The 282,894-nt window shown below is 53.9% G+C and overlaps 4 protein-coding genes and 3 long non-coding RNA genes across 9 annotated transcripts; 2 read left to right on the forward strand and 5 right to left on the reverse strand.

Moving 5' to 3' along the window:
- Positions 1-12,164: 12,164 nt before the first annotated feature.
- EPHB2 (EPH receptor B2) lies at positions 12,165-197,067 on the reverse strand. 3 transcript variants are annotated; one of them, XM_072827896.1, is made up of 16 exons: positions 196,918-197,067; positions 136,416-136,480; positions 132,585-133,269; positions 57,043-57,198; positions 55,384-55,719; positions 38,080-38,204; positions 29,598-29,667; positions 27,339-27,447; positions 26,390-26,457; positions 19,652-19,774; positions 18,776-19,023; positions 17,606-17,821; positions 16,577-16,726; positions 15,512-15,705; positions 13,867-14,022; positions 12,165-13,364 (listed from the first exon to the last, which is right to left on the reverse strand). In XM_072827896.1, exons 1-16 carry the CDS (start codon positions 196,976-196,978, stop codon positions 13,256-13,258), a joined length of 2,871 nt encoding a protein of 956 aa, XP_072683997.1. In that variant the 5' UTR covers positions 196,979-197,067; the 3' UTR covers positions 12,165-13,255. The 3 variants fall into 3 exon arrangements, with proteins under 3 accessions (XP_072683997.1, XP_072683995.1, XP_072683996.1); XM_072827894.1 differs by having other exon boundaries at positions 29,598-29,760; XM_072827895.1 differs by having other exon boundaries at positions 26,390-26,454; positions 29,598-29,760; positions 196,918-197,066.
- LOC140634231 (uncharacterized) lies at positions 64,683-69,375 on the forward strand. Its single transcript, XR_012031746.1, has 4 exons — positions 64,683-64,782; positions 67,144-67,235; positions 67,529-67,706; positions 68,184-69,375. It is a non-coding gene; the product is annotated as an uncharacterized lncRNA (long non-coding RNA).
- A 25,984-nt stretch (positions 197,068-223,051) lies between the features above and the next one.
- LOC140634232 (uncharacterized) lies at positions 223,052-225,591 on the reverse strand. The gene is made up of 3 exons (XR_012031747.1): positions 225,451-225,591; positions 225,128-225,240; positions 223,052-223,600 (listed from the first exon to the last, which is right to left on the reverse strand). It is a non-coding gene; the product is annotated as an uncharacterized lncRNA (long non-coding RNA).
- A 9,865-nt stretch (positions 225,592-235,456) lies between these two features.
- C1QB (complement C1q B chain) lies at positions 235,457-240,585 on the reverse strand. Its single transcript, XM_072827897.1, has 3 exons — positions 240,395-240,585; positions 237,327-237,527; positions 235,457-236,177 (listed from the first exon to the last, which is right to left on the reverse strand). The coding sequence occupies exons 2-3, from the start codon at positions 237,502-237,504 to the stop codon at positions 235,603-235,605; spliced, it is 753 nt and encodes a 250-aa protein (XP_072683998.1). The 5' UTR covers positions 237,505-237,527; positions 240,395-240,585; the 3' UTR covers positions 235,457-235,602.
- Positions 240,586-245,046: 4,461 nt separating this feature from the next.
- On the reverse strand, positions 245,047-249,787 carry C1QC (complement C1q C chain). The gene is made up of 3 exons (XM_072827898.1): positions 249,453-249,787; positions 249,010-249,203; positions 245,047-245,882 (listed from the first exon to the last, which is right to left on the reverse strand). Exons 2-3 carry the CDS (start codon positions 249,188-249,190, stop codon positions 245,326-245,328), a joined length of 738 nt encoding a protein of 245 aa, XP_072683999.1. The 5' UTR covers positions 249,191-249,203; positions 249,453-249,787; the 3' UTR covers positions 245,047-245,325.
- Positions 248,122-253,680, forward strand: LOC140634236 (uncharacterized). The gene is made up of 3 exons (XR_012031748.1): positions 248,122-248,869; positions 249,668-249,773; positions 252,875-253,680. It is a non-coding gene; the product is annotated as an uncharacterized lncRNA (long non-coding RNA).
- C1QA (complement C1q A chain) lies at positions 253,096-256,099 on the reverse strand. Its single transcript, XM_072827900.1, has 3 exons — positions 255,941-256,099; positions 254,937-255,106; positions 253,096-253,886 (listed from the first exon to the last, which is right to left on the reverse strand). Exons 2-3 carry the CDS (start codon positions 255,097-255,099, stop codon positions 253,312-253,314), a joined length of 738 nt encoding a protein of 245 aa, XP_072684001.1. The 5' UTR covers positions 255,100-255,106; positions 255,941-256,099; the 3' UTR covers positions 253,096-253,311.
- Positions 256,100-282,894: the final 26,795 nt, after the last annotated feature.

Here is a 282,894-nt window from a genome sequence, read left to right on the forward strand (position 1 = left end):
TCCTGCCTGAGAGTTTCCAGACTACCAGCCCCAACTCCAGAGTTTGGATTTGCTAGCCAAATCATGTAAGCCAATTCTTCGAAATAAATCTCCTAATATATATCCTAGTGGTTCTGTTTCTCTGGAGAACCCTAACTAATATACTCCCAGCCATCATTCTCCAGAGCACTCAGAATGATCCTTTAAAAAGTCATATCATGGCACCTGTATTCTCAAACACTGTCCGGGCTTTCATCTCATTCAAAGAAAAGTTGAAGTCTATACCATGGCCTGTGGAGGACCCCTGTTCTTTCCACTCTCCTCTTGTTCTCTCACCCTCGGCCACCCTGGCTTCCTCGCTGCTCCTTGAACATGCCAGGTGTCCTCGGCCTTTGCTCTCGCTGTCTCCTCTGCCTCTACAGTTCTTTCTCTGAGAACCACTCCTCTCTTCTCTTTGATGTTTACTCATCCATCACCTTCTCAGTGAGGCCTTCCTTGACCACCCCATTTTTGCAAACTGATAATTTTTTTAAAGGATTTTACTTATTTATTTGAGAGAGAGAGAGAGAGCAGGGGGAGAGGCAGAGGAGAGAATTTCAAGCAGACTCTGTGCTGAGCGTGGAGCCTGCCTGATGCAGGTCAAGATCCCATGACCCTGAGATCATGACCTGAACTGAACCCAAGAGTTGGACCCTTAACCGACTGAGCCACCCAGGCACCCCAATTGATGATTTTTGTAAAGCTATGTCTGCTGTATTTCCAGCACCTGGTGAACTGACCATCACTTGAAGGCAGTCAATAAATATTGGTTCAGTAAGTAATGAATCTCCATTTTCTAGGTGGTGACATTGAGGCTCAGAAAGGTGAAGCAACTTCCTCTTATGTCAGATAGCATTAGTGGCAGAGATAGGATTTGAACTGTCATCTGCCTGAATGGGAAGACTGTGCTCTTAACCTGCTGCATCAGTCCCTCCATGACTGAGAATCCATACACTCATATTCATATGTCTTTATAGAAGGAATGTATATGGGGCATGAGAGTATTGATTCATTTAGAAATATTTTCTGAGTGCCTACTGTGTGCCAGGCAGTGTGCTAGCACCAGGGGCATAATAATTAGCACAGACACATCTGTATGTTTGTACCTGTAGTTCTGTGTGCATACATGTGCATGTTTGTGTCTGGAGTGCTTGTCCATATGTGTATTTGTAAGTGCGTATCTTCTGTTGTGTATGTGAGTATAGCTTTGAGCCCAAGTGTGTAGGGATATGAGACAGCCCAGTTTTGGAACAGACCACCTGGGTTGTAATCCTGCTTCCCATTCTTATTAGCTGTGTTAACTGTGGGCAATCTTCAAAATACTGTACCTTAGTTTTCTTATCTGTCAAATGGGGATAATGCCAGTTGTCCCCTTTCTGGCATGCTTTAGGGGCTTGCTACTCAAGACAGGACTGGTGCCTGCCCTACAACTGTTTGTTTCTGGTCTATGACAAGATAGGTACAGAAATTCCAGAAATATTTGTGGCATCGTGATATTGCCATAGCACCCACGTATGAGATCAGGGACTGGTCTCATGTAACAGGGTACAAACAGGTTTGGGTGTTGAGTTCACAGTCAGACCATATACTGGTTCACAAAAGACTGGAAATTAGGAGCAAAACAAAACCCCTCAAAAACAAACCTGGTCTTTCACCACAGATAATTTGAGAAGCATGGGTTTAAAAGATTAAGCAGGATGGTACATGTAGAGCACTCAGAACCACACTTGGCACAGGGGAAGGATTCTGTGAGTTACCTGTGGGGGTGAGTGCTGTGTATGTGTGACTTGATCTGTATGGGGTGAGTTTGAACATGAACCTGTAGCTATGGGTGTGTGTGTGTGCATGAATGTGTGGGTGGGTGCCTATTTGTAGCTGATGGCAAAAATGCATGCGTATAAAACCGCACTAGTTCCTTTTTTTATTTTATTTTTTAATTTTTTTTTATGATAGTCACACACACAGAGAGAGAGAGAGAGAGAGAGAGAGAGGCAGAGACACAGGCAGAGGGAGAAGCAGGCTCCATGCACCGGAAGCCCGACGTGGGATTCGATCCCGGGTCTCCAGGATCATGCCCTGGGCCAAAGGCAGGCGCTAAACCGCTGCGCCACCCAGGGATCCCCGCACTGGTTCCTTTGGGCATGAGGGGGTCTTATTGCAGGTGTTTGAGTATGTAGGGGTGGGGTTGGGGCAGGCTTTAGCACACTTCTTGCTGCCTCAGGACCCTTCATCGCCAGGAGGGAGGAGGGGCCATGGCAGCAGCAGTAGTAGTAATAAAGTCTCAAGTTTTACCATTATGCCATCCAGGGGGCAGCAGGGGAGGAAGTGCCAGCAGTGGAGAGGGTGGGGAGGCTGCTACTGGCCCCAGGACCCCACACGCTGAGTCATCAGGGATTCTCGAGCAAGGCTGGTCTAGGCAGACACTTTGGTCTGATGGGATTGGTGGGGATTGGGGTGGGGGAAGGTGGTGGTGGGGTGGACTCTTATCTAGTGTGGGGGGAAGGGGTCCCATGGCTATGATGCCAAACCTGGTGAGAATCTATGGGGGAAATCTCCTCCTCTGTTTCTCTTTTTTTCCTTGGTGACATCTTTGTCATAGTGACATCTGTGTCCCTGTGAAATGACTGAGACGGTGGATGCCCATATAGAGCCAGGAAGGGCAAAGAGAGGTTGCAGCTACTTCCTGGATGGGCAAGAAGAGGGTTGAGAGGAACAAGGGTTTGGTGAGGATGTTGAGGGGCAAGAGACCGGGGTCAGTGTCCCTGAGCTAGAGCAACCCCCATGAGATTGTGCTGGATCTTGGAATGGGCAGGAGAGTCTAGGGAGGGCCCGGGGTTAGACCGGGGACTGGGACAGGTGGAACTAGTAAGGGGATCCAGACTTCTCAGAGGAGCTGGGCTAGGACAAAGGAAGCTGTCTGTGGCGTTGGGTCTGAGGCCCCAGGATGTTTAAGAAGGCCTTAAGTTTGGGACACCTGGGTGGCTAGTGGTTAAGCATCTGCCTTCAGCTCAGGGCATGATCCTGGGGTCCCAGGATCGAGTCCCACATCGGGCTCCCCGCATGGAGCCTGCTTCTCCCTCTGCCTGTGTCCCTGCCTCTCTCTTTCTCTGTCTCTCATGAATAAATAAAATCTTGAAAAAAAAGAAGAAGAAGGCCTTAAGTTTGCACACTGAGCTCTAATTGTGCTGTGTGCCCACAGGTGGTGTGTGACCCAATGGGCCTCACTGTGGGTTCTCAGAATCTCCTCCACCCAGTAGCCCTCAGCCCCTGATAGGAGCTTAGAGTCTGTATCTTTATATTTGAGTCTGTATGTTTATATTTGCACTACTTACATAGTAATTCACAAAATACATCCATGTTGGCTTCGTATGTTTGTATCTGCTGTTCCCTCCACGCGGAATACTTAGCTTCCAGAACTCCCGGGCCTGCCCTAGAACCCTGGTCAGGACCCCGAGGCGCTCCCACTCAGGATTAACTGCACCCTTTCTGGAAGCTGTAGGCACTTGGACTGTTGCACATTTGCCCTGAGTTGGAATGACCAGAGTACCTATTGGCTTCCTCCATTGACTGGGGAGCTCCTGTAAGTGAGGGCCCGCGTCTAAACCGCTACGGCATTCCTGGTACCAGCCTCATGTCTGGCACTGTGTGGGGGTGCCCAGTTGGTGTGCAGTGAGCCCTGCGATAAGCCTGATAATGCCCTGATAAGCTCTCCAGGGCGGGATGCACACGTGGGTCATTCCTGTGTCCCCCATGGGATACAATACAGCACCTTTTGTATAGTAGAAACACAGTAAGTATTTTTTTAAATTTTATTTATTTATTTGTGAGAGACACACAGAGAGAAAGAGAGAGAGAGAGAGAGAGAGAGAGAGAGAGAAAGGCAGAGACACAGGCAGAGGGAGAAGCAGGCTCCATGCAGGAAGTCCAATGTGGGACTCGATCCTGGAACCTAGGATCATGCCCTAGGCCGAAGGCAAGCGCTAAACTGCTGAGCCACCCAGGGATCCCCAGTAAGTATTTTTTGAATGAATAAGTATTGAATGAATGAATCAAATGACAGATTCATAGATTCCCATTCTCCCTGACTTGCTACCCTGTCTTGTTCCCAGGCCTCACTCCAGCCTCAGCTGTGCTCTACCTCTAACCTCAGAGCATTATTACCCAAGCACTGGCTCACTTCTCCAAGTCTGCTCCCAGAGACGCTGGTCCCATTCTCTCTAGAATGGGAAATTCATGAGGGGGGCACTTGATGGGATGAGCACTGGGTGTTAGGTAGGCTATATTTTGGTAAATTGAACTCCACTAAAAAAAAAAAATTAAAAAAATAGAATGGGAAATTTGGCAAATGAGAACACCTTTTCTTTTTTTTTTTTTTTAAGTTTTATTTATTTGAGAGAGATTGAGAAAGAGAGAGAGCACATGTGAGCAAGCAAAGGGAGGGGCAAAGGGAAAGGGGGAGAGAGAGAAAATCTCCAGCAGACCCCCCCAAGCTGAGCACAAAGCCTGACCCAGAGCTCCATCTCACGACCCTGAGATCATGACTCTGAGATCATGACCTGAGCCAAAACCAAGAGTTAGACACTTAACTACTTATTGAGCCACCCTGGTGGCTTGATAACACCTTTTCAGATGTGCCCTTTTAGCATATTTAAGGCTCTGTAATACCCTGAAGTAAAGAAATTGCCTAACTTGTCAGGCCTAATTGTCAACTTGCCTAAGTCCAGAATTTGCCTAATGTATTTGACCATGAACCTTCTTTGAATCCCCCCAGCACTTTTTTTTTTTTTTTTTTTTTTTAGCAGAAGGTCAACTGACATTTATTTGACAAATGTTTATGGAGAGTCTACTGTGGGTCAGGCATTGTCCTGCAGAGTGTATGACAGACATGGACCCCCCTTTCTGCCCAGCAAAATACTTAAAGCTGACATCTAGAGTGCGAAGGACCTGCCATGCTCCATCTCATTTAATTCTCCTCTGCCCTCTAGGTGTTAGGTATTATTGCCCCATTTAGCAGATGTGAAAATGAGGCTTAGAGCAGAAATATGATCTCTCCAAGGACACATAGCTAACAGATGGCAGAGTTGTGATTCCAAGGCTAGGATCCCTGATAGCAGAGCTCAAAATCCTATACATGAGTGTGCTCCTAGTATTTGCTCCAGCTCCACACCCAACTCCAGCCCAGACCAAGTCCCTGCCCCACCCTCAACCCCAGTCCTAGCCTTGGCTGCATTCTTAGCCCTGGACAACTCCTAGTCATGCTTCAGGACCCTGCTGAGAACCTTTAGGAGCACCCATGTGTTCCCTGGGGAACCTCAATGGAAAAAGAAAATACCACAAACCATGAGTCCAGGCGATAATTTTTACAATTCACGTTTATTTTGGAAAAAAAAAAAAAAGGTTCTGCTAAAAATACTCCTACAAAGGCATTGGAGTAACAGGGTCAGGGTTGCTCATGACACAGCTGGTGAGATTTCCTTGGTCACAGCACTGGGGGTCCGGAGGAGCCAGGTCTGACCCCCAGCCATCGCCACCCCAGCCGCATCACTTCCCAACCCCCCAGCATTGTCAGGAAAACCCATGCTCATGACCAAAGGAAACAGGGTTCTGTGAAACCCTGCCAGACACCCCAGTCCCCGGCTGAGAGCTCTGGGCTGTATGGCCCTGGCTGGAGCGGACACCTGGGGATGGGGATGGAGATGGGGGCACTCTGGGTGCTCACCTCCACCGCCCATGGCTCTGACAGTGGCTCCAGGAGGCCGTGGTCAAAGAAAAGGTGCCCTGAACAGATTGCCTCCTGGGGATCTGGGATTTGATTGGCAAAGGGTCTGCCAGGGAGTGGGGCTGAGTGGGGGCCACTGGTAGCAGCATAGCATCGTGTTTATGAGGGCAGCTACTGGGGTCAGAGACCGCTGGCTGACTGTATGACCTGGGAAGGCCACCGTGCATGTCTCTGAGTTTCCTCGTCTGTGGAGTGGGGATTATAATTGTACCTGTCTCACAGAGCTGTGTGAGTGTTAAGCAAGACAATGTGTATAAAAAAGCTAAGCGTGTTTCCTGGCACGTTGTTGGCACTCAAGAAATAGCAGCTATGATTAGGATTTGGGGCTGGACATGATCAACCAGTAATTTCTCTTCTCTGGAGTCCTAAGAGGCTGGCTGGTGGGGAGCCTATGCTGGGCCAGCCTTAGGGGCTCAACGCTGTGCCCTCTGCTCACCAGAAACCCTGTCCACGGGAGGGAGGGCAGCCACACTGACCACTAGTTCTGACCAATCCAGAGGCACCTCCCTGACCTCCCACATCCCATAGGCAATGGCCTCATTAGAGAAGGGGAAGAGGTCCCTTGAATCGGGCAGGGGCTGTGTGGCCATGGACGCTGCATCCCAAGTGTCAGTGGGAAGGCACCTGGCTCTGGGGTTTGTAGCAAGACCCTATGGTTGCCCAGTGGCAAGCCTCTGGCTTGGAACAGAAAGGTGGTGTGTTTGGGCTCATTTCCTCAGCTAATCCCTTGTCTTGTACCTTCTACCCCAAAGAAGTCCCTTCCCAAATGGGGCCACGAGGGCCCCACTTGGCTTCTGAGCTGGACTGTCTTGCCCAACAGCTAGGAGGCAGCATGGCCTGCGTGAGGGCTTTGCTGGGCTGGAGCACCTGCCCCACTGGCCACCGGGAGGGCCAGGTGTGGGCATTTCTGTCATTTACCCAGGACAGAAATTCAGTATCGCACTCAAAAGGAGGGGTCCTGGGTCCCGGCTACAGTCCACCTCTGACTCAAATAATGGAGCTTTGCTAGTATTTGATTTTAGCTGTTTTTCTCACCGTCTTTAACTCTGTGCTCTGTTGCCTCTAGGGTCCTCCAGTTTAGGGACCAAGATGAACAATGGGACTTGAAGTTTTAAGAACTATCAGTCTAGAATCATATGGTGATGGAATCTTAAACACACGAAATCCTTCTGTTAGAATCTTAGAATTATAGGGCTTGTAGCCTTAAAATCTTGGAATCTATCATCCATGGAATGTTAGATGGACCCTTGCAGCCTCAGTAGGGCCCCCAGAATGCATGTGGTCCCGGCCCTGACCTTCCTCCCTCTCCCGTTCCCCTCCTCCAGCAGGGGATGTTGGGCCCTGAGTAGAGACAGGGTCCTTTACTCGCTTTTCTCCCTCTGGAGAAAGCCATGTCTTAGTCTGGGTAGCAGAGGTTGAGGCAGGTGGTGGGTGTATAGGATGCTCCAGGCCCAGCTCGAAGACCCACCCTGACTTCGGCTGGCCCACCTGGCCAGGTGTTGAGTGAACAGGCCTGGATCGTAGCCTTGGAATCTGTGGGGTCTCCATAGGGCCCCTCGGAAGTATTATTTTCCTGTTTCTTCTCGCTATATCAGCTTTTCCGAGGCAGCCTTCATGCTGTGAAGCTAAACTCAAACTCCGGGTCTAGGGGGTCTTTCTAATTTTCCTGCAAGCTTAGCTCAGTCTGAACACATTCCTGAGGGTCAGCGCAGCCCCACTTCATGGGTCCTAATCCATGTCTGAGTTCGGGCATCTTGTCGGACCATGCCTTGCTGTTTTGCTAATCCCTGTCTACGCCTGACCCTCCCTCCCTGCAGGGCACAGGTTGTCGTGGGAGATGTAAAGAGATGTCTGGAGGAATCTCCTGGAGGAAGTGGTTAAAAGTAGATACCCCTGGGCCTGGCCTCGGGGATTCTGATTTAGGGGGGTCACGACGCAGCCCAGGAATCTGCAAGGTGAGCGGCCCAGGAGATTCTAATCCAGGTGGGCCTTGGCAGACGCGTTGAGAAACCCCATGAGACGGGGAGGAGGGAGCATTAAAGGAGGATGGGTTGGTAGGAACGCTCTGGGAATCACTTCTGGGAATCTGTTTCCTCACTAGTAGAGAGGGGATGAGAACACCAGTAAAAGTCCCAGACGTGGGGCCTGGCGTAGGGACCAGCAATTACTGCAGTGTCTCTGGCATCAGGCTCCTGAGGCGAGCCTCCCACGGCGGCGTCCCTGCGCCTTCCTGTGTCACAGAGCAAAGGCCAAGTCACTGTCTTTGGTTTCCCTGAAGGGGAAACTGGCCAGTTTCAAGGCCACTCCTCATGCCGAGTGTTACGGCAGGAGCCATTTCATGGGAGGCTGGGGCAAGGCCAGGAAGTGGTATAGGCATGCTCAGTGTGGCTCCTGACTTCCCTCCAGGTGTCCCCAACATAACACACAATGGAAAACAGCAGGACCCCAGACCGACCCTCCTGACATGGCCGGGTAATCTCAGCAGGCCCAGGCCTCCCAGAGTAGGGATGGGCTTCTTGAGCAGGGCCCGTGCCACCCACCCAACCCCTCGCCTCTGCTTGCCCCTGCACTCCGCTCTGTTCCCCCAGGGCTCCGCCCTGATCCCCAACCTGCCTTCTCATGCCACCCCCGCCACCCACATCCACTCAACTCTGGTCATGACTGGCGGCTGTTTCGGTGCCTGGCACCTCTCAGTGAGGCCTGGCGGAAGTGGAGGTGAGCGTCAATTGAATGCAGCTGAATTAGGGATCAGGTAGCAGAAATCTAACCCTGCTGTTTTAAGCAGCTGAAATGACTCTTTGGATTATCTGCCTCAGTGAGTGAGGGTGGAAAATGAAGTGGCAGGGCTTGGATTCTCCTGGAAGGAACGAGGGCTTTTCCAGGGGGCTCTTCCTCCAGGAGGAGAAAGGGAGCGGTGAGGCATCTTGCCCCCCATCTGATGGCTGAACTGACTCTTCCACCCAGAACCCCATGCTCCTTCTGCTGCTCTTCTGCTCAAGAACCGGCTGTGGCTGGACTGGGCATCACGTTCATGCTACCTTCCCCTCCTCTTAGATCAGCCCCCACCTCCCACCACTCCTTTGGCTCATCCAGACGCGACTCTTGATGGTTGGACCATTCTGGCCTCTGTATCTTTGGTTACACTGTACCTCCCACCTGGAATGACCTTTTCAGCTCCTGTCATTTTCAAGACGGCCTCCTCCATGAGGCCCTTCCCTGACAACCCCAGCCCATTTGAGCTTTCCCTTCTCTTACCAGCCAGCATCAAACACTGCGTGCTTTATGTCATCTGACTGAGTGTGGTGGGGTGGGCATTGGGAACAGATGAACACAGCCCTGCTTGGCCCCTTCCTGGCTGTGTAATCCTGAGCAAGCTTCTTCCCTTCTCTGAGCCTCAGTTTCCCTGGTACCCATGGGAGGAAATAGTCCCTCCTCGCAGGACTGTGATGTATAAAGTGTTTTGCATGCCTGGCTCACCCAGTCCAAACTTCTCATTTTACAGATGGGAGATTGAGGCGCAGGGAGGCCAAATGGCTTGCCCAGAGCCATGTGTCAACTTTAGTGCCAGGAGCTAGACTGCCACTCTGGGGTCAGGATGCATCTTCCCTAAGCATCAAGGGGCCTCCTATACTTTGAATGCGTTTACGTTATTTCCTGTGGCCAGAATCTACTAGGCTTTAGTCCGGTCTGGGATCCACAGGAGCCCAGGAGAGAGCCAGGAGTGCCTGAGGGCCTAGCCCCAGGGTGGGTGGTGGCCTGGATCCTGGGTCCCTCCTGTGCTTCAGCCAGGCTGTGGGGAGGGCTGGCGGGACATGAGCAGGGGCTCCAGGACATCTGGGACGAGCCCCTGATCTGAGACGGTGCAATGCTAGCGACTGCACACAAGGGGGTGCTGGCAGAGAGCTCCCTGAGAGGTGGCGGCATGAGGACCAACCAGAAAGGACGGGCAAAGGCCAGCTGATGCCACCTGAGCCGGAGGAAGCACGCTGCTTAGTGAACAGCACTGCCCGAGTCCCTAAGTGTCCCCGACTGCCCTCGCCACCCTAGCCCCTACTCCGAGGCCTTTCGGTCAAGCACTGAGACCATCGTCTATTCTGATTGATGGGCCCCCATCTTCCAGTTGACAGAGATTTTGAGGATCATCCCCCAGGAAGAGGCCCGCTGATCAACAATAACCCATTTTGGGGGCTTCGGGGGCAGTAGGGATACCAGCCTGGCCCTCCACAAATCTGCTTGTCACCCCCTCTGAGAGCAGCTGGTCCCCATTTCCATGGTGCCCTGGCCCGTGTTTACAAGGCAGCTTTCTTTCATCGGGACCAACTGTGGGCGCAGCAGCCGGAAACTCCTCTGACACTGCTGGGCAGGTGGGGGCTGGCACTTGGGGAGGTTGAGCCAGGAAAGGATTAGTAACCAGGCAGCGGGAGGCTCAGAGCTGTGTGCCCAGGCGAGTGGGCAGCGGCAGGGGAAGGCGCTTGGCAGCATGGCCTGCCACTCCCCGCCGAGAAGCGAGCGAGAGGTGGTGGTGGGGGGAGCTGCCCCAGCAGCAGGGAGAGGTGGGCATCCGCCCGAACCCCAGACAGTCACAGTGATATCCGATACCCTGAAGTGGGGGACACAGAGGGTCTGGGTTAGCACCCTCACTCTGAGAAGCAGGCACCTGGGGGCCCAGGACCCACTGAGGACTCAGCCCTCAAGGGGGGGTGGGCAAACGCGCTGGCTAGCAGACACCAGCCTAGCAGCTTAGGACAGGAAACCATCTGACAGGAAGCACCGAGTGCCAGCCCCCTGTGGGGCCCCGGAGTAGTGGGGGGTGGGCCGGGGAGATGGAGTTAATCTTTAGAGCATCAGGGCGGCTCCTTCCAGAAGGTGACCTTGTGTGCTAGGACAGCTGCCACCCGTGCGGGGCGGCTTTGGGGCACAAAGGGCGGCTGGCTGGGCCAAGGCTGGCCAGTTCGTAGGCAACCAGCCAGTGCCTTCCCTGTGGCTCACTCTGCTGTTCCCCCCAGGGGCCCGTGCTCCCCTCTTAATCCCTTCCTTCCCTTTGCATCTTGGGTTCTGGAAAACAGGTGAGTGACAGACGACAGGCTGGTTCAGGCTGCCCCCCTGGGGCCACCTGCAGCCGGGCTCCTTCCCACTGGTCAGTCTCCCATGGACAAGGGGGAAGGTCCTGGGATGGGCCATCTCTGCCTCTCCCTCCCCAGCTAGACCCGATAGCCACGGCACATCCGCCTCCCTGCCTCCTTCCGCACAGAGATTTCGGATTATGTGTGAGTAGGAGCGCATTTACGCGGAGATTAGCGTTGACCGGGATAAGGCGATCTTACCTGTGGCTTGGACTGGGGGTCCCGTGGGTACTCCAGAACCCTTACACTACCACTGTCACAGCTCACACAACACCCTGACCCCCTTCCTCTGGCCCAGGAGAGCTGAGTGCACCCCTGTGGCCTCCCTGCTCCTGATGCCTCCCGTAGTGGCTCGCCCTGATTTGCAGGGGCTGGAACACTGAATTCGGAGCCACTTTCAACTCGCTTCTTTGGCTGCCTGTGCTTTCGACAAGCCAGAGCCAGAAAGGCCATATGGACCTTTGGTGTCCTCCATGTGTTTTCTCAGCCCTGGGCCTTCTGAACCCTGAGGAAGGAAGGGTCCCTTAGAAGAGCATCATGGGACACTTGACATGTCCCAGGGTGCCAGGGTCTCTCTTGGAACTTACAGAGGACAGGGGTCATTTTATAACTAAAGTGTTTATTTCCATTCAATTCACTAACCGATTGTTCTGCTCAGCTGCCTGCATTTGCTCACAGGAGGGAGTTTGTGGCCAGACCCCCTGGCTGATGGTCTTCCCCTCTGGCTAAGACCTTCAGACCTGGGCAAAGGTGGCGGGGGAGAGTGGTGTGGGAGAGAACACACTTTCTCCTGAGTGGAGGAAAGAGCGCCTGCACATGTCTCTAAGGGTGACACTCCGGAGGGCTGGGATATCACAGTGAATGATCCGGGGCCCGGCTTAGGCTCCCAGAGGCGAAACTGGGTTCTGGCCATCTGAGGGCACTCAGGAACCTCGAAGGGGCCTATTTGCTTGGGAAGCACTGGACAGATTGGGGCAAGGGGGTGGAGAAGTGGACGAAGGTGTGTGGTCCTGCAGCCTTAGGGCCCGCTTCCTTCTCAATCTGGTGCTTTCAAAAGCAGTCCTGGGTGGGGGCTCCTCCACCCGGCCCCTCATCCTCCCAAACCTCACTCAGTCTCTGAAAGGCCCAGATGGCCCCGTGGCAGTTGGCTTTGGTGAGGCCTGGCAGCAGGGAGGGGGGGAATCTCTCTGCAGGGGGAGGAGGGAGGAGAGTCAATAGAGACCATATAAAAAAATCCAGAAATGTGCATATAAAATCTCGCCCTTGGTGTATTGCCTAAGTCAGTAAGCAGAAAGCACCTTCTTGGAGAAGGATCAAGTCCTCAAAAGGTAGGAAATGTCAAAGTGTCACTTCATTGTCATAAAAAAAAACCCGACAAACAAACCCCCCAAACCAAATCCACCCCTTGACCAAAATACCCCCGAGTCCACGAATTGCTGTAAACAAACCCAAATGCAGGAGCAATCCTCAGTGGCAGTCGTAGCTGATGGCGGACACCGCAGCGACAGGCCTCCGGGCAGGGGCTGCTGGGCACCGCGTGCGAGATAGGGACGCGGAGCTGCAGTCTTGGGGGGCGGTCATCCTCAGGAAGGCTGACCCTTCCAGTGTCCCCATGGTCTCCCTGACTGAGGAGGACAAAAGCCTCCTTTCAGCCCCATGAGCCGACAGGAGAAAGAAGTCTTTTTTTTCATCGGAGTTTCTAAAAGATTCTCCAAAGACAGATAAATTCTTCTGTGTGCCCAGTGGCAGCGGGAATGGATTATTTCCCCCGTGTGGTTCCTGTGGCGGCTGCCCATCCGCCCGCCTGCCCCGTCTGCCTGGCGTGTGGCTGTTGCCCGAGGCCTGGAAGAGCAGCCCAGGGACGGGAGAGAAGGGTGGCCCCCGTCTCTCCCTTCACATTGGTTTTCCTGAAAGTGTTTCTTGGCTCTGGCCAGGTCGCCTTCCCAGAGGGAGTTGGAGAGAAACTGCTTTTGGTCTCCGATTGGGACAAATCGCGTAGATCTCCCAAGCCCTTTTGTTTTGTTTTGTCTTGTTTCCCTAAGAACAATGATCGCTTTCCTTATGAGAATCCTCTTTAAAAAATATTCCTTGTATTTCCCGCCCCCTCCCAGGATCTGTTTTCTTTTGTCCCCGTTCCCTTTTTTCCATCATTTGAGTTGCACATATTCTTGGTGACGTCTCATGGCTGGAGCGCTGCTCGGTTCTTCCTGCTGCCCGTGGCCTCCTGGCAGGTGGCTGACCCTGCGGTGGACGTGGACGGAGAACCAGGGGGCCGGCATGTGGGGCGGTGGGGCGGGGGGGTCTGGAGGAAGAGGTGAGCCGAGGCAGGTGAACGTCAAACCTCCACAGACTGGATCTGGTTCATCTGTGCCCGCATCACCTGGATACTGTTCAGGATTTTTTTCTGGTGGCCAGCCAAGGTGACCCCAACCCGGAGAATGTCCCTTTGGGAGAGAAGCATGTGTGTTAGGGAAATGTGGGAGTGGGGACTCTGGGCCAGGTGGAGAGCTGTCTGGACTTCTCCAGGGGGTTCCTGCTGAAGAGAGCAAGTGGGGGGTGGTGGTGAGGGGGTGGATTCCCGGTGTCAGAGTGACTAGTGGGGGAGTCAGGACACTCGGGTACACAGGTCTCCTTGGTTATAGGAAAGGGGAAGAGAACTTGCATTTATGAAGTACCGGTCACTTTACATCCCTTTGGTCTTCCTTACAACCTCCAGTTTACAGAAGAAAACTGGGTCTCGGGGAGGTTCTGATTTGCTCACAGTCACAGGCAGACCTGGGTGTTGATCTAAATGCGACTCCGAAGTTGGCCATCTGGCCCCTTGGTCCCACACATCCCTGCTGGGACACTATCTATTCCTCACCCTCTAGAGCCCCCTGCTTGGTGGGACGGGGGGTGGTGGGGAGCAGTATTGATAATGGTGGGTGGAGGCAGCCAGGCACTTACTCCATCATCATCTGTGATACGACATCGAAGGAGGTGAAGCCTGCGTTGGCGAAGCTCTCCTTGTACTGCCCCATCTTAATAGCCTCCAGCCACTCATCCACGGTGTTAAAGCTGGTGTAGTCGGGGATCGTGCGGTCCAGCAGCGGCAGGTTGATTCTGGGGGCGGGGGTGGACAACAGAGATAGTTAGGGCAGGTGCTGGGACAGGGGCGAGGGTAACCATGGGTGGGGGCACATCTGCAGGCTTTGTACCTGCCTGTGTGTATCCATCTGCAGGGTCAAAGGTGAGTGTAAATGTATGCATTTCTGTGTGAGAGTGGGGGTGAATTTGCACCTATGTACATGAGCCCACATATGTGTGTGAGTATGTGAGAGCGAGTGTGTGTGCAGAACTCAACGCTGAGGCCACCTGGAAAGTCCAGGGATGCCTCTGAAGGGACTGCTGGGGGGCGGGACCACAGTAGTGAGGAGAGAGATCCTTCTCCAAGCCTCTGACTTTCAGGAGGAGGGAGTTTGGCCGGACTAAGTGTGTTCCTGTTTGCTGTTCCAACCTTCTCCAGCCTGGGTGTGCTGTAGGAAGCTGTGAGTTGCACCTCCAAAGTCTAGACAAGGCTGGCGGTGCTCATGGGAGCTGGCCAGGAGGGAAATGGCCCTCATGGGGCTCAAAGCTCAGAGTCAGGAGCGGCTGACGCAGGGTCATGGTGGGGAACGACAGGAGAGGCAAGTGCAAACTGTCGGCCACAAAAACTTGGCAGGTGAAGGACTTGAGTCCAAAGAGTCTTGGGACAAAGCCAGCCCTGGACCCGGAGGACACCTGGCTGGATGTCCCCCAGAAACTCTGCGTGATAGGGTTCCGGAGATAAAGAGTGTGCACGGCCAGAAGAGACGGGGGTCTGGGACAGCTACTCAAGTGAGGCAGTGGTGGTCTCAGCTCTGATGGGAGCATGCCCGGGGACCACTGGGAAAAGGCAAGCCTCAGGGTCACTGGAGCTAACACTTGTCCAGCGGAGCCAGTCTCTGTGATTTGGGGGATGATGACCAAGCATGGGCCTGTGTGTGTGGTCCGTATTTCTGGACGTGGGTGCTGTGGGTGCCAAGGGAGTGTAGGCTCGAGGGCTGGAGAATGGGTGTGTATCCATGTGTGTGGGAGCATAAGCATGAGCTTTTGTGCCTAATGGTGTATAGGATTGTATTTGTGTAAGCGTGTGTGCATGCAGGTGTGCGGCTGTACTGAGGAGGACGCAAATATAAGTTAGAGAGGGTCCAGGCTGGAGTGTGAAGGTAGCTAAGAAGGAAACCTGGTGACCAGTATATCTGTTTGCCAACCAAGACGTCTGGCAATTTTTCTTAAATGCTCTCCTCTCTGGCCATGCTTTAAAAAGTCCTTTCTTTACCACCACTACCATGTTCTTCTCCTCTTCTCTGTCCTGGGCTCCTCGTACCCCAAGGCAGGGCAAATGCCCAGTGAACTCTAGCGCTGGCCTTCCCTGAGCACAAGCTGCACTGCACAGCATCTGCCTGAAGCAGGGGGAGCTTGGGGCGGGTGGGGGTGTGCAGGGTGGATCTGGAGAGAGGAAGGGCTGGCTGGGGACGGGGTGGTGGGAGACGTACTGGGAGGAGGGGGCAGGGCCAGACCAGAGCCATACCCAGAGGAAAGGGGTGCCATGGCTTTGAGGCTGTTGGGGTTTCGGATCATCTTGTCCAGCGTGTTGACAATCTGGCCGAACTTGGGCCGGTGGTTGCGGTCCTTCTGCCAGCAGTCTAGCATGAGCTGGTGCAGGGCGCTTGGGCAATCCATGGGTGGCGGCAGCCGATAGTCCTGCTCTATGGCGTTAATTACCTGGGAACAACACGCGGCAGAGTGGCGTTGGGTGGGTACAACCTCATATGCGCCCCCACTCCGCCGCCCTCTGTAGCGCAGGACCCTCCAGTGGGCCACGTTTTCCTTCTCCTTTCTGAGGCTCCTCCTTGGCTTTGGTGGCCCTGAGGACTGCTCTCTCTGGCCCTTCACCCCAGGGTGACAATCATTGCCATTTATCGCTCCAGGTGAGAGATGTCTCCCAGGCCAGGCCCCACGGCATGGCTCACACTGCCCCCCCTGGACCCTCTGATCCGTCCTGCCACTCGGCCCACATTCACCTTCCTCAGCTGGACTTTGGTCCCCCCCCCCCTACTTAAGAAGCTCCTTCAAGTCCTCCCTCTTCTGTGGTGTTGCAAATCAAAATGCATAGGGTTGGCTTTCAAACACTTCGTTATTGAACCTTATCGACCTTTCTGATCATCTTTCCTCTCTACTGCTCCCCAGCAGGATCCCTCAGCATCCCGCCTTCGGGCCTTTGCACAGGCTATTCTTCGCATTCAAAGTCCTCATGTCTCCAAGTCCTACTGCTGTGGGTCCCACCTGTTCTATGAAGACTTCCTGACTGATCTTGCCTCAACACCTACAGGACTTGACACCTGTCCTCTCCGATTTAACATCTGATTGTAAAATTCCTGAAATAATCGTGTCATCTCCTCCCCTCCCTGCCCATTACATGGAAAACATCTCAGGGCAGATACGGTCTCATTCGGGGTTGGCCACAAGGTGAACGCATCTTGAAGATTTGCTGAATTGTGGATGTGTAGGCCTTTCCTACTCTTGACCCCTGGAGAGTCCAGGATCCTATGCAGACATTTGAATTGGGCTGGGCCTGGCCACCTTGGATACTTACGTCCTGGTTGGTCATGTCCCAGTAGGGTCGTTCCCCGTAGGACATCACCTCCCACATGACGATACCATAGCTCCACACATCACTGGCTGAGGTGAACTTCCGGTACTGGATGGCTTCTGGGGCCGTCCAGCGGATGGGGATCTTCCCACCCTGGGGAACAGAATGAGGAGGGTTAATGGGAGGGAGGCTGCCCTGTCTGGCCTCTGCTCTCAACACTGCGCTTCACCCTATGCCCTGTGCTGTACTAATCACATGAAGTGCCACATTCTTTCTCAAACGCACCATGTTGCTTCAGGCCTCGGGAATTTGCACAGGCTGTTCCCCTCGCACAAAATGCCTTTTCTCACTCTGCCACCTGGAAACCTCTTCTCATCCTTTGAGTATCTCTGAAAACCTTTCCCTAAGTCCCAAAGAGTTGCTTGCTCTTTTTAATCTTACAACTGCGTCCCGTATCTCCCCATCCAGGAGGTGCCTCCCATACAGAGCAGTCCTCAAATCAGTCGCCTGTGTGCTTGGCTCTTCTTGTATTTATCTCTGAGCTCTTCGGGCAGGAGCTGTGTGTTATTCCTTTCTGTTTAAAACTCTTCAGCAGGAGAGAGTCCTGAGCTTAGGCATCAAGGGCCTCCACGACCAGCCCTGCCTGCCTCTCCCACGTTATTGTCACCACCTTCCCTCTGATAGACTGTGTTCCAGTCACATCTTGCCTCAGGAACATGGCATCTGACAACCTTTCACTGGCCTTTCAGCCGTCGGCTCAGATGTCACCTCTTAGCAAGCCTTCCTCGGCCTCCCAAGACTGATGTCCTGACTTATAGCTCTGTTCCTCCATGTTTCTCTGCACATCTGTGTCCCCCGCCAGCCTGTGAGCTCCAAGGAGGCAGAAACTGTGGTTTCTGTCTCTATGTCCTTAGGGCCCAGCACCATGCTTGGCATGAGCAGTTTTCGGTGAAAACATATTTTAGGGATAGATGGACATCTACATCTTCTTGCCTGGCACCATGACCCCACCGTTCTCTGCCTTTATCTTACCAGGGCGCTGGTGTAGGTGGGGTCCGAGGTATCATCCTCCAGAAAGCGTGAAAGCCCAAAGTCAGACACCTTGCAGACCAGGTTGCTGTTGACGAGGATGTTGCGAGCAGCTAGGTCACGGTGGACATAGTTCATGTCTGCCAGGTACTTCATGCCGGCCGCGATGCCCCGTAGCATGCCCACTAGCTGGATGACTGTGAACTGCCCGTCATTTTGCTTTGGGAGAAGTGGAGAAAGCATAGTCAACAGAAGGGCATGAATCAGAGCTCTGAATCATCCACACAAAGGGAAACCAGAGCAGGACGCTGCCACCCTGGCCTGATGCTCCCTGTGGGAAGGATTCAGATGCTGGGGGTGGGGTGAGGGTGCTCAGAGAGGCCTGCGAGAGGCCAATTTCAGGGTGGAGGAAAGAACATGGGCTTCAGAGTAGACCTAGCTGGTCTGACTCTGGCTCTGCCCTTTGCCCGCTGAGCAACCTTGGACAAGTGACATCTCTGTGTTAAATGGGGATAAGCTATACCCACCTCCCAGGGCTGTCTGGGTTAAATAAGAAGGTGCATGGAAGGTGCCTGGCACTTACTAGATGCTCAATAAATATTTGTTAAATGGCAACTGGTCTAGCAGCATGCTTCTGTGTTCTTTTGTCCAGCTGGTGGACTGTGATCTCCTGGTGGGGGGAGTCTAGAAACTTTCCTCTCTTGACTTTGTGCTCCAGATTCCTTTCCCCAGCCCATATAGCTTTGGAGAAATCCAAAATCTGGTGAAAACCTGGACCAGGGTTCCAGAAACCAGGTTCCAGTCCTGGCTTTCACCTTGACCCTCCAGGCAAACTCTGTCTTTGGGCCTCACTGTTCTCTTGTGCATAATGTGAAGGCTGGCTAAGAGCACAGGTGGTAATAGATTTCAGGTTGCACGCCAACTCTGATGGACTGCTTGTGGTTTCCTAGATTGAAAAGGATTCTGAGATTGCTTCCTGGTTTAGTGGGGCAGACTTCTGGGATTGATTAGCAATGCCTGCCACGGGTAAGGGAAGAGCAAGAGGCAGCATGCAAGCCATTCCTGACTTAGATCTTTCCCCAAGACCCCATCAGGCTTTGGCACCATGAAGTTATGTCCACCACTCCTTTTCCACCCTATCTGTGGGCCCCTGGCCCTCCTGGGTTCCCCTACCCGGAGGAAGGAATCCAGAGAGCCGTTCTCCATGAACTCAGTGATGATCATCACAGGTGTGCTCTTTGTGACAACACCCTCCAGGTGGATGACGTTGGGATGGTCGAATTGGCCCATGATGGAGGCCTCGCTCAGGAAGTCCCGGCGCTGCTTCTCAGTATAGCCTGACTTGAGTGTCTTGATGGCTACAAAGATCTCTCTCTTGCCCGGCAGTTTTAGGTGGCCACTGCAAACCTCGCCAAACTCCCCTGGGACAAACACACACACACACACACACACACACACACACACACACACACACACACCAAGAGAGGCAGGATGTCATTTGCTGGGTGGAAGTGCCACCTCCCACTGCTTGTAACCTCCACTCTTGGGTCCTGAAGGAAACTTTTTCTCCCCAGTGGTCAACACATCCTCTTAGACAAAGAACCCCTTTGTAGAAGGGGGAGCCCAAAAAAGTCCTAGCCACCACTAGGACGAAGAGTAAACTCTTCAGAGCTGTCCCACTGCATGTCCAGCTGGTATTTGGCTGACGGGGTGAGGCTCTAGGGGAGCCTAGGGAGAGGGAGAGAGGGATCTGGATGATTGCAGGGAGGACAGAGCACTAGACTGTGTCCAGAGAATGGGGTTCTAGAACTAGCCCAATCTCTGACATGATATGCAAGCTCCTTCCCAGCCCCGTGCCTCAGTTTCCTCATAGGTCGGTGAGGTGGTTTTACTGGATGACTTTTGAGGACTTTTCTACCTTGGGTGTTCTGAACATTCAGGCCTTGGAGGAGTCTCTGAAGTGCCTGCCCCCCATCCCACCCTCTGCCCCAAGGGTACTCCCCACTCATGGCTGAGGCCATGGAACCTGGGAGAGCATCAGCCACCTACCTGCTCCAATCACCTGCTCAATTTTGACACAGGAGATGTCAATTTCCTTGGCAAACTCCCGCACTGCCTCATTGGGGTCCTCATAGGTAAAAGGGTCGATGTAGATCTTCATGCCTGGGGTCACTGGGGGATAAGACCAGGCTTGGTCACATGCACAGACTCAAGATGTGGACAAATGGAAAGGCTAGAGCTAGTCCCTTGTGGAGGGAAATACACTCCCATGTGAACCCATAGAACTGGACAATCCTTTGCAGGTCACTTGACCTCTCTGGGCCTCGGTGAGCACTGGGCTGAGTAGAAAGGTGAGGAGATCACAGAGCTCAGCAGAGAGAACAAATAGGTCGTAGCTCTTGTTACAACTCTGATTCGTAATGTCTTCCTAAGGGAGCTAAGGGACTATCAGGATTGATAAGCAATGTCTGTTATGGGTATGGGCACAAAAGGATAGATTGTGTAGGGGAATCAGGGGGTGCAAAGTAAAGGGAGGGAGTAAAGGGAGAGGGAGTCAAGAAGGAAGAGAGATTTGGGATAAAAATACAGAAAGAGTAGGCAATAGCTCATGTTCTTGGGTGTCTGCTAAGGAGATCTCCCTGTCTTTGAGGGCCTAATTTAAGCATCCTCTCCCTTTAGGAAACTTCTTGGCTATCTCAGCTCTCTCAGGCAGGCCCCAGGGACTGGGGGGGCTGCCCACTCACCAGGGTCTGAGGACCCATGGCTTCTGGGTCCACTTCCCAGGTCTCCCATTAGCTAAGTCTTTAACCTTTCTAGATCTCAAATTCCCTGGTGATCAACGTGAGGCTGGACATGGAGCATATTAATTGGATTCTTGATTTGATTGTACATTTTTTATTTGATGTAGAAATTAAGGATGTAACTTGGATGCCAAAAACCTAATTCTGACCCTAGCACTGAGCCAGCAAAATACTTGGAAGGAAAGGATGATCTATCCCACATTCTCCCTCCCAGATAACTGGTCTTCTGCTGCCCAGGCCTCCTCCTTGCTTCCCCAGCTCCTTGCCCACATTGTCCCATTGCTCTAGGAGCCGTGACTTTGGAGGCAGTAGCTCTAGGAGTAGGGAGCTGGAGTCCCTGGGCCATAGGAAGGCTTGACTGGGGAGTGGGGCCATCAGCCCTACTTGCCTGTGTGGCCTTGGCCATGTTAGTTGACCACTCTCAGTTTCTGTTTCAGACATTCCGAGAACCTAAAGTCGGAACCTCTAACACATGAGTTGGCAAACTGGCCCACTGACCATTTTGTAAATAAAGTTTTATTAGAGCACAGCTGCCTGTATTCCTTTGCCTGTGGCTGCTTTCATGTTTCAGCAGCTGAGTTGAGTAGTTACAATAGAGATCATATGGCTATTGAAGCCTAAAATATTTACTCTCTGGTCCTTTTCAGAAAAGCAGCCAACTGCTGCTCTCATACATTAGGATTATTTTGGTCTAGCCCTTTATTTGATTAATTTATTATTAAAAAAGATTTTATTTTTAATTAATCTCTACTCCCAACGTGGGGCTCGAACAAAGCTCTGCACACAACATGCACCCCATGTCTGTAGAGCCAAGCAGAATCCAGGTGACAGAGATAAAAGAAGAATGACTGCAGCTACCCCTGACTGTGTCCTTTGTGCACCACACTGGGCAGGCTGCACCCAACAACTCGTGGAGGAAGGGATCATTATTTTCATTTCATGCATGAGGGAGCTGCAGCTCAGAGAGGCTGAGCAATCTGCCCAAGGCCACACAGCTGGCAAATGGCACAGCCAGGACTTGAAGCCAGGCCTGTCGGACTTGAGCCAAGGACCAATACTCTTAATCATGCTCATGGCCTCCTGCATGCAGTGCAACCAGATCTGGTCCATGCCTCCTCCTCCTGGACTGTTCAGCCACGACTCCTTCCCAAGTCAGCACTCCTCAGAGCAGGGACATTAGCTCCTGGGAGATGCTCCTGTGGTTCTTGGTGACTGGCTTATAGCCTCCCTCCAACAGAATTGGAGGAAACCCTTTCAGTCAGGCCAGCTGCAGAGGGGCGACGGGAACAGGTCAGCTCAGGGAGCTAAGGAGAAGCAGAGCAGGAGCTCAATGCTGAGTTGGGCACTGCCAGCCGATCAGATGCCACCTGCAAGCCTTGGCCGGGAGGGCTCTCTGCTGCTTGCAGGACTAAGGCGAGTGCCTTCACCTGGCATTCCACGCCTTCCATGTTGGGCCCCAGTGACAGCTCCCTGCCCCTCTACATGCCAGCAAAAAGAATTATTCACCCAGACACACCTTAAAATTTCTTGCCTTTGTGCTTTTGTTCATGTGGTTCCCTCCACCTAGAATACCCTTCTCTTCCTTTTTGTGTCCAGATCAAATGCCACCTCCTCTCTGAAGCCTGCCTGGATCCTTCCAGTGGAGATCCATGCTTTCCCTTTAGGCTCCTGAAGCCCTGTCTCTGTCTGCACTCACTCCTATGGCCCTGACATCTGTATGTCTCTCCTGTCTTGTATTGAGTCTCCCAGATACGCATGCCCACAGCCTCCTGCCACCCCTTTCTGGAACACTCTGCTGCCTGTAAGGGCTTGCTTCACACTCTCTCTCAGGGGGACAGAGGCTGTGTCTGTCTAGTTCACGCTAAATCCCAGAACCTGGCACATCGAGGATGCTCACAAGATGCTTGTTGAAAGAATAATAGCATTACCTATTGAAATGTCCTCTTTTTCTCTTTCTGCCTGTTTGGGGTCATGAATACTTTTGAGAATCTGACAGAAGCTATGAATCTGCTCCTTAAAAAAATTATTCACGTGTGTGTCACACTTCCAGACTCAGTATATAATTTTGGAATGTTCTCTGGCCCTTGAAGCTCTCAGGGTCTGTGAACCCCAAGTTAGGAGCCCTTGCTCTAGAATGTTTTCTCTGTAAGTATGTGGAGGTGGTATTCAGTAGGTGCTTAATGTCCATGCTTCTGTGACCTCACTATTAATAACACAATCTACTTACAGTTCATTGTCAATCTACCAGGTGCCAGGCCCTGGTCTAGGTACTTTATAGGTATCAGTGCGATTAGCCCTCCTGACAATGTTACCTGGTAAATGCTATCATTAGGCTGAGCCTTATGAAATTGTTAGTATTTGACTGTTTCTGACCTACAAAAATGGCAATATCATTTCGCCCAACCTAATATTACCCTCATTGTTTGGATGAGGACACTGTGGCATAAGAAAGCTTAGATGACCTGCTCCAGGGGACGTGGGCAGAGCTGATAAGTGGCAGACATGGGGTCTGAATCCAGGTCGTGTGGCTGTGAGTCTACACTTTTAACTGCCAAACTTTCAACTGGGTGTGTCCCCATCCTATTTCCTGGGATGGAAGGGGAGCTCCTTGCAGCTGAGACTCGCTCAAGGTCCAGCTCCCAGGATGGATATTTGCTGTCTGGAGGCTGGATAAGGATCTCTATAGTCAGAGTCTTCAGAAAATACTGGGCTGTTGTTTGGATGGCTTACCATTGTCAGGGCTACTACCTATTGTCCTGAACCCAAATGGGAAATTCAGGAATAAGGAGGGAAGAGGAATCAGATATTCAGACACCTGGTCTGAGTTCTGGATCTGCCAGTAATAACAGTCACAAATAAGCTGCTTTATGAGTTTGAATTGAGGATCAACCACGGTATTGATACAGCTGTGTGTCCTTGGGCAAGTTACTTAAGGTCTCTGTGTTTCAGTTTTTTCATATATATATAATATATATATAATCTCCATTGTGTGTGTGTGTGTGTGTGTGTGTGTGTGTATACACATAATGGAGATAATTAACAGCAGCCACCTCATAAGGGGACTGCAAGGATTAAGTAAGAATCTTTTTAAAGGGCTTAATATAATAGTTGGCGAATCAAAAACTGAATAATTGTTACCTGTTATAGAGAAGAGTTGGCTATTATTAAATATTATCAGGAAGCACTTTCATGTCCATTACATTAATTCATTTAATCCTCACAATTCTGTGAAAGAAGCCTCATTCTGGCTACTTCTCATGTAAAGATGCCAAGGTTCAGAGGGGTTCAACAACTCCCCCCAGGTCACATAGCTGGCCAGAAACCAGGTTGGTCCCTCTGGGCCACATCCAAGTACCATAGACCTTGGTCCTCACTCAGCACCTGCTGAGTGATGGGACAGGTGAGCTGGTGAGGGTGACTTCAAGCCAGTCACACACATCTCTGGGCCTCGGTTTCCTCCTCTGTCCTGGCCACACAGGGTACCACAGGGCTGGCAGTGGGACCAGAGGGCTGGTGGGGGGGGACCAGAGGGCTGGCAGTGCTTTGAAAACAAAAAACAAAAAAACACCAAAGCCCTTTTTAGATGCAGGGAGTAGGAGCTTGACCTTGAGAACGTGTAGGTCCACGAACAAATCCTGGGCTCTATTTTAAAAATAAATCCCTGCTGGACGCCTGGGTGGCTCAGCAGTTGAGCATCTGCCTTTGGCTCAGGTTGTGATCCCCGAGTCCCGGGATCGAGTCCCACATCGGGCTCCCTGCATGGAGCCTGCTTCTCCCTCTGCCTGTGTCTCTGCCTCTCTCTCTCTCTCTCTCTCTGTCTCTCATAATTAATAAATAAAATCTTAAAAAATAATAAATCCCTGCTGTCACTTATTTCCCTGTTCTCGATGGACAAGCTAAATAGTGATGCTCTCACATGGCTCCAGGTGGCAGAGTCCGTGAGCCCACCTTATCCCAGCTTAGTGAGGTGTGGACAGCACGGTGTGGCGAGGAGTGTGGACCTCAGCTCCGGCCCTGAGCTGCTGTGTGACCTCTCTGGGCCTCGGTTCCCTCATCCTCAAAGTTGACAAGTATAAGGATTGAATGAACCAATGCGTGTAAAGCATGAAAACAATTCTGGGCATACAGAACACACTCAATCCACCTGGCTCAATCTACAACCACGATTTCGCTACTTGGGGAAGAGGAGGGGGGCGGCACGTAATTTGTGATTTTTACTTTTGACGTACTGGTGATTTTTAATTAACAGGTGATTTTTAATTTCCATGTAAAGTGTTTCACCTCTTTCTCAGGAGCCTTCCATTGCTTTTATGCTTAGAATATCAGTTAAATAGTTGCCTAAATTGTCTTCTGGAAATTTTAATGGTTTCATTATTTTTTTTTTTACATTTATGTCTTCCCTGGATTGTTCTGACAGCCACCTCACAGGTCTCCCTGCTGTCCTGCCTGGCACTCTCCAGCCCCTTCACTCCATTTTCCACATAGTGGCCAGAGAAGTTCTGTAAAAACTGGAACTCAGAGCCTTTCAGTCTTTGGTTCAGATCCTTCTAGAGGTTCTCTGTCTCACTTGGAAAGAAAAACCAAGGCCCCTGGCTGATAGGGATCTGCATGCTGTGACCCCTCATACCTGCCCCTCCTGCCTCCTGAATCTGCTCTCTAGTCACACTAGCCTCTGGCTGTTCCTGAAAAGCCTCAGGGCCTTTGCACTGGCTGTCCCTTCTATGAGGGAGGCTGTTCCCTCAGATCTGTCCATGCAACTCCCTCCCCCAGCTCATTTGTCTTTGCTCAACTGAAACCCTCTCAGTGAGGCCAACCCCAGCTGCCCTACCTGAACAGACAGCCCTGACCCTGTAATTCTCAACCTATCACCCCATTCTACTTTGCCTTTTACTGCAGTGCTTTCATCTTCTAGCTCGCCAGATGCTTTTCTCATTTACTACCTGTATTTCTTTTGTCCCTCCCAATAGAATAGAAGTTCTGCAAGGGTGAGGATATGTAGTTTGTTTACCTGTGTATCCCCAGCTACCTAAAACAGTGCCTGGCGTACACAGCAGGTCACAAAGACCGTGTGACAAGTGAAGGGCTAGGCCGATGGCCTCTCTTACCCAGTGGCATCCAAGAAGTCCTAGGATATCCCACGGAGGACAGCTTGAGAAGCCATATCGGACCCATGTGGAATTTGTTTGCTGAGTGAGTGGATGTGAGGGTGAAGGTTGCCCAGCCACCCCCTACCCGCCCTCCGCCCCGCCTGCCCCTTGTCGGTCTGCGAGGGTAAAATCAAGAGGAATCTATGCTCTGCTTTGGTCTCTGCTGGGCCCCTTGAGAGAGGACATCTGCTCTGGGTGTGTGGCACACGTGTCTCAGCCGTAGTCTGAGATAGGATGGGACAGTGGGGGAAACAGAGGCACTGGGTGGGGGGGAGTGGCTACCAGAGGAGTCACCAGGGAGGAGTGACAGGGCCTGCCACCTCCCGGGCTAGAGCCTGGAGTCCTCACCATCTCATTCAACTCATGGATTTATTGTGTGAGTACGTATCTAGTGTCCACTAAGTGCTGGGCAGCATGCTGGTGTTCGGGGGAAAGGGTGAGAGTCAGACATACTTTCAGGCCTTCAGGTGCTCCCACTATAATGTTGGGGAGACAAGGAAATGGCCACCAGCATGCAGCCTGGTAAGGGGGTGCTGTGCAAGCATAGACGGGGCCCTAAAGCCAGGTTGGGGTGGGGTGCTCAGAGCGGTCTGTATACGCTGTGCCTGACGGAGAGGGAGAGTCACACAGGTAAAGAGAGGGCCAGGGATGCTCCAGGGAGAGGGGACGGCAGGTGCAGAGGCCAAGGGGGGAGAGGGAGCTTGGCCTACTCAGGGAACAGCCTGACATTCACTCTGGCTTCAGCAAGGTGAGAGGTAGTAAGAGGGAGGATGGAGAGGTCGCCGGGGAACTGACAAGAGAGAGGTCCATGGATGCCGGCCCTGCTGGGGGGTACATACTGTGGCCACTGGTGTAGTGCTGCAGCTTGTCCGTGTACTCCGAGTCAGCACGCTCAAACCCCCGTCTTCTGGAACAAGAGCAAAGGGCTGGAGCCACCTGGAAGCCCCCGGGGAGCTGGGAGCCACAGTAGGTGATAGGGAGAGGGAGGGCAGGCCCTCAAAACCACACCCCTGCCAGAGGGCTCCCTGTCTGCCCCTGGCCTAGCAGCCTGACCTTTCCTAGCCACCTGCCCCCCAATCCTTCCCCACCTCTCCCACCTCAAATCCAGGCTCCCCATTGCCCCATTCTCTCTCTGGTCAAGCCCCTTTCAAAGTCATCTCCCATGGCCCCAGAAAGCCCAGGGGCTTCTGTCCATCTGACTTTATGGCCCAGTCTGTTCTAAAGTGGGGATCTAAGGAAGAAGAGAGTCTCTGCATTATGCCCAGCAGAAGTCAGGGAACAGGTCCCACCTCCTGTCTCCTGTGCCAGCCACTTGGGATGCCCCTTCCCCCACTTTCTCCTATCCACATTCTCTGTTTCTCCTGCCACCAAAGCCAGGGAGGCTTATCTGAGCTCATCAACCTCCCCTCGGACCCTCCACTTGTAGCCCTAGTCATGCAGGGGCCTCAACTAGTGCAGAGAGTGGGGCGATCTGGACTTCCTTTCCATCATCCCTTTAGTCCCTGCATCCTGCTGACTGTTCTGAGACATTCCTTCATGCGGAAGTATTAGTGTCTCTAAGGGCCACCTCCATGAAGAGCGGACTTGTCAAGGCAGCCCTAATCCAAAGGGATGGACTGTAGCTGATGGTGACCATTTAGGCAGGTGGGAGAGTATCCAGGCTTGCTTGCCTGGGCCTCTCTCTGGTCTGGGGTATGATGGGAATATCTTTTGGGGCTCACAGACTGTTCAGGAATGGTTGAAGAGACGGAGAGCCAGGCCTGGACAGGGCTGGGGATACCCACCCACCTGTTACACACGATGGCAATGACGACCACAGCAATGAGGAAGACCAGGCCAGCCGCCGAGGAGCCGATGATGAGTGGCAGCTTCTCCTGGATGCTTGTCTGGTACTCAGCTGGGGCAGAAAGCACGTGGAGTGTTGTCAGTCTGGCTCTGGGAGTCCTAATGCACCACCCCCCAACCGCCGGGTCTCGGGATCCCCAGAGACTCTGCTCCTGCTCCTGAGAGAGCACTGGAGAACTAGCTGGTACTCACTCATGGGTAACCTTGGACAAGTCCATGGACTGCTCCAACCCTTAGTTTCTCATCTATAAAATGGGCATAATACCTTAATGTTGACATGAAAATCAACAATAATAAGAAGCTGACATACAGAGAGGCAGTTTTTACCACGGACTCTGAGGCCAGCTCCCCGAGTTTGAGTCCTGACAGTGCCACTTCCTGTCCGTGATCTCTGGCAAAGTGCCTTATGTCTCTGTGGCTTAGTTTCCTTATCCGTAAAGTGGGGACAATAGTCTCCATCTCATAGGGTTGATGTGTAAAGCACTTAGAAGGACATGTGGCAGGAGAGTAATCACTCCGGAAATATGACCTATTATTGTTATTGAGTGTTTTATTTTTTGGTCACTGTGCTAAGTTTGTTATGGATCTTGTTTGATTCTCAGAATAATCCTATGATTCAGTGCCCATGACGCCCCCTCTCCCCATTTACAGATGAGGGCACGGAGGCTTAGCAATGCCATGACTTTCTTGCGGTCACACAGTTAGAAAGTGGCTAACGCCAGCATTTCAACCCAGGTCCGTGTATGGGCTTAAATGAAATAATGCATAAAATGCACTCATCATTGGTCTGGCTTTTGGAAACCACTCAGCACATTTTCAATGCCATCAACAGCATCATTGTTTTTAATTTTATTATTATTACTTCTCATTTGCTTCCATGACCAGACAAGAGCTTGTTGAAGTCAGGGACCGGGTAAGTGCTGGGTCCTTAGCACCATCATGCATTTGCCGAGGTAATAAAGAAGGATCTTGGGACAGTCCCTCAGGCCCCAGGTTAATGAAACCCATTCAACATGCAAGAGGGCCGAGAAGGGTGAAAATGCTGGCCACAAGGAGGTGGGGTTTTACAGAGGAGGTGCTGTTAGCACCCTGGAAGGATGGGGGAGCCATTAGGGAGGAGTATTGTGATAAGACAAGAATTCATGGGTCTAGGAGCCTCTGGGATGTTCTGCAAGGCAAAGACCAAGGTCATGACCAGAGATTAAAGCAGGTCTAGAGGGGACGCCATAGTCTGGTCATAATTAAAGCTGCCCTGGAGCTTGGCAGGTTGGTGAAAGGGCTGCCAGACTCACAGCAATAACTATGACCTTTAACTACACTTGGTGAGCGCTAACTATGTGTGCGACCTAGTGCCAACCCTGGGCCAGGCTATATGCGTTTAGCCCCCATCTTTACACAATTTGGATAAAGATGATGATGATAATGAGATAGTTATCATCCCCATTTATAGATGAGAAAACTGAGACTCAGAGCTGCTCAGGGCCACACAGTTAGGGCTGAATCAGCACTGTAATTTCCATCAGAGCCCATACTCTTAACTCTGTTGGTCTTCAAAGATTATTAGAGCAGGAAGGGCACTTAGAGACCATGTGGTCCCAGACTGGGAGACACACAGCATGTGGGCTGCAGCCTCCCACTCTTGCCCAGGGCAGACGTCACTAATCCACGCCAGCACTTCTTCCTGTTGAACTTCAGCATTCTTCTCAAGCCAACTGCAAGTCAATGCAGTAGTGAACAGACAAAATAGGTGTGCGCCCAAAGATTGAATATGATGCTTTCATTTTGTAGATGAGAAAAATTTGGACCATGGAAGGGAAGTGACTTGCTCAGGGTCTCTCTGCAAGTTAGGGCCGAGCTCCTGACAGTCCTGCGACATGATGGTGACAGAGGAGTCCACGTGCTTTCCAGCCACAGAAACAGTGCCTCTCTGTACAGCCTGTTCCTGCCCACCAGGGAGGGTTGACATCTACAAGAGGGGGAGCCTTTTCTTTTCTTTCTTTCTTTTTTTAAAAATTGGAGTTCAATTTGCCAACATATAGCATAACACCCAGTGCTCATCCCATCAAGTGCCCCCCTCAGTGCCCGTCACCCAGTCACCCCCACCCTCCGGGCGCCTTTTCTAATTTGTACCAAGGCACTTTGGAGGAATGGTGGCCCTTAAGTTTATTCTGTTTGTGGAGTCAGTGCCCTCCTCTTGCTCACCTTCTGTCATGGTCTGGAAGTACATCTTGCCGCTGTAGCGCCCGTAGCCCGCCACGGTGCGTGCCCGCACCTGGAAGACATAGATGGCGCCGGCTTTGAGGCCCTGCACAGTGACCGTGTTGGTGGGGCTTTTTATGGCTGTGGCGTTGTACTCACTGAGCTCCTGCCAAGGAACAGAGAAGACTGTTAGCAAGGCTGTTGCCCACAGAGGGCCCAGAGCCCACTCCTGCCACTTGGGGTGGGTTAGGCCACTGGATAACCATCTGTGGTTCTCAATTCTTCACTCCCTCCCTGTAAGAGAATTACACACCCATACTTTTTGCATGTGACTTCCCAGTACTTCCCACAAAAGAAGACAGAGTATATTTCTCTGCCTGGTGAGATGCCAAATTTGTCCATGTGGCTTGCTTTGGTCCTTGGAACACTCTAGAGGACATGATGCAAGTGGAGGCTTTAATGTGCTTGTGGAGTTGGCTTGGCCTCTTGTGCTCCTGCCTCTGGCCATCATGGGGCTGAACCTGGGGAACAGCTGGTTCCAGAATGAGAAATGTGTAGGGAAGACCTTGACCTAACTCCTAGGCTGAAATAGGGCCACTTCAGTTGACTCTAGCCAATGAGCAAGAAAAATAGGCACTTGGAAGCCACCGTATTCTGGAGACTGTTTATTTTGCAGCAGCATCCTCAGTGATAGCTGACTAACGCACAGATGCTGAGTGGCCATCGTGTGCACACCCTGAGGTCTGGGCTGTGAGTTCTTGGAGACAGCCAAGAAGAAGGCCTACCTTACCCACTCCTGCATCCTCATCCCTGCTCCATGCCTTGATACGTTGTGTGGAAGGGCCCCCCGTTCAGCTATAGCACACTTGAGAGAGGCAAGAATTAAGGCCCAGATGGGGAAAATGCTGCTCAAGTTCATGTATTAGCTGGTGGCTTCCTTGGGACTCAAAACCAGGCACCTACAGGGACCTACCTCTTATGCCCAAGGCTTGAGTACCCAGGAACTAATGTTCCCTGCAGAGAGCTGCAGAATGCCACTTATGACCGGAGTACTGCCCAGGGTGACCCAAGGAGTACGGGACAAGATGGGAACGGAGATGCGGTTGAGCTGGATGCAGGTGCCTGCCAGTCTAGATGAAGCCTGTTCCGGCATCTGTCAGCTACCCCACAAACCTTCTCCAAACACCCTCTGTGCACTAGGCCCTGGGGACTCCAAGGGACGAAGGCACGGGCGCTGGATTCAGAGAGCTCAGTTGAGAAAAACAAACAGTGTGGAGACTTCAACCCCTCAGAGAAGCTGATGAAAGCTAAGAACGTTTGTGCAGAAACAGGCACACCTGATGGTACATGCCAGTCACGTGCACGCGCGGTCCACAGAGCCTTTGAAAACTCTCTTGAGACAATTAAATTCAGTGCGTGCAATGTCATTACGGGCGTCGTAGCATAGAGGTTAACATCACAAACTGGAGCCAGACTTTCTGGGTTCAAGTCCGGACTCTCCTATTTATTACCTCTGTGACCTTGGGCAGGTTTCCTTTCCTTTTCCTTCTTCTTCCTTTTTTTTTTTTTTTTTTAAGATTTTATTTATTTATTCATGGGAGACACACAGAGAGAGGCAGAGACACAGGCAGAGGGAGAAGCAGGCTCCCTGCCGGGAGCCCGATTGGGACTCGATCCCGGAACCCCAGGATCATGAACTGAGCCGAAGGCAGACGCTCAACCACTGAGTCACCCAGGTTCCCCCTTGGGCTGGTTTCTTAACTTCTCTTTGCCTCCTTTTCATCATCTGTAAAATGGGGATCATAGTCCCTACCACCTCAAGGGTTTGTTGGGAGGGGAAAATGAACTAATATGAAAAAAGCGCTGATACCAGTAGGATATGCACAGTGTGCTGGGGGCACGTGACCTCGCCGGTAGGAAGGGGCCATCCAGTGAAGTCAAGCAAAGCTCTCTGCAGAGTGGCGTGATGCAATGGGGTTTTGAAGAACAAACCAAAGTCACCCGGGTCAAAAAGGGCATGCTTGGTAAGGAGCACCAGGTGCAAAGGCAAGGAGGTGAGAAAGAACATGGGATATGGGGGCTGACCCGTGAGGGCCTCCTCCCCCCCGACCCCTCACATCTCCCAGGGGGCAGCAGCACAAAGAAAGTCTCTTTTCCTGAGCGAGCCAGCTCATCTGTCCCCTCCTCCAGGTAGCCAGCTTGACTTCTTAGCCAGAAGTGCCTCCCCTCCTCTGAGCCCCAGAGCACATGCTGTGGATGCCCTAGGAGGGTTTCTTCCATGTTCCCTCATCCTGGGCACAGGATGATCCCACAGCCTTGACTGTTAACTCCTGAAGGAAGCGGCTGGGTTTTGCTCCCCTGTACCAAGCACAGAGGTGTGCACACGGAGACCTGCCCTGATTCCCACAGGGTAAAGGCTGTACTCCTTAGCTTGGCATTCCAGACCCTTCCTGACTTGTCCTTTGCCAGTCTTGCCTGTCACATCCCCAGGTCCTCCAAATGCTTCCCCTTCCTTTCTTGGTAGGGCTGCCAGACTTCGCAAATAAAAATACAGGATGCTCAGTTAAATCTGAATTTCAGATAAACAACGAATACTTTTTTTGTATAAGTTTTCCCCATGCAATATTTAAACCATAATTATACTAAAAATTATTTAAAAAAATTTAAATGTAACTGGTGTCCTATATTTTATTTGGCAACCCTACCTTCCCCGGACACTCTGAGGCTTTACAAGTTGCTGCTTCCCCTATCTGAAATACCCTTTCTCCATCTGCCTGGCAGTTCCTTATTCATCAAGACTCAGAACAAGTACCACTTTTGCTGGGGAGACTTCTCAGATGTCCCAGGAAGAGTTGCAGGTTCATTGTCTTCTCTCCCATCTGTTGTTCTGATATGCATGTGTGTTCTCCGAGGACTGTGGGTTTCCCGAGGGCAGAGACCTTGTCTCATTCACCTCGGGGACCCCCAGGATCAGCACACAGTGGTGGTCACTAACTACTGCCACTAACAAATGAAGGAACGTTGTAGACAAATTAAAAAATAATAATAATACGGGACGCCTGGGTGGCTCAGCAGTTTAGCGCTTGCCTTCCTTCCAGGGCGTGATCCTGGAGTCCCAGGGATCAAGTCCCGCGTCGGGCTCCCCGCATGGAGCCTACTTCTCCCTCTGCCTAGGTCTCTGCCTCTCTCTCTCTGTCTCTCATGAATAAATAAATAAAATCTTAAAAATAATAATAATAAAATAAATCCACGAACGTGGGTTGCAGTGCCAAGATTGTCCACTAGGTGCCCCCAGGCAACATGGAATCTGCTCTGGTTGATTCCACTTACAGAGGGTGGAAGTTTTCAGTTCCTGATTATAGGATGGAGATGGGGGTAACCGCCAGGGGCATAGGTGCCTCAGGAGAATGAGGAATCACTTCTCTAAAACAGGGAACAGGACAGAGCGGGGGATTGGAAGCAGCTGGATGGCTCAGTGGTTGAGTGTCTGCCTTTGGCTCAGGTTGGGGTCCTGGGATCGAGTCCCGCATTGGGCTCCCCGCAGGGAGCCTGCTTCTCCCTCTGCCTGTGTCTCTGCCTCTCAATGTGTGTCTCTCATGAATAAATACAATAAAATCTTTTTTTTTTTTTTTTTTTTTAAAGGAAGTCATGTCAATGCCCATTCTTCCCCTAACCTGCACTGGGACCTTGGGAAACACCCTTCTCTCTCCTGGGCCCCTGTTTTCTACTCCAGAAAAGGAACAGTTAAATGCCAGCCTCTCACAGTTGTCGTGATCAGGTAATGTCTGGCACAAAGGGGCTGCTCTAGAGTCATCAGTTCCCCTCCTTTTTCTCCCGTGGCTGGAGTACTTTTATCTGAATAAGGACTAAGCATCGACAGGTCAGGGAAAGAAATTTAGTGTGAAATCCACTAGTCCTGGGGCGCCTGGGTGACTCGGTCAGTTAAGCGTCGGGCTCTTGATTTTGGCTCAGGTGGTGATCTCAGGGTCGTGAGGTCAAGCCCCACATCAGATTCTGCTGGAGATTCATTCTCTCTCCCTCTGCCCCTCCCACCTCCCCCACTTCATGCGCCCTCTCTAAATAAATAAATAAATGCAAAAGTAAATAAAATCTTTTTTTTTTTTTTAAAAGGAAAAAATCCACTAGTCCTTGGTTGGGATCCTTTTCCCAGAGACCAATGAGCCAGTGAGGCACTGGGTGCATTTCTTAAGCCCTATGCGCCTCGATCTTCTCATCTGTAAAGTGGGATAACACCACCATATGCCACATAGAGTGAGTGTGGAGATTCAATAGGAAAAAAATAGGTATGGCTTTTAGCATAGTCTCCAGGACACATAAGGACTTAATAAATACTGGTTATCGCCGTCATTGTTATCAACACCGTGACAGGGTAAGCCTTGATCGACATTCATGAAGTGGATGAGTGAGTATAAAAGGGAATGAGGGAGAGAACGACGCTCTCCACGTCCGCACTGGACAACCATCCACACTGCTCCACGTGCCCAGGACAACAACAACCTACGCAGCCCGGACTTTTGCAGCTCATCTCCCACGCCCCCAGCCCTCCTTCCCCTCCACTCTGCCAAGTAGAAATTCCTGTTGCATAAACACAAATCGATGAGGCCTACAGGGGCCCATCTGCCATAGGTGGCCCCACAAATAAATCTTCTCCTGGAGCGCTGGGGGAGCCAAAGGGAGCACGAACCTGCGTGCTTTGGGGCAGCTGCCAAAGGAGGCCACCTCCCCCAGGACGCTGGAGCCGATGGAAAGAGCCAGCGTGGGTCTGGCCAACACCATTCGTCAGCGGCATCCAGAAGCCTTCCAGCAAAGTGGTTTTTAGCTCCGGGCTCCGGGCAGGCTGGGAAATCCCCAGTGGAGCTGGGGAAAGGCCAAGCGGAGAGCTCGCTCCAAAAAGAGCCCTTTCTAAAGAAGGAAAGGAGGAGTGGGAAAGACAGTGGGGGCAGGGCCCACTCGGGACTGCAGGGCTGGCTGCCTAACTTCCCCACCTGGGAGGATGTGCAGCGTTCATTAAAGAAATCCATGGCAGGCCCCGGGAGGGTTCCGAGGTGTTGGGGAAGAGCCCGTGTCAGAAATCCAGCTCGCGCTCTGGTCGTCCCTCCCCGATGGGTTGGCCAGGCTGACCTGGAAGCCTGAGAGGTCGGGGACCGAGACTGCCCTGACCCCTGCGCTGGCGTCTCCTCCGACCCTTGCCATCAACTCCTTTTTCTTTCTCCCCTTAGGTCTGCCGTCCTCCTGATTCAGTCCATCCGTGTCCCTTTTATCTCTGCACATCCTCCTTTCTGTTCTTGGCCCTACCTTTCCACCCCTGGCAAGCACCGCACCTGTGTCTCCATATCACCAACCCACACTGGCCCCAGGAAAAGGTATCACCATCCACTGGGAGTTGTCCTTCATGCTTCCCTGGTCCCCTGAGTTTCAAAATGCTGTCTGAGTCTGTCGGCTTCTCACCATCTCTGCTGCCAGCCCCTACTCCATGCCACCGTCGTTTCTCACTTGGGGTCCTGTGAGAGCCCTCTGAAGGGTCTGTGCCCCCAGGTCCCTCTATAGTCTATTCTCCACACAGCAAGCTTCAGGGATCTTTAACATAATCCGAGTCAGATCACATCATTCCAGAACCTTCCAATGATTTCCCGTAGTACTTTAAATTGAATCCAGACTCCAAAGGCATAGAAGGCCCACCACATCCCAGCCCTGCCTCCCTCTCTAACTCTTTCTCTACTAGTCTCGCTCTTGTTCATATTGCTCCTCCACACTTGCCTTCTTCTGCCCCAGGACCTTTGCATGTGCCGTTCCTGCTGTCTGGGATGATTGCTCTCATCATTTGTCTGGTGAACTCCTAGCATCTTTCAAGGCTCAGCTCAAATGTCACTGGAATGAAGACTTCCCTTCACTTATATGCAGATCATGGGTCCCTCCTCGGTGCCCCTAAGGATCTTTGCTGGCCTTTCTGTGACCAGGTCACAACTTGTCTCATGGTAATTTGTGTCTGGATCTGTCTTTTGCCCTGGCCTGTGAAGGCCGTGAGGCCTGGGGATGTCTGGCTAATCTCAGCACTCCCAGTGCCTATCCCAGGGCCCAGCCCGGAGTTGGTGACAGTGGATATTGAATGAAACAGTGTCCATCTTCCACCGGCAGATGCCAAGCTGCCCCTCATGGCACCCCAGGACCTGGGAGGAGGGGCAGAGAGAGTAGGGCCATGTCTCATCACATCACCTCAGGCCTGTCCCTCTCTTGCCATGTGCACCTAAGATCCTTCTTCAGAGCCTCCCTTGGTCCACCTGTTAACAGTCATCCCAGAAGCATCCCTGAGAGAAAGCCAGTAGCCGCAGAGCCAGGTGAAGAGAGAGAGCACAGGCCCAGATCCTTGCTCTGCCACTTAGCAGCTGGGTGCTCTTGGACAAGCCACACAACCTCTCTGTGCCTCACTTCCCCCTCCCATCCAACCGGGTGAAAGGCACCGCCGTGAGTCGGAATGAGATGATGGAGGCAGTGCCCTTGGCACACGGTGTGCGCTCATGGAACATGCACAGGTGGCGGCCGCGGCCGCTGCAGGGGTGCTGGTCCTGCCACCTCGCCGGGGGCCCGGGGATGCCGGGCAGCAGCTGAAAGTAGGGCAGAGCTGCCTTCCCGGTTCACACCTCCATCAGCCTCCCTGGCTCCTCCCAGCTTGGTAGGAAATGGGTCGTAGGCAGGACCCGCGCCGGGATTCCTCATTTCCGCTCTAGTCTTCGAGGACAAACATGTTCAGTTTCATTTAATCATAAAGCTGCTTAATTAGTTTTTTTTTTTTTTTTTTTGTCTTTTTTGAATTCTGAGTCACTAAGCTGTCCCCGCTAGAGGGGGTGGAGATGCTGGCTCCTGCAGGGCCTGGGGCCTCCTGGGGCTGGGAACAGCTGGTCTGGCTCAGGCTACGGGACGCCTAGGCTCCGTTAAGGCCCTCGAGGGCCCAGGAGGGGTGGAGCTGCTTCCCTCATGCCAGCCTCGGCTCAGGCCATCCAACAGCACCTCTTGAGCACCTACTGTGTGCCAGGCTGGGGAAAGAGCAGAGGTAAGGCAAGGTCTCCACCCTGGACAGGCCACAGGAAGGGATCAATTCCTTTATTCATTCAACCAGGGTGCTGGGGAGAAGATGGTGGATGGCCCTGGCCTCTCAGACAGCACTGCCTACAGCAAGGGATGAGCAAGGAAACAAGCAATAATAAGCCCACTGGGTGAGGCTGGATAGGAGTTGACGGCCCCCTGAGACTCACCAGAGTTGGGTTGAGCCGGCAGTTCAGAGAGTGGAAGGGAGGGGCTGGCTCAGAAGGCAGGGCTCCAGCAGGGGTGGCTGGAACTGCTTCCATCTCTCCTCCTCGCAGCCGTGAGGGAGAGCTTTTCCATCCATTTCCAGTTCTCAACCCTCAACCAAAGCACTTCTTACAGTCATTCACACCTTAGTCTAAATGAGATTCCCCATGACACCTTTCCCAGGGGCCATTACAGCCTCTTTGGCTGTTTGGTGCCTCGAGACATAGGTAAGAAAAGTCTTCAGTCAAAAAGAGGGAGTTTCCTGGGCCTCTGATGTCCAGCTCCTCTATCCACCCCCTAGTTCCTACCCCAGGCAGGGCCCATGTTCAGATGTGCTGGCCTCACCTGGCCTCATATCGTGTAGCTCTTGCCCACCATGCAGCAGGCAGGGCGGAAGGGAGGATGGGAAAGCATACTCTGTTAGGACCGGGAGTGATGCTGGGCACCGTCCCTGCCTTTTCTCCTTGACCTGCGCAGCCCCCAGTCAGGAGAGGCAATCTCCTTTGGACCTGACACAGGAGGAAACTGAGGCTCCGAGAGGTAAGATGCCTGTCCAAGGTCACATGGCTGGGTACGGATGGAGCTGGGATCTGAACCTACAGTCTCTCACTCCTAGCCCAGTGCTTCTCTACGACTTCAGTGGCTTCCAAGCCCGGGTACCTAGGTCCTTGAGGGCCCCAAGGGAGTAACAAGGGTCTGATCTAAAAGCTCAAAGAGAAACCACTCTGCAAACAAACGGCGCCCAGGCAAATGAAAACAAGTATTTTAGCTGGAATCAGAGCGACACCGGGAAGGAAGGAGCTCTCCGCTCACCCTGTACAGAAGCCCTCTTGAGTGGCTTTACCTCTCTGCTTCAGAATGGGTGAAACTTTTTGGGAAACCAGTTCTTTCAGAACATCGGGCCCACTGAAGTCAAGAGGAATGGTGTTGGGGAGGAAAGGACCGTGACCGTCACCTTTTCCTGAGATTGCTGGCCTGATGCCCCAGACCCAGAGAGGTCAAGGCACCTGCTTGAGTCTCACAGCCAGGGAGGACCGGAGTCAGAGCTGAGCCTGGCAGCCTGACTCTGAGGCCAGTGCTCTCTCTCTGCTGCACCAGGGGGTTGGGTCTCATGGGATGATGGAACCCCAGGCCCCAGGGAGGTGCAGGGGGGGAGGGCACCCAGGAGCAGGGGTACCTTCTCATAGTACTGCAGCTCATAGTCCAGGATGACGCCGTTGGGCTGGTCAGGCTGGGACCACGACAGGGTGATGCTGTCCACTGTGCGGCTCACCTGGTGCATGATGGACACGGCCGACGGAGCTGGAAGAGAGGTCAGAGGTCAGGGGTCAGGGCAGGAGAGGGTGCAGCCTCTGGCCTCAACTTTAGAGGTACCCAGACGGACAGAGTGTAGGATCAGAGAGGAGAAGGCATCTGGCTGAGGCCACACAGCCTGCCCAAGGGGCTGCCAGAGGCGGGGCAGAGGGTCTTGTGCAGGACCATGGGCGCTGCTTTCATGAAGCACCTTCAGATTTTATTTTATTTTATATTATTATTATTATTTAAATATTTTATTTATTTATTTATGAGAGACACACAGAGAGAGGCAGAGACACAGGCAGAGGGAGAAGCAGGCCTAATGCAGGGAGCCTGATGTGGGACTCGATCCTGGGTCTCCAGGATCATGCCCTGGGCTGAAGGCAGGTGCCAAACCGCTGAGCCACCGGGCTGCCCGCACCTTCAGATTTTAGAAACAGACAACTCTGGCCATCCCTGGGGAGCTCAAGTCACACCAGGGGAGAGACAGATGCACTGGACCCTTCTCCAGACGCCCTGCCCCAAGCAGCTAGATGAAAGTGGTCCATTCTCTCTCGGAGCTCACAGCCTCCCAGACTAAGGAACCTCCAGACCCAAGACATGATGCCAGATGGGGCTCTGGGAGAGGGGCGCGATGGGGCTCTGGGAGAGGGGTGTGGGAGGCGGGGAGATTCACTTGTCACTTCAGCAAATATGCATCCAATGCCTACTGTGCGCCAGGGGTATAGCACTGAATAAACACGACCACCAGAAATAAATTCCTAAAAATAAACCCATAGCTCCCTGTGGGAAAACAGCTTGGCAGTTCCTTAAAGAGTTAAACATAGAGTTACCACATGACACAGAACTCGCACTCCTGATTTCATAACCCAAAGAACTGAAACCAGGTACCCAAGCAAATACTCGTACACAAACGTTTCTAGCAGCACTCTTCACCAGGCCCAAAAGGCGGGAACCACTAAGGTGTCCATCAACGGATGAATGGAAACACACATTATGGTATACACGTTCCATCCCATATTATTCAGCCATAAAAGTAAATCAAGGGCTCACACAGGCTACAACGTAGATGAATTTGAAAAACATGCAAAGTGAAAGACAGGCACAGAGGTCATATATTTTATGAGTCCATTTATATGAAATATTCAGAATAGGTGAATCCACAGACAGCAAGCAGTTGGTGGTTGCCAGGGCTGAGGGCAGGGAGGGAGAATGTTCTGGGTCTAGACAGGGGTGTGGTCGCACCGCACAGTGAATGCACTAAATGCCACTGAATTGTTGTTACACATTAAAATGGTTAATCGTATCTGAATTCCACCTCAATAAAATCCCACCCTCCATCCCTCCCCCTTCTGCCGCTAGTGCCCTCACAGAGGGTAAATGAAGGAGACAGGAAGGCAGGGGCAGCTTGTTCAGTGCTAGGAGGACTCGGAAATAATTTAGTCCCATCCCTTCGTCTTACGGATGTGGAAGCTGAGGTCTGGGGAGGGGCTGGGAGCTGCCCTTTCCTGGATCCCTTATTTCATAATTCACCCGGGCCTGTGTTTCTCGCCTCCTCCTCAAATAGAATAAACCTATGCAAAGCACCTACTATGTGTCACCCACAGCCCTGGGCCCTCCGCATCTGTTTCCTGAGCTGACCGTTGGTGAGGGGGCAGTACTGGCTCCGCCGACGGGTGAAGACGCCGAAGCTCAGAGTGGCCAGGGGCTTCCTGACATCACACAGCCCCCACGTCCCCCGTAGGGGAGCTGGGATTTGAACCTGGGTCTGCCGTGGCAGTGCTCGCCCCGTGAGCGGGATGGGGCGGGGTGGACTCCTGATGTGGTCCCTCCCTACTGTGTGACTGGAGTGAGCCTCCTTGCCTCTCTGGGCCTGAGGTTTTCCTGGTCTCAGGAGGGGCTGAGGACTCCCCAGGGGGAAGGGAGCACCTATTATGGTCTCTCTTGTCTCCTGGGCAAGTCTGTGACAAGCAGATGCCCCATCTCGGCTCACACTGGGGTGTCTGGAGCCTGAGACTGACCCTCCTCCTCCTCATCCAAATCTTGCTTCCCAGGTGCTCTGTATGAATGGGAGCGTGGAGCAGGGACCGGTAGGAGCTCATCGGGGCTTGAAGCTTGGCAATGGCTCACCTGTTCCCTGCTGTTCCTGTCCCTTCAGCCCCAGGGTGGAGGGGACATTGTGTTGCTTCGAAGACCCAGGCTCTGTGCTCTGGCCTGCTGCTCACTGAGCGAGTGACCTTAGGCAAGCTGTCCCCCACCCCTGGACCTGCTTCCTCCTCTGTACCACGGGCAGGCTGGAAGGTCCCTGAGGTCTTCAGCTCGAATGCCCCCTGCTTGTCCTTCCCGGGCAGCCCCTCGCCTGGAGTTGGATTGGCCCAGAGGCCAGCATGAGCCTAAGCAGGTCCATGGGAACTGACCCGAGATACCCGAGACAGGCTGGCGGCGCCTGCAAGAAGGACTTAGACCGTGGTCCTATCATCCCTGACAACCTCTGCTTCTTCTGCACCCAAGGGGGTGCTGCTTGGCTCTTGGCTTGGCTCCCAGCCCTGCCTCTTGGGAAGATCAGGTCCCTGCGCCCTGCAGGTTCCTCCTCAGTCCAACACGGGGACTCTGTCTTCCTTATTGCCTCCCAGAGAGTCAAGAGACCCCAACGTGAGCGAAGGGGCCCCACTAACCATCGTTTATTGGGCACCAACTACATGCTGGGCACTGTGCTAGGCCCTGGTCATGGGTTAACCCATTGAATCCCCACCACAGCCTCGGAAGCAGACCTCCTCCGGCCCATCTTGCAGATGGGGAAGCTGAGTATCAAGCAGTATCTTCCCTGAAGCTATACAGAGAGTAAGTGGCAGCACAAAGCAACACACTCTCACCAGATGCCTGGATGGGAAGTGATGTTTCTCAGGCTTCAGGAAGTCACTTGAAGGACTTTTAGGGCAGTGCATACATTTATAATGCTAGCAATGATAAAGCCATGAACCTAATACCTACTGAGCCCTTAACTTTGTGCGCAGCACTGTTCTAGGCTCTTTACGCCTGTTAACATAGGTGTAACAGAGAATTCTCACAATTGCTCCATGAGCTGGCGGCTATTCACATCCCCAGCTTATCATGGGGAAACTGAGGCTTGCAGCTGTTCTGTAACCTGCTCAAGGGTCACACAGCAAGGCAGTGCTGAGTTGGACTTGAACCCGGCAGCTTGGGCTCTTTACTAGCACAGTGCTGGCGACTGTGCCGTCAGCTCGGCTCCAGGAAGATGCTCACCGGAGATGAACTAGGTTGACTGCTAGAGTCCAGTGGAGGGACAGTCTGAGTGCTCGGTGACTCAGTTTCCTCATCCGTAAAATGAGCCTGAGGGTAACATGCCCCTGAGGGCTGTTGGGAGGAGCAGATGTGTGAAATCATGTCCAGTGCTCAGTGCAGCACCTGGCATATGGTCAGCGCTGGGGGCATTCACTAGTGTCACTGGGTATTTGCCACTGTGCCCTGAGCGGCTGACCCGCGTCACCTTTCGGTCCTCTCAACAACAATGTGGGATGGGGGTTTGCACAATTTGCAGAGGAAGAGATTGAGGCTCAGAGAAGCATGGTGACTTTCCCAAGGTCACACAACTAGTGAGGCGCTTGAGCTGGGGCTGGAGCCGAGTTATCCTGCCCCACTATGCTCCCCTGCTGCCCCTCAGAGCAGTCCCTGCCACAGTCCCCTCATTCTCTGACCCCTTCTCCAGCCCAGACCCATCTCTCCCTCCGGAGCTGCCTTTGTGCAGAGCTGAGCCCTCTGTTCTGCACTGCTGAGGCCCTGGCTCCTCTGTGAGGCCCGGCTGTCCACCCTTCTCTCCCGCCTGCTGTAGGCCGCTTCCCCTGACAGTGCGCGCTATCGTCACGGGTCTGGCGTATCTGTGGAGCATCGGACACACGCTGCACCCACAAGCATGGGGAGCGGTATTGCCATCAAGCCACAACCATGTGAACCCAGTCACCTGGTGCTTTCTGCAGAGAACTGAACCCTCAGGGGAGAAGATTTCAACCAGCCCCAGAAAGGCAGTCCTGCTTAGCGGTCAGCGGCCAGAGGGTGGAATCAGACTTGCATGCAAACCTGCCCCCCACGCCCCAGTGCTGTGGCTTTCAGCAAGTTCTCTCAAACTCTCTGAGCCTCCGTTCCCCACTTGTCAAATGCAGACCCTTCCTGGCCAGGATGTCATGAGCACGAAAGGAGAAATGTGTGCAGATGTTTGACCATGGGGCAGCCCAGGTGGCTCAGCGGTTTACTGCCGCCTTCAGCCCAGGGTGTGATGCTGGAGACCCAGGATCGAGTCCCATGTTGGGCTTCCTGCATGGAGCCTGCTTCTCTCTCTGCCTGTGTCTCTGCCTCTCTCTCTCTCTCTCTCTGTGTGTCTCTCATGAATAAATAAATAAAATCTTAAAAAAAAAAAAAAAAAGAAGTTTGACCATGGTGCCAGCTACCATCAGGAGGGAGATCTTATTAAAAACATTTAAGGGGTGCCTGGCTGGCTCAGTTGGTGGAGCATGCAAGTCTTGATCCTGGAGTTGTGTGTTTGAGTCCCACATTGGGTGTAGAATTTACTTAAAAAAAAAAAAAAGGCAAAACCAAAACAAAGCAACATTTCAAGAGGCAGGGGGCGGACGCCTGGATTGCTCAGTCGTTTGAGCATCTGAATCTTAGTTTCAGCTCAAGTCATGATCTCAGGGTTGTGGCATTGGGCCCGGCATCCAGCTCCACGCTGGAGTCTGCTTGAGACTCTCTCCCTCTCCCTCTGCCCTTCCTCCCACTCTTGCATTCTCTCTAGAATAAATAAATAAATCTTTTTCTTTTTTTTAAAGGACATTTCAAGAGAGTAGAATGGTGTCAGGGGCTGTGGGCTGGGGGAAAGAAAGGAGGAGATGTTGGTCTAAGGATACAAACTTCTAGCTATAAGAGGAATAGGTTCTAGGAGCTAATGTACAGCATGGTGACTATAAGAAACAATGCCATATCGTATAATTGTAAGTTGTTTAAGAGACTAGATCTTAAATGTTATAACCACACGACATAGAGTCGTAATTATATGAGCGGATGGAGGTGTGAACTAACCTTACTGTGGTGATCATTTTGCAATGTATACTTTTATTAAGACACCACCTCATATACCTTAAACTTTCATGTTATAAGTCAATAATACCTCAACAAAGCTGAAAAATATTTCAATTCACAGAGTTGCTATAAGGCCAGCATGATGCTGGGTTCTGGGGCTCAAGAGAGGAACCTCTCAGGTCCCTATCTTCCAGGGGCTTGGGGTTAATGGGAGAAAGCATATTTGCTTCACACAACAAGTGTCTGCTCCAGGCTGGAGCTCCTGAGTCAGGACTCAGCCACGGCGATCCAGGCCTAAGAAGGGCCGACGCCTTTCCCTTTACTTCTCTCCTGGTGATTTCACCTCCCAACAGTGAAGAAAAGTGGTAGAAAGTGCCCCTAAAGATTACTGCCCTTTTCAAACTTGAAGGGGCATAAGGAAATAAATCAGGAGACTTTATTAAAACTCATGGTGCTGGGCACTGCCCCTCCCCCCCAACCTTTCCTAAGATTCTGATTCAACAGATCTGGGGTAGGGCCTGAGGATCTGCTGTTTTTTTTTTTTTTTTTTTTTTTGTGAAGATTTTATATATCTATTCATGAGAGACACACAGAGAGAGGCAGAGACACAGGCAGAGGGAGAAGCAGTCTCCCTGCGGGGAGCCCGACATGGGACTCGATCCCAGGACCCTGGGGTCATGCCCTGAGCCGAAGGCAGATGCTCAACCACTGAGCCACCCAGGCACCCGAGGATTGGCAGTTCTAACAACCTCCCAGGTCATGTTGATGTTGCTGGTTTGTGGACCACACTTTGAGGAGGAGTGGATTCGGGACCAGCGAAGGAAGGTGACTTGTTCCAGGTCACACAGCAGGTAGGGGTGGGCCTAAGAGCCTAGACCAGCTGGATCTTAGTCGAATGTATTTTCCACCCATCACACTGCGTGTCACAGCCTGGCTTCTGCAGACACCGCCCCTCTCATCTTCTGGAGCCTTGAAGCAGGGGTACAAGGGATGGGAGGGGAGGTGCAGGGCTGAGGCCGCCCAGGAGTGGCAACTTGCTCCTCAAATAAAAAGCTTGTCATCTTGACAGCGCCCATATGCCACACGATGCCCAGTGGGAAAACAAAAGGAAGGTGAACACCTAACACTTACTCGTTCACTCTGAGCCAGGCGCTTTTCCAGATGCTTTACGTAGTGAACTCCTTTGACGCTCATCTGAACCCTATGAGGCTGGTATTATTATTATCATACCCATTTTATAGACGAGGAAATGGAGGCACTCAGGTATGAAGTAACTCGCCCAGAGCCACACAGTTAGCAGGCAGTGGAGCTGGGATTTGAACCCTGGGCCCATTCAAGTCCAACGCATCCTTCCCTTGGCTGCGGCCGATGCAGGCTGAGCAGGGAGGTCTGGAAACCCGCGGACATCACAGGGCCTCTGAGGACACCCTGGGCCGGCTCCCATCCTATTGCTGCAAAGCGAACTCCACCCGGCTCCCACTGACTCACCTCACCCACCGCCGCCCGGCCCGCCTCGGCTCGGGGAGCTCAGCTGTTAGTGGGGGCAGGTCCCCCACGGCCGTGGGGGTCTGGGCTTGCTGGGCTTAGCTGGCAGGCTTGGGTTACAGGCAGCTAACCCGGGCCTGATCCCATAAGCCCCGTAACCCTGGGCGTGGCAAGGAGGCGGCATTTGCTGGGAAGCTGATCAAGGCGGCCGTGGGGGCCGAGAGGGCTGGCCTTTCTCCTGGAATCCGGGGGATTAATGGGAGAAAGGGGAACAGCTGGATGCTCTCCCATCCTGCCGTCCACCGCCCACCGCCCACCCTGGGGTATCAGGTTTCCCTGTAAGTTGGTCTTCAGGGAATTCTGGTATTTTCAATTACCAGGCGGGCACGCCGGCAGGGGGCTGGGGTCAGTGGTGCCCCGTGACCCCTGCAAGGAGATGGAGCCCCGGGGAGCAAGCACAAAAGAAGCCTGTGGCCGAGAGGGGAAGGGGGAGGCCGGCCAGGCAGGGCCCGCTTGGCTGGAGCAGGTGGTCAGGGGCCCTGCTGCCCCCGCCCGCCCTGGGGGGAGTGTCCAGTCCCGTTGTTCGCCGAGACTTGGGGAATCAGCCTTGGCCTGTGCCTCTGTTTCCCCCTCAGGGCATGAAGGGGTTGAGTGGGGACGTGTCTCAGGGCCTTCGGGGACAGGCAGGAAGACAGGAGGCCCGGGCACCCTGGCTGCTTCCAGAGGGCGTGTGTTTGGGCCTGGCCAGCTTCATCTCCGCAGCCCTGAGCTCTGAGGCGGGAAGGAGACCCTGAGTGTGCTCGGCCTTTGCCCTTTCATGGGGCAGAAGACCCCAGGAGCTTGGAAGAGTAGGGAGGGACAGGTCGCTGGGCTTCAGCGCTGTGGGACCCCACGCCAAGGCCCAGTCTCAGCTCCCGCTGCCTCTGTGACCTCTTCACTGTTGTCGATGGCCCGCTGTGACTTCCCAATGCCCCCCAAATGACGCCCAGATGCTCCACACGGCTTCTGGGCCCACCTGCCTGGCACCCACCACCTCCGAGCACCTGCCACCTCCACTCCCAAGTGCCGTCCACACCGGCCAGTCACACCAAGGTCATCATTCCTTTCTCAGGGCCTTGGCCTCGCGCGCGTGGTGTTTCTGCCTTGGACACCTCATCCCCCAGATCTCCCTGGCCTCCTCGGGAGCCCTCCCTGACCACCCACCCCATCCTGCCATCCCACAGCGGCTTTCTTTACTGGCACCATCCGAGGACAGGGACCTTGTCTGTCTTGTTCTATCCTTTATCTCCAGTGCCCGGGACAGCGTGTGGCTCAGAGTCAGCACGTATCCACATTATTAGAGGAAGGAAGGAGAGGAAGGGCAGGCCCTCACCTTTTCTAGCACCTTCAGGAACCTGAGTCGCTGACCTTATGCAGTGTGCTTGTATGATGGGCACTAACCATTCACTCTCCCTCACACCCGGGGCTCTCGGAGATGGGACCTGCTGCTGTGGCTGGAGCCTCCCGCTGACCAACAGGCCTAGAGCCCCACAACAGTCCGTGACAACTGCGCCCGCATTCTCCAGGACCTGTAGCAGGAGCACTTTCCCCATGACAAGACTCCTGGAATTTCCGGTTGATAATGGGGGTCCCTGTTTTGACTGTAGCGATACAGTAAACTTCCAGAAAAATGGGCCTTGTTTCTTTCTGATTGGAGCAGACATTGGTGCTGTGGGCAGAAGAAAAGGAGAAGTTGAGAACTGGTGTCAAGGTGGCACTTTGCTATGAAAAAAAAAGGAGTTCTGTGGCCAAGAAACGTAGAGAAACACAGAGTTCTCTAGAACCCTGCTTGGAAGACTCACAGTGCACACTCCTTTGTTCAAGGCTCTGAGAAGTCCTGCAGGGGAGAGACCCAGTTAACCTGGCAGTTAAGGTCTCATTTGGCTTCAGAACCCCCTTTTCGCATAATAGTTAAATGTTGTTTGGAAGTAGCAATTTGTGGGACATATTTTTTGGGGAAAAATCTTCCCAAAACAACAAAAATTGTTTCTAGGAGATACTATACACTTTTTCCTTGAACCCAAGAAAAGATTGTGTCTAGGGTGGCCGTTCATCCGCTCCTTCATGCTTCCTTTGATTCAGCTCAGATTTAACAGCACCTTCTAGGTGCTACACAATCATATGGAGTGGGGTTAATCACGTCTGTTTCACAGATAAGGAAAGGGAGAGTCAGGTCAAGTCTCCTGCCTTAGGTACCTCGGCTCACAGGTGAGATCGGGACCCAGGCCTGCCTGACTCTACGGCCTGGGTTGGTTTATCACTCCCCCCCCCCCCCCGCCCCGTTACGTGGCCTGAGCCCTGTGCATGGTCGGAGCAGGTTAAGGCCAGGCCCTGGGCTTGGTACTATGGAAACACCCAGTGGTCCACCTGCCAGACAAGGATGCTGAACACCTTTGATCTTACCTGTGGCTGCTGAATGGGACCCAGTTCTAACCCAGGATCTGGACCAGGAAGGTGGCAAGATCTGGATCAGGTAGCCCAGGCTGCATATCTCACCCCTCAGTGCCTCAGTTTCTCCTCTCTAGGTTACATGAAAACCTGCATATCAAGTGCTTAGCACAGGACCAGGCAGAGTCAGGATCCGGGGACATCTGCCATAGGTAGCTGTCCAGGCTGCTCAGAATCTTTTGAATCTTTTTAAGATAAATTATTTATTTATTTACTTTATGTAAACTCTCCACCCAATGTGGACTCGAACTCACAACTTCCGGATCAAGAGTCGCATACCCTCCGACTGAGCCAGCTGGGTGTCCCTGGGGTGCTCAGACCCGTAAGCAGCACCGTGAGTAGCTAAGGGCTACTACTTTGCTCAGCAAAGGCCCTTGAACGGTGGTGGTGATAGTGGTGGTGGAAGGGAAAAGATGTAGCACTCAGGGTTCAGATCCCAGCTCTCATGCCCTGGCGACCCTGTGACCTCAGGTGAGTTACTTTGTCTCTGGGCCCTGTTTCCTCACATGTAAAATGGGATGTTGCAGACACGACTTACTGCCTGCCCAAGTATCCATTCTTTCTTTCTCAAATTAACAAAATCTTGGTTCTTAGCTAGGCACATTATGCCCAAATAAAATACTACATTTTCCCAAACTCTCCGGTAGCTACCAGTGGCCATGCGACAGCATGATTGCCAATGAGGTATAAAGCCAATGTAATATCTGGGACTTCTAGGAAGTCTCTCTTAAAGGGAAGGGCCTTTTCACTCTCCTTCTTCCATCCTGCTGCCTGGGACATGGATGTCATGGCTGTAGCTCTCATAGCCACGTTGGCCCATAGGACCAGAAGCTGTGTGCCGGGGAGCCCGGATCCCTGACGATTCCACAGAGTTGCCTAAACTCCTATCTTCTGACATCCTTTACCTATTGGAAAAATAAGCTTTCATTTTGTCTAAGCCACTATGGTAGACTGGTTGTATTATTAATCACCTCCTTGTATCTACATTCTTTGCCCTAGAACTTGTGTAATCCCGCCCCCGCCCCACTTTCGGGTTAGCCATGTGACTTGCTTCGGCCAAAGGGATATTAGCAAACATGGCATCAGCAGAGGCATGAACAAGCCCTTGCACATATCCGTTGCTGTCTTGCTTCCCTGTGATTGCCACAGAACCTGCCCAGGCTGACCTGCTGGGGAAGAGATACGCAGAACAGAGCTGTCGCCCTACTGGTCCCAGCCCGGGACCATCTTGACAATCTGACATCTGTCAACTCCAAACATGCAATAGAGCCCCGAAAATATCCAAAGATCTACTGAGGGCAAACACATGCGTGTGTAACCCGCCCCAACCCCCCCAGGATCTACCCGGCCAATCTGGGGACTCGTGGGCTAGATCAATGCTTCTTACTTTAATGCTGCAGGTATTGTGGTCGATTGTCAAACAGCATTACTGTGGCAGCAGCTATCTGCTATTTTTCTTCCTGTTATATGCAGCCAAACTCAATCCTAACTGACACTCCAGGCCGGCAGTGCCTCCCCTGCAGAAAGCTTGGAGTGATCAAAGAGGCCGATACGTGCAGAGGGCTTGGGCTGGGGAGGGAAGTGCCCTCTCCCTCTCCCTCTGCCTTCCTTTCTCCAGGTCTGGGCCTCACCAGAGGCTCTCTCGGCCCATCTCCTTCTGATCCTCTTGGCCCCCAGGGAGAGAAGTAGGTGAGTACATGCTCATGCCAGTTCTAGAGACTGAGCCACTGTATGCCTGCCCCCCAGGAGGGCGGGAGGATCAGAGGAGAACACAACAGCAGAAGGGGCTTTGGAAAGTTGAAAGTCTTTGCATGAGAAAGCCATATGGAGCGGTGTCATGGACGGAGGCCGTGATACCTAGCCAGGGTGTTGGAGACTGGCTGGGCCACGACCTGCTGTGTCATCTTGGACGGCAGCTCGGGAACCTCTCCGGGCCTCCTTTTTCCTTTCTATAAGAAAAGAGGTTTGCATTCCAGGGCCCCTGAGAATGCTGATGTGCTTTAATTTGGCTTACATCACCTTCTGCAATAGGCAGGATAATGGCCCCCAAAGATGTCCACATCCTAATCCCAGAATCTGTGAATATGTGACCTTACACGGCCAAAGGGGCTTTGCAGACGCGATTAAAGTTATGGTCCTTGAGATGGGGAGATTATCCTGGATTATCCAGGTAGACCCAATGTAATCTAGTGAGTCCTTAAAGGAGGAGAAGCTTTTCCAGCCAAAGAGTCAGAGAACCAGAGGGCTGGAGCGTGAGGAGGGCTTGACGCCCCATTGCAGCTTCTGAGATGCAGGAGCCACATGCAAGGACTGGAAAGAGGGCTCCACAGGCGAAAGGCAGCTGCCAGCTGCTAAGGACAGGGGGGTACCTCACTCCTATCATCCCATGGCACTAGTTCTGCCGACACCTGAACGAGCTAGGAAACGGATCATTCCTCGGAGCCATCAGAAAGGAACGCAGCCCTGCCAACAGCTTGATTTGGGCCTGCTGAGATCCAGACTAGTCCTCTGCCCTACAGAGCTGAGAGACAGGAGCTGTGGCTCGTTTGTGCCATTTTGTTATAGCAGCAATAGGAAACTAAGACACCTTCTGATCTCATTTGAAGCCTCGCTGCCATAGCTTATCCACTCACTATGTGCTGGGTGCTCTGTCTATGTGATAGCTAATCCAGCCACCATCCAGCAAAGCTGGAGTGAGAGATCAATGCCCATCCTCGAGGCGAGGACCCTGAAGCTGGGAGGAGTGAAGCCTCCCATGCAGCCTGGTGCTGGATGAGGGCTGAGCCTTTTTGCCCATACGACCCACTAGGACATGACAACAGGGGAACTTCCTAACATGTCAATCTCCTGTTCAGGACGGGTGATGCCAAAGACTGCCTCTGCCAGCCGGGCCGTGGTGCACATGGGCCCAGGCACACAGCTCGCCCCACCTCTGCGGAAGGCTTGAGTCCGGCCAGTGCTGGGTCCCGAGCACGCAGTGATAGAACTATTCACGCTCTGCCACTGCCTGCCTGCTGATTGCAGACAAGTCGCTTGACCCTCAAAGCCTTACTTTCCTTACCTGTGAGACAGGATAATAACAGGACCCACCTCATTCCGTGTTGTGAAGACTCATCATCAAGGACTCGGGATGGTGTCTGGCACACAGTAAACACTTGATAAATGGGAGCCATTATTATGATTAGGGGCAACGTAGGACGATCCCCGCGTTTTGAATGCCTGGATGTACCGGGCGGCCTGGGAGGCACCTTGAGACATGAGCTCAAAGCCTCCCAGCAGTCCCGCGAGGAGGGGTGGTGACGCTCACGAGGAGATGCATTCAGACCTGGGGTTAGTGACTTGCCTAAGGCTATGTGCCAGTGAGCAGCCAGGCTTGATTCCAAGCCAGGTTTGTTTGCCAGATTCCCAAACCCAGACCCTTCCCACCCCCTTCTGGAACTGGGCAGAGGTGCGGCTGCCTGGAGCTTGCTCCGGGTGAGATCGTGTCCGGCGCGGCCCTGGAGGGTGGCCAAGAGGACTGGACGCAGCGCTGAGGTTGAGCCCCACGTTACTGAAATGCGGCACACGCCCCAGGTCTGCACGGCTGTCTCTGCCTCGAGGTCTCGATCGCAGCTTCAACACCACCTCCCCGGAGAAGCTCTCTCCTGACGCCCGCCCCGAGGCTCGCCCTCCTTCCTCCCGTCCCCTATGCTGTCCTGTTTGTTTGTGTCGAGGACCACAGACTCCGGACAGCAGATCGAATCCTGGGTCTGCCCCTTGCCAGCTGAGTGAGCCTGGGCGTGTGCTTGAGCTCTTCCCACGCCTGTTTCCTCCTTCCTCAAGAGGGGATCTGCGGCCCAGCCTGGCCTCCCTTCTCCAGGGGGCCCTGGGAGGAGCATGAACACGGAGTGGAAAGGCGTTCTGGAATGGCGGAGTGTGGTTCGAAGGTGGCATGACGGCTTTATGAAGTCAGAAGACAGCTCTGGCCCCGATGAATGCCAACGGAGTGTGAGCAAGGCCCAGTCACTTGCACAAAAGGAACATTTTTTCCTTTTAAGGCAACGAGCTAGATATTTATATATTGAATTTTAGGGTCTGATTAAAACCGACCACTGAATGCATTTGTCTGGAAATCAAGTCCCCAGCCTTGCTTTCCAGCCTATCATACTTCTCTACACCCCACCTCACTCCATGCTTCTCTGAGCCCTTCTGCAAATGTTCACCGAGCATTCGCTGTGGTGTGCCCCGCGCCAGGTGCCAGGAAAACCGCGGTAAGGAAAAGCAGACCTATTGTGTCCCACCACATGCTCATGGCGGGGCAGACAGACAGGGATGACATGATCGAAGACGTCAGGCTAAAACCTCAACCAGGGAGGCCTGCGAGGGCCATGGTGCTGAGGGGGTGTGACCAAGTCAGGAAGGTCAATAACGATGAGCAAAGGTCTGCAAGAAGGGTGAGGAGAAAAGCAACCCAGGTCAAGGGAACATGTGTGGAGACACCTCATGCTCAGGAGGAACAGAAAGAACTCTCCCTCCAGCCTGCCTCCTGCACTTCCTTCCCCTGGGACACCTTCCTCCCCGCAGGATTCCATCTGTGCTTCTTACAAGCTTCTCCATTCTCCAAAGCCAAGCTCAAGTGCCTCTTTTTCCAGGAAGCCTTCCATGATTTTCCCTTCTCCCATTCCCCAGGAGGAAATGATCTCTCCTACTGTGATCTCTCTCCCCTCCCCTACACCTCCTTGGGCCCTCATTCATGCCACCTTGTATGCAGATGACTGTCTGTGTCCATGTCGCTTTTTCCCAACCGGGGCATGAATCCTCAAGGGGAGGAACTCCAGTGTAGACTTGGCAATCCCATAGTTCTGGGTTTATTTAAATCCTAGTTGAGGCCACTTAGTCGTGGGGCTTTGCATAACTGGCTCCACCTCTCTGGGCCTGTGTTTCTTTATCTGGCAAAGGGGGATAATGTGGTGAGGGTGTGGGGTGGCTGCATGGTTCCCAGCTGGGCCCTGACCACCTGGGGAAGAGTCGGCTTATCAAGGGGCTTGAAACAAAGAAGGGAGGGAGAAAGAGTATTCATGATCCAGAAAGCCTCAGGGCTTTGAGGGTATACAGGGGCTTAGGCCTGAGTTTCCCAAATTTGCCCGGTGAGAAGAAACACTCGAGCCACTTGTTGAACATGCAGATTCCCAGGGCCTGCTCCTGGAATCCTGATTCCACAGGTCAGGGGTGGGGGCCCGGGAACCTGTGTTTTGGAAAACCTCTCATATAGTTCTGATGCACAATTTGGTGGAAAAATCGAGGCCCTGAGGGAGGCAGTGACTTTCAAGAGTGTGATGGGTTGGATCGGTTTTCTCAGTTTTGCCTCCTGGAACAGGATTATGAACCCACACCCTTTGCCAAGTAGCTCTGCGGGGCTCATTTGCTGTGGGTGACTACGCCACAAGCAGAGGCATGTGTTTGTGTGGCATGGCTTGGCTCGGCCGCTTGTGCTCCCAGCATTCACCATGACATTAACAAGCCTGGGTGGCTGCTGGTCCAAGGGGAATGGGAGACATATGGAACAGACTGAATCCAACCCACATTCTGGAGTCCTGCCCAGCCCAGAGAGCCCTGCTGATGATTAGCTAAACCCTAGCTGCCCCACAGACTAGTGAGTGAGAAAATAAATAGTTACGGTTGCAAACTACTAAGTTCTGGGGTGGTTTTGTTATGCAGCATTATCGTAGCAATAGCTGACTGATACACGAAGGTCACACAGCAAATGAATGGCAACGTTGGGATTCAGACTTGGTCTGAATGCAAGCTTCTCACTGCTTCTGTCTTATGATCCTGAGGGCTCTCCCTGCATCTTCCTCTTTGGAAGCCCCTCACTTCCACTCTGTCCTATTTCTATTCTCTGGGAACTTCCAGCTCCAGACAGGAAGAATCCAGCTCAAGCAGCCTGACTCTACCCCTTGCTGCTAATAAGCTGAGGCTTCTTGAGTAGGCAGTTCCACCCTCAGGGCTCTCGAATGGGTGCAGAGGAGGTTCCTACAGCCGGGGGAAAGAACTCCCATCGCTCCACCCCATGGAGCCTGGGCGGGGCAGAGGGAGGAGTAGGGAGCCCAGGCTCCCCCACCCCAGGGCCTTGTCAAGTTGGAGGCCTCGTAATCTGTTAGGTGTCTCTGCCAACCGCTGTTGGCTTTTGAGAGTTCTCTCAGATTGCTTGCCTTGATTCAACTCCATCCAGACCCCAATCTGAGTGGGGCTGAAATGCACCCATGACCCTGTAAGAACTGCAGACACATGCTCACAAATATGCCCTCTCAACCGCAGCAATACCACAAACATTCACAAACAAAACCACACTCTTTCTCATGCACGAACACACAGATAGGCAGGGCCACATTCAGACATACATACTCGTGCTCTAACACACCCTGTTCCAAGCCCCTCAGATTCAGACACACCCATGCTCATGAATGCATGTATAAATAAGAAGCCACATGGCCACAGAACATGCGATCACAATCATAAACACATGGTCACCCAAGCACATACAGTGAGTGACACACCCACACCACACATCCTCACAAATATACTCGCTCACACGCACCGTCAGACCCTTAGTCAAACTCAAGTTTCCTTGGCCATACCCTGGATTGTGCCCAAGCACAAGAATCTTTTAGACCTAGTAGATTCCTTCCCTTTCCTGCTCTGTGACTCGACTTCTCTGAGCATCATCGGTAAAATGGGGACATGGATGCCTTCTACTCCAGGTGGCCCGGGGCATGCAGTGAGGTCATATATAGACAGTACCCCTCAACTGGGTGGAGCTGGCTGACCCTTCTCCTTCCATGTCCTCGTTCATGCTCTTCCTCATTCTCAAAAGAGATCTCTTTGTATCGCTCCTTTAAACGTCTTATTAGTCCTTTAAGCTGCAGGTCAAATCCTGCGTCCTACAGGAAGCCTTCCCGGACTTCCATCTCTGGATCCCCTGAGAAGTTATTGTGTGGACCCCGCTGGACATCTGAAATATAAGGTGGGTAGCCCATTCACCTTCTCTCCTGGAGCCTGGCCTCCCTTGTCTCTTCCTTGGACAGGGCCCAGACCCCGCTTGCAGCAGAGCTTGGCAAGAGTTGTTGAGTGAATAACTGAGGGGCACACTCAGAATTTTCAATCCACAGGTACCATGAGGTCCTGGAAATCTCACATGGCCCTTGGTTGGGGGGATGAGGCTGGGAAATGTCTCTTGGACCTGGCCATATGGAAGTCACCGGTGACCCAGGGCACAGTGGTCTTGGTGGAGAGATGGGGCCAGAACCTCAGTGGAGTGGATTGAAGAGGAAATGGTGGTAGTAGTGAGACTTCACTGTTTGGCAACATTTTTGCCATGAAGGAAGCAAGGCAGGAGATGGAGGGTGACATGGGGGTCCCAGAAAGGATTATGAAAGGTGAGCTGAGGGAGAAAAGTTTGCTGGAGCTGGACTGGAGTGGGCTGAAGGTGCCTGTGGAAACTGCTAGATATCTACTGGCTGTCTCCTCACCGCCTGCTGTGAGAGGTTTTGGTTAGGCTGGGAGGGATCACATCTGCCAGCCTCCTTTGTGGCTTGGCAAGGCCACATGACCAGGTTTTCTTCCAGGGGAGTGTGCACAGAAGTGATGAGTGCCAGTCCAGCTTCCCTGGGTCCTCTCTCTCCCACCATCCCTGCAGATGGACATCCCTGTGCCTCAGCTCCCACCACGCACGCAGGCGGGGAGCACGGGGCGGGGTGGGGGGGCGTTGACACAAACGTAAGAACCTGGACCTCCGCATCTCTAAGTGGATCCGCTCTACCCACGAATCTGCATTGCTGACCCCTGGACTCTTCCATGAGACAGGCCTGAAATTCTGTGTTCTTTTAACCACCACACTGAGCCTTTTTGTTCCAGCAGCTTCACGCTTACCTTCAACAACACACGTTCACCACGCGACAGCAATTGTTATGAACACCACAGCACCGGAGAGGGAGCGCTTACTCTCCCGGGTGAGTTCAGGCTTGGGAAGGTGGGAGCCAGTCCACGGGGGGTGTGTGTGTGTCTCCGACCAGGGCTGGCAGGATACCCTGCCTGCCCCCCACCCCTCCTGCCCCGACCTGGAGCATGCATTCGAAGTGCTCACCTGCCTGGTTGGTGGTGATGTTCACGGAGGCGAACTGAGGCGAGAAGGGGCTCTGGTCGGTGACGCCATTGACGGCCTGGATCTCGAAGGTGTACTGGGTGTGAGCCAGCAGGTCGCTGATGTAAATGCGCGGCTCAGTCAGGCCCAGCTGGCGGGGCGCGTACTGCACGTTGTCCCCACAGCGGGTGCAGGCGCCCCGGCCCGAGCCGCAGCTCTTGCAGATGATGTTGTAGACCAGGTCCTCGCGGCCCCCTGAATCGCGGGGCGGGGTCCACTCCAGCATGAGGGATGTCTCGTTGACACTGGAGATCACCGCCTGGGGCGCGGAGGGGATGGCTGAGGGTGGGGAGAGGTGTCGGTCAGAGGGGGCTGCGGAGGTTCATTCCCAAGAGACGGCTCTCTGCCCACTGCCCTGGCGCCAGCCCAGGCCCCCAAAGGCTTCCTTCAACTCCTTTCTCCCCTCCATCCACCTGAGAGATGCTTCTAGAATAGAACTCTCATATTGCCGCATATCGGTTTAGCCCTTTCTCCCTGGACTCCAGCCTCCTCGGTGTGTGTTACTAGGGCGAGTCTTTGTGTGTTGGAGACCATAGCCACCCGATTTCTCTTTTCCCTTCCTCTTTCTAAAAGAAACCAATTTTATTCAGGGTGGCAATATGTCCAGCTAGGAGACTAATTTCCCAGCCTCCTGTGCTGAAGGGCTGGCCACTGATATGCTGTAGAAGTTGCTGGCCAACACTTTTTCTTTAAAGGAGACAGCTGGGGGTGCCTGGGTGGCTCAGTGGTTGAGCGTCTGCCTTTGGCTCAGATTGTGATCCCAGAGTCCTGGAATCGAGTCCCACATGAGGCTCCCCACGGGGAGCCTGCTTCCTCCTCTGCCTGTGTCTCTGTCTCTGTGTCTCTCGTGAGTATATAAATAAACTCTTAAAAAAAAAAAGAGGAGACAGCTGTAAAATGTCCTTCTGTCCCTTCCCTTCTCCTCTGCCTAGAATGTGTGTGATGGCTGGAGCTTCAGCAGCAATGCTGGACTGTGAAGTGACCCGAAGGCTAGGAACTGCACGCTGAGAATGGCAGAGCAGAGTGAGCCAGCCAGGTCCCAGAGAACTTCCTGGGTTTGCCTATCTTTGGGGTTCTGCTGTGTGAGAGAGTCCGTCAGTCCTGTGGTGTAAGCCCCTGGGGTCAGCTCTCTGTTGCTGGCAGCTGGATTCCGTTCTTGCCTGATACAGGGGTTGTAAGATGGCCCTCCCAGCCACTGCTTTCTTAGAGAACCTTGGCCTGAGATTCAGGCGGCCGCTGCCAGGTTAGAACACTGGGCATCCTTGCTGTCACAGACACCACCTGTGTTGGTTCTGTTTCTGCCAAGCCTCCCATTCACCGTCCCTTTGTGAATCGAGACCTTCACTTTATCCTCCATGTGACTAGCGGGAGGAGGTAAGGAGCCAGATGCCAGCTCCACGGTAGCTGCCTGCTGGCAGCACAACTACCCCAGGATGGTTCTTTTCCAACCAGTTTTTCATTTCCCCTCCCACCAGGTAATTGGCTGCTCCCCACTCAGGAAGGGCTGGCTGGAGCCAGGCCGCTGCCCAACCTTGCTCTGAGCTTTCTGCAGGGGGCCTGGGGACCCGGTGAGGCATCGCTCTGCAGGGGCCCCAAGCGTACTTGTACAGGGCATGTCCAGGGGGTCCAGGTCTGCTCTGTAGTAGCCGTTGCGGCAGACACAGTTGGTCGCCCCTTCTGAGGTGGTCCGGCTGTTGATGGGGCAGTGCGTGCAGGCCTCGTCCCCTTGGTTGGCCTTGAAGGTTCCAGACGGGCACCCTGGTACAGGAGACAAAGAGAGTCGCTGGGGAAACCGGATGAGGTTACAGAGGTTTCAGAGGCCACAAAGCATGGGAAGACCTTGTAGTCTCCTGGAGAGGCCACACAGCATCACGCAGGGGCCATGGAGAGCCACTGTTGGGAAACCCATCTCCTAAGGCTCTTGGGGATCTCTAGGTTCCAACATGGCAGTCCTCTCTGCCCAGAAGGGTCCAGGCTACCTGGTTTCTCATCTCTGAAGCTATCTATGGGCTCACCTGGGGCCCCTAGCAATCCCGCTTCACCGTTTCCAGGTTGGCTGTGCCACAGCTTCTAGGCTCAATCCTGACTTGTTTTGCAAACTCCGAAGGGGTCTGGGGCCAGACCTATATGGCCCAGTCTCACTCACTAATGGCTGGCCGAGACCTGATTCTTATAACTAGGTTCCTGGCTTCCAGATGATTGAGATGATGACAGTAGACAAGTCCTAGCACAGTGCAGGCCATGCAGAAAGGCAATGTAGTAGAGCAGAAAAGAACACTGTCTTTGGAAGTAGTTAGACCTGGGTTTGAGTCCCAGCTTGGCCTTTTACTGGCTGTATGGCCATAGAAAAATGGCTTAATCATTCCTGAGACTCAGTTTCCCTATTTGTAAAATTATGATTCTGAGACTCATTTCTGAAGGCCACCGGGGGAATTTGGTATAGTGTGTAAGGCACGGGGCAGGAGGCGTGCACAGCACAGGTGCTCGATGAATTGAGCTGTTATTGTAGTAGGTGCTGGATCATTTTATTTCACCAAAGGGAGCCTGCAGTACCAGGGACAGCCTGAGCAGGGAAGTGCTTGCACTTGATGGGCAATCAGCAACCTGGCATCTTCCAAGGGTATTGGCCTTCTTCCCTGTGCTGGGGTGGGGGGACGCTCAGGATTCGGGTTCAGGCCCTGCAGCTCAGGGCTTAGGTTCTACAAGCAATGACCCTCCAGTGTGGACCTGCGTGCAAATCCACCCTACCCTAGGCCTGGGCTGGGCATCGGAAGGCCTGGGGTCCAGGCCCTGACCCTTTCCTGGCCTCCCTTTCTTCTTCTGCTTACTGGGGTTCATAATCCCAGCTCTGCTGTGGAGCCTGGGGAGGGGGAGATCATGCCAGGGGTAAGTGAGAAGGTGGACCGGGAAGAGCTTTGCAACAGGTAGGTTCCCCCCTGGGGTAAAAGGTGGCTAAACAGGACAGGGGAGCTCACCTGGATCACATCCCATGCCTGTGTGTCGTGGGACCGTCGGCAAGCAACCCCACCCCTCAGAGCATCCTTCTCCTCACATGTAAATGGCCAACATACATTTCCCAAAATCATTTTTCTAGCCCCAGTCTTCAAATTTATCCTCCAAGTTAAAATCTTAGGCAACTGCCCTCCCCTAAACCCCTCAACCAGCTCGAGCCTCAGAGATCCCATCCTCCTTGATGCTTACATTACTGGAGTTCAGAAAGATCTGCTCCCTGGTCATAATTATTCATCAAGGGGACCCCTGGCATGCTCTTGGCTCCCTCAGGGTGGGAGCCGTGTCTGATTCACAGCTCCGTCCCCTGTGCCTAGCACAGAACCCAGCACCCAGCACATGCTCCATTCATACTTCTTGAAGTTGCCTTCCAAAGTGGGAAGAGCTTAGGCTTTGGGGATCATGGGAATAGAAGGGCAGTGAAGAATGGTGGTTAGTGTGCAGGCTGCTTGGCAAATCCCCGCTCTACCTCGGGCCGGTCACTAAAGCTATTTCCTTATCTGCAAAATGGGGACAATTGTATCTACCTCCTATAATTATGGTGAGGATGACATTGATTAAATTTAGGTAAAAATGCCTGGAATAATTCCTGGCATTATTGAACTGTATCTGGTTTAAATACCAATCTGCTGGGTGACCTCAGACAAGTAGTTCAACCTCTCTGAGCTCAAGTTTTCTCATTGGTATGAGAGCATCTACCCCAAAAAGTGGCCACGAGGACTCCATGCGATGGACAGTGTCTGGCATAGGGGAGGCGGGGGGTTGTCATTACAGTCTCGGGGCTTGCTGGATAAAACAAGTACTCGGTATATACACCATGGACAATTCCCCCTGGGTTGCTAGAAGGCAGCGCCCTCCCCCTGGGGCCCGAGTTTGCCTGTCTTTTGGAGAGGGCTTTCAGGAGGTGGCAGCCAGCTAACAAACAAGCGGGCTGATGCCACCCTGACCAGGCCCTGCGGGGACCTCAAAGAGCCAGTTCCAGCCTAGTCCTTAAAGAACTGATCAGGCAAGAGCAAAGTCAGGACTTTGATATCACCACCCAGGTCATCGTGACACCACTCGTGTCATCCAAGGAGGATGACAATGAGTGCTCTGGGGAGTTATTAGCACTTCCACTGTACAGATGGGGAAACCAGGACTTCAGAGGGTGAATATGAAACAGCCAACATTTATGGAGTTCTTATGAAATGCTGGCAGCGTGCTAAGGACTTAACCCATAGCAAGTCATCCAGCCCCTACCCAGCCCTCTGATGGAGGGAGTGTTATGACTCCCATTTTCAGATGGGGGCAGGAAGGCACAGAGTCGAAGTAATTTGCCAGGATGTGAGCTTACAGTGGCAGAGCCGAGACTCCATCTCAGGTGGTCTGACTCTAGGGGCTCCCCTAACCACACATGACAGTGCTCCGTGAGTGCTGGACAGGGATTGGCAGCTCCTGTTCTGGGCACCTGCCCAGGGCTCTCGCCACTTTGCTGCACTGGTTTCGGGGTCGCTCTTGCCCTCTCTCTTCTCATTTTCCTCTCAGGCACCAAACTTTTGCTGCAGGCTGGATGAAGAGACAGCCCTGCCATGTTGAGACACTCAGGCTGCAGCTCTGGCTCTAGTTAAGCAGATGACCTCTCTGAGCCTCGGTTTGCTCCCTTGTAGAATGGGGGCACCGGGCTCCTGTGGGGATCTAGGATCATCCTTACAGATGCTGAAAGGCTTTGGTCCCAAGATCAGGACCCTCCCGGCTCCCATTCAGGAAAGAGCCTGCCCTGCTTAGCACACCCCTTCCATCTGCTGGCAATTCCCTGGGTCGGGCTGGTGGGTCCCCCTCCATCTGGGCCACCTTCCTGGCTGCACTCTCTTGTCACTGTGTCCTAGCCCCATCTCAGACTCCCCAGGCTGCCTCCTCCAGAAGCCTTCCCTCATTCGGTGTGCTGCCCGGCCACCCCTCCCTCCTCCCACTGGGCATCTGGGGCTGCTGTATCTATCAGAACCATGCTTCACAAAACCTGCTCTTTTGTCTTCGAAGGTGACATCACCCTCCACCCAGTCACTGGGAACCCTGGATGCCTCCTCCCTACCCTCTTCCCCCGCAGCCAATCACCAGGTCTTCCCCACCCCAGCAGTGCCCCATCCCGGCTCTTCTCTGCTGCCGTCCTTCCCCTGCGAGCATCCAGAAAGCTCTTCCTACCTACACCTTAGCCTTTCATGGCCGCCTGGCCTCCTCCTGCCCATCCTCCACGGCCAGCTTTCTAAAGTCCAAACCTTTCTGTGTCACTTAAAAACCCACAATGGCACACAATGGAATATTATTCAGCCATAAAAAGGAATAATGTGCAGATATATGCTACAGCATGGATGAACCTTGACAACATTATGTTTATAAAAGAAGCCCGACACAAAAGGCTATATAGCATATGCTTCCATTTATAGAAAAGTGTCCAGAATAGGCATCTATAGAGACACAAGTAGATTAGTGGTTGCCAAGGACTGGAGAGCGCAGAGAACGGGGAGTGACTGCTAATGGGTAATAGGATTTCTTTCTGAGGTGATGGACATGTTCTAGAATTGACTGCGGTGATGGTCGCACAATGCTGTGCATACACTAAAAATCACTGAATTGTACAACATAAATAGCTGAATTCTATGGTATGCGAATTATGTCACCATAAAATTGCTGTGAAAAATATCCACAATAGCTCCCCAAACTCCTCAGGGCCCCCAGAACCGCAGGGCTGGCACCTGCCCATCTCTCCGTGCCTGCCACCCCAAGCCTCGTGCCTGCTGCTCCGCATGGTCAACCACATATGGTGCCTGCCCCAGGCCCACCTCCACATCTCTGGCCTCTGTCCACCCCGCCCTCACTCCCTGCCACTGCCTCCCATTGTCATCAAACTCCTCTTAAAGAGACTTGGTGCAGGTACCACCTCTTCCAGGAAGCCTTCCCTAAGCCACCATTCGGAGTCGAGGTGCCCATTTTAATTACTCACTCAGGAATCTGTAAGCGCCTGGCTGGACTGGAAATTCCCAGCAAGATTCCCGGGTACCCAGTGGGTGGTGGAGGGATGAAGTGATTAGCTGGAAGAGTACCCAGATCAACCACCTTATCTGACATTTGAGGAAACGGAGGCCTGGAGAGGAGCTGACACACATGGCTCTTTGGCAGCAGAGGCAGATTCTGATCGCAGGCGTAGTGTGTGACTGTGGGGTGTGAGGGGCCTCAGCTCCGGTCAGCCCCTCTTCGCCCACAGAGAGATCTGGAACAGCTGTCTGCCCCCAGTACCCTGTGCCCTGGGGACCACGCTACTCTTAGTTTCTCAGCTGGGAAAACATCCAGTCCTGCCAACGTCCAGATTTCATGCACAGAACTGGGAAATGAAGAGATTTGGCAGCTGTCCCTCTGATAGGCGCCCTCTCTGAGCCTCAGTCCCCTCCTCTGGAAAAGGGGCTGATGACACCTGTAAGGTGTGGGTACACTCAGAGTCTCTGAGTGGGTCTCCCTGCCCCACTTTGGCCCCCCTCAATCCCCTCTAGTCCTGGAGAGACCATTAGAATGAATGAGACCCACCACACCCCGTTTATTTTAAGCTCACCCGTGGCTCCCCGTGGCCCTGAGAGCCACCCTACACCCAGTCCTGGCCCGGAAGCCCGCCAGGCTGGCTCTGTGGTCTTCCTGACGCTTCTGGAAGACATTGGCAAGAGCGCTGTCCCTGCCTCCTGTGGCTGATCTTCTTCCTCCTTCAGGCCTCTGCTTAAATTCACTTCCTGGAGAGGCTTCCCTGACCACCCCGGCCAGAGGGATCCTCTCACGACACTGTCTCCTCTCCGTGTCCCTCACTGGCCCTTGTCATAAGTGGTAATTATATTAGAAGCCAGCCTATAAACTTGCATGTTGTTTTTTCCCTGCCTTGGAAGTGCCTGCAAAGGGGAAGAGGAACGAGGTTTGTGGCTCTCAATGGGTCTCTAACTCCTGGCAGAGTGGTGGGAGCAGAGCAGATGCTCAGGGCACATATCTGTCCCATGAACGAATATGCCCCTTACAAGGTGTCCTGAGAAAACACGCGGCCAGGGAATGCCACCTTCGTGCCACCATTACCTGCGTGGCTGCTCAGATCCCGCTCCACTTCTCGGCTTCTCTCCCCGTGGGTCATCCCAGGGGCCCGTCCACTACTGTGACAACCCATCCTGCTGTTTTCAGACTGGAAGTCCCAAGTCCCAGGAATGCCCTCAGTCTCTGGTAACCCTATGGCACACTTCTCTGGCCCCACCTGTCACCTCTTTCACCTGCTTGCAGTTCCCTAGATGCCCTGGCTACACACACACACACACACAGGTCCCTTTGCCTGAATGCCCCTCTCCCCTTCAACCTTTCCCCTGGGACGGGGGTCTGACGCCTCTGGGAGGCCCATCTCCACTTTCTACAGCAGACACCTTAGACCTCCACTCAGGACACCAGACACACGCTCTGAGCAGTGACGTGCTAACATGGCTGTCTGGGGCGGGGAGGGGGACAGCCCTGATTTGTTGTATTTGCCGACTTCTGTGGCGTAAAGGCTCCCACGAGGGCAAATTTCAAGGTACCAATCTCACATAACTGAACATTGAGTAGGGAAGAAATGTGCATCGTTGGCTCTTATAAGCCAAGCAGACACCTGCTCCATCCTACTACGGACCTAACCCACTGGTTGGTGAACCCTGGTTGGGGTAGGGGCTGGGTCTTTAGTCTCTACATCCCTAGCACCTAATGCAAGGTGTGGTGCATAGTAGGTGCAGAATGAAGTCAGGTCTATCTCCCCGAGCGGACAGTGAGGGGCTCAAGGGTCGGATCGGCTGATAGGCACCCAGAATACACAGCAAGTACCATATAAATGTCAGCTATTATTACTCATCCAGTATGCAAGGACAATCATAATTCCTTTATGATTTTCCATTTATCATGTGCTTTCCGGGTGCCGAGCTCAGTGCAGGTGATTCCCATGGATTCTGTCCTGAAATCTATGTGACTACCCATGGAGGTGGTACCATTATCACCGCACCCCCCCCCCCCCATTTTACAGATGAGGAAGCTGAGGCCCGGAGGGGGCAAGATGCTGTGTCAAGGTCACACAGCTACTAAATGACAGAGCTGAGGCTTGACTCCAGGTCTTTGTGATTCCAAAGACCTCTTGCCCAGGTATTCCTGGATGTAGAGATTATCAGGTGGCTTGAATGTCAGTACTGGAGACCATTTGTCAGGCCTAAGAGGGGACAGGGCTTGCTGGGCCACTCAGCAAGACAGAGGCAATGCCTGACCCCCAAACACAGGACTGGAGACCAAAGCAGCCAGCCAGGACCCGCCTTCTGCCGATGCCCAGAGCCCTTGGCCAGGCAACTAGAGGCAGGGATGGCAGCAGGCCGGGAGAGGGAGGGAGGATTATGGGGAAACAGATTTTCTCCCCACCTGCCCCCTGGGCTCCGGGGATAGGTGATAATTGACCGAGTGAGCCCTGAGTCAGGCCGAGGCAGGGCTCCATCTGGACCTGGCACGGCGGGGCCGCTAATTGGCACTGGGTGATCCTCGCAGCCTCCCTGGCAGCCCTGCTGCTCTGCTCCTCACTCTCTTCCCAGAGACTCTGGTTTAATCCCCAGACCACTGATGGCACAGCGGGGTCAAATGCTCAGTCAGGCCCAGTGTGCCAAGCCTTGGGGGTGAGGAAGGAGCTTCTCTGCCTTCCTGGGGGTCCTGTGGAGCAGAGGGCTCTGTCTGGACAGAGGCGGGCTCACCGTCTAGCTCCTGGGAACCTGGGCAGGAGGTCTGATGAAAGTAGAGCGTGGAGCTGGCTGCCAGGGCTGAATCCCAGGCCTGCCTCTTGGTAACAGCATGACCAGGGGCAAGGTCCCTGGCTCTCCGTTCCCTTGGCTGTGTAATGGGGACAGTACATTTGTACTGTCTATTTGGTGGGAAGATCACATGAGTTAATCTAGAGAAAACACGTACAGCAGTGCCTGCCTGGTTCACACTGAGCAGGACACAGGTGTCTGCTGTCCTATTTCCATTCATTCTTGGACCACCACCTCGCTATGTGCTAAGCCCTGTGGATACGGAGACAAAGATGTGGACCCTGCCCTCAGGAGCGTGGGTCCAGCTGGAGAGATGTTGAGTTATGAGTTTACTCAATAGGCATGTGGGAAGGCCCTATCCCGTGTCAGGCACTGTGACATTAGACAAAGGCCCAGGCCCCGCCATGACTGAGCAGGGGGCTGGGACCATGACTGAGCAGGGGGCTGGGACATCTTCCTGCAACCGGGCCTGACTGCTGGCCACTGTGAGCAGAGAGGGAGTGGGCTCCAGGCTCAGCAGTGCCAGGTTCAACGGCAGCTGGCTCACTTTCCTGCCCTGGGATCTCCAGGATGTTTTGGCTTTGGGCTGGGGGGAGGAGTTTGGGCGGATGGAGAGTCCGGGGCCCAGGGAGGGAGGCTGGGCTTGGCTGCCCCGGTAGCTCCCTGCCCTCCTTGCTCCGTGAGCCCGGGGCCACTTCCTGCCCACTCCGGCCATGGCTGGGACCATCGCTATGGCCTCTGTCACCTGTGGGACTCTGGCCACGGACAGGCTCGGGCACCCAACCCTGGGTCCCACATTCTCCTTAAATTGTGGATAAACTGATTTGCATATTTTCAGGGCCTTGTGCCTTGAGGATGTCTGAGCTGGGCCTGTGGTACTCCTGTGGTGCAGCGAGAGGAGTCTGGGAGTCTTCCTCACGCAAAGTGGCTTTTGCAATTTTGCATGCCTCCCGCTTTTGCTGCTGAGGTTAAACCAGTGGAGTCAGTGGCCCTGGTCAGAGCTGGGAAGGGTGCCTGGTCCCCTGGGCCATGGGCACAGCCACGCTGGAAGCAGGTGGCAAGCTTCTGGGCTAGAAGGAGCTTCGGAACACTGTGTACCTGCCATGAGCCTGCGGGGTGCTGGGCCAGCAGCTTCCCTCGCTCATAACCTCATTCAGTTCTCACCGTCTCCCTGTGTAGTAGGTGGTGGTGTCTCCATTTTAGGGACGAGGAAACCGGCTCATAGAGCAGAATGCCGTGTCCAAAGTCACTCAGAGCCTGTGCGCCCACAGTCCATGTTCCTTCTAGCTCCTGCCTCCGAGGCCCTCAGTGTTCTAGCTTGACAAAGAGTGTCCCACCCTGCCTTTCTACCTCTTTCCCTCTCCTTCCCTGAGAAGGCCTCCCCTGCCCACCCAGCCTGGCCAGGTCAAGTCCAAGGAGTGCCTCAGGCTCATTCCCCTGCTGTGGTAGCTCCTCCTGGGACCACCCAGGGGATGTCAGTCATCCCGACACCCCCCCTCACCTCCCCCACATGCCCAGGCTACCCCTGCCCGCCCCTGCCGGGTCCCACGCTCTATGGATCCTCGCCAGCAGCTGGCAGGACTACAGAAGTCAGAAGGCAGCAGCAGGAACTGTGTTAACACGTCTCCTCTTTGCCTGAGGGGGGATCCCAGGGCCTCCCAAAGCCGGTCTCCACGCTGGCCATCTGTGGCGTCCCTCCTCTGCTCAAGACAAGACCCTTCAATGGCTCCCTTGTGCCTGTGGCAAGCCCAGCCTGCTCTGGCCTCCCCTCTACGGCCCACCTTGCCAGCACCTCCTAAGCACCTGCCAGCTCTTAGCACCTCCCAGCTGCACCCTGGGCCCCGGTCTCAGTAGACTGCATCCAGCTCCCCCACCAGCTGTGTTCCATCTCCCCACTCCGGGCCTTTGCTCGGCAGTTCCCTCTGCCCTGGTCAGCGCCAGCCTGGCTAACTCCTCTAGATCCTTCCAACCTTGGCTCCACCCAAATCACCTTCTGACCTTCCCCTAGGATGCCACCCCCTACCTGGTTTGGGGCCTCTTGCCTGTGCTCCCGAAGCATCGGCACTTTGCCTCTATTGCTGCATGATTATGTGGCTCTAAGTGTCTACCTCCTGCACTTGGCTGTAAGCCTGGTGCCAGCAGGAACCGTAATGTCTGGAACCTCCCAGACCCAGGGGCTGAGATGTGATGGCCAGGAGGCCTCAGGAAGTGTGTGTGTGTGTGTTGACTGACTGCTTGAGGCTCAGAAATACGGAATCTTATGCTGAAGGTCACTCAGCTAGTGTATGGACTGGAGACTTTGTTCTAGGCCTCTGAGTCCCCCAGACCACGTCGGAGCCCCCAGAGCTCCTCCCTGTGCCCCCAGTAATGGGGTCTCAAGCCATCCCACCTTCATCCTTCTTGGTACCTGGCTTATACCTGTCTCCACCTCCCACCTTTCCACTTGCTCAAGTATGAGCATCATGAGGCAGCTACCATGCCTGCCCTGCTCATTGCCTGCCACAGAGCCTAAATGATGGGCTACCAGGGGGCTGTAGGTGCCTCAGCCCCCAGGCCAGAGTAACCAGAACTTTCATAACCATTGGGTCTTTTGAGGTCTACCCTCTAGTTGTATGTGTGTGTGTGTGTGTGTGTGTGTAGCAGGGGTGGAACTCACAGTATCTTGTGGATCCAGACCCTGAACCCCACAACCTGCGAAGGCAGGTTTCAGGCCCGGTGCGTCCAGCCTCTGGATCCTATGCTAGGCCCTGGTCCCGCTCTGGCCTGCCTCCCTTCGTGCCATCCCCACGCAGGGGCTGAGAGCTCCCGCACGCCCCGCAGGCAGCCCCATTCCTCCAATTTCCTCCCAATTAATCAAGCTCTGAACTTTTTAATTATCTGCCTGCAGGGTGACTCCCCACTCTGGTGAAGCAATTAAGGACATTTTCAAGTGCTGAGTGGCTGCCGGCAGGCAGCTTTGACCAGGCCCTGATGGAGGAGGTGAGTGGAGGAGCGGCTGGTGACAGGAGGGGTGGACAGGAATGCCCTTGGGCCGTGGGGCTGCTGGGAGGCTGTCCCAGGGTCCTGGCCAGGGCCATTCCGGGAATCTGGGCTCACACTGTCCAGGGCCACCCCCCATGTTCGTTCAACGGCCGGGTCTCCGTAGCTAGACTCTGGTTTCACGGATCCCAGACAGTGACTACGTGCCAGGCACTGGGTCAGATGCTTTACAATCTCACTGAATCCTCACCTTGACCCCAGGAGTAGCAAATAGAATTATCTCTGTTTTCCAGGGGAGGAAACAGAGGTTCAATAACATTAGGCCGTTTCAGAGATGCAGCTGGGATTTGAAGGCAGCTCTGAGTTCACAACCACTTCATCTACTGTCTCTGGGAGATTGGCGTGGCCTGTCGGAGTGCCCCGGGTCCCTGAGGAAGGGGACTGGGTCAGGGGAAGACTCTGGAGATGCACGTGAGCTTGAGATATGCTGAAGAACACGGGCTCTCCATGTGCGGGGTGGCTGGTGGCGAAGGGTGCCGCAGGCGGAGGGGACAGCCTGCGCACAGGCGCATGGTGTGTGTGTGTGGGAGCTACAGATAGTTCAGGGTCACTGAGGCATGAAGTTCAAGGCTGGCAGAGGTGGGAGATGAGGCTGGGGAGGCCCGCGGGGTCGGGTCACTGGAAGTCAGGAGAACCTTCACCATCTTCTGGTCCAAGCTCCTCATTTTCTGACCAGAGAATACACAACCCAGAGAGCAACGGTGGCTTGCCTAAAGTCACACAGCCAGTTAGTGGCTGATGGAGACTGGGCTCCAGCCCAGGAATCCCGATACCAGACCGGGGAAGCTCGAGAGGCCGAGGTGTGGTGGCTGTCAAATCACTGCGGTAGCCTCCCGACTGGTTTCCTGGCTCTCACCCTTGCCCTCTTACCTCCCGACTTGCCTCTAGCTGCAATCTGTTCTCAACAAATCAGCCAGAGAGGGATCCTGCGGAACAGGAATCAGCTGTGTGTCGCTCTTCTGCTCAAAGGTCTTCAACAGTTCCCACCTCAAAGTAAAACCCAATAGCCTATAAAGCCCCCTTTACCTCCCTGGTTAAATTTATCCATGATATTTTATCTTTTGTGGTGTAACTGTATCCCCCTCACCTCTCTGAACTCACCTCCTACTGCTTTCCCTCTCGTCTACTGCACTCCAGCTACCCGGACCCCCTGGCTCTCCTGGAGCACATTAGGCCTCCTCTCACCTCAGGGCCTTTGCACGTGCTACTTCTGCTGCTTGGTTCAAGTCCTAGCTCGGCTACTTCTTCATTATGTCCCTCTCTGAGCCTCACATCCCTCTTCTATAATTGGGTTAATGCTGTACACCCCACCTCCCTCTCCAGGCTAACAGGATCCCGATGACAAAGCAGGCAACAGACGAAGCCCTCCCTCCAGCTCTAGGCGATCCCTGCAAGAGGGCTCGTAAAGGTCCTCACTGTGTCCTTGAGAAAACAGGCCCTTTGATGAGCAGTGGGCTCTGGGCCCCCAGACCTTAAGCTGGATCGACACGCTGGAGCCTCCCAGCCTGCAATCCTTGGGACTTACAGATGCTGGAAAAGCAAGTGTTAAATAATAATCACGATGTGCCGGAGGGGAAGCCGGATGTGTTGGAAAGCTTGACACATCTGGCAGGGCCAGGCCCAAGTCCCCCGGCACATCTGGCTGCTGTATTGACAGGTGGTGCAGTGGGTCACTGAGGAAGGGCCTGGCGGGCCCAGTCCTGGTGCCACAAGCTGGGGGAGGGATTTGGGGGATGATGGCCGGATGTAGCCCGGGAGCATCTCCAACGCTGCCCATGGGCCATAGCCCTCCTGCGGGTCACCTCTGGGCCGTCCACTGTCCCTTGGTGTCTGTGCTCTAAGAGGCCACCTTGGGACCCAGAACCTGGTCTGCCAGATTCCCAAACCCCTGCAACATTGTGTCGGCGCCAGCCACCCCTGCGGGGGCTTGGAGAGTCAGGAAAGCCTCCCTCCCTTCTCCAGCTGGGGGGTGGGGTGGGATGGATTTTCGGGGTCACTTCATGTCGCACTTCCCTTTCTATGAGATCCAGAAATGTGGTCATAGCTCCACCTGAGGGAGCCCCCTGGGCTGAGGCTGGCCTCCCCCCTCCTCCCACCTGCCCTAAGAAAGCCATGGTCATTAATAAAGGACACAATTAGCTGTCAGCGGAGAACATGTCTGGAATTTCTTACCTGCTCTGTGTGCTCGGTTAAGGCAACAAAGCCCGGGACCCCCCAGGGAAGCAGCTACCACACACCTTTCAGGGGCCCCTGCGCCTGGGCCCGGGGCAGGAGGAGCCTGTGACTTTTGCAGCGTGGGCTCCGCAGGCCTGGGCCTGTGCGGGGCAGTTTTTTTTTTTTTTTCCTAGGCTAGTGGAGAAAGTGACACAGTGAGAGAGATTTCCTGGCAGAAGTGGTTTTCTTCAACCCAATAGGGCTATACGATTCAATACGGTCCTTTCCCCCTTTCCGTGCCCCCTAGGAGTCTTCAGGGCTAGGAGGACTTTAGAGAAAAGCTAGCTCAGCCTCTCATTTCACACCTCATTTTACAGCTGGGGAAACAGAGGCCCAGGCAGGGGAAGTGACCCTGTTTGCGGTGCAGGGAAATAAATACGCTTCTCTTTCACGCAATTTGGATTTGTAGCCAAAGTCCGAAGGAATGTTTCCAAAGATCCTTCCAGTTGCTCCGCACACGCTGCCCCGTCTGGCTGTGCTGAGGCCGGGGAGGAAGGGCGGTGAATGAGGAAGGCTAGGGCCCTGTTCATGGAGCCGAGGGTCTAGGACAGCGACCGAGGGACACCGACACCATCCACGGTTTGTGATGGGCGTGGAGGTGACCACCAGGGGCTGAGGCAGGTGTACGGGGAGGGGGTCACTTTAGGGAGTGTGGCCTTTCTGAACAGTGGCATTTAAAAAGGCAATCTCGGGGATCCCTAGGTGGCTCAGCGGTTTAGTGCCTGCCTTTGGTCCAGGGTGTGATCCTGGAGTCCCGGGATCAAGTCCCATGTCGGGCTCCCTGCATGGAGCCTGCTTCTCCCTCTGCCTGTGTCTCTGCCTCTCTCTCAGTCTGTGTCTCTCATGAATAAATAAATAAAATATTAAAAAAAATAAAAATAAAAAGGCAATCCCTGGGGAGAAGCCCATTTGGCTGAGCAGGAGCAGTATCTACAAAGGTGGTATAAGCTCAGTGCCTCAGTTTCTCATTCAGTGTAATGGAGTAAGAGCTGGGCATTACTGGGCCCTTGGGGCCCGCTTGGGCCCTCTGTCTATGACCCCTACACAGACACTACTATGCCTGGAAGACACTCCCTGTATGGGCACCTCTGTGCTAACAACGCCATGAGATCAGGATTTGTCACCCCATTCTGCAGACGAGAAATGGAGGCTCAGAGTTATACAGGGCCTTTTCCAGGACATTTGGACATTGGGATCCTGGGCCTCCAATACTTGCCTCTCTCTCCGTGACCTTCTGGGTCTTTCCAGAACCACTGCTTTCCCCAGGAACCCACAGTTGGTCTGCTTGAGCCCTGGTGGCCTGTGACTTTAATGCTAATGAATTTCTCACTCAAGAGGTCCTGGCACTTGGTGCCTCAAGTGTAAGGGCTTAGAAACACAAACCAGGGGAGGGGGAGCTTACCCACATTTGCACAGAGGCTCTTGGGCTGGGGGCCTGCAATGGCTCTTTATCCTAGGGGTATGGACACCATCGCCTCCTCCTGCTGGCTTCTGGGGAGCAGGAGTGGGCCTTAGCTAACCCAAGCCATAAATCAAATGCACAAGATGTGGCTTGGCAGCCATCCCAGTGAAAAAGATCTTGGGGTTTGAGTTGACCACAAGCCAAAAGCTGCTGAAAAAGCCAATGTGGTCTTAGACCGTAAGAGTAGGAGACTGACAGCCCAGCATCCTCCCTGCAGGGTCAGTCTTGAGTTCCACATTTTACAGAGGTCCAATGAGTGAGAGGGGACAGGCTTCCAGCTTGTTTGGCATCTGCAGCCTTCTCTGGGTTGTGCCTAGAGGTGCTTGGAGTAGGGTCCCAGGTATGAACTGTCTCAGGCAGCATTTTCTAGGCATCTCTCACAGAGTTCCAGAGCCCCATTGACCTGGATCCCTGGGAAGGATGAGTTCTCTCCTAGTCTTACTCAGCCCTTGCCTCCGTGTTCTAGCTCTCCTAGACACCAGAGATGTATGTGTGTGGTTTCACTAGGGCCTGCCCTTGATTTAAGGATGGATTTACTCAATAAAGAAATAAAAATAAAAAAAGAAAGCCCAACAAGTTTTTCCTAAGTAATGACTTTGTGTCCAGTTCTGGGTTGGGCACTCGGCCCAGAGTGGAGTAAGACACAGTCCCTAGCCTTGAAGTCCACTCCGGAAAGGGGAAGAATGAATATGATCGGCTACGGGTATCAAAAAAGGTTTCCCAGAGGAGGGGCTATTTGAAGTGGGTATCAAGGGATGGGTAGGAGTCCATCAGGGCTGGAAGAAATGAAGGACATTTGAGGCAAATGAACAGTGTGTGCAAACGTATAGAGGGGTGAAGGACAAGGTAGGGTGGCTGGAGCACAGGATGTGTGTGGCGGGGGAGAGGTGGGATACAGGGCAAGAATGGTGATCTGGGGTTATACCACTGTGGGCTTTGTGTGCTCAGTGATGGAGTTTGGGGTTTCTTTTTTTTTTTTTTTTAAGATTTTATTTATTTATTCATGAGAGACACAGAGAGAGAGGAAGAGACACAGGCAGAGGGAGAAGAAGGTTCCCTGTAGGGAGCCTGATGCAGGGCTCGATTCCAGGACCGGGATCAACCGCTGAGCCACCAGGGCATCCCAGAGTTTGGGGTTTCACTTTCTAAGAGCGAGGAAGCCAGTGGTGGTCTTGTGCTCAGATGGCCAACCTGGTGCAGCGCTTTCCCCCAGCAGCCCCCAGGCCCTCGCCAACTCACGTCCCAGCCCTGCTGCTCTGGCCTCTGCCCGCCTACCCCCAGTCTCAACTCTTTCCCTGTTTCCTCTCCTTGTTTTCCCCTATTCTTCCCTTCTCCAGCTCTCAAGTCCTTCTTCTCGTGTTGTGACCAGTCTCATTTCTTCCATCTAAAAACGGACTACAAAAATGAATGGAGCTATCAACAACTGTCGACAATGGCAGCCACTGTCCATATGGAGAACCTACTGTGTGCCAGGTGGAGGGCTCCATGTACGTTGTTAGGGCTCCATGCATGATAGTGGTCAGGGGCACAGGCTCTAGAATCAGGGCCCATCTGGCCTTGAGCCCTGGTTCTCCCTACTGACCTCAGGCAAGTTACTCAACATCTCTTTGTGACTCAGCTTCCTCATCTGGAGAATGGGTTCTGCCAATAGGACTTACTTGTGAAGATTTGGAGTTAATACCATAGAGCCTGTTAGTGTCCACCAATAATTCTTTTTCTTATAGTTTAATTTTTAAAAGTAATCTCTGTGCTTAATGTGGGGCTTGAATTCATGACCCCCAAATCAAAGAGTCCCATGCTCCACTGACTGAGCCAGCCAAGCATCCCGCCAACAACTCTTAGATTAAGTCTATAAGGTAGGTACTACTGATAGTCCATTTATAGAAATAAGTAAGGTTCAGAAAGGATACGTAGCCCAACCCCAGGCAGGGTCAGGGCTGGGAGAGCAGTGGAGCACTACATTTGAGGCCAAAGTTAAGCCCTACTCTATCCCAGGGCCTCACGTCTTCCAGGCTCGTGCCTGGACCGGGCCTAGGAACCCAAAGCTCAACGGGCTCCTGGCCTGGTGGGGAAGATGCCCAAGTAAACAGGCAGTTTCCCCACAGTGTGATTAGTGCCAAGGGATACACAGGGGGAGGAGATGCTGGGCTTGGGAGCCCAGAGGAGGGGACCTTCCCATTGTTTCCTGGAGGTGATAATGCTAGAACTGTCTTTTGACGAAGGAGGACAAGACAAAAGAATGAAAGGAGGAGCGTGCTGGGCAGAGGAACAGTCTGCGCAAAAGCTTGAAGATGAGAAACTGTACAGGAAGACTAAGGACCTGCCGCTGGCACCCTGAGTCTGTGCGTGCAGGGGTGCAGGGTGTGAGGCTGGACAGACGAGCAGGGGTGGGCCGCAACAAGCCCCCCGCCCAGCACTGGGGGGTGTATCCATGTCTCCATGACCACCTGCAGGCCAGGTAGCTCTGGGCATGGCATGGGGATTTGTCAACCTGCAGAGAATCGGGAAGAAGCTTGCCCAGTCCTTGGACTGGAACACTCTTGGATCATAAAGAATGGGGCAGGGATCTACGGATCCTAGCCCCCTCTGCAGGGCTCCTTCCAACTTCCCTGGGGGTAGATGGCTTCTTAAAAAGTTATTTTAAAAACATTCTGTCCCCAAAGCTTATGGAAATCCTACATCTCAGTTTTAAAGGGTCAAAAGTTGAAAATTATGAGCCAACAGCAAGATTTACAGAAAAAAATGATCTCTGGCAACAGCTAGAAATACTTCATGACAAATTGCCCAGACACGGTTGTTTTAGAGTGATCACCTTTAAATGATGCTTCCACCTTCTCCTAAATGTGTCATTTATTTGAACAGCGTGTTTATAGGACCGGGGGCTGCTCTTCCCAGCTTGCACTTTGGATTTTTAAAGAGGAGGAAACTGGGAGGGAGAGAGACAGAGGAAGAGAGAGAGAGACAGAGAGACAGAGAGAGAGAGAGAGAGAGAGAGAGAACACAAGAGAGACATCAAGGCGGAGGATGATGACAAACCTCTAATCTTATAAACTACTCTTATCTCAGTCTTTATAAAAATGGGGAGGCCTGGTTGTCTCTGAAAGCTCATAAACTTGACAAACACTTAGCTCTAGCACCCATAGGGAAGGACTCCAATCCTTGAAAAAAACCAGAGACATAAAGCGGAGAGGCAACTTCTGGTGAAGGGCAGCCTGCAGAGATAGCCCACGCTGTCACCAAGTGAGGGCTTGAGAGCACAGCTTCCCGGCTTACTTTCTCTGACCTCACAGCAGCCCTGTTGGACCGAGTCTCCCTGGTTACAAGAGAGGCCAGAAGGACTATTTTAACATTTGTAATCTTCTGATAAATAACAGCTCACACGTAGAGCTTACTCTGGGCCAGGCACTGTTTTAAGTGCCTTATATGGATTAATTCATACGATCTTAAATTATAGTATAATTATCCTCATTTACAGGGGATATAGGCACAGGGCGGTAAGTCACTTGCTCAACATCACCGATTCACTGAGTGGTGACGCAGAGATTTAAGCTGAGGTGGGAGCCCTGTGGCCCCCCCTTACCTGCTGCTTGCTCACCACTTGAGAGGCTGGGTTCCAGGCTGGGTGGGGGCTTTACTCAGCTCTGTGTTCTCTTCTCGACTCTCGAGACAACATCCTGATGAACTTCTGGCCCTGATTTACAGCCGAGGAATCCACGGATCCAGGCTGCAGGCTTTGTTTACTTGCCTGGGCTTGGGGTCCTTTTCTCAACCTGAGGGATCTGGAGCCCTGCCCGGCTTTGTCTCCTCAGACAGGCAGGACAGTGCAGTGGTTAGGGCCCGGGTTTGACTCAGCTTCAACACTTCCAGGCTGGGTGACCTTGGTGAGTCCCATAAGCTCTCTGTGCCTTAGCTTTCTCACCTGCAAAATGGGGACAAGAAAGCTATCTCCCTCCTAAGGTTGTCGAGAAGATGTTAGCACATGAGGCATTTAGAGTGTTGCCACACATGCAGTAAGTGCTCAGTAAATGTTAGGTGTTGTTTTCCTGTCCTCTTCTCCCTGAGGGTGTGCTCTGTGCCCTGGACCCTGCTGTCGAACCACATAGCCTCCGCCCTGTCCTAAAGCCCCTTACATTACAGACGGCTACCTGGCTGGGTCCTGCCATCCCTGTCGCTATCAAGAAGGCCGCATGTGTGGGATCCCTGGGTGGTGCAGCGGTTTGGCGCCTGCCTTTGGCCCAGGGCGCAATCCTGGAGACCCGGGATTGAATCCCACGTCGGGCTCCCGGTGCATGGAGCCTGCTTCTCCCTCTGCCTGTGTCTCTGCCTCTCTCTCTCTCTCTCTCTGTGACTATCATAAATAAATAAAAATTAAAAAAAAAGAAAAAAAAGAAGGCCGCATGTGAGTTCAAATCCCAGCCCCACCTCTTCCTGGCCAAGGCCCTTAGGCACCTGGGCACATCTCTCTGAATCTCTGCTATCTGTAAAACAGAGGTAATAACACCTGTTTTAATAACACAGCAGTAAGAGTAGAGAGTTAGACTCAGACAGATCCAGGTCTCTGCTTCTTACTATCTGCATATGACCTTGGGACAGTTGCTTGAACTCCCGGGGCCTCAGTTTCCTCAGCTGCAAAGTGGGGACATGCCCCTGCAGGGTTTTAAGTGTGCGGACAAAATGAAGTTACAGCTGGATGAGGCCATGGGCCTGGCAGGGTTTCTCAAGTGGCCGATGGTGTTAACCATGCAGGTCTCCTGCACGGATCATTCATTCGACAGACCCGAAGCCCTACTATGTGCTACAGCCACTGCTCTGGCTGCTGGGAACAGAGCAGCAAACAAGACAAGCTAGTTCCCTCCTCGTAGAGCTTCTAATCAAGTGAGGAAGAGGGACAATCGACAGCAAATCAATACAGAGTGACACGCTAGAGAGTCTCTCTAGAGTCCCCTAGGGGGGACTCTTCTCGCTGGGGTGGTACGGGAGGGCTTCTCTCAGGAGGGGACACATGAGCGGAGGCGCCAAGACTGAGATCTGGTGGTGGGGAGCGCACAGGGAAGAGGATTCCAGGCAGAGGGAAGAGCACGTGCAAAGGCCCTTCTTCAAGGGGGACTTAAAAAGGCCTTTGTGTGAAGAGCCTCCAGGATGCCTGTGTGGCTGGAAGGGGTGAGCAAGGGGCAGAGTGGGAGGAGGAAGCCGAGCCACGGGAGCTGGAGCTTGACTCTAAGTCCACGGGAAGCCCCTGGAGGGTTCTGGGCAGGGCTGTGAGGTGACCTGGGATTTGAACAGGTCCCCGTCTGCTGTGTGGAGAGGGGGCCACGCGGAGAGCCCTGGTGGGAAGGCTGCGCCACGGTCCGAGCAGAGGGGACGGTGGGTGGACAGGGTGATGACAGTGAGCGTGGAGAAGTGGTCGGGTTTAATGAGGACCTGTGACCACCTCTCCTAACCACGGTCACACCCCATGTGGACAAGAGGGGTGCGGGGTGAGATGCTGCGCTCCGCTTCGCCATGTGAGCAGGGCCTCCTCCCCAAGGACTCAGTCAGCGGGCTGGCTGCCCAGCGAGGGCCAGTAATGAGGCTTCTGGGACAGGCGCCCGGGGGGCTGGCGGCGCCTCTCCTCTCCAGGCCGCGGGGCGCCCATGGCCATGCTGCTCCTTGGCAGACAGTTGAAAGGGAAGAAAGCTGCTCCCGGCAGTTCCTTGGCCCATTTTAAGGGTCCTCCTGTTGCCTCTCACTCAACCCCAGGCATGTGGCTCCCCAGGCTGCCCCGAAGTCACACAGGACCCCTGCTCCAGGTCCTTAGATCTCGCCCACCTCCCAGCGCCTGCCCTCTGCCCCCTGCTGCGCCTTGTTCCCTTCAACTCAGCTCACACTGAGAGGCCAAGGACGCCTCTTTGCCAGGGAATCAAAATGTTACACTGGCTGTACCCCGTGTGCATTCAAACAGGACCCCTCCTGGAGGCAGCAGGCCTCCATCCCAGGAGTTCATCAAACGGTGGACATTTCAGGCATGGTGACAGGTAGGGGAGGGGTGACCTTGCGTCTGAAGGTTCCCAAGGGGACCTATGGTTCCCTGCTGCTCCCACCTTCAAGACTGACCCACCTGCTCCTGAAACCAGCCTGTGAATCACAGCTTTCCAGAACAACCCCACCTCCTCCTTCTGTGTTTCCTGAGCGAGGCCACGGGTGAGCCCCTGGTGCCGAGGAGGAACACAAGACTCAGAGGGAGAAGTGACTGTCCGAGGTCACACGGATGGTGGTGGCAGGAGTGGGCCAAGACCTCCCCCTCCGGCTCTGAATCGAGTCTGGTCTCCGTGGCACGAGGCCCTCTGCCAGTCAGGTTCCCTCCTGCTCTCCAAAGACTGACGTGACAGGAGGAGGCCCTGGTTAGGATCAGAGGAGTAAGTGACAAGGCCACTCACGGGTGATGACAGACAGGAATGGGTAGCAGAGCTTTAAGTGAGCTTTAAAACTGATGATGACATTCACTTCGCTGTGACATGGCCATCCTAGATGATTTGGGCTCTAACCCACTGCCCTTTGTCTACCAATTAACAGCATGACGAGAGCCTGCCGCAGCGCTCTAACGGCGGGTGGTGTGCAGATTCATTCATTCAGCTGTTCATTCATTCACTCCATAGTGATTGAGAACCTGCCATGTGGTGGGCACCTCGATGGATAGAAAGATGCCGGACATAATCCCGGCTCTTGAGTGCTCCTACCTAGTACAACAGCTTGCTCTTTCCTTTCCTTTTTTTTTTTTTTTTTTTTTTTTTAAGATTTTATTTATTTATTCATAAGAGACACAGAGAAAGAGGCAGAGACACAGGCAGAGGGAGTAGCAGGTTCCATGCAGGGAGACCAACGTGGGACTCGAACCCAGGGTCTCTAGGATCACACCCCGGGCCTAAGGCAGATGCTAAACTGCTGAGCCACCCAGGGATCTCTTCCCTTTCCCTTTCCCTTCCCTTCCTTTCCTTTCCCTCTTTCCCCCTCTTCCTTCCTTCTTTTTTCTTTCTTTCTTTTCTTCCTTCCTTCCTTCTTTCTTAGATTTTATTTATTTGAGAGAGTGAGAGAATGAGTGAATGCACAAATGGTGGAGGGGAGGGCAGAGGGAGAGGAAGAAGCAGATTCCCCTTTAAGCAGGGAACCTGATGCAAGGCTCCATCCCAGGACCCCAGGTTCATGACCTGAACCGAAGACAGACACCTAACCAACTGAGCCACCCAGGCTCCCCCACAGCTCTGATTCTTCCACTGGGCTGGGAGCTTCCCAAATGGTTAAGAATGTGGCCTTAGGAGTCAGAACATGCCCTGGCTGTGTGACCTTGGGCAACCTGCTTTATCTTTCTGTGTCTCAGTTCACCCATATGAGAAATGGAGATGGTAACAAGGCCTACCACATAAGGCCGTTGTGGGGGTTAAATGAGTAAAGTGCTTAGAACAATGTGTCTGCACAAAGTGCTTAGCTCTGTCCTTCCATGTTCTCAAGGGCTTGTAGGGTTTCCCGACCAAGGTCTTACTGTCCTGATGGGAATCACTGAATTCTATTTCTAACAATGGTTACAAATAACAATTTCAGGCATCCTCCTTTTTTTTTTTTTTTTTTAAGGATCCTGACAGAAAGCATGCAAAATTCATTTGTCAGGATCTATCTGCTGAGAGTACCTTTGCACCTGAGTTTAAACAGTCATCATTATCCCTTCAATAAATATATTTTTAAAATACCAAGCAATATTCTAAGGGCTTAGCAGCAGCATCTTATTGAGTCCTAACGATATCCCTGTGAGGTTGGCACTATCTCCCCCATTTTGCAAAGGAGAAAACAGGCTTAGAGAGGCTCCATGACCATCCATCCATCCATCCATCCATCCATCCATCCATCCATCCATCCACCTACCCAGACACCCAGCCATCCACCCATCCAACCATCCATTCAAGATTTATTGAGTACCCATAATGAACCAGGTAAGCACTGTGCCAGTGCTAGTCTCAAGTCCCAACTAGTAAGAAATGAGACACATCTCTTTCCTATCAGGACTTCCGGTCTAGCCTGGGAAGACCTACCTTTGTTAAATAATGAGCAGTATGATGAGGGCTGCAAGTACAGGAGCGCATGGGTGAGTTGAATAGGGCCTGATGGTATATGTTGTTGGGTTTCAGCCTAACTAGGAAAGCAACCTAGGAAATTCCCCTTCTCCCCCTAAGTCACTCCTCCTAAGCCCCATCTTTGCCCCATCAACATTGCAACATTTATCAACATTGCAAACTCCTATTCACCGGGGTCGGTGGCTCCTCCTGTAACACCTTCTTGTCACCTCCTCGGCCACAGATGTCATTGATCCCCAAGGAAGACCAATGTATCTGGACTCTCTACTGGACCTCATGTTTGTCATGTGTTTGGGCTGAGTGCTGACTGCAATGTCCCCACTTTTGGAAGTCTTCCTCAATCACCACCCAGTCCCCCAACCCTGGCCCTGAGCCATCAGGTTGCTCTCTTCTCTCCGTTCCCACAGAAACGTGTGTGTAGCTCCAGCTGTCCCCCTATAATTATTTCCCTTCGACTTTCTTCTGCACCAGACTATGAGCCTGTAAGCAGGCCCTGCTCGTCTTTGAGTCTGGCACAAAGCTCAGTATGTGGTGGGGACTCGATACCAGCTGGTTTCAGGAATAAATGGAATGGCAGAGTGGGTGAGAAAATCTAGGTCGGAGTCCCTACATGGATGATTCTAGTCAAAGGCCTCACTAGTGAGAGATGAGGATTCAGGATTTGTATGCAAATGGTTTCGTTTTATGCTCCAACTTCAACCCCTTGCTCGGGAGCTGCCTAATATTGTGTTGAGAAGGATCCTAAAGTAGTGCTGGAATTAGCGGGTCTTCCCGAGTACAATGCCTGATCCTCAACGTCTGGCTTGGAATCAGGGAGAAATGGCAACGGGCGCTTCTCATTTCTGATATCCTGGGAAAGCAGTTTTCCTTTGTAAGGCTTTGTTTTTTCCCATCTGTGAAACATAGAGACTAGACTCAATTACATCTTATACTGTAGGATCTGAGCCCCGCATCTCTTCTAGTGTCATCTTTCTTCAGGGACAGGAGCCACATGCCAGCCTAGCCCAGGGCCTGGTATGCAGCAGGTGCTCAGCGAATGCTGGTGGGATGCATGGTCCTCCTTGGTCATTGTGAGACTGGAGGGAGAACAGCCTTTCCACCCAGACTGATATGAGGAAGGTGGGGCCAACAGAAGCGAAGTGTAGGTTCACGTGCAGAGCCAGCTAGAGCCTTCTCAAGTGCCTGGGTCTTCTGACTTCTAGGCCTGTGGCTCCTGCCCCTGGTTGGTTGCACGTACCCATCTGAACAGGTATTTCCCCTGACGCCAATCAAATAATGGTCCCAGCCATGACCTGTTGCGCTTTGACTCCACAGAGCATTTTCAGCATCATTACTGCACTTAAGCTTCACAAAGACCCTGGCAAGAGAGAGCATTTACCTTCACCCTCAAGTCGACAGATTGGGACACCGATGCTCAGAGAGGGCATGTGATTTGCTAGGTGGGTCTCGAGCTCAGGTCTTCCGCTCTAAACCTCATGCTCTGATACTTGCCCCTTACCAACCAGCTCCTCTGTCCCACTAGTACTTCCTCTCCTCATGGCCACCTCCGCATTTTCAGTAAAAATAAAAGAGCAGAGACACAAAGGAGGTGTAACAGGAGCTAAGCTCTCCTCTCCCATGAGGCCAAGCCCTACTTTGGGCCGCATCTCTGAGGGGGAGGCCTTGGAGGGGAAAGAAGGGGTCACAGACCCGAGCAGTGGGGTGCCAGCTGGACGACAGGCCTCCCAGGTCCTCCCCGTGACCCTGGCCTGAGCTCACACCAGCTGGGTAAACAGGAGCCAGCCCGTCCAGGGGTGGGGGGCATTCCTACCCCTCTCAGACTGCCTGTCTGTTGCTAAGGATTCTGGGAAGGAGGCGGGGAAGGCTTAAGGTGAAGAGCTGACCCAGAGCAGCCACACAGAAGGAATGGTCTGGAACTGTCCTCAGGAAGACAGGGATGACCCGGGAACAGGTGGGAAAAAGGCTGGACCTGGTCTGGCATCCACCCTCTCCCCTCTCTCCTGCTCCATACAAGCCTGGTTTCATCTCACACTAAATACTCTACAACTCTGGGTACTTGGTCTCCTGTGACTCAACTTTCCATCTGTAAATGGGCCTAGGGAGAAATCCTTCAGAGACGCTCTCTTTCCTCCCACCGCCACCCTCTTTTTAGAGACCCAGACCCTCCAGGTGGAGCAGCACCTATGAACTTATGAGTCTGTAAACATCACACCCCCTATAGCAGCCTGCGGACCAGGGAAAGCAGAGGTCTCTGTGTGTCTCCTCCTACCTGTTGCAACGCTTTAGGACTTTATCTGTATCTCTGGGAACATGAAAAGCTTTCTGCCTTTCTTATCACTGCCCTGCCCTGCCCACCTGCTGGGACTGGTGGCTTTTAAAGGTGGGGCTCTGTGCTCTAGTGACTCTAGTGTTCAGCCCAGGGCCTACCCCCATAACAGGTACCCATTATGGGGTTGTTTGCTGGACAGACGAAATGGGAAAGCGGGCAGATCACAGGCCCTCCCTGGCCCTGGGTCTAAGTTCCACGGTGGCCCCGCAGCCCAAATCCCCTCCTTTTCTTGAAACATACAGAAATGGTGAGACAAGATGTGAGCCCAGGCAGAGAGGGCTGGGGTTTTGAACAATCTGGTGGGATCCAAGGTCCCAGAGCACAGGAAGGCTCCAGACGGTCAAGTTCAGTTAACGGGCGGCTCTCAGGCCTTAGCTGGTCCATCCCACGACGCACTTCCTCCTGCCTGCAGGATAGAGACGGGAGGAGGCCAGCCGTACACGGAGGCACCTGTCACCAAACCACGATGGTGGTCTTCCCCGCACCGTGCTCTCAAAGGATGGCAAAACGGGGACGTGCAGGGCGGCCCTGACTCCTTGTCGGGTTCATCTTGTGCCTCGAGTGCCTGGTGCAGAGCAGGACTCGGCCGGGCCCGGCGATGAGCGGCTGACCCCGCACTGCTGAGCGCTCAGCACGCCTCCCCTCGGACAACACAGGCTCTGTGAGTGCAGACGATCAGAAGGCTTGGGGGAATCCAAAGCAGCCACTCAGGAAAGGCCGGGGCCCCCGCCCGAGAGGCCGCTCTGCGGGGCTGCTGGGCCCCCGGGCCGGTGATTCATGTCTCGCTCGCTCGGGGTGGGAGCACAGGCCGAGTATGAGCTGAATTCATAAGACCTTCTCTGTTTTATCTCACAGATGTTTCTGGGATGGATGTGTCAAGGAAAAAAAAAGGCTGAAGTTGAAAAATCCCAACTCAGCACATGTCCTCCAGCCCCTGGAGACGTGACAAGGGATTAAAACGCCTTTCTCCTCATTTGCCCAACATCTCAGGAGAAAGCTAAATTGCATGCCCGTCAGGGCCGTTCTGGGCACCTGCTGGCTGCGGAGGCGACCTCCTCATTAGCGCAGCTTCCCTCTGGAAGCAAGCTCACAAAAACCGTGTTATGGGTGCGCGTGTGAATGTGTGGGAGCGGGCGTGGTGTCATGCACCCCTCGCTGTTTCTCCAGAACCCGTTCCCACACGCGGACACTCGAGCTTCTGGGTTCCTACTATGCCAGGCAGTGCATCAAGCATCCTGTCATTTTATCCTCACTGCCCAGCGAGGTCTATGTTCTTGTTTTCCCATTTTCCAAAAGATTTGCCTCCAGGCAAAGATACATGCTCCTACACATACGTGTCTACCTGTGTGCACACAATGTGCTCATATGTACACCTGTCTTTCTCCATACATCCATGTGCAAACAGATCTACGCACATGCATGTGCCTTTGTGCGTACATGTATAACGTGTGTGTGTGTACACATCCTCGCGGGATGACCTTATTCACAAGAGGGGCTGTCCACTGAGCTCATTCTGTATAAGTCACTTTGCTTCTATTACTATTCCTTACGTCATCCCTAATCCTGGCAAGGCAAATGGTGTTATCTGCATCGGGGGTTGACAAACTATGGCCCACCGGCCAGATTCGGCCTGCCACCTGTTTTTGAAAATAAAATTTATTGGAACCCAGCCATGCCCATTTGGTTATGTATTGTCTGTGGATGCTTTTATGCTACAATGGCAGCGTTCAGTTATATATTAACTCTCTGGATCTTTACAATTTGCTGAGGGCTAATCTGCATTTTTCACATGAGAAAACTAAGACTCAGCTAGGGTATTTAACTGTCCAAGGTCATGGACCAGGTAAGTGTTTAGTTAGCTGAATACCTGCCAGACCCCAGGCCCCCTCCCTCCGCCTTCTGGGTGTCTTTGTTGGTGTGACACTGCAGTTGTGCCTACATACTTGTCACTCTCTGCCCCTGCGTGCTTATGCAGCTTATGCTTAAGGGCCGTGGGTCTGTGTGGCCCTCTCTGTGTGAGTGTGTCAGGAATAATTGCACAGTGTTTTTTTTTTTTTTTTATGTTGGGTTCAAGGTTCTTATATGCAGGTCATTCGAGTCTAATAATTTGTGTCTACTTAGTCACTTTCTGAGAAAGCGATGCTACAATATCTTACTAAGAATGTGAATTTGACAATTTCTTCTTGCAAGTATATCATTTTGAGTGTTTTTTAAAAACTGTTTTGAGAGGCGCGTGGGTGGTTCAGTGTGTTAAGCAGCTGCCTTCGGCTCAGGTCATGATCTCGGGGTCCTGGGATCGAGCTCCCTGCTCAGCGGGGAGTCTGCTTCTCCCTCTCCCTCTGCCCCTCCCCCTACTCGAGTGCACATGTGCTCTCTCTCTCTCAAATAAATAAATAAAATCTTTAAAAAAAAAGCTTTAAAAAATAAAAACTGTTTTGAAACTATGCTTGGGAGTGCATGCAAGTTCAGGATTATTACATTTTCCTGGTGAATTATTCATTTTTTTTTCATTAGTAATGACCCTCTCTGCCCCAATAATGCTTCTTGTCTTATTCCCTGATGTTTATATTGTTACCAGTTTTATTACAGAGAATATGTTCTGATACATCATTTTATATTCCTTTACTTATACCCTTTGCGCATCATTATTTTTTAGGTGTGTCTCTTGTAAACAGAGAAGGAATTTTTTTCCACCGAAACTAACAATCTCTGTTTTTAAACAATTGAGTTTAATCCATTTGTATTTGTTGTGATTTCTAATATACAGCTGACCCTTGAAAAACACAGGTTTGAACTGTGGGGGGGGGCACTTATACATGGATTTTTTTTTTTTAAGATACAGTACAGTACTGTAAATATATTTTCTTTTTCTTACGATTTCCTTAATAATATTTTTTCTCTGGTTTACTTTATTGTAAGAATACAGTATAGAAGACATATAAAATACAAAATATGTGTTAATCGACTCTTTATGTTATTGGTGAGGCTTCTGGTCAACAGGAGGCTATTATTAGTAGTTAAGTTAGGGAGGATCAACAGCTATGTGCAGATTTTTGATTGTGTGTGTTCGGGAACAGGGTTGGTGCTCTTAACCCTGGGGTTGTTCAGACATCAACTGTTTTTTTTTCTAAACAATTGTATTTATTTATTCATGAGACACACAGAGAAAGAGGCAGAAACATAAGCAGAGGGAGAAGCAGGATCCCAGTGGGGAGCCCAATGTAGGACTCGATCCCAGAACCCCGGGGATCATGACCTGAACCAAAGGCAGACGCTCAACCACTGAGCCACCAGATGCCCCTGACATCAACTGTATTTGACCTTATTTATACTCTTATGTGTTTTTACCTGTCATCAATTTAAAACTTTTTTCTCCTTTCTTGCCTTCTGTGGCACTGGTTGCATTTTCTTTATGTCTTTTAATTTTCTCTGCTGGTTCAGAAGTTATATATGTTAGTCTTTGATGGCTACCCTTACATTTTAACATGCGCATTTATTTCAACCAAGTCAAAAGTTACTTGATGTCTCCATCTGCTTCCCAACCAGCCTAGCACGCTTCAATTCCAGTCTTATTCCTTCTATATCTCCTTGTATGGCTGTATTTTTGTTCCACCTACTACTTCACAAAATCTCCTAAATTAAAAAAAAAAAGTAACCCAAGGATTTTCCTTTCTTCCAAGCTTTTGTCAATATCATCTCTCGTGTTGTGTGTTTGTATGCGTGTCGGGAGATGGGCTCATCCGTGTCAGCTCAATCTACCATATTCCAGAAAGTTCATCCTTTATCTGTACACATGTGTACTCGCCAACCCACATGTGCCTAACTGTGTCTATGCAGGACTAAATACCTATATGTGACAATATGTAGACCTGCATGCCCCTCTGTGTGGAAGCAGCTGCAGTTTTAATAAAATATTTATTGTGGCCCCTCTCCTTCCATAAAAAGCATGTGCTGGGCCCTCAGAGTCTTAGGTGGGGGTACCTAACAATGGTGACAATGTCTGATAAATGCTTTAACAGAAGTCTCGGGGCACCTGGGTAGCTCAGCGGCTGGGCATCTGCCTTTGGCTCAGGACGTGATCCCGGGGTCCTGGGACTGAGTCCCACATCAGGCTCCCTGAAGGGAGCCTGTTTCTCTTCTGCCTGTGTCTCTCCCTCTTTTTGTGTGTCTCATGAATAAATAAATAAAATCTTAAAAAAAATAGAAGAAGTCTGGAAGGCTGTAAGAGAGGAGGAGTACTTAACCAGGCTGTGTGGTCAAGGAAGGCTTCCTGGAGGAAGAGGTGCCTGACCTCACACTTGAGAGGAACAGACTGGAAAGGAGAGGGCTGGTGGGGGTGGCCCACTCTGTGACCATCACTAGGCTGCATCCCAGCCCAAGGGTTAGAAACTATGTGACCCTGGGGTGCCTGGGAGGCTCAGTCAGTTCAGCGTCTGACTCTGGATTTCGGCTCAGGTCATGATCTCAGGGTCCTGGGATCGAGCCCTGCATAAGACCTCCTGCTCAGGGAGGAGTCTGCTTGTCTTCCTCTTGCTCTGCCCCTCCCCCAGCACTCCTCATAAATAAATAAAACAATATTAAAAACAAAAAACAAAACTAAGTAATTCTGAGCAAGTCCCTGAACCTCTCTGATAAGAATCCTTGTACAGGCTTGAAGAAATATTATGATGCCAATGAGAAGATGGATGTGAATGTGCCAGAGAAGTTGAGAAGGGCTATCCTGGGGTCGTGATGTTAAAATCACGGCAATGGTAACAGCCACCACTTCTTGAGTACCTAACAGGTGTCTGGCATGGTATTGCTTCTGCCCAGCACGAAGAGGTGACACTGGTTTGCCTTTCCTACCAAGGGAGTACCTAAAGAGCAGAGAGTGATGTGACTTAGCCACGGCCTTCTGGGAGACGGGATAGGCACAGTGACTCAGGGCTCAGCGCTCTCATGGCCTGTACGCTGCCCTGCTGCTGCACCCTAGCCTGGTTTCTCTTATCCCTAATTTCTGGCTCTCCAGTCCTCTCCCCACTCTCTGCTCAAAGAGCCAGGGGCCTCAAAGGTCCTCCTGGACTACAAGAGAAGAAACTGATGCCATTCATTGGCTGCTTCATTCAGGGCCTGGGGAAGCCCAATTCTTCCCCTCCCCAGCTCCCCTCCCTCCCGGGGCTCCCTCTGCAGGTTTATGTGGGGCAGAGAATCAGGTTAATGGAATCCTGGCTGCCTCTGGCTAGGGGGGGGGGACGGTGCAGATAGCCCCCCTCTGGAACCCATCATGGTCAGCCCAGACTAATACAAGTCCTCCTGAGCCCTTGAAGAGCCCAGGGGATGGTGTCAACATTTCACACCTACTGGAGGAAGCCCAGATCAGCCTCTCCCACCAAGAGCTACCATGGGGATTTGATTTCAGTGTTCATTTTGGACATTCCCTTGAAACATCTCAGTCAGCAATTCTTGATATCTATGCCAGCACAGCATGGCGTGGGTTAAGGCTCTGGATTCGGAAAGCCCCAGATTCCTGTCTTGCTCCATGTGACCTCAGGCAAAACCCTCCCTGAACCTCAGTTTCTTCATCTGTAGAGTGGAAATAATAGTGGACTTATTCGTAAGAGTTATTGAGTTTAAATATGATTATTCATGCCAAGGCCAAGCAGGTTGCCAGGCACATAGAAGAAACTCAATAACTATGTGTTGAATAGATAATGTTATTATTCTAAAGAGTGTGCAAAGTGCTTGCAGCTGAATTTTTGTGCAAAATGCTGTCATGGGGGGGAGGTCAGCAGGGGGTAGTCAGTCCCATCTCAGTTTTGTGTTTGTAACTAGTGCTCACTTACCTGAGCATAATCCCTCCCAGGGCCTGCAAGACCCTCTGTGTGAGGTGCTTTACAAAAATTGCCTCAGTTAATGTCCATCACCGGCCCTGCGGCTCACCTTCCCCACCTGTGGCCCATGGAACAGCTGGACAGAGTGGAGAAGCTGCCAATCTGGACCTGCAAAGGCCGGATCAGTGCCTGCTGAGCTCATCTTGGGAGCCCTGGTGTTTATTGCTCATCTTGTCACCCCAGGTTCAGATTTTGGGCTTCACTCTACCTCTTTGCTTACCCAGCTCCCCCACTCTGGGCAACCAAATGATGGGCCACTCTGCCTCTGAGATATCTGCTACCGTTTTCCGGTCTCTGTTTGCCAACCTGTAAAATGGGGTTGAGTCCAACCATTTAGGTTGGACTAAATGCTTGCTGTCGATTCTAGGACTGCTGGCGTAAAGGGAACACACATGAACTGCAAGCCTGCTGGGGGCCAGGCATCCATTCCCTCCTGGCAACCCTGTGGGGGAGGTTGGGTCATCAACCCTGTGTTACAGCCGGGGAAACTGAGGCTTGAGAAGGTAACGTCACTTGCTCAACTAACTCAGCAATGTGCGGCCAGTCTGGAATTTGAGTGCAGAGCTGTCTGGCTCTTTTCCTGGTGTGCATGGCCTCCTGCTCTGAGAAAACAACCACAGAGACTGCCAAGAGCTGGAAGAAATTGCGCGGTCCCCAAGCGGGACCTGTTCCAGGCCTGGGGCCTGCCCCCGCCGCTTAGAGCACGGTGGCTGCTGCTGGCCTCCATGGACAAAAGCTACACAGCCAGCACCCCTTAGCACAGCCCTGGAATTCCCGCGGAAGCCCTTTCTCTGTGTTTTTGGAGCCCGGCCCGGGGTTAGCCCACCAGTCCTGGGAAGGAATTTGTAGTTTCTCATTTCTAAAGAAAGGAAAAGCAAACCCTAAGTTCTCATCCTCCTTCCCGCCGGTCACACTCAAGCACTATCATGAACCTGCGTAGCCTTTTACCATTTACGAATCCCAACCTCCTTCGCCTGGCACTCAAAGCCTCCACCCAGTGCTCAACCTACTTCTCTTGCCCCATTTTCCATCACTTGGCACCTTTCACACAGCCTGAGCGAAAGCTCCCTGATGATTCTTGAACACATCCCACACACAGCTGTCTCTGGGCCTTTGCTCCTTCTGTTTTCCCTGCTTGGAATGCCCTCATCACTGTCTCTATATATCCAGATTATGCCTACTTCTAAGACCCAGCCCGGCCTCCAGGAAAGCCTCCATGATGCCCTGGCCATTTCTCCCACCTCTGACCCCATAGCCCATTCTCTGTGTTCCCAAACAGCCCCCACACATTATGCCGTTTCTGTGGGGGCTACTTCTGTGATTCATGTTCATCTCCCCGGCGCCCAGAACAGGGCTTGGCCCTTAGAGGGTTATCTGAAAACAGTGAATGAATGAACGGCTGAATGAATGAGGGAGGGAAGGGTGTTGGATGAAGATCAACGTGGTCATCAGTACACCAGACAAGAAGGTGAGGGTCAGGGCAGGTGGGGAAGGCCTTTGGGAATCAGGCACCCATGGCCCCGCACACCCTGGCTAGGAATCTGGGTGGGGCCTGCAGAGCCGACCCCACGAGGCCTCAGGCTTCCTGCCCACACACTGGAAGCTGACCCAGCAGGCCCTAAGACTCAAGTTAACAAAAGAAGAAACACCGTCCCATGCTTCCCTGCTCTGGGTATGTGCTGAGGGTTGTGAGGGGCCAAGCACAGGCCCAGGCAAAGGCTCCCACCTTCCCGGCCAAGACTCAGCGCCTGGGCGCCTTGCCCGTGGCTCCTGCCTCCCGGCCCCACCCTGCCCGTCCCGGAGCTGTGGCTTCGTGGTTGCTGGCAGGGGTCATGAGTTAGTGGGTGTCAGGACCCATGTAAGGGGTCCTGGGATCGAGTCCCGCATCGGGCTCCCCGCATGGAGCCTGCTTCTCCCTCTCCCTCTGCCTGTGTCTCTGCCTCTCTCTGTGTCTCTCATGAATAAATAAGTAATATCTTTACAAAAAAATAGACATTCTCCTAGTTCTCACATTCCTCTAATTCTTGAGTGTGACATAACACCTGAGGATTGAAGTATTCTGTGCTTCTCGACTGTGACACTCTACGGCGACAGCATTTTATGATTCCTGAGACGGCAAGGGGATGTACACGTATGTGTGTGTTTACTGGAACAGGCCACAGTTCCATGACTGTAACGTTATAAAATTCCTGCTTGTAAAGCTAAATTTTTAATATTCTATAGTTGTAAAGTCTGTAATTCTATGATTATGACCTTTTTATGCCTGCAACGTTCCAAAACTCTTGCTTCTTAATCTTTTATGTACTTAATTAGTCTTCTTAGCGCCTCTATGATTACATGATTGTAACATTCTATAATGCCGTGATTATAACCTTTCCAGGCCTGTAACATTCTAAAATTCTTGCTTGCCTGTGATTTTAACACTGCACAATGCTGTGGCCGTGATGGGCAGTGACTGTGACATCCTGGGGGCTTGCAATCCTGGGGTGCCTGACCTCTGACATTCCGGACCTCCAGCCCCTGGCCGTTCGCAGTTCTGGCAGGACTCACGGTCCCTCTGAAAGGTCTCCTGCTTTCTTCCAGAGCCTGGGCCTAGGGGCCTGAAGGCCTCTTCCTGCCAGAATGAGGATCAGGTGAACTCAATGTTCGCCAGTGCAGATGTGAAAGCTCCTGGGGTGGGATGGGCAGGGCTTTGGGGCTTCTGGAGGAGGCCTGGATGCCTTGGCTGGCTTCCTGCCTCGCTTGTTGGGTCTTGGAGCAGCACAGGCCCTGCTGGTACGTCCCACCAGGGTCCATGAACAGGTGTGTGTGCCTTCTGAAGCCTTAAGTCAGAAGAAGTCAAACTACCATGCAGTCCCCCAAATGCCCGTGGAGCTGAGGTCAGGGTGGCATCTCTATTCCTGGTGCTGGCATGAGCAGGAAACAGCCCTGACCCCCTGGGGACTGGCTCAGCCTAGCTAGAACTGACCAGGTGTGGCTGAAACCCACCCAGGAAGCCTGGGGAAGCAGCGCAATGGAGTTCTCTGCCCCACGGCTCCTGCTTTGAAAGGTTTGCCTTTGCCTGGCAGCCATCAAAAGTGGCCTCTTTCTCCTTATCCTGAGTGTGTGTATGTGTGTCTGTAGACACACAGGATGGTGGGTACTCATGTCTGTAGCTCTGTCCATCTCTGTGGGTATCTCTGTGCATGTCCCCGGTATATAGGTCTCATGCTTACACCCCCTGGGACAAGGCCAAGGTCAAAGGTCTGGTCACCTTTAGGCTGGTTATCCCTACAGTAGCCTGAGTGAGGGTTACTCATTCATTCCCGGTGAGTGAGAGAGGGAAAAACAGGTCTCACACAGGGCCAGACCCTAAAGAGAGAACAAAGCTTCTTTGAACTCCCCCCTGGGTCTGTGTGGACCACTCTGACACCAGATATGGGGGTGCCAGGGATCTGGCTTGGGGCTCACGGCCATCATTGTCGTCGGCTGCTTCCACTGAGCACTTAGGACGTCCCAGGCACTTTACATGGGTTTCCTCAGTTAAGGCCTCACAGACACCCCAGGAGGCAATAAGTGCAATCATCACCCATTTTCCGGATGAGAAAACAGAGACTTCAAAAGATGTGGCCCAAAGTTGCCAGTGAACTGGCAGGAGAACTGCAGTTGAAACCCAGGTCTGCTGGGCAGCAGAGCCACCGCCGTGACTGCCATGCCATCGGCCAGGCTGGTGGCCACCGGCCCCTCTGCTGAGAACACGGCTCACGGAGCATGTCTGCCTGCCAGGCTGGGTGTGAGGCTCTCTTCGCTTGCTCTGCAGGCTCCCTGCTGTGAGCCAGACACTGGGTGGGTTGGGGTGGGGGTGGGGGCATTGGGAGGGAGTAAGGGACACAGAACAGGAGCGATTCAGTTCCTGGACATGACTACCGACAGCACGAGGCAAGACCAGACCCGGAGTCCAGGGAGCAGCACATGTTCCAGGGTCTCCAAGATCTGACTGACACGCGTGTCTGGGGCAACCAGGGAGGGCTCTCTGGAGGCGGCGTGATCTGAACTGCGCCTGGGGAAATGTGCAGGGGTAAAGAAAGACGAATTTTTTTTCCTCCTTCCTTCCATAGGAGTTTTGTGCACCAGTGTGTATGTGGGGGTGGTGCAGGAGCTCTGAATTCCACACTAATTTACTGAGGATTTCAGGAAAAACTGGTTTGGCTCCACCGGACTGAAAACAAAGATCAACTGGAGGTCAAAGGCGGGGGTGGGGAGGGGGGCCTGTGGGGCATCCAGAGAGAGAATTCACCTCAATTCACAAACCCTCCTTGGGTTCAGACCTGTGTCAGGCCGCGGGGACGCCGAGACGGGCCAGAAATAGACTCGGTGTTGGAAGAGCTCGCTGTCCTGGGGGAAGGCGGGTCTGACAGCATTTCTCAGAGCTGGACAAGACTCAGGCCCTTCGGAAAGGGAAATGTTCTCTTGTGGACCTTGGAGACTCTCTCTCCAGACCTCAGGTGCCTGGCTGGGGAACGAGGATGTGCGAGGCCACTGTGAAATCAGTGCTGCTTTACAAGTGGTCAAAACAAAACAAAACTTTCCGGATCAGCATTAACATCTAAACATCTTAAATTCTCTCGCAGTTCCTAGAACCCCTGAGCATACATCTGGGCTCCCCCTCATCCTGGACTCTGCAGACCCAGTCTGCAAAAGCATGAGATACAACCTTGGAGCTGAGGCCACAGGGAAACTCGGAACATACTTGTGGAGCCCAAGGCTGCAGAGGGGGGCAGGGAGGAGAGGGAGGTGCATCCCACCTTTTCTACAGGGCACACACTTTACATATATTAGCTCCCTGCTTCTGGAAGTCTTGCTGAGCCGGCTTGACCTCTGCAAGACCTCACTGCCTTGAGTGAGACAGCAGCCTCATTGCAGCCCTCTCTGCCTCCCATCTCTTCATTCCACTTCACTCACCCCCTTGCCAGGGGCCAGTCTCCTGATCGTGCCACACTCCCACTCAAAACCCTGCTGTGGCTCCCCAGTACCCTCAGGGTTACAGCTAAACTCCTTAGCTGGCATACCTGCCTCAGAGAGGGCCTCCTCACTCCTCAAGCCTCGGTCCCCACTCCCTGCCCTGCACTCATAGCTCCCAACCAGGACAATGTGGACCAGGGGCCCTGACTCAGCTTCTCACTCCTCTCCACATCTTCTGCCTCCTGCCAGCCTCCCCTCAGATGATCCTCATTTGTCTAACTACCTTGGCAGGTGCTTCTCTGGCTCCCATCACGGGGGAAGGCGCGTTGATTTGTTTCCCACCTGCAGCAGGACCTTGTAACCTAGGCGGCCACACCCTCTCCGGTGGCGCCGACTTTGCAAGGCAAAGTTCCGAGGCCTCACCTGCCCCCCAGGCTGGCCCTAGCACCCAGTTCCCACCTGGACCCACCTGGACCTCCTGCTCCAGATTCGGGTTCTCTGAGCCAGCTGCACAGCAATTCTCCAACCCTGGTCAGAGCATGAGGTGGCTCAGAGCATCTGATTTCCCTCCCCTGCCTCTTCCAACTATGGTCGGGAGCCGGGGAGAAGCCCAGAGAGGCTGAGACATTTGGAGTTGTGGCAGAGCTGGGACTGGGACCCGGGCATCCTGACTCCTGCTCCAGTGCTCCCCTCACCCGATATAGGCTCCTTCTAAGTCCTCTCCATTCCTGCTGAAGGGTGGATCTGCCTGGACCGTGAGGGACCTGGGCGTGTAGCTCTCCCCCAAAAAACTGCATCCTTGGTGGGAACAGGGTGCAACACCTGGAGGATCAGCTCAGTTTCACAGGCACTCAGAGAGGTCAGGTGCTTTTCTTAAGGCCACACAGCTAAAAAGTACCAGAACTAAGACATGAATCCAGGTCTTTCTAAACACAGAGCCCATGTCCAGGAAGTGTGGCCAGTCTGTGGAGCTGGATTGAGACCAAGACACGGTCACAGGCTGTGCTCCTGACCTATGAATGTTCTGGGAGCAACTGGTAGCCTGAGAACACTCCCTCGAGATGGGGAGGAGAGTGTCCAGTCCCCAAGTTCTCTGCCCGCGGGGCCGAGGAGGGGCCAGGCTCTCTGTGACCAGCTTAGCTCAACCCTGGGCTGCCTGGCAATGCTCCCCACGCCCCCCAGAACCTGGCTTTGGTCAGCCCACCCTGCCCTGGCCAGAGGAGCCCTGGGACAGAATGCTCACCGGGCTGCCATCCTGGGCAGGAGCTGAAAATTAAATTAAAACCACGACAGGGACAGTTAATTAAAGCAGATTAGCGCGAGACTAATTAGGGACACTGACACTGGAACTATCGCACTCCAAGATGTTAATTAGCTGTTCATTAATGTCAGCTCCCCGTTCAAGAGAGAAATATGAACAGCCCTTCTCCGGGGCTTCATTCTGGAGCTGAGTAAACGGGCGGCTGCCCATTGGCAGCCCGAGCCCCAACCATGTTCCCTCCCTCCCTCTGGCGCTAGTGTCTGCTCACTCCCTTTGTCTCCCTCCTACATCAGCTTGAGCACTGGCGCTGCCAGAGACCATGGACTCATGGGAAGGAAGAGCTCAGCTGGAGCCCAACACATGGAGGCTTTTGAAGAAAGGTGGCTTATCTGTTTTGCAAGCCAGCCTTGAGCACAGGGAACCCTCTGTCCCTGCCTTATCGCTCTCCGGTCTGGGTCAGGAGGAGGCCACTCCCTGTCCTTCCTCCCACCTTCCCTCCGTTCCTTCTTCTATACATCCATCCATCCACCCTTTAGTCCCTCCACCCAGACGGTCTTTACCTCCCACACACACAAATGCACACACACATTCTGTGTACAATGCCCATCCATCTGTCCAGCAGCTCATCTAATCTTCAGTCTGTCCATCCAACCATCCATCAGTTCATCTATTCAAATATCCCATAATCCCCTATATGCACACATCAAAATTTGGTTCCAATTTCCATCCACCCATCTGCCCATTCGTCTACCATCTATCCACCCTTCCTTCCTTCATGCATCCAGCTATCCTTTTACCCATCCCTGCACGAATCCGTCTGTAAGCCACCGAGTCACGTATTCATCCTTTCCACCCATCCACTGATTCTTTCATTGAAAACCTACCTACTTATCCACCCACCCCCAAATATCTATCCTTTTCTCTCTGCTATCCATTCATCTAGACAGTCACCCATCTGCTCCTCTGCTAACCCATCCACCAGCCAACCTTGCAACCACTGGTCCAACCATCCATCCATGAACTTACCAGTCCATCTGCTGAGTGTTCACAGATAGCAGCCACTCCCCCACTCACTCATCTACACATGGATGCCGCCTACCAAATCACCCACCCATCCACTCCTCTCATACACGTCCACCTACTGTGCGCCAGGCACCATGCCACGTACTAAGGCAAGAAAAGGAATGCAGAAATGAGGAATACAGATACTCTCACTTCCACTTTACAGATGAGGAAACCAAGACAGAAAGAGGCCATCCACCAAATTATTCATGCAACTGGCAATTACTGCCTATTACATTCCACTTGAGGATACAGTGACAGACATGCTTCCTGTTAAAATCACACAGTCTAGAGCAGTGATTCTCCAGAGAACATGGTGAAAGCTGTCACTGTTGCTCCCCCAAATGCACATAAGCACGCGCAGGAAACATTCTGTGGACAAATCTAGTGAGTCTATCAACCTCCTGAAAGCCCAACCACACTGCTCAAGTCAAGATCCATGGTGCTGGTTTGGGAGACACACAAGTAGAGATGATGTCAAATCCCAAGTTCTACACTTTATAGGGCTGACCCTTGAACAACACAGGGGGATTAGGGTTCTGACCCCCTGCACAGTTGAAAGTCCATGTATAATTTTTGACTCCTCCAAAACTATTAATAGCCCACTGTTGACTAGAAGCCTTACTAATAACAAACAGTTGAATAACATGTATCTTATATGTTGTATGTATCACAGACTCTATTCTTAATATGAAGTAAGCTAGAGAAAAGAAAACACTCTTAAGAAGATCATAAGGAAGGGGTGCCGGGGTGGCTCAGTCAGTTAGGCGTCTGACTCTTGATTTCAGCTCAGGTCATGATCTCAGGGTTGTGAGATCGAGCCCTGTGTCAGGCTCCATGCTCTGAGTGGAATCTGGTTGAGATTGTTTTGTTTCCCTCAGCCCCTCCCCGCTGCTCACATGCTCTATCTCAATCAATAAGTAAAATCTAAAAAAAAAAAAAAAAAAAAAAAAAAAGGAGAGGAAAAGAAAATCATAAGGAAGAGAAAATACACATATTGTACTGTATAATAAAAAAAAATCTGCATATATGTGGACCCAAGCAGTTCAAACCCATGTTGTTTAAGGATCAACTGTAATATAGAAGTGAGGGGGGGGTTGCTGAAGGCTTCCTGGAGGAGGTGAGCCCACATTAAGCTGGGCAAGATAGGCAGAGTTAGCTGAGTGAAGGCTAGCCCAGCTCTGTTCACGTGTTGTGTGTGCATGCCAAGCATGGAGAGGTGAGGCAGTGGAGGGTGCTGTCTGGGACCTGTGCGGGTGCTGGCTGCGATGTGACCACACCCTGCTGTGTGCGGGGATGTGGCAAAGTGAAGACTTGAACCCAGGTTCCCTGCCCAGTTCTTCCCAGGAAACAATGAGGACCCTCCTCTGGCCCCACTTTTACTGTTGCTCTGGGACTGGCTGGAGTTCAGGGGCTTTCAGCTTGGGGATGAGCCCTGACTGCTGCCAGACTGTGTCTCAGAGACCTCCAGGGCCTGCTGCCCTCTGCCAGGCAGGGGGACCTCCGCTCCAGGCATGAACCTCATCCCTGAGGCTCTGGGGGGCACAACTGCCCTCATCCCCAGCCTCTGCCTGAGGGCAGGAATTGGGAAGCGGGGGTGGGAGTCTCTGTGGGCACGGCCTGGAACAGTGCTGGGACCAGCTAAGGGCGGGCCTGAGTGGAGCACAGCAGGCACTCCGGGAGTCAGTCCAAGCTCTGGCCTGGAGGCTAGCACATGTTCTACCCAGGGCTGGTCCCTCCAGGGCCAATTCAGCCTTCCCTCCACTCTTGCCTACTCCAGCCTTGCTCTCTGATGGCAGGCACCTGGATCCAGATCGGTAGCCCATCAGGTCAAGGTCACGACACTGGTCGACTTCATTGGAGGCAGCTAGATATTCCCAAAGAAGTAGGAGTTTAGGAGAGAGAAAGACCCAGGTTCAAATCACACCTCTGCCAGTTGGGGCAGACATGACTTCAAGTGAGTCAACTTACCGTTCAGAGCCTCAGCCGTGAAAGAGGGATGATAAGGATATTGCCACTCCTGTATTCTTTTCCTGTCTGGTTTTTAATTTGTTTGTAGCATTTGTTTTTGCTTGGTAGGCCTTTTCCCATCCCTTCACTTTTGATCTTTCACCATTTTGCTTTAGGTGCGTCTTTCAAAAAGAACATGGAGCTGTATTTATTCTATTTTTAGCTCTATGTAAGAGTCACTGTCAATTATTGGGAGATATAACCTATTCACATTTATTGCAGTACTGTGTTGGTGCCTAGCAAGTGCCTGACAAAGATTACTCTTTCCTCCGAGCATCATCCAAGGGCCTCATCCATTAGCCCGCATCCCTTACCCACTGCCCTTTCCATAGGAGCCCTCCCTCCCCTCTAGTACTGCCCCTGGAGCCTCCTATGCTGAGGAATGTGCAGCTCTCCTGGCCCTAGGGATATATTTATTAAACAAAAGCTACCATTAGCTTCTGAGTATCTCATAGGCTGACTGTCATAGCAGGAAAGATCTTCAAGATCCTCAGACCAGAATACCAACGGCCAAGGTCAGCCATCTTTAATATAGATGTTGGGAACAGAATAAAGTTCTTTGTTACTCAATCTTAAAAGAAGCCCCAAAGTGTCAATGACCAAAGGCCCCAGAAAGGGAGAGGGGGAAAACGGGAAAATGAGAGGAACAACCCAAGAACCAGAAGAAAGGTCCCAGAAAGTTGGAGAGACGAGGGTGTTGTGCCAAGAGCTTGGGTTTTGTTACTAAGACAGTCTTCTAAATTTTTTTTAAAGATTTTATTTATTTATTCATGAGGGATACACACACACACACACAGAGGCAGAGACACAGGTAGAGGGAGAAGCAGGCTCCATGCAGGGAGCCCGACGCGGGACTCGATCCCAGGTCTCCAGGATCATGCCCTGGGCTGAAGGCGGCGCTAAACCCCTGAGCCACCCGGACTGCCCTTAAGACAGGCTTGTAAATTTGGCTCTGCCTCAATTTTCTGCTCAGTCCTGGGCAAGTCACATCCCCTCTCTGGGGTTAGACTCCTCTTCTGGGCTACCAGGAAGTGGGGGTTTAGTGACTTTCCAGACTGTACTATAGAATTCTGCTTATACATCTAGAGGGGCAATTAGAGTGATACTAATGGATGTCACTAATAATTGTACCAAATCTGATCTCCTCTCTTTCCTTAATACACTTGATTTATAGCTGGGCACATGGTCTTCTGGAACCAAGTTTACATTTCCTGCCTATGTTACACCTGAGCACGGTCATATGATTTCGTGCTGGCCAATGAGATGTTACAAAAACAGGAGGTGCAATTCCCGGGAAGTGTCCCTGAAAGAAACATGCATGTCTGTCATTACCCTGTCTTCCTTCTTGCTGGCTGGGATATGGATGTGATGGCTGGAGCTCTAGCAGCCAACTCAGACTATGAGACCCAGAGAGAGCAGGGACCTTCCTGATGGTGGAGCTGCCATTCCAACGGTTAACTACTTACCTAGGACTTCACTTAGTTGAGAGAGGAATAAACATCTATCTTGTTTAAGTCACTGTTATTTGGCTTTCTGTCATTCACAATCCAAACTGAAACATTCACCATCCAAACTTGGTTAAAAGCAGATGTGGATTCAAACAGACCTAGTTGGAATTCTAGTTTTAACACCAGCAATCTGAATGATAGGATGTAAGTCACTTAACCTTGGAGCCTGTTTCCCTGTCTGAAATGGTTAAAACAATGCATATTTCTCAGGAGGATGCGAACTACAAATATAAAACTACTGGCATAATCTTTGTTTCATAATTAAGGGCTCGGCAGGTAATGGTTGCTATTGTAGTTGTCAGTATTAATCTCATCAGCCAATCTCTTCCCTAGGAGCTCTTGAAAGCTGTGACTTCTGCAGCTCTCTGGCTTTTAGGGGGATCCTCATCACTGTATATGTGACGTGATGAGAAGGTACAGGTAAGAATGGGAAGATGAAGGCTTTGATTCCAGGAAGAGCTGAGTTCAAATCTCAACTTTACCATTATTAACTGTGGGATCTTAGCCGAGTCTCCTCTTTTCCTGGGGATGGTGATGCAAATCACAGTAGCACCGTGGTGAGCTGCCAAGCTGGCCGCCTCAGGGAGGGCCTATGGCAGGGTCACTGCCGGAGGAAGTGGGATCCCCGGCTGTGCCTTCAGGAAGTGCTGAATGGACAAGACACGGGTAGTGTGGGTATGACCAGCCCTGCTCTCAGCTTTTCTGGAGAGTAAAGTCATGCCATCACTCATCTTTTGGCCTAACTAGCCCTGAGGGGGTGGTTAGGATGCAGGGAGAAAAACCAAAGCTCCATTAAAAAAAACCAATCAATTTGCAGCAATCCAAATAAAAGCCATTAGATGTGGCTTCCCCACTGGAGACACCCAGGGGCCTCTTCCCCACCAGGATCCCAGGAAATTGATTGGCAATTACTGACACTAATGGGGGCCAGAGAGGCCTGGTGACTTCCCCATCACTCTCTGGGGACAGTGATGACACGTGAAGATCTGTCAGGCTGAGCCCTTCCTGGGGTAGTCGGGACCCCAGATCTGGCCAGAGACAGGGCAGCCAGCTGGGCTCGAGCCCCCTGGGGACCCTCACCCCTTTACTTATTTATGGCTTCGTTTGACTCATAGTGAGTTAATGGCTCTACTGGGGCTGTGCAGATGGCAGATCCCGTGACAGGAGGCCGGTAGAGGGACCAGGGAGGCTTCTAGGCCTGCCCTTCGACCTGGATCTGGGGTTGCATAAAGGAGGCTGCAGTCCTTACAGGAAGTCTAGGGCAGAAAGGGAGAGAAAGGGTCACCAGACAGCCCGAAACAGAAGTTGTGAGAGGAAACGGCTGGAGATGGACTGAACAGGCACACAGAGCAGCAGAGGGAGAAGCATCACAGGAGACCCCTCTGTGGAACTGTGGGGCAGGCAGGGCCCTGAGCGGTCATCTAGTTCAGCCTCATGTCTTTGCAGACCCTTGGCAGCGAAGGCACAGAGAGGTGAAGGCACTGGCCCCAGGTCTCACAGCACAGCCCTGGAGATGCTGGGACTAGAGCCTGACCAGCCGTGCAGAGAGCAGGGAAGCGAGACTGGCCCTGGGACATTCACACTCACCTACTAGGGCCTTCTCTGAGCCTGGGGGTGGGGGGGTCCCGTCCAGTGGGCAGGGAGACGTGTAAATAGGCAATGACAATAATGAGGGATGGCAGCTAAGATGGGGGTGTGGGAGCTCAGGATGGCCCAGCCTTGGGGAGTGGTGGTTAAGGAAGGTTCCTGGAGGAGGTGATGTCAAAACTGCCCCCTGAAGGATCAGTGGGCATTAAACAATTGGGGAGGACGAGGGAGAGGAAAGAAGGGAATTCTAGGCCAAGAGCACAGCATGTGTGTGCAAAGGCTCAGGGGTAGGTCCAAGCAAATCCAGCTGCCCAGTGGGGCTGGAGGCAGAGGGGCGCCAAGGGAAGAGGTGGGTGAGAGGGGGCTGGGACCAGATGGTGACAGGCCTTCCCTGTGGCATGGAAAGGAGTGTGAGCTTTCCTCTGTGTGCAATCAGGATGTGTTAGGTAGACATGACCAGCTTTCCATTTTAGGAAGATGGTTCTGGAACTGCCAGAGGGGAGGTGGGGGGGGAGCAGGAAGCAGTTAGAAGGCTGCTGCACAAATCCGGGGGAAAGACAACCAGGTCTGGACCAGAGCAGGGACAAAGAGGGGCCTGGTGGGGAGGCAGCTAAGCTGATATTCAGGAGGGAAAGTGGACAGGACTTGGCACCTGACCGCATAGCAGGCACGTGGGGAGGGAGCGCTGGAGGAGGCTGAGAGGTGGGGGGCTGGCTGGGCGCACTGGGCACACTGAGGGAGACAAGGGATGGGCACAGTGACTCAGAATGAGGAGGAACCACATGGTCTGGGGAAAAGTGAAAGGGAGGTGATAGAGCCTCAGAGAGGTTAAGTGTCTAATCCAAGGCCACACAGCCAGGGCGCGCCCAGGCGGGTTTAACCCCAAAGCCTACAACGTTTCCTGCCACTTAGGGAGAAGACAGGGCCGGGCCCTTCCCTCTCAGCAGCGCCACATCTCATGCCCGGACTATCTGTCCCCACTCCAGCCTAATCCCAAGAAGCTCAGGGCTGTGGTTTCTCCTGCTTCACTTGTGAGGTGTGGGGCTGCAAAACCTCAAGTTGGCCCATCCTTGGCTACGGGGATGTCATCCTGCGGCAGAGGGGCAGTGAGGCTGAGCTCACTGTGGTTGAAAGGTTTAGGCCCCAGAGAATTCATGCCAGCCACAGGGTGTCTCATGTCCAGAGTGACCTTGGGGGCCAGGCCTACCTTTAACCTGCCTGCTGTGATCTCTGGCAGAATGAGGCTGAGGATGAGCACCTGCTGGGTAGGTGCCTCCCTCAACCTGCCAAGGAGAACCTGGCCAAAGCACATTCTAAGCCCAGAAAATGTAGCTCTGGAGCCTATGCCCCAGTGCCCAGAGTACAGACAAGGCTGGACATGGGGCCCCAAGTGGGCATTCTGAGCTAGTAGGGGCCTGCTGGGTGTGTGCGTGGCCACAGAGCGCTCTGTATGACTAAAAATGCAGAGTGTCTTCGCAGCAGCACGGGCTTTGAGCCCAGCAGGTGTGGGTTCTGGTCCTGACTAGGATACCGCCTAAGCTGTGTGACCCTGGATAAGTCACTACACCTTCTGTGTCACGTCGTATCTATAAAATAGGTTTGATAGCAGTACCTGCCTCAGAGGGTGGCTGTGAGGATCCAGTGAGGTAGCACATGCTAAAAACAAACAAACTGGGCACACTGGGTGGCACGGTAATGCTGCCTGGGTACGGTGATGATGATGCCACAGGTGGTCACGTCAAATCCATATCATTCTGGTCTGGCCTGGGCCGACCCCATGGAGGGAGCAGGCCTGGCTCTGTTTATTCCTGGCCCATTCTCACCCTTGGGGGATGGCTGTGGCATCGAACGAGGCTGCCCGCCCTCCGAGGTATCGATCTTCCTGTCTCCCAGGAAGGCACGATGCATTTAGCACATCAGTCAGCACCGGCGGATCGTCCCAGCTGGGAGCCAGCCTGTCTACTTGCAGCTCCGCAAGTGGGTCAGGGAGTTGGAGGAAGTAAAACTTCTCAGAGGGGCCCTGAGGATGGTCCAGGGCCTCAGGGGGTGGAAACCCTCATCCATGTCCTTGTAGGAGCTGTGGACTGTGGACCTGGCTTGGCGCCCAGCTCCCCGGGATGACCTTGGGCGAAGCACTCAGCCACCACTGGCCTGGTCACTTCTGAGTTTATAAACCTTATCCCTGTCCATCACCTCATTTGACCCTCACAACAACCCTGAGAGTTGAACAGAGCACGACTTATCATTTCCCCTCTATATAAGGGGACACAGAGGCTCAGGAGGGCTCAGCCACTAGCCTGCCCAAGGTCACGCTGCAGGTAAGACGCCTAGTTAGGCCTGGGGTCTGTCTGACTCCACTCCCAAGCCTACCCCACATGGTGCAGTGGGGAGTCAGCAGGCAGTAACAATTTAGCTGAGGAGGTGATGGACCCAGATGGTGGACCGCACCACTCTGCTCATGACGTGACAGAGCAGCGGGGGCAGTGGAGGCAGCACAGAAAGAGCTGAGGGGATCCAGGAGAGCCATAGGGTGTGTGTGCATGCGTGCATGTGTGTGTGTGTGTGTGCATGCATACGTGTGCAACATGTGTCAGGGTGGAAACAGGCATTCTGGGTCGAGGGAATGGCATGAGCAAAGGCCTGGAGGGAAGTGAAGGTGAATCTGAGACATTAGGTATAGATGGGTGGTAATGGGGTCCTTAGGCCCCTGGAAGGAGCAACACCAGGGATGGCAGTGCGGTATGGAGAGGCCGAAAAGCAAGACCAGAGAGAGCCTTGCATGGGGATGTGGGCAGGTGTGAGCGTTCTGGTCAACCAAGGCCTTCAGCCCAGCTTGCAGCCCCTCCCCCATGACAGGACACTGAAGGGCTGGACCTCGGGGTCAGGAAGGTCTGGCTTGAGGAGGGCTGGGAGTCCAGTCACTGCAGGTCAGGCTTCCAGCCTGCAAATCACATCCAGAGGCAAGTGCGTACCAGCCCTGGAGGAGGCTGTTCTCTGACTAATCCCACATATGCCTGAGATGAGATGGGAGGGGGAGAGTTGGGCCTGCAGAATAGAATGAGTGGGAGAAAGGGGGAGGGGGCAGAGAGGTTAAGCAATCGGCCCCAGGTCACACAGCCTGTGAGCGGCAAAGCTGGATTCTAAACTCTGTCCCCCTGCTGCCAACACCCACGCTCCTTCTGCTCCTCAGAACGGCAGATGCTCCAGTGGACTCAGTGGCTTCACAGGCTGGGTCTTGGGAGAGAAGGCTGGGGGCTCGTGCTGCCGGGAGCCCCACCTCCAGTGCCAACCAGGGCTCCCAGCATGCTTCCAGCCCCAGACCCCCGCACTGCCTCGGGGACCTCCGCCCAGGACCTCAAACCACTCTAGAAACCATGAACAACAGCCTTTGTAAACACAACAGATTCTGGAAACTTTAAATAGTTTTTGGAGCCTCCAAACAGCTTCCACGACTGACAAATTGCTTCCAAAATGTTCAAATGCCTTTGGAATCTTTGAGCAGCCCCGGAGACTCGGACCAAAATTGAGAGCCAAGAAGGGCCCGGGGCCAAGGCAGGACTCAGGCCGTCTTCCCAGCCAGCAAGCAAGCCCTCCTCCAAATGGGGGCTGGCTGCACCCTGGCCGTGGCCTGCAGCGGGGCCCAGCCTCATCTCAGGCCTGACTGAGCAGCTTCATGGTGGCCCAGAACGAGCGCTGGGCTCCGAGGAGGAGGCGACGACGCTTCCTCCGGCCTCTGCCTTGCTGGGGGACCTCAATCAAATCACTTCTCTCTGGGCCTTGGCTTCCCCCGCGCACAGAACGGGGTGGCTGTGTGAGAGTTTCAGGGTGTACAGATGTGCGGCCCATCTCTGGGATCCACACCCGGTCCCCACCCCCACGGCTTCAGCCTGTCCAGAGTGCAGGGCAGTGGGCCGGGGAGAAGGCACCGCTTCTCCGGGCGGAGCAGGCCCGCGGGCCCAGACGGGGCTCTGCAGCCAGCGGGGTGGGCTCGACCTTTCTGCTTTCCGTGGGAGCTGGATGCACACCCCCACCCCCGGCCCTCAACAAGTGCGTCTCAGGAAAGGCCTGTGCGGGTGCCCCACCCGGCGTGGCGCCGACCCCAGCACCTGGCAGCCTTTCCGCGTGGCCACAGAGGGCGGCCGGTTCCAGCCACCCAGAGCCGTCTCCATGGTGACGGGCGCCGAGCCGAGCTGGGCTTTTGAAGAAGGCTCATAAAGACGCAAACTTACCCCAGATGAGCCGTCGTGCGTTTGTGAGGCAAACATCTCGGGCCAGCCCTGTGCCTTGTAAACCCCGGCTGGCCAGTGGCCTCGGCGGCCTTGGCGACGACACAGCTGCTGGTGTGCCAGGCTTGGCGCTCCGGCCTCAGGCCCACCCACCCCATGTGGGGAGCTTCGGAGGTACATGCCGTCAGCTGGAGTCAGCTGCCTGTCTGTGGGACTCTGAGCGAGCGCCTCCCCCTCGGAGCCTTGGCGTCCTCATCTGGAAAATGGGCAGGAGGCTAGACTGATGCAGATGGGCGGGATAGGGTCGGTGCTGGCTTCCCTCCGCCTCCTCCTCCTTTTCGGCATCACCCGAGCGCAGGTGCGTAGGGCCCCCTCCTCCTGGCAGTGTCGGCGGGCCCTCCTCCTGCTCCGGCACCCTGCACGTCCACCCGCGTCAGCACTCGGCGCACCGAACCGCAATAGTCTGTTCGCTCGTCTCCCAGACAGGCCCGAGTGACTGACAGCGGGGCCCTCCCCTCCCCGAGCCCGGCTCGACGGTGGCACTCGACAGGTCTTCAGTAAATGTCTAAGAGCAAATGAATCAGCATGGTGACCGTTGTTTGTGAGGCTCAGATCTAGGGCTGGGGCCTGGGGGTGGGGGCGGGCAGGGGGCATCCTGCAGGGTGGAAGGTGGAGGTGACGGTGGCCAGAATCAAATACTGGTACCTGACCGGGACACAGCCCGGTGCCCTGGGTGCTTCTGTGTGAAGGGCTCTGGATGCTGAGCTCTCCGACTTCTACTGTAGCTTCCGCTTCGCAGAGAAAGAAGCCAAGCTTCTGAGAGGTGAAGTCACCCGCGGTGGTCATGTGGCCGGTGGACAGTGATGTTGGCACCCACACACTTCATCCAGGAAAATCTGGGATGCCTGCCGGCCTCCTGAGGCCTGCGGTGTCTGCTGCTGGCTCTGCCACCACTCCTCATCCTTCCACCAACGCGCCCTCAAATGCCAGGCTTGAGGTCCACCTCCTGCGACACAGGCCCCCGTGGCCTCCACAGAGACAGACCACACTCTGGAACAGGCATTGAGCTGCCCCCACCCTCAGCCTCTGACCTGTGACCTCTCACCCAACCTCCCCTTTTCCTTGATCCTGCCCTCGGTGGCTCCCTTTCTCTCCTTTATTTCTTCATGGCAGGCTCCAAATTGCCTGGAATGTCCCACCCAGAATGATCTAGACAGTACACCGTGAACACAAAAGTCCCAAAGTTTGAATCCTGACCCTGCCGCTTGTGAGCTGTGTGACCTTTGACAAGTTACTGAACCTCTCTGAGCCTGGATCTCTCTCCTGGAAAACAGGAGGAGAAGAGGACCTGCCTGACAGGTTGTTGTGAGGGTGGAGTTGATGGGCGTGGACGTGTCTTATAACAGGGAGGTGATAGACTTTCATTAAAGAACTACAGTGACTTATTATATCAAACCAAAACATAAATACATAATATGCCTAATTCTAATTATTCACAAATAGTCATCGCAAAGGGTCGTGGCTGTCGGCAGCTGGCTGGGGGGTGGTGGGTGAAAGAAGAGAAACACACAACGCAGATTTAAGCTCCTGTGCCCAGTAAGCAGGGCTGCAGTCATTCATTCATCTCTTCTGTCCATCGGTCCGGCCGCCCCTCAGTCCACCCTGCAACCATCTGGCCGTCCACCAACACTCATCAAACCCCTGCTGGGTGCAGGGTGCTTGCAAGGCTCCAGACGGGGTTAGCAGTAGCACCCCTGCCACCTACCATGAAGACCAATACTGGCTACTCTTCATGGAGCCCCGGTGACACCAGACTTGTTCCCAGTCCCCCTTTAATCCTCATGCCCATTTTATAGACAAGGACACCGAGGCTCAGAGAGGCTGAGGCCAGGATCCAGTGATCGGGAAGCCCCTCCTCACCTCTGCGCCACATCCCTCTCCCCCACTGGCTGGCCCTGAAGTCCCCTCCTGTCTTCATCAGCTTAGGAGCACCTCACTCTCCAAGGCACCCACTCCCAACTCCTCTCATTCTGCCTGAAAGGCCTTCCTACTGTCCCCCCTCCCCACCAACATAGGTGGGTGGGTTTGGCACCTCTGGGTGCCAACCCCGCATCCCTTCTCCCCTGCTCCAGTTTCCAAGGCCTCACAATTTCCGCTTCCTTCTGTCCCTTATTAATTTTCTTTCAAAATGTGTTCTATGATTTCACTGCCATCACTGCTCTGACTGGAAGACCTGCAGAGAGTCCCCAGAAAGGCCTCAGAACGATCCCCTAGGGACACCTCCCTCAGCAGGGCTGCAGTTCCCCTGCTTCCTGCATGGCTGTTTGCCCCCCTCTGCCAGGCAGGGCATCTGGGGCCAGGCGGCACGGGCTGGTGGTGCCTAACTTTGCTGTTATTTCTTGCTCCTCCCAATACCAATACCCAGGCAGGTAGGTGCCACGTCTGCATTTTACAATGAATGGTCAGGGGTGTGCAGATGGGAGCTGATCGGCCCAGAGCCACAGAGCTAAACCGGGCCCGATGCTGCAGGCTCATCCCCTTGGCCTGGGGTACCTGGTTTTTGCCCTCCCTCTCTCCCAGTGCCCTGGTGGGGTTATTTGTAGCTCCTTATCTTGGCCAGGCCACTCCTGAGGACAGACTGGCTGGGTGACCAGCCATATTGAGAGGGGAAACTGAGGGAAAAGATGACATTCTGGCCTGGATATCCTGAGTGTGGTGGGGCGATCGCTGACCTGCTCTGTGGTCCTGGTCATCACGGTGCGAGGGGTCAAATCTGGGTTAGATGGAGAAGCAGAGTTCACAAGTATTGGAGCTGGACTGGGCCCTCGGGGATCTCCTAGGGCAGCAGTGCTCTGATGGCCGGGCCCTTCCTCAGATCAAGAGCATCGGAGATGAGCCTGAGGCCTGGAAGATTCTCGTATTCACTTGGGGCTTAAGGACCACCCATCTATCCTACCCCCGTTATTGTACAGATGAGAAAATGGAGGCTCAGAGAGGACAAGGAACTCACCCAGGGTCACACAGCAGTGAGCTATCAAGCTGAGGCCAGACCCTGTTTCTTCTGACTCCCCAGTAGGCCCTTGTCACCTCACCCCGAAGACAAGGAATAGGGCATTTTAATAACAGGCCACTCAGGGGCTGCCAGTGGGCTGGGTGGGGTGGGGAGGAGGACTTGGGCTGCCGGGCCCTTCTCTGGTGTGTCAGCATATCTGAAAGTCCTGCGTTTGAGCTTCTCCAGGCTTGGGGTGGGATGACAGGGGCTAAGTGACACCTCAGGGGAGATTAGGTGACAAGGAAAGAGATGGGGTCCAGATGGGGTGGGTCAGGAAGGTAGAGAGGTTGGAGGACAAACTTCCTGCCTTGATAGCGAAGGCCTTAAACTCCCTGCCCCCATCCCCACCCACTGGGCAACTCCCCAAAGGCAGAGCTTTGCACTCATTTTTCAGACAGCTCTGGGATGCAGAGGTGTAAGCGCCTTTGGAGACCTCTGGTGTACTCCCTTCTTTGACTTTGGGGGAGACTATGGGCCAGAGTGAGGTGACTTGTGCCAGGTCACAGAGTGAGCTAGTAATGGCTTGATCTGGGGACTGAGGGAGGACAGATGGATTTGTAGCTCCTGGAGGACAGCAAGGAGGAAGTGGCTCAATGGCCAAGCAACCAGCTTGTTCTTCCTCTGGCCACCACGAGGCCCGGGGAACAGAAGAAAGGCCAGTGGGCCCTTCGTGCTGTAGGATGTGCCAGCAGCAGCCAGGCTCCTGCTCCCAGCCCGCGTCTCTCTTCTCTTTGGTTAGTGCCCAGTCCCACCTGCTTAGCCTTCAAGGCCCTTGACTATCTGTCTCCGCCTTCCCCACCCCAGTTATCTCACCAGACCCCAGACCACACTGGGCACCACTTCCCCGGCACACGGAACCCTGGAGTGTTTGTGCTGAACTCTGCGCCCTTAATGTCCTTTGGCACCTCTTCCCCTGGCAGGTTACTTACTACTCAACCTTCACGGTCAACACCATGGTTTGTTTCCTCAGTGAGGCCCTGGCTGCCTTCGGCTCCTATTCAAACTGCCCCGATCTTCCTGGGCTCGTGTATCGTACAACATATACCTCAACGACGGCATCTCCCGGGGCAGGGAAGGGGTCTCCTATTCATATCCTTCCCTGGGCCTGGTCGGAGTAGGTGCCCAGCACACACTGGGTCGTATCTTGCCAGTGGTCATCCTGGGTGCCTAACACAGGGCTACCTACGCTTAAAGACTGGGAAGGAGACCCACTGCATGGTAAGAAGCAGAGCCTTGGAATCAGATGGACCTGGGGCCGAGTTCCAGCTCCCCTCTGCGACCTGGGAGATGTCTCCTAATCATGCTGGGCCTCACTTTTCTTATCCGTAAAATGGGGATGACTATGTCTACCTTGCAGAAAAAAGGAGAGGATTCCACAAAGTAACCTGGGTAAGGAGCCTAGCACATAGAAAATGCTAAATGAATGGATGTGTGTATACACACACACACACAAACACACACACACAATATAGGTTATAGGTATTAATATATCATATACTAGTAAAAATGACTAAACACCCCGGTTCCCTGGAAACTTGTTCTCAGGCACTGATCCCTTGGAAAAACATCTTAGAAGGGTTTTCGTCTGATCTGTAGACATCTCTGCACCCCAGCCTAAGCTCCACTTAATTGTCTTGCTCTGAGGGTGCCGAGTAAATACTCCAGGCCAGCTGGTGCCTGGAAACCGCCAATTGTCGGGGAGCAGCTCGTTAATTTTCCAGTCTCTGCATACAGACCTCGCAGCTTCTGCAACTCATCTCGGGAGATTGAGTGAAGCGGGTCAGCCTGGGGCCAGGGGTCGCAGGAAGTGGGGCTGGGGGTGCCAGGGGACTTGAAAGGGCCTGCAGAGACACCACTGGGAAGCCGTCCAGGCTGGAGGAAGTGGGCCTGGAGCTGCCGAAAGGCAGATGGATCCCAGGCCCGGCCTGGCCCTGCCGGCTCTGACTGAGCTTTCTCGGGTCTCCGCTTGGAGGGGAGGAAGCCGGGGAGCTCGCAGTGACACTGGACGTGCATCGGCGCTCAGGGTGGTCAGCACTGGGGACCGGGAGGTCCCACGCCCATAGAGGAAGGCAGGGTGGTGTAGTGGTCCAGAGCGGGACTCCCTGCAAATTAGGGACCTGCGCTCTTGCATCAGGTATTGACTTTGTGGCTCAGCCTCTCCCTCTGTAAAATGAGGAGGAAGACGAGGAAGACGACTCACGTCAGACGGTGTTGTGGGAATCAAACACACATTAAGAGCTTTAGAACGGTGCCTTGCGTGTGGAAATCACTCCGTAAATGTGAAGCTATTAGTACTATTATTACCATCCCTTCCTCCCCATTGGGAAGCATCCTACTTGGAAATTCTCATCCACAGACTGTGGGCCTGGACTTGACTCTGCGGGCGCACTCGCGCGCGCGCGCACACACACACACGTCCCCACTTGTGCCAGCTCCGAGGGGTCCGCCTGCATCCCCCTGGGTGGGGCGGAGGAATGCGACAATGGATCTGTGATGTCTGTCCTGCGCCTGAAAGGAAGAGTGGAAGCCCACGCGCCTATCCCACGCTGGCACTAGGAACATTTCATTTACTCAGCAGATATTTACTGAGCTCCTGCTCGGTGCCAGGACTGGGTGAGGCCCTGGCACACAAAGGTGAGCAAACACAGACATGGTTTTCCACTGGCAATCAAAAGTCCGGTGGAGAAGGCCCTCATTAGCTGGTCTCAAAAGGATGCATCAATTTAGATCAGTGGAAAGTGCCATAGAGCCTGGTGGCGGGGGACAGGCCCCCCTTCTGGCACTAGTTTTCCGTGTGACCTTAGCCCACTCACTCAGCCCGCCTGGGCCTCTGTCCCCTCATCCACAATGGGCACAGTGACTCCAGTCCTGCCTGGATGGCTCACCTTTCTTGAAATTTGCTTTTCTTTTATGCCCCAGCTCTCTGCCCAGAATGTTTTTGCCCATTGTCCTCTTTTTTTTGAGAATAACTATTCATCCCTGAGCATTAGCCAAGTAGTCCCACCTTTCCCTGCAAACAGTCACTCTTCTCTCTGTGCTGCTAGAGGATCCTGAGGAGCCCTCTGCTACTGCAGGGCACTGCCACCACGCACAGGTCTCACTGGGGCATCTTCCCTTCGGTCGGGAGCTCCTGGAGGGTATAGCTATGTCTGTGCCCACTTCAATACCCAGAAAAACCAGAGATTGCCTGGCACATGGCGCAGACTCTGTCCCTGGGGGCTGAGGCAGGTGGGGAGTGGGACATGATGACCCCTTGACCCTAAGAGGTGGGGCCTCTAGTATGCCTCAATCCAACTGGTACACTCCAGTCAGGAGGCCTGGCCTTGCGTGCAGGTTCTGCTACTCCCTTATCATGCTCGGCTGAATTACCGAGCCATTCTGAGCCTCGGCATCTCTGCCTATAGAAAGGGGATACCTCGGAATTATGCTGTGCGGGCTCAGGGTCCTAGCATACAGCAGGTGCTCAAAAGAAGTCATGTCTCCCTTTCCTTCCTTCTTAAAGTGGCACTCAGGGCCACCACTGAGGCCAGCCCTCAGTGCCCAGATCGGACACAAGGTTCTGGAAGAAAACACATGGGTAGCTCGTATTCTAAGAAGCAGGGCCCAGAGGACCAAGGAAATGGAGGGGAGAAAGGAAAGCAGCAGGTCCCTCAGAGATGCCCAGCTGGAGCTGGCACTCACAGGCCGTCACAGAGTAGGACCTGTGGCCCACGGGTGACAGGCCACTCCGGGGTCCTCAGCAATTCCCACTGCCCAGCCTCTCTAGAAAGTGCTCCCATCCCTCCCTTGCGTGAGGCGCCCGTCTCTTGGTGCTGCAGCCTGAGTGCTGATAATAAAGGCACCTCTGTATGTCTCTGGGGAAGTGGGGCTAGGGGCGGTGGTGGGGGGGGCCCCACAAAGCTCCCGCAGCTGTGTGTTTGCAAACAGGGGAGCTGAGCTGTGCAGAGGGGCTGAAAGCACTGATTGTCTTTAATTAAAGGAGGTTGGAGGCAGCGCAGGCTTTGACAAAAGAGGTTTCCAGCCTGTTAGCGGCTTCAGCCTACGCGGAGGCTGGGCCGCCCAGGCGCGCCCCCGGCTTTGTCCCCAGGGGGCCTGGCCCCCGCAGAGGGCACAGCCGACACCTGCCCGGTGGGGGTGGGGCTTGGAGCCAAGCACACGCAGTAGGGCCGGGACGAGGGAGCTGGGCTCCAGGGCCTGGGAAGATGTCCTCGTGGCGAAGCCCCTGCTCACTCGCTCGCTTGCTCATCCACAAGCACTGCTGAGCACTTGCCATGTGCCGGGCCGCTGCTCAGAACTGGGGGCTCCGAGGTGGGCCAGTCCCCGCACTTCAAGGATGTCACTTTCTAAGAGGCCAAATGGTCCAGTGGCGGCAAGCACAGACTCCGGCACCGGCTGGCCTGGCCTTGAACCCTGGCTCTGCCGCCTATGAGGTGTATGGTCTTGAGCAAGTCCCTTCACCATCCTGTGCCTCAGTTTCCCCATATGTAAAAGGAAGATGATAAAAAACAGCACATGCTCTATGGGTTGCATGAGGATTACCGAGGTATCCTACAATGTCTGTCCCACCAGTGCACATCACAAACCTCCACCGTCATTGTTTTTCCTTCATTTATCCAACTCCATAGTTGGGAGTCCCCAGGAGTGGTCAAGTAACGAGAAGAACCCTGGTCTAGGAGGCCACCTGGACTCCGGTCCCAGCTATGTGGCTTCCCAGCCTCAGTTTCCCCACCTGTACCATTGCGGGCGGGCAGGTCGGTGTGTGAGGGAGGCTCTGCAGACGCAGACGTCTCAATGATCCCTCCAGTGCCCTGGGAATTGAGACTCCTCTGAAGAGCCCGCCTCGCGGGGCTCCTGCTCCTGCTCCTGCTGCATACAAATGGGCTCAGCTTCCCACCCCAGCGGCTTCTTCAGCTCACTCCATTCTTTTGTCTTCTCTCTCTTGCAGGCTTGCCTTCCCGGGTCCTCAGACACATCTGCAGGCCCCCTAGCAGGCACACGTGCACTGGCGATCTCCAGCTCTCTCGCGCGCACACACACATGCACACGCATGCACACGCACCTGCCGGATTCTCGCCCTCACTCCCGCCCCCCTCCCACCTGATAGAATCGCAGTCTCCATCCTCCTCCCACACTCCAAGGCTTGCTGATTCCCTGGGTCCAGGGTGGGTGGGAGTGGGGGAGGTGCCTCGCAGCCTCTGATGGCCTCGCGCCCAGCTGGCTGGGCTGGGTGGTCGCAGGGAAGAGGAGGGAGGGGGCGGAGGGCGCAGTGTCCAGGGGCCAGACTCCTCAGGCAGTAGGAGGGGAGGTCAGTTCCTGAAAGAGAGGGCCCACGTGGGGCCCCAGGGGGAGGGCAGGTCTGGAATCCGCCCACGGGAGGGGGCACTGCTGGAGGCTGGGGGTGTACCCAAAACCCACTCCAGCCCCACAGCCCTTTGTTTAATCAACTCGAAGGTCCTGATGAGGAAACTGAGGCTCAGCGAGGGTGATGTGGCTCAAGGACCACATATGGGGTCATGCCAAAGCCGGACACCACTCTGGCCCTTCAGAACCCATTTCCCGAAGTCCCTTCAGGAACAGGCCAGCCCCCTGCTGGAGACGCCAGGTGGATGATGTGGATTCTAGGGGCAGGTGACTCATCCCATACCTGCAGGGGATACCGTTCCAAAGCTGTGGGAATCCAGCCTTGGTGGGAAGGGTAGCAGACAGACAAACTCCCTGCTGGCCAGGCCCCAGTCTGCGTCCTCAGCAATGACTCCCACTGAGGCCTTCACCTCAGCATCACTCAGGACTGAGGCTGGCCTCTTCCCTATGACCCCTGACCCCCGCCCGGCCCCTCACCCTGCTCTCCTGTGTTGACCTCAGGGGCAAAGGGGGGCAAAGGGCTGCACCAGCCCCCCAGAGCCCAAAGGGGTGAATTCTCCCAGTTATCTGCCTTCCACTGGGCCGTGAGGCCCCTGAGGACACAGCCCAGAATTTCTCTCATCTTCCATGGCCACCCTGGAGCACCTGCTGTGTGTCAGGCAGAAACAAGGAGCACTCTGCCGGCTTTAGCTCATCTGCGCTCCACACGACCCTTTCAGGCTGACTCTCCTGTCCCCATTTTGCAGACAAGAAAGCTGAGACTCGGAGGTGGGGCTCCCGCTCAGGGCATGGAGGAAATCTGAACCAGGGCTATGTGAATCCTCAGTTCCTTGTTGCCTTCCTCCAGGGCCTCACCTGTGCTGGGCAGGGGCCCACATAGCTCAGTAAGTACGTACAACAAATAAACTGGTGAGTAGGGAGCGTGCCCAGCCTGGCCAGATGATTCCACCAGTTGGCAGGTGGGGAGACTGAGGCAGCCAGACCTCCTCCCCCACCAGTATGTGTGTACCACGCCCCTCCTGAAGGGGAAGGTGATGCCCGAGGGTCTGGGTAGAGGACACTCTCCAGCCTACAGCTCACTAGGTTCCTGGGGTCTGGGCAGGGGTACGTGGTCCCCTTAGGGCCTGAGGAGAGAAATGGGGGAGGGAAGGGGCAAGGCAGGGAGACAGGAGACGAGATGGAGAGGGTGAGGGCAGTCAGATGGTACAGCAGGAAGGGCAGACAGAGGACCAGGCCAGAGGGCGGATCAAGGCAGACACCAAGAGAGGAGAAGACAGGAGAACACAGAAGAGTAGGGAAGGAGGGACAAAAGGAGGGCGGGAAGGGGAGGAGTCAAGTTCAGAGGATGAGGAGGGGTGGGTGTGCCGCTATGCTGGGAAGGGCTGGCAGGCAGGGGCTGAGCCCAGAGAGGCCCACTCCGGAGCTGGGGGTGAGGGGCAGGGTGGGATGAGGTCCCCAGCAGGCCATCACTGGAGCTGCTGTCCTAGCCTGGGGCACCAGCTTGTGAGGCAGGGTGTGAGTGGGTCTGGGTGGCTGCATGTGTGTGTTGCAGGGTGTGCTTGTGCTTGTGCTTGTGCATGTGCAACCCAGGCCGCGGCAGGTGTGGGAAGCACACTGGGGTGTCTTTTCTTGCTCTCCTGAGTCCATGTGCCCTTCTCATTTTGCATTCACAAGAACTGAGCTGAAAGATTAATTCATTTAATACAGCCTTCACTGGCAGGATGCGGGTTGGCGTAGTTTATGATTTTTTTTTTTTAAAAAAGGCACCAAGTAGGGGAGAATTGATCAACTGATTGATATGTTTTATCCATCCATCCACCCACCCACCCAGCCACCCACCACTTACTGAGCACCTACCATGTGACAGCCACCTCGCTGGGGCAAGAGTACGGAAACCATATACCCAGTGAACTCAAATCTGCACCGACTGCCATAGCCTGGAGGGGTGGGAGAGGTCCACAGGGTCCTGAGCTTAACTGTTGGTTCCATGAATTAACATGCTCTGTGAGACCAGGCAAGTCCCTTCGCCTGCCTGTCTGAGTCCACTTTCTCACGTGTAAAACTGGGTGGTGATTCCTGCTCCGTGGGGTTGGTGTGAGATGAGGAGATGGGGTGGGGAAGGCGCTTGGCTAGACAAATGTTGGTCCTCTAATACTGTGCTCTCAGGCACCGTGGCCTCCTAACTACTACCACCGGCCAGGGGCCGCCTGGGGACTCCCCTGGCTCTCCAGTCCCACCCTGTGGTGATTCTTACTGAAGATGCCGAGCATCCAGAAACTGCCAAGTGGGTCAGGGTGGGGAGGCGGCTACAGCTGTGCAGCCCCACTGGGGCGTTGGGGTGGGAGGGGGGGTCAGCCCTGCCCAGCCCAGGCAGCTGTGGAATGAGGATGGAGACAGGGGTGGGCAGGTTCCCCACCCTGGGAAGCCCCACACCTGCCCTGCCTCTCAGGCCCATAACAGCCAGGACTTCCTCAAGCCATTTCTGCTTGTCCTCTTAGCCCAGGTGTCCCTTCCTCCCGGAAGCCCTCTGGGGGCTCCCAGGCTGACTGCCGTCTTGTCCCTTGCCCTCTAGGCCCCCTTGTGGGTTCTCACAGTCCTCGGCTAACCCCTTCACATGATCCATCCTCTGGACATCAGGGTCTCATCTCTCCTGGTCTCTCTCCACTAAGAGTTCCTGGAGGCAGAGGCCGTGTCGGATCCCCCTGTGTTTGGACCCAGCACACTAGAGGTTCTGGCCACTTCCAGAGGCTCTGGAGCATTTGCTGGTCACGGGCAGAGGGTGAGACCATCCTCTGTCTGGTGCTCCTGGGGACAGGGATGGGGCTGCTGTTTTCCCAGAGGGCCTCAAATACACCTGCTCAGATACCACATGCCTGCCTGGGGAGGGGTCACAGGGACTCTCCTCACAATCAGGAGGTTGGGGTGGGGGCAGGGTGACATGGGGGTTAGGGATTCCAGCTCTGCCCGGACTGGCCTCATTATCCCTAGGTAAAGCAGGAGGGCAACTTGTGGTGGAAGGTGTAGAAGGGCAGGGTCTTGGTCTTTGCCTGGTGGCCATGCCCAGGGCTGGCTTGTGGTGGCCGTCTCTTTAGGTATCATGTCTCATTGGCTGGCCCCTCCCCTTTACATGGGCTCCCCCCTCACCCCATCATATGTAAAGTATTTAGACGGTGGCCCATCGTTGCGATCACATCGGCCCCAAAAGCCCCTCCGAGGTGGACACTCTGGTGGACACTCTTGTCCCCCACAGTAGGCAGACCCAAGCTGGGTGGCCAGCTCTACTTCAGTCGAGATTTGGGCCTTGTCCCTCCAACATGGACCGTCGCTTCCCCTAGCAGCCCCTCTAGGTCAGGGTGGCCACTCCTCACCCAGCCAGCCGGCCCCCTGCCTCCCTCCACCCTCCACTGGGACGTGACATTCGCCAGCGTCACTTCTGGTCCCATCTGCGGAGCACCCCCCACCCCCACCCCCACCCCGGCAGCTAATCCCCACAAAGCCCGGCGCAGGGCCCGGCATGACAAGCAGGCCTTGCGCGCCTGCAGCTCCAGCAGGCGTGCTCGGAGGGGCCGAGGCGGGATTCGGCGCGGCTGTCACTCTCTCTGTCCGCTCCTCTAATTGGATTCCCGACACGCAGAGGTCAGCAGAAATGCTGGAGAGAAGGGAATCAAAGGGAAGGGGCATTGGGGAGATAAAGAGAGGCATTCTTCTTGGGCCACAAAGACTAGGGCTCGAGGGGTGGGAGGGGACCCCATCTGGAGGGGGAAGGGGCAGGGAGAGCCGCAGACCCGGGGCTTGCCTTCCTCTGGCCTGGCCTGGTGGTGTGACTCCGGCCTGGCAGCGTGACTCCGGCCTGGTGATGTCCTCCGGCCTGGCACTTCCTCACCACATTCAAATAGTGTCCGGGGCTCCTGTACCATCCTGCCACCCCCCTGCCACTCCGTGGGGGTCTGGGCATCCTTCAAGGCCTGGCCTCTTCCTTCTGCCCACTCTAGGAAGTCTTCCTGGGATGTGGCAGGAAGACTCAGGAGGTGGGCAGACCTGGGTCCCAATTCTGACTTGCCACCAGCTGCGCCCCGTGGGGTGCAGGCAAGTCCTCACGATTTTCTGGCCTCAGTTTCCTCCTTTGTGGGATGAGGAGAGCACCAGCTGCCACAGAGGGCAGCGGCCAGTGACATTAGGGACACAGAAGTGACATGAGCAAAGTCCTTGGCGCACGGGGGCCAGTGCACAGTAGGGGTGCACAGTTCACGGGTGCCCTTCCTCCTCTCAGAGAAGAGCCGCGGCTCCTCCACTGGCCTGTCCAGGACCCGCCTGGCTTTGGGGTATTGTGTAGACACTGCTTCTCTCCCAGGAAGAAGGAGAAAGTGCTGCGTAAACATAACACCCGAGACAGATGTGAGAGGAATGACAATCCCCGGCCTGGGCGGGGGCTCCGTCATCAGGCCTTTTCCACCCTCTTCTGCAGAGAGAAGCTCGAGGCTCCAGGAAGTGAAGGGAAGTGCCGAGGCCAGCCGATTGGAAAATCGTGGAGCCCGAGGACCCTGACCCCAGCCCAGCGCTCTCACCGAACACCCCCCGGGTCCCCGTGCTTTCCCGTGAATGCCAAGCACATTCTGCATGTACGTGTTGTCTGCGCGAGCGGCGGGGGAGGCGGGCAGGCCAGCCTCGCTACAAAACGGGTCCTATTTGCTTTATGAACATTGCTGACTTTGGCTCATGAAAGAGACATGAAGAGGACCTCAAAGGGAATTTCTAAGAGACAGAAAATCAATGGCCCTGACATCCTGGCCCCCGAAATGAGTGTGTGTGTGTGTGTGTATATTCCACACACATACACATACACACACGCACACATGTGCACGGTCTGCTAGTTGATCCAGTGCATGTACACACACACGTGCTCACAAATACCCATTTTCCAGAGCATGTACCCCTGGCTTGATACAGCATATATACGTACACATGAACATATGTGTTCTGGCTGGGTCTCCCGTGGGTGGGTGTGCACAAATGCACACAAAGCTATCTGACCCGGAGCACACACAGCCAGGGACACCGACAGGGACCCTCACATGCAAGGAGAGATGCACACACTTGTTTGATGTGGCACCCACATTCCTTTACACGCACTGGTCCAGCTGATCCAGCATACGCATGAGTGTGCTCCCCACTGCACACACATAGGCTGAGGCAGGTCAGAGAGACGGAGGAACACACAAATACCGGGAGTAGTGGGCTGTGGGGTGACCTGCTTGGATGAGAGTATGTACATGTCCCACCCCTGAAACGTATACATGTGCTTATATGTCCAGATATGTTCCAGCCACACAAGTGGATGCTGGGTCAGTGGGTGTACTTGTGCACATCCAGACACACAAACACACTCCCAGCAGGCCCAGCAAATGCTCTCACACACCTAATGGGGCCAGCGCACATGCACACACATGTGTGCATGCATGTATGCATGCAAGCGAGCCGGGGTGCTCTGTGCTGACCCAGCGCATGTGTGCATGCACAACCCTCCCAGGCCTCCAGGGAGCTCCCACAGACAGTTCTGACAGCAGGGTGTGGGGGGAGGGCAGCCCAGGGCTAGGGTTGCCAGGGATACGGTTGTGGGGCTCCTAAAGCTGCACGGCCGCCCAGGCAGCACAAAAAGGCCAGCGACCACTCTTAGGTCTTTAAAATGTTGCTAAACAGATGGCAACACCTTCAAGGGAAGAAACTCGAGGCTGGTTTCCTAGAAGAAGCCAGGGTACCAAGAGCCTCTGGGCGCGGAATTTGCTGAGGACATAGGGACAGAGGTGGGCAGAGCTCTGATAGCCCCCAGACCCCACCCGGCCCACGACCCATGCTCCACTGCAGAATAGGGTTATGGGGCCTTACGTGCTGTGTGGCCTGGAGCAAGTCACCTACGCTCTCTGAGCCTTACTTTCCTCCTCTGTAAAAGGGGATGGTAACAACCCTGAACATTTAGATAGCAAGTTCCAGGCTAGGATGGGCACCGACCACACGCCACCTGCTGGGTGCTGTGCCCCGTGCTCTACTTTCATTATCACTGAATCCTCACGGCTTCATCTATAATATTCCATTTATTATTATACCCACTTTATAGATGAGGTGATCAAGGCTTTGGGAAGTGAGTCACCTGTCCAGGGTCACATGGGGAGTAAATGTTGGAGCTGGTATTTGCACGTAGGCAGCTGGCACTTACCTATGTTACTAAACTTTCCTGGCAGGCAATGTGGGGTCATTGTCCTCAGGTCACAGACAGTCACAGCTGCCCTGCTGGCCTCACCAGGGGTGCCGTGAGGACCAGGCATCACAGAACCAGAGGCTGTTAGTGCAAGAGTCATTCTATAGGTGGTGATGCTGAGCCCCAGATGCAGGAGGGGAGGGGGCTGCTCTGCAAGAGCCCAGGGCAAGGGGGGTAGAGCCCAATTTGGACCCAGGCACTATGACTGTGAGCTGCTCCTGTGCTGCTCAATAAAAGCGCCCTGTCTGATTAATATGCTATTCCACAAGCATGTATTAGGCTCCTGCTGTTTGCCCAGACTTGCTTATAACCGAGAGAGGATTATCAACGAACCCCTGTCCCCCGAAGACATGTACAAACAGCTTGTTCTCCAAGAGCTCCGCCAGGGCACTGACTGGTGCCCGCCTGAGAAACATTCCTTCCTGGAGCAGAAGCACCCCCTGCCCCTCCCTATCGCTGTCCATAACTCCTCTGAGCCTCTCCCAAACCCAGTGAGGCTGGGGCTGCAGACCACATTTCACAATGAGGAAATTGTGGCTCTGACTCAGTGAATCAGGCAGCAGGGTCAGGGTCTAAACCCACGACCAGGAGACTTGGGGTGCTGGGTACATCCCCCCCATCTCCTCCAGCTCTCTGCACAGACCCGGGCACATAGTGGGCTCCCACAAGCTCCTAGAGAGAGAGATGGGCGCCTTGGCAGGCTCTGTGCAGGGAGTGCAAACACTATCAGGCCAGCTCAGGCAAGGGAGGAGGGGCTGGGATTACGTTTGGTAATGTAAGAACATGAGTAAGATGTAAAGATGCTCCCTGAGGCCCCCAGCTCCGAGAAGGATTTGGGATTTTATGAGAAATGCTGAGTATCAAGAATAAGGACCCCAGGGTGCCTGGGTGGCTCAGTCGGCTGAGCATGTGCCTTCAGCTCAGGTCATGATCCCAGGGTCCCAGGATTGAGCCTCGCATTGGGCTCTCTGCTCAGCGGTCTGCTTCTCCCTCTCCCTCTGCCTCTCCTCTGGCTTGGACTCTATTTATAAATAAATAAATAAAATCTTAAAAAAAAAAAAAGAATAAGGACCCTCCATCCACACCTAGAAACATCTGTCCCAACAACAGACAGAGCTGCTAGGCATCTTGGCCACGTTGGTCTCCCCAGAGCCCACCGGAGGTGGTCGGAAGAAGCCCAGCCTCACCAAGGGCCTTTGTTTACGATCATCATGGGCATCAGGTGAACGGGCTCTGCAACAAACCTTTTCTGGGTAGCTCCTATGAGCTAACACTACTCTAGACACTGGAAACAGTGGTGGATAAGTCAGAAATGCCTGTCCTCAGGGAGTGCACACTCCAGCTGGGACAGACAAGTAGTAAAGGAACAAACACGTGAACGCACAGTATGTCAGAAGGTGGTTAGACTCACAGAGAGAAATAAGGGAGGGAAGGGGCAGGATGTACATAGGCCTGTGTGTACACACGTGCGCTCTTCAACACTAGGGCCGTGGGGGGCCTTGGTGAGAAGGTGACATTTGGGCAGAGACCTGAAGATGGTGAGAGGCATATCTGACAAAAGAACATTCCAGGCAGAAGAAACACCAAGGAGACCAGTGTGCCTGGAGTGGAGGGGGCAAGGACAAAGCTTGGTCAGAGGTACAGAACGGAGGGACAGCCTATAGGGCCTTGTGGGCTATTTTTAGGAACTTGGCTTTTGCTCAGTATAAGCTGAGGGGCCTCCGGGGGTTCTGAGCAGAGAAGAGGTATGATCCTCCTAATTTTTAGAGCTCTGGCTGCAGGGTGAAGAGGATATTATAGGGAGCAGGGGGGAAGCAGGGTGGAGATGTCCAGGAGGTAGTTGGGTATGTGAGTCTGGACTTGAGAGAAGGGGTCCAGGCTGGAGATAAGCCCAGGGAGGGCATTTGAAGCCATGGGGCTGGAGAGAAACATCCAGAGAGAGAAGAGAGAAGGGGAGGCCACTCAGCACTGGGCCCTTGAGGTGACGATGAGCTGGAACTGGCTATGGAGCACCCAGAGAAGCCACAGGGACACCAGGAGACAGCGTGGACCCAGAAGATGCAGCAGGCTCTTTGTCAAAGGCTGCTGACAGGTCAGGGAAGATGAGGCCTAGGAACTGACCATGGATTGGTGACATGATTTCACTGGTGGACCTGATTTTGAGCAGTTTAAAAAAAATTATTTATTTTAAAGAGAGAATGCAAGCGGGGGGAGGGGCAGAGGGAAAGGGAGAGGCAGAGAATCCCATGCAGACTCTGTGCTGAATGTGGAACCTGATGAGGAGCTCGATCTCACAACCATGAGATCATGACCTGAGCAGAAACCAAGAGTTTGACGCTTAACCGACTGAGCCACCCAGGCGCTCCAATTTTGAGCAGTTTCCATGGAATGATGGGGCAGAGGTGTGACGTGAGTGGGTTCAGGAGAGGCCCTGGAAGAGACTGAGCTGCAGGATGGGGGCTGGGAGGGCCAGTGCCTGGGCACCAGGGCCGAATGGGCATGGCAACAGTCTATGGTCCCACCTCTGTCCCTTCCCAGCCATGAGCCTTGGGCAGTTCACTCCACTTCACTGAGCCCTAATTTCCTCATCTGAAGAGTGGGGGTAATACCCTCTTATTTCCCAGGTTGTCGAGAATCAAATGAAATAAGAATTGTGAGGGCAGCCCAGGTGGCTCAGCAGTTTAGCGCTGCCTTTAGCCCAGGGCATGATCCTGGAGACCTGGGGTCAAGTCCCACGTCGGGCTCCCTGCTTGGAGCCTGCTTCTCCCTCTGCCTGTGTCTCTGCCTCTCTCTCTCTCTCTCTCATGAATAAATAAATAACATCTTTAAAAAAAAAAGAAATAAGAATTGTGAGAAAATCTTGCTCACAATGAAACACTGTACATATATTCCAGGGGGAAGAGGACCAGTTTTGGATTTCATTTCTGGCTCACCATCTATTCACTAGCTGTGAGATCCTGAGCTGGTTTTTTAACCTCTCTGAGCCTCCACTTCCCTCTCTCTAAAAACAAGAATATCAACCATAGCCAGCTCCTGGGGCCTGTAAGGATTTAGTAAAGGATTACACCCCAAGCTAGGACATGAGGCCTACTGACAACAGGTGCTCGACCCACCTATGTGTGTCCCTTCCTCCTTGGGCTTTTGTCTCTGTTACTGACAACTGGGGTCTGACAGGAGGTACAGGGAACGAGGGTAGGACCTGACTGGATGCTGGGCCCCTGGGCAGGCCATTGCATCTGACATCTTTGGGCCTCAGTTTTCACAACCATGAGGTTGGCGATCAGTTGCCGCGGGCCCTTCGCTTGAGGGAGCAGAGAGGACAGGAGGCAATGCGAGTGTGCTATTTGGGTGCTGGTGCAATGGGAGTGTGCATTTGTGGGCCTGCTGGTTGGCTGGGCAGACAGGTTACCAGGACTGGGAAACAAATCCATGTGATTAAAACAATAGCATCACGCAACCTCTGTGGGGCTCTGTGGGAAAAGACTGTTTCTCCCCAGGGGGAAAAACAAAGGGCCAGACATACCAGCCAGGGTAGGAGTCCCAAGGCCAGCCCACCCTCAGGGGGACCCTGGTTGGTCCTCCCGGCCCTGGATTGGTTTATCTGCAGGGTTGTCGGGAGCAGGTTGTCGTATCTCACCAAACCCACCCCCACATCCCTCTGCACACGAACCTTGCATTCTCCGAGCTGCAAGGGACTCTTCCCTGGGGCGGACCACCCCTTCCCACCTGGGATGGACACTGGGGTCCCCTGCGGTGTTTTGGGGGGGCCTTGGGGTCTCATCCCTGCAGAGACAGAGGTTAAGGATGGAAGCTGTCTCTCTGAACATCTCAGAGACGACAAGGGGCTCCACAGGGAGCCCCGGAGCACTGGGCTCTAGTCCTGGTTCTGCCCCAGAGTGCAATGTGACTCTGGGAAAGTCAGGTCTTCTCTTGACTTCAGTTATCCTTGTCTCTAAAATGGTGATAGTAACCTTCACCTTGCTTCTCTCATGTGGGTATCATGCAGATCAAAGTATCTCATAGGGTGAGACCAAATGCTATACAAAAGCAGCCTCTAATCTTTTCTGGAACAAGGCAGGGTGTAAGTAAATAAATACCGTACATATGTAAGACATTATAATTACAAATGGCATTTCCCCCCCAAGCTATGGAAAAAAACCCCACCAGTTTGGTAGAGTGCGAAGAATTCTCATTAGGGCTTCAGGAGGCCTGGGTTCTGATTGGAGCTCTATACCTGACAAGGTGAGTGAACGTGGGCCGTCACCCCACCCGCTCCCTGCCCAAAGCCTTGGTAGGGATGGATCCCATGTCAATCATCGAGGAGCTCCATTAGTTCTGCAGGTTCATGTCCCCCACCTGCCCAGGGAAAGCAGGCTGGGGTGGGGAAAGGGGCTCAGGCTTTGCCAAGCAGGTCACTTCAAGCCTCTTACCTGCTGTGTGGCCCCGGCCAACTCCTGGAATTCCCCTCTCTGGGCCTGTTCCTCCTCCGAGGCCGAAGTTCACACCTAAAGGTTCCCAGTAGGGGGAACAGGGCAAAGCAGCGGGATGGGGGCTGAGGACAAAGGGCCCCAGGAGGGGGTGCCCCGGCAGGGCGGGGGCGGAGGCCAGAGTGGGGCCTGTGGGGCCTGAGCCAGCTGCCGCAGAGCAATGAAAATCTCTTAACCACACAGAATTGTTAACGGCTCCCAAATCCTGTTGTACCACAGGCTTAGAAAGGCTTAAACTGTTAAATGCATAAACTTCCTCAATAAACGGGCCTCTCTCGCCAGATCCTGAAGCCCCGCCAGATGTAAAGGCAGCGGCTGGAGGGCGGGGAGCTTCCCCAGCTGTTTATGGTCTTGTTGGAGTGCCGTGGAGGCAGCCTGCCACCAACCCGTCACCCTGGTGCCTTCAGGGTCCCACGCCAGTCTGGGGCCCAGACAGGAGAGCACAGGGGCTCCAGGGGCGGTCGGCCTGGGTTCAAGTCCCGTCCCTTCCTAACCGAGTCACCTCAGACGAGCTGCTTACTCTCTCTGGGCCTCAGTGTCCTCTTCTGCAAAACAGAAATGATGATCTCCAGCCCTAAGGGGGCCTGAGAGTCAGGGAGACCCTGGGTGACCGCTGCCTGGGCCACAGGAAGCTCCAAATGAACGTGAGCCCCGGGTGCCTGCCACAGGGCCTTCCAGGCACCTTCAAGAAGCGGGAGAAATCAGAAGTGGGGGGCACGAGAGGGCACACCTGCCTCTGCCACCTCCAAGGAGCGTGACTGTTGGCCCCAGTCTGCTTCCCACTCGGACAGGGGCAACCAATAAGGTGAGTGCGCAGTGAGACACACAAGGTGAGCATTCGGTAAATGCGGTGTGGGGCGCACGGGACGGGCTCTTCCGTGTGGCCAGAGCTTCGCCGGGGTGCATGGGTCTCCCTCCTGGGGCCTTCTCCCCCTGAGCAGGAGAAGAGACCCATAGGGGCTCCTCCACCCCGAGCCTCCACCCTGGGACAGCATTCCACAGTGCTCAGCATCTCCAAACGAAAGCAGCTCGTCCTCCCGAGGCCCCAGCCACGAGCCTCCCTCTTCTCCTGTCACCTGGAAGCCCTTCTGGTTGCCCCACCAGGGCGGCCCCACAGTCCTGAGTGTGAGTCCCTTCACCAGTTGCGTGTCAATCCTTTCACTTCCCCCATTTCAGGGGCCCCCTAGTAACCTGGGAGGTGAGCAGGACAGAGTACATTCAGGCCTCGCCCCGTTCTGGTTAATCAGTTGTCCCAGCAGGTGGAGAAAGCCAGGTTCACATTCCGCTGTTTACTGGCCGTGTGGTCTTGGGCTGACCCTCCCTGGACCTCAGTCTCACCATGTGTAAGATGGAGCTAATCACATCAACAGGAGATCCGAAAGGGTGACAGAGCACAGCATGGAACGCAGCAGCACTGGGCACACAGCGGGGACTGCCCAGCCCCGGCCCGCAGGACTCCTTGCAGCCTCTGCCTCATTCAGCGCTTCGACAGCATGGAACTAAAAAGCCTGGCAGCCCCTCTACCTGTCTTATCTCCCTTAGCCAACGTTTCTCTCACCCCATCCTCCACCCCTCAGTTGGCTGCATCTTGTGTGTCAGCAAGAGGTCAGAGCTAAAAGTATCATTTCTGATCATCTCTATCTTGGACTAATTCCTGCCGTTGGTTTCTTCCATTCTCCAAAGTCCTGGGAAAATGGCTCCTCCTCCAGGCAGCCTTTCCAGCTTTCCCTTGACTCCCTCCTAAGTGCTCCAAGACAATAGTTACAGATAGAGCCATCTCCCTCACCCTAGATTGGAAGCTCTAGGAGGGCAAGAAGTGTCTTCATCATCTCTGCAGTTCTCACTTCTGGCCAAGGGTCTGGTGCATAGAAGGTGCCTAGGGAAGGGGGTTTTAGGGACTAAAGTTGTTCAATATTTCCTGCCCGGAGCCCTGAGGGAATATGAAGACCATGTCATCTCATGCCCTGATATCAAGATCCTTCCATTTGGTTGACTCAGAGAAGAAACTGGGTTGATGTGGCTCTCCTTCCCTTTCTAAGAACACCCAGTCTGCCTGCCTCTGGAGCTTTGCACCTCCTCCTCCTCTTCACCTGGCTAATTCCTGCTCCTCACTTGGCTTCCATTTAAACAGCTCCTCTTCCTGGAAGTCTTCTGACCATCGTGGCGCTGGGTGGGTTGGGTGCCTTTTACTCTTCCACCTCCACTATCTGCAGATACATCTGTCAACATCTCTAGACTGGGTGTTCCTTAAAGGCAAGGGCCATGACTGATCTTTCCCCAAACCCCAATACCTGGCACATGATAGGCACTCACTATGTGTTAGCCTCCTGGACCTCTATGATGAAAGACATCACTGACCCCTCCAAGAACCAAAAAAAAAAAAAAAAAAAAAAAAATAGAAGCTGGTGTTTAGTGAATCTCTGATGGCTAGCTGGCGGGACAGGTGGACCAATGTACGGATAGAGAGATGGACAGTTGTAAATAAAGATGCCTTGAGAGCATATAGGAAGGGGAAGCGGGGGAAGGGGCACTTCAATTTTTAATAACTAAGAACTGAATAATCTGAGTGTGTTGGCCAGGCTCCCTATCCAATTCCCTTCTCAAAAGGCTGGTCTGTGTGGTCTCAGTCCTGGTCTGAGCCTGGAGGCCTGGAGGGGGTGTCTGTTAGCACCCCCCAACTCCCCTAGCTGGGCGTCTCCATCCCACCCTTGAAGACATGCAGCAGAACTTCTGTGTGGGGGCCTGGACCTCTCCTCCCACCCACCCAGCATTCCAACCCTCACACCCTTTCCCTAGCCAGCATAGGCCCTGCCAGCTGGCGGCCTCCCTCCTCCTCACCCCAAGACTGACCGCACCCTACCCCATGGATTTGCCAGACACATCTGGGCCACTGGTCCAGCCTCTATGGGTAGGGCTGGGACTAAGAGCAGGGTAGGAAGGAGGCCACCCCGAGCGTGGCCCAGGCCCCAACCCTGAAGGCCCAGAGACATCCCTGGGGCCTCTCCCTACCTTGGCTGAGGGAGCACAGGATTCTGGGAGAAAAGCGAAAAATAAAGCGACAGATAGAACATCTCCTGCTGGTGAGCATACGGGGAAACAGGTACTCTGGATGTCTACTACCTGGAGGGTACCTGGGCCGTGCCTTTCTGGGGGGTAACTTGGCAGTATGTGTCAAAGCTCTAAAATACACACATGCCCCCCCCCCCACAATTCCACATCTGGAAACATATCTACTCAAATACCAGTAATAGTGCACAAGAATACAGGGGCAGTGATGTGCATCCCGGCATTCGTGAAGACAGTGAAAAATGGCCAGCAATCTACATGTCGATCAACAGAGGACTGGCGAATGAATTATGACACATCGTTCCTCTGGAATTCCAGGAGCCTTCCACAATGACACTGGCGATCTAACATGACACGGAAAAGTGTCCACAAAATGTTAATCAGTCAAAAACCTTTGTGTGTTTCCTTAGTGGGAAGCCCCCTTTTTCTTTACATGTAATCAATACGCGTAAATACCCCCAGAAGGATCTCCAGCAGCCTGTTGACAGTGGCTATCTCTGGATGATTTTAACTTTCTCCTTCTTGTTTCCTAGTACGTTTCTAAAGAGTCTACAAATAACCCACACTGCTTTTGTGATAAGAAATTTTTTTCCCCTCAAAATAAAAAGCTCATCAGAGACAAAAAAAAAAAAAAAAAAAAAAAAAAAAAAAAAAAAAAACCAACCCAAAAAACAAACCAAAAAAACCCCACAAAACCAAACCAAAACAAAACAAAAAAACCATTCACGGTAGAAGACAGTGTTGATAGAAATCCCTGTTCTTGTTTTTATAACAGTTTTCTAGGTATTTTCTCATTTATTCTGCACAGCAGCCTTTGTGTTTATCCTGTTTTGCAGATGGGAAGAGAAAGGCTGGGAGAGGGTCAGTTGCTTGCCCAAGGTCGCACTGTGAGGAAGAGCTGGGATTTGAAACCAGGTCTCCGAGGCCAAGGTCAAGGGGAGAGCAGGGCTGGGGGCTGTCAGGCAGGGCAGGGTGGAGGAGAGGGAGAGGCTATGAGAAGCCCAGCAGCTGGGAACTGGGAGTCTAAGCTAGAGCCAGAGGATCAACATGTGCGTGCAACCCCGCCCCCCATTCCCCTCCCCACTGGCTCGCAGCCCCTCTCCCTGTCCAAGCTAAATATTAAAAATCCCATTACGCCTCAACAGTACGCAGCAAACACGATCACTGTGGACCTGCCTCCAGATCTGTTATAGATGCCGGTGGGCCATTGACAGAGAGGAGGGCAGGGGCCCCAACAGTGGTTTGGATGGGAATCTGATGGGCAGGGGCACAGTTGGGGCTGTGCTAGGGAAGGAGAGACCAAGAGGAATCGGGCTACAGAGACAAACCTGGGGAAACTGAGGCAGGGGCACATTCACAATCCAGTTCACGAACCTCTGGAAAGAGGGAAACAGATTTGGGCACTTGCGGCGAGCAGCTGCTGCAGGGAAGGAATTCCAGAGCCACCCTCCTGCCACCTCCAGCAGATCTGCTGGCGGCAAACCCCACTGGGGACTGTGATGCTGAGACTGGGGATTTGGGAAGGAGAAGGGGACAGAGTTCTTCTGGAGAAAGTCCCTGGAGTCCCTAACCTGGCAGCCGTACGGCCTGTGCGGGTCCTGTCAGGCATCCAACAAAGAGTGAAGAGACGAATAAATAGGGAGAAGTCATAGCCTAACACCCACACCCGATCAGGCCCTGGACACCCACCAAACACACCTCGGGGCCTTTAGTCATGCAGTTGGGTCCTCCCTCCTTTCACTCCTCCAAATCCTACTCACTCTTCAGGGCCTAACTCAAATGCCACCTCCTCCTTGAAGCCTTCCTAGACCTCCAGTCAGAAAAGATGCCTTCTTTCTCGTATTCTCAAAGTGCTTTGACGGGATAGACTTCATTTCTGGAAGGACCATTCCATGCCTTATTCTCTATGTGTCTGAGTCCCCTGCTCAGCCAGGAGCCAGTGAGACAAACTCTGCGTCTCAGGCGCTCTCCCGTCCAGCCTTCCCAGGGCGGCCGCTGTCAGCTCAAATGACACCTCTTCCAAGAAGCCTTCCCTGGCCCACCTGGCTAAAGCGAGTCTTCCTTTGTTCCCTCTTGCTGCATGCCTTTCCCCCTTGCATTCATCACAGCCTGTAACTATTTTATTTATCTGCTCACTGACTTTTTCCCTCCATCTTCTTCTGTCCACTGACCCAGACCAAAAACTCTGGAAGGGCAACGAACGTATCCCTCTCGTTCACCTCTGTGTTCCCCGGCACCGGTATGTGCTTGGCTCATAGACGGTACTCAATACCACAGATCTGCCTCGACGTGAGGTTACGTCCTGATAAATCCACCGTAAGTTGCAAATATTCTAAGTGGAAAACTCACTTAATACCCCTAACCTATCAGACATTAGTGCTTAGGCTCGCTTACCGTAAGCGTGCTCAGTTGAGCAACACTGTCTAATGCAAAGCCTGTTACATCTCACGCACTTGATTGAACCCAATACTGAAAGTGGAGAAAAGACTGGTTGCATGGGTGCAGAATGGTTGCACGTGTATCGGTTGTTTACCCTCATGCTCTCGTGGCTCACGGCCCAGGCTAAGGAGGGAGTATCATCAGACCACCTGTCACCAGCCCAGGAAAAGATCAAAATTAAAAATCTGCTGTATATGTATCACCACTGCACCATCGTTACGTTGAAAAATTATGAGTCTGACCATTGTAAGTTGAACCATCATAAATGGGGGACTGCCTGTATTTGCTGGAGGACTAAATGGCACACAGAGGGTGCTCAATACATGCTTGAGTGGTTGACTGGCTTCTGTACGCCCCTCCTTCTCCCACTATGCCCTGCATACGGTTGGCACTGGAGGGAGCTGGTCAGATTGAGTTTAGGCTACGGTTCTGTGAAACGCTCCGGGCACTGGGAACTCCCAGGCCTTCATTAGCCACCCTGCCCACCCCTGGGATGGCCGCGCCACTCCCATGAGGACTCACCTACTCGCCATCTGTCAAGTAGATTTTATCCAGCCTTATCTTCTCAAAATTGTATTAACAAAGCAATGGATTTTTTTCCCTATCAAATTATACTTCAGTATTCAATAGATCTTTCCAAACCACGCTCCTGGAGATTCTGCTGATGACCCCTCGCATTCCTAGGGGTGGATGCTCCCTGGGGTTGTGTGTGTGGTGGGGGCTGGGCCCGTGGTCATCCGTCCGGCTTTGAGTCCTGTTTGTCTGACCAAAGGTATGTTACCACATCACGAGTCGGAGCTAATGGTCCTGCTACAGAAGCATCAAGGCTGCTTGTTTAAAAATGCTGATTCTTGGCCCCACCTCAGAGCCAAAGAACCAGACCTGGGGGATAGGTTTGCACCAGACCCAGGAATCTGCATTTTAATGAACTTCCCAGCAGATTCTGAGACAGAGTCAAGGCTGAGAATCCCTGAGCTGGAGACCAAGGAAGTACTGTGCCAACCACTCAGATGTGAGCTGTAACCACCATTCCCACATGTCCCAGGCAGGCGGGAACAGAGCCTGTGGGACTTGGGCTGGAACAGCCCCACATCTGGGTGGCTACAGCACAGGACACAGCATCAGCTGGTGTCCTTCTGGATTCCCTGAGCTCATTAATCACACCCGGACTGGCCTCCACTCACACCCCATGACTGACTGGGCCAGGCTGGGCTGCGCCTGTGCCTGGAGTGGGCGGGCTGTAGGTCTGGGGAAATGAGTTGGAGGCGGCCAGGGCCTCCTTGCAAGAAGCCCAGACTTGGAGAACCTGCCTGTGCCAGGCAACCTCTGTGATGGCCCCAGTGACCCCTACGTCCTGGGCACTCACAGCTCATGTAATTCACGCTCCTGGAATGGGGGCTGAGCTGAAGGACCGGCTTTTAACAAAGAGAATTAGCAGAAGCAATGAGATGAGGTCACAAAAAGATGGTTTCTGTTGTGGGTGCTCTCTTGAACTCTGGGGTCAGTTGCTCTGGGGGACGCCGCTGCCCACGTGGGTCCCTGTGGCCAGGGGCCGAAGTCTATAAACAACCATGTGGGTGCACGTGGACTCAGACCCTACCCCGGCACTGCCATCAGATGACACTGCAGCCCCCAGCCAACAGCTGGACCGCAGCCCCAGGAGAGCCCTTACACCCGAGGCACCCACCTGAGCCCCACCTGGATCCCCGACCCTCGGAAACTGTGTGATTACAGATGCTTGTTGTTTTCAGCTGTGACATTTCGGGATGACTTGCTGGGCAACAATGGGTAACTAATGTACCTCTTCATCTAGGCACCTTCCAGGGACAGTTCTTCCTCCCTCCCTCCCTCCCTTAGCCACGGCCATGCCAGGCACCGTACCAGACCCCACAATGGGACTGCTGCACACTGCTGCACGTCCCTGGATCCTTGCAAATCACTCATCCGGAAGGCCTGGGCCACCTATTTAACACATGGGTCTCCCAGGACTCAGCCCCAGTGGCACCTCCCCTGTTTCACCTCCTTTTCTTTCTGGGCCTACCACAGCCCAGGTGGTTCCAGCCAAAGCCAGCCAAAAGCATCCCCTCCCTTGTCCACTTACAGTCTGTCTCCCCTGCTAGACTGTGGCTCCTAGAAGGCAGGGCCGCGGTTGTGTTCTTCTGTCTTTACCTGACGCTAGGCACGAGGTCTGACACAGAGCAGGTGCGGGTGAGGTTTGACAAGTGAACAAATAATGCACGACAAGTGACTGCTCCTGCCCCCCATGGCCCACCACCTCCCAAGGCTGTGCAGTTTACACTCAGGTACAGAAAACTAGCTCTGTTATCTTCCCCTAGAAACCAGCCCTTTCTCCCAACTTTCCTGATTCTTTTCTAGGACCATCACCTCCCCACAAGCTGGAATCCCCCTGTTTCCTCCTTTCCAGCCTGTCTGCACACACCATCCTTCTCATTTATCCTCCTCATGTCCCTTGATCTTGGCACTGCGGCTGCTGCGTCCAGACAGCCACCATCTCTCGAGCGTGGCTGCAGCTTCCCCATGGGCCGCTGCTCCTGTCCCTCGTGCTCCCATTTATCCTCCCAGGAACCCCTCAAATGCTGCCTCAGAGCATGGAGGAGGGAACTGTGGGATGGTGGGCATGGCAGCATTTTATAAAGGGGAGGATCACGCAGCCACCTCAGGCCACGCTTTTATCGGCACTTCAGGAACCCTGGAATCAGGTCCAAACTCTTAGCCTGGCACCTGGAGGACCCCCAGGATCTGATTCCAACGAGGAAGGCAAGAGGAGGTGGTACAAGCAGGCTTTAAATCACCATCAGGCTCACACTGGGGAGTACCTGCCCCAGGCTGGGCTTCCTAGACATCACATATCATTTAGTTAATATTTATTAAGCTCTTACATTTATTAAGCTCTGCCCTCTGTGTACTACAAGCCATCCTAAGAGCTCAACGGTCTTGAATTGTTGAGTCTTCACAAGTACCCTGAGAAAGAGGGTTTCATGAGCAGCCCAGGACAGATAGCCAATAACAGGCAGGGCTTGATTGAACCCAGGTCTGCCTACCTTCACAGCCTTCTGACCACCATGCAGTCCCTCTTACCACCCACCTATGTGGTTGTTTGCCATAATCAAACATCACCTGTACCACCGCTTACTTAGGACTTCTTAAAAATCAACCCAAGTGGCTAAGGGGTGGGCTTGGAATCACACTACCTGGGTAAGACTCCTGGCTGCCCCACGTACTCTCTGAGCCTTGATTTCTTCATGGAAAATGGGCACCTTGCCTCACAGGCTTCTCATGAGGAGTAAGCAAGCTAGACATATAAAGTGCTCAGCACACAGTACAAGTGGCGGTCAGGAGGCCTGGCTCACGGTGGCCTCCCCTACCCCCTTGAATCAGAAGGAAGCATGTGACACCTCTGCCACTGAAGTGGCATGTGGGCCCCACCGCACGTACACTCGAGAGCCAGCACGCAATCCACCCCGCACTGCTTCTCTCCGTCCTCATGATCCCCACAATCCAAATGCAGGCTCCTCCATCCGCTTGGCTCCCCAAGGGAGGAATCCCGAGCCGACCCCCGATGGACAGGTAGCATTGCACGAGAAATAAATTGTGATTGTCTGGTCACTTTGGTCTAGCCTGGCCCTGTAGTCCCCCTGTGGGGACTGATGCAGCAAAGGTCCAACAAACGCTCACTTATAAGTGTTATTTACTAGGACTTATTTCCTTACCAATGAAACGACAACACTTTTGCCAATGACGACACACAGCACCGCTTGCTGTTGTTCATATTCAAGTAACAATTGAAATGAGAGACATTAATCCTCGCACCCACTAAAATCACCTGCACTCCCCGTAGGACATACACATACCGCCGTTCGAGACGTGATCTCCAAACGTCTCGCTCTGAGACACTGAACACCGGCTGCAGATTTGGAAAGCCTGGTCGGCTCCAGGCCACTGCCCTTGCCAGCCTGAGTGCCCGGGCCCACTTCTGCCCCCAGGCCCAGCTCCACAGCCCCCCGGGTGCAGGGGCACCTGCCCCGCTGCAGCCCTTACCTCTGCACACGGTGCCATTCTCCACGGCCTCGAAGCCCGCTTTGCACATGCAACGTCCGATGGGCACCAGCCACTCGCCGTCCCCGTTACAGTACAGCTTGATGGGCACGTCCACCTCCTCGGCATTGGGGATGCAGCTGCCCCGGGCAGCCACCAGCGAGGTGCTCTCGGCCCCCGACAGGGTCTCCTGGAAGACGGCGCCATTCTGGATGATGCGCGGGCACTTGCGGTAGAAGACGCGCACGGCGATCAGGGACATGCAGCCACCATAGTCCTGGAAGGCCAGATAGAAGCCGCTGCGGGACACGGGCCCAAAGCTCCGCACCTCGGTGTTGATCTTCATGACCCGGCCCCCCAGGTCCACCTGAGAGAAGCTCTCGTCCGCCGCGATGGTGTCCACCTTCACCCACGGATTCTCCATCCAGTTGGGGAAGGTCTTGGTGGCCGAGTCGAAGTCGGCCTCATAGTAATAGAGGTTGAAGGTCTCCTTGCAGGAGCCGGGCACACTGGGGATGCTGCTGCAGTCACGCACCGAGAATTTCATTTCCACATGGATGCGGTGGGCGCCGCGGCGCCGGATGAACTTGGTCCGTAGCCAGTTGTTCTGGCTCGACTCAAACACATTGCACACCTGGTACGTGCGGATCGTGTTCATGTTCTCATCGTAGCCACTCACCTCTTCCCACTGTGGGTGAAATGCTAGTCAGGTGGGGGAGATGGGGCTCAGCCCCAGGGGTCATCTCTCTATAGGGGAGACACAGACCCTGTCTCAGAGAAGCTTTCAGTCCAATGGGGGGTAAACAGGGCTCTTACCACTGGGGGCCTCCTAGTCTAAAGGGGGAGGCACAGACTCTACCTTAGGCACCTTCTAGTCTGATGAGTAAGACATGATTCGTATCATCAGAGAACTCCTGAACCGAGGGAGAGACGTGGCCTTGGCCCCTGAGGAATTCCCCCGTCTGTGAGGGAGACATGCCAGTCTGATGGGAAGGGCATGCACCCTGCTCTTGGTTTTCCCCTGATGAATACGGGAGATGTGACCCTCATCCCCAGGGTGATAAAGGACACAGGGCCCCTGCTCCTAGGAAGCTCCCACCTGGAAGGGAAAATGGGGTGAGGCCCACACTGAGGGAATTCCCTTTGCTGAGAACAGACATAGCTTTGTGCCTGGGGAGTACTAGTCTGATGGGGGAGTCAGGACTTCTGCCTACTGGGAGCTCCTAGTCTGACCAGGGAGACACAGTCCTTGCCCTAGGGGATTCCCAGTCTGAGGGAACAAGAGTCCTTACCCCCATGATGAGGAAGTCAGGCAATCCTGTTCTGGGGCCTTAAGTGGTTAAGATACCACTAATATAGTTAAGGTACTTGGACAGAGACTTCCCATCCTTCCTGCCTGGGGTAGGTGCTTCGGCATCCTCCCTGGGCCCCAGCCTGGCTCTCCCACACCCAGCTGAGAGTTCCCGAGCCCCACTGCTGGCTGGGGCTGCGCAGGGCCATGGGAGGCTGGGGATGAAAGGCACAGGCCCCATGGTGTCTCCTCACAGACCCTCATAAGCCAAGCTCACTCACATGCTGAGCCTTTGTTCATAATTTTGTGCCCTCCTTGAGTACCCTCTCGTCTTCTCTATCCATCCTTCTGGAATCTCTTGCAACAGGCTCTCTCCAGCTGCAGTGTTTGCATTCGCTTACTCTCCCATGGGCCTTTGGGGATTACTGGCCTGGACGAGGGCTGGGCATGCTTGGCCCTCTTGGCCTGGTCTCCCCAGTGGGGCTGAGAGCTTGCTGAGAGTAGCTACCCATCCCCTCCCTCCTTCTCCTGAGTCGTCCCCTTTGGTATTGAGCTAGCTTTTCCTAGGCTAGACCTAAAAGAGCCAAAACAGCAGAGCACCCCCTCCCACCCATGCTGGTCTGGGGTGGGTGCTATAGCAGGACCTCATTTCTTTGTTATGATTATCACACATTATCATCACCATTTTACAGATGAGCAAATAGAGACCAGGGAAATGAGGCCATTTGGCCCAGGTCACATTGACCCAGACCCATTCCCATGCTTGTGCACGCTGCCATGAAACACAATGACCCACAGGTACTCCAGGAGTCCTGGGTTTTGTCCCAGCTATGCTTAACTTGATGCATGGCCTTGGGCAAGTCACCTCCCTTCACCGGGCCTCTATTTCCCCAACTGCCCAATGGGACTGTGGGTTTGGGGTGGGGGGGAGGCAAGTGGTATTAGAGGTGTCACCCTCGCATGGGTGTTCTTTGTCCTTTTCCCTCTTCAGATATCTGGGCCGAGTCTATGCAGGGTGGTGTAGTGGCTGCTGGCCTGGGGTGGGTCGATGTTGTGAAAGGCCAGTGCCCGTGAGGAAGGCCAAAGTGGAGCCTGCTGGCCCAGCCTCTACGTCAATGGCGGCTCCGAAGCTCCCTACACTGCATTTTTTTTTTTTTTTTGGTGGCACCATGTGACAAAGTCAGCCCCTTGTTACAACCACTGCTCTTCTTCAGAACTTAATTAGAGCACTTAATTAGAGCACTCTGCCTTTCTCCCCTCTCTCTAATTAACATGCGGAGGCCCTGCAGCCTAAACACCCCAAATAATTGCGTCCGGGGGCCCCACAGCCCAGCCTGGCCTCATTCCTGCTGGGGTGGGGCTGCGGGCCCAGCCGCCTTCGCAGATGGAAAACTGGTGACAAGAAAGAGCCACAGAGAGAGGCCTGACCCTAGGGCCCTGCCTATTGAGAGCACAGGCCTGGGGTGGGGGGTGGGGGGGATGCAGCTCCTTGGGGCAGCGGCCGAGTCCCAGGGGGAGGACCTGGGAGAGGGGGAGGGAAGGGACAGGCTGGGGGAGCCCAGAGCCCTCTCTGGAGCCCAGGGGGATGAGAAAGGAATGATATAAAAATTGATGACCGTGACAATGATGATGGTAGTGCAACTATAGCTACTCATCATGGGGGAGGGGGTTCCCCACTCTCTGCCAACACCATGCTAGGCGCGGTGCAGGAAAACCTCACAACAATCCGGTGCACAGGATGTGACCACCATCATTTTATAGGTGAGGAAACTAAAGCTCAGACAGGTTCAGGAACTGGCCCCAAATCACACAGCTGGTGAGGGGCAGAACTGGGACAGAATTTCAGGCGCATCTGACCCAATAGCCTGTATGTAAGTGCTGGGCCGGTTGGTGCTGGAAGAAAGAGGAACCTTAAATTGTGCCTGCACTTGCTCTTGAGCGACTCATAGCCTATATGGGCTCAAACCACCGGCCCCAGGGAAGTATGGGACTCATCGGAAGTGTGATGATAAGGGCTCAGGGAGGGGGATTCTTGTTATGGGGACCCAGGAGGGGGGCCCAGAGGACTCCATCAGAGCCCTGGATACAAACCTGAGCCCCATCATTAACAAGGTGTAACATCCGTGGCAGGCGGCTACAACCGTCTGAGCCTCAGTTTCCTTATCTGTAAAATGGAGGTGTTTCCTCCCCATATGATTGGAGATGATGTGTATAAAGGTGCTTCCGTGATACAGGTATGCGATAGAATAGGTGCTCAGAAAATGACGGTTCACTTTCCTCATCTGCAAAATGGGGATAGAGCCAGTTCCTACTCCCAGCCTCGCCCTGAGGACACTGGGATAAAGGCTGAAAGCCTCTAGCATGTTGTCATGGTAACCAGCACTCCATCAATAGTAGGGGACCAGGAGGGTGGGGGCCATGAGAGGCCAGCTCTGGGCCCTCGAAGCAGGGAAAGGGGCTGGAATTTAGGGGGCATCCAGGCCCTGCGGCAGAACCCGAGGTACTCTGAGGGTCCTCGCAGGGTTTGGGGACCACCGACTCACCCCTGATGGAGGATGCACGATCCAGCCCAGCTCCGCCGTCGCTGTGGTCGAGTCCATCAGCGTTTCTGTGAGGAAAGCAAAGAGTCACTGCAGCCCACCTACAGAGTGCTGCCCATCACCCCAAGACCCTCATCCCTTTGGGCCCATCAGCCATCGGGCTGCACTCCTGCAGACTGCCCTCCCTCGAGGTTTCCCACTCTATAATCCCACCCACTCCCACCTTCCGGGCCAGTCGTCTGATTCTCCCCAGTCAGGCTCCATCCCTCAAAGCCCAGACCCCAACCCTTCTATGCGTGGTCAGGCCTCTTCTCAGCCCACCATGTCCCACCAAACCTGGCTCCTGCCACTTCCCTCCCTTGCAGGTGGAGAAAAGTCTTAGCCCGGAGTCTCCTGGGTGGGCAACCCTGCAAATTTTACGTCAAACTCAGGGTGTCCGTTTGCTTTTTAGCTTGTGTCAAATTCTCAAAAACTGGAATGTGGCCCTTAGAAAGGCCTCCCTGTAGTCCCAGCTGAATCCTATGAGTTACCCCACCTTGGCTCTCTGGCCCAAACTTCCTATCAGCGACACCCTACCCCCTTCTCCTCCACAGTGTCCCCACACTGGGGCTCCGTCAACTGTCCTAGGATAGGGCCCCAGGAGGGGAGGGGGTGTTGAGGGTGAGCACTGTGCCAAGTGGGTCCAGTCTGTCATCTGCCCTCTGGGGGTTGAGGACATTCAAATGAGCTTCTGAACCAGCCAGCGCCCCACCTGCCCCTCACCCCACCCCACTCCAGTAGCTGGAAGGAAAGAGCCACACAACCTATGACAAAGGAGACCCCTAGGGCCAGAGGGAGCCCCGGTCATCCCCAGGTAAGGCCCAGGACCCCTTCCCACTACCCCTTCCCTGCCACAGGGAATTCAAAACACTTCTTGAGCTGAACTGCATTGAACAGATTGACATGGGTCCCTTTCAAGCATTCATTCAACAAATCTATCCTGATGCTCCTTCTGTGCCAGGCACCGGGTACCCTGAGAGAGAAAAGGGCGAAGAGCAAGGCCCTCCTGTGGAGTTGTTCACAGTCTGTAGTGGTGATAAGGCGTGAATACAAACAGCCATGACAGAGGAGACAGAGAGACCTAGAAGGTCACAGCTGGCGCTTCCACACCACCTAGCTCTGCTTGCTGCTATGCTCCACTGCGGTGCCCGAGCAGACCTCACTAATCGATCCCCACACCCTGTGGCTGCACGGTGGGTGCTCCTCGCCGCTGTGTGCCAGGAAACTAACACCCACCATCTGAGACGTCATCCCTGGCCCTGTCGTTTTGGAGACAGGGCAGCTGAGGCACAGAGAGGGGAAGTGACTTCTAAAGATCACACAGGAGTTGGTGGCAGAGTGGGAAGTGCCAATCTCCTGCCTCCGACCCTATCAACTCCTAGATCCTTACTTGGGTGGCTTGGGCTGGACTTGGGTGAGGATAACGGGAGCAAGGGACATGGCATCCAAGCCACCATGAAGGTTGAAACGGGGGCAGCAAGGTCTTGAACTAGGGCAGGAGCGGCATGGACGGGAGGAAGCACGCAGCCAGAGGTGACCCGGTCAGACCCGCGAGCTGATGACAGAGGATCCAGCAGTGTCCCCATGACCCCCCGTGGCTTCTGTCCATGGTCACTGTGTCCCTTTGCACGGGAGGGGGGCTGGGGAAGGGGGGAGGAGAGGTGCCAGGGACGGTGGAGTCCAGTGCCAAGGGCGTCCTTTTGATGGCAAATTGGAGGGAAGTTCTATTGTGCTGCTTTGGAGCTGAAAAAAAGGGTTCCTTTTCACACTCCGAATGCTACAGATTTTTCTTCCTGGAGAGAACAAGGGCTGAACTTTTAACCTGTTTTCTCTCATCGGCCTCAGCCAGAGACGCGCCAAGCCGGGCTCTCTGCCTGGGCCTGCGGAACAGCTGCTGGGAGCCGTGTGGAACAAGGGAGAGGAGACTCTGCTCAGGACTAGAAACGGGTCGGGTGGGGGAGGCAAGCCTGCCAAGCAGGTGGCCCCACCCCTTGGCTGGATTCTTGGGCTGACCCAGAGGCCAAGCACTAGAGGATTCCACGGCCCAGAGGAGGGGCTGCGAGCTGACATCCTCATTGTATGGGTGGAAGCTCAGGCCCAGAGAGGGCAAATGACTTGCCAAAAGTCACGGACTGAAGGCTGGTGCTCAAACTTGAGGCTCCCGGGAGCTCCGTCCGGGGGTGTGTGTGTGTGTTCCACGGCCCCCGCTCGGCCTCCCACCACACCTGGAACCAGCAAGCGGAGGCTTTCAGGAGGCTGGAAGTCAAGGGGCGAGTTGGTTCACAGTCAGGAAGGGACAAAGGAGTGGTGCAGTTTGCAGATCCCTCGGGAGGGATGCAGGAGGCTCCCTTCTCCCTGTGACAGTCCTGGCTTCGCCCGGAAGCCTGACTCGGGGAGAGCTGTCACCCCTCGGGGCTGCAGCAGGAGGACACCCATGGGGCCTTGGCTTTTGGCTTTTCAGTGTTGACCTCCCTTCACCCTCCACACACATGCGCAGAGCAGATAAGAGCAGGGGTCGGGAGGTCAGAGGGACTTTGATTCCAACACCTGCTCCGCCATCTATTGCCTTGTAACCTTGGACCTGTAACCTTCCTAAGCCTCAGTTTCTCCCCCTGGAAAATGGCCATAGTGCCTTCTGAGTGGAGCCAGGAGACTGAAGCACAGGGAAGCGTGCTAACTTGGAGCCCAGCACAAAGCAGAGCCTCGCTGAGTGGCAGATATTCTTTTTTTAGACGGAGCGTGGTGCTTTTTGGCTGACCCGGTGCCTGCATACACACACCATTTCCTTTGGGCTCATTAGGTGGCCCCTGAAAGTAAAGGCGGGTCCAAGAGGCTCCCACTACCCCCAACTCCAGACAGTGCTTGCCAACATCTGACAAACATCAGCCTCTTGCTCCAGAGCCGTAGCCTCTGGGGAGCCCTTCTTGGTCCGTCTGGTGCTGCTTCCCGGGGATGCTCTGAGTTTCCTCTGTTCCTCTCAAAACAAGTACAAAAGTCACATCCAGTTCCCTGGGGAATCTGGAGTTAGTAGTTCTTGCCTCAGGAACCCGGGTGGGTTCAGGAAGCCAGGCCTCTTTCTACCACCAGCATTTCCTTCCTTCTTCCCAGAACTCCCCAGACATCTCCCCTCCAGCCCCAAAAATCTGCAAAAGGGAGAGAATGCATGTTCCCTGAGATGGAGACCTGTCTACTAGGAGCCAGAGACCCTCACCAACGAAGACACAATTGATACCACCCCATTTCACAGATGGGGAAAACTGAAGCTTATAGAGGCTTAGGAACTTGCCCAGGGTCACACATCTTGCATTCACTGGCCGTGCTCCCGGTGCACAGACTGTGTGGTGTTCTCTCTCACCCCCATGCCCCACCCGGACGATTCTTTCTGACCGTCTCCCCCTCTGCACCTCCTCTGCCTACACCCGAGATCCAGCACGGGGCCTGGCACCTAGTAGGTCTACAGTCAGAGGCTGAAATCACAGCCCACCCCCAGGCTTGCGTTCTGCTCCAGCAGAACAACATTCCTGACTTCAGTCATTGCCACCTACAACTGTGCTATGTTTAGCTACTATTTTTATTCCAGTGGACTCTTTTTCTAAAGTGCATTTTAAAGAGGAAAAAGTGATCATTATTATAAATGGAAAACCAATATCACTTGCCATAAAGAGAAGGAAAATAAACACGCGACTATTACAATTAAAAATGTTCGTCTGCAAAGTACCTAACATCATTTCACTTCCCACACTTTGGGGACCGCGAGACTGCACCGAGCTGCTTCTGAAGCGCTAGAAACGTCCCCATCCCATCCCCACTGTGACAATGACAGTCCCTCACGCAGGGGAAGCTGTTTTTGCTGTACACAGATAATTAATCACCACACGAGGTGACGGAGACTGCAACAGGGATGCGCGTGGGGTGCTGTGGGTATGGGAACTGGGTGGGTGTGGAAGGAGGAGAAAATGCTCAGTGTAGGGATGGCTTCCTGCGGGAAGGGACACGTGGATGGAGGCTCGAAGAATGAGTTCGAAGTCAGGAGAGGCTGAGCGGGAAGGGCCTGTGAGCCACAGGGCACCGCAGCGGCAAAGGCAAGGAGGTGAGCAATAGGACGGCCCGTGGGAAGAAGTCGAGGTTGGCAACGCTCAGCAGCTCTCTGAGGCCCCCTGGCTGGACCACATCTGCCTGCCCACACCCCTGCCAGCTTCTCGGGTGCCCCCCGCCACCCCCCGGCCAACACCACCCGCTTCCTCGCCCCTGCACACTCCCACCCCAGCCAGCCCTGCAGAAACGGAGTGAGCCCCAAATGCGCTCAGTGACTGTCTTTGAAAATCCCAATGGCTAGATGGGGAGACTGAGGCTGGGCGGACAGAGATTCTCAGCACCCTGGACGAAGCTGCAACCAGGGCCTCCAGCCGCTGACTCGGATGGCCCTCCTCGGTGGGGAAACAGGGTTCGTGCCTCGGCAGAGGCTTTGGCCGTCACCCCACTGCGCCCGCGCCCCCTCTCCTTCCTGGAGACTGCACAGAAGAAAGCAATCAGGAGGCCCTGATTGCACGGGCTGGGGAGGCCCGCAGGCCCCTCTGGCTATGTGTGAACGAGCAGTGTGCATTTCAGAAATATTTGAACTCAAAGGGGAGACACACTGAAGTCGTTAGTGTGGAGCCAACAGCAGGGTGGCTGCACGAGGAGCCCCCGGCGGACGCTACCACCACCCCCTGTTTCAGGCCGGCGGACGCGGCCACCCTCTGCTCCCCGGTCCACCCCCGGTCAGCTCTGTCTGACCCCCACTGGGGCCGCAGACACTGTCTGTCCTAATGGCAGTGTGTGTGTGAGAGAGAGATTTCCAAAGAGACGAGCAGGAACTTTCACGAAGCGCCTCCTGTGTACCGGCACCGAGAAGGGCACCCTAAATGCAGCTTCAGGCTCATGACAACCGTTTTACAGATGCAGAAACTGAGGTCCGAGAGGTGAAACAACCTTCAGGGGCACACAGGCGAGGCTGGCATTTGAAACCACATCTGTCTCATTTTACATCTGTATGACTTTTTTTTTAAGAGAGAGAGAGAGAGAGTGCAAGCAGGGTGAGCAGGGGAGCCAAGAGAGAGCATCTTAAGCAGGTTTCGCACTCAGTGCAGAGCCTGATGAGGGACTTGATCTCATCACGACCCTGAGATCATGACCTGAGCCGAAATCAAGAGTCAGATGCTCAACTCACTGAGCCACCCAGGCGCTCCCATCTGCATGAGTTTTAAGATGTTGCAGCTGTGGCCTTAAAAAACAGACCACACACACACACACACACACTCACCGGGGCTCTCTCTGGGGCTCTCTCTACGTGCTAATTTTCTCCCTCTGTTTAGGCCTGAGTGAGGATGGGAGGGGAAAAAGGGGAGTGTAGCAGGGGACTGGGGCTCAGCCTGTCCAGGCTAGAACCCTGGCTCTGGTACTCTCCAGGGTGTGGCTATAGGCAAGCCTGTGCTCCTCTCTGGCCCTCAGTTTCTCCATCTGTAAAACGGGTTGTATGAGCATTAGGTGACATCAAGTAGGTGAGTCCTGCTGACCTGCCCTCCCCCAGGGTCCTCGTTCTGGGGGAGCTCTGTGTCTGCCTCCTTCACCGCTGGATCCCTAGCCCTGAGAACTGGTTCTGACCTGCAGGAGATGTGTTTGACCTCCGCATGGCAGCTGGATGATGTTTCTAAAGTCCGTGTCTGATCATGTCTTAACTGAGCCTAATGCCTGTCAGAGCTCCTGCTGACGGCAAGAGAAAGTTCTAGCTCCTAGCTCCTTGCCCCAAGGCCCCTGCTGACCAGGCCAGTTAGTTCTCTCCTAGCCATGCTCTCCCATGTATCCCAGTCTCCAGCCGTCCTGAAGTTCCTTCTGCTTGCAGAAGGCACCATGTTTCCATGGCCCTAGTCACTTGACCATTCCAGGTTTTTCTGCCTAGAATGCCTGGCCCTTCCAGCTTTGTTAACCTGGCTAACTTCTCTTCCAAAACTTCACTCATGGGCTCTTTCTTCCTGGCAGCTGTTCCTGAATTCTCCTAGGTTAAGTAACAAGATCACAGTCATTCCAAGAGCATCGAATCTACCTACTGTGTGCCAGGCCCTGCACTGGGCATTGGGGACGTCAAAATAGATCAACAAATCCTTCCCTCAAGGAGGTTCTAGATTAGTGCCTGACATGTGAGCTTTCTACAGAAAGTGGCAGGGGGAGAATGCTGGTCCAGGTCAGGGGCCAGGAAATCCAGGGGCAGAAGGCGTTAGCTTCGACCAGGAAATTCGCAAAGGCGGAGGTGGCATTTGAGCTGAGAGAAGATGACAAGAGCACGCCAGGTACAGGGCACAGCAGCGTCAAAGGCACAGAGGCATGACACTGCAGGGGCGCTTTGGACAACAGTAAAGCCTGAGGACTGGTCCGCAGTGGTGAGCTCTCGGCTGAGGGTTTAGCATTCATGATCTCATTTGGTCGCACTGATTCATAAAGTAGGTACTTTATTATCTCCCTTTGCAGATGGGAAAACTAAAGTCAGGAGAGATGGTTTGAGGTTTGCAGGGCCAGGAAGTGGTGCCATCTGTGTGTGCCTCCCATCAGAGCGCATGTCCTTAACCCTGCACCGTGCTGGAGTTTCTGTCCCATGTGGTAGGAGCAAACTGCTTCACGGAAGGATATGGGAGCTTAGGATGGGGCCAGAACTTATAGGGTCTTGAATGTGGGGCTAAGGAGTCTGGATCTTGTGCCCTAGGCAATGGGGAGTTATGGAGGATTCCTGAGAAGGGTAGTGACGTGGTCTGTACTGAGAATATGGATGTAAGAACATCGTCTCTCTTGAAAATGGACACCTAGTAGTTGTTCCCCCGAGGTCTTTGTTCCAGACTGGCCAGCAGCCCACAGCCCAGGTAGCAAACCAGCCTGGTACATGACCCAAGCAGCAGATGCTGCTCTGGATCCTTTCCAGAAGCTCCAGCTGTTCCCTGTCAGGGCTGTGGTGACTTGAACTCAGGCCTGTCTACCCTACCATGGGCCATGCCCACGAGGTCACTGGCTGGGAGTTGGAGCATTCTTTCCACAGTCCACATCCACATTAGAAATTCCAAGAGGAGGCAACAGGCAGGAACCAGGAGAAAAAGTTCAAGGCCATTGACAAGCTGGGTGACTTCAAAAAGTCACTTTGCCTCTCTGAGCCTCAGTCTCCTCATCTGTAAAATGGGGATCACAAAATCTTTGCTCTGTGTACTTCATGGGGTTGCTTTGTAGATCCAAGGAGACATTGGGTACAAACTTTTTAAAAAGATTTATTTATTTATTTGAGAGAGAGAGAGAGAGAGCATGAGTAGGGGTGGGGCAGAGGGAGAAGGAGAGAGAATCTCAAGCAGACTCCCCACTAAGCACAGAGCCTGACATAGGGCTCAATCGAACAATCCTGAGATCGAGACCTGAGCCAAAATCAGGAGTTGGATGCTTAATCGACTAAGCCACTCGGGCACCCTGCAAGGAGTTTTATAACATGCAAAGGTCACGTCATACAAAAGCAGCAGTGAAAATCGCTAATACTCATGGAGGCTGATGTTGGGCAGGTACTTCATCAACACTGTCACCCCAGAGCAAGCCTGCAGGGAAACTGAGGCTCGGAGAGATCAAGAACTCCTCCAGGACCATGTGGCCGGTAAGGGATGAGGCAGGATCTGACCCCTTTGGTCTGACCCTGAAAACCCCAGGCTATGCTGCCTCACAAAAGGGAGGGACAAATCACACTTTCACGTTCCATGCCCCGGGTGCCAGACCCTGAGGCACTCTGCACACCCTGCAAAGCCGGCAGTACTGTCCCCATCATGTGGATCAGGAAATCGAGTTCAGAAAGGCTAAGCAGCTGGCCCAAAGTCCCATGGCCAGAAAGCAGCAGAGCTGGATTTGAACCCAGATCAGCCCGACTGGCTTCCCCAAGGCCCCTCCTCTGAAAACCAATGAAGCTCGGTGGCGAAGCAAGTCGGCCCAAAGCAAGGTGAGTGGGGGGTGATGCCAGAGAAGGGCTGAGCGGGCTCTGGGAAGATCCAGGCTCCAGGAAGACCGTGGACTTTCTAAGGCGAAGCCTGCCAACAGGCAGCACGTTGTTTTTGCAGCTTGGCCCCCTGCTCCGCCCTCGGGCTCCCGGAAAGGGGACGCGGCTAATGTAAAATCCTTCTGCCCCAGGACTCTGGCCCCCACGCCCCTCCTGGTCCTCCTGCCGCTCGGAGGCCCTCCTCTGCCTCGGTTGCCTGCCTGGAGCGGCTCTTGTTTGCTCAGGCTCGGGCGGAGGGGTCCCCGCGACGCCGGCTCCTCCGCTCGGTCCCCCGCCTGCCCGCTGCTGGCCTGGGCATCCGCCAGCGCCCGCCGCCCTGCTGAAACCCAATCCTCCGGGCCAGCCGGGTTGCTCGCTAACAGCGGGCCGCATTGTGCGGCGGGGGCTGCGGGAGAGTTTGGATTCGCTGCTTGGGGACCCACTTAACCTCTGCAAAGGACAGGATGATGGATGGAGGTCTGGGAAGGGGTTGCTGGGGGTGGGGCGGGCGGGAAATGAACACCAGGACCTGACTGGGGAAGGGGAAGCGGGGAAGAAGGGACGGGAACAGGTCTGCACACAGAAGAGCTTCATCAGCCCTCAGGACGACCCTGGGGGATGCCCGTTACCGGCCCCACTTTACCCATAAGGAAACTGAAGCTCTGAGAAGTTAGATGACTTGGCCAAGACCACACAGCAGATCAGTTGAACCCAAGCCCATTGCCCTTGAGCCTTCCTGACACACCAAGCTGCCTCTCGCAGGCAGCATCTGCTCTGTGATTTTTTAATCTTTAAAGCCTCTTTCCTTAAGTGAATCCCCAGACCCTTCCCACCTACTAAGTAGGTAATAAAGATATAGTGATAGCAGTTGGCATCACTGAGCACCAACCGTGTGCCTGGTGCGGTGCAGAGAGCTCTTTGACTTCGTTTCATGAGATCCTAACGGTGACCATTAATGGAGAACAACTGTCATGGCCATTTTAAAAGGAGAGGAGAGAATGTCAACTATACTTCCATAACAAAAATTGAGAAAATAAATAAGAGGAGAGGAAATTTGTCACCCTGTCTTGCGACCTTGACTCATCAGCCCAACTGGATTGTGAGCACCTTGTGGGCCAGGCCGAGTCTGGCTTGCTGCTCAATCCATCTAACCCCCCACCTCATCTCCACCCCCAGCCTACCCAGACATCAAACGTTCTTTCCTGCTTACACCATCAGTCTGGGTGTCTGGATTTTTCCTCCAGGAAATATGGCCTCCGGTATCAAGATGACTCCATCTACTATATCATCCTAAGTGCCTACTGACTACAACCACTGTGCTGTCACTCCTCGGATGCTCACAACACCCCATTCGCTCATCCACCCATCATCCATCTACCCATTCACCCACTCGCCCTCACTTACCCTCTCCATCTGTCTTCTATTCCACTGGCCCAATCACCCACCACCCGTTCGCCCACCCACCCGTACATCTAGCATCCCACTTAGGTAATCCATTCATCACTACATTTCTCCATTAAACCAACTTCCCTTCCTTCATCTTTTCCTCCCTAGCTTCCTACAGATGTGGGAAAATGAGCTTCAGAGAGGTGAAGCAACCTGCCTGAGGTCACATAGCTGGCGAGCAACAGATCCAGGACTTGAACGCAGGCAGGTATGCTTTTATCCACTCTGCTCTGTAGCCTCTCACTTTCTCACTTTATTTTGAACTGTCCTGTTGCATGCAGGTTTTAATATTATGTCACCTCAAATCCTTTTGGATGTGTGTGGAGTGTAAATTACAAATCAATAAGACACAGGCCACTGTAAGTCCAAGCCAGGGTCTGTCAGGTTGGAGTCAATTAGCAAGCCTGCTGCAGGACCTGCTGGGACTGGATCTATTTGCCTAATTGGCACTGGTTTCTCCCAGTGAAGGACAATTAACTCAAATCCCAGAATCCAGACCACCCCTCAGCTTCTGGGCAAGATGTCAGGCATTTAACCACATGAAATTTTACTGTTCATTCATCTACCCACTGACCTACACCCCCACTCATCCATCTTTCCAACCATTCAATCCTTGCAATCATCCATAAACTATTTTGCTATCTACTCACCCATCCACCTACCTATTTACCCACCTGCACACTCTTATCCTTCCATCCATCCATCCATCCATCCATCCATCAATTTAGCCTCTCACTTACCCAACAGTCCACCCGCCATTTATCTATCTACCCATTCTCATACCCATCCATCCACTGAAACATCAAATCCAAAGAAATATTTATGAAATCATTCTGCCTTCTTGCCATTTGCCCATCCATCCATCCATCCATCCATCCTTTCACCCTCTCACTCACCCCATCCATCAGTCTACAATTCCTTTCCCCAATAATCCACCATCCATTTGCTGCCCCATACATCTAGCATCCCTCTCAGGTATCCACCCAGCCGTCTTCCCTTCCTCCTTGCCTTTTTTTTCATTTGTCTATCCACCTGACCGTTCATTTACCTGTCCTTCTATTCATACCACTTATATATCTGAAATCTGCTACCCATCTATCCACTCCTCCTACCCAGCTAGGCTGCATTTATTGAATACCTACTATGTGTTAGGCCCATGCTAAGTACTAGGGGTTCAAAACTAGACATTGTCACTGACCTCAAGAGATGTTCTGATTTGGGACAGTCTCGAGACTGAGAAGGAGAAGGAAGGCCTAGGAGAAAGAACTCAGGACACCACAAAGAGCCTCGAATGTCAGGTCAAATGGCTAAGATCATCCTGAGGGCAGCAGGGAGCCACTGAAGCGGGGGTGGGGTGGGCTGATTCAGCTGTCACTGCATTCTCTTGAGTAATTGATCCATTTTATAGATGAGGAAATTGCAGCCCAGGGGTCAGAGAGGTACAGAGGACTGTCCCAAGCTACACAGCTGGTTAGGGACAGAGTAAAAATTCCACCCCAGTTTTGACATCTCCAAAGCCCTCGCTTATTCTGAGAGCAGCTGCTGCCTCAGAGGAGCTGTTTCCAGAATGCCTGCATCCCTCCTATGTTAACACTCCCGCCTAGCTCCGCTTCCATGGCCCTCGGCAGCATGGGTGCAGACCCCCCAGGGCACCATCTCTGCTCAGTGTGACTCTACCTGTTCCCTCTTGGTCCCTGGGCTCGCTTGTCAACTGTGCCTGGCATCTCGGGCACGTAAGCAAACATGGCCTTGCTGGGGCATCCTCTCATGTGTTTCACAGGGGAGACATCCAGCAAGTTCCTGCCATCGTCTTCGTAATCAGAGCCTCCATGTCTTTGTCATCAGTTACTGTTCATTCCCCACGGCCCCTGACACCCTAAGAGATGATGCCAGACAAAGAGCCAGGCCTGGGAGCTTCTGGCATGAGCTACTTGTGACATGGCTGTGCACAAAAAGGTTGATGACAGAGAAAGACCTGGAAAGGTATGGGACTTGAAACAATGGGGCTCTTGGGGCGGAGAAGACTCTGGGGGAGGGGAGCTCCAAGCCAGATACAGGGAAAAGACAGGCCAAACAGGGAGGGAATACCACCCCCGCCACCAACATCCCCATCATCTCAGAGGGACCATTCACTGAGCACCCACGCTATGCCAGGCACTGTGCCACACAGTGGACATCCAGGATCGCACCTGAGTTCGTCCAAGCTTCCCCCAAACCTCCAAGGGATGGATATATCACTGTCCCCACTTTGCGGATAAGCAAACTGAGGCCCAGTGAGGTCAGGCGAGTGGGCCTAGATCTCCTGCAAGTCAGTGGCGAATTCTGAGCTGTATGAGCCAAACTCCTTTTGTGAGTCCAAGGGAAGTCTGGGGAGTCTGCGGTCTCGGGTGAGGGCTGAAGCAGGTGGTGGGGTCAGAAAGTGGGAGCTCCCAGGCCTGAGGGTGGCAGCATGGACTCAGGGAGTAGGCATGGGCTGATCTGGAGGTGGGAGGCTGCTGCCAGGGAGGGTGAGTGGGCAGGGGACAAGGCCACCTGACCCCGAGTCCTGAGCTCTTCCTACAATAACCTCTGGATGCCTCTGCAGCCTGATGAGTGTGAGGAGCAGGGCGCTGGCTGTTCCAGGAGGTACACAAGGTGTGTTGTGACAGTCACATCACCTGCAATGGGCTTTCCTGGGTCTCTGACAGTGGATGGCGGCAGAGGAGACTTCTTGCCTGCATGAGATCGCTTCGTGTCATGAGCCTTCCCATGGAAGGCTTCCAAGGGGGAGTCGGCCACAATGCTGGGAGGACAGGGCCCCTCTTCCCTACCTATGATTTTACAGGCCTCCGGGCTGGCGCTGCCCTGTGACCCTGACCAGGTACTGACTTGCCATCGGCTGCCCTCGGGATGCTCCAAACCAGTCTGACATCCAAGGCCTTCTATGCGCTGGCCCTGGCCTCTGACCCCAATGGCACCTCCCTCTACCCCACAGGGCCAGGCTGCTCACTGTGGGGAGGCCACACCTGCAGCTCCTCCACTGCTAAGTTTTTGCTCTTGGTCATACCCCTGCTGGGAACACCCTCTCTGAAAAGATGGGAGCGTGGCAGGCAGGCAGGCAGGCAGACAGCCAGACAGCAGGGGTGAGGCCCAGGGCAGGAAAGAGGAGTTCCTTAAATGTGCTAGACACTTCTTTTGTGCCCATTGCCTGCCTAAGCTGCTTTCCCCTTTCCCCCTCCCTTCTTCACCTGGAAAACTCCTCTTTACCCTTTAAGACTTAACTCAGGCATCTCTTCTTCCAGGAAGCCTTCCCTGACCACCCTTGACCCCTTCCCTATCCCTTTCTCTGGACCACAACTCACCAGAGTTTGTCTGACGCCCTTTCCTAGCTGGTATTTGGATGGGGCAGGGGTCCTGCAATGCTGGCTGCTGAGTGGAACATGGTATCCCCGGTGTCCAGTGCAACCAGAAGCCAGCTCCCCACAGGCACTAGGAGAGGCTATGTCAGACGGTGAGCAGATGGCCTCAAGCTCACAAACACGGCCGGCCAGGCCTGCTGCAGAGCTGAGCCAAGGAGTAGACTTCCCAAGCTGCTGGCTGTGCCACTTGGCTTGTCCATCTGGGAGCAGGAGACCACAGGACCGCTGGCCACAGTCAGGCCGTCTCCCTGTCCTGATCAGCTCTCCAGCCCCCAGCCCCACACGGGCCTCCTCCTCACTGGGAATTCCGTGGTGGTGGTAGTGGCATGGGGCAGCCAGGCAGACGTGTTGGATGCTGGGAGCAGGCCTAGGAATTCCTGTGCTAACTGAGAAAGCAGATCTGGAACCTCATGCATCTCAGCCCCCGGGTGTATACCCTGCTAGGATGGGGATGCTTCTCTGACATGGGTAAGGTGTGTAGTGGGCGGTCCTGTGCCCTCATGCTGACCGCAGCTCCTGACCCCTTCCTGCCAGCCCTCTCCTTCCCCACACGTGCCCCAGGTCTGTAGCCTCAGTGACTTCATCTGGGAAATGGGAGCAGTAAACAAGATGTACCTCTAGGTATGGATGCAAAGCTCTGACCATCACACAAGGCCTGGTACAGTCACGCTGGCTCGGGAGAAGTTAGTACCAATTTTTATTACCCTCCTTGCCAGGAGGCTAATAGGACTGAGACCAGGTCCCAGAGAAACCTCTGGGTAGGGTGGGGTAGGTATCTGGATTCGACCAGGAATAATCATCATAATCTGGATGCCCAGCTATCGAGTACCTACTATGTGTCAGGCACCACGCTAGCTCCTCTCTGGAGGTGATGCCCATTGGTCCTCACTTGACAGATGAGATAACTGAGGCTTTGAGAAGGGCAGTGACTTGCCTGCGGCCACTAGGGAGTTGGTGGCAGCCCAGGAAGCTGAGCACGGTCCCCGACTTCCCGCCGCCTCCCATCAACACTCAGGAAGTCCCCCGTGCTGGGCCTGGCAGGGAGCGTTAACTTGGCCTTATTTAAAGTTGCAATTATCTGCCCCATTTCCCGCTGGTGATAGCTGAGCTCTCTGGGGAGATGGGAAGACCCTGATGGAAGATGCCACGAACAGGGAGTTTCTCAGAGAGCCTCCCTTGAGCCTGAGACTAAGTGCGCCTGGAGGACGTGTGTTCCCTTCCCGTTCCTGAATCTCTCCCCCTCTGCTTCTGCCCCACGGCGCTGACCAGGCCGGCACGGGGACTGCGAAGATGGCTGGACAGGTGCTTTGTCCGTCCTGCAGAGGCTGCAGGGGCTCACGCTGTGGGCCGAGGCCCAAGACAGCACCCAATGTAGAGATGGGAAGACTGAGGCTGCAGTGTGTGTGGGATACAGACCCAGGGAAGGGCCCCAGAGAGGCCGCTGAGAGATAGAAAGATAGGGCCTGGGAAGGGCCCTGAGGACTGCAGTCAGAGTAACAGGCTCACAGAATAGATTTGGGCTTCTCAATGGGCTGGTGTCTCCAGAAGACCTTATAGGGGACAGAGAGGCCACAGGAGCCTGGAACCACAGGTAAAAAGCCTCAGAGAGGAAGGACTGGGCCAAGGCTGCATGTTGGCCCCTCGGTGGTATGGCCAGAGTCAAGCTCAGGGAAGACAAGTCAGTGGGCCAAGACCCTGTGCAAGTTGGTGAGGACGGGAGATTTTGGTTTCTGGGCTGTGTGACCCAAACTCCCTTCCTAACCCCAAGCCCAGAGAGTCTGGCTCCCAGTCCCCCTCTTCCCACTCAGACACAATTATTCAGGCACACACCCACTCCCCTTTCCTTCGTGCAGTCTCAATCCCACCCACCTTCCCTCCTGGCCCTCCCTGAGCACCTGCTGTGCAGCCGGGGCCCCTGCCTGGAGGAGCTTGGGCTGGCTAGAGGGAGACCCAAGCAAGCAGTCATGGTGCTTGCCATTAGGGTGGGGAGCATGCTCCAGGCTGCGGGACGAGAGGGGCAGGAGAGAAGGAGCCCGGCGGTGGAATCCAGGTGTTGGATCCAAACACAGGGAAGCAGCATATCCTGCCTAGCCCAGGGAGCTGACGGTGTGGGCTCAGCAGCGAGATCTACATCTGAACCCTTCTTCCTACCCCAGTGACCTCAGGCAAGCCACTTCCTTCCCTCTCTGGGCTGCGCAATGGGAATAACATTAGCACCTTGCAGGTGGCGGTGGCAGTTAGTGAGATCATGCATGGAAGAAGGTGTAGCCCAGTGCCTGGCTGTAGTACATGCTCAGTAAAATATTGGCTGTCATTACTAAAACTCTGATTTCCACACCACTTGGCACAGTCGCTCAGGAAAGGAGTTTTGGTACCGTGACCATCACCAACATTAGCGAGGCCCCTCTAGAGCAGACTCTAGCTTTCCTGTCTGTGGTGGAGAAAACCACAGCCCCCCTAAAAGTGTCCATTAGTGTCCTAATCCTCAGAACCAGTGACTGTTAGCCTTACAGAGCAGAAAGGACTTGGCAAAAATGCAATTGAGGGTTTTGAGATGGAGAGTTCCCTGGACTGTCCAGGTGGGTCCAGTGTAATCACAAGGATCCCTGTGGGAGAGGCAGGAGGGTCACAGTTGGAGAGTTGGGGGTACACGAGCAGAGGGCACAGGGGTTACTCTAAAGATGCAAGGAGAGGCTACAAGCCAGAAATAGAAGCTGGAAGAGCCAACGAAACGGATTCCTCCTCTGATCCCCTGGGGAGATGCAGCCCTGTTGACACCTTGATGTCAGCCCAGTGAGACCCAGTGCAGACTTCTGACCTCCAGTATTGTAAGATAGGAAACTGTGCTGTTTTAAGCCACTAAGAGGGGGTCATTTGTTAAGCAGTGGTAGGAACCTACGATACCATCCTCAACAGATCAAGTGCTCTTTTCCCGCACACTGGCATCTGTTCCATCCTTAAGAACCCATCGAGGAAGGGCCTAGCCCCTCTGCTGAGAGAGGTGGGGCCTGGGGGCCCCACGGCTGTGGTGAGGACAGTCCTCCCCTCCAGTATTCCCAGTCCTGCCTGTCTGCCAGCAGCACGCGTGTCCAAGAGAGGCCCATGGCTGCAGCAGGCCACATGCTGGTCCCATGTAACTGGGCACCGGTGGGCCCAGTGGGTCTCTGTTCTGGACTCAAGAGCGAGCTGGTAGGGATGGGCTATTCTAGGGGCCACTGTCTATCTAGTAGGTATTTACCTTGCACCAAGCCCTGCCCAGGATCCAATCTTCCTAAAGCTTGGGAACCTATTTTACAGAGGAAGAAACTAAGGCCCAGAGCAGGAAGCAACGTGCAAGGTGGTCTGGCTTCCACGTGCACAGGCACAGGCATGGGCAGCCCAGCTCTGTCTGGATTCCCTGTCTGCACCCAGGCCATGCGGACCTGACACAGTCCTCCCAGGCAGCGGCCCTGTTACAGGCCGGGCTGTGGAACCTGGGGCTACTCCCTGCCCAGGCTCCCTTGGGGCCTCGGGGGGCGGGAGGGGGAGTAACTGTGCTTCCTTGTCTGCCCCATAGAGGTCGGCACGGTAGCCGAGGTCACAGCGGCAGGAGGCCCCCCAGAGAGCTGAGCCCCATGGGAGGAAGAGGCGCTGAGAGTCACGGAACCAGCGCTCCTGGAGGGGTGCCAGGCCTTCCTCATGGTGAGCGGCTGGAGCTTTGTGCAAAGCCCTCTCCCATATGACCTCACTCAGGCTGCCTACAGCTCGCCAGCACATTCCCATTTCACAGAAGACAGTAAGAATGAGAATGATGGTAGTAATGGCCATTTAGGAGCCCCTATCCACGCCAGGCGCCGAGCTAAGAGCTGGCCGATGTCCTCTCAGTCCGTCCTGTGACACAGCCCCTAGGAGGACACTCCTAAATCACGCTCGTTTGCATCTAGCCCCCTGGGGTTCAGAAGCCCATCCCTGCACCACTTCGGGGCCTCCGTTAATGTCCTTGCTGTGCAGAGGAGGGAGCAGGCCCAGAGAGGTTCCTGCCTGCTCTGTGCCCAGCACGTGAGCACAGGGGTGTGCAGCGAACCCAGCTCTCCAGGCCCCAGATGGGTCCGCTTTCCTTTGGGCCACAGGGCATCCCTCATGTGACATCCTTCGGGGGCAGGGCCTCCAGCTGAATGCCCTGGGGACCTGAAGGGGGGACGGATGGATCCAGAGTCTGCCCAGTGGGGTGGCATATGCCTCTACATGCATCTTCTGCCTCCAGCAGGACCCCATGACCCTGGACACAAACAGCTAGGAGCTGGGAAGCTGGAACTGAGGGGGGGGTCCCCAATGGCCCCTGGCACTAATGGGGACACTGCCTATACCCTGGCCCCTCCTAGGAGCAGTTCGCCTCAAATGACTTCCTGGTGCTGTCGGTGCCAGGCTGGGAGGAGGGAGGAGGCAGGCTGCGCATCTCTGCCACAGCAGGCCTCAGAGCCCCGCTCGGAATCCCAATTGAGCTATTTTTAATGTGCTTCAATTTTCATTTTCTTTTATTGGAAAACACAGATGGTGACTTGCTGCCCCTCACACACTGAGCAAGGCGCCGGCAGGGAGAGAGATGTGCAGCGAACACATGCACACCCCTCCCGTGGCTGGGGAACCGGAGCCAGCAGCCAGGGTCTGCAGCTGCTCCAGGCCTCAGTTTCCCCGGCTGCAAAGTGGGGATGGCTGAGGCAGCCCCCAAAGCCCCTCCCGGCTGCACAGCCTATGAGGGTCTGGGCTAGAGCAGGGGAGGAGGCTCCAACCGGACACTGGTGACAAAGGGTGTCCAACGCACAGGGCAGCGTAGCCAGGGAAAGAGGCAAAACAGACACTGGCAGGAAGGACAATCGCCGGCCGTGGGGAATGATCCTGTTTAACACTTTCAGCCGCGCTTTGAGGATTTCCTACTCCCATTTTACAGATGGGGAAGCAGAGGCCCTGCCCGAGAGCCCAGTAGCTGGGGAGGAGCAGAGCTGGCCACTCATGGACCCAGGTCTGGTGGGCACAGCTCCGGTTCTCACTCTCGCCCCTCTCCAAACTGCTCCTGTCCGCTGTTATTTATTTCTCCCATTAAAAAAGGCAATATATGCTCGTTACAGACTATTTGGAAAATGTAGTAAAGTCAGAAGGAAATGGGAAGTACAAGATCATAATCTTCCTCGTATTGGCCCTCCCCCGCTACATGACCTCCTGCTCACATTTTGGTACGTTCTTTCCACTCTGTTTTTTAATTCACATAATTTGTGATGCTTTTAACATCATCTGGTGGCGGCACAGGGCAGCAGCTGGCCATGCAACACAATGGACTCAGGTGCCTTTTAAAAACACCAATCCTAGCTGTCCCTTACCCTGTAAGACAGAATGAATTAGGATCTTGGGAGAGGCTGGCAGTTGGTGGCTGGGAATCTGTATTTTCAACCAGCTGCCCAGGTAATGCTGGAAGCAGCTGGCCTGGGTCTAGGCTGCAGACCTGCACTTACCAGGGCCATGGGCTCCGGAGACAGCTGGAGCCCACCTGGCTGGACCGTGGTCGGAGCTGTGTGGCCTTGGATGAGTGAATTCACCTCTCTGAGGTGCAGTTTCCTTGACTGGAAAAATGGGAACCTCCTCTGCAGGGTGGTGGCAAGGAGGAGAGAGAAGGGCCCAACAGGATCTTACACCCACTGGAGACACTGCTACCCTCCCAAGGCTGTCATCGTAACTGTCCCAAAGCCACCATCATAAGGGTCCTAGGGCGATTTTCCTGGGGTACAGCAGGTATGGTGGAGAGGCCCCCAGAGGAGAGAGGAATGGGTACAGCAGAGGAAGCAACCACCACAGTATTTGGGGTATGATCTGGTGTCTCACATCCCCAGGCTCATCAGCCCTCCCGGACTCAGGAGCATGTGGGACCCACAGGTCAGAGCCGTCCCTCCTGCAGCCAGGGAAGACAGGATGTGGATTCTTGGGGCCCAGGCTTTGGGAAGCATGAGAAGCCACTCCCTGAAGCCAGGGGTAAAGCCACCCGGAACCAGGGAAGAGCGGCACAGGTGGGGTAGGGCTAACTTTGAGAAGGAAAACCATAATACACGTTGATCAACACTCTGCCTCTGCCTCCCCAGAGCCTCCTTTTCCACGACACAACTCGGACCCTGTCACCCAAGGATGATCGGTGGGTCTCCATTACCACAGGGGAAGGTCCAAATGAAACTGGTAGTCAGAACCATTCACTTACCGAGAACCTACCATGTGCCATGCTTCCAGAATGAAGCTCCTGCCATTCCCTCCCCTGCTCCTCCCTGCCCCTCCTACTCCACGCACCAACCACTCTCATCCTTAAAAAACCAGGCTCCCACTGCCATGCATGGAATCGACCTTAGCCCAGCCCACCCTACTTCCCAAATTCTGTTCATCCTTCAGGGCCTGGCTCAAAGTTCACCTCCTGGGCTCCCTCAGCCCCCTTTCTGTGTGTCTCTGCTCCTGCACTCATGCTGGGACAGAAGGGTTTCTGGGCGCCCCGCACCCACCAAACTGAGGTTTAGGAGGGTTCGGTTGGATCAGATTCCATTCTATCTGAATAAACCAAGAGTGAGCTTCTCTGAGTCTGTTTTCCTAGCTGTAAAATGGGTGAATCATGTTATTTCTCTCACCTACCTCAGAGGCTTGTCATCTATAGCAAATTAGAGGGTGTGGATGCATTTTGGAAACTGTAAAGTACATAAGCCTTAAGCTGATGGGCAGAGAGAATGTTGCATGGGTGGGATTTAGAACAGGTCCCCGAGGTCGCCCTGCCACACACCCACACCCGGGTCTGCTGTCAGCTGGGCCCAAAGTCTGGTGTTGCGAGCCAGGGGCTGCAGGAGCCATCAGGCAAATGTGGTTGTGTGTGTGGGGGGTGTGGCCCTCTGGAGGGTGTTACTGTCATCAGGGAGGTGAGCTGCTAATTGCTCCATGTGAGAACAACATTCCCCACACCTCCTCTACAGTGTGTCACAGAACACAGTGGGGGTGGTGGTGGAAAATACTTGGAATTCTCTGTCCAAAGGCTCAGAGACACCGAGAAGGGTAGCCCTGGAGGCAGAGCCATGGAGGGGGTGTGGTTGGTGCAGCCAGGGGCCAAGACAAGACTCCTTAGAGATGATGGCACAGTGCTCCACAGTTTACAAGGCACTTGCCCCTTCATCGTCTCGTGTTTGTCCTACAACCATTCTGCAACAGGGACATTCATTCATTCATCAGACCTTCCCTGAGCATCTACTATCTGCCTGCCTCGTGCTGGAGGAACGGGTTCCAGCCTCTGGGTCAGTGCAGATTACGAGGAGGTGGGGACAAGAAGAGCATGGGACAGGCCGACCAGCCTTACATGTAATAAAGGTTAATAGGTACCACAACGAGGAACACACGAGGGCACACAGGAAACAGGTCTCAGTGGCCTCATCTTACAAGTGAGGCCAAGGGTTTTGCACAAGGCCCATGGCGATCAGTGGCTATGCTACACTCTTTTCGAGATTCCTTGTGGAGGTGAGGGAGTGAACCAGGAAAACAACAGGAAAAAATATTCTAAGCGGAAGAAAGAGGAAGTGCAACGACCCTGAGAGGGAGTATGCATTATTTGATTCTAGTGTGTTCTTTGGCTACCTGGTGGTTGGGCACCATGGTGTCCTACTTATGGATGTCACGTACCCCCATTCGGGAGGCAGCGCCCATGCAAATGAATGCCAGCTGCCACTGGAAACCTGGACCTGCGGGGCTTGGATCCAAGAACTGACTGCCTGGTGCTCTGGTGAGGTGTGGCCAAACTCCCTGCCCTTGACCCGCTGCCTAAGGAAGCCCTTCCAGGAGGAACTGCCTCCTCTTCGCATTGCTTCACATAATCCTCCCTGACCCACTGCCCTTTCAGGTTGAGGTGCTGGACATCTGGCAGGGTGCTTTCAAGGTCTGCAAGGTCATCCCCAGGTTTGGGGGCCCCCATACCTAAAAATAATAGTTTACACATAGTGAGCACAGTCTTATTTTTAGTAACATTTAGGATGCCCATTATATAGATGAGAAAACCGAGGCTCAGAGACAGGACAAAATTTACTCAGGGTCCCATATCTGGTAAATAAAAGAGCAAGAATTTGCATTCACACTGACCCCAGACTCTGGTGTACTCCAGTCCTTCTAGAACATCCTCACTCTCTTTCCCATCTAGCCAAATCTTACCATACTTCAAGGGCCACTGCCTTTAGGAGACCCTCCTTGACTGGCCCAACTCATCTCAATGCTCCCTACAGCCTGTCTGCATGTGGATCAGTAGCATCTCCCGGAGTGGGGGTTCTCAGCAGAGACAGAATGACCCAAACCCTGAGCACCGTCGGGGCCTGACAACAGCAGCCCGCCCATCACCCAGAGCACGGAGAAGGTTCTCCCTTCTCTCTCTGACATCACACCCTGCCATTACTCTGAATTTTAAAAACATAGTTTTTAAGTGACAGACGTATATGCTTATTATAAGACATTGAAACATTACTGAAGAGTATAAAATGGAAAGTCAAAGCTCTTTCTCCAGAGGGAGTCACAATTAGGTATCATTTAGACATTTCCTGTGCATAAAATGTATAGAGGGAGAGGCATAAATGCATATTTATCCCTTTGAAAATCATAAGTGAAATCATACTCAACATACTGTTTGTAACCAGCTCTCAACATTTTATAGACATCTTCTGACCCTGGTACAGAAGGTTCCAGCACATTCTTTCTCCTGGCGACTGGTAATCTAGTGTGGGACAGCTTCTTTGTATCTAAAGATTGGAGTATGCAGCTCCTCTCTGCTCACCCCTTAGGGAGTCTGTGAGGAGAAACTGAGGCAACAGGTGCAGGGCCCTCAGGAACGGTGGGTGGAATGGGGCATGGGGTCATACCCTCTGCTGGGCCAGCTGGGGTCCAAGGTGGAAGTGGGGTCAGAGCAGGTCCATGGGCTGGAGAACATCCTCCCACTCTCCCCTCTTCCAACAGCTTGTCTCACGCGCCCACTACCCCCGCCTGCCCCGGCCCACTTCCCCCACACCTCATAAATCTGCAGACAGCCAGGCCTGCTCAACCCAGCCGGGACACCCTCCAGAGACTCCCAGATAAAGCGGCAAACTGGCAAAGGGTTGGGTCTCCAGGGCCCATTTGGCACCTCAGGCCCGGGCCCTGACCCAGCTGGGCCTCGACCCGGGGGCACCAGGGGTCAGTGTGAGTGAAGGTGGCCTGTGCCTGTCTCAGGGGACCTTTCCAGTCCAGCTGCCCCGCTAAGCTTCAGCCTCCCCTCTGGACCTTTCCACTGCCCATCCATCCTGAAACCGCAGCCACGCAGACCTGTCCTGAACACCCCTTTTATCATGTCACTCCCTGCTCGTAGCCTGCTGGTGGCTCCCCAGTGCCTGTGGGAGAAAGTGCAAACTTCTTCCCCCGGAATTCCATCCTGATGTCTCCCTACCCCCACCCCAGGGGCCCTCGCCTGGGCTGGCCTGGGCTGCTTCGGCTCCTCTTGCCGCTTGTTCCCGTCTCCCCACTCTGCCTAAGTCCACGTAGTGAACGTCCACGTGAACAGAGACAGATGTGGGCTGCACCCCCACAATGATGTGACCCTGGGCTCCTCACTCATGCTGTTGGAGCCCCACCTTCTTAGGGGACAAAGAGCTGCCCTTCTAGAGTTGTTGTGTGGATTGCAAAGAAGGAGCTATGCAGGGGCACCTGGGTGGCTCAGTCAGTTAGGTGTCTGCCTTCGGCTCAGGTCATGATCTCGGGGTCCTGGGATCGAGCCCCCCCATGGGGCTCCCTCCTCAGCAGGGAGCCTGCTTCTCCTTTTCCTTCTGCCCCTCCCCCTCAGTGTGCTCTCAGTCTCCCAAATAAATAAATAAAATCTAAAAATAAATAAAGAAAGAAAGAATCAGCTATGCAGATTAGAGGCAAGCACTTGGCCTGTGGAAGGACTAAATAAATGTTAGCCTCATCATCCTGCGCATCCTATCAGGATGGATAGAGCTTGTGCCAGGACAGATGGAAACATGTATCACTTTATGTAATCTTACTACTCCTCTAAGACAGGCACTGTATCATCCCCACTTTACAGATGAGTAAACTGAGGCACGGCACAGTGACGTAATTATCCAAGGCCATGTGACCAATCAGGAGCAGAATAAAAACTTGAACCCAGGGCCCCTAGCTCCCCCAGGAAGCCTCTGGAAGCCTAGCGAGATGGTCCCTGCTTTGTCTTACGTCATTTCTCAAATGGCAAGAATTCAGAGTCACCCTGGGGGCACTAAGCCTGGGTGGGGGCGAAGGGTGGGGAGGAGGGGGGAGGGCTGGGACACATGAGCCTTTCTTTCTGAGGCTCTGTCCTTTGCACACAACACAGCCTGGCTGAAGGCAGCCTCTTGCCTATTCAGTTTTGGGGATCCCCTGTCCTGCATCCATCTAAAAATTATTTTCTGGTCTTTATTTTTCACAACGCTGGCAAAGTGAGTGAAAATGAGTCTGGGGCCGGCAGGTCAGTGTAGTGAAAGGAGGAGTGAGCCTTCCAGCTTCCACGTGACTCGGACAAGGCCCTTTGCTTCCCGGACCCACTTCTCATGGGGGGTGAGTGGGGGGCCCCGTCTGCAAGAGGTGTAGCGGGACCTAACAGCGCTTCCTGGACCCCTGCCCAGTGAGACCGTTCCCTGCAGTGCCCTGACCTCAGAGGGAGAGCCTCCCCTGGGGGCTGCTGAGACTTTAACACCTCGCAGGAACCTTGGTCTTTTTAACAGTGAGCAGCAAGCAGCCTCAGGTGTGGGGCCTGTGAGGCGCAGCCCTGTGCTCTCGCTCTCCACATCACTGCACCTGCTCTTGCCTTACCTGCTGACCTCTCCTTCCCGCCCCAGAGCCTGAGGGGCCTCTACCCTGTCTGGCAAACAGGGAAGTGCTCGGGAAGCAGCTGCCCCGGAGCAGCCTTGGCCAGGGAGGGGGGCAGGCCGAGGCTTGGCCTGACATCCTGGGATGCAGAACCCCAGGTGCCCGCAGCTGCCTCCAGCCTCAGGACAGGCCCTTGCCTGGCCTTTGCTTGCTTCCTCGTGCCCCTCTGGTCCCCTAAACCCCACCGCACCCCCGCCTCGGACTCCCCTCCTTTCTGCCAGGGCCCAGCTAGGAGAGAGAGCGTCAGGCTGGAGCTAGACCACAACCATCCTATCCTATTGCTGTTTTATTTATCGCGGGGCTATGGACTTTCCTTCTAATAAGTTTCCTCCAGTAAACAGAAAAGTGAGTCATTTCAAGAACAGCGGTGAGAACGTGGTTCCAGCAGGTGGAAGTTGAGACGGGCGATGGGGACCCATCGTGGGACAACAAAGGGTTTCTGAGGCCCTCGAAGCCCTACCGCTCCGGCTTGGCCTGGGGACACGCCTGATATTTTTGTGGGGTGAAAGAGCTTCCTGGCTGCCCCGTCTCTCCCCTGGGGTGGCCACAGCGGGCCCGTCATCTCTGGGGTGCCCTGGAGGGGCCCACCGACGCCCCGGCATGCAGAGTGCTCGGGCCCAGGCCGCAGGGTCCCGCAGCAGCCTGGGGTCCCCATCCTGACCCAAGTGTCCTAGGCCCATGTGAAGATGAAGCCGAGGTCAGGGAGCAGACGAAGCCCTTCCAGTGTCCCCCAATCCCAGCACCCTCTGGGCTCGAGGCAGAGGTTCTGGGAAGGCCTCCTCACCACATCTGGAGCTCATTATACCGAGAAGCTGGAGAGTCTGAGGATATAAATGGGTCCAGCAAGGGTTTAGATAAATACGGGGATGATAGATCCGCACCAGGTTATTGAGGGGAAGTGAAAGGATGTTCGAAGAAGATCCTTAACCTTGTCAAGCTCCTCGACAAACTGTCCCCGGGGGGGCCGTCTACTCAGCAGCCTCATCTCCTGCCTCTCCCCCACACGCAGCCCAAGTGCGGCCAAAGGCAGAAACGGCTCCCCCCTCAAGACGCCAAGTGCCGGTCCCTCCGCCTGGCGTTGCTCTTCCCTTCTCTTCCCTTCCACTGGGCTCCGGGACGCCTTCGCTGGCCACCCAGGCTGGGTGTGGCGCCTGGCTTCCTCCCCCAGCGCCGGGACTGATTGACTTGTACGTTTGCCCAACTACTCGACTCGGCCACAAGAGTCTGGTGGAGGGCCCAGAGTGTAGTAACAGGACAACAGGGACCGCCACCACTTGGCGGGTGTCCACCACGGGCCAAGATGTACACCACGCGTTCCACATGCATCGACTCATCGAATCCCCACGACGACCTGGTGAGGCAGGTCCTCTGATCATCCCCATTGTACAGACAAGGAACCCGAAGCTCAGAGAGGTGAAGCAACCTGCCCAGGGTCACACAGCCAGAAACGGGGAGCAGCTGGCATGCAAACCCAGGGCAGCCGGACTTTGGAGCTCAGGCTCTTTATTCCACACTGCAAAGCTTCACCAGGGTTGTCAGTGAACAAAGACCGTGGACTGGAAAGACGAATGGGAAACCAAGTATCTGCTCAGATTCAACTCCACGGGGTCTTTTTCAGAGCCTCTTACCGAAAAGAGGGTTTTAATTTCCTTGTAGGTCCTGTCTACGCGGTAGGAGTGCGGCACAGTGATTTTTCTGTCACACAAGGCATGCAGACGGTCATAAATAACATCTGTAGAGTGCCTTGGATATTATAGAGAACATTCATCACATAAGTCTCAAAATAACCCTGTGTGGTAGGCTTCATATGACAGACGAGGAGACGGAGACCAAGGAGGAGAATCGACCCACCCAAGGCCACAGGTGCTAGTGCTCACCCAGGGTCCAATGCCTGTGAGTGGGGCCCCTGCCCACCGGTGGCATCCAGACCACTGCCTGACTTTGGGAGAAGCTGCCCCCCATCCTTGGGGCCTAGCTCTGCTCGTCTCTATGATGGGGACAGTGACCCTCATTCATTCTTCTCTTCAATGGAGCCTTATGCCCCTTGTGGCTCAGTGACTCTGAAAGAAGCTGAGCAGTGACACCCACTCCTGTGCCCTCCCAGCTAACTGTCCCTGATCTTGTTCATCCTCATTTCATTTATTTTAAAAAATATTTTATTTATTTATTTGATGAGAGAGAGCACACAAGCAGGGGAAGAGGCAGAGGGAGAGGGAAAAGCAGGCTCACTGTGGAGCAGGGAACCCGATGTGGGGCTCGATCCCAGGACCCCAGGATCATGACCTGAGCTGAAGGCACTCAACCAACTGAGCCACCCAGGCACCCCTCATCCTCACTTTATATATGAGGACAGCAAAGCCCAGAGGGACTAAGCATCTGGGTCCATGGCGAGACCACAATGTGAACCCTGGTCAGCCACGTCCTTGTGAGGCAGAGGCTGTGGAACCTTCTGGAAATGTATCAAGGTGTAAACGTGAGCACTGACATGCAGCTGAGGACAGAGCTCCGCACTTGGGCTGTAACGAGTCCTGGGAGAGAAGGTAGAGAATGTGACGAAAGTCAGCTCAGAGGTGGCCAAGACGCCGTTGGGGCGATGGCCTGTCTGTGCCGGGAACAGCAGACACGGGAATTGTGTTACCAAGACACTTCCAGGCAGGGGAGCACAGCTCGGCACTCCCCCCTCCCGGCGCCCCATCAGCCCCCCACGTGCTTGCAGGAAGCAGACAGGTGTGAGCTGCAGGTGAGAGTTCAACCCTCCGTGCCCTGGTGGCTTACAGGCTCACCTGCTGTGTAACCTTGTCCTGTCCCCTCTCTGGGCCATCTGGCATAGGAGGGGCTTGGACTAGAATGGAGTTTCTCAAACCTGTCATTCTGGAATTATTTTTAGGACTTTGGCCACATCCATGTAACCACTTGACCTCGGCTTTACCTTTAAATTAACTCACCTATTTTTACTGAAATACGCTCATCAGCAGAGGAAAAAATCAGGTTGCTACTATAACTAGAAGCCAGCACTGATTCCTATAACCAGAAGTAGTTTGGCGAGGTGGTTGAGAACATGGCCTCAGCCTATTCATCTGTAAGACGCAGATAATAATAATGCTGATCTCATAAAGTTGTTATGAGGATAAAAGGAGTTTATATTTGCAAAGCACTGGCACTTAGTAAGTGCTGTCTATGTGTCTGTTAAATAAAAATAAGTAAACAAGCTATGCACCCTGGAAGCAAGACGACACCCTGGCATTCCAGCTCCCTAGTAGGGTCTGAGCCTGAGGCCTGCTTTTCCCTATTGAAAAGAGAGATTAGCGGCTGTCAGAGAGGTGTTAGAGACACGTTGGCAGGAAACAGAGACTTTCTCCGTGAGTAATCAACAGGCGTGCAAGAGAGAGGAAGGGGAACTTTCTTACTGGGTGATTCAGTGTTATTTAATGCCATTTCCATGTCCCCCCGCCCCCACCCAGAGTCTGCGCTGTTGGACACCCCGGTGAACACAAGGCACATCCATCCGAAGCCTGGCTCTGATGCCCTGGGGCTCCAGAAGGAGAGGAGAGCAAAGCTCTGACGGCACGCAAGGGTCCGGGCTGGGGCACCCTTCCACCCCATGCCCCTCTCTGTCCTGCCCTGCCCACTGAAGACGCTGCCACCACCTGCCCTGGATTTTCTTGGTCGGCCCCATTCAAACTGTTCCACTCCGCTTCCTTTCACCGGGAGGTGGTGCCCGGTAGGAGTTGAGAATATAAAGCTTCTGGACTTTAAATTTCATCTCTGACTTGCCTCGGGCAAGTCACATCCCTGGCTCTGCTGCATTTCTTCACCTGCCAAATAAGGATGAAAGTGCCTACCTGAGAAGGTTGGTGCAGGCGTCAAGGCGATGATGCAGCGAAGGGCTTAGCATAGCTCTGGGCACACACTGGCCGCTGCTGTTTCAAATAAATGCAAAATCTGGGAACGAAGTCCCTTGTCCAACTATGTGTGTTGATTATGGTCATCACTTCATGCTCCATGAGAAGCAGGGACCAGCTGGCTCAGGTCAGTACCCTCAGCCCCCAGCGCAGGGCTGGACCCCAGCAGAAGCCCAGCTGCCTAAGTGTTTGTTGAGCGAATGAATGATGTAATGGCTCAGGTGGACTTAAGACACCCTGAGGATAGGGAGAGGTAGTGTCTACCCTTCTCCATCCTGGGCCCCATGCCTTCAGCTTCTTTTCCCCTCCCCTGAACAGAGAACAGGAAGGACAACTCTCCTCGGTGGGAGCTGATGTCACACCAGGATCTGTGATGTCAGACAACCCAAAACACCTTCTGTTGTCACCCACGAAATTGAACACCTTAATCTGAAGGCCTTGATTCACACCCACCTCTCTGCTGGAGGTCTAGGACGTGCCCAGCCCTGGGCTAGGAAGTGTGCGGGGAAGAGAACTCCAAAGGAAATGCATGTCCCAGGCCCTGCCCTCCGTTCCTCTCTTCTCCCAGGGCACCAATATCTGCTGGTAACCAGCAGTCACGAAGTACAAAAGAATGGGACAGGCCCTGATGATAAGGAGCTCACAGATAAGAGGCTCCATGGCATGGGTAGCCTACCCTGTTGGCTTTCATAAAATACTACATACTCAGTTGTTTCTAGAATTTGAAGGGAATTTATCATTTAAAAAAAATCTATACACGACAGCTAAATTACATTTATGTTAAAAAAAAAAAAAAAAGCATCCAAAACCCCATGGAGGTAAGGGAAAAGAACCGTTTCATGAATCTGGGATGAGATCGTGATTGTAATCAGGAAACCATGTTTTGCCCTGAGCTTCCTGGCAGCCAAAGTGAGAAAGGAAACAGGTTGAGAGCGGAAGAGGAAGGAAAATCAGAACAATAGTCAAAATTTAGGGAGTGTTCACTCTGTGCCAGGCATTAAGAGCTTTACGTGCGGAAACAAATATAACAATATAACAAAGTAACCCAATGAAAGAGATCTGCCTCATTTTACAGATGGAGAAAGTGAGGAAGAAAGGACTGAGTCACTTGCTCAAGCGGCTAGCAGACAGGGGAGCCAGGACATGAACCAGGAAATCTAGCTCTAGCAGCAGGCAGCAGTTCGCCCCCGTGCTGTTCCACCAGGCCCTGTACCCACGCTTGTCCGCTGGCTTCGCTCAAGCCTGCCGGGCAGCGTGATTATCTTCATCTGCCAAGTGATGTAACTGAAGCACAGAGAGGTAAAGTGCCCTGCCCAAAGTTACACAGCGTGCCAATGGCACAGTGGGTCCTGGCCAACCTCCCCGCCTTTCCCCTCTCAGCTCCACAGCACGACAGCTTTTAGGGTTCGTGCCACTGACAGTGGGAAGCAAAGGAGTTAATTCCAGGTGATGAGACAGGTCACCCCGAGTCCCCAAATGGCAGTGGAATCCTGGAAGCTCACAGGCCGCCCCTGCTGGCATGGGTCCGTGATGACTGGGGGTCTGGCAAGGCCAGTTCACAGGCCACAAGCCACCCTGAAGTGTCTGCTTTGCTCCCCTGGGCAGGTGAGGAGTCTCAGAGCCCCTGCCCCTTGCCTGTGGCCATGGGGTAGGGGTGGGCGGGTGTCCACAGAAGGGATCTGGACTCCAAGCCTCGCTTGATTTGCCCTACCAGGATCACAGAGCCCCTGGCATAGCCTGGTTGGTCCAGAATCCACAGTCCTTGACGCAGTGTGACCTTGGGTAAGTCTAACTTCATTACTAGGGGGTAACATCGAGGACCGACTACAATAATTCAGGGAAAGAAGTGAGCACCATGTTTGGCACACAGAAAGCGCTTAGTCCATCTTCGCTATTATTAACCTGGCCCGGGCCTATCTGGTGTCCGCAGCTGCTCCGACCGGGTTGGATAGACACAAGCCTGCCTCACTGGGACCCCAGCACAGCGACGGAGGTCAGAGCAAGAGGCAGTCCTGCCCTGTCTACTGCTCTGCCTGGGTTTCTGGTATAAAGCAGCTGGTATGGAAACCAGAGTTTCAATCCCAGCCAGCCCTGCTCCTAGTGGGCTGTGAGATCTGGGGTCAGCCCATCCTCCTCTCTGGCCTTCAGCTTCCCAACTCCTATAAAGTAGGCTTGGACCGAGGGGCTCACCCACCCTGATCGCTTGTCACTTCATCTGTTACTTCATCTGACTGCCTGACACCTCCCAGGAGGGAAGCAGCGTTGGTCCTGACCCCTCTCCAGAGAGGAGGAAAGCAAGGCCAAGTGAACAGTGAAGGGATTTAAACCCCGAGGCTGTTGCGGAAAGAAGGGCGCAGTGGGGAGCGTGTGGACACAGCCTCGGACGGAGCCGGGTTTGCAGCCCAGCCCCTCCACTCCCTAGCTGGAAGGTCATGAAGGAAATACTTCACACCCTCCTGACCCGACTTCCCCACCTTAAAGGGTGGGAGCGAGAACCCCCCACCCCTTGCAGGAGAGGGTCAGGAATAGGAGTGGGGCCAGAGGGTCCAGCACGGAACACAGCCCACACTCAGTGGTCAATGAGGAGGCTTTGTTATTCTTCTCAAAAGACCAATTTCACCATCTCCTCTCTCTCCTGCAGGCAAGTCTGGAATGGCTTCCTGTTGCTCCAAGTAGGAGGACACACAGGGTGGGGCTTGACCAAGAGCTGGAGGCCTCTCTCCTCTTCTCCCTCTCCAACCCCCAGGTCCTCTCAGCCACCCATAATCCACACTCCTGCTGGGTCTTTGCCCAAGCTCTGGCCCCCGCTTGGTGCACCCCCCCTCCCTCTGAGCCAGGTCAGTTCCCACTCATCTTTCAGGCCACACTTGTATGTCCCTTCCTCCAGGAAGCCTTCCTTGGCTTTCCTATCAGATCCAATCCTCCCTTACAACCTTTTCTGAAGCAGCGAATATCTGTTTGTCCCATGTCTGTGAGGTTCTTTGATGACCATCTGCTCTGCCAGCAGCTCTAAGTTCCTTGAGGGGCGGGCATCTCGCGTGGTCTTCCCATTGCTGTATCCCAGCCCCTGGCTCGGGGCCCGGCCCACAGCACATGCACAGTCATTACTGGATCTTGATCAGTGCAGAGCCAATCACTATATGGCTGGAGGTCCTGTTCACCAAGCCTTAGTGGCCTACTGAGGGGTCACACCGATCCCACTGTGTCCCCACTTTGCAGGCTGATTGCAGGGGTGTGGAAACGCATGGGGCGGGGAGCGGGGGAGAGACGTGCTCTGAAAGATAAGCTGCAGATCATCATAGAAACCAGAGGAGTGCCAGCTAGCCACTCTAGTCACATCTGTGGGCAGACACCAGACCCCTCCTGGGCTCAAGGCTGCCGGGCCGTCTTGGCCCAGCCTGGGCCCCACTGGACCCCATCAATAAAGGCCCCACTGCTGAGCACCCGCCGTTTGTCAGGGCCCTGCATGGGTCATAATTCTCTGCACCGTTTGGATCGTTTATCTTTTAATCGAGGTATAATATGCATACAGTAAAGTGCACAGATTCTACAGATACAGTTGATGAATTTCTCAGATGTCTATACCCACATTAACTACCACTCAGAACGCTCCTCATGTCCCCTTCCCCGGACCGGCCACCGCAGGCACTCGCTATCCTGACTTCTACCACCATTGATTAATTCTTTTTTTTTTTTTTTAATTTTTATTTATTCATGATAGTCACAGAGAGAGAGAGAGAGGCAGAGACATAGGCAGAGGGAGAAGCAGGCTCCATGCACCGGGAGCCCGATGTGGGATTCGATCCCGGGTCTCCAGGATCGCGCCCTGGGCCAAAGGCAGGCGCCAAACCGCTGCGCCACCCAGGGATCCCGATTAATTCTGTTTGTTTGTGAAGTTGCCATAAATGAATCACTCAGATCAGATTCTTCAGTGTCTGGCCCTTTTTGCTCAGCATAGGGATTTTAAGATTTATCCACAACGCCGTGTTACCAGCAATTTGTCCTTTTTTATTGCTGTGTGGTATTCTCTTGTGTGGCTACACCATGATTTATCGACCCAGTCTTTGTGGATGGACATTTGGGTCTTATCCAGTTTGGGGGCTATTATGAGCACAGCTGCTACGAACATTCTAGCCCAATACCTGCCTTGGCGAACACGTGCACTCATTTCCTTTAGGTACAGGCTGGACAGGGGAGTGGGACTGCTGAGCCACGGGAAGGCATACATCTAGATTTATCAGAAACTACAAAGCTATTTTTCCAAAAGGTTTATGTGCCTGTCTTCACATCATTGCCCCAATCTGTTTCTGAGGGGAATCGTGGTGTGGGGTGATTTTGTTATTTTGGATAAAGGTGCTCTATTGTGTTAATAATCACACGTTAATTGGACTCTTTGCAACACTACTGGTGATTTCTGTTAGAAATAAACTCATGAATCAATTATCAGCCCTTTATCAGACTTCTTATGTGCAATTTAGGGGTTCAGATAAATGGGGCTCCCTTGATAGCTGCCCCAAACATCAGGTCAGGCTCTTGGACTCAGAGCTGGGAGAGGGGCCTCCAGTCCAGAAGCAGATGAAGGGGCTTAGGGGTGTAGGAAGAGGCCAGGCACTGTACGCCAGGCTTTTAATCATTTCCTCTAATCCTGCCAAATGTATTTTAAAGAGCAGTCACGACTATCCCGTTTTACAGAGGAGGAAACTGAGGCTCAGAGAGGGAAGTGCCTCAGCCCGGGTCTCACAGGAAATAAGCGTATGGAAAGGGTGGCTTCCTGGGGTTGTAGGTCAGAAGCCTATGAGGACATTAGGGACAGCCCAACCGTCATCGAGCCCTGGGTTAATGCAACCATGAACAGCCACTGCATCCTAAGCCAACGACGCCTAGCAGTGAATCTGTGCTCAGTAAAGGCTTGCTGGTAACCAAATGACCAAACGAGTGTGGCTAATGTCAAGATAGAAACAGAACAAGGACCCTTCGGCAAAGTTGGAGGTTAACTTCTCTGCCTACGGACAATATCAAACCACTTGGAAAAAACAGTTAATAAACTGGATCCTCTTTTGTGCCGGGGGAGGCCCTTCCAGCTCTGAGAGCTATTCCCAGCTCCTGGTGTCGTTCCCACCCCAACCCTTGCCACAGACATGCCATCCATTACTCCTGACCGGTCCCCTAGGCCTGTCCTGACTGCAGAAATGGTCGTCTGTCTCCAACCTGTCTTCTTCTAGGTGGCCTCCTCGAGTGGCCTGGCAGCCTCGACGCCAGCGACTCTGGGACATGACCACACCACATGCCCAGAGCTGTGCAGGCCCAGGAAGGTGATACGCTTGGACCCTGGGAGCTGGGGCCCTGGGTCTGGCCCTGGCTCGACCCCCCACCCCCGACCCATCCACACACCCAGGGGCTTTAGGTTAGTCCTCCTCTCTGAGCCTGCTTTCCCATCTGTAACAGGAGGAGTCTGCAAGGAAACTAAAACAGTGCAGAGGGGATGTGGGGCAGTGATGATGTGCGTGGGCCCTGGAGGCTCTCACGCTGGGTTCAAATCCCCACTCTCCCACTTCCCTTCTGGGGCAGGTGCCTTACCCACACTGAGCTTCAACTTTCTTACCTCTGAAGCCGGGAGAAAACCAGAGCCCGCGTGGCAGATGGGCAAGAAAGGCAATCAGGCCAGCGCACGGCACGTTTTAAGCGCTCGTGCAGGTTAACTATTCCTGTTGCTCTCGTCATGACTGTTCTCCGCTCCGGCTGGAGCTGACATGAGAAACTGATCGAGTTTTTTACTGGGAAGAAAACCAGGCTGTCAGAGTGAATACATCCCGCCTTCCCTGAGGCTTTTAGATTTCATTCCAAATCTCTAAACAGGAGGAACAGATGGGCCACACGGTCCACTCACTCACTCAACAAGTATTTAAGTGCCTACTATGTGCCAGAAGTTATTCTGAGTGTCAGGCAGTGAGCGAGTGTCTGACATGTGACTGTGGTGTTGGGGGGCGGGGGGTGCAGGGAGAGGGAATCCCCTTATCTCTCCAGGAGAGACAAGATGGCTTGGGATTTAGATAAGAGGGAGCCTGGGGGACGTGGGCTGGGGGGGAGAGCGGCCAGGTGTCAGATGGGAGGGAAAACAGACGGCTCTAGGAACTTGGTTTTAAGGAGTTTTTACTTAGAAGGAGGATAACATGGAGGGGACAGACTCTCGAGGTATCAGTTTGGGGAGACAAGTCCCAGCAGCCCCGGGGTGAGTGAGGAGACATCTCCCAAGGCTGCCGCTGGATGGGTGATTGGATAGAAGAAGAAGATAAGAGGGTGGGGGGCTCTGAAGCCAGCGCCAGCCCCACTGACCACCGTTAGCCCACGCCCGCCGGTGCACACAGCACCCTATGCAGTCAGGCCGCTGTTGCTGGGTAGGAGCCCCTGGAGGGTATGACTGCCCCCCTCCACTGCTGCAGGGCTGGAGGGGGGTGCAGGCAGGCAGCAGTGAGCAGGGTGCACAAGCTGGGGTGCCAGTCCCTGCCTTCAGCGAGGGAAGGCATGGCCATGGCAGGGGCAGCTCACCTTTACCCGGTGCTTACTTGACCAGGCACCAAATTAAGAGCTCTGCACAAACCCTGCTCCACACCTGAGGAAGGAAAGTTCTATTCTGCTCCTCATCTTACTGCTGAGAAAAATGAGGCTCAGGGAGCTGAAGAAGAAGTCCAAGGCCACCCATCAGGAACGGTGAAGAAGCCACCATGCTGCCGACTGCTCTAAGCAGGGGCTTCTGGGGCTAAGGGGGTTCGGGACTCTGGAAGAGAATGCAGAGGGTGGGGAAGGGCATTCCAGGGGAGGGAACAGCAGGAGCCTGGGCTGCAAGGCAGCGTGAAAAAGGGTGAGTAAAAGGACTAGCAAGACATGGAGGGTGGCAGGACACAAGGGCAGTAGGTCTCGACTGGGCACCTTCCCCCTGGTTGGCATTTGGAAATGTGTAGAGGCAGTTTGGATTGCTGTGTGGACAACAGAGGTGTACGGTGCCGTTGGCAACCTGCTAGCTCGCAGGGCCCCAGGGTCGTTGTGGGTCCCCCATTTTAGGAACTGTGGAGGCCCAATGGGGGCTGCTATTGGCATTTGCGGGGTGGAGGCTGGGGTGCAAAATATTCTGCAATGGGCAGAAAAGTCCCACAAGAGGAAGAAATGTCCTGACCAAAATACAAACAACAACCTTGTTTAAAAAATCAAAGTACATTAGGCTAATCATGACACCCGCCCCCCAAAGGGAGGACCATACCCCAGTGACCCTCTTTGAAGAGAATTACAGTGAGGCCAAATGATGGGGACATTACCCAGATGGAAAGGACCGGGCTGTGTTGGTACCACTGAAAGAGATCTCAGGGTCACTGGGGACCTCAGGCTGAGTACAAGGAAGCAACAAAAGGCTCAGGCAAATCGTTTGGGCCTGAAGCTTCAAAAACGGGGTTTATTTAGATAATCCCTCCCCAGGCCTCCCTGCCTCAGCGCCTGGTTTCTCTAAGGATTTATTTTGTGAAAATGTCTCTCTCAACAAGTAAGTTATCCTACCCTGAGCCGATGAGGGAATTCTTCTCTACGTTCAAAACCACAAACCCTGGGCAGCCCTTCTGCAGCCCAGCAAACTTTCTGCAGCGTCAGGTTATGAATCACTCATCAAATCCGAGTCTGATTCCAAGCCAGGCAGGGTGTGGGGGCAGGGAGCCTGCACCGCACTCCCCGCTCCGGGGCTGGGCCAGGGCCGGGATGCTGCGTGGGGCGGGTTCACACCAGTCTCTTCTGATTCTGACTCCCCAGGGGCCACCAGAATATCCCCAGACTGGCTTGGGTTTGACCCCTGGTACCAGGCCCCTGGTTTGACCCCTGGTACCATCACACAGATGAGCTCTTTGGGGTCTTGGAATGGCCAGGTGAGCGGGGCAGGTTAGACCATTTAGGAACTGAGGCTCGGGGAAGGGGGGATGTAGTAAACAGGAAAAGGTGACAGCTAAGCCTAGAAGCTCTAGGGTCCAACTCCATAACCGCGAGGGTGCCTCCGTCTGCCAACCCAGACTCCTCCGCACGCTCTCTCACTGCTGATGTGCTAGGGACACCATCCCTAACCTGCCAGGTTGCAGGGATAGCCTGGCCCTAAGGATTTCTCCATCATGGCTTGAAAGCACCTCTTCTCTCTACCAATCTCTAAGGCCCTGCTCTTGCCTCCTTGCCCCCGGAAGCCTCTGCAGCAGAGCCCCGGCACATAGTAGGTCCTCAGTAGACATCTGCTGAACACAGGCGTGAATACATGATCAGAATGAACGACAATGGCACAATGACCTCTTGACAGTGAATGAATGAATAAATGAACAGATCCATAGCTGCAGTGTGGTCCCCGAGCAGAAAAGTAGAAGGAACGCATATGGACATTTGAATCCTGGCTCTGCCACTTACTAGCTGGGTGACTTCAGGGCAGTGACTTTGCTTCTGGGAGCCTTGGTCTTCTCATCTGCAATATGGGGAGAATGGTAGCACCTACCCCAAGCAGCTATTCTGAAGATGCCAAGGGAGAAGGGACCAGAAGAGCTCAGCACAGCACCTGGCACCCAGGCACGTTCAGAGATGGAAACTATTACTCTACTGACCATCATCCTTATTTACCACTGATGCTTGAAGGGTTTGAGACCAAGAACATTTAAGGTTTCCTGGCTTCAGAAAGATCATCAACACAGCCATGGATAGAGCCAGGCATATTTAGGAACAAGAAAATGATAACGGGAAGAGAGGAAGGGAAAGCTAAGACCAGACTCTCAAGTGAATAAAGCCATCTGTGCTTCTGTGAAAATCATCCCCAAAGAGGAGGCTGGGCCGGGGTGGGCCCCCAAGAATCCCTCCAGCCCCAAAGTGGAGATTTCTTATCTCTGAGATGAGTTGGTGTTTTTCACCTGTAAATAGCTTCACTAGGGACCTGCTCAAGGCAGGGCATGAACTCAATGGGCTTCTGAAGCCTGGACTGATAAAAGAGCCACCTTGTTCTGGCCCGAGACCCAGCTCCAGTCTCCTTCTAGGAGATGCCTAGTTTTCGATGCATTGGGAACAGCCTGTGCATTATGATCACTTCCTCCCACTTCCAAGGTCTTGAGAGGGCGTCACGCTGAGTTGTAAACGCTTCTAGGATAGAGGAGGAAGTTATTTTTATGGGCAGACAGTGTCTTCATTCATTCCCTCATTCATAAAGCATCAGTTTAAGAGCCTGCTGGTAACAGACCCTGGGCTGGGCATTGGCAGCCCAATGATGAATCAGATGAAAGTCTCTATATTCTGGTCTAACAGGGGAGGCCAACGTGGTCAAAATTAGCTACACTTTGTTGTTATAAAGAGTTGCGAATAAAGGGCCGAGGGTGGGTGCAGAGCAAGATACACTAAGGTGGGAGGGGGCATTTGAGTTGGGCTTTGAAGGATGACTAGGAGTTTGCTGGACAGTCAAGAAGGGCATTCATTCTTTTCAGCTAGAGCCTGAACAGAGGTCTGGCGGGCACAGGAGTTTATGACATACATGTATGAAACCTAGAGCTTATGGATGAGAATGACAAGGACAGGCAGGGAGGTCAGCAGGGGCTGGGTCACCCAGCAGCTGGGTTATTAACACCAGGAGGAGACGTTTGACTTTGATTTTTTAGAACAAAGAACCCAAGGTCTGAGCGGGGGAGTATTGTGGTCTGAGCTGTAGTTCTGAAGACTCAGTGGGGTCCATCACTGAGATGGTCCAGGAGAAGAAGGGTACGGTGTTGAGCTCGGGTGATGGCTGTAGGGATGGACAGTCAGCAAGCAGCTGGAACGGCCAGGGAGAAAGGGAAGCACAGATGAAGAGGACTGTGCTCGCTCTGACTCGGAGACTCTCCCAAGAGCCGTAAGCTAGTCAAATTAGGAAACTGAGGCATGGGAGGACTGGCCCAAGATTCCCAGTCAGCCCAATGGCTGCAGATACCCGGAGGCCTCTAGGGGGAGTCTCCCTTCAGAAAGAGCCATTGCCAAGGTGGCAGCTGACATTTCTAAGCCAACCAGCCGCCCCCAGCCCCCACCCCCCCCACCGCCCCCCAGCTCTGATGAGGGGCAGTGAGGGGGCAGGCTGGGTCCTGTGTCTCCATCAACGAAGTTCCATTATGCTCCGAGGCTGGGTGACCCCCTGCCGCCACCCCACAGTGCGCTGGGAAGAAAAGCTCCTCTCTGACAAGAAAGCCCCATTCCAGGCTGGGCCCGGGGTCTGGGCAGCGCCTTTATCCACAGTGACCCTGCCACAGTGTCATCGGCACAAACGTGTCGGGCTGCAGAGGCTGCCCCCACCCCCAAAGGGCCTTGCGCTGAAGCTGTGAAGGGGCCTCCTATGGGAACCAGACTGCGGCCTGCAGGCCCCACTGTCACTCCCAGGCCCTGTCCCCACCCCCCCCAACCCCGGGGAATCATGCTCTGGCCGGCCTGGTGACCAAGGCGGGCTGGTGCAGTTGGGGGGGGGGGGAGGCTAAACAGAGCCCCTGCTTATGTACTGGGGGGGCGGCCGAGGGACTCTTTGTCTAGCCTCCAGAATTATTTGGGAGGGAAGCTGAAGGGGAGAGTCTTTTGTGCCTCTGGGCCCAGCCCCTGGGCCTCACTCCCCACACCAACCAGGCAAGAGGGGCCTCCTTGTCCCCAATCCCCCGCCCTCCCCACTGGCCTGCTCACTCCTCGCTCACCCCCTCCAGGTATAGTCTTGCCAGGGAAGAAAGGGAGCCCAGCCTCCTGCAGACACCCATCCGGACACCCATCCGGCCGACGTGATGCCTTATACACCCACACCCCCTCTGCTGTCGGCAACAGTAATGATGACCCCCTCATCGCCTTTATCCAGCACTTCCTCTGTGCCAGGCATGGTGCCATGTGCCTCTCTGGGCTATATTATCATCCTCAATTTACTGATGGGGGACTGGGGCTCAGAGAGGGAAAGAGGCCTATCTGAGATAACAGAGCATGCAAGTGGCTGAGTCCATCGGACTCCGGAGCCCACGCTCTTAACCATGATGCAAGACTCCAGTAGCTGCTCAGCTAACGAGGGGTGAACCGGCAGGGGCTCTGCTCTAAGGAGGGTGACCTTACCACCTCCCCGGCCGGGGGGCAGACTCATTTCTGAAGAGCTCCGAGCACCCTGGACAAATGAAGAGGTTATCCTGGGGTGGGAGAGGCAGTTTTGGGGAAGACAGGCTCCCCAAATTAGAGAAAGAAGCATTTGGATAAGTCCACAGGAGTCCAGAGGAAACTGCAGATTTTCTAGTCGTGTAGAACCGAGAGGAGCTGTCCCCAAATCAGACCCCTTGGAAGTGGATGAAGAGTCACCACGTGCTGGGAGTTCCCAGGGAGTTAGGGAACCAGGTGCTCAATCGGGCTCCCTGCTCTGGGGCCCCGGGGCTTCGGGAAGCCAGTGCTCCTCTTGCAAAGGCCCGAGAAGCTAACTATGGACTTTGAACTTCCTCAGAGCCTCTGCTTCTCCACAAGAGCCTCAGGAGGATGCTGCAGCACTGTGCCCCCCACCCCCCAACCCCAGGCCTGAGAGAAAGGAGTACCACCTGTGGACCGGGGCTGAGCGGCCTTAAATCCCTGCTCTGCAGGCTTACTGAGGGCTATCCTCTCTGAGCCTCAGTTTCCCCACCTGGTAGGGCTGTTATGAGGATTAAATGAAAAAAAAAAATGTGTATACAGGGCATCAAACTCTCTGCCTTCCACGAAGGTGGCGCTCAATTAAAGGATACTGTCATCACGATCATGGGCACCATAGAGCAATACAGCAGGAGCTTTGAGTCCCCTACAATTGTACACAAAAGCATGTGTGCATGTGTCTCCAATTTTCTCGGAGGCGGGAGGTTCATAGCTTCTTGACGTTCTTAGTGACCCCAAGGAAGCTAAGAACTGTAATTAAAGACGTTGATGTTTCTGTAGCACTCTCCTGGGGTATACATATCTCCAGGGCCTCAGTTTCTCTAAGACTGGGGAACCCCGCCCGGCTGGTTGCAAGAGGATGTTTGGAATCTCAATGGAGAGTGGAGGTAAAAGGACCCTGAAAACTGTGGGGACTGCTCCAGAGCCCCTCAAAAAGGGGCCCGGGAGAGATACCAGCTCCCTGCCCACCCTAGGCTGGCCTCTAGCCGGGGGGGGGGGATATCCAGGGCACAGCTCTATCTTTCCTACTCAGGAGCTCCTGATGGGTGGAAGGGGAGCTCCTGAGTATTGTTTTATTTCTGGACGCCAGGAGGCCAAGAGTCCGGAGTCCTGAGTTCAACTCCTGGCTCTCGCCCCAAGGCCCACAGACCTGATATAGTCGTTTTGAGAATAGGCTGTGGACTCAGAAGATCATGGGCTCCAAACCCAGCTCTGCCACTTACTGGCCACATAGCCTCAGGCAAGGCACCACAGCTCTCAGAGATTCAGTTTTCTTTATCTTGAAGGCAAAGATAATAATAGGCTCAGCAGTTGTCTGAGTCTGCCTTTGGCCCAGGGCGTGATCCTGGGGTCCCAGGTTTGAGTCCCACATCAGGCTCCCTGCATGGAGCCTGCTTCTGTCTCTGCCTGTGTCTCTGCCTCTCTCGCTCTGTCTCTCATGAATAAATAAATTTCTTAAAAAAAAAAAAAAAGACTATTATGTGAACCTACTTGATAGAGTCAACACCATTTTAATCCTTTGTGCCATTCCCATCATTACTCATCTCCGTGGGACCTTGCATAAGCCCTTTGTCCTGGGTCCTGTCTCACTGGGTCTTGCTCTCCCCATCTGAAATGAAAGGGCAGCGAGGATGGGACACACAGAGAAGGTGGACAATCCTGGGCTTGAATTGGAGCAAAAATCCACGTGGGCAAGGGCTATCTCCTCTCTGAGCCTCGGTTTCCCCATCTGTACGTGGGCTTCATGCTTCACCTGTATTCAACAGACACTGACTGAGTTTGAGTGTGGAGTGTGCAGAGGCTGGGGGGGGGCTACTGGCAAAAAAGATGACGGTGGCATGGTGCTCCCTCCGGGTGGCGGAGCACGGCGACACTCGCTCCCTGGATGAACAACCCAGACAGGACCTGTGAACACACCTTGAATACTGCAGAGAACTGCAGTGTCAGCCTTGTTAGAGGTCCCTCAAGGGCCTCTGATTGCAAATCAGAAAAAGAGGGGAGGTCCCCTAAATACTCACCTGCTAGGGAAAAAACAACAAAAAACCCAAAACAGAAAAACCCTCTAGCAGAGGCACAGAAGGCAGCATTAACTTCTAGTCTTTGTGTGTGTGTGTGTGTGTGTGCGTGTGCGTGCGCGTTGGGGGGCGTGGAATGAAATGAGGTCATATGGAAATGGACTATTTTTGTTTCAACACAGCATTTTAAAAATACTCTTAATTATATGAAGATGGGGGAAAGGTTTTCTCAAAAATTAAAGAGAACTGTTAGAGCCTCCCTCTGGCCGCCCCCGAGCCCTCCCCCGGTCCTCCTGACTCCCATCTCCAGGCATCTGCCCACCCCCTGCCCTGTGCCCCCCTCACTTTTCCCAGGGCCCTGCAGCTCTCAGCTCCCACCCCTGGGAGGCAACTGGCCCACACATCTGGGCAGAAGGGAGCCAGAGTTCCCTGAACCCCACCCTCTGAGCCCTTTCCAAACTGTCCTCACAGCAGCCCTGGGAGGCAGCTCTTCTTATCCCCACCCACAGATGGGGCCCGCTCATCACCCCTGGCGCCCAGAGAGGCTGGGTCCCCAGCCTGACACGATCTTGCAGATGGTCTCTGGTGCTCTGAAGCCAAGTCCTTTCTCTAGAGGGCGCTGGCTCCCAGGGCCACAGCAGCCGGGCTCTGCAAGGTCTGAGACCCAAGGGTGAACCCTAGGACTGTGGTCACTGAGGAGCACGCAAATTCTCCTTGGATGTAGGCTGGGTCAGGGCACACCGCCTGGACAGACGCAATCCCACCTCTGGCTTCGGTGCCCTGCCCTCTACACAGTGATGATGACCATTTATTGAGCACTTACTATGTGACACAATCGAATAAGGGAGATACCGACTATCATTATCCCCCATCTACAGGTCCAAAAGGCACTGTGCAGTCACCCTGTGGGTCCTGACCAAGGCGGGGCCAGGACGCAGGCCAGGCCTGTCCCCTGCCCACTGCCCTCCGGTCCCCCAGCACAGCTGCCAGGAGGTTGAGTTGTATTACTGTATAATAATAACAATAAATTATTAATGTACGTTAGAAACAAGAAGACAGGGACGCCTGGGTGGCTCAGCAGTTAAGCATCTGCCTTCAGCTCAGGTCATGATCCTGGAGTCCCGGGATCGAGTCCCACGTCAGGCTCCCTGCATGGAGCATGGAGCCTGCTTCTCTCTCTGCCTGTGTCTCTACCTCTTTCTCTCTCTGTGTCTCTCATGAATAAATACATAAAATCTTAAAAAAAAAAAAAAGAAAAGAAAAGAAGAAAAAAGAAAAGAAAAGAAAAGAAAAGAAGAAAAGAAAAAAGAAAAGAAAAGAAAAGAAAAGAAAAGAAAAGAAAAGAAAAGAAAAGAAAAGAAAAGAAAAAAGAAAAGAAAAGGAAGAAACAAGAAGGCAGATACTTCCGATAGAGCCTCCTGGAGCGGGTGGAGGGGTGAAGTCAGGACCAGGACAAATGCATTACGCTTCCTCCCCTCCCCATCCTCACCCCAAACCGAATGAAGCAGCTCAGAGAGCAAAAGGAGGGCAGTCTATCGACAGGTTCCCACCGCCCCCCTACCACAGTCCCCTGCCTGGACCCAGCCTCCAGGTGTCTCCAGGTCTGTACCCTTCACAGCAGTCAGGGCAGCGCCTTGTGAACACAGGTCAGATCCTGCCACTCCCTCAAAACCCTCCATTGCTCCTCTCTCACTCAAGGTGGAAGCCACGTCCTGACGGTGGTCCCTGTCTCCTCTGATGTCATCTCTTCCCACTTGCCGCCTGCCACCCCTGGTCCTCTTGCCCCAGTGCACTGGCCTCATTGCATGTTCCTGCCTCAGGGCCTTTGCACTGGCTGTCTCTCTGCCTAGAACACCCTCCTCCAGGTCTCCACCGTGCTCCTTCCCTCCCTCACTTCCTTCAGGCCTCTGCTCAAACATTGCCTCCTCTGAAAGGCCTCTCCTGACTCTTCTCCTCTGCCTAGTTCTCTTCTTAGCACCCTTACCACCCACCCTGCTCACTGGATACCATTTCCAGTCTTTCCCATTTAGAAGGAAAGCTCCTTGGGACAAGACAGTCCGTAATGCCTACAGTCATGCTGGTAAGAGGCTTGGATGTCAAGGCACCAGGATGCAGACCCCCAGAGGCCACGGACCTGCTGGCAGCACCTTTCTGAGTGCCAGAGAGAAGCAGGGGAAGGCTCTACAAGCTTGATGTCCACCATATCTGAGTGTACATCTGTCCCTACTTACCCACTATGTGGCCCCACCAAGCTACTTCCCCTCTCCGCATATCCAAAGCCTCCTCCATCCATCTAGGAGACTAGTCCCAGTGGGCTCCTCCTCCCAGGGGGCTGTGCACATCCAGCATGTGAGCTCCTGAAGGCAAGGCCCATGACGCCTGATTCACTGTCAATCCCCCCACCCCCACCCTGGGGCCTGGCCCTGTGCCAAGCCCCTGCAGACTTCAATACCAGTCTGTTCAATTAAAGAGAGATGACGGATGTCACAGCACTCTGCCAACTGTCACCCAAAAGAACAAACAGAAGCGTATCCTCCTTTCGTTTATCCCGAGAACTGTTCGTTCATTCATTCATTCATTCATTCATTCATTCATTCATTCTTCCCCCTCAGTACATATTTACTGAGCACTTACTATGGGCCAGGCACTGTGCTAGGCCTGGGGAATCTAGTGATAAAGCAATTCAACAACGGTCCCTACTCTTACGGAATTGACAGGCTGGTGGGAGAGACAGATGAGCAAAGAAGCACGCTAATGATTTTAAAATAATGACTTTGACAAATGCTACAAAAGATTGGCCTCTGGGGCTGTCAGGAAACTCAAGGAACCTTCCCTGGAAAAGTGGAGGATGAGTGAGAATTATCCAGGTGACAAGTGAAGGGAACAGCATTCCAGGGAGAGGGACCAGCCAGTGCAAAGGAAGTGCTGGAAGGGAGTGTAAGGGATGAAAGGTCACCTCTTAGATGAGGTGGGTGATGGAGACCAGCCAGAGAAAGGGCAGCAGCCAGACCGAGCAGGGCCTCTGGGCCATCGCAATGGCGAGTCTCTACCTTAAAGGAATAGGAAGTCATGGGAGTGTTTTAGAGAGACATGATGGGATCCAAAATCCAATTCCAGGTGATGTTCTCTTAACATAGGTCCATATGTGTCTGTGTCCCTGTGTAGCCAGGGTTGGTGGGGGGGGTGGGGAGGTCAGGCTCAAATCCCCTAATTTGGAGGCTTCAAGGCAAAAGATCTTTTCCTCTCAGCATCTCAGGCAAAGGTGAGAACACCTGCCAGGACTGAGCGTTCCAAAGATGTCTAGGTGTCTGCCGCCTGAGGTCTACTCGCTGACTGAGGTCTGCCCAACAGAACAGTTGTCACAGAGAATTAAAATCTGCCCAGAAACTCAGGAAACTCTGCGCGGCTCCCCCTGTGATCCTAACTGGGAGGCATTACCCCGAGTGAGCAGATTATCAGGATGTGTAATTTCTGGAATAAACACAGCTGTGTTTGTTTCTCTGAGCAGTGCTCCAGACAGAGCGGCAGCCCGGCCGCCGCGTGCAGCTGGAGCCTCGCACCTTGGGACAGACGCCATCGGGGAGAAAACACCCCTCCCGAAGGCCACCGGGTGCTGCCATCCAGGTGGATCTGTCTGGAGGCCAACTTGGGGCCCCTCAGGAAGCTAGCAGAGAGACCACGCTGGTGCCAGAGCCCCAGGAGAGGAGCTGAGGGTCGAACAACCTCCAGAGGCCTTTTCTCTTTGGAATGGGAACTGGTCACCATCGGCGGGACAGCTGGCCATCAAGCTGTCAGCTGGGATGGTGGAGGGAAGGGGAAGGTCCCCCTTAGTGGGAGAAGTCCAGGTGGAAGGACCCTGAGAAGGCCACAGTCCAGCCCCGGAGCTTTCCAGATGGGAAAAACTGAGGTCTGGGGAAGGGGAATGGGGGAGAACAGACTACGAGACACCATATCCAGCTCTGCGTGGTGCCAGGCCCGGAGATAGGTCCCAGAAACACCAGGGGCTCACTCAGCTCTGGAGCAGCTGAGGCCCTGCAGCCTGCAGGGTCACACAGAGCAGGGTTGCAAGCCCAGCAACATCGCCCAGGAGCCCTGTGCCCACGGGCAAGTCATACAGACGCTCTGAGCCTCAGCTTCCTCACCTGTGAAGTGGAGATAATCATACCCACTCCGTGGGGCAGTGCTGAGATTAAGCAGAAGTCTGCACGTGAAAGCCTTTGTGCAGCATCTGGCACATTCGAAGGTGCCCTTAGTCATTCGTTCATTTGCTGATGATTGACACGTATTATGTCGCAGGCACCATGCTGGATGCTTACAAACGAGATACAAAAATCCCTGCCCTTACGAAGCTTATAGTCTTACTGGGAGAAAAGCAATGACTAACTGATGTATTGGGTCTCCCCCCGCCCCCCGTTATTATAATTCTCATTTTACAGAAGGGTAAACTGTAGGCCAAAATGGTTAAGTCATTTAAAAAAAAAAAAAAGTCCATTATTTATTTATTTATTATTTATTTATTTTTTCATTATTTATTTTTATTTGACCTCGTTCTCAAAAGGGCTAGAGGCAGATGTTAAATGATTAATCCAAGTCTCTACGGCCCCCGGAAAGGGAGCCACGGATTTGCATGGTCTTATCTCCCTTGGGGAGAGTTTCAGTGGCTACGGACCCAGCCCCTAGGTCCAGGCCTGTGGCTGGCGTTGTGTGACCTCAGGCAGGTTGCTGTCCCTTTCTGGGCTTCAGTTCCCCCACATGTCCAGCTCTGGTATTTTGAATGTTGGGATGGTTCCCTGTACGCCGCTCAGCTTGTCTAGGCTGGGTCTGTGGAGGAGCTGAGCCCCAGCAGAGTGCTCACAACCCTTCCCCGGGCACAGAGGGATGAGGTGGGTGGTGGGAAGGGGCAGGATGGGATCCCAAAGAGCACTCTAGGAGCTAGAGGGCTCCGGTGAGGGAAGAAGGGGCCAGGCAGCTGTCCTCTCCTGACAGGTTCACTGTGTCTGGGTCCCCACCATCCTGGCCCACTTCCCCATTATATTTGCTACATCCTGGCCCCTCCTACAGCCAGAGTAGCTGGGCAGGTAGGACTGCCCTACACCCAAGGTCTGGCTTATTGGAGACCAGACCTGGGAGGCCCCTCCTAGCCTTGCTTCCCTGGATGCCAGCCTCTGCGGCCACCTTCCCGAACCCTTCCCTGCTTTTGCTTTCTTTCAGCGGCTCCCTACTGCCTCCATCACCAAGTCCAAACACTCTAGCTTGTACTCAAGGCCTCTCTTCCCTGGCTCAAACCTGCTCTCCAGCCTCACCTCCCATTTCTCTCACAGGCTTTTGTTCCCCGTGGCTTTGGAGAACCTGCCCTCTTCCAGCCTCCAGGTCTTTGCTCAGGCTGTTCCCATCGCTAAGAATGTCCTTCATTCCATTCCTTGTGTATCAAAAATCCTAGGTAGACAAATATGCCTCCCCCAGCAGCCCAGGCTGGAAGACATTTCCCCTTTGCACTCAATACATTCCATCATCTCCGAACCTGCTTTTTCATCTGTAAAGCAAGTGTTAATACTATTACACACAGTTGTTGAAGGGATTCAGTGAGAACACGTCTGAAAAGCAGCCAGTATGGTGCCTAGCATATAATAGGGACTTGGTGGTGGGAAGCGGTTATGATGATGTTGATGAAGGAAGAGGAGGAAGAGAACGAAAAGGGGAAAGGAATAAGAGATGGAACAGAAAGAAGAGGAAGCAGACCTGTCCAAGCCTCCACTTGGATATAACTCGTTGACATCAGAATGTCAATTGTATTTAATTCCTGTGTCCTTTAGCATCCTACAGGGTTTCATAAATGACTATTGACTCAATAGACAATGGATGGACGGATGGATGGATGGGTGATAGATGGATGGAGGAATGGATAGATGGACAGAAGGAAGGTGGAATATGAAAAGGAAGGAAGGATGTATGGACAGATGAACATAAGCATATAGGTCTGGAGGAGACTGAGTGTGCTATCCCAGAAGCCTAGCAGCATAGCATCCCACTGGCAGATGAGGATTCTGGGACCAGATGCCAAATCTGTTCCCCCTGGCTCCAAGCTCCTGTGCTCCTGGCCAGCATCAGTCTGCTCTCAAGGTTGAACGAGTGGAAGCTCAGGGCAGCTGATGCCCAGGGGAGTTTCAGCTCTTCCTCCACCTGTCACCAGCCTCTGAGAGCACCAGCCCCTGACAGCAGGAACATATCTCCAAAAGTACGAGCCAAGTCAATGGGAAAATAGGATTTACTTTACAGAAATTCACTTTGGGGGCCAACTTCTCCGGAACTCCTCAGTGCAGAAAGTTTGGCAAATCCACCGTCAATGGCTCAGAAGATTTTTCCAAACCTGGGGAGTATGCTGTTTGTCAGCTCTTTCCAGGGCCAGAAGCTGGAGAATAAGGAAATATCACAGTCTAGAGACCAAAGGGCATCTAGAGAGGTGGAGAACTGAACTCTGGTTTTGGTGTTTGTTAACTTTTCCATCCATCTATCTGCTCAACTATCTAAAATGTACAACTATGCTGCCATTATCCAGCCAGCCAGCCAACCATCCAACCATCCATCCAACCATCCATCCATCCATCCATCCATCCATCCATCCATCCATCCAATCACCCAACCAACCTTCAAGTTGTTCATCATTCATCCCACCATCTAATCCATGCAAATATCCATTCATTCATTGTCTATCCATCCAGCCACCCACCATCCAACCGCTAATCACTCAAGCACCCATCCAACTGTCAGCTGCTTTCCACTTATCCAACTGTATATTATCCAATCAGTATGGCTGATACAGTATGGTTCCAGGGAAGGCAAATATGTTGACACAGTACACATATGATCTAAACTACACATTATTAGACAGGTATGTACAAGGTGCCACCAAGGATAGTAGACTCAACACTGCATATAGATGCAGGAAGGACCAGAGAGAGAGGTCAGAGCAAGCTTCAAACAGGAGGAAATACTCAAGCGTGGTCTTGATAAGCAGCAGAAATTAGCCAGAGAGAGGAAACCCAGGCAAGGGAGTAACATGAAATAGCATGATGGATTCTAGAAGTCCAAAGGCCTGACTCTTCATAACCAACTGGTTAACTGTGGACCATGGGCCAGTCCCGTTTTCCCAAGTCCACTGGACTCTGTAATTTCCCCTTGATTCCTAGAAAGAAAGAGCCACCTCCTACTGCAGCTGGAAGCCAAGCTGCCACCTGCTGACCTGAGCTGTGTTCTGATGGTTACAATAGGGGTGCATCTGGGAGAAAAGTGGGTCCCCCAAAGTTGTGTGGAACAGGCTTTGCTGTCAAGCAGACACAGGTATAAATCGCAACCTCATATTTTGCTCCAACTTACTTAATCTCAGAGTCTTTCTTCCTTCCTCTGAAAATGAAAAAGCCACGACTTAGCTCCCCACTTGGTCATGGTGGAAAGTGAACGAGGCAATCCAGGGGAAGTATGTGGTTGCCTGGAGGTAGCCCTATTTACTCTTCCCAGTGGCTGCCAATGTTCAATGTGTGATCTAAAATATTGGTTAAGGGGGGGCCTGGGTGGTTCAGTGGGTTAAGCGTCTGCCTTCAGCTCAGGTCATGATCCTGGGGGCCTTGGGATTGACCCCTGCATCGGGCTCCATGTTCGACAGGGAGCCCGCTTCTCCTCCCTCTGCCTGGTGTCTGCCTACCTGTGTGCTCTCTGTCAAATAAAAATATTTAAAAATTAATTAATTAATTAAGATAAAGCAAAATTAAATTAAATTAACATAAAATAGTGGTCAAGAATGTGGGCTTTTGACATACACGGATCCATTCCCGGTAAACACTACTTCTTTGTCCACATCTGCCACTTCTGGTCAAATACACATATAAATGCACACATATCTGTACACATAGGGATGCAGATGGGGCGAAAACGTTCACAACTACTGAATCTAGGTGAAGGACACATGGGTGTTCATCCTACTACACTTTCAACATTCCTGTGTGTTTGAAATACTAAAGAGAAGAAGACAAGAAACCAGCTCTTTGTTGATCTGTCTTGAAGTCAGGGTCCCTGAGTACGGATTCTAACTCCATGATTTTCTGTAGGCAAAGTATTTAACGTCTGTAAGCCTTAACTCTTTCGTCTCTAGGATGCAGGTAACTGTTAACACCTAAACACCTTGCCTGGCCTCTAGCAAGCCCTCGATAAATGTCAGTTGAGAAGCCGAGGCTGGGAGAGGTTCAGTAAACACTTGCCTTTCATACATTATCTCTTTTAATTCCCCCCAAATGACACCACAGGGCAGGTGAGGTCATCTTATTTTACAGATGAGAAACTGAGGCTGGGAAGGATGAAGCGACTCAGCCACGGTGATACAGCTGGCGTGGGGAGGAGCCAGGATCGGAACGGTCTGCCTACCTCCAAAGTCTGGGATCTTCCTCCGCTGTCTCCTGCCTCTGCTACGTCCCTGGACCCAGGCCAACGAGCCATCAGAACCCTTTCAACTCCAGAAGGGAGTCCCAAGCTCTGCTGGCAGGGCTGGGCTTCCGGGCCGGCTCGGGGACACCCAGCGTCAGGGCCTCCTTGGCAGCTCGGGGGCCCTTTCGGCTGTTCTCCCGAGAGCCCCAGGAGCTGCCATCCGAGGCCGTGGGGAATGACAGCTGACGCTGACGGGGGACGGGCGAGAGGATGGACCGGCCCGGGCCCTGACTCGCGCAGACTCCCTGGGCCACGGCCTTTCGTGGGTTCTAGAAAGGCCCCGCGGGCTCTGGCCGACGCTGTTCCCAGGCTCTGCCTCCCTGTGAGAGGCGGAGAAGCCCCATTCAGGCGGGACGCATCCCACTGTGCGCTAAGCCGCTTTCTCCCCACTTACACGTTTCAGATGCTTTTTGTCCTTCCGGCTTCCCATGGACTCAGGCCAAGTGACAAGTTGGTGCTGTGGACATATGTCGTCGCCATAATGGGAATGTTGACCTCACGCTCTCTCCCCGCTGCGGCCAGGCAGCTCGCACCCCGCCCTGGGCCTTGGCGTGCCCCGTTCTCAGCCACACAGGACTCGGGCTCCCCGCGCCGCACGCTCAGAGGCCGCCCATCCGGACCCTTGCACATGCTGCCCCGCGGCCTGCAACGCCTGCCTTGCCGCTTCTTCCTGGCCCCATTTCACAGGGGAGGAAACGGAGGCTCAAGGAGGGAAGTTAGAAGGGCCAACGTCACGCCATAGGAGCCGGAGCCAAAGGTCCAACCTGGCCTGGAAGGTTCCATCGCAAGAGCGCGTGCTTTCCATTCCAACAACTCTGCCCCGAAGAAGAAACCCAAAGGAAGACATGCCCTCTGCCTCCAAACGCGGCCCACACCTGCAGGAAGGGGCTTATGCTTCTGGGTTGTTCCAGAAGGCAGGAAAAGGAACCGGGGAGGGAAGTTACGGGCAAAGAAATTCCCCCAATTCAAGGTTAAGAGGCATTTCCAGCAACTTCACTACCTACCGTCTGCGTGACCGTGGGTGATTCACTGCGGCTCCTAGAGCCCCAGTTTCTCCATCTGTAAAATGGAGATAACGATGCTCTTGTTATTTCGCTCCCACCCCGACACACCTGAGCTACAGCTTGTTAACTGCCAGCCGGTGAGCCAGATCAAGCCAGCAAACACGGTTTTGTTTGATCAGGACAGTGTTTTAGAAGAAATTGAGCAAACATTTAAAAGCTCAGCTTTCCCATAAACACCAAAACTCTGAAAATCAGAAGATGTGGCAAAATTGAATCCCAATTCCAGCACGGCGACCTGGTCAGGAGAGGGTTGCACCTGGCTTCCTTGGAGGACACGCACGGGCTCCGGGGCACTGCTGTCTGTCTAACACGCGGCTCACACTCAGAGCTCAGGGTCGCCCACCCACCCAACTCACCACTGGCACAACATCTCTATGTGCTCTGGACCAACCTGGGGTCCAGACTTCGATCTGACAGCAACAGGCCAATGCCTCTAGACTTCTTCACTTCCACCACTGCTTCTCTACTCCTACGGTGGCCCTTGACCAAGGTGGGAGTGACAAACTGCAGTCACATCATTACAGGTTCTTTTACAGTTGAACGGAGAACACAGTTGCTCCTTGCCATCACCTTCTGAGGTGGGTGAAATCATGATTCTCCATTCACAGATAAGGAAACTGAGGCTCCGAGGGGTGATGTGTCCTGCCCCCAGGCCACAGGGGCACCTTGGTCCCATTCTGCAAATCTGGTCCCACCAGACCAGGGCCCCCTTGTCTGGCCTCTAGCCTCATGCTAGATCTTGACTTTCTATGATTCTGGCTGCCGTTTTTAATCATTTGTAATTTACTGCATAAATATCTATTTCGTGCCTATCATGAGCTTTGTGCTGAGCATGGGATAAGGTGAAGTGTGGAGAGCCCCTTGCCCCCTTAGGGGAGACAGATAACACTGGAAGCCAGTGCAGGGAGACAGTGCTGGAGGTGGAGTGGGAGGGAACAGAAGGTAGGGAATGAGGCTTCTGGCTTCCTGTTACCCGCACCCCTGCACCAGACTATAAACTCCCCGTGGCAGATTGTCTCCAAATATGGCCACCAACAATGCCTCCCATTGCTAAACACAAAACCACTCTCCCATTAAGGGGGGAGTAGTCTAAGACTAAGTTTGGACCATAGGTTGGCTCGCAGCACATGGAGATGTGTGCCCATGGTGAAGCGGGTGGGTGGGGGATACCGAGCTCTAAGCATCCCCTCCAGAGACGTGTTGAAGACTCTGGGCAATGAAGTGTCAATTTTTATAGGTTAAACCATTGAGCAAGAAATGGGGCTTTCCTGGGAGCACGTGGCTGGCTTAGTTGGCAGAAGGTGTGACTTTTGATCTCAGAGTTGTGAGTTTGAGCCCCACGTGGGGCGTAAAGCTTAAAAAAGAGAGAAAGACAGACAGAAAGAAAGAACAAACTGACTTTCCTTTAACAATTGAGCAGAAAATCAAGCCCACTCTATTTCCCCCCACCTGGAACCTGATGAAGAAGCCTGGGATGACCCTGAGATGGCTTTGTGACCTTTTTTTGGCAGCAGGGGTGATGTTTTGTGATGTTTGAGCCTGGGTCTTCAGAGGTCTGGGCAGTTTCTGCTTCACCGTCCTGGGAGCCAGCCACCATGGAAAGCCAAGTCAGTCTGGCCTGACGGGAAGAGATCCTGAGGAATGCGATGGCGGGCCCAGCCCTGCCAGCCCCATCAGGGTCTCAGAGAGGTACGGGAGGCCACCATGGACTTTCCGGCACAACCTAGCTGAGTATGGGCTCATGAGTGACCCCAGCTGACACCGCACGCAACAGAATGAACACCCAGGGGAACCCAGCCCATCTACTGAATCAGAAGTAATAAATCATCGTTTTAAGCCAGTACATTTTTGGGGTGACTTGTTATGCAGCAAAAGATAGCTGATACACTTTCTGGGAGCAGAGTCCTGCACTTTCTATAGCTCTCCCCTCCCCTGCCTGGAGCCTGGCACTAAGCATTGAATCTCAGAGCTGGAAAGGGCCACCCAGACCCCTGAGTCCCACTGCTTCACTTCATGGAAGAGGCAGGCCCAGAGTGACAGGCCTGAGAGCAGGGAAGCAGTTTACTCCAGATCACACGGAGAGATGGGGGCAGATCTAGGAGGAAAGCTTGAACCCACACAAATGTGGAATGCGAGTTGGTAGCAAGTTACCCCTAGCACTCCTGCCGTCTGCAGAGGCAGCCACTCTTCGGCTCCAGCCAACTGTGGCCGTGTGGGACGTGGGCCCAGCGAAGCCAGATTGTCTGACTTTTCACAGAAGCCAGAAAGAAGATTTCTCTCTAAAAATCTCTTGATTTTTAAATGTTGGCTAAGAATTCAAGTTGGATTGATGATCTCTGGGCCATTGAGACTGGCCCTGGGCTTCAAGCTTGATCTGGCTGCAAGCAGCATTGGCACCACCCCCACCGGCCTCAGTTTCCTCATCTCTAAAATGGGCCCCATGGCTCCTGCCCACTCACTGGGTTGCTGCGAAAACCCGATGAGCTAATGGATTTGGAAGTACAAGCTACAAATGGCCCTGCCACTCAGTTCTCTGTGGAAGCGCCCCTTACGATGTAACGAGTTAACACCCGATTTGTCTAAGTTAGAACAACATTATTCTGGCCATTATGACAAAGATTGTATTTTTATGGCAGGTTTGTGAGTTCCAGAACCCTCTCGCTTGCATTATCTCAGGATGTTGATGGAGTCGGAGGCTGGACGGCTGCCCTGGAGACCCTCACCAGAGCCAAGCCCTTCCACTGAGCTGGGAGGCACATTCCAGAAATGGCTGGAGTGGCAGTGAAGAACAAGGGCTCTGGAGTCACCCGGACCTGGGTTTGAATCCCTGACTCCCACCGCCTCATTTTATGTCCTTGGGCTAAACCCCTGAGCTTCCGTTTTCTCATCTGTAGAATGGGCATCGTAATAATACCACCTGGAGGGGCTCTTGGGGTGACTGCAGCAGATGACACACACACAGCGGTAGAGTGTCTGGCACAAGAATCGATGGCCCTGATCATTATCATGGCACAGAAGTTGGTGCCTGGCAGGCATAGGGCCAAAAAGGAAAGCATGGCTCTAGAGGATCCTACTACTTTCCTGAGATTAGGGAGGCAGACCTGGGGGAGGGATGGGTCCCAGAGACAGAGTCTGGGGGGGCCTCTCAACCATCCAGGAAGAGTCAGAGCCTTGCCCCATAAGGCTCAGGACTTACTACTGCATCTCCAGTCTTTCCCCACAGTTGAGTGAAGAGGGGTTGAGAGAGACATGGAGACGGAGTCCCCCTAGTCAAACAGCACCCACATTCCCCTCCACTCTGAAGCCAATCTCCTGTCGGTGTCCAGCAATAACAACCAGTTAAGATTTGCTGCACGCTCATCACACTTGAGGCCACACTCAGCTTTATCTTTTATGGATTAACACACTCATTCTTCACAACCACTTCCAGAGCTGGAAACTACCGTTCTCCCTGTTGTACAGAGGAGGGGGGAGGTGCTGGGACTCAGACAGGACACCCAGCAAAGGATGGTCTGACTCTGGAGGCCCTTCCTGTAGCCCCCAGGCTATGCTGTTTATGGAACAAGAGAAAAGCGGTCAGGGCTAAGCTAAAGGGCTATGGGATTTCGGAGAAAGGAGCAAGTACTCTGGCAAGGAGTGACATTCGTAGGACGTTTCGTAGGAAAGGACAACCAGTGAACATGGGCCGCGGCCACCGGGCAGGCTGCACTGCTGAGCATCTCATTTAATCCTCGCCAGGATGTGTTTCCATCTCCATTTACAGACGACGACGAAGCCGAGGCTCAGCACATCCCTTGTTCAAGGCCACAGAGCGGGCGAGGTCTCCTCCCTGAGGACACCCCCACCCCCAGGGGGCTGCAGCAGGGCAACAGGTGGTTCCAGGAAGCTCACCTGGCGTGGCCCGGCTAAGGTGGCCTGGGCAAGCTCTCCAGGTGACACAGGGGCGCCAAAGAGACAGGTGTCCCTTCTCCCACCCTCCAGAAGGCAGCTGCCTTAAGAGGCCCTTTAGGGCTTTCAAGCAGCCTTATCAGACTGAGCTGATCCCAATCAGGAAGCTTCCAGGTGCTGTCACATCAACGGCCCACCCCGCCCCTGGGAGCTGTGCAAACATCCTTCCCCGCCCTCCCCCAGCCCAGCCTCTGTCCACCAGCAGGCAGGCAGCCCGGGCAGGTGGTGCTAACTCTGATTGATTTCGCTTTATTTCAGTCTTTTCCAGTTTCCCGCTGCGGCGTCTCTTCCTCTTTCCCAGGAGTCCTGTGTTTTATCCTCTGGGGAACAAATCTGCCTGCCCAATGGACAAGCCTAGGGGAACGTGTTAAAGATACAGACTCCCAGGCCGTATTCTTGATCTACCAAACCTCCAGCAAAGTCAGGCAAGCAGGCCAGGCCCACCTCTGCCAGGAGGCCGCCCTGATCTCCCCCCTCCACCCAGGGAGGGAGCACAGCTCCCCTGCCTTACCCGGTCCAGGCCACCTGTCACCACCAGCTCCATCCGCACCTTCCGCAGGGGTCTCTCTGTGTGTGGGGTCCGACCTGTAGCCTTAACTCATAGGTGAGCTCTGGGTGGTACAGCTGCCCAGCTGCTACCCTGGGCTTCGCGGAGTGCCCAGCACGGCTGCCCGGAGACCCTCCCTCCCCCCCTGCTCTGAAGCTGATGCAAACCTTCATGAAGTTGGGGGGGGGGGGCAGCAAAAGCACCAGGAAGGACAACCTCGTGGGAGGGATGGGGGGTGGGGGCACAGCAGAGCAGAAGGGCTGGCTGGCAGGGGTGGGAGCGAACCTGGGATTCCAGAATTAGGGGAAGCAAGCCCCCCACCGTGCGCCCTGGCATAGGCTGGTGTTTTCACAATGACTGAGAAATTTCTGAAACTAAGGACCTTCTTCCTGGAAAAATCTGTATTAATATCCCATGTTCAATGATCATTTCGGGCTGATCACAGATCCCCAGAACTAAGGAGGTCTGCGGAACCCTGTTGAGAGTCCGTCTGGTATAAGAACCCAAGTACCTGCTCCCAAGAAGGCCCTGGAGGAGGAGGCAGAGACGGAGCTCTGGGCCCACCCACACTTGTGGGGTTGCCATCCCGAGACTGGGGGATGCTGGGAGCCTGAGCGATGAGTTGAGAGAGACACTAGGGTTGATGTGTTGCCTGGACAACCCAAATGCCAAAAGGGGGCCCAAATTAGGACACGGCCATCACTGACTACGCCTACACTCCAAGGAGGGGGACCTCACAAGGGCCAAGAAGAGCATCTAATGTTCACGGCCGTGTGCCGGGGTGCCTGACGCTTCATGTGGGTGTCCACAGAAACCCCTGGGGGAACGGAGGTCCGGGGAATCTGAGTTCCTCGCCCAGGACACAGCACGCTGGCATTTAAACCCAGGTCCGACTGCCCTCGAACGCCGTGTTTCTTCTCTACCCAACCCTGTCTGTGAAGCCGAGCGGGCCCCGTTCCCCACCGGAGCTGGAATGCCTTCCCCCTCCCCGGCACCTGACACGAGCTAGGTGCCCACGGATGGATGGGAGAATAAATGAATGAATAAAGTCAACTTGCCTCTGAATTCTACAGCATTTGGGTTTTAAATCTAAGCCTGGATTTCCTGGCTAAGACGGATACATGAAAGGAGCCTCCTTTAAAAATGAAAAGCAGAAGAAACAAACATAAAAGGAAAACCAATTCCAAATTAATCCCACTGAAGGTCGCTGGGTCTTAGGGAATGCCCAAGAGGTGGACCCAGTAGAGAGCCGGGGTGGGAGTAGGAGAGACAAGAAGTGTGTTGGGGGGCTGGAGGGCGGGCTCCCTCAGCCCTCACAAGAAGGGGACCTGTCTAGCACATAGCCGCTGCTCATCCATTTGACTCCTCAGCCCTGGATGAACCGTGACCTGTGACCATGTCCAAGCCAGCCCCTTGGCTTCTCCCTCCAGGAAGACTTCCTTGGTCTCCTTCATCTCTGTATCGTTCCCCTGATTCTTCACATAACACAATGCGATAGATCCGTTCACGCATTCACTCAACATACATTCAGTCAACGTTCCTTAGCTGACTGTGTCATTCAGTTCCTGGGGCCCCATGGGACTCGGCACAGCTCTAGGCACTGAGGATGATGCCATAGCAGACGTGACTGATAAAAGCCGCTTCCCTCCCCGAGTTTATCGTCTAGTGGGCAAGGTGGACTCCAGACAAGGAAACTAATGAAACTCTGAAACCGCTTCGGATGGCCATGGGTGTCAGGAAGCAAAACAAAGCAGGTGGGTTAGAAAGCGGCCGAACTAAGTCTGTTTTAGATGAGGTACTCGGGGAGGGCCTCTGGGGAGGTGGCATCGGAATTGAGCTCCTCTTCCCACAACTGTGGACATAAAAATAAGCCAGGGGAGCTCTCTCAGGGAGCTTACACTCTAGCAGGGAACAGACAAGCTGACCTTTTCTCAACTGTGCGGGGCCGGGTGTGGCTCATCTGAACATCCCACACACTGGATGTCAGAGATCTTTCCAGAAATCTGGCCAGGTCCCTCAATGGCTCAAGAACCTTCAACGGCTCCCCACGGCCCTCACCATCAAGTCCAAATTCCTCAGCCTACCGTCCTAGCCTTTTAGGACTTGCCCTGCCCTCCATTTCCAGGCTCATCCCCCATTGCTGCCCTCGACACCCGGTCCCCTCAGATGCACCCAAGCAAGTCCCCAGTCCGAGCCTCCATGTCCCTGCACAGGCTGCTTCTCTTTCCAGGTAAAAGTCTCCTCATCCGCTAAGTCTTAAAGGCAATCTCCTTAACTTTTGAGAACACAGTTCTTTAGCGTGACAGGTGGCTGGGGAAGTCTCATTGCAGGGAGAATGAAGTAGTCAGAGGACGAGGCACAGAATAAAGCCATAAAAGAGGAAATAGCCCTCTTCCATCCTAAACCGCCTCTGCCACCCCAGTGGCACACAACTTCCTCCTGGCAGCACTCTGGGACACATGTATCACATTATATGTGCCAATGTTTTCCCTATCAGCTTGTCCCCTATCTCCCTGCTCAGCCCCACACCGGCCAGAGGAAGCTCCTTAAATATTTGGAGACCAAAGGAGCAAATGCACGGAGACCGATTTTCCCTAGACTTCAACCTTTGGATTCCATCTAGTGGCTGGTCTGTCACTGGCCTCTTCTCCTGTTGGATGTGTCCCCAGGGCGCTTCCATCCATCACTAAGCCCCCACTCCAGATGCTGCAGACTTGTGTTTCCCTGGAGCGGGGGGGTGTCTCATGGTTCGGGGGAGACATTAGGTTCACCGTACCAACCCAGGAGTCCCCCATCCCCCAATACACATATACCTTCTCTCCCCTCTCTTGTTCTGGGGGTTTCCTAGGATCTCAGTGCTCGGGACAGCCTTGTTGCTACAGAGTCTGAGGAGCGGGGAGGGAATGGGGTGCTGGCCATGTGACTCAGGGGATTGGGAGCTTCAGGGGAAGCCCTTCCAACACCCCAAGCTTCAGACGTGAAGCCATACACTCTGCTGTTCCCAGTTGAACCCAGTCTTTTCTGGGATGTGCTACAAGCATCCCTGCCCAACCTCATCCTCCACCCCCCACCCCAAGGCCACACACAGTTCTTCAGGGTGGGCTTTTCTCATTCGTTATGTGGTCTGAATCTCACAAACACCCCCGTGAGATAAGGTGGGAAGAGAATGATCATTACGCCTTCATCTGACAAGAAAGAAACAGGCTCAGAGAGAGGAAGTGGGTGCATATATCATGGGATCCCAAGAGATCACCCAGACCATTTTACACACAGGGAAACGGAGGCCCCCGTAAGGGAGGGTGTTGGCCCAGAGTCCCAAGTATATTAGAAGCAGGGCCCTTGACCTCCACCTCACACCATGTCCCCATCCATCTGGCCAGCTCCTTGTTAACCCCTGACAGATTAGATTCCTTGGTGTCTTGGGGCTTGGGGGGCAAAGGAAGAGCCTAAAGCAAGGTCTGGGGTGCCCTCCCCCACCTGCCCCCAAGCAGCCACCTCCTCCTGTGATGTCAGGGGCCCATCGACCGGGTGTCCAGGGCCCACAGTCCAGCCAGGCCACAGCCCACCAGATCCCAACCATCCCCAGCCAGGGCCACGGCCGGACAGGCACGGGCCTTCCATCTACCCCACGGTAATTAAAAACACACCAGGCCTCTTCCAACGCGAGAGGGGCCAATTTTCTTCCCCTCCAGCACCGCTGACTGCAACCTAAATAGCAATATTTATGCCAAGCGCCCCATAATACTGTAAACATCCCAATGTATAGCGGGCCAACACATGAGTCATTTCCCCAAAGCCATAGTTAATAAGTGGTACCTCAGCCATATTCTAGGGAGCTCCAGCCAGCATCCAGGCCTCAGGGCTGCCCTCCACACCCAGGGCCCCGGGGCACCCTCAGTGCCCCAGTGGCCCCACTCTGGGAAACCACAGGCAACCGCCAGATCCTCCAGGAGCCAGAAGACAGCTGCCTGCATTCGAGAAACTGCCATCTAGGGATACCCCTGCACCCCCAAAGTGTGGTCACTAAAGCACTCCTTTACCAAGAGAAGAACTAAAGTTATAGCACAGGGTCCCCCCAGACCGTTTACAGAGGCCACAGCCCCACGCCTGGTCTGATCAGGTTTTTGTTCTGGGGCTTGTTTGTTTGTTTTGAGTTGCAAGAGGGGAAGGGGCTCTCCACCATCCCAAAGTGGCCTGAGAGGAGGGCACATATGCTTCACTCCTCAGCCCGTGGGGGCAGATCCTGGAAGGGGTCGCCCTGCCGTAGGGGCCAGAAAAGCCAGCAGTATGAACAGAGCCCAGGCTTCAGAGACCTCAGACCTGGGTTCTGTTTTTACCACCCAAAGGCCATGGGTGAGCCACTGAGTTCTCTGAGCCTCGGTTTCCCTTCCGCTTAAAAGGGAGTAACAGTCATACCCACCTGGCTTCTGTGCAAGACTTATTTGGGAGAATCCAACAAAATTGTGGGTGGGAAAGCACTTTGCAAAGCTTAGAGTACCCTTGTCAACCGTACAGCACGTTGTAAACCACAGAGAGCTGCATATAGTGCGAAGTACTTCATAAACTGTAAAGCGGTTTGGAAACTGTAAAGTGCAGTCCACATGAGAACCATTATTCACATTCATTCCTTGCCCTACAAGCTTGGCCATTTCTGGTGGACACACCCAGATCCCACTAACTTTCCCTCCAGAGCGAGCTGGCTCGGGGAGACCCGGCTGCCACCGCGACGCCTTGGGGCCCGGGCGGTACCGACGCACGAAGCCACTGGGAGAGGGTGGCAGCGACCCCGGCCAAGCCCGACGCGGGGCAAGAGCATCTGGTCCGGCCCTGGCGGCAGCTGGAGAGTTCCCGGGGCTCCCGCGGCCACGCCGAGCTGTGCCGCCGGCGGGGCGGTGGCCGGCAGGGGTGCCCGGAGACCCGGCGCGGCGGAGGGATGCCCACGGACCCATCCCCCCGCGCCCCCCCGCGGTCTCCCGGGGAGGGGACCCCATTGTACGCCGCGGGCGATGGGCAGGCGGCGGCGCGGGGGCTGGCGCGCGTTCGCTTCCCCTCCGCGGCTCCCCGCTCGTCCTGGGGGCGCCGGGCGCGTCCCGGGGGCGCAGACCGCGGGGCCCCCACCCCGGCCGGCCGCGGGGCCTCCCTGCCTCCGCTCGCTGCCAAACTTTCCAGCCCCGACCGCGCGCCGGGCCCGGGGGCGGGCGCCCCTCCACGCCGTGGCGAGCCAGGCCAGGCCCGCGCGGCGCGGGTGCGGGGCGGGGCGGGCGGGGCGGGTGCCCGGGCCGGGGCGGCGGGCGCGCGTGGGCAGCCCCCGGCCCTGGGCGGCGCTCCCCGGCTGGCTACAAAGCCTCGGCAAGATGGTCCCTTCGCCTCCTCCTGGCACAGTCAATCAGCGCCCGCCGCTCCCCGGGCGCCCGCGGGGCCCGCGCTCCCCGCGCGGCCGGACACACCTCCCCGCGGCCACCTGCGCCCGGCGCGAGCCCCCGGGCAAACTTCGCGGCCGCGGGCGGAGGTGGGCGCCGGCGGCCCCGTGCCCGGCCGCTCCCCGCCCCCATCGCCCGCCCGCCCGCCCGCCCGCGCGCTCACCTTCCACCGCGGCGAGCAGCGGCAGCAGCAGCAGCGCGGCCCCCAGCCTCCGCAGGGCCATGGCTGCGCCTCCCGGGGCCTCGGGCCGCCGCGCCGCGGGACCCGGGCGGCAGCGCGCGCCCCGGGCTCGGGGGGCCGGGGGGGGCGGCGAGGCGCGGCGCACACACAGCCGCCGCCACCGCGCAGCCAGCAGAATGAGCCATCCAGCCCGGGCAGAACGGGGACCCGGGCTCCGCCAGCGCCGGGCACGGCCCACCTGAGCCGCGGGCGCGGGGGGAGCCCGGCCCGGCCGCCGCCCCCCGCGCGCGCCCGGGACCCCGGCCGGCCGCGCGCGCCCCCCGAGCCCCGGCCCCCCGCGCGCCCGCGGAGCCCCCGGGGGCCACGGCGCGGGCGCGGGGGCGCAGAGACCTCGCGCGCCCGGGCGCCGGAGACCCCGAGCTCCCCCCGCGCAGCAGTGGTCTCTCCCGGCGCTGTGGCTCCTCCAGATAAAGCAGCGATTTCAGCCCAAATGTTTCTGAATTTTTATTGAATGCTGCAAAGCCGGAGAGCGTCTGGCGCGGCTGACAGGGGCAGGGAGAGGGGACCCCGGGGGGGGGGGGGGAGGGCGGGGAAGGGGCTGCCCAAAGCGAGGGCTGGCCCTACCTGTCAGGGCCGGGAGTGCCACCCCCTTGCCTCAGCCCTGCCACCCGGGTCCCTGCGGCTCCGAAAGGGACCGAACTGCAATGAATGAAAAAAAAAAAAAAAAGAGAGAGAGAGAGAGAGAAAGAGAGAGAGAGAAGGGGGGGTGGAGATGGGAACAAAACAGGCGGCTTTCCCAGGCGCTGGGGCTGGGCTGGGGCCTCCGCCTGGGAGAGAGGGCCTTGGCGCTAACACGAGGGCCTTGGGTGGGGGGGTCACTCCAGCGGGGGTGGGCCGGGCCTGGCAGACAGACCCCAGGCCTACCTCCCCGCCTTGTTCCGAGCCAGCCCGTGAGCCTCTCCCCGCAGACCCTTCTATCTGTACCTCAGGTTTCTCTCTCCGTTCGTTTTGTTCCTAATGCAGTTTTGGGGTGAAAAAGGCAGATGGGGGGCGGTATCTGGGGAAGCCTCATTCTCCCCCATGGAATGGACCTCTCTCTGTGCAGCCATGGTTTTGTGCATGGCAGTCCCTTCGGGGAGGACACAACCCCTTTTCCATCCCTGTGGGCCCGGCCCTGCTCTGACAGCCTTCATCACCATCATCATTAACAGGCTTTGCGGAGGCTGGATGGTGGGCAGGCTGCAGGGGGCCTGCGGGAATCACCCAGGCAGGGCCCCTGGCCTTTGCGAGCTGCCTCCTGACAAACAAGACTTAACCAGGAGCTTCCTGCTCTGTGGAGTGGGTGTAAGAGCCCAGTAGAGGTACAGATGGTTTAAATTCGCTCTACACCATCCAGACCTCTCCTGTCCCTTTGTCCTGCAAACTATCAAAATGTCCCCGCAATCCGCTCCCTTCGGAGCCCACCCTACAGTCCATACCAACGAAAGGGCCCCCCAGACTCTGAGACTCCATCTAAGGTTGGGAAAATTGGGTCGTCTTTTGAAGCTTTGGGAGCCCAACTCCTGGAAGGTCACCAGGAGGAAGTGGGCCCTGCCAGCTGGGAAAGACAGCTTGGAGAGGAAGAAGAAATTGGGGAGTGGGGGATGTCCCCCTCTCAAGCCTATAGATTCCTCCTTGACCAGGGTCAAGATCCTCTAGGGTAGGGATGGCCTTTATTTTCAGTTCTTGCTTGTCAGACTTTCCAGGGGACCCAGGTTTTGAGAGACGCTGAGCTTGGCCCATCCTGGGGCAAGAGTCCCTCTCCTGGGCAGAACGACCCCGAGCTAGCGCACATGCTGGAGCCAACATCCAGGTGCCCCGTCTCGTCTCTTCCCAATTCAACAGATGTTTCCTGAGCACCTGTTACTATGTGCTAGGTGGATCCAGCTCTTCTGCTCTGTTTCTCTCCACGGGGGCCCTTGTCACCCTCTACCCACTGCAAAGAGGTACCTCCCTCTTTGACCCAAAATGGGAACAGCAGTGGCATTGATTGCGGGTCTGGTACCAGGCACTAGGCTAAGCTTTGTGTATACATTGTGCCCTGAATCTTTTAACCCCGTGAGGCAGGTGCTGACCTTTTCAGATAAGGAAACGGAGGACCAGATAACTCGTCCAAGATCATATGGCAAGTCGGAGCTAGGGTTCAACCCTAGGCTTGCCTGATCCCGGTTCTATCCCCTCTCCGTACTTTCACGGTTGCATCAAACTCCGGGAGTCATTTATCAACTTCCCACATCCCCTCCGCCCAGATAAGGAAACTGAGGCCTATAGACGGGAGTGACTTACTCAACATTATATAATTGAATACAGAGCAGTCCAGGGGCTTTAACTGGCTAAAAAGAAAAATAGTGATAATAATAATAAAATCTCTCCCATCTTTGTCTCCCTAAACAATATCTTAGTCCCTATTTGGGATCCGACAGGGAGGCTGGGTTCTGCAGTCTGGCCGGGCCTCTCCTCACTGGTCTCTGGCAACTGTCTTCAGCCGGCCTTTGTCCCAGCTGCTCCCTCTGCCAGGGCGCCCCCTCCACTCTAAGAGCTTAGGTTTGGCCCCACCCCACCCCCCACCAAGAGCTTTAATTGACCTTGGCCTCACCCCCTCTCTGAGCTTTTGCACTTTTCTATTTCCTGAAAGATGGTCAGCCTCCTACCGCCCTTTGTGGGTGTCTCAGATTGTTTGTTTCTGATTTGCATCTCATCTCTGCAACCCCTGCAGACTGTGAGCCGCCTGCAGGCAGTGCCCGGACTCAGAACAATACACTGGCAGGACGGGAGGCCCCCAGAGAGCACCTGACCCAATCCCCTCAGCTGCGAGGACCAGGCGGCTTAACTTCATTTGTCTAATGACAACAGCTACTCACATTTGCAATCACGCTTTAACAGTTTACAAAGCAGTGTTCACACCCATCAGCTCGACTGATGCTAATTCAACCAGCCTATCCTGCCAGCCAGCCTGGCAGCAGTGGAAGCTCCATTTCTCAGAAGGGGAAAAAAGTTTCCAGGGAGGGGAAAAAAGTACTTACCCAAGGACACACAGCAGATTTGGGGGTAGAGGTACAGCTGGAACCAGCCTGCAGTGACCAGATTTGTCCAGATCTCTTTCAATCAAATTTGATTAATAAACACTAATTTGGGGGGCACCTGAGTGGCTCAGTCGGTTAAGCATCTGCCTTCGGCTCAGGTCATGATCCCTGGATCTTGGGATCAAGACCCGCATCGGGCTCCCTGCTCAGTGGAGAGCCTGCTTCTCCTTCTCCCTCTGTCTCTCCCCCTACTGGTGTCCTCTTCCCCTCCACTCCCACCTTCTCTCTGTCAAAAAAATCCAAAAAACAAAAAAACATTAATTGGGCATTTCCTACATGCTAGACACTGGGGAGGCAAGGCCAGCTGTGAGAAGACGCTGCTCTTCTAGAACCCACCTTCTGTCGTATAAGACCTACGTGGACGCGAGAATTAAGATAGTGATAAATGCCAAGAAGACACTAAAGCAGGGTGATAAGACCTTGGGTAACTGGGGAAAGGGTTTCTCTAGCTGGGGGGGGATCAGAGAAATCCTCTGTGAAGACTGAAACAAACATGACAGCCAACACCTGGATGATGAGGGGCCCACCATGTAAAAGTATAGAAAAAGAGGGCTTTCTGAAAAGGAAATGTGTTATGCTGAGTGACATAGGGGTCACCTCACAGTGTAACTAGGTCTCAGGCTCCCATCCTAATGCCCCTTTTCTGCCCACAGGTAGGAACTGCAAATGCAAAGACCCTGAGGTGAGAATATCCTGAGCACCTTCTAGGAATAGTAGCTGGAGCATGGCAAGCAACTGGAGTGTGGAGAAGATTAGGTCAGGGAGAAAGAATATGGATTGTATTTTAAGCACAATGGGGAACCATCGAGAATTATTATTTTTTAAAGATTTTATTTATTCATGAGAGACACACAGAGGCAGACACACAGGCAGAGGGAGAATCAGGCTCCCTGCCGGGAGCCCGATGCAGAGCTCAATCCCAGGACCCCCAGGATCACACCCTGAACCAAAGGCAGACGCTCAACTACTGAGCGACCCAGGCGCTCCACCATCGAGGATTATAAGGAGAGAATAACTGTGTGACCTCGGGCAGTGCACTCACCCTCTCTGGGCCCCACTTGCCACAAATGCAGAATGAGGGCATTGACCGAGATGGTTTTTCTGAGGCCGCTTTGGAGACAGCAAAACCTGTATCCTCATCCCCCCCACACCAGGGATGCCAGTTTCTGGGCCCCCTCCACTCCCCCTGAGGCCTTCTTCCTGAGGGCCTTCTGAAAAGGAAATGTGTTCTGCTGAGTGACAGACACAGGGGTCACCTCACAGCATAACTAGGTCTCGGACTCCCATCCTAAGGCCCCTTCTCTGCCCACAGGCAGGACCCATGGCCGGGGAACAGCCAGTTGTGGGTGAGACCACAGCTGGAGCTAGTGCGAGGCCTGGGGGAGTTCAAGTCCTAGTTCTGACACTAGTTTGCTGTGAGGCCTTGGACAGGGCCCTTTCCCTCTCTGGGCCTGCCCTGGCAAGGGCAGATCTTTCCTCATGAAACTCACAGACCAGCACTGTCCGGCAGCGTATAATACAAGCCCCGTATGTAACTTTTTAATTTTCTATTAGCCACCTCAAAAAAAGAAAAAGAAACAGGTGAAGTTTGCTTTAATGTATTTATCTACCCCAGTATGTCCAAAATAACAACCATTTCAACATGCAAATAATGAAATATTTTATACTTTTTTTCATACTAGGTCTTTGAAATCTGGTGTGCATTTTATATTTTAGCATCTCTCAATTTACACCAGCCACATTTCACATGCTCTGCTCTTGGCGACATGTGGCTAGTGGCTCGTGGTCACCATATTGAATAGCATAGATTTAGACACTGACGTCAGTAATTACCCTATGGAGCAAAACGTGCTCCTTAATACAGGCTGTCCAAACACTCGAAGGGCACAGAGGAGGAAGTCGCTACCTCCCTCCGGAGAAGGAAGGCTTCCTGGAGGAGGTGACCATTGAAAGACCAAAAAATCTTATTGACGGCTAGTATCTTTCCCCTCTCTTTTAAGAAAACTTTTTCTACCTCGTGATAAAAGTGGAACACATCCGCTGGTAAAAATAAAGAAGATATAAAGGAGTTCGGAAGGAAAACAAAAACCACCCATAATTTCCCCAGCCTGAGAGCCACTGTGCATGTTGTTTTGATCCATTTCCCTTCAGGCATTTTTCTAGACTCAAGTATTTTGCACATAATTAGAATCTTACCAAATGCACGACGCCGTGTCCTATTTTTTCTCCACCTAGCACTGTGGAGTGAGCATTTCCCTCGGTTGTTACAAACTCTCATGCAGCAGTATTGCTATCAGCTGCGTACTATTCCGGGGACAGGATGGCCATAAACCTGGCAACCTTTTGTGCCTTCTTCCTGCTTCACCTGAAGGTACCTGCAAACCCAGCTCCACTCTGGGTGCCCCTCTAGGGCAGAGGCGGGCCAGGAGCAAGCAGGAGGGGAGGATCCCCTGAAAGTCTCGCTGTGCTTCACTGCTCGCCACCGCCAGGCCCTGGGTCTTTGTGACTTGGAGCTGGAGGCTGGGCTGGGCCGAGGCTCCGAGCGGCCAGTCTCCCCACTGCCACCTGGCGGCCTCGGAAGTTAATGCACCCTCCGGAGCACGAGCGGAGGATAGAGACCCAGGCGGGAGGGGCAGGGCCCACTTGACCTCTGGGTCTCCACCAGACTCTGACCAGCCTTCTGCAGTGGAGGTCATCTGAGGGTCTATTCTGAAGAAGAGCTTCCCTCTTGCTCTCATTCTGAAGGGCCATGGGTTTGGGAGAGGAACGGCGAGTTCAAACCCAGCCCCACCTTTTATGAGCCCTGTGATCTTGGGCGAGCCACTTCACTTTTCTGTGCCCCAGTCTCCCCATCTGCAACCGAAGCTAACAACAGTGTCTATCTCCTAGAGTTGTGACATGGGACATTGCACGAGATGCTTACCACGGAGCCTGGACCACAGAAAGTGTGTTCGGTGTTTTTGAATGATTTGACGACAGAGGGAAACTGGATGCCAAATATAGGGGGTGGATCTTAATTAGCCTCATCTTCTTTTTCCAGGACCCTGCTCACGACCCTCCATCTCCTGGAAGGTTTTCCCGAAACTCTAAATCTTCGAGGGAGCCACGTTCCTGCTCAACAGTCCTCCATGGCTCCCCGTGGCTCCCTATTCAAGGTCCTTTAGAAACAGGACCTAGCCCATCTTCCTAGCCTTGCCCCCCATGGTTCACCTCTAGGTCCCCTCTGGTTCAGCCAGGGTGTTGCCCTCCGTACCCCAGGAGCCCCCTCATCCCTTGTTCCCCACATCCAGGCTCTTCTCACACACAGCTTCACCCTGGACCACAATCTCTCCATCCTGTCTTCAGAATAATCTGCGACTTCCAAAGTCCTGCTCACATGCCATCTCCTCCAGGGACCCTTCCAGGGATCAACTCTCCCTCTCTCAAGGTCCCCAGTGTGCTGACGACACACACCCCAATTTCCTTCATCTTAGGTTCTTACAGCCTCACAGAGTAGTAGAAAGAGTCTGGGCTTTGGAGTTAGGGAGGTACGTGTTCGAATACTGTGTGATCTTAACCTCTTTGAGCCTCAGTTTCTTTCTTTGCAAAATGGGTCTAATCCTTACAGGTTTGCTACGAGTGCAGAACGAGAGGGCGTGATGCACAATGCCTGCCCCGAGCAGATGTCTGTAGAATGTTACTTTCCTTTTCCTGCAAATTTATGCTCTCTCTAAACAGGAAGCCCATTTGGGGCGGACTGTGTTCTGTTCACCTCTAAACCCCCGAGGGCCAGGCACAGGGGTACTGAGTAATTGCTTGCTCTAACTGAATTGAAATTTCTCTCCAGGCAGCAGAAGGAACCTGCTTGGTATTGGAAACAGGTGGTAAAATGCTACTCAGTATCCATGAGCCAGAGTCAGTCCCTCCTGGGAGCCCTTCATAGGTCCTGGTAGGGGACAGTGGGTATGGCTTCCCATGAGCAGCCTGGCTCCACAGCCTGTTTCCACCCATCATCTGTTTTGATCCTCCCAACAATCTCATGAGCATGACGGCCTTCCCCACTTTACGGTGAAGGAAACAGCAGCCGGGAGAGGAAGTGACTTAGCTAAGGTCACTCAAGAGACTCGTGAATGCTGGGCCGGGAGCCAGGTGTCCTGACCACATCCCCCTACCCCCAGATGAAGGCCCTTTAGAAAAGGCATCAGATTAAATGTGAGGAGACCTGAGTTCAAATCCTGGTGCCGCCGTTTACTTTCTGCGTGGCTTTGGGTGGTTGTGTCATATCCTGCGTCTCAGTGTCCTTGCGGCGGGGCCCCTTCTGGGAGATGAAAGGCGCCAGGAGATGGGAACCGCCTCTGTAAACCGTGGGATGCTGTATCCAGGTAAAAGGTGGTTAGGGTTACCCATCTAGCCTGATATAGGATGCTTTGATCTTTGCGCCACCCGGGAGTACACAGGGTTTTTATGGCTGCTCACCAGGCCAGCCGTTTCCCGGTTTACCTATCTCTTGGGTTTTGAAAGAGCTGTTTGGGTGAGTGCCTGGCAATAGAGGTGCAGCAGGGAGGGGTTGCTGGCCCGGTGAGCTGGGCGCTGGGTGTGGAGGCATTGAAGACCGGGAGAGCTGCCCTCTTCCAGGCACACTCAGAAAAGACCCAGACTGGGCTGGGCACTGGGGTGGCAGGAGCACAGGGAAGGGTCAGGCAGTCTTTAAGGACTATTGCACATGACCAGAAAAAGTTATAGAACCAGGTGTAGCTCAACTGTCTGGAAAGATTTCGGGGAAAGAGTAGACCTGCAGCAGGGCAAAGATTATGGCTGGTTCACACTGAAACAAGACCAAGCACAAGGAGGTGTTCTAGAAGTATTTACCAACCAGGAGAGTGGATGGATGGATGGATGGATGGATGGATGGATGGAGAGGAGGGAAGATGATGACAAGCAGGTATATTTCCAGGAGGTGATGACATAGGAGTTGTGACAATTCTCTTGATCATAAGAAATGGACTCAGGACACATCTGGCAATCGAAACCCAGGAAGCTCTACTCTGTGATCAGGACTTAATAGAATCCAGCAAAGGGAGGCCTGAATATGACTTGTGATAATTCAGAATCGAAGGCATCTCTAACCACTGAGATCATGAGAGTAATCACAAGAGTTGCCAAGGCCTGTGCTGAGCCTTTCACAAATGTTATCCCATTTACCGCCCAGAAAATTCTCCCAGGGTGCCTGCCTGAGGCTTCTGGGCCCTTCCTTCTCTCTGCAGATAGCTCTCCCCTGTGCTGTCCCTGACTGCCTGGCTTCGCTTCTTGGGAGAGTCTGGGGTTGGCCTCGCCAGCACATCCGTGTGGCATGGACAGAGTGTCACGGGCCCCTGGCCAGTCCAGAGTCTGGCTGTCCTTGGATGTTGTGCTGTCCAGGGTCTCAGGCAGGTCGGAGCAGTGTCAGGACTAGAACTCAGATCTCCTGGGAGCAGGCATCTGGGGTCTAGGACAGGTTCTGAGAAGAGGAAAAAGAGAGGGGGCTTTGAGGCTGTGAGCCCAAACTTCCCAGCCTTCTCCGACTTGCCTTGGATAGACTCCTTCTGAAAAGTGCGCTCAACACAAGCGATGGGGAGTATAGAACCAGAGAATTTCTAAATTCGGAAGAGCCCGGCATCAGCTTCTCCACCCCTCTCATTCTATAAATGAAGGAACTGAATCTCAGAGAAGGAAAGTGATTAGCTCAAGGTCACACAGCAAGTTAGTGGTAGGATGTTCCCCAGGTTATGGGGTGGAATTAGCAATTGGCTTCAGACTATGGGGCTGGGACAAGGAGCTCGAGGGGAGTCCAAGGAGACCAGGCAGGTGGCTCTCATCTTTCTAGGACCATCGCAAAGGCTGAGTAAGGTTCAGTGCCGTAACCGCCTGAGATGGCATTGGAAAGCAGCCAGCTTGTCAATTCTACCTATTAACTAATAGTCTATTATTTTCCTCTGGGATTAATTTTTAAATGCAAACGGTGTGTTTTATCACACATTTGAACACTTAATATCCACCAATTGCTGATCTTTGAGCGGGGGCCAGGCCTTCCTTCCTCCAGTGGTTCCCAGGGGCCTGAGCGGCCCCAAGGGAATCAGGAACGAAGGGACACACGGCTGCAGGTTCAAGCCTCTGGTTCCTGAATCTTGACTCTGCATCATACCCATGACATATTTGGGAGGGGCGAGCAGTAGGGATAGTGCGAGGGGACAATGGTTGGAAATCAGAAGCCAGTCTTCCCTGCCCAGGACATTTTCCTCCACATAATTAATATCACAAAGAGAAGCTGAGTCTGCATTGGATTGTGGGGATTATGCAAATGAGGCCACAGAAAGGGAGATTTCTGAGCTCATGGTTATTCTGGTTGCAGTAAAGGCCTGTCCAGAAAGCAACCAACACGGCCACCGCCAGGACTGGGGCCATGGGGAATGGGGAGGCAGTTGGAAGGACCCTGACCTAACCAGGATCCAGCCAAGGGCCAGAAATTCTAGAGGCGGTTTTTCCTGGCAGAGAGGAGCTTGGGCAGATCATCCTTGCAGGAGCCAGCCAGGCGACCCAGAGCTTGCTTCTTCTCCAAGCAGTCGGAGGCAGGGGAGAAAGGGTGAAGTCCTTGGAGCCACAATTGGGGCCAAGAATCCCTGCTCTGCTACTCGCTGGCTGTGCGGCCCTGGCCGAGCCACCTCACTCCCGGGAGCCTCGTGTCATCTATGCCGTGGGGGCAGGGAGCGTGCCCTCATGGGGTTGATGTGAGCACCAAATGAGATAAAGTCCATTAAATAGACCCAGTTATGCCCCCTCTTCCACCTGCTTCATGTGGAGTGAATACAACCATGATTCACATAATATAATAATAGCAGGATTGTAAATAATATAACATGTCAAACTGTACGTATAGACGTACACACGTATGATATAACAGTGAACACTGGAAGAGTACCTGCAGGAGCTGGAGACGGTTCTGAGCTCCTTACATATGCTAGCTCACGTAAGGTTATAGCAGCCCTACGAGGCAAGTACTAATGCACCCATTTTATGGATAAGGAAACTGAGGCAAGTTAAGAAGCTTGCTGAAAGTCACACAGCTGGGGAGTTGCCGAGCTGGGATGGCTAGTTGGTTCCTGAGGATGAGCCGTGCAATCACGTTTCTCTCACCCTCCTCAGCCAAGGGAGGGGGTGACAGATACCTTGAGGTCAGGAGACCTAGGGTCTCCTCCCTCAGAGTGTGGGGCCTGGGTGTCCTCATCCATCATCCCTGGGAGTGTGTACTAAGGAGGGACACATCTGTTGTGCTGTCACCTCTGAGCAGAGCCTGGCTGGTCGGGGACCCTCATTACTAGCTGTTTAGATGCCACAGATAGGCCTTAACATTCTTTGGGTTTGACCTGCCCATTTTTATAATGGGGAAACTGAGGCCTGGGGAGAGAATAATCCAACCAAGGTAGTCGCTGGAGTTACCAGCAGGTCTCCCGTCTGCCAGCCCAGGGTTTTCTTCCCTTCCTGCCCCCTCTCACACAGGCGGACAGATTTCTGAGCCACAACTGCCTCACGGGCTGAGAATGTTTGCTGAGCTTGAGTCATGAGCCACGAGCGAGACCCTGGGGTGGGGACAGGCACGAAAGCTGAACAGCCTTCACACTTGTCTGACCACAGAGAGAGGCCCAGACAGAGCGGAGCTCTGGGTCAGGTGCCGGGCCAGGGGGGAGGCAGTGTGTGGCGGGGTGGGGGCAGGTGAACAGACCCAGGGGCCTGTCCTCCAGGACTGCTCGGCCTGGTGGGAGTGTCAGACCCGTGACAGTAACCCCCGCCACCACCGCAAGGGGCATCCGCTGAGAGCTTACCCTGTGGTGTACACTGCGCTCCAGGCGTTACACTCATCCCCTTCATTAGTCCTTACCACAGCCGTTGCTGGCATAGTCATAATATACCAGATAATGGCATAATAGTAATAATAATAATAATAATATCACATCTAGGATGTAATGGTACCACCTTTATCATCATATTGCATACAGAATATCATAGACATTTTACAGATAAAGGCTTTGAGGCTCAGAGAGACAGAGTTACTCACCCCAGGCCACACGGCACTGCAGCCCGTGGAGGAGGTGATACTCCCACTCTCTGCAGGTCCCCAGGGCCTGTGTCCTACTACTCCGTCTGACGTGCTATGGAGCAACTGAACTGGGGCTAGTACGAATTGAGATATGCCATAAATGTAAACATACACTGAATCTCAAAGACTTAGTAAGGAAAAAAAAAAGAAAGGTATCTCATTAATAGCTTTTTTTTTTTTTTTTTAAATATTGGTGACATGTTGGGCAGCCTGGGTGGCTCAGCGGTTTAGCGCCACCTTCAGCCTAGGGCCTGATCCTGGAGACCCGGGATCAAGTCCCACGTCGGGTTCCCTGCATGGAGCCTGCTTCTCCCTCTCCCTGTATCTCTGCCTCTCTCTGTGTGTGCCTCTCATGGATAAATAAATAAAATACTAAAAAAAAATTGGTGACATGTTGAAATAGTATTCAAGATATACTGGATTAAATAAAATGTGATTAGAGTTAGCTTTACCTGTTTGACATTTTCTTTTTTTCTTAAAAAGATTTTAAGGGGGATTTGATCCCGGGACTCCGGGCTCACACCCTGAGCCAAAGGCAGATGCTCAACTGCTGAGCCACCCAGACATCCCAATATCTTCTTTTTTTAATGCGGCTACCAGAAAATGTAAAATTACACACGTGGCGTGCGCTTTATCCTTCCGGACCGTGCTGCTCTGAACCTATGCTTATGGGACTTGCTGCGACGGTAAAATGTGCCATTCTGCACCGTCCACTATGGCATTACTAAGTCACATATGGCCACCGAGAGCTTGAAAGAGGACGACTGTGACTGAGAAAGTGAATTTTTAATTTTATTTCATTTAATTAATTTATATTTGAATGTAAGTAGCCGCAAGTGGCTAGTCGCTACCTACAGACAGCACAGCTCCAGACCATTATGCTTTTCTGCCTCGTGAAGACGAATGAGCGCCCAGCGTGTTAGAGGATCCCTGATGGATGTGTTTATGCTGGGGCTGGGGGCTCAGTGGATGTCACTGTCACCACGTAATTGTGGAACCGAGGCTCAGGGAGGTGTAGAGGTTGCCCCGGGACACACAGCTCAGGGGTGATAGAGTCAAGAGAGCTTCCCTCCAAGCTCCAGGCTTGTCCCCTCCTTCGCTGGGGGTGGGGGAACTGTCTCCAAGGACATTGGCCTGGACCACCCCATCCCGGAGCCCACTCAACCTCCGGTGACCTTGCTGGAAACCCTCAGATGTGATCACCTGCATCCGCTTGCTCTCAGGTACTGCTGACACCTGCCATCACCTCCCTGCCCTCATCCCTCAGCACTTCATGCTCCAACGGCAGCTTCTCTGCACCAGCCACGCCCTGTCTGGTCCCATTCCTCCCCACGCTCGCCAGGCCCTTTCCACCCTGTGCCATCCTCTTCTCCCGGAGGAGTCGCTGCCTTGCTCATCACCTGCTGGATTTCCATGACTTCTCACGCATCCCCATGTACTTTAGAATGCAGACCCTGAGCTCCCATCTCGTGGGGAAGCGGTAACAGAAGCAGCTGCTGCCGTCCTGCCAGGCTGACCCTGGGCTGGGTTCCAACCCCAGCTCGAGCCACCAAAGTCTGGGTGACTCTAGGCAAATCACATCACTCTGAGCCTCAGTGGCCTCATCTGTAAAATGGAAATAGTGACACTAAAGGGTTCTTTGAACATGGGATGTAGGAAGGGGTGCAAAGAATCTTGTTGATTGTAAAATGAAACACAAACATGGCAAAGGATTGTGACACTCACGGATCCTCCACTAAGCTTTTCATGCTGCTGTGGTTTGAAATATGTCCCCACATTTTAGGTCCTCCTCCCTTTAGGAGGTAGAGGCTAATTCCCTCCCTGGAGGATGGTCTGGACTTAATGATGTGCTTCTAACTAATAGAACAAAGCAGAAGTGTTGCTGTGTGACCCTAGAGACTAGGTCATTAGAAGGCATTTGACTTTCTCCTCTTGCTTGGATCTCTCATTCTGGGGGAAGTTAGCTGCCATGTCTGAGGACACTCAGGCCCATAGCCCCGGGCCCAAGTTGAGAGGAGCTGGGGGTCCCGCCATTGGCCGCATGAGGAAGGCACCTGGCAAGTGAACCCTCCACCCAAGGCCAGTTCCTCGTGTGACTGAAATCCACCATGACCTGGTGAGGCCCTGAGCCAGAACCACCCAGTGAAGCCAGTCCTGAATTCCTGACCCACAGAAACCACCAGAGCCATACAATAACTGTTTGTTATTTTAGGCCAAGAAGTTTGGGAGGAAATTCGTTACACAGTAATAATGAAAACACACATAGAATCTTTTTTTTTTAAGGTTTTATCTATTTATTCATGAGAGATACACACAGAGAGGCAGAGACACAGGCAGAGGGAGAAGCAGTCTCCCTGTGGGGAACCCAATGTGGGACTCGATCCCAGGACCCTGGGATCATGACCTGAGCCAAAAGCAGGTGCTCAACCGCTGAGCCACCCAGGCACCCCCCACACATAGAATCTTATTTAACTTTTGTAACATTATGACGTAGGTGTTATTATTCCCATTTTACAGATGAGAACACAGAAGCTCATAGAGGAGGAGACACTTGCCACGGCCACTCAGTAAGGATGTGGAATCAAGACCTCAGCCCTGGACCATTTGAATTAAGAGCTGCTGCGACTGGAAGCATGTGCCATACACCTCCTAGAGACACTCCGATGATGGACTACAGGTCTTCCTAGGCTGGGTTCCACTATAGGCCAGTGTCCTCCCAAGAACAGCGGCTGTAAACTCCACCTTGGCCCCATCCCCATACCTAGCAACCAGTAGGTGCTCATTAAACGCGTGTTTGAATGCGATACAAGGCATTTGGATCGCGTGTGGCCCTGGGCAGTTCCCTTGGCTAAACTCACCCAGATGTTTGTGGGGCCCCGGGGGCAAGATACAGATAGAGTTCCTCATACCATATATCTGAACATTTAAAATTTAGAAATTAAACCAGTCAACAGTAAATGAGTTATGACAAATACATATAACAAAATACAAAATATGTGTAAAGCTATGGTTTCTATGTAACTGAAAGTCAGCAAAATATCAAAGATTACTGCATTGAATTATTACCGCACGTCTGGGTTGTCTCTTGAGGGGCTGATGATGTTTGCATGAGTGATAAAATTAAAAAAAAAAAGTGATTCATAAATTGTATATTTACTCTATCGATTTTGGTTTTTCTTGCCTTTATTTCAGCAAAATCAGTAATTGTGTTGTTATAATCAAGATTTTCACATAATTTCTGTTCTGCTGATAGATGAAATTAGACAACCTTTCTCAAGTTATTGTATTCCTTAGATGGGTTTTAATTTCAGTCAAAAAACACTTGCTCCGTTGAGAAGGTGGCAACAAATTGTCAATAATATTCTTAAAGCAATATTTAGATTAGGAAATGAGCCATGACTTTTCACATGACAAGCTTAAACGTTGAAATGGGGTTGCATACGTTATGATTATCGTGGAAAATATCACAAACAGTTGCAGTTCTTCGTGTCAATCCTATCTTGTGTATCTTGATTTTGGCCGTCTGTCGAAGCAATCTCTAGACCCAACAGTCAGAGAAGCCACTGGCTTCATGCTTTAAGCATGTTATGTCTGGACCTACATATATGCACAATTAAGGGTACTATGGATTATTTAATATTGTGATATTGTGAAATGGTCATTGGCTGCGCTGTGCACCTCTGGCAGACATAGGGCCTCATTTGAGTACCTCCGAAACCACAGCCTGGAACACGGAGAGAAGCAGGGAAATGCATGCTTGGTCCTACTGAGAACTGCCTGTGTTTGGGCCCAGAGAAAGGACTTCACGAGTGAATTATTTTCTCTTTTCTTTGACCTCAGAGCAAGGGCTTTCCGCACCCGGCTGAAAGCCTCCCTGCACTCCAAGGCAGCGTCCCCCTGCAGTGTCAGCCACCCACAACCCACAAGCGTCGGTGGCATCTGCACGCAGCCATCCTTTGTGTCGAGGATGCAGAGCAAGGGATGAGCAGAAAGCGTTTCCCTCGCCTCCCAGGGGCCTGAGCAGCGTCAGTCAGTCACGAGAGCGGATGTTGACAGTGAGGGGCTGTGCTGTGGGCTGAGGGGCCCAGGCTCCACGTGTTCCTTAAGCAATCGCTTGCATTTGTGACCTGGGGGTCTCCTGTGTGGCCTGGTAGGCAGGAGCTGGCCAAAACCCAGAGGACTTCGGAACTGTCATAGCAACAAGGTAGCTCACGGTCAGAGTTCTAGTAACTCTTCTTTTTACAATTATTTGATTTTTTAAAAAGATTTTATTTATTTATTCATGAGCGACAGAGAGAGAGAGAGAGAGAGAGGCAGAGACACAGGCAGAGGGAGAAAAGCAGGCTCCCTGCGGGGAGCCTGATGTGGGACTCGATCCCAGGACCCCGGGATCATGACCGGAGCCAAAAGGCAGACACTCAACCGCTGAGCCACCCAGGTGCCCCAAAACTTAATTTTTTTATTGTGGTAGAAAATGCATAACATACAATTGACCATCTTAACCATTTTTAAGTTTAGTAGTTCAGGGTGTTTATGGGCTTGTGAAACAGGTCCCAAGATTGGTTTCATCTTTCCAAATGGAAAGTCTATACCCTTCCAAAGACTCCCCCTGCCCCTGCCCCCTGCCTCTGGTAACCACTGCTCTCTGCTCTCTGTTTCTATGGATTTGGCCACTTTAGGTATCTTTCTAGTAGTTCACTTTTATTGTCTTTTATAAAAGTATCAGCCTATGACAGATTGCAAATTTAAAAAGCAAAATGGTCCTTTGCCATGGAAGTTTGAGAAGCACTGCTCCAAAGGGCAGGGCCCAGAACAGGGTCCCTCTGGCCCGGATGGGTCTGAAGACATTTCAGAGTTACTTTGCTGGATCTCAGTTTCCCCGGTGTAAAATGGGGTGATAGAGCAGCAGTGCTCTGAAGCCAAGTCATCCCAGGATGCTCTGGTCATTGGAATTCCCCCAGTCAGGACTGGCTGATGGGCTGGGCAGCCACCCTCCATCCCCTCCCAGTGGGCCCTGCTCCAAGTCCCATTTCACGCGCTGAGGACTCTTTTGTCTCCACCGACACCTGGTTTCCTGCCTCTGCAGTCACAGGAGGGCCTTCCCATGGATGACACACACGGGCAACTTCCACTGCTCATGTCTTGGCCAAAGGTTCACAGCACTCCCCCCTCCAAATGCACATTCCTCTTCGGTTGACTATCTGTTCACCATGATTCACCCAAGGAATGAACCAAAGTTAATGAGGGTGCAGCCAAGGAGGGGGCCTCCCATGCTGGCATTGCAGAGCTGAAAGGGGCTTGATTCTATTTTTTTTTTCTTATTCCACAAGTAATACACAATCACTACAAAACAAAGCCAAAAGACGATATATGTGTATTTTTCTTTAAGTTTTTATTTATTTATTTATTTATTTGAGAGAGAGAGAAAGAGAGAGAAGAGCGAGAGAGCACAAGCAAGGGGAGCAACAGAGAGAGAGGGAGATTCAGACTCCCCGCTGAGCAGAGAGCCCATTGTGGGGCTTGATCCCAGGACCTGAGATCATGACCTCAGCCAAGAGCAGACACTTAACCAACTGAGCCACCCAGGACCCCTTGTATACATATATTTTTAAAGGCCACCCAGACTCCCAGAATCCAATGATAATTACCTTTAACATTTTTAGTGAATGTTTTGCCTGTTTTTTGAAACATACATTTTAAACCAACAACATTAACAGGAATGTGTTACCCGTGTTGTTTATAATCTTCTTTTTTCATTCAACATTTTTTCTACATCTATACATGTACTGCTACATCATCAGTGTGAGTCGCTGCAGAGTATTCCATTATGTATACGTTCGGTAATTGACAGGACCAATGTCCTTCTTCTTTTTTTTTTTTTAAGATTTTATTTATTTATTCATGAGAGACAGAGAGAGAGAGAGAGAAGCAGAGACACAGGCAGAGGGAGAAGCAGGTTCCCTGTGGGGAGCCTGATGTGGGGCTCAATCCCAAGATCCTGGGATCACAACCTGAGCCAAAGGCAGATGCTCAACCACTGAGGCACCACCCAGGTGCCCCAAGGACCAATGTCCTTTGGTTGGACACCTACTCTCTCTCTCACTTGCTTTCTCACTGTGTTAAGCAATAAGCAACATTCCCGAAGACAATTTTTTTCATTATTTCCTTAGAATGAAATTCTAGAAGTGGAGTCTCTAGGCCAAAGGATATGCATTCTGTATTTGAAAGACTCTGGGGAGGCGCCTGGGTGGTGCAGTCGGTTTCTTGCCTGACTCTTGGTTTCGGCTTAGGTCATGATCTCAGGGTTGTGAGATCGAGCCAAGCATTGGGCTCTGTGCTAAGTGCAGAGTCTGCTTGAGTTTCCCTCTCCTCTACCCACACCCCTATCTGCAGCACTCCCTTCTCTCTCTAAAAGAAAATAAATCTTAAAAGATTTTGGCTATAGGATTTGACAGAATTGATGAATATTGCCTTCAAAAGTGTGCCAATTTCAGCTCTTGCCTGCCAGCATTGGGTATTATCGCTTTTTGTTTCATTCTTGTTTTAATTTGTATTTCTTTGTAGGGAGTTGTATGTGTTATTATGGTTGTTGGTCAGTTATACTGAAAAATATCTTGGAGCTTATCTATCCAGCCCTTTATTTTGACAGCTATGAAAGCAGGCACAGAGGTGAGGCCCTTCTTCCCCAAGCAAGTTAGGGACAGCCCAAAGTGGAAATCGAGTTTTCCAATGCTTGAGAGAGGAGGTTTTCCCATGATCCTGGGGTCCCTTGAGCTGACAGAAGGAGGTGCAGTGCCATGAGTTACAGCACCTCTCTTTATTAGGCTACAAAATTCACTGAGCACCCACTGAGTGCCAGGCTCAGTGTCAGTGGAGTGGGTACAGAGATGAGCAAGGAACTTGGATTCTGGGGAGGGAGACACACCAAAATAGACCCTTTCAATAGAGGGTGATAAGTACTTTGAAAGAGGGCAGTGCGAGGTGGAAGCCCACCAGGGGAGGTGAGATGTCTGGCGGGCTTCCTGGAGGAAGTGATGTCTGACTCTTAAAGAGGGAGTAGTGATAGAGAGATGGAGGACAAAGAAGGCATCGGGGGCAGAGAGAATAATGTGGGCAGAGATCTAGAGGTGAAAAAGGGAACAGCACCTTCGGAGAATTCTAAAAAGGTCACGGGGATTGGATTCCATCCAGTGACCGAGCAAACTTAGAAATATTTATTTATTAATTCATTTCAAAGTAGCAATAAGAACCCATTACACGTTAAAATAAATAATAGATTTTTATTAAAGATAACTGTACTTTCTAATATAAAAGTGTTTAGTGGGCAGGGTGGCATTGATTTACATGCTTGCGGATCTCTTTTATGTCTGGCTTATTATCATGAAAAACTTTTGATCTCACAGATTCCCCGAAGGGGTCTTGGGGATCCACGCTCTGAGGCGGATGAATGGGTGAGGGGATCCTGGAGACAGAGGGGCCAGTGAAGAGGCGGCTTTTGTATCTCATCCCTTCCTGGGAGCTGAGGGCAGGGCGATGACTGAGGGCCAGGGGAGGAGGAGGCAGGGCTGATGGGTGTTCATGGGGGTAGGATGCAGAGTCTGGGCACCTGGCTTAGGTGCTGGGGTGCTGGGGCTCTGGCGGAGGAGCATGCTTGGGGAGGAGATGATAAATCGTGTTTGGAACTTTTGAGGATCAAAGCGTCCGTGGTTCCCCAAGGACTGACGCCTGGGCCTTGGCGGGGATGGGTTTGTGTGGGAGAGAAAGTGCCACTGAGGACAAGAGGAGTGGCCCCCAATCTGCTGTAGTGGGACTAAGGAGAGAGGGTGGCAAGGGGTGTGTGGCCTGGATCCTGCTCACCAGACAGCAGGGGCCATGGCAGGGTGGCTGCAGGGGTTCTGTGTCCCCTCAGCCAAGCCGTGCTGAGCAAACAATGCATAATCCAAGCCAGCTCCAGGGAGGGGTAGCCAAGGAGAGGCTTAGTGAGGGCTTCCCCCTACCCCGGGGGGAAGTGAGGACACAGTGAGGGATGAGCTGGGGGCCCAGAAGCTGGGTAGTGGTTCTGGGGAGGCGGTGCACGATGTGTCCAGAGGTAGGAGAAACTCAGGAGAGATGAAGAGGCCAGAGAGGGCCTCATCTTTGAATCTCTGCTGCATTTTAAGAATTTGGACACCTTGCCAGGTGGAGACAGAGGTCGCCAGCGTGGGCCCTTCCAGCCTCCAGCCGTGGGCCTGACCTCAGCTCTCTGGCCTGCCCCTGGTCTATGGGGTCTCTTATGGTTGAGTTGGGTTGTAGGAATGCCAACCCCAGGCTGCCCTGGTCCTTCCTCAGGCAGCTGGGTGAGCTCTGCACATGCGCTAGCCCCACGCTGGCACAGCTGGCTCCAGGCCCTCGCATGATGTCAGCAGTCACCTTGCCCTAATTTTCCTCCTCAAGGGCTTTGTCCTCAAGCGTTCTCTCCCCATGTGTCAGCAAGATGGCTTCCTCCATCGTAAGCCAAGTAAAAAGAGGACTCCCTTTTCTCAATGTTTGTCCACAATGTTCCTGGACTGATTGTCGTTGCCTTGATTTGAGTCACGTGCCCATGTGAACAGGTTACTACCTTCTGAGAATAATGGACTCTATTGACTGGCCAGGCCTGGGACGTGTGCCCACTCCTGGCCCGGGAGGTGGGATGGGTGAGGGCAGCAGTGTCAGCCCCTCCGAAATGACATAGGCTGCCAGTAAGGACAGGAGTTCCCCAGAGGAAATCCAGGAGGCTGCCGGGAGGAGGGGCAAGCCATTCCCTGAGGCTGAAGCCCCCAGAGCTGAGGGCCATGCCTTGGCCAGGAGTAGACAAGCCTCCAGCACCCCCTTACCTGTAGCGTAGACCCGGGGTCCCCACATAGCCCTTGAAGATTGGTCAGACGCGGCTTCCATCTTGGCTGCCCAACCCCTGGCTGTGTGACCTGGGGTGAGTCATTTCTGTCTGAGTCTCAGTTTCCTCCTCTGTGAAAGGGAGTGAGTCTTTGTAAGAAGAGGAGCGGATACAGAGAAGAGGCCGTGTGAAGACAGGCGAGACTGGAGAGACGCTGTCATAAGCCAAGAAATGCCAGGAGCCGCCACAAGCCGGAAGAGGCAAGGAGAGCCTCTCCCTTCATCTTCAGAGGTTGCGTGGCCCCGTCACACTTCGGTTCCAGACGCCGGGCCTCGGGAACTGTGAGATGCCATGCTTCGGTTGTTTCAAGTCACCCGGTCTGTGGCAGTTTGTTCCAGCAGCCCCAGGACACCAAAATACTGAAATGATTTTATTTATTTATGTGTTCATTCCCCATGCTTCTCCCCAAGGGATCAGCTCCATGAGGCCAGGGGCCATCTGTTTTTGTCACTGCTGTGTCCCTAGTGTCTGGAACAGTACCTGTTGCAGGGTAGATGCTCACAAAGCAGTTGGCCAAATCAAAGAGTGGGTGACTGCATGAACCCCCCCACCTGGCACTCTCGAAGGACATTTCCTCAGTCTGGCATCAACCTGCCATTTCACTCAGGCCCTCCCTGGCCCCCTGGCTCCTGCTTTCCAGGCGTTTTGCTTTGACAAATTACAGTGGTGATAGGCCATGTTCCCATCCCCTTCGCACCCCCGCCAGACACACCCACTATTCCTACAAGGGCAGTGCAGTCTAGGGGTGACAAGCTCAGAGGTGTGGGAACCCCGGACCCGGCTTAAATTCTGGCCCTGGCTTGCCCAATGACATCACTCAGGTTGGTCTCTTAGTTCTCAGATTTTTCCTCTGGAAATGGAGATACGATCCCCACCCTTTCAGGGCCTGGAACACAGCAGGTGCTCAATAAGTGGTAGCTAACGGCAACTCTCCTTGGACATCCTCTCTTCCCCACGAGGCTGGCCTGAGTCTTTTCCTCCTGCAGGAAGTCCTCCCAGACCACTCCCGCCCTGACCCCAGCTGGGCACAGCTGACCCTCTGAATGGCTCCCTTGCCGCTCAGCACGGTCTGCCTGGGATCATTAATTCTCCTTTTGTGCATACGTGGCTCGTCTCCCTGGTTGCCTCAGCCGTTGGCCATGTTTTAATGAGGATTTCTCTTTGTGAATAAAGAAGTAGGCCTTTGATCCCCCTTCTGGAATGGGCTGTCTTTGATAGTCCGCACTGAGTAACTGCTGAGAGCCGGGCCAGAATTCAGGTCTGGGCTCTGCTGCTGCTCACTGTTGGACCCTTGGCGGGTGGCCTCCCTGCTCCCAGCCTCAGTTTCTCCTTGAGGATAAAGGGCTTGTGCTGAGCAGACATTCTGTTGTAGGTAAATTAGCTGATTCATGAATTCGGCGAAATGTCACCTTAGCCTTCATTTCTTTTGTAAGATCCGCTTCTTAAAATTTCAACTACAAATCAGAAATTATCCCCAGCTTACTGATGAGGAACAGTGAGGCCAAGAGACGTAAAGTAACTTGTCCGATCACCTCAGCCAGGTATGGGGTAGAGGTAGGATCCCTCCTTTGGTTGTCTGAGAATTCCCGGTCTCACTTATTTCTGTGACTGCCCCCGGCCGAGGTCCAGGTTACCGGGGAATGCCACCGTCAGCTTGGGGCGAATTGGGATCAGGGCCCATAGGCTCACTGTGCTCTGCGAAGGGGAAGTCCGAGAGATGTGGGCAGGAGGTCAGGTTGGGTGATTGAGATGGGGGTCCTCGGGGGGCACAGGGCAGGGAGGCTTGTCCAGGGAGGCTGGAAGAGACACCAGGATTCGGAGGAAGAACCTTTCCCAAAGGTGAATAAAGTTCTTATGTAACTTCTCAATCCCTTCTCAAATCTCAAATCGCTGGATCTTGGGGCCGGAATGTCTGTGAGGCCATGTACCCCAAGCTGGGTGTGCAGAGGAAGAGGCCCTATGAGAGGAGCCAAGAGTTGCCTGGGGCAGCTGACAGGGCCCTACACCATGACCCAGAGGGACACAACCAGTCTGGGAAGCTCCCAGGATTGCTGCTGGTTCAGAGAGAGGGACACAGAGCCCACTCTGGGCAGAGCCCACTTCCAGAGCCAGGGAAGGGAGGGGCTGGGACAGCTTACTCAGCCAGTTTCAACCGGAGCATGAAGACTCTGGCCACCTTGTCCCTGGGCGGCTCCTCAGTGGGCATGGCAGGGAGGGAGGCCTGTGGGAGCCAGGGCCAGACCTCCCCTGGGAGGGGAGAGGCCGATGGAGGCCTGGGCTGCGCTCAGGGGCTGGGTGATCTTCTGAGAGGCATGGCCTCTTTCCTGAGCCTCGGTTTCAGCATCTGTGAAATGGTCGGAGTGGGGCCAGTGGTGTGTGTTTGTGTAGAGGACAGCGTCTGGCCTCTGATATCCTGGATTCTGGCACTCCCAGGCTCAGGGCCTCACAGGGTGGGGAGGTAGGGGTGGAAGCAGCTGGTCCACAGCCCCCTCCCTGGAAGGGATTCAGCTTGGGCCTCAGCTGCTACCTCCCCTTCCTTGTCCCAGCGCCTCGCCCCCCTCGATTGGCTCCTTCTTCACTCCACTGGGCAAACCCCAACCACAGAGGGGGAGAAATGAATGTTGGGGGCAGCCATCGACGGGCAGAAACTCAGTGATTCCTTCTCTTTGGGTTCTGGGATCCATCCCACTATGGGCCATTATTGAGCACCTACTGTGTACCAGGCCTGGAACTAAAGTCTCAAATGCATCATCTCGTCAAACCCTCAGAATGACCCTCTCTGCAGGTGCCCACTTCACAGTGAGGAGAGGGAGGCTAGGGGAGCACAGTGACCAGCCTGAGAATGTGAGCCAGAGACGGCTGAGCTGGGCCTGGGGCCTGCGTCAGGCAGAGTCTGAAGCCAGGGCTCCCCACCCCTATCCACCACCCCAACCCCAGGACTACAAGGGTGCTGGAGGAGCAGCCAGAGAGGTGACTTCAGGTCCCCGTTCTGCTCCTGCCCTCAGGTCCATCACCCTCCTGCTCTGATCCCCTGTGTCTTCACCAACAAGACGGTACCAAGGACGTCATCTGTCCACTCCTCAAAACTGTTGTGAATAGTTCTACAACCAATAACAGCTAACCCTGTGGGACACTTACACGTGAACAAGGCACCATTCTAGTGACTATAATTAATGATTTAATTAATTTAGTGCTCAAAACACCCCAATGAGGTGGTTAGTCCTATCCCCATTTTACAGCTGCAGGTCTTGAGGCCTGTAGATGCTGACTCACCCAAGGTTGCACATGGAGTAACGGGGGCTGGGACCCAGGGACAGGATAGAGATGGGACTTTTTAAAAATGTATTGATTCAGGAGAGACACAGAGAAAGGCAGAGACACGGGCAGAGAGAGAAGCAGGCTCCACGCAGGGAGCCTGATGTGAGACTCGATCCCAGGACTCTAGGATCATGACCTGAGCCAAAGGCTGACGCTCAACCACTGAGCCACCCAGGTGCCCCCTGGAGCCGGGACTTTATCGGTCTGTGACCTTGGACAATTCACCTTCTGCCCCTGGGCCTCAGTTTCCCCATCTGTCCAAAGGTTGCCGTAAGAAAGGGAGGGGGTTGGAGAGCCCTGGCTGCATGAGCTGCAGTTACATGAGTGAACGAATGCAGATTCAGCCCCGAGCTGAGATCCCAGCTCTGCCATGGAGCAGCTGGGTGACTGGGCAAGCGCAGCCTTGCTGAGCCCATTTGTAAAACTGGGTGCTGCGAGCTTCCTATAAGGACCCCACTGGGGGCCTGGCCCTTGAGGGAGGACCTTGGATCCCGGCCCCTCTGCTCCTCCCCTGTCCCTTGCCCCAGCCTGGCTCGCGGGTGTGGGAAGGGAAGGCACAGGGCAGGCAGGGATTAGCCCGGGGTCCCCCTCCTGGGGCGGTGCTTTTAACCATGTTCTCCTCCCGGCTCAGCCCTGCCCCCTCCCAGGCCCCGGGCCAGGCCTGTGTTTGCCGTGGGGATCTGGGATCTGGGCCGGCCAGGCCCGTCTTTCATTCCCGGGCAGCTTTTGCTTGCTTTCAGCCGTGGGGCCGGCCGCTGTGCCCGGCTCCCCGGGAGCAGATGGGCCGCAGTGGGAAAGCGCGTTGGCCCTAAGAGGATTGGCGTCTTTCTTCCCACCCTTTGTGCCGCTCCCTGAGGCCGCCTGAGCCCCGACCACAAAGGCCGCTTGTTTGACTGCCTCCGGGGGCGCAGGGGTCACAGCTGACAGCGGCGCCCTTGGAGACAGCGGCACCCCGTGTGCGCTGGCGCGCCCAGGCTCTGGGAAGGACCAGGAGTCCCGGGCTGCACCCCGGGGTGAGCACGCAGCGAGTCGGTCGGGGTGATGCCTAGGACAGGTTCGGAGAGGGTCTGTGTCCCCTCCCATCGCCTCACTGAAAGCCCGAGACCCAGAGGGGTGAGGACTTGGCGGGGTCACACAGCAAGTTGGTGCCCTACCCGTTCTTGCTCCCAGGGGCCCTGACACCCAGCATTTCCCTTCCATCGTGGAAATGAGGTCTCCCTCCTCTGTGGGCTCATTCCTCAGGAGCCCGGGGATCGGGAACACCTGAGAAAAGGAAGGCTGGGGCCAGCAGGACTGGTGGGACGTGGCAAGCTGGAGCCTTGAGACCAGGGAATCACCCCAGAAGGGGCATCCGACAGCAGCGTTTGAGACCAGGCTCTAGGTGAGAGGTGGTGGCAGCTGGGGAGAGGAAAAGGACAGGAATTATCTCACCAGTGAGAGAATTTCTTTAAGATGTTGATTTAAACAAACTGTTGAGGGGCGCCTGGGTGGCCCAGTCGGTTAGGCACCCGCCTTCAGCTCAGGTCGTGATCCCGGGTTCCTGGGATGGAGCCCCATGTCGGGCTCCCTGCTCAATGGGGAGCCTGCTTCTCCCTCTCCTTCTGCTCCTCCCCCTGCTTGTGCTCTCTTGCTCTCTCTCTAATAAATAAATAAAATCTTAAAAAAAAAAAAAAAAAAGATTGAGTGCCTGTTTCCGGTGGGTGCAGAGGAAACAGAGAACTAAGATCAGATCCCACCCTTGAGGGCCCACTGTGTGCAAGGGAGACAGATTGGAATGTAACCAGCTCTAGACCAGGGGTCCTCCAGCTTGGCACTACTGACATTTTGGGACAGGTAATTCTTGGTCGTGAGCGCTAGTTCTGTCAGACTAGTTCTGAGTAGCAAATCTGCCCCCCTCCCAACCGTGTGACAATGTCTCCAGACATTGCCAAATGTCACCTGGGGAGCAAAATCACTTTGGTTGAAAAACCATTGGTCTAGGGGCTCCTAGGTGGCTCAGTCGTTAGGCGTCTGCCTTCAGCTCAGGACGTGGTCCCAGGGTCCTGGGATCGAGCCCCTCATCAGGCTCCCTGCTGAGCAGGGAGCCTGCTTCCCCCTCTCTTGCCCCTCCTCCTGCTTGTGTGCTCTCTCTCTCTCATAAATAAATAAATAAATAAATAAATAAATAAAATCTTTAAAATAAAAAATCCCATTGGTCTGGACTATAATTCTGTCCTTGGTCTGTTCATGCACTCGGTGTGTTTCTCAAACTCTGAGTGTGTGCCGGGCCCTCTTCTAGGGCCTGTGACTTCAGCTGGGGGTGGGGGGAGGGTCCAGGTATTGATTTTGTGCCTGTTGCATTTGTCTGCTGGGGGAGGGAGTGAACTATGTCATGCAGGGATAAAACTGGGGGCCAGGGTGACCAAAAGGCTCTGAGAAAGTGACATTTAGCCAGGCCTGGAAGGTTGACTAGAACGTACTGGGGACACAGAAGATGGGAAAGAGGGCACTTTAGGCTGAACGGGATGGAATGGCCAGCCTGGATCTGCTCCCCAGAGGTTCACGGAGGGCCTGCTGTGTGCGGGGCATCTCCTTGGGTATGGATGGATGAGGGCAGGCCCTTTCTGGCACGCAGACAGGTCAGGGCACGCAAAGAAGGGTCTTTACCCTATCTGGAAGCTGCAGAGGGATCAGAAAAGACTTTCCAGTGAAAGGATACAGGAACCAAATCTTGAAGCTGAGCAGACAGGGGAGAGAAGAGGAGATGGGGGAAGAGGGAACAGCCCCCCTGCGTAGGCCTAGAGCCTAAGAGAGCCTGAGGCTTTGGGGGACCTGCAAGGAGTCTTCTGGGGCAAGAGCATGGCGTTCTCACAGCAAAGGGAGGCAGATGAAGCTGCAGAGGGAAGTGGGGTGGAGTGGGACTCAGCTACAGAGCCTGGACTTTTGTCCTGGAGGTGCTGGGGAGCCATGCAGGATATTTGAGCAGGGGAAAAATCACTGGGGCTACCGTGAAGAGATGGGGTCTGCGGGGAGCAGGTCAAGAGACAGGAGACAATGGCAGAGGTTCAGGAGTGAGATTAGGCTGTCAGTTGAGTCTGGAGTGGAGCGAGCAGATCCCACAGACACTTAGGAGGTGTAAGCATTTGGATATAGGCTTGAATGTGGGGCTCAGCAAGCTGGAGGCAGCATCTGGGCAGATTGTGGGTGCCTGGCAGTGCAGCCCTGAAACGAATCACCAGATTAGAAACACCAGATTAAAGACCAAATAGAGAACAATAAGCCTGTGGATCCCAAATTACAAATTATTTTTGAAACTTTGCTCTCATGCATCATCTTTAAATATTAATAACCAACATCTTTTGAGAGCTTAATGCTGTTCCAGACGCTGCTAAGCACCGCATGTGCATGAACTCGGTAAGTCCTCACAACAGCCCTATACGGGAGGTACCTTCTATCCTCTCCATTTTGCGGAGAAGGACATTGAGGCACAGAGGGAGCAAATAACTCGCCCGAGTACACAGCTAGCAAGTGGCTGCGCCAGGATTTGAAGTCAGGCAGTCTGGTCCCTGAGTCTGTGCTATCTGCTGTTGTACTGCCAAAATGCAGTTTGTTTAAAGTCTGCTTAACTTCAGCTATTTATAATCCTATATCCTTAATATAAAAGTAAAAAAAGCAATGGCGTTATATTTTATAGGTTGCGGTGGAGAAATATAAACTGGAGAACCACCTTCTGGAATCTCAGGGAAACCCTACACCTTCGCGGTGGCTACTGCCACCTGGTGGCAGTGTACCCCCAATAGAGGAGCCATGATAAAGGCCAAGACCCAGTTTCTTTGGGTGCTGAATTTATGAACCCCCAAGCCAGGGTGATGAGAACTTGCTAATACAGGTACTACTACTGTAAAAATGTGTCTTCTCGTGGCCAGAAAAAAGGGGTGAGGTTCTTGATGCCCAGACTGCAGGGTGTGGGTTCTAAGGGACTACGATTGTGGTACTTGGGATTGGGGTTGCCAGGCCCCGATCCACACCCCTTCATCAGTTCCCTAGACAACCGGCACCAGGCATTTCTGAAACAGCTGGTGGGAGCTAGGGGTGGGATGGGGTGTTGCTCTGCAAACATGGGCTGTACCCGTGACCCCGACCTTCTAATCCCAGGGCTTAACTGACTTCATTAACTCCAGGGGGCTCAAAAGAGACCCCCCAAATCATTCTCTGTCAAACCACATTCATAAAAGTCCCGTTCCTGAGGGTGGTGCAGGAAAACCTCCTGCCTGAAGGCAGGGGCTGGAGGTGGTGACCCTTGGATGTGAACCGTCCATCCATCCGTAGGCTGGTGACAGGGCAGGATCGACCCCACCCCCCTGCCTGCCCAAGGGCAGCGAGGGAGAAAACTGGGTGAAAGCAGAGCATGCTGGGTAGCCTGGCCAGGAGCTGAGCGGTCCAGCCTCCCACCCCCCACTGTGGTTACCATGACAACCGAGTGGGGGAGGGAGGAGGAGAGGCGAGACCACTGGCCCCTCAGACAATGGGAACCTAGTCCAGATCACCCTTGGCCTTGTCTTAAGGGACATGGGGTAGTCAGGGGTTCTGGGTGCTTCATACCCTGCGGTTATCAGGATTTGGGGGAGCAGCCTCAGCTCGGGCCAGGCCTGGCAAACCCAGAGTGAGGGTCACAGGCAGGATCCCTGCCCCTGAAAAATCCCAACCCTACCAGAGTCTCTTCCCTCGAGGGCTCCCGGATGAACTCACATAGGCTAATGCCGGATGAAGTTAGGTTCATATTCCGAGCCTCCCCGCAACACTGAAGAACTTGACCTGGTAGTGGGGGGTGAGCAGCAGGCGCAGGCAGGAGGCAGCAGCCACTTTGGGGACAGGCCAAATATTTTATGAGTAATTTAATATCTGGAGCGCGAACCACTGAGCAGAGAACCCATCGGCTGCCGGGAGCAAGGAGCCGCCGGTCTGGTCCTCATAATGCGGGGGAGAGGATGGGTCTGACAGGCTGGTTAACCCCCTGAGGGCCCTGGGAGGGAGCCGGGAGGGGGCAGGGCGGCCCTCCACGTACGACGTACCCGCCTGGCACTAGAAACCATGCGCTTTTGATGGGTTGAACCCTTGAACTCAGGAGGGAAGATTTGCCCTGTTGAAAGGCACTGCCTTTGAGACGCAAGGACCCGAGCTTGCCTCCTGCTACGTGTGTGACCCTGGACTGATGGCTCCACCTGCCTGAGCCTCAGCTTCCTTATCCAGAAAATGAGGGTGACAATAATGGCACCTACATCACAGGTAAGAACTCGCTTACCTAAAGACAAAGAATTTAGTCTGATGCCTTGGACACAGCAGGCACTCAATAAGGACACCTGCACTCAGGACTCTGATGCTGTGTGACCTTCACGGCAGCTCTTCAGAGTTCCCAGACTTCCTTGGTGGGGCTCTCCCCACCACCTCGCTCTGTCCTGGGCCCCTCCTCTCTGGCTCTGGGGTAGGGCCTAAAGGGCTTTCATCACGTTTTACACAGCCGTGGTTGTGTCACTCTTGATGCCAGTGTTAGCACCCCTTCAGAGTTTCTGGGGAGGGGTCCTGTCCAGCCTGGTGGCGTCGAAGGAGCACAGGCCCCGGACACAGGCAGGTCTGACTCAGAATCCCAGGTTAGCCACATTCTGGCTGTGTGATTAGGGGCAGGCTCTGCACCTCTCTGGGCCTTCATTTCCTTCTCTGCAAAATATGATTAACATGTTGTATGATGCCGGTACCATTACAGCTAACAGCGATCACCCTCGGGGCGCCTGGGTGGCTCAGTCAGTTAAGCGTCTGCCTTCGGCCCAGGTCATGGTCCTGGGGACCTGGGATTGAGCCCCGCAGGACTGACCCTTGCCTTGGGCTCCCTGCTCAGGGGGGAGCCTGCTTCTCCCTCTCCCTCTGCCCCTCCCACTCCCCCTGCTCATGCTCTCTCTTTCTCTCTTAAATACATAAATAAAATCTTTAAAAAAAATAGAGATCACTCTATAAAGATGAATACTTAGAACCTGTTAAACAGTAGGTGCTCATTAAATGTTTCATCATCAATACTCGAAGAGAGCAGCTTAGGGACCACACTGTTTTAGTTCGCGTCCAAGCTCTGCCGTGTACGAGCTGTGAGGTCTTGGCCAAGTTACATGGCCTCCCTGGACCTCAGTTTCCATCTCTGTGAAATGGGTATGAGAACATCAGTGATTGCCTCATGGGAATTAAACAAGTTGAGATACAGAAAGTGTTGAAAACAGAGCCTGGAACAAAGGAGGAGCCTAGTCAATGCTAGCTGCTCTTATTCTCTGCTTCTGAGGTTAAGAAGCGGTTAGGAAAGGGGTCTCCCCCACCCCATCCCACGATTCCTGAGTCCGGGGATGCTGGCTTCCTCATGTCGCCTCTGTCTGGGGCTTGGGGTTGTAGCTCGATGAACTCACCCCAGCTCTGGGCTTATGTGTCACTCTGCCGGGGAACTCAGGGACTCCACCAGCATCCAGGGGCTTCTCCCACCATATGACTCTGCCCTTCGGTTCATCATTACTCTGCCTTTTCCCGTAGCCCAGTCCCAACCGTGATGTCACTTCCTGGAAGAAATTCGATGTGCCTGAATTTTGTTTTTAAGATTTTTATTTATTTGTTCATGAGAGACACAGAGAGAGGCAGAGACACAGGCACAGGGAGAAGCAGGCTCCATGCAGGGAGCCCGATGTGGGACTCGATCCTGGGACCCCAGGATCGCACCCTGGGCTGAAGGCAGATGTTCAATTGCTGAGCCACTCCAGCGTCCTGACGTGCCCGAATTGAAGTGACCCAGAGATCATGCGGTCTCGCTTCTTTGTGTTACAGATGGGGAAACTGAGGCCCGTGAAGGGAAAGGTGGTTCACAAAGCCACATGGCAAGGAGATGCTCAGGCCAGAACTTGAACCCAGATCTCTGGCTGCCAGTCTGGTGTTGTTTCTCTCCCCTAGGCTGCCCCTGGGGGCTTGGTCATAACTGATGCCCAATCCTACTGAGCATATGGAGGCCCAAGCTGTGAGGGGACGGGCTCATAGTCCCACAGCCCATGGCGGGGCAGGGGTGGAGGGGTGGGGGCGGGAGTCAAACCCAGACTTGCCGGACACCGAAACCTGAGCATGTTCTCTGCCCTGTGCATCAGGGCCGGCAGGGACCTGGCAGGCCAGTCTTCAACTTAATCACATTGTCCAGAAGGAAGGGCCTGGGCAGGCCAGGGATCAGCCCCCCCATTATACAGATGAGGCAACCAAGTCCCAGAGGGTAGAATCACTTAACAGAGGTCACACAGTGGGTCGGTGACTCTGGGATCAGTGCTCTCGAACCTTACTCTGTCCCTATTACCTATTTTCGGTATCACTTCATGAGAATCTCAAAGTCCCTACCAGCCTGGATCCAGTTAAAGGGATATTCACTGAGCACCTTTGTATACAAGGCGTGCAGCTTGATTTCCCAGAGTCTGTTTCGTTTTCCTGATTGCGGCGAGCGCTTCCTCTGTGCCAGGCACTGCCCCGGGTACCTTACAAATGTTATTTTTATCTTTGCAAAAGCCCATGGCACATCGATTATTGTCCCTATTTTATTTGATTTTAATTGTCCTCATTTTATAGGTGAGGAAGCCGGCTCTAAGGGGACAGGTGACTCCGGGTCACCCTATTATCCTCCTGGTTGAAAGCAGACTGTCCTGCTCGCCGCTCCTCGCAGGCTCTGCCCAGACGTCCAGCCCTGCGAACCGCTCTGTACAGGCCGTCGATGGCCTGGGCCGTGGCACAGAAGCCATGAAGACAGATCTCTCAGGTCTTCTTCCCCCCCGGAAACCAGCTGGGGTGGGTCCCGGCAAAGCTGACATTTATGTAACTGTCGTTAATCCCATTAGCCGACGTGTTCTGAACAAGGTGTTCAGACGCCTTTTTAACGAGGGCCCAGCTGTCTCTCTCGTGGCTTCCTGGGCCGGTAGGCAGGGCTGCCCCAGAGGGGCTGCGTCAGGAATGGAGCCTGCAGACAGGCCCACACCGTCCTCCCCAGCTACCAGCCCACGCTGGAGGACAAGGGGACATTTGTCCCATGGTGAGCACAGGACCTTTGCATTTGCAAAGCTTTTACCCCGGTAGCCCATCCGAAGGAACGTCACAACAACCAGTGGTCTCACTTTATAGATGACAAGGCTAGTATTAGTTGAGGACCTACTATGTGCTGGGTGTGGCGCATGGTTCTTTCTGACAGGCACGCGTGGCTGTGTGCCTACCGGGTGTCAGGCAGGCACTTCACACACACGTAGTGCTCACACCACTACGAGCCAACGCAGCTCCCTTTGACGGAGCAGGGGTGCCTTCCTTGCCCAGCAAAGTCGGATTTGAGGCCGAGGGGGGCCCTTGTGAGAAGCCAGGAGGGAACGTGCAGCGGATCCCGGGCCATACAGGGATCTGTGATGCACAGCAGGTGCTCGTGCGCCACAATCTGCTTCTCTTCCCCTCGTTCTGCTGTGGCCTCGTTTATGTCGTCCCCGCTCCCCAGATGCTGTAAGAGCTCATGGGGACAACACATGACCAGAGGGCCAGGTGAGAAGATGCTGTGACAGGCTGCAGGAAGCCTGGGTGGGGGAGGCTGGAAGATCTAGAACGGAAGGGAGGAAGGAGGCTCTCAAGAAACTCTGTTCCACGCGGACCTGCACGCTCGTGGCTGGCGCGTCTCTCTGGAGCGCCCGCGAGCCTCACTTCTTTGCTGCGTCATCGGGGCGTAAGCCGTAGCCTCTGTGCACCTGAGTGGGGGCGACAGCGCCCGTGTCGGGTGGGGGGTGGTTGCGAGAATTAAATGACCTCCATGACCTCAGTTATGTTTCTCCCTGCCTGCCTTTGTTTACCGTGCAAATGCCAAACCTTCACATCGAAATTGCCCCAAGGGCCTAGGAAATATTATTACACGGCCTCTCCTTCTAGGCAGGACATCATGTTTGTTTGTTTGTTTGTTTATTTATTTATTTTTTTTTTTTAATTTATTGGGAGAGACGGGGGTAGGGGCAGAGGGAGAGAGAGAATCTTAAGCAGGTACCACGCTCAGTGCAGAGCCTGATGCAGGGATCCATCTCCCGACCCCGAGATCATGACTTGAGCTGAGACCAAGAGTCAGATGCTTATCCGACTGAGCCACCCAGGTGCCCCAGGAGGGACGTGATTTTGGCATTCCTTACATTTTGCCTTTCTTCCTTCCATTGAACTATTTCCTTAGCATACATTATGCATATCTGTCTGTAGGCACTGCACCCTCTGGAGTAAGAAAGATTCAATCAATAAACAAATCCACGGGATGCCTGGGTGGCTCAGTGGTTGGGCGTCTGCCTTTGGCCCAGGGCGTGATCCCAGGAGGTTGGATCGAGTCCAGCATCGGGCTTCCCATGGGGACCCTGCTTCTCCCTCTGCCTGTGTCTCTGCCTTTCTCTCTGTGTCTCTCATGAATAAATAAATAAAATCTTAAAAAAAAAAATGAATCCGTCCACCCATGCTTTCCTTCATTCATCTGATAAACATGAATCTTCTGGGCTCCCTGGACTGTGGCATGTCCCTGTCTGGCCTCCTTTGTTCCCACCTGGGTCCTCGCTGTGTTCTGTGTAGGTGGGGCTGCTGGGTATAGGTGAGGTATGATGGGGCACTTGGCCACAGCTTCCTCCCCCATCCTGACCCTGTCAGAGCTCTTCTCCCTTGTGACATCCTTAGGTGTCCCCTAGGTTTCTGGTCAGTAGGTGTGGGGTGAGCCTGAGAATCTGTGTCTGTCCCAAGCAAGTCCGATGCTGCTGATCTGGTTCACCCCCCTCTTTCTAGGGGGAACTCTGAGCCTCAGAGAAGGGTAGCGACTCATCTCAGGCCACACAGCAAGTCAGGTTCTTAGCCAGCCTAGAACTGGGAGCTCTTGACTTGCCATCCAGGGGATTGCATCTGCCAGGTCCCCTCGCTGTGGGTGTCCCTCCCTGGGTGGGCCCTGCTGGATTTCTTGAACAAACACCCGCTTTTCTCCTGCATCTGGCCAACAGGGTTGTCTATGAGAATGCCTCCTGGCTACGTGCAAAAATAAACGCAGCTTGCAGCTTGCTCTATGAGGAGGGCATGGGTTTGTGTGTGTGTTGGGTGGGGGCAGTTGAAGGCAGGGCACCTGGTGTCCTGTCGTCAGCAGGAGACTGGAGAGGCGTGGATGTGGAGGAGAAATGGGGTGAGGCTGCAGTGCCCAGAGCAAGGGGTGCTCGGGGGCAGGAAACTGACTGCCTATCCTTCTTCCTTTCCTTTGTCTGCTCCCTGGCCCAGCCCTAGCTACCTCCAGAGTGCTCCCTGGGCCAGCCCTGGGCCACCTCCAGAGTACTCCCTGGCTCAGCCCCAGCCACCTCAGTGTGCTCCCTGGCGTAGCCCTGGCCACCTCCATAGTGCTCCCTGGCTCAGTGGCATCGACACATCCCCTCTCCCAGCTTGTTAGAAAAGCGAACTCTCAGGCCCCACCCTAGGCCTCCTGAATCAGAATACACATTTTACCAAGACTCCAGGTGCATATTGAAGTGTGAGGAGCCCTGCCCCTCCAGCACCTCAATTCTAATTACAACCCACCAGTGGCTGTGGTGGATTCTTGTGGAGGACTTCCCGTGTGCCATGGGCTTTGCACATAGAATCTCACTTAACTCTCTTCAGCTTTTTGGGGTGGATATGATTATCACCCTCATGTTACAGATGAGGAAACTATAACCCAGAGAGGTTAAGTGATTAGCTGGAGAACACAGAGCCTATAAGTGCAGAGGTGGGATTTAAATACAGCTTCTCGGGGCAGCCCGGGTAGCTCAGCGGTTTAGTGCCGCCTTCAGTCCAGGGTGTGATCCTGGAGTCCCTGGATGGAGTCCCACGCCGGGCTCCCTGTGTGGAGCCTGCTTCTCCCTCTACCTGTGTCTCTGTCTCTCTGTGTCTTTCATGAATAAATAAAATCTTTAAATAAAATAAAATAAAGCTTTAAAAAATGAAAAAAAATACAGCTTCTCTGTCCTTCCAATTCCCGAGCCCCCAGGCTTTCCTTCTTTGCTGCATTCCTCATCTTGTATGTGTTCCAATGGATAAGAAGTCTGTCCCCCCTTCCTCCCTCAGCCCCATATAGCCCACGGGCTTCTGTGGACAGACATGAGGTTACTCATGGTCACACTTTCGGAATCATTAGCTCAGCCTTTACATGCGGGGGGGTGGGATGGGGTGGAGAGAGCCCCCTGCGTTGGAGTCTCAAACACGAAGTGCAGATTCCCAGGTTCCTCCAGATTCTACAGAATCAGAACCTCTGTGATGGGGCCTAGACACCAGCAAGCCTCCAGGGGATTTCATTTTCCTACAATTGGAGATCCAGGGCCTCAGATCACTCAGGGCAGGGATGGCAATGCCCGTTTTATAGTCGAGAGCAACGAGAGACTTTCCGTCCATGCCCCAAGATTGGAGCTCTGCAGACCAGCCTAATGGAAGGAGCTCGTGGGTTCAAGTTTCCCCTCCTCTTCTTCTGCATCCAGAACCATACCCAGGTCTGCAGCAGGTTGGCAAATCTAGCCCACAGATTGTGTGCAGCTTGTTACCTAAGAATGGCTTTTACAGCTCCAAATGGATGAAGAGAAATCAAAAGAAAAAATGTTTGTGACACGTGAAAGGAGTGTAAGACTCTCATGCCAATGTCCATAAAGATTGATTGGAACATAGCCATTCTCGTTTATTTATATATTGTCTCTGGTTATTTCCAGGCATCGAGCAGGCCTGAGTAGCTGCAGCACAGACTGGATGGCCCCACAAAGCCTGAAACTGTTCCTGTGTGCCTCTTTACAGAAAAAGTTTGGCAACCCCTGATCTACAGCAGTAATTCTCACACTTTCGCTCTCTCAAAATCACCTGTGGGGCTGGAGAAACGCAGACTGCAGGGCCTCATCCCTGGAGTCTGAGTCGCCCAGCCCGGGGTTCGAGAATCTGCATTTCTGATACGTTCCCCACTGATAACCGAGGCTGGAACCACGCTTTGAGGTCACCAGGTCTTCAAAGCTGACCCTCAGACCCACCTCGGAAGCTCATAGCCCAGGCTGGTAGTGGGGTGGGCTTGCGGAGTAGAGAGAGAGAGGAAGGTGGAGCTCCCACCATCCAGGCCCCACCTCACCCACCCGTCCAGCGACCCCTCTTTCAGGCTGTCCTTCTTGTGGTGTCTGCTCCCCCCTGGCGGCAGCGAGCCTGGAGCTGGCCTAAGCGCCCACCCCTGCATTTGGAAACACACTTCAAAGCTTTCAACGTTTGCACATCCTTGCCCTTAGGGAGTCCACTTCGAGGAATTTAATCTGAGAGAAAATCAAGGATGCATGTCAGGATGCTCATGGCTATCTTGTTTGTAAGAGAGGAAAATGGGGGCAGTCCCTTGACATGGTCACACATCTGGTAAGAAGCCCAGGCAGAACTTGAACTTGGGTCTGCCTGATTCAAGAGCTCGTGCCCTTAACTGCTACCCCGCACAGCCCCTCGGGATGCTTCCCGCCTGCTGTGGCAGAGCAGTGACCAGGAGCATGACCTCTGGAGCTCAGTTGTCTCGCGTTGAATCCTGTTTCTATTACTAACTGTGCGATGTTGGGCAAGTCACTTAACTGCTCTGTGCCTCGGTGTTCCCATCTGTGAAAGGGGAACATAACTGTAAAGGTTACAAGAGTTAACATGAGTGCTCAGAGCTGTGCACCGTGTGAGCTATTATTATTGTCATTCAGCCCCTACCTGCCGTTTTCTTTGCCCTTTACCCTCCTTTCCTCTTCTTTTTTTTTTTCTTTAAAGATTTTATTTATTTATTCATGAGAGACACACAGAGAGAGAGGCAGAGACATAGACAGAGGGAGAAGCAGGCTCCATGCAGGGAGCCCGACGTGGGACTTGATCCCAGGTCTCCAGGATCACGCCCCGGTCCGAAGGCGGGGCTAAACTGCTGAGCCACGGGGGCTGCCCCTCCTTTCCTCTTCTTACCTGGCTCAAAGCATCATGGGCCACCAGGAGGGGCACACTGGTCAGGATCAACTGGGGCAGAAGTGGCACCGGAGCCAGGAGGAGGCAGACATTCAGCAGAGCCTGTCCATGCTGCTCTGAGATCTGCCTCCACCTGCAGGCCCAGGCCTCGGGTCTGGCCAACAGGGGACAGAGCTGAACACGGGGACCGCTGGGTTACATAAGATCTAAATCCTAGACCTTCCCCTCCCTGAGCCTCAGTGTTCTTATCTAGGGAATGGGAGCAAGAAGATTAAAGCAGTGGTTTGTGAAGTGTGGTCCTGAGTGGCAACAGGACAGGGCAGCTGGGAAGAAATACGAATTCTGGGAAGCACTCCTGGGGGACTCTGATGCTCCTGCAGCTTGAGAGCCGCTCCCTAGGCCCGTTGTGACTAGTACAGGAGAAACGCTTGCAGAAGGTGAGCTCGGGCCTTATGAGCTGCTGTCATTGCTACAGGCTTGCTCCTTCCTGTCCTGTGTCCTTGGCCAGTTAGGTGCCGTGTCCTTACGGAGCGGCTACTGTGCATATCGGGCGCTGTGGGTGTGGGGGTGGGCAGGGTAAGGAGCTCGCCGCCTAGCTGGGCAGATGGACTGGGCACGAGTGAGAAGCAGATGCAGGTTGTGTGTGCTCAGCCCCACACAGGTGAGGAATGGGGTGGGGAGGTCAGAGGAGCAAGAAGAGTGAGGGCAGGGAGGGCTCCGCCGCAGGGAGGTGATGTGGCCTGAGTGGGGCTGTGTAGGACGGTAAGGGAGGCGGAGCAGAAGGGAACTGTGAGCATAAGGGCACGGAGCTGGGAACCCTCCGGGGGGTTCAACGGTTGGGCATCTGCCTTCAGCTCAGGGTGTGATCCTGGAGACCCGGGACTGAATCCCACATCGGGCTCCCTGCGGGGGGGCTGCTTCTCCCTCTGCCTGTGTCCCTGCCTCTCTGTGCGTCTCTCATGAATAAATAAATAAAATCTTTAAAAAGGGGGTAGGGGGCACCAAGCTGGGGCAGCACGGGGTTGGCCTGACAGGTAGAGGGCCTGGTGGTCCCCAGTGGAGATAGTCTTTGTCCAGGAGGGGTAGGGGTGGGACTGGACGGCCAGACTCACGGGCTGGGACTCTACCCAGTTGTCAGGGGAACCACGGAAGGTTATTGAGCAAGGGAGTGACATTTTTGTTCTAACTGGATGGCCGAGCATGTGCGGCCAGGAAGGTTTTGGGGTGGGGGGAGTGTGAGGAGAATCAGGAGGGGTAGGGTCTTTGTTTCAGGGTCAGTTAGATCATTGCGGGAGGACCCTTTGATCCCTTGGGTGGGGGTATGTGACGTTATAAGCAGAAAACCTCTGTAAGTGGGGTGCCTGGGTGACTCAGTCAGTGAAGTGTCCGACTCTTGATTTCGGCTCAGGTCATGATCTCAGGGTTGTGGGATCGAGCCCTGCGTCAGGCTTTGCGCTCAGCGTGGAGTCTTCGGGAGATTCTCTCTCTCTCCTCTCTCACTCTCTCTCTTTCACTCTGCCTCTGCCCCTCCCCTGCTTGCATGCTTGCTCTCGCTCTCTCTTTCTTTTCTTTTTTTTTTTCTCTCTCTCTCAATTAAATAAATGAATCTTAAAAAAAAAGAAGACGAGAAAACCTCTGTAGTGGCTGGCCTCAATAGTGCTGCCTTGAAAGAGATCTTGGGTCATCAGTGGGTAGACCCAGTTCTGCTTGTGGGGTGGAGGATGATCCCTTCCTCCCTCCCTCTGATCCTCAGTTTTCTCCTCTGTAAACTGGGCGCAGGGCAACCTATCTCCCAGGATGACTGTGAGGCTTAATGAGAGAATAGAAGGGTCTAGTCCAGTGCTCCGGGCATAGGAGGTGCTCGATAGATGGTGCTCCCTTCCCATCTCCCACTGTGTGGCAGGCACAGAGCTGGGCACAGAGCCTGACTCTCCAGTCGCCTCCCATCAGATAGACTTTCTGTTTTCAGAGGTCATTCATTCATTCATTCATTCAACCAGCATTCAAGCAGCATTTCTGAGCACCTACCGTGTGCCAGGTGTTGGGACACAGAGTTGGATTAGACCGCTGTCCTTGGGCCTTGAAGAGTTTATTTACTCATTCACTCAGCAACATCTGTGGAGCCCTACTGTGTGCTTTGGCCGGGTGTGGGTGGTGTTGGGGGTAAAGTGAGCATTGCTGGGGGGGTGGGGGAGGAAGGGATTCAGCCCCACAGCTCAGGCCTCTGCATCCGGGAAGAGCAGGAAGCCGGAGAAGATGCTATTGGCACCTTCCATGCCCAGCAGGGAGTTCTTGTCTGTGGCCTGCAGGTAGACGTTCTCCCCCTGGCTCAGCTTGAGGACCACACTGCCCGTGGTGACCTGGAAGGTGTTCTGGACGTAGTCGCAGAAGGTGACCACCTTCTGCATGCGCTCCCGGCCCCGCATGACGTTCACGCACAGGTTCCCTCTGGAGCTGGCATGGTAGGTGAAGTAGTAAATGCCGGGCACGTTGCAGGTGAACTTGCCGCTGCGGGGTTCGTAGTTGCGGTTCTCGTTGGTGACCATGTGGTCGAAGCGGATGGTCTGGTCCCGCCGCAGGGGGATGTTGATGGTCCTCATGGCGGAGAAGGCGATCTTCTGGGTGGCCTTATAGTCTCCCGATTCACCCTTGGCACCGCGGGCTCCGGGGGGACCTGGGGAACCTTTAGGGCCCACGGGGCCCTTGGGGCCTACTTTGCCTGGTGTCCCAGGAATCCCTGGGTCTCCCTTCTCCCCAAACTCGCCGTGGTCTCCAGCCAGCCCTGGCAGCCCTGGAAAAGGGGAGACAAGAGAAATGACGGGTCAGAGATTCCTGAAAGCCAAAGGAAAGAGCCCTGGGCTGGGAGGCCGGGAGCCTGGCCGTGTGACCTCTGACACGTCCCTGCTCCTGTCTGGGCCTCAGGGAAAAGGAGGTGGGGGGTCTCCTTCCAGCCCCACTTTCTGAGTCTGTGATGTGCCTGGCTGCAATGGGACGTGCACGGACTGACGCCCGGGCGTGGACAGCAGCGTCTCCCTAGGAAAGGTGCTGGGCCTGCCCTCCTCACCAGCTCACAGAGGCTCCCTGCTTCCGGCCTGGAGCTCGATACTGAATCCTTGGCACTCGTGTCATCCCTCTACTCCCCGGCCCAGGGCAGACAGCTCTAATCAATCCCGGCATCCTTTCCTGCGGAGCCTGCAGGTGGGCCCTGGAACCTTCTCACGGCCACTCCCGGCAGCCGCTCCCCCTCTGTTGGGCACAGTGTGGGAACAGACGTCTTCTCCAGTGAGGTAGCGGAGTATGGGGCTGGGAGCGTGGGCCCAGGGGACAGAGACGTACTTCTCCTGCCGCACCTGCCATGGTTAGTCCTGCCTACCTCGACGGAGTCACATTCTCCGGGGCTCAGCTTCCTCCTCTGGAAAATGGGGATGAGGCTATTTTGCAGGATCGTGACGATTACATGTGATTTAAGTGAGGACAGGGCTTGGTTTGGGTTAAATGAACATTTTACAGGGAGGTGTCTCTGTGGGAAGTCTCATTTGAACCCTGTGACAACCCCACAAAGTATCTGCCTGCATTTTATAGGTGAGGAGACCCCATTTCAGAGAGGGGAAGCCACCCCCAGCCGGGGGGTGCAGTCTGGGGCTGCATGCCTGCAGTTGTGCTCTCTCTCTACCTGGAGTTGGGGGTGAGAGAGCCATGGTCTGGTCTCGGTCTCAACATTTACTGGGCTTCCTTGGGCTAGCCAGTAGCTTTTCTGGACATCAGTGTTCCTGGCTGTAAAATGGGAATCAGCATTCTCTCTGTGTAAAGCCATCGTGGGGTGGAGGGGGCTTGGCAGGCAGAAGGATTTGCTAGTGCTCTTGCCATCTCTCTATCTCTCGGGTAGGCAGCGATGACCAGGAGGTAGGAGGCACAAGCGAATCCCCAAAGCCTGCAGTACCTTTCTCTCCCTTTGTCCCCGGGGTCCCGGGTATGCCATCAGTGCCTGGTGCCCCGGGGATGCCCGGGATGCCAGGGATGGCGGGGTGTCCGGTACAGCTCTGGGCCCAGGAGACCTCGAGCAGACCCAGGAGCAGCGGCAGCAGCAGTGCCAGAATGCCGCCCCTCGGGGTCTTCATCACCGCCCTGTCTCAGCCACCTCCTGCGGGAGGACAAGAAGACAGAACAGGTTACTACCATGGAGACTCCTAGCATTTGTTCAGTCATTCATTCTCCCATTCATATGTTCACTGAGCGTGTCCTAGCCACCAGACCAGGCCCTGCGCTGGGTCCTGCGTCCACGGAGCTGGCGGTCCAGGGGCAGGGGGACATACAAGTCATAAACAGGTCAACCTACAAGTAAGTGGAGGTACTTAGAGATTGTGCAGAGTGCTCTGTAGGAAACGCAGGGGTGCCTGGAGCGAGAGGGAGAGTAACGGGGGGTTCAGGGGGTGGTGGATGGTTTTTCTGGGGTGGGGTGGGGTGGACAGCATCTCTGAGAAGTGCTGTTAAGGCTGAGACTTGTAGGTACAGACCTGGAGCAAGAATATTTGGAGAGGAAAGGAAATGGGGGCAAAGGCCCAGAGGCAGGACTGCCTGGAGGACCCGGTGTCAAGGACCTGGTGGGGGTCCAGTGTAGCCAGAGGGGAGTGAGAGGTCAGAGGAATGGGAGGTCAATGCTGTGGTTCTCGGGCTTTGGGTTTTCTTGCAAGTGTTCTCATTCCTGAGAGTGTCTGAATTCGGGGTGCTTGTGCTCTTCCCACAGCGGGCCACTTTACATCCTCACAGCAGCCCTGCTCCACTGTTGTAAAAAATTGAGGCAACAGGAGTGCCTGGTGGCGCAGTCCGTGAGGCGCCTGACTCTTGGTTTCAGCTCAGGTCATGATCTCGGGGTCGTGAGATCGAGCCTGGTGTCTACGTGTCAGCACGTAGAGTCTGTTTGGGATCCTCTCTCCTTCTCCCTCTGTCTCTCCCACTCATGCTCACCCTCTCTCTGTCTTTCTAAAATAAAATAAATAAATCTTTTTTAAAAATTGAGGTGACATTCACATAATATAAATTTAACCTAAAGCATTTATCTTTGCATGAGTCTCAGTTTCCCCTCTTCCTGGAGGTTTTACAGGATGGTGGATTGGACAACTTCAATAATCCATATGCGTTGGGCACTCAGCCAGGCTCTGGGACACACATACATGTGCCACTATCTCATTTAATGTGGTCCTTACCATAGCCCCCCAGTCAAGCACCCTGCTCTATCCTTCTACAGGTGGGGAAGCGGGGTATTTGAGAGGGCGGGGCTCCCATCAAGGTCACATGGCCGCCTTGTGGCTGGGATGCCAACCCACGTCCACTGGATCTTGTAACTCACAGGATGTTCTGTTAAGAGGCTGCTGAGCCTGGTGGTTCAAACGTGGGCTTTGGGGCCAGACAGCCTGACAGGGGCTAAGGTAGCGCTGGGTGCAGGCCAGTGCTCAGGGGAGGGGGCTGCCATCTGAACTGCTCCTGCTGCTGTCGCTGCCTAGCAGACGGTGTGTCAGAGGCAGTGGTGAGAGGACCCCCTCCCCTGCCCCGGTGTCAGAAGGATGGCAACACAGCCAAGGCCCAGATCAGGCCTCTGCCCATTCCCGGTGAGGGCCTCAGGCAAGTCACTCCTGTCTGGCACATTTCCCCTTCCAGGAAATGGGGATCATACTCATCTCTGCCATGTAGGCTCGGGGGGAGGATGGAGGAGTGAGGGCCTGGCGTATTGGAAGTGCTAAATGAATATTAGCTATTTTTGTATTGTCCCCATCATCCAAGAATCCCCAAGCTTTGGGATATGACAGAGGATGGTCGGAAAAGTAGAGCAGGATCGAGCCTCTTTGGGAGACGGGGCTCAAGAGAGAGGAGGTCTCAGGCGGGTGCAGCCGGGGGGTGGGAGAGCTGTAACCAAGGGGTGGGGCTGGGTGGGAGCAGAGGGTCCAGACCAACAATGAGATTCGGGCTTCCTAGGGAAGCAGGAAGTGGGGTGGGGGAGTGGGAAGGTCCAGGTTCTGGCCCATCTCAGGGGCCACTGAGTCTCAGATTTGGGCAAGGACCTAGGACTCATCTGGTCTGACCCCTGCCCTCGCCACCCGTCACCACCGCTGGCCTCGCTCCTCACATCTCTCCCGGGTGACCAGCCCTCCCATCTCCTTCCAGCCCTGTCAGTCCCTTCCCACCCCCACCGCCCAACTTGGAGTCAGGCCAACCGGACTTCCAACATCCCCTCAGCCACCACCTCGCTGCATGACCTCAGGCAAGTGCCTTAACCTCTCTGAGCCTCTTCAGCAAAAGGTCACTTCCACCTGTCGGGGCTGCCAGAGGATTAGAGGAGACGGAGTCTCAGAGGAATAAGGTTTCTTGTGTGGTGTCTCTGATCTCACCCCCTCTGGTACGAACATGATCGGGTTCACTCAGGGCTAACTCATGACCGATCACAACTCCACCTACAAGTCAAATTAGTTGCTTGAAAGAGCCAGGCTGGGCTTTCTCAGCAGCCCGAGAGGAAATGAGAGAAGGCAGGTGTTGGAGAAATGCTGGGCTGGGTGGAGGGGGACCTGCCTCTGCCAAATCTTGAACTAGGTGGTTTGCTAGGCACCGGGAGAGCCTGATCCCCTTCGGGGCTCCCTAGTGACCCTAAGAGCTTCTGTTATCTCCAGAGAGGGTGTAGGTGGAGGGAGGTTATGTGACTTGCCCCAGGTCACCAGCATCTAAGAGACTCAGGCAGCACTCAGCTTGGGTCTTGGTGACTCCAAAGCCCTTATGTTGGTGGCTCCCATCTTAGGCTGCCTCCCATCACCTGGGGCCCTGGAGAGCAGTGGACTCCCCAAGCGTACCCCCAGGGGGTTTGGTTCCCCAGGTCTAGGAGTGGGCCCTGGGGATCCGCACTGTCAATCGCCCCAGCTGGCTCTGAGGCAGGGGACACAAGGGCTACCCTTCAGAAATCATCACCCTTGGCCATATTGGTCCTGCAGGCCCGTCCCCCCGGGGGCCGAGCCCCATCCTCACCTGGGAACCTGGCGTCCGGTGATGCCGCTGGGCTGGGCAGCAGTGGGACCAGGAGCCAGGAGCCTGCTGCTCTCAGCTCAAAGCGGAAGTTCCATTCCCCAGAGACAGGAAGGGCCTTCCTCTGACGGCCCCCTCCCCTGGGCCCAGCGGGATGGCCACCCCCTCCGCTCTTAGCCCATCCAGGCAGTTTCAGGTCCCATTTTTGCAATTGGAGGGGTTTACTGTAAGTGAGGAGGGTAGGTGGCCAGTTTGGTTTCGCCAGCTCAGCAGCCGTTGGGGGAACAGGCTGTCCTGGGAGCCTGCCCACAGCTGGTGGCTTGCATGCCAAGGCCCCTGGCCGTGTGACCCCCTTACAGCAGACATGGGTGTTCCTCACTGAGATGAGAACATGGCTGGCTTGTTGCCTGAGCACTGGATTTGGAGTCAGAAATTGTGATTCATGTTCTGGCCCTGCCGCTCGTCAGAGGTTGATTCCTGAGGTCTCGAAGGGGGATCTAAATTTTCTCAGCCAAGAGGGCCCAAGGGAGCCCCAATTTCCTCTGCTAGATGATGGGACTGTAATCACCCTTGCTCTATAGATGGCACAGAGCACTGGGGGGCTCATTTGGGATCGTGGAGGAGAAAGTGGAAGGTAAACCATAAAGTATATTGCACACGATACTCGTTACTATCACGCCATGTCCAAGGCTTCCCTTTTCTGGGCTCATCTTTTCTGCCTTCTTCCCATTCTATACTTCTGCTCTGGCCTTGTTCTCAAAAAATTATCTAATAATGAATTTTAAATGTGGTCATTATTTATTTATAGCCCTTCCTCTGCTTGCAGCAGGGCTCAAAGCCGGTGACAATAATGGGCATAGGCAGGGGCTTATTGCTTGTTGATCCTGGAATCACACCAAGTCAGGGCTGGAGAGGGCCTTGGAGGTCACCCTGCTTATTCCCCTCACCTTACATATGGGAAACTGAGGCACAGAGGGAGAAAGTCATCACTGAGCAAATATTTATCATGCGCCTCGCTGTGCTAGGTGCTGGAGACAGAGCCACAAGCAAATCACGGCTCCTGTCCCCATGGAGAGCTCCTTCTACTGGGGGAGACTGGTGTTAAACACTGAATGATACACTGGTTTCATGGCTTCTATGATAAATGTCAGAAAAGAGAGGGGATTAGGGACCCCCGGGTGGCTCAGTCGGTTGAGCGTCGGACTCTTGGTTTCGGCTCAGGTTGTGATGTCACAGAGAGTGGAGTCGAGCCCCACCTCGGGCTCCGTGCTCAGCGGGGAGTCTGCTTCTCCCCTCCTCTCTCTCCCTCTGCCCCTCCACGCTCTCTCATGCTCTCTCTCTCTAAAATGAATAAATAAATTTTAAAAAAGAAGAAAAAAGAGGGGACTGTGGGAGCCCACACCTCATACAAGTGGCACTGTGGGACTGAAGGCCAGGCGTCCCTGGCACCAGGCTATCAGGCGGCCTGCTGAGGCTGCATCCAAGGTGATGTGATGGCCCTCGCAGGGATGCTGGCCCAGCCAGTGCCAGGAGCTGCCAGGAAGGCCCTGCTTGACATCTGTGCTTGGAGACAGAAAATCTTTGGGCTTGTGGATGCTGATTGTTGGAAAAAAGGGTTACCTGCAGCAGGTATTAGGGAAAGAAGAGACCAGTTTGGTAAAACCCAAGGGTCTCTGGGCTCTGTCAATTTTACAGTCCCTCAGCCTGGATGTAGAGGGGAAGGCAATGGATTCTGAGCCAGGAGAAGGATGGAGCTCTGTACCACTTAGTCTCTGTACCTATAAAATTGTAAATTTGGGGGCACCTCAGTGGCTCAGTGGTTGAGCGTCTGCCTTCGGCTCAGGTCGTGATCCCGGGGTCCAGGGATCGAGTCCTGCATCGGGCTCCCTACATGGAGCCTGCTTCTCCCTCTGCCTACATCTCTGACTTTCTGTGTCTCTCATAAATACATGCATAAATAAATACATAAATAAATACATACATAAATAAAACCTTTAAAAAAATTGTAAATTCATATGTTGCAGGTCCAGTGTTCTTCTGAGGGTTCCCAAGGGCCACCTGGGCCCGGGCTTCTAATTCTTTGGTGGCTGATGGCAATGAGAAAAGGTGAGCTTGAATTTGAGGTTCAAGGAGACAGCTTGAGACTAAGCAGGAAGCAGCCGGGAGGGGAGGATGGACATGGGCTTGGGAATCAGCCTCTCCCAAGTTTGAACCCCAGCCTTGCCTTTGTCTGGCTATGTGGCCTTAGGCACATTTACTGGCCTATTTCCCCATATATGAATGGAGGTCATGGGTTGGGAGGGGAGCCAGTGAAGTAGTAACCTGGTACGTCCAGGGCCCAGCCTCTGGCAGACTCCCATGCAAACCTGGGGACAGTGTTACATAAATGAGGGGAAGACTGAGTTCTTGGATCCCGGATGCACGGGAACCATGCCTGGATCAGGGACCAGGAGCAGAGGGAGTCTCTGGGCCTCGGCCCCTGAGTAGGAGCCAGCTGGTCTCCATGCCTTGCCTCCCTGATACAGAGGGGATGATCCCTACCAAGGGAGGGAGAAAGAACACAAAGATTTTGTGGTCCGAAAGGGACTCCTTGAGGCTTGGGATGTCTTCTTCTTCTTCTTTTTTTTTTTTTTTTTTTTAAGATTTTATTCACTTATTTTATTCGAGGTGGGGAGCAGCAGAGGGAGAGAGAATCTCAGGCAGACTCAAGCCACCCCTTGGGATGTCTTATTCTTGTTCCTGTCCCACCCCCACTCCTCCTCACCTGTCCGTCCCCCCTTAGAAGCCCTCACCGGCATCCCCTCAGCCCAGCAGACAAGCTGGCATTTCAAAGGCCCGTCTCTCCCGACAAAGAGGACAACAAGGAAACAATTATGGAAAATAAAAATGGCACAAAAATTGTCGTTTCCAAAGTACAGGTTTCTGATCTGACACTGTGGCCTACATAAACGGTGTATTGACTTTTTAAACAAAAGAGAAATGAGAAGAAAGATGTATCACTTGAGGCACTGCTGGGCGGACTGCTAAGTGGTTGGTGGGGGACAGCCGTGAAGGGAGTGGCCCCGTGACCTGGCCCTGGCCCTGCCAGAGGTGCCCCGGGGAACCAGGCTGGGTTCCCAGGCCCTTGCCTCTGCTCCCACTGTGTGTGTGTGTGTGTGTCTAGCCCTCCTTCCTCCCTCCCCGGCCCACCTCCCACATCCCTACTATGTGCCAGGTATGTATCAAAGTGGCCCCGGCCTCAGGGATGCTCACCCAGCGGGGCAGACGTGTCAGCCAGTTAGAGCAGGAAAGCCAACTGGAGGACCACGTACTTTGACTTCACCAGGCAAACCTCCCACCCACCCACAGCCCTGTCCTCCCCAAACTTCTGTGAAAACAGCTTTGGTTCCAGAAAGCTGTTTTTTGTTTGCTTGCTTTGTACATAAATCTGCAGATGATTTTGTTTTACGGCCAGATTTGGCAACCTAGGCTCTCAAGAAACACTGGTTTGTGATCCAAGGCTCTGGAGGGCGCTGTGGAAACATGGAAACACAAATGGGAAAATCGAGGAAGGCTTCATGGGGGAGGTGATCTTTGTGTTGAACCCTGATAGATGAGTGTGTGCTATCCAGGTGGAGGGAGGATTAGTGGGGGGGGGGGCGCTCTGCAGGACGAAGAAAGCACATGGCAAAGGCAGGAGGGGGTGGAATGGCCCTTTTCACGAACAAAGGAGCCAAGGTGGAGGTGGTCGTGGAATTGGGCCGCGGCCGCTGCTCTGGAATTGGGTCGGGGCCTCTGTGAGCTCTGGGAGGCTTGTGGAAGCAACCTGAGATCCCAGCCAGGCCGGGGCACATTCTCCTTGGGTGTCAGTGGGTTCCGAGGCCAGGCTGGTGGTCTGCACAGGGAAGTTATACTTTTTTATCCTTTTTGAACTTGAACTGTCAACCCTTCTCGTGGTCACCCCGGTGAAAGTGCTGTGGCCAGTGTCGGGCCTCCCGGTGCTCCCACAAGGATCGTAGCAGCTGGGCCCGCGAGTCAGGAACCTGGCAGTGGAAGCCTGATGGTTTGTGGGCAGCCGTGGTTTTCGTTGAGCTCCTGGGGGCTCCCAGAGTTTGTCAGTTATTTGGGGGGCATCAGGCACCTGGGGGACAGATTCTTACTCTCTCACTGGCTCATGCCCATCTCATTCATTGGCTTACTCTGCTTTTCATCACTCATTGACCCACTACCCATTTATTCATTCATTCACCCAAACTAACTCATTAATATTCGGCACAAATTCATTGCACGTCTGTTCTTGGTCTTCATGGCGCTTACCTGAGCCCAAACCCCTCCTGTGACAGGTGCTTCCAAAATTCAACATAGGTCAACATGAATCTGGGAATTCAAACACTCCCGTTTACCTGTGAGCCTGGATGACTTTAATGATGGCAGCACCTCTCACCCAAACAAATGACAGCGGGTGGCCTAATGGGGACCCGTTGCAGCTTTTAATCGTACTCTCCCAAATGGCCACAGGACACCGAGCATCTCACCATTGGCACCAGACTTTACTGAGCACCACCTAGATGCTCTGTCTAAATCTAGAGCCTGCAGATGGCTGTGGCAGGTGCACAACTGAGGATGAAGGGGCCCGTTTTTTTGAGAACTTGGCAATGAGAAGCCTGAGCCGTGCATATTTATCAGTTTATTTATTTATTTATTTATGTATCTCCTTGCCTTTCCCAAGACTTGGGGGAAAAAAAAACATTGACAGTATTGGTGTTGGTTAAGGTCTCAAAGCAGTGACTCCTGAAGGAGCTCAGAGGAGGGAGAGAACTTGGTGCAGGGTGTCAGGGCGGGCTTCCTGGAGGAGAGTGGATCAGGTGGAGAGAACCGCCTGAGCACAGCGGGTCTTGCAGGGAAGCTGAGGAGGGGCAGGGCGGCCCCGGGGCTGGAGAGTGGGCCTGACTGCCCTAGTCAGGAAAGAGCAGGAAGCCAGAGAAGACGCTGTCGGAGCCTTCGGTGCCCACCATGCCGTTGTAGTCATTGACCGCCAGCCACACCTGCTCACCCATCTGCAGCCGCAGCAGCACACCGCCCGAGCTGACCTGCTTGCTGTTGGACATGTGGTCACAGAAGGTGGTCACCCTGGTACCACTTCGGTACAGATGCACGCACAGGTTGGATGTCAGCGACGTGTGGTACACAAAGTAGTAGAGACCCGGGACTTTGCAGGTGAACTTGCCAGTGCTGGTGTCATAATCCCCCTGCGGGTTGGTGATGACTGTGTTGAACTTGACCAGGTTGTTGGCCAGGGGGTACTGGGCTGTCTGCCGTGTGACGGTGAACACAGACTGGTGCTTCTGCTTGTATCTGCCCTCCTCGCCCGGCTCCCCAGGGGGTCCCACAGGGCCGGGAACCCCTGGGATCCCAGGGGTTCCCATGGGGCCGTTTTTCCCAGGATAGCCAGGTGTGCCGGGTTCTCCCTTCTGACCCTTGGGTCCTCGTGTTCCAGGGATGGCTGGGATTCCTGGGGAGAGAGCAGGTGGGAAGGAAATAATGGGGCAGGGGATAGGGACCCTGGGGGTGTCCTCCAGGGGACATCACAGCAGAGTTTAGCCTCTGGAACTTCCTTCCCCAGATGGACCAACACCCCCGGGGGCAGTGTGCAGGGAGTTAGAGGGGAGGGAGGCCCTGGTTGGAGTCCTGCCTCCCCGTGGACTTGCCCTCTCACCGTGACTGAGGTCTGTTGGCCTCAGTCTCACATTTATGATGGAGAGGGGAGGCCTGGCCAGCATCAGGAGGTGTCTCAGAGGGCTTGTCAGAGGCCAAGACTATCAGCCCACGGACAGCACGTGGCCTCAGAGAGCTTCCATTTGGTCTGCACAGTGGGTTTCAAACTTTTATGTCGAGCCCAACATTAACCAATTCAAACCTCACCTGAAAGGTCTGCTTCTTTATTGCTTGTCGACAAGAATCAGAAGACTGGTCAGAGGCCCATTTCCAGGAGAGCTGCCGAAACTTATACCTTAGGCCCCATTAACTGGCATTGGCCCCTTCAAGAACCTTTGTCTAATTTGATACTTATAATTTTTTCAACTTCTTATGCCGAAATAATTATAGATTCATAGGAAGTTGCAAAAAAAAAAAAAAAGGGACAAGAAGACCCCATGTACCCTTTACTTGGTCTTCCCGGGTGGTACATCTCACATAACTACAGTGCGATATCCAAACTGGAAAATTGACCTTTGGATAATCCACAGAACTCCTCTCTTATGCGCCACCCATTTGTGGATGCGTATCGTTCAAACACAATTCCATAGCACGTGTGGATTTGTGTAACCACAAAGGCGCCCCGGACTCCAGCGCTTACCCCCTTCCCTGCAATCACATATGTACCTATAATTTTGTATTATGTTTTTAAAGAGGGCTCTCAACACTTCATGAGCTTCAGAGCCCCACAAAACTCGTGTCTGTCCCGGGGATGGAACCAGCCCAGACCAGCTTAGCCACGGGAGCCACTGATGGAGCCAAACAGAAATGCCCCAGTAAGGGGGTGGCTCTCTCCAGCGCCCCTGGCCCCATTCAGCCCACTGGAGCCCCTTATGACATCTGGGCTGGTTCAACTTCTCTCATGGTACAGATGAGGAAACTGAGGCCAGAGACTCACTCAAGGCCAAGCAGCCAGTAGGAAATGGAGTCAGGATTGAAAGTCAAGTCTGGCTGAGTCCCAGTCAGAGAGTGGGATTCTTGTGACAGCCCCGATTATGTGAGACTCTGTGAGGTTTTCCTCCCCTCATCCAAACTGTACTCATCTTTTAGGGTCTGGCTCTAGTCTCCTCTTCCCGGAGGTCCTCTCTGGGTGACCCTGCCAGCCCCCAGGGCCCCTTCCGCCTCTGACTTCCTTAGGTCTGAGTGTCTGTGCAGACCTCTTTGTGACAGATCCTCTGTGGCTTTGTGAGCCCTTTAGGTCCTGGGGTTAGGACACAGGGATCAGGATCCAACAGACCTAGGCTAGAGCTTTGTGACTCCGGGCAGGTGACCTCCCCTCCCCTCCCTGAACCTCTGCTTGCCTGATTGAGGAAAGGATGTAATAGAACAGATCCCAGAGAGTTCCTGGGAGCTTGGAGTGGGGAGTGCATGTGCGGAGCACCTCGCAGGAAGTGCTCCATACGGTCAGCTCCTGGTGATGCTGTCAGTGGTGCAGGGTCATGTCTCATCCTTTGGGTCATCTTCCAGCAACTGACTGGGAGGGGGAGGACCTGCCATGGGGAGGGGCCTCAGAGGCACTGGAAGGTAGTGGCCAAAGGCATGGCCTTTGGAGATGGACAGGAGTCCACTGGACTTTGGGCAAGTTGCTCAATCTCTCTGAACCTCTGCTGTGACATTTATAAAATGGCAGTAAGGCATTTTTTGAGAGGATTTTGGCCTCAGTTTTCTCACTTGTAAAACAGAGTTAACAATTTTATCTACTCCATAAGGTAAACACATGCTGAGCGTTTGGAACCATGCCTGGCATATAGTAGGAGCTCAATAATTGATGGCCATCAGCCACCCTGGGCCGGGAGATGGCCAGAGGCAGCTTTGTAGTCTGAATTCTTGAAGGGGCCTCATTTGGCTCACTCTGAATTAGAGAATTCCTTCTGGAATGTTGACAACATTCCATTTTATTGCCAGGAGAGAAGAGGACAGTGGGGAAATTCCTAAGGACATTCCTCACCACTGGCCTGCCCCCCCTGCACCCCACCCCCGCCCCTGTCGCCCCCCCATCACCTCTGCCCAGCCTCACCCCTCTCACACCACCCCCCTGCATGCACCTGCATCCCAGATATGCACCTTCTGATGGAAAAGGCCCCGGACTCCAGCGCTTGCCCAGCTCCCGCGCCCCCTCACGTCCTCGGCCCCCTTTGCTCATGCTAGGGCTTGCCTATCAATCTGCAATCCTGACTCCTCACGCCCCATGCCCCCAGCTACCCAGCATCCTAGGGAGGGAGGTGGGCACAGATAGGATTTTTTAAAAATGATGATAACAACTATAATATACGCATAGCCCCACCCATCCGAGACCTACCACGCGCCTGGTGCCGTCTTACATTTCAGCTTGGTTAGCCATCCCAGCACCCCTGGGCGGCAGGGAGTACCATCTCCCATTCTACAGATGAGGAGACTGAGGCGCTCCACACAGGGAAGTGGTAGGGCTGCGATTCGAACCCCAGCCATCTGTGCAATGTGGACATTCACTGCGGGGGGCCCCCTCCCCCCAGGGGTCCATGTTGCACAGCGAGTGGTGCAGGGGCTGTAACAGGAGAGCACAGCGCTTTAGAGTTTGTCAAAGGTCTGCAGGGTCATCTCCTGCGATCCTCCCTGCCACCTCCTGGGACAGGCGTTCTTGTTTTCTCCCTTTGGTCAGAAGGGAAACTGAGGCACAAAATTGGGGAACAGGGAGGACCGAGTCCTGGGCTCGGAGAAGAGATGGGCTCTACCTGCCAGGAAAGCTGGACTCTGCTCTGGGAGCAGGTGCGACATGAGGGAGTGTGTCTTGGCCACAAATAACTGTCCCCCTCCCCGCAGGTTAGCCCCAGGCAGGCAGACCCTTTGCCCGCTGCCCCCAGGCAGGCCTTCGGTGACCCCCACCCCCAGCAGGCCGGCAGACTCACCTGGCTCACCCTTGGGCCCCGGCAGCCCATCGTGCCCATCCTTCCCCGGGGCCCCTGGCAGGCCCGGCATCCCGGGGATCCCGTAGCAGCCTGTGCTGGCCTGGCCCCCCAGTGGCAGCGCCAGCAGGAGCAGCAGCAGGTTCAGGCCAAGGTGGGGCCAGGAGCTGGGCCCCGTGTCCATCCTGGGGAAGGATCTGGGCAGGGAGAGAGCTGAGTTGGCCCCCCCAGCCGCTCACCCACCCTCCCCATCCTTGCTCCCAGCCCTCAGGAGCCCACCTCTCCTCCCTGGGCACCTCGGCTCTTGGGGGCTGCTAGCAGGACGGATGGAGGATGGGGCCTCTAGCGATGCAGACCCAGCTTCCTCTTGCAAACCAACTCACCCCCATGGGCGAACTTGGGGGCAGTGCCATTTGCCCTCGCCGGGGCGGGGGGCCTGGCCTCACCTGGGGTGGCAGGATTCTGGTCTGGTCACAGAGGTGTCCTGGAATCTGCTTCCCCTCTCTCGGGCAGGAGGACACCGTGTCAGAGTAGACCCAGCAAGGAGGGCCCGGAGCAGGCTGGGTGGCCTCCTCCCCTCGGCTCCCCCTGCCCCCAATCCTACATCCCCTTTCCCATAATTTTTCCTGACTCAATACTTTCTTTTTGGGTCCTGAGCCAGGCTGACCGCAGCGATGCCCCTGTGTTCCCCAGCCCGGCGTCATGAGTGTCTGAAATGAGGAAATGTCCACTGCCCCGGATCCGCTGAAGGGAGCGTGTGTGTCCAGGTCAGCGCGTCCTCATCGCTGGCCTTTACTATGCCTGAGACTCAGCTGTTTTACAATGTCCCCAGGAGGAAGTTACAAGCCCCCCTTTACAGATGAGGAAACAAGCTCAGCAAGGGAAAGTCCTTACCAAAAGTCACATAGCAAATGGTTTCTTGGGGTCCAAAGCCTTGCTCTGACCTCCCTTGTTTTTTTTTTTTCCTCAGAGAACTGATGTTTGTTTTTTATTATTTTATTTTATTTTATTTTATTTTATTTTATTTATTTTTTATTGGTGTTCAATTTGCCAACATGTAGATCTGACCTCCCTTGTTTAGTAGTCCCCAGAAACAAGCCCCACGTGCACGTGTCAAGTGGCAGCCCTTATTCTAGAATCTTCCATCTGTGCCTCCCATTTGTTACACTTGGGGGTGGACACCCAGGATGGGCAAGCCTTGACGGCAGGCAGCCTGCTGTGGTGGACAGACTCTGGCCATGGAGTCAGTGGTCTCGGATCTCCTTCCAGCCCTGCCTCTTGCTTGCTCAGAGGCCCTTAGCAAACCCATGGCTTCTCTGGGCCTCAGTCTTCCCATCTGCATCCTGGGCAGTGAGGGAGGCCCAGGGGTTGCATGCCGGTGCCTCTTCCTTTGCTGGATGATCCCAGCTTCCCTGCCGGCACTACCTCCCTCGCCCCCATCTCCGGCGCCCCTGCATCTGGCCTTGGAGTCTGTGGTGGCTGGTGCCGGGTTGCCGGTTGGGACCAGGCTGGCAGAGCTGAGAGAGACAGCTCTCCTCTCTTCCTCTCCTCCTCTGATATTGAGGGTTCCAGCCCTGACCCTACACCTGCCACCTGTGTCACTCAGGGAGAGGCCTCCGACCTTTCTGAGCATCAGTTCCTCCTCTGTAAGTGTGGGATTCTAAGAGCTCCCATGCAGGGCAGCGGCGAGGACCCAGTGTGTGGTGCAGGCTCAGTGCTTGGCTGGGTGCCAGGCATGAGCAGGAGTTCACAGCTCTGTTCTTGCCCCACAAAGTGACTCTTGGGACCTCAGTCTCCCCATCTGTCCCTCCACCCCACAGCTCAGAGCTGTAGAATGTGGGATGAGAGCAAGGACGTGACTGTACTTGGCTCGGGGAGTCCCCAGCAAGTGGAGGGCTGGGAGAAGGGAGAAGCAGAACCAGTAGGCACAGCATCGGTGGGGGGCCCCAGCAAGATGGCACCTGGGGTCCCCATCTTCCGTTCTCACCTTCTTTGCGCCTTGGTCTGTCTTGTCCAGCAGGTGGCAGCCTCGGCCCATGCTCAGCCCACCCTGCCCTAGCAGCCAGGCCCAGGCGGCCCGGTCCCCTCTTCCTCTGAGCCGGGCCAGTGACTTGCCACAGGGAGGGGGGTGCTGTGGGTGCCCATGGGTAGAATTTAGGATAAGGAACAGCCCTGCACTCACGTTTCTCCAGCCTGGTCTCTCCCACCACTTATGGGACCTGCACACCTGACACCTCTGAGTCCCATTGCAATGAAAGGAGCTCTTCTCCACATTGGGTTCAGCCAGAGCTGGTTCAAATCTAGGTCCTGCCACTTTCTGACCATGTGACTTTGGGTAGGGAGCTCCTTTCTCTGGGCCTCAGTTCCGAGGGATTGCTGCGATTCATGCATTAATGGCCAGGAAATGCCCAGCACGTCGTGGGCGCTCAAAGATCTGTTTCTCTTCCTGGTCCACGGGAGTGTGTGTTCTGGGCGGGGAGGCAGAGAGCTGGGGCAGAGGGGAGGCCCAAAGGAGGCCGAGGGGCCCGAGGAGAGGTCACTCTCTTCTTCCCGACACCCAGAGGCTGTTGGTGGGGCTAGGCAGGGCAGCCCCAGGAGAGGGGCTTGGGTGTATGTGCGAGGCCTGGGTGGGGAGGTATGGGCTTGTGAGGACTCCCAGGCTGCTCGCGTGTCAGTTCGTGGGTAAGAGAGACAGTTCCTGTGGCTCGGAGGATGGCCCAGTGGGAGCAGGAGCGTGGGAGCGTCCGCATGTGAGAGAACCGGGACACATCTAAGGCACACGCAGGTTGGAGGGTGAGGAAGACGTACACCTGTGTGTCAGGGGTGGGACACATGTCTCAAGGTGGGTGTCTGTGAATGTGCTTCTGCCTGTTTATGAGGGGCCCTTGGGTATCTGAGGCAGGGCGTGCATGGGTATGACTGCATGTATAACCTAAGAACGTCTGTGGGTTTGGAGGTGTAAGCAGTGTGCGTGTCCAGGGGTGTGCACAGTGTGTCTAAGGGAGTGGGTTGGGTGTGTGCTCAGGGAGGGCATCACTGTGCCCGTGTTTCAGTGGGGAGCGGGCAGGTCTGAGTCCGGGAATGTGGGTCCACGTGCATCTCGAGGGAGACGGGTGTGCGGCGTGGTGTGCAGGTGTGTGGTGTGTGCACGGCACAGAGCACATATGGCTTCCTTTGGGAGAAGGCACGGGCGTTAGACGTCCTCAGGACTGAACTCCCGGCCTCCTTATCGTCATCATATTCGGAGGGCATGGCAGGGCTTCTTGCTTCTGAGCAGCTCTGCACAGGCTCAGTGGGACCCCGGGGATGCACCATGAGCACCCCAGACCTGAGTCCCAGCTGGGGAGGGATGCCCAGCCCAGGAGGGATGCGGCCCCAGCCTCCACGCCTGCCCGGGTGGAAGCGCAGGGCTGGACTTGGGAAACCTAGCTTTGCGGAGGTCTGCTGGCTGCCCTTGGGCCAACTGCTCCCCGTCTCTGAGGCTTGCCCATGTCTCTCTGGTTCAGGGTGGGAAAGCAGGTGTCAGGTGTCAGGCACGTGGCTGTGGAGGCTGGCGAGGGTCGCAGTTAAACACACAGGCTTGGCTACCAGTAAGATCTGGGTTCGAATCCCAGCTCCTCCTCTTAAACGCTGACCTTGGGCTCTTTATGTCCACCCCCATGCTCCGGCCTGCTTCGTTGTCCATAAAACAGGGTCACGCTACCCACCTCACCCCCCAGCTGTGCAGCTTACACGAAATACAATAATAGCTCAAACTTACACAGCCCTTACCACGAATCAGGCACTGCTCTGAGTTTTCATGTATTAAGTCACTCGATCCTCCCCACAACCCTCTGAAGTAAGTGCTGTTGTTATTCCCACTTTACAGATGAGGAAACTGAGTTCACTGAAGTTACACGATACACACACGGTTGGACAACTGGTAAGTGCTGGTCCTAGGGCTTGAACCCAGGCCGATGAGGTTCCCAGGACCTGCCAAGTACATGTGGCAAAACACAAAATACAGGTCTGCCCCGCAAGCACTCAGTAACTGTCATTCTTAAGCTCCCTCCCAGTGCCCAGCGTAGCAACAGAACCTCAGGCTCGGCAGACGTGGATTCGGGTATTTATTCTAAGAAATCCATCTTCTTACATGAGCGGTGGGCAGCAGGCTCTAGGGCTCCGGTAGCCAGCCCCCTCCCTTCAGGCAGCTAAAGCGACAGCACCCCCAGAGCGGACCATAGAAACCAGAGAGGTGGCGTGAGTGGACCAGAGTCACACAGCAGGAAGCACGAGAGGCCAGGCCGGGCGGGGTCCTTCGCTGGCTCAGAGGGATGGGAAGATGAGGAAGCCACTGAAGATGCTATCGGCCTCAGGACCCTGGTAAATGCGGCCCTTGATGGGGTCTTTCTCAATCCAGACCTGGTCTCCCTGCTGTAGCTGGAGAGCCATGCCCCCGGACACCACCTGGAAGATCCCCTTGCTGTTGGTGTCGCAGAAGCCCAGGGAGCGCCGGATCTGGGCCCTCCCGGAGGACACGATGGACAGGCAGATGTCCCACTTGGACACCACCTGGAAAGTGAAGTAGTAGTAGCCGGGCACGGCGCAGATGAACCGGCCCGAGTGGTTCTGGTACGGGCCCTCCTGGTTGGTGATGACCGTGTCGAAGATGACCACGTTGCCACCCGTGGGTGGGTTGCGCCTTATGGCTGAGAAGGCCGGTCGCGGCTGGTCCCTGATGTTTCCGGGGTTGCCCTTGGGGCCTCTCCGTCCTGGTATGCCAGGGAGCCCCATGAGGCCGCTGGGCCCAGGGAAGCCCATGTTGCCAGGGTTTCCAGGGGGCCCAGGATCCCCCTGGTCCCCTTTAAGGCCCCGGATGCCCGTCCGCATGCCAGGAGCCCCTGTGGGGAGAGAGGCCAGATCTGGAGGGGGAGTCCAGCGTCCACCAGTCCCAGGGAGATGGTGGGACCCTCGGCTGCTGTGGGCGAGGGGATGGGGGGGTGTCTGGCCTTTCGAGGTTGACCGCGGGACCTCTGGCAAGTGCTTCAACCTCTGAGCCTCAGCTTCCTTATCTCCAAAGTGGAGCCAGGTGGGAAGAGGTACTTGGGAAGCTGCCAGGTTCTGGCAAAGGCAGGACACTGGCTCCTCCGTTGTGTCCCTGCCCATAGCCTTGCACTCCACGCCCCGCCAGGCCACTGCCCTTGACTTCCTCAGGCTCGGGACTCCATGGCGGGTGTCTGGATGCCAACTATGGCAAACATCCATGTGGATCTTTCTGGTCCGCCACGGGCTAGGGGGCCCACGGGGACTGACACTTTCCTTTTCCACTCTGAGCACGTCCTCCTTCCTCTTCTTTCACCCCCAACTTTTTTTTTCTAGAATGTGAGTTTCTGAAGCTGAAAGGGGTTGGGAATGGGGAAGCAGGGACAGGGGCGGGTGGGGGAGCTGGAGGGAAGCAAAGAGGACGGTTGCCATGAATTGATCCTTTCTATGTGCCAGGTGGGTTATTTTTTTTATTTTACAGATGATGGAACCGAGGCTCAGAAAGGGTCGCTAACTTGCTCGAGGTCACGCAGCAGGCTAAGGCGCCTGGGTCTAGGGGCTAGCACCCGTATTCATTCTGGTGACTGAACAACGGCCCAGGACTGTGCGCTACTCCAAGACCTTTCACCTTGGTCGCTTACAGTGGCCGGTGCTCCAGAGCAGGAAGGCGAGGCCAAAGAAAGAGGACTCAGGCAGGAAGGAGGAGACGGAGAGGCCTGGCAGTCCAGGGAGGTGCCCAGCCAGGAGCCTGGGCTCCCCTCAGCCCCTGGGACCGAGTGCAGAGCGTAGGGGCTTCCCTCGGGGGCCCAGGTGGATTCTTGCTCCTTGGCACCAGCTGCCCCAAGCCTCCACCCTGAGCCCAGGCCCTGCCAGGGGATGAGGGCTGGGGTCCGGAGGGAGGTGCTTACCTGGCTCCCCTTGCTCCCCCTTGAGGCCTGGCCGTCCGGGTCGGCCGGGTGTCCCTGCAGCCCCATCCCTCCCGTCTAGGGCTCGGCACACGTCCTGGGTCACAGCAGATGCGAGGGAGGTGGCCAGCACGCAGAGCGCCAGCCAGCCCCAGGGGGCCTCCATGATGCCACTGCGGAGACACGGGTCAGGGCCAGACCTCACACACGCACACACGCCCATCTCGGACGACGATGCACGTACACACACCCTCGAGGGCCTCAGACCCAGCTCCAGCGACCCCACACGTAGATGAAGAACGGGGAATTTGCCCAGATAGATACCCACACCCCACTGAGCACACCCGTGTAGCCACACACTTAGGCACATACAAACTTAGCCTCTGATCCCACACCTACGCTATGCAATGAGCAAACTCAAAATCCACTAGACACTCCCCGATGCACAAACTGACACCCAAATAGACTCCCTCTCTCACTCACCCAGACACACATTCATAGACTCCTACAGATGATCAATTCCATTGAACAAATATTTATCGAGCGCCTACTCCTTATTTAATTAACACTCCCTCGCCCAGATGGCAGAGCTGTGCGTACACGGAGGAATTCACGGCCCCCTGACACAACACATGTGCTCACTCCCCTACACACTCTGCCCCTTTCAGCTCCCACTGGACCCGCTATGGGACCCCTCTGCTGGCTCTGACACTCCCAGCCTCTCCCCAGCTTCTCGGTTTGGGGGGCGGGCACGAAGCCCAGGAGCTCTGGTTAGAGCTGATGGCTCTATGTCACCACCTCCCACCATCTCCCAAACCCGAGGAGTGAAGAAGGTGTCCCCACTCACTTATCCTGAGTCCTGGATCAGCACCCCCCCCCACCTCCCCGCGCCCCCCCTCCCCGCCTTGGCCCAGGACCAGCTGGTGGTGGTCTCTCTCCCCTGCCTTCCTTGTCCAGCCCCCCAGGCCGGCTCCCCTGGCCCCCTCCCCGTCAGGCGCGGGCCTCACCTGCCTCAGCTGGCCGTCAATTCAATGGACCGCTTCTGTCCTCCACCCAGGGACCCCTGTGGGACGCCCCAGCAGGGGTGGTGCCTGCCTGGCCATGGCCAAGTTTCACATCCCTTCCTACTTCCTCTTCTCCTTCTCTGGGCCTGCCCCCGGCATTACCCCAGGGGCCAGAGGCGACCGGGGACATTTTGAGCAGACATCAGCAAGACTGGGACACCGGAGTGCTACCGGTCACCGGTCAGCCAGCCAGGCCAGCGGCACACAGCTCGCACGCAGCTGGTGTGGGGCCAAGGAGAGCGAGGCAGGAGTCTGCGGGGACAGAGGCGGCAGGAGATGGGGGTACGGGTTGGGACATGAGAACCAGAGAAGCACAGAGCATCAAGGCAGAAGGAATCTTTCTAAAAGTCGGTAAATTGTAAGCATTTTTCATGATTGTGAAAGCAACCTGCATTCATCGTCCAAAGCTTGGAAAATTCAGAGAAACACAAAGGACAGTGCAGTAGGGATGAGAAGCTTAGTAATTAGCTTTCCAGACCTGCCACTTCCTAGCTGCCCTTGGGGAGTTACTTAACCTCCTGGAGCCTCAGTTTTCTTATTCACAAATTGGGAACAACAGAGTCTACCTCATGGGATTATTACAAAGTTTCAATAACATAATATACATACAAAACCCTTGGCACATGATGAGCACTTAATAATTAGCTTTTATCATCTGACATTTGAAAAACAGCAACAAAAAATATTAAAAAAAAAAAAAAAAGAAAACAGCAACAAAAGCTGGTGAATGCTACCGTCTAGAGAGTTGCTGTTACCCTCTGGCCGGATCATCGAGCCTTACTTACTCTTGCTGACAGGGTGCTCACTACCTGTCAGCCCACCTCACTTCACCAGCTTGGACCATGAGCACATTTTAGATTGAGCTACTCTGTCTCTCCCAGGCTGGAAACCAGTATGTTCAGGCCTGGGCTGACCAGGTTTTTCGGCTTCTTCCCATGACCATGTTTAGTCCCCCTGAGTATTTCACCAAAGGGAAGAGGAAGAGGAGAAAACGGAAGGCTATGGACATGGGCAGATGAAGGTTGTCTGGGGTCAGGGTCTTCAGGCCTCTGGGACTCTTTTTTCATTGGCAATCTTGTGTGGCACCCAGTATGTAACTGACAGATACAAATGGGGATTCTCTGGACAAGAGTGGGGTGTCAGAGCAACTCCTGCCAGCCCCTCTCTAGCTCCTGGAGATTCGGGAGGTTAGGAGAACTGGAGTCTCAGGGGGCTGTGCTCACATGAACTCACTGTGTGACCTTGGGCAAGCTACATCATTTCTCTGGACCTCAGTTTCTTTCTTTCTTTCTTTCTTTCTTTCTTTCTTTTTTTTTAAAGATTTTATTTATTTATTCATGACAGACACAGAGAGAGGCAGAGACACAGGCAGAGGGAGAAGCAGTCTCCGTGCAGGGAGCCTGATGTGGGACTCAATCCCGGGACTCCAGGATCACACCCTGGGCCAAAGGCAGGCACCAAACCGCTGAACCACCCAGGTGCCCCTGGACCTCAGTTTCTTTATCTGTCAGATGGGATGATACAGGCTCCTCATTGGGCGCTGAGGGATTCTATGAGGAAGTTGATACTGTCAAACGCCACATTAAAATAAGTCATCATTATGAACAATATCTGTGTGACCTTGGCCAAGTCATCTAACCAGACTGAGCCTCACCTTCTCCATCTCTTGAGGCGAGGGGGTGGTGGGAGGCAGGAAGTTTGCACCAGGTGGTCCAGCACCCTTTCCAGCCCCCATCTTCTTTGACTGCAGCATGTCAGTGTTGCTTCCCTGCAAGAAGAGTTAGAAATACCACATGTCGGAGCCAGGAAGGCCAGCCTGATGGCACTCACCCCATTTCACAGATGAGGAAACCAAAGACCAGAGACATAAACACTTGCCCATGATTACAAAGAAAGGGGCAGAGTTGGCATGAGGAAAAACCCAATACTGGGAAAGGCTTCTCAAAGTATAGTTTTCAAAATGTTATTTTATTTGTAAAGGTTTTATTTATTTGAGAGAGAGCACCTGCACGTGAGGGGGGAGAGGCAGAGGGAGAGGAGGAGCAGACTCCCCCCAGAGCAGGGAGCCTGATGCAGGGGCTCCATCCCAGGACCCCAGGATCATGACCTGAGCTGAAGGCAGACCCTCAACCAACCGAGGCACCCAGGTGCCCCTAGTTTCCAAAATTTTAAATACATCATTCTTTTAGAAATATATAGTGAGTGCATGTGAATGGTTTGTTTTTGTGTGTGTGTGGGGGGTTTTTTGTAGCTTAGTAATGAAGGAACCAGCAGGATGACAAAGCTAGCTCAATGAAGAATATGAGAAGAAAGCATTTATATGCACCTCTACATGAAGAGAGGGAGGGGAGAGAGATTTATAAAAACAAAGACAATAATAACCCAAAAACTAGAATTCTGGAATATTCATAAGGTTGCCAAGTTAGATGCAAAACTGGTTAACATTATTACAGGGCAATAAAATCATAATGTCGGGGGTTATCGTCTCTATTGGAAAGAAATCATTTGCATGATTTCTCCACCAGACAAAAATAATTTGTAACTTATCAGTTTTCTACCAGCTAACAGCGATCTTTGCAGAGCCTGGACCCTGATCAATAGCAAATAAGTCAAGCAAAGTGACATTCCCCTAGAGTGTCAGATGACCCTTAGGAGGGCTTGTTAGACAATGTTTTAATTTGACTTTGAAAGGACACCGGTTATCTATTTGCCTTATTTCCAAGTGTTGGATGATTTTACTTATCAGGCTGTTGCAAGAGTATAAACACTTCCAAAGAAATAAAAGCCATCGATAGTGATGAACATATCATCAGTATGAAAGTAAATGGGTCAGCGATAGCCGGCGAATGTCACCACAGAGACACTTTTCAATCAGAGGGGTTGGATGGTAGTCTTCCTTTTTCTCCAGAGCTCAGACTCCTGCAGGGGAGAGGTGGAGGGGAGCAGGGGCTGGGAGGGGAAGGGGGAGGGATGAGAGGAAACGCCCTGTAATGCCTGTGGAGTCAGGATCCAGGAAGCCCAGGTGTAGTTAGGAGTCTAAGAAATAACCAAAAAAACAATTTTTAGATTTTTTTTAATTTATTTTTTCACGAGAGACACACACACACACAGAGAAAGGGGGGTGGGGGGGTAGAGGGAGAAGCAGGCTCCATTCCATGCAGGGAGCCTGATGTGGGACTCAATCCTGAATCTCCAGGATCACACCCTGGAAAAACAATCTTTAAATTAAATTCTTTTTTTTTTAAGATTTATTTATTTATTTATTCATGATAGAGAGAGAGAGAGAGAGAGAGAGAGAGAGGCAGAGACACAGGCAGAAGGAGAAGCAGGCTCCACGCCGGGAACCCGATGCAGGACTCAATCCCGGGACCCCAGGACGGCACCCTGGGCCAAAGGCAGGCGCCAAACCGCTGAGCCACCCAGGGATCCCCTTAAATTGAATTCTTAATGGTGCCGTTACATCTCATCCAAGGGTGGGCTTCCAAAAATCAACACATGAGGCAAAAATTGTAAATAGTCAATACTACCAATGGGGGAAAAATCTTAGGAAAGCACCAGGTTGGAAACCATATTATCGCTCTGCTACAGTCCTGCACCGTCAGTTTTGGCTTTGACGTTGGAACAGAGTTCTCTCCCCTCAGTCGGGTACCAGTTGGGTACTGTCTACCCACATCGCCCCCCCAAACAGGAATGGAAACTTCGAAGGCTGGAATCATGCAGTGCCGAGGTGTTTAGACCATGAGGGGCTTGTGGGATCTGAGGCCGACTTGGGGGAGGCAGGTCCGTTCAGCTCCCCCTGTCCACACTCACTCCACAAATAGGCTCCTGGAGGGTCTGGAATGATGACAGCATCCCCGTACCTTATTTCAATTGGTATTTGTGACTCTGTCTCTCTGGATCTTATTAGGCAAAATGCAGATTGCCAACTGTTACATAATGTGGCTCTGATGTTCTTGTATTTTTTTTATTAAAAAAAATTGAGGTATAATTTACATACAGTAAAATGCAGAAATCTTTTTCTTTTATTAGAGATGGAGAGAGAGGGGGGCTGAAGGAGAGAGAGAGAGAGGGAGACAGGATCCCAAGCAGGCTCCCTGCCCCCGTGTGGAGCCGGACACGGGGCTTGATCTCACACCCCTGAGATCATGACCGGGCCCGAAATCGAGTCAGATGCTCAACCCACTGAGCCTCCCAGGCGTCCCCAGACCCAGCAATCCTAAGCGCCCTGCTCTGTGGCTTTTCACCTGCCTGAAGCCACCCTTCTTCACCCAGATCGAGATAGGGAACATTTCGCCACCCCCGCAAGTTGCCTAGCGCTCCCCCTCCCGCCAAAGTGACTGGCAGGCTGACTGCTGCCACCATAGGCCACTTCTGCTTCTTCTGGAAACTCAGTGTAAATCGAATCGTTCAGGATGTGTCCTTGGGTGCCTGGCTTCTTTCGCGTCCGTGCTCGTGGGACTCACCCATGTGGCTGTGTGTGTGTGTGTGTGTGTGTGTGTGTGTGTCTGGTCGTTTCTCAAAGCTGAGTCGTATTCCATTGTGTGCACATCTCACACCTTGTCAAGCCCCTTCTCCATTGGTGGGTATTTTTGGTGACGATGAATAAAGCTGCTGAGAATCTTCCTGTACAAGCCCCTTTGCCCGTGCAGCCCCGTGGATACAGGCTCTCAATCCTCCGCTGTGCTGTTTGAACACCGTGAAGGAGGCAGGGTTTACACCTGTACCCGTCCTCCCCGGCCACTGCCACACGCCTGTCTCTTCAACACCTCCGCCCTCAAAAGAACTCAAACATCCAGGATCCTCCGCACCGAACCCCCCTCTGCTCCCCCCCCCTGCTCTTTATTATGGAGATTGTCTTAATCACAACGTTCTTTCCTCTTTGGGGGTAAATCCTTCCCCTCCTCCTGGGCCTTCGGGTTCTCTCCTTGTCTTCTCCTTCTTCACCACCCAATAAGATCAGGGTTCTCCTTGGCAAGGTTGGTGGGGGGGGGCGGGCTGGGAATTGGGGAGGGAGTTGTCAGAGCCTGCCACGCGTCTTCAGTGCACATTCTTTATTCTCTGCCTCTCTCGGCAGATAAAAGCGCTTTGGGGGATTGTTTTATGAAAAACGGAGGGGATTGTAAACAGCAAATAATGTGTTGGGGGATGAGAGGCAGCATGGGTTCAAATTCAGCGCCTGCCTTCTGTTTGCTATGTGCTCTTGCACCAGAGAACGCCTGGGTTTGGCTGTGGGGTGGGGGCGGGGGGGGGCAAGTGGTCCCTCAAACTGTGACGAGGCTTCAGATCAGTGTGGCTGGTCCCTGGCGCCGTGAAGGCACTTAGCAAGAGTCTCGCCTCCTGCTTCTTCCCCTACCTGCCAGTCAGGGAGCCTGGTCACCCAGGGTTCTGGTTGAAAAGTTTGGGAAAGAAAATGTAAAGGGAAAAGAAAACAAGGGAGAAGCGATTTCACCGGGGGAGGGTGACGAACAAGAGGGAGAAGCTGTACAAGCCCCCCTCTAACCGCGGGTGCCAGCGGGAGCCCAGCACCCCGGACACCCCCCGGAGGGAAGCAGCCACACCTTCCTCCCTGCCCTCCAGGGGCCCCGGAGCAGTTGCCCACAGGCAGATCCAGAGGGAGAGGCGCTAAAGGAAGCCACCAGGCCAGGTAGGGGAGATTAAGAGGATTAAGAGAGTTAGGGACACAACCAGAAGCACGTGATGGGAGAGTGCAAGGGCACATTGTCTCTGCCTTGTGGTTTCCCAGGGCTACCAGGACTTCACAGCTGGGAAACGTGACACCTCGAAGGCCAAAGTGATGCCCAATTCCCAGGAGCTCACACAGATGCAAGGGTTGCAAGAGACTGGCTGGGGAAAGCCCCCGCCACCCTGCAGACACCCTGCAGTCTCCCTTGTCTCCCTTGCCTGCCCATCGCCGGGCCTGAAATTCCACCTCTACTCATCCTTTCCCTGGGGTAAGCATTGCCGTCTTGGGGTGTTTTAAAAACGGAGCTGTGTCTGGGTGCACTGGCAAGATGCTAACCGTCGCCCTCGGCAAGCCCAACCCTAGGCTTGCTCCCAGTGCTTAACACGAGGCAACCGAGGCTCAGAGAGGCTGCGTGACTCTCATGAGCTCACACAGCTGGCGGTGGTAAGAGATATTTCTCCCACGTCCGAAACCTTTCTGAAGATGTTCCCCTGGGGTCTAAAACAGGGACTCTGAAAGGGACAGGAGCATGGAGGGGGAAATGCATTGGCCACGGGGACTCTGAAGGCAACCTCCCATTTAATTTACCCAGTATCCTTACAGGGTAACAGGGTTCCTTTTTTTTTTTTTTTTTAATTTTTATTTATTTATGATAGTTACAGAGAGAGAGAGAGGGAGGCAGAGACACAGGCAGAGGGAGAAGCAGGCTCCATGCACCCGGAGCCTGATGTGGGATTCGATCCCGGGTCTCCAGGATCACGCCCTGGGCCAAAGGCAGGCGCCAAACCGCTGCGCCACCCAGGGATCCCCGGTAACAGGGTTCCTTTTCAAAGGTAAAGAAACTGGGGTTCCGAGAGGCAAAGTGGTTTGCCCACGGGTCTAGGGTTGCCAGATTTAACAAATAAAAATACAGGGTGTTCGGTTAAACTTGAAATCAGATAAACATCAGCCTGTATGGGATATATTTGTACTAAAAAATTTATTTGTCCTATATTTTCTCTGACAACCTACAGAGGTCACACAGCCCGGTGGCTGTTGTCCTGCACCCGCCTGACTCACTGGGAAGCCTCTCTTGGGAGGGAAGGGTGGCCTGAAGGGATTGTTCTTCTCTGCCTCCAGGTGAATATGGGTCTTCATCTTCACCTAGGGTTCCCCGTACTGTTCTTGTGGGTGAGCCAAGGACCCAGCCAGGTTTCCCCACCGTGACCCCTACGTCACGGTCATGGCAGGCGGTCCACTGGGGGAATCTCTCCCTGCCCCAGACTTTCATCAGGAGCAGCAACTGGGGTCTGGAGACAGGGGAGTTGGGTTCTGTTTCCAGCTCTGCTGGGTGTGGTCCAACAAATCACCCTTCTGGGCTTCAGTCTGCGAAAAAGAGGGTGGAGTTGAACCAAAGCAGTGGCTCCCTTGAGTCAAAGTCACCTGGGGGAGCTGGTTAAGGACACCAGTGTCGCAGCTGCACCCCGCCCTACTGCTTTAGAAACCCTGGCTTCTGGGTTTATCATGGGTGCCCTGGGTGACCTCACGCAGCCAGCTCAGCACCTTTCTGGAGCTCTGACGGCAACTGAGGATCTTTCCAACCTTGACACATTGATTAGGGCCACCCTGGACCTTTGGACATGACCATTCTGCATCTTACAAGTAGAGACCAGGGGCGGAAGGGTCTAGAAACATCTTGATCGAGTAGGAGAGGGAGGCAAGTCCAGATACGTTGGGTGGGAGTAGGAGGGAGGGAGGGAGGGAGGGTAGTCACTAAATCTCCCCTGGGGCTGCGACTGTTTCCAACCTGGGAATCCAGAAATATGTCTTATATTTGAGTAGAGATTTATGTTTTTCACAGTCCCTGCCTGGCTCCCATGATTCCCCACCAGGTTGTTAGCCCCAGTGATGGGAAGACCAAGGTTCAGAGAGGGCAGTGGGTCCTGGTGTCACACAGCAGAGCTGGGCCACTCTCCAGTCTCTGGGGCAGGACTCCACCCACCAGCCCCCCCCCCCACACACACACACAATGTCCTGTCCCAGTCTGTTCCTTCCCCAGGCTCCTGGGTTTGGGGTCCTGATTTCTTCGTTGTGATGTTCCGAGCCCTGTCTCTGTCCCACCAACAGCGCACTGTGGGCAATGGTCCCACACCCGCCCCTGAGCTCAGGCCCAATCAGCAATCACCCCCCTCCTCCTTTCTCCCAGCGGGAGTGGGGGGCGGGTGGGGGGGCTTGCCCAGGGTCACATGGCAAGCCCCAACGTGGACTGGGGTGCTCCAGCTCAGCTCACTCTTCCACCTGCAGCGCTGCTCCAGGATTTAGGCTAAGGACAGCTGCTTCGGCCCGCTCCCCCTCTTCCAGCCCTCTGCTGATTACAAATAAACACCCGGTCTACGCGGGAGAGTAATTAACTCTCCAATGTGGGGAGAACTAATCAGCCTGGAGTTTGCTGCAGGTGGGAAGAGTGAAGGCTTTTCCTAAGTAGTATGCAAATGACGCCCGTAGTATGCAAACCAGCCCCGCCAGGGCTCCTGGGAAAGGCTGCCAGAGCCTCAAGCTCTGGCTGCGGAGCAGGGACGGGCTCTGGGAACAGGGGTCCCGGCTGGCGGGGACCTCATCGCTCGGGTTGAGGGGGACTGGAGGGGTCAGAGTAGGGGCCGGGGTTCACCTGCTGGGCTCCCAGCACCCCTGCATCCAGAGCACCGTGAGGACGCTGAGGGGGGAAATAGGCTTGGAGCTCAGGGAGGACTGGCTTTGAGTCTGAGCCCCACTGGTCCTCACCTATGTGACTTGGGCAAATCACTTCTGTGCTCCCGAGCCTCCGTTTGTTGAAATGTGGGGATACAAATACATATTTTTTAGGCTTGTTCCGAGAGCTGGACACCATACAAGGTGCCTCACATGATCTGGTGTTTAGTAGGTGTCCTGCAAATAGGAACTCTCTGCGGAAAGTATCAAGATCTGCCCATAGCATCCCTATGGCCACATGATGTCTTGTCGAGGCCCGGTACTCCCGGGGGCTCGTCACCGCCCGGTCTGCCTTTCAGGGGGACGGTTGGCCTTGTGAGATATGATTTGAAAGGCTTCGGGAACGGCCCTCTGGCTCGCAGGCACGTATGTCTCCTGTCCTGCCTGAAATTCTGCACTGGGCCTGGGGTAAGAGAGTGAAGCTCCCCGGGAGCAGCATTTCCGGAGCGTTCCCTCGGAAGTCATGCAAGTGCAGAACCGACCCCAGGAGTGAGCACCTGCTCCAACTGCCCTGCCGCAGGCAGGCGTCTCGCTCACCTCCCCTTGTCCAGGTCCTGCTGGCGCTGCACTTCTGTTGAGTCAACCTCCCTTAGCGCCAAGCATTGCGCCCTAATGCTGCAGGGATGGGGGCACGAGCACACTTCCTGGGTCATAGAAATATTTTATATCTTAACTGCAGCGTCAGTTAAGGATGTACCCCTTGGTCGCAATTCATCACATGGTACATTTAAGTTATATGCATTTCACCGAATATACCTTTTGCCTCAATAAAACATAATTTGCAAGTAAATAAAGTGTAGGTACCTCCCGGGAGCTATCACACATTAATTAATGTACGATGATGATGATGACCAAAGCGGTCATCCAGCTTCCGTTTGTATGCCTCTTGTGATGGGGAGCTCACCACCTACAGAGCCAGGACATCACTTGTTTGGCAGTGGGACTGGGCTTTGAATCCAGATCTCCCTCCAGGGTCCAAGGCCTTGGTCTCTTCTCTACTGACTCTCTCAGGATTGGGTGTGCTCAGGAATTGTCACAGGTGTGATACGTGAAAGGTTTGTCACTTGTGGAAAGGTGATAAGAGCTGCTGCACTTCCCAGCCCATGCTAGCAGCTAGGTGGAGTCTGGGCTAGTTCCGTGCAATGACGCTGAGCAGAGCGAAGCCGATGGTACACATCCGCCAGCACGCCCTCGCCTTGCTGCTGTTGTAGAGAACTCGTGTTGCGATGCAGGAGCCCCGGGCCCCAAGTGGCCTGGCTTGCTGTCTTCGTGGAGGACAACTGTCCCAGAGAGTCATCGGGGCCACAACAGGCTTTGCGGGAGTGATGAGTACACCTGGGTGGCATCGAGCCACTGAGGTGTGGGCTGTCACTACGCACAGCTTACTTATCCTGGCCGACGGGCCCACCACGGTTCTGGTTGCCGACCTCACAGTCTTAGTCGCCACCCTCCTCCCCTTGGGGTCCAGGTTTCCAGGGCTGTCATTGTCATGACGATGCCCTCACAGATTGCTTCAGGTGGCTCATCTCCGCTGAGCTGTCCAGGGCCCTGTCCTCAGACTGAGCCTCCACCCCTGTTCAGACTTTTGTTAGTTCTGTGCCATCCAGGCTGGGCACCCAGAATCCTACAATGAAAAAATACCCAGACCCACCTTTGGAGAGCTTACGTTCTGCTGGGGGAGGCAGACACGAATAACTCCCAAAGTGAGCAGATCATGGGGTGCCAGAGACACCTAGAAACCAGAGGTGGGAGCTCCCAGTGGGTAAGACAAGAGTCATCCCAGTGCAGGAATCTTGGGGGACTCCTTGGAGAAGGAGGAGGGGTTGGAGGAAGGAAGTGGCAGTGGTGACTCCCCTCCAGGGTATTCGTAGGCTCTCCTCATGACTCTGGTGTGAGTCCCAACTCTTGCACTTCCCATCGGATAATGTTGAGCAGGCATTTTCCCTCCTACAGCCTTGGTTTTCTCATCTGTGCACTGGGCACAATAAAAAGTCCATCTTCAGAGAGCGGTTGTGAGAACTGAACAAGTTAATAGATGTAGAGTGCCTTACTCAGTGCCTGGCGGAGAGCAAGTGCTCAAAGGACAGTTGTCATTACCACCTTGTTTGGCCCTTGCAGCAGTCCTGCAAGAGACTAGAAATAACTAGGATCATCTCTGCTTTACAGGTGAGATAAAGGAGGCGCAGAGACGGCAAGCGACTTGCCTAAAGCACCCAGCTAGGAAGTGCCTGAGCCTGGACCATATGCTGGGCCTGCCTTCAACCAGAGCCTGTCCAGGGTTAGGATTTGTAGCCTCAAGCCTGGAGCCTCCCTACTCCCTCTGGTTTGACTGCATCTCCCACTTTTTCGATGCCTGACCTTTGAGATCCCACGATTTTTTTTCTCATTGTGGCAAAATATACAGAGAAATGTTTATTTAAACCATTTTTAAGGATACAGTGTGGTAACATTAGTTGCATTCACCTTACTGTGTGACCGTCACCACCATCCATCGGCAGCACCATTACCATCCTCCCAAACTAAAACTCTGTCCTCATTAAGCACCAAGTCCACCATCTGCTCCCCACCCTAGCCCCTGGCACCCACTAGTCTACTTCCTGTCTCTAGGAGTCTGACCACTCTAGGGACCTCATATACCTGGAATCATACAACATTTGTCCTTTTTGCCTGGCTCATTTCATTTAGCGTAAAGTCCTCAGGTTTCCTGCATGTTGTAGCAGGTGTCAGGATTTTCTTCCTTTTTAATGGTGAGTAATATTCCTTTGTGTGTATATTCCACATTTTATTTATTTTATTCATTCATTCATTGATGGATACTTGGATTACTTCCACCTTTTGGCTATTGAATAATGCTGCCACGAAGGTGGATCTACCAATAGCTGATAGAACATTTGCTCCACTACTGTCACCACCTCCGGGGCCACTCCAAGGGCTTTGCCAGGATCCACACAGCTCCCAGTGATCCAGGAACCAGACCCCACCCAGGCCACAGCGCCCTGGCCACCTTGCTGTCCCGTCAGCTCCATGACCTTGTTGTCAGGGTCCTCTCCTCCCGCCTGCCCTTCTAAACCATCTCCATGGTCCAGATCCACCCATTCCCCAAGGCTCATCTCGAATTAACTAGTCCTCCAGGAAGCGTGCTCTACCCTCCATGGCCTTCTCCTACTCTCATAGCACCCAACCCTCCATCTACGCCATACTCAAGTCTCTGATTACTTTAAAGCTTAGATTACTGCTCTCTGTGCCTGGTCTCACCTATACCCTCCCTTCCAAAATTGGAAGTTTCCTTTAAATACTGTGGAGATAATTTCCCCTTGAAGAAAAGCAAAAATGAGAGTTTCCTTCCAAAATATGTCCAGCTTACACGACCAAAGAACCTTAGGGTTTTAATGCATCAGTGTGACAAATTATAAGCAATGTGGCTTGCTGGGTCTTGCCACACTGTCTTTTCAAGCTAGAAAAGGCAGCAGAGCCAAGAGTTAAGTACTCGCCTCTTCTGAGTGGGCCTTAGAACTGAACAAGCCCTGGGGAGGTAAAGGCAGGAGGGCGCTGGGAGCCAGCCAGCCCCGAAGGCCACAGTGCAAGGAGGTGGGCAGGGAGGAAATGGTGGGTGAGAGCTCCAGGGCCTCGTCTTGCTTTATTGATGGGGATCTGAGGCCTGGCTCCACCCCAGGAGCTTGTCCATGAGAACACAGGATTAAAAACCAAGTTCCCATCAAGAGAGCCTGTGAGCTATGTCGTTCCCAGAGAAAATGGGGGGAAGACAGGTAGGGGAACAGGGACACAGATTCCCCTTATCTCTGGCATAGCCCCCAATCCCCAGGTAAAAGACATCTTATTTTAGGGGGAGAGGATGCCTCAAGTGGAGGGTCCTTGTGACTGGACCCCATGATGGGTCGGGAAGGGTCGTAATGGATGTTGAATTCCTTGAACCACATAGAAACCCCAGCAGACTGTGCATCCTGGAGGGCAGGCAGGGCAGGGCAGAGTCACCTTCTCCCAGCTTGATGCAGTGCGTGGCATTTACGTGGCTCCTCCCTCACCCCTTCCTCCCACTCACTTTCCTCACTCCCACTCACTTGCCAGAGAAGCAGCCTAGACACCTGGGTTCACATCCTGTCCCTGACCCTCCCTAGCTGTGTGATACCGAGCACGTTCCTTTATTCCTCACTCCTCCGCGCCTCAGTGACTCCATCTGTAAAATGGGGGTAGTAATAGAAGCCACCTCACATGATTGTGGGGAGGAGGAATGAAGTCAACATGGTAATGTCTCCAGAAGAGTGCCAAGCATCTAGCAAGTGCTTATAAAATACCAGATACTTTTGATTCAAGAAATACACAGTGGTTGCTCAGGGAACCGTGACCAGATTAATGGGAAGGCTGAGCCTGCAGAGGAGCTTGCGTTCGAAGTCAGCAGGTGCCCAGGTTGCCCTGAGAGAGCTGCTTCGCCCCCGGGAGGCTCCTCGTCTCCTCCAGCACACGAGCAACCAATTCCTGTTGCCCTCACTGCAAGGCTGTCGTGGGCATTACCGGGGGCTTGAGGTGCAGGCATGGGGGGCTGCAGGGCCCTGGCCCTTAGCTCAGCCATTGCCTCCTCTGCAGAAGGGGCTTCTGAGAGCCTTCTCTGGGCTCCCCCCTGCTCCATTTCTCCAGCCCCAGGCTCCAGGCAGACAGGCAGTTGCTGGGACACACTGAGGAAGGGGCTGGTGGGAAAAGCACCCTTTGCTTCGTTCCCACCAGCTCCCATGGGAACTGGGGCTGCAGGGGGCTTTCCAGAGGCTGGCCTGACCCTGTGGGGCGGAGGAAGCAAAGCCTGTGGGTTGGCCTGTGGCGCCAGCCTGGGCCTTGGGGTCTGCTGATTGAGCTAGGCCGGGGCACCAGCCGTGTCGAGAGAAAGCCCTGGCTTGGGAAGCTAGAGGCTGGGTGCTCCCCTGGGCCCTGTTCATGCTGCCTTGACCCTCACCCTGACCCCGTGGGGTGTTGGCATCTTCGTCTCTAACAGGCACTGTCCCGCCTGCCTCGTGGGGCTGTGGGCTGGCTCCAGGGAGGACACCCATCAGGGACCCTCCCAAAGCCAGGCACCCCTAGGGGCAACAGGGTCCCTCAAGGGGTAACTCGCTCAGGGTCCCCCACAGACATCAGCAAGAGGCAGAGTCAGGTCTGAACTTTGAGACGTCTCTGGAGCAGAAGGCTCACTGGCTGGCAGTCCTCTGCTCCCTGCACAGCTTGCGTGCTGGCCTGGAGTCAGTGATGCTGTCTCAGCCTCACTGTCCCTGTCGCCGAGGGCACCAGCGATCCACCACGCTGCAGAGCTGCAGGGTTCTTGTTTGGTTGGCTTTCCTTTTTTTTTTTTTTTTTTTTTTTTGAGATTTTATTTATTTATTCATGAGAGACACCGAGAAAGAGGAAGAGACACAGGCAGAGGGAGAAGCAGGCTCCCTGCGGGGACCTCGATGTGGGACTCGATCCCAGGACCCCGGGATCACTCCCTGAGCCAAAGGCAGACGCTCAAGCACTGAGCCACCCAGACGTCCCTGTTTGGTTTTCTAATATCTAAATGTCCACAACTCTTCCGCATGGTAGATATAACCATCCCCAGTTTAGAGACGAGGAAGCGGGGGCTCTGGGAGACGGTGTCGCTTGGCCCAGACCGCCTGCTTAAAGGCTAGGACAGCAGAGCTTCCAGCTGGGCTTCAGCCCAGGCAGCTGTGTGGCTCGGGCAAGCATTTTGCCTCTCAGAGCTTCCGTTTCTACATCTGCAAAATGGGACTGGCAATCTCTCCTGGGCAGACACTACTGATAGGCAGCCCAAAATCCTAGGAGGCCCGGCTCAGGTTTGAACCAGGGGCTGCAGGCCCCCGTGGCCCTGCTTGAGGGTCAGCTCGGGGGCCCTGACCTCTGGCACCCGACAGATGGGGCCAGGTGGGCGCTGGGAACCTTCGCAGCTTGCCTTGGACGTTCCTGGGCCTCATCTAAGCCTCCAGATTCCTTGAAGGCCTCCGCCTGATTTCATCTGGCCCGCTGCCTGATGTTACTCTGCACTCAGGGCTGGTTTCGGTGACTCGGTGGCCCTTGTCGCCCACTGCTTCCCAGCGCCTGCCACGTGCGGGGTCTTCTGCCACAAGGAGGTGGTCTCGGCTCCTGGCACTTGCAACATCTGGGAAAGGCTAACTGGGGGTGCCCTGTCAGAGCATCCCCCTTTGCTTCTCAGCAGGAGGGGGCGGCTCAGTTATTTTTGTGATAAAAGTTTAATAAATTGAAAGGCACGGTTTTCATTCTGTGGGTAATTAGCTGCCGCCACTGTGCTCCCTCCTAATTGTCTCTCTCACTCCAGACGGGCGGAGATCAATAGGAAGCGGCCGCTGCACGGTGAAAGTCACAATTAATTAATTGTCGGGCGTGTGTGTGTCTCCATCTCTGTCACATCAAAGGCCCAGGGGCAGCAGCTGCCCACGTTTCTGGCTCTGCTGGGCTAGCCCAGCCCAGAGTCCCCAGACACACGTGACCACGAGCCACCGTGCACACTTCCTGTCTCTCCCTCAGGCAGCAGGAGGCTCCTGGTGAGGGGGTCCCCTGAGACCCCAGGCTCGGGGGCCTTCTCTGACAACCAGCATTTTCCTACCACCCCATCTCAAATGCAATCCCTGCTCTATCCCTGCCTGAGTACCTGTGCCCTGGTGCCCCCCACCCCACCACCCTTGCCTGTCCCATCCATCTCCTGCGTGCAGTCTAACCTGGTAGATTTTCTTTTTTTTTTTTCCCCCGGCAGATTTTCTAGACTAAAATTTAGGCTGCATCCAGAACAATATTTAGGTCTGATGGTAGGGGGAGGTATTGACTGGGAGAGAACATTCTGGGCTTCTGGGGTTGCTCTACATTTTTATTTGAGTGGTGGGTTCATGGATGTATACTTATGTAATAAGTCCTTTTGTAGTACGCTTTAGATCAGTGTAAACCATTACACACACACACACACACACACACACAGAGTAATGCCCCTCTGCCATTCAGTGACAACTCACTTTTATTTTTATTTTTTTCTTATCTTATTTATGTATTCATGAGACACACAGAGAAAGGCAGAAACACAGGCAGAGGGAGAAGCAGGCTTCCTGCGGGGAGCCCGATGTGGGACTCGATCCCAGGACCCTGGGATCACACCCTGAGCTGAAGGCAGACGCTCAACCACTAAGCCACCCAGGTGTCCCAACAACTCACTTTTATGTGCCAGTGTTAAGACACGAGGGTGATGAGGAACGCAGCCAGCAGGTGATGAAACCACAGACCCTGCTACCACATATCTTTCCTAATCTTTCCCAAGAGATTTGGAGATAAGTAGTGTCATCCCTGTTTTACAGATGGAGAAACAGAGGCACCAACAGGGCTTGGAAAGAACTAAGGAGAGAGGAGGGGAGAAGAGGTTGGAGATTGGCAGGTGGACACCCGGGGCCTGTGTGCACCAGGGCGAGCTCCGCGCTTCCCTTACCTCCCCTCCTCTGTGAAGGCGGAGCAGAGACGTGTCCCATTTCACAGACAGGAAGCTGAGGCTTGGGGGGCCGGTGCCCCTTGTCTGAGGTCACATGGCCTGGGAGTGATGGGCTGGGTCTGAAACATGGGATGTCTCTGAGGAGGGGGAGTGGGGACAGAGGGAAGTGAGGGTGAGGGGCCCTGACGGGGGATGAGCGGTCGGGGAACTCTAGCAAGGTGGGATATGAAAGATGTGGTGCTGAAGACCTGTGTGTGGGAGCATGTGCATGAACACACACCCACACACATGCACACATTGCATGCACCTGTGCACCCCTCCAACTTTTCTTTTCTTTTTTTAAAGATTTTATTTATTTATTCATGAGAGACAGAGAGAGAGAGAGAGGCAGAGACACAGGCAGAGGGAGAAGCAGGCTCCAGGCAGGAGCCTGACGTGGGACTCGATCCCAGGTCTCCGGGATCACACCCTGGGCCAAAGGCGGACGCTAAACCGCTGAGCCACCCGGGCTGCCCCACCCTCCCCAACTTTTCTAGCTGGGCTTCCTGCTGCCTGTCTGGTGCCAGCGAGTCCAGCTTCCCCTGATCTGCAAAGGGAGAGAGGAACCGTGGGGCCTCAAGGTTTGCTGCGGCCGACTCGCTGCCCGGCACACACGGAGCGGGGCTTGGGGAGTGGGCCCGGCCCCCCTGCTCCTCCATCTCAGCCAGGCAGGGGCACCCCGGGCTCCCAGCCGCCCACCCTCTGCCAACACCCACAGCTCTGCAGCTGAAGCTGGGCTCTGGGAGGGGTCAGGTCCCCTGGTCCCAGACCCCGGGCCGTGCTCTGTTCCCCCCACCCTCCAAGAGGGCCCATCCACCCCCTGGATCTCAGGGGTTGACAAATATTGTAAGAGCTTCCTCGCTGGTGGGAAAAGGTGGTGCCTGCCCTTCTGTTGGCTGTTTCGCAGTGCCTCCCCTTCATGGCTGGTCGTCAGGGGAGGCCACCTCCATGCTCCTACCTCCGCTGCCGCCTGTCATTGAGCCTTTGAAGTGGCGCCTGATTTTCCAGTCTGTCTGAAGTTGCTAGCTGCTTATGCAGCAGCTGGTCCAGAAAGTCCCCCCGCCGGGCCTTTCCGCGATGGTGCCAGCCGCCAGGGACTCCAGGAGACAGCCGCCGGGTCTCGGGGGGAGGGGGGTGCCGAGGAAGCCCACATGCCATTTCTGTCATCAGGGTCTTCTAGACTGAGTTTGCTTATTTTTTGTTTAAAGGGATGGGGGGAAAAGAGTTTTCAAGAACCCCAATGTGTTATTCTCTTCAAAGAAAAAGGAATAAAGATTTTTAAAAAGAAAAAAACTGAGGGCCAAAGGTAAAGCTTTTAAATTTCTTTGAACATTTTTACTGCTGTGGCAGCCGTGTGGGGGAAGGTGCTGGCCCGGGAATCCTTTCCTGGATGCTAATGTGCAGTGTGACCTTGGGCGAGTCACTTCTCTCTGGTCATCAGACCCCTAATGAGGCTCTGACTGGTTCTGTCCCACTCTACCTTTGGGGACCTTCTCACAGACTGTGCTGTTTGTTTTCCCTGAGGCTGATTGCCACAGGCCACCTCCTCCTTCTCAAGATCAAAGTCTTCCTCGGCCCAGGAAATCAGAGAGACAGGTGGAGGGGCCTCTGGGGATCAGGTGAGCAGGAGACAGGTGCGCAAGTCTCCATTTGGAGGATGTCACAGCTGGAGATCAGAGAGGTTAAGTGGCTTGCCCAAGGTCACACAGTGGAGGGAGTCTGTGGTAGAGGCTGGATTGAATCTGTGTCTTTTAACTTCTGCTCCCCAGCCTCATTAAGCTGCAGAAGGAGGTCTCCAGAAACCAGGGGCCACGTTTATGTGACTTACATTTTTACACTAGGCTTTTGAGAGTGGAGTTTAAGGGCGAGAGCTTAGGGTCAAACAGAGCGTGGTCTTGCATCTGCTGCTCTGTTTGCGTGACTTTAGGCAATCGATTTCGCATCCCGGAGTCTCAGTTTCCCTGACTGTAAAATGGGGCTATTCCCTAGGCCTTCTTTGTGTGTAGCTGTGAGGGCAAAGGAGAGGATGCGCATGATGTGCTCGGCTCTGCGCCTGGCAGGCACGAACCCCAAGTGCTGGCAGCTACTCTTGCGAGCCTTTAGCGTGGGGCTGGAGCTTTATCTGCTTTCTTCGTCAAGCACTTGGAGAGAGAGGGCACACTGGGCCGGTCTCCGGGGCCTGGCTGTCATGCCTGCCTTCCACGCCACACCCCCTCCCACCAGAGCCCCTTCCTGGGAGAGACAGGCAGCCCATGGCAGGCTGTGCAGGAAACGTCAACCTCATCTCATGGAGAGGCCTCTGTTGACACTGATGAGACCCCTGGCAGGAGGAGTGGGCAGAGAGCGGCCCAGGGCCTAGCCTCGCTTCCCCTGGGCCTGGCCTTTCTTGGTCTCCCTGTCACAGCTGTGGCTTTAGCCCCAGGAAGCCACCCCGAACGCTGCCTGGGGCTGGGGAGCCGTCATTCCAGGAGCCAGTCTCAACTGGTGGGTAAGCAGCTGGGTGGGCTCAGTTTCAAGCAACGGGTGCTGAGGGCAGGTGGCCAGTGAATACAGGCTCAGGGCTCAGTTACAGAATGAACTGGGCTGGAATCCTGACCCCGACTCTATCACTCACTAGCTGTGCGAGTGGGGTGAGCCAAGTCACCTCTCTAAAATGAGGACAGGATTCATGCTGTCCCCACAGGACTGTTGGGAGACTGGAACACCGCCGGGCCTGACACACAGAGTAGGAGCATCATAAGTAGGAGGTGCTACGAGTGTTGTCATGCTCCTGCTCCCACGGGTGGGCACAGGCTCTTCACTCACTCATTATTCAACGAGGCTTTGTCACACACTTCCGTAATTTGCCTGCCCAGTTCCAGGCACTGGTGAGACATCAGTGAACACAGAAAAGATCCCTGCCCTCATGGAGTTGACATTCTAGTGGGAGAGGGTGTGGGAAACCAAAGGCCCAGAGAGGACAAGGGATGGGGCTGGGTAGCAGCAGGAGGGAGAGGAAAGAACACAGAAGACCTGTGTTCAAATTCCGACTCAGCCACTAACCTGCTGTACAGCTTTGGAAAAAGCATTTTCCCTCTCAGGGCTTTAGTTTCCACATTTGCAAAATGAGACAAATCACCCAGCCTTGCATCACCAAGAGATGAGTCTCCAGCAAGAGCAGTCTTGGGAAGGCACTAGGGAGCCAGTTTCTTCTCTCTGTGCAGCTTCCCCACCCCGAGAATCAGGGCTGGGTAACTCAGAGGACAGGTGGGTGCCACCTGCAGCCCTTCTGCTCAGCCTGGATGCCCCAGCCCAGCAAAGCCTGAAGTTTTAAACCTGGAAGTGGCTGTTCCACTTCCAGGTTTCTAAAGTCTGGCCCTGGGGAGGGAGCAAGAGTCTGCACATCTCCAGCCCTAGACCCTCCATACTGGACCTGTCTTTGAAATCCTGTTTCTTCTAGTCACCCTCAGGGCAGGATTCTGGGGATAATGGCAGCCATGCTGCTGGAAAAAAACAGTGAGTCATTCATTCATTCATTCATTCATTCATATCAATCAGTAGGTCAACAGACACTCATCCAGTATTTACCATGTGGCGACCCCATGTTAGGTACAAGAGATCAGGGATGTATTAATTCTTTAGCAAACATTAAGCATTTCCTTTGTTCCAGGCTCTGTGCCTAGCACTGAGGACAAAGTGATTAATTGATTTATTTAATATTTAGAGATGACTGCCATGTGCGCGAGGCTGAGTGCCAAACAGATATTGAGGACCTACTCTGTGCCAAGGACTCTGATGGGTACAGGGCACAGAGACCCACTTGCTCCCTGGACACCAGCTCAGAACCAGGCACCACACGCTTGGCAGAAAAGCGTTTTGTATGCGGACATGAAACCCAGCATCTCTCTGTGGCTAATGAATCATCAGGCTCACAAGAGAAGCGCGAACAGACCCCCTTGTCCATGAATTTGCTAATTGAGCTCCTCGAACTCAGACATTAACCCGCATTACCATAAATACTGTGAGAACAGCCATTCTCAGTTGATACTCGGTGGTAATGGAGAAAATCAGTAGAGGAATAAAGCCAAAATGGAATCATAAAACCTTATTTTCACCATTAATTTGAACCTAGTCTTCCCCAACTACCTTTCGATAAATCTTCCTGTAAGAATCCGGGTCTGGTGAGAGGAGGGTGGGGCTGAACAAAGGGAGAGGCTGGGGGGGTCAGTGGGGCTGGACGGCCGGGGAGGGGGTCCTGCTTCCCTGGGGACAGCCAGCCCCGGTTCCAGGCCCGCGATGTGGCTGTTGGTGGAGAGAACCCAGCTCCACACATGGAGAGAGGTGGGGATGGGGAATACGAAGGTGGATAGACAGGCAGACAGATAGGAAGGCAAGACAGACTGCCAGGTAGACAGAGGAAAACACACAAACTGAAAGGCAGATGGACAGCCAGGCTGCCCCACAAGGAGCCTGACAACCAACAGGCAGACCGACGGAATCACAGGCAGACAGAAGAACAGGCGGAGTGATAGACAAGGAAGCAGATCAAAGGAGAGGCAGGCAGCCGGTCAGCCCGTTGAGAGGACAGATGGATGGATGGACTGACAGGGAGGACAGGCAGCACTTGGGGCAGAGGCTGGGGTCACTGAGCTCCCCTCCGTGTGCTTAAGGGAGGGGGGAAGGTGAGGAAGAGGCCTGGTGGACGCCTTCACATCGCGTGTCAAGGCCCTTGCGTGAGGGAGACTGGCGTGCGGGGTGCTCCCCTGGGCCCCAGGCTTCCCGGCTTCTTCCCCTCCTTCTGTTCCTCACAGCCACGTGCATTGTCAGGCACGCAATGCAGGGAGGCTCAGAGCCACTGCTGAGGGCTGCTCCATGTTTGGGGAGTGGGGGCAACTCCTAGACCTCACTGTGGGTCAACCCTGGGGGCTTCAGACCCAGGGAAAGGCCCTGAGAACATGGGGGTCAGGAAGCCTTGGAGGAGCCTCTGCCCTGCTGCTCCTCTGCCTCTTTTGTACGCTGTAACCCCGGCCACAGCTCGGTGTGGTAGGTTCTATTGTCCTCATTTCACAGGGCAGCCTACAGTGGCTCAGAGAGGGGCAGTGCTCAGGCCAAGGGCTCTCAGCATGAGGGTGGTGGGATCTTTCCTTCTGGGAGCCAGGCTGCCTACAGGGAGCCCACGTGCACCCTGCTCCCCTGTGGTTGGTCAGTGCCCTTGCAGCTGGGCAATGAGTCTGTGAGACCCAGGGATTCACCATAGGGAACCTACTGGTCCTCAGATGCAAGCCCCAATATCCAGCATCAGTTCTTCCGGTGATCGAGATGCCTTTGGTCTCCCACCTGTCTCAGCTGGGGAGTCAGGCCAGGCAAATTCCCAGTAATTGGGGCCTGGTCCAGCAGAATCTCTGTTGTTTGTCCCCCTCATCCCTGGTGACATGGCTAGTGGAGAGAAATTGAGGACTTCCCTAAGGCGTGCCCTGCTCCTCTAGGAATGAGCCTCAATTCCAACCACCTTGATTTTTACCCATGTCTTTCTTTGGTCATTAGCACTCAGGATGGGAAATGCTTCCATTCATCAATACAATGATAATAGTAGTAGTGCAATAGCAGCAGCATTACTACTAGTACTAGCAGCACCAGCAGCATTAGTACTAGCAGCAGTAGCAGTATTACTACTAGTACTAGCAGCACCAGCAGTATGACTATGACTAGTAGTAGTGGTGGCAGTGGTGTTACTACTACTACTACTCAGCAGCAGTAGTAATGACCATTTGTTGAGTGTTAACCAAGAGAAGATAAGCTATGTTGCAAGCCCTGGATGTACGAACTCACCTCACAATGACTCTGCGAGGTAGGCCTCTTTCTCATTTTACTGGAAAAGTCAAAGCTTACGTGGTTTCTCAAAGGTCTCAGGGAAAGAGCCAGGATTTAGACTCTGGTCTGATCCAAAGTCTGGGCTTGTTTTGCTGCCCCAGGCTGTCTGGGAGATGCAGCTGGAGGTCGGTGGAGCTTCTGAGAGCTCTGGCTGGGCCATGGGGAGCACAGGAGGAGGGGTAGGTGATGGCAGATGGTGGGGCAGGGCAGGTCGGAGAACCTGCAGAGCCGGGAGGCCTTGGTGACTTGCAGGCAGCTTCCTCCACTGCCCTGGGCTGCCACGGGTGAGAAACGCTGTCCCATCCCTCATGAAAGAAACATCAGTGTTAATCGGATCAGGCCCCACACTCTGGGCTGGGTGCCTCATCCATTTTTAATTTATTTCTTCCTTAAAACTCAACCCAAGGGGAGGAGGAAGGGAAGTTGCTGAGAGAAGACTGTGAGGATACATAAGGGAGAAGGTAGGAATTCTACACTTTCTGGGCTGGTCAGGGAGACTGTGTAGCACAAAGGTTAGCAACACAAGGAATCACATGCCTGGCTGTCGTTTCAGCCCAATTACTTGCCAACCACGTGACCATGAACAAGTCAGTTTCCCTCTCTGGGCCTCAATATCCTTATCTGTAACATGGGGCTAATGATATATATGCTCCTGCTTGTGGCAGACATATGATAGTGTTCAATAAATGGTAACCAGTCTAAGGGCTGGTCTACTGTCGTGACGACCCTAGAAAATGGAATGTTCTGCGTTTCACACTTTTGGGAAGCTCCTGTCTCCCTGAAGTCTCCAGCATCTGGTTCTGGGAAGAGCTAGCCTGAGTCTGTTTCCCAGCACAGCCCCTCCAGGATCTGAAGACAGTGATCGGTGATGCTCCCACATCCTCACTAGGGTGTCCCCTCGCTATGACGCCCGGACCACCTTCACCATGGTATACTCCCATGGACACATTCAAGACCCTATTTTTTGCCTTCAGATCAGTCCAGCAAACCAGGACCTGGACTGCACCCACCATACCCAGTCTTTGAGAGGTTCCATGAGGGGTGTTCAGGCAAGAAAACAGGCAAGGCTGTAGATGTGGCAGGCCAGCATGGTGCATGGCAGGAAAATCACCTCCCTTGATCATGACTCTACGCTTCCAATAACTCAGCCTCAGGTCCTCCCAAAGTCCAGAGGTGGCCCCGGATCGGGCCTTGGCGTCCTAGGCCTCTGTGCAGCGTCAGCACCAAGGACAGCTCCATGCCATTCGGGGCGGCAAGTGTACCCCCCTGGACTTGAGACTTGGGGAGTCTGGGGAAAGCAGCTGACTACTCAGTCTTTGAAGAGTTGGTTATGGGCTGACAGATCGTGTCATCTGGTCACAGGGCGGAAGCTTTGGATAACTGTTGAATGAATTATCGGTTGTCTTCATTTCAGACAAGATGTTAGGTGAAATTATGAAGCAAAAGCTTAGAAAATTAGAGGATCTTGGAGGAAAGCAATTTGGACCTGCATTTGCAGGCAAGAGTCTTAACTTGTCTGAGCCTCAGTTTCTTCAGCTGTGAAAGGATGGGAAGAAGAATGGATATGTATATACATAATGCTCCTGAGGCTTGACCTTCTTTTAAGAATAGAGCCAGGAGTATCTGCCGGGCCTGGGAGGGGTGTTGGAAGGGTCTCAGGGGAGGAGCCAGATGCATGGGTGAAGCAGGGCTCCGGGGCTCTGCTGTGCATCTGCAGTTTAAAGTTCCATGTCCAGAATGTCCCCTTGAGGATCTTTACGTTGAGGCAAAATGACTCCTAATTTGAGCATCTTGACAGACATTCAATTCTGTCACTGGGGGAGAGATTGTGGGCAGGAGGGATTCAGAGGTGACCATCTGGGCTTGGCACACACACACACATGCACACATGCTCCTATCTCCCTCTACACACAGGCAGCATCTACTCAGTCACACACTGGCCTGTGTTACAGTCATGGAAATGCTTATGCACTTGACACACACACATACAATCACATGCGTAATAGTACACCTACACCAATCACACACATTGGTGTGCTTTATGTATGTTAGTCACTGAATTCTACATACAAAAACACATCCATCAACATCAGCCACCCTCACCTTCATGGCATATGCTTACTCATCACAGTCCCACTCACACAGACACATGTACATACAATCACATACCAATAGTCATATGCACTTGGAGATAATGTCACACATGCCCTTTTGTATAGCCTTATGCCACCAAATGCACAAAAACCCTCACGGTCATCCACTTACATCGAAATACAAATCTACAGTAACAGACCCACCCCTCTACTCCATCATTCATCCTCTTTGGCCAGAGGGTGTCAGATGCTTTCTCCCAGGAGCAACTGTCCAGAAGACAGATACAGGTGTGAACTGCTGGGTGATTCCTAAGCTTAGGGGAGAGCCTATGTCCTTAATCACTGCCTTCAGCACACTCCACCATTACCACTCCCCAGGGAGTCAGGCTGACATGCATTCAAATCCTGATCCATGACTCACCAGCTCTCAGAGTCTCAGTTTCCTTGTAATGAAAAGGGGATAGTAGTAGTAACACTCTCATAAGGCTGCTGTGAAGACTGGAAAGTGTAATGCATGGAGAGCACTTGTCACTGTGTCTGGTATATGACAAAGTGCAGTAAATAGTGATTCATTATTATTAACAGTAAAGCCACCCACATAGGCTCCCATTATATGCCATACAGACAGCCTCCTCTTCACGGTCTCTTTCACAGGAGTGTATGTTTGTGTGTGTGTGTGCGTGTGTGTGTGTGTGTGTGTGTGCAGGGGGTAATTCATGCAGCATCCAAAAAGAATGTCAGCATGGGGAAGGAGGGGGCTGCACCAGAACTCACTGTCTTGTTCTCAGCCCTTGGATCACCTTGACCATGCCTTCTCTTGAACTTTTCTCCTGATGGTTCCTAGACTCCTTCACCTGAATCTTTACATTTCCTCAAGGTCCCCAGGCCCCTTTCTCCTTCCCTGGGGTTCCTACCCTATTAAGGCAGAAAGGTCACTTTCTAGTTTATTTTGGTTTATTTTACATTTGATACTGGACCCCTCAATTTTGGTATTCAGAGAGAAGCTCTTGCGCTAATCTTTCCACTCTAAATGCTCATCACATTTCTCTTAAAGCTACAGGAGCTCCCCCCCCATTCCCATCTTTTATTCATCACCTTCCACCAGCCCCAACACAGGACACATGGAAATGCAAACTCTCCAAGGACTGTGAATTTCACACCAGCAGCTGACCCTTCCCCAGCAACCTAGGTTGGGGGAGATGGAGGTGTCCCTAATGAGGTGCCTTGGCAGTGGGGATGGAGTGTGAGAGGTGGTGGCCCATGGGCCCAAGTCATCACCCCTGGGTGAAGTGAGAGGTAGAGGAACCACAGTGAGGAGACTGTCCTGGAAAGTGGAGCTCTCCACCCATTTCTGCTTCTAAAACCTCACCCACATTCACCAACAGCCTTACTCTTACACCATCCCAGAGACACCCAGTCACCCTCCTCCTGCTATAGTGACCAACACCAGGCATTGTCTGTCTTGCCTTCATATTATCTTCTAATCCTCATGACAAGCCTGTGCAGTGCATAGAAATGCTGACCTCATGTTACAGGTGATGAGTGATGAAATGAGCCTCAAAGAGGTGAGTGATATGCTCAAAGTCACATGGAAGGGAAGGAGGAAGAAACTGACCCAACAGGGCAGATACCCAGGACCCCAGGAAGGGTTATTTGTGCTTTTATCAGTTACGAATCCTTACAATGAGCCAGCCCTGGGCTGGGCACTGGGGTTCTCTGGTTAAATAGGGACAGTTTTGACTTTAATTGGTCCCCAGTGAAGGCAGATAACACAGTGCAATATAAGCACTTTAATGAGGAAGGCTGGGCATCTGTGGGATCTCAAAGAAAAGAGAAACCCAACCCTAAATTAAGGAGGTGCCCCAGAGGTTGAGAGCTGCAGCATGATAAGACTTACCCAGGGTGAGAAGGGAGAGGAGGAACACTCCTCTAGTGGAGAATGCACATGGCACAGTCATGGGAGAGGGCCAAGAGTATTTATGGGTCTGCAGGTACTTCTTCCTGGCTGAAACGTCCTCTTGTGGGTTTGCTGGGGAGTAAGAACCAGGGATGAGGCAAGAGACATGGGTAGCACGAGGTTAGAAAATTTCACTTGGTGTCTTTGACTACTATGCTTCCTCCAACCCCCAATCATATTTTCTATTCTCTTCCAGTGAGCCCTTTCACAGCAGTGGGAAAGTTTGGCTGGCTTTGCCCACACTGGGGGTTCAGAGAGTTGTTCTTCCAGGGGGCTTTTGTATTTTATTTCTTTCTTTTTTTTTTAAAGATTTATTTATTCATTCATGAGAGACACACAGAGAGAGGCAGAAACATAGGCAGAGGGAGAAGCAGGCTCCATGCAGGGAGCCCGATGCAGGACTCAATCCCAGGACCCCAGGATCACGACCTGAGCCAAAGGCAGACACATAACCACTGAGCTACCCAGGTGCCCTGCTTTTGTATTTTTCTCAGAGAAATCCAAAGACAACAATTCTTGCTTTAAAGAGATGAGATCCTAATGGTAAAAATCTAGGCATTGTGTCTGATTAAAAGGTAAGGCATCTATCTGCCTGAGGATTTCCTGTTGCTCCTCAGACCACTCCTCTGGGAATTGGTTTTCCTTCAGCAGGTGGTACTTAGAAAGGCACCCAAGAGCCAGGAGGCAGAAGAGTGTCCAAAGCTGCTTTGTGTGTGTGGGGGGGGTGCGCTTTCTTTAAACACTAACTATAAGAAGTTAGGTGGAGAATTTCAGACCCAGACCATGCCTCTGATGCTATGTGAACTTGCATGAGCCTTTTTCCCTCTCTGGGTAAGGCTGGATTTCTTTATTTAAGAAAAAAGAAGTATGTAGAGAATGACCAATCCAATTCCCTTAAAGACCTCTAACTCTATAATAAAAGCAAAGGGGGGCACCTGGGTGGCTCAGTCAGTTGGGTGTGTGACTCTTGATTTTTGGCTCAGGTCATGATCTCAGGGTCATGGAATCAAGCCCTGTGTTGGGCTCCATGCAAGCGTGGAATCTGCTTGCAATTCTCCTCTC

Source organism: Canis lupus, chromosome 5 (assembly GCF_048164855.1).
Source record: "Canis lupus baileyi chromosome 5, mCanLup2.hap1, whole genome shotgun sequence".
In the NCBI taxonomy this organism is placed as follows: Eukaryota; Metazoa; Chordata; class Mammalia; order Carnivora; family Canidae; genus Canis; species Canis lupus.

What these genes read in the sequence shown, in the direction of transcription:
- C1QC (XM_072827898.1), bottom strand. Translation starts at nt 249,190, where the DNA reads ATGGACACGGGGCCCAGCTCCTGGCCCCACCTTGGCCTGAACCTGCTG. An exon ending in GGGGCCCAAGGGTGAGCCAG is followed by an intron (nt 245,883 to 249,009) that starts GTGAGTCTGCCG and finishes CTCTCTCCCCAG; the next exon opens with GAATCCCAGCCATCCCTGGA.
- C1QB (XM_072827897.1), bottom strand. Translation starts at nt 237,504, where the DNA reads ATGAAGACCCCGAGGGGCGGCATTCTGGCACTGCTGCTGCCGCTGCTC. An exon ending in GGGGACAAAGGGAGAGAAAG is followed by an intron (nt 236,178 to 237,326) that starts GTACTGCAGGCT and finishes CCCCTTTTCCAG; the next exon opens with GGCTGCCAGGGCTGGCTGGA.
- C1QA (XM_072827900.1), bottom strand. Translation starts at nt 255,099, where the DNA reads ATGGAGGCCCCCTGGGGCTGGCTGGCGCTCTGCGTGCTGGCCACCTCC. An exon ending in GGGGGAGCAAGGGGAGCCAG is followed by an intron (nt 253,887 to 254,936) that starts GTAAGCACCTCC and finishes CTCTCCCCACAG; the next exon opens with GGGCTCCTGGCATGCGGACG.
- EPHB2 (XM_072827894.1), bottom strand. Translation starts at nt 196,978, where the DNA reads ATGGCCCTGCGGAGGCTGGGGGCCGCGCTGCTGCTGCTGCCGCTGCTC. An exon ending in CATCACCACCAACCAGGCAG is followed by an intron (nt 38,205 to 55,383) that starts GTGAGCACTTCG and finishes CCTCTCTTCCAG; the next exon opens with CTCCGTCGGCCGTGTCCATC. An exon ending in CTTCCAGACCATGACAGAAG is followed by an intron (nt 27,448 to 29,597) that starts GTGAGCAAGAGG and finishes TTTCTGCCCCAG; the next exon opens with CTGAGTACCAGACAAGCATC.